This window comes from Canis aureus, chromosome 16 (assembly GCF_053574225.1).
Source record: "Canis aureus isolate CA01 chromosome 16, VMU_Caureus_v.1.0, whole genome shotgun sequence".
Classification (NCBI taxonomy): domain Eukaryota; kingdom Metazoa; phylum Chordata; class Mammalia; order Carnivora; family Canidae; genus Canis; species Canis aureus.
In genome coordinates this window covers 31,283,484-31,571,841 of record NC_135626.1, presented here as the reverse complement: position 1 = coordinate 31,571,841, position 288,358 = coordinate 31,283,484, and the positions used below count along the sequence as shown (strand labels likewise).

At 36.6% G+C, this 288,358-nt stretch overlaps 2 long non-coding RNA genes across 3 annotated transcripts; one reads left to right on the top strand and one right to left on the bottom strand.

The window, feature by feature from the left end:
• Positions 1-67,699: 67,699 nt before the first annotated feature.
• On the bottom strand, positions 67,700-287,476 carry LOC144285309 (uncharacterized). Its single transcript, XR_013353617.1, has 3 exons — positions 287,322-287,476; positions 106,260-106,412; positions 67,700-70,664 (listed from the first exon to the last, which is right to left on the bottom strand). It is a non-coding gene; the product is annotated as an uncharacterized LOC144285309 (long non-coding RNA).
• On the top strand, positions 93,437-104,827 carry LOC144286338 (uncharacterized). 2 transcript variants are annotated; one of them, XR_013354389.1, is made up of 5 exons: positions 93,437-93,650; positions 94,701-94,774; positions 95,531-95,630; positions 100,295-100,388; positions 104,042-104,827. It is a non-coding gene; the product is annotated as an uncharacterized LOC144286338 (long non-coding RNA). The 2 variants fall into 2 exon arrangements; XR_013354388.1 differs by lacking the exon at positions 100,295-100,388.
• Positions 287,477-288,358: the final 882 nt, after the last annotated feature.

Here is a 288,358-nt window from a genome sequence, read left to right as displayed (position 1 = left end):
CTTTAATACATCTGAAGTTTCAAAGGCACCAAAGCCCCACAGTTTTATTTTCTTCTATGGCTATCAGAAAAAAGGCCTTAGCTTTGGATTTTGACAGTATGGTTATAAAATATTTTGGTATAGATCTCTCTTCAAGTTTATTCTGCTTGGAATTAATTCTGCTTCTTAAATGTAGATTCATGTTTTTCATCAAACTTGTCCCTGTTAGATAGTTTGAAAACTTGCTCTGTATTCTTATAAAGGTATTTATCTAGTGAAGGCAAACACTGAAATTAAAAAAAAAAAAAAATCTTCTCAATGTCCTAGCAAAATGCTTATAATAATGCTCCTAATTGTTGGGGAATTATTATAGGATATCAGAGCTTGTGTATTATCAATCTTCCTGTGTCTCTGTGAGCAAACTGGCCACCAGAAATGCTGTAGTAACTGATTCCACCTGACTCAGAAAGCCACAGCAGCAAGAACCAGTGTGGGATGAGGTAGAAACAAAGTAGGTCAGAGCTTCCTTTGAAGACCAGTGCATTCTGCAGTATGCCTAACCATATCTCAAATGTTTCTGCAGCTCTGTAGGAGGAAATCTCCTGCTGGGACTTAGTGTATTGCTTAAAATGCAATTTGGATTTGTTTTCCTTAGAACAGTTTTGGAAGTTCCCCCCCCCCCAATACAATATATATTTTAAGGTATCAAGTAATTAGATCTCTGTATTAATCATTAGGGCTTGGGGAGTTTGATATTTTTCTTTTGACTTAAAAAATCAACTACAAAGGCAGAAGGTATGGAAGGGAGAATGCAATTGCAACATCAGTCCTTTGGGACTATATAGTTATACAGCCTAAGAAAGCCTGTCCTTAAAGCAAAAGGACCAGAATACATGATACTGATAGAAAAATCACTGCTATAAATTATATCATGTTGACCAATTACAGTGGAAGAGCAAAGTAATTTCAGAAAAATATAAACAAATATTAATTATAACAATACAAGTGTTCCAGAAATCACATGACCTTTCCCACATGACCCTGACACAGGGGAACAAATGTCCATGTTGCTGAAATGCCAACAAAGTAACCCAAGAACCCAGATCAGTTGTCTTTTGTTTTGAAGCTGAAATATCAACATCTTCTCATTTCATGAGGCTCCACTTGAGAATTCTGTGTTTACCCTGTAATGACTCAACGTTGAATTAAATACTTGGTTAAATTATGCCAAGGAATTCACTTACATTGAAAGCAATGGTGAGCAAGGAAAAACCCATCTCTTCCTTTTTTTTGTTCTTCCATCTTCTTTCTTTCTTTGAAATAGGTGTTTAGTTTTAACTGAAATTTTTAAAGTGCAAATTAAATGACAATTTTAACTTTTTTCCATCACTCTGAAATAGATGTCAATGTTTAGTAAGATCTATTTGAATGATGTTCTCAGGAAACAATGATGGGACTATAGTTTGAGTTTATATTTCTAAAACATTCTAAACATGAATCAAAAAAACACAACATGAGACTGAAAAATGGAGGAATTCACAGGATGGATTCTGGAGAAAGATATTTGGGCTTGAATCTTGGCATGTCAACTTGCAAGTTAGATAAACAGGCAAGTGATGTCACCTCTCACTGCAAAATATGCTGTGATCCAGAAGTTCTCCAAGGTTTGGTTCTCCTGCCTAATAGTGACTCAGCATCCCATGGCTTCACCATCTCCCATACTTTCCCTTCAGTGTCTTTGTCACGTGGGAAAACAAAACTGGAGGGGTAGAAAGAAAATTTTCACTGACCAGAAATGACATGAACCATTTACTCACAGTTGATTGGCTGTAATTCATGACATGACCCCATGTACCTTATGCAAACAGTCTGAGAAGTATGATCATCTTTGGGCCCAGGAGGAAAAGGAGAAGCAGATGTGCAGGAGTACCGGGAACTCCCCTCACACACAAAAATCATGCAACAAATGTAGGCATTAATATTACCGCATTCCTTTTGACCCAGAAATTCCATTTCTTAAAATAACCCTAAAAGGAAAACTTGGAATGTGCCTCGGTGGATCCATTGGATAAAGGTCTGACTCTTGATTTCAACTCAGTTTATGATTTCAAGGTTGTGACATAGAGCCCCATGTTGGGCACTATGCTGAGTATAGGGACTGTTTGGGATCCCCCCCCCCTTCTTCTTCTGCCCCTCCGCCTGCTGCTACACACTCTCTCTCTCTAAAATAAATAAATAAATAAATAAATAAATAAATAAATAAATAAATAAATAAAATTTTTTAATATATTTGGGAAAGTGTACAGTCATATCATCAAAGATTTGTTCACAGAGTTCTTTATATTACTGAGAACTTCAAGCTAGGCTACCATTTGAAAATATTGATAAAGAGCTATAGGTAGATGTGTGTTTATGCATATTTCTATACATGTCTATAAATATACAGAAAAAGAAGTGTGTAGGATAGACATTGTAATGATTTGTACTTACACTGGCAAGCCAAAATTGTGGAGTTTGCCCTTTAGTGGGAGAATGAAAATATATTCTCAAAAATGCCTTATCTAGTTTTAAAAGCAAAACTACACTTTGGCTTTTGTTCTCATCATTTCATGTTTCTCAAAACAAAAGTATATCCATATGCTCATCATGGAAATACACATATATTGGAATTAAAGTAAATACAAACCTAAAAATGGAAATAGAAAGCATTCTATCACTATACATGGAAAACTAGAGTTAGAAATAAATGTAACAAGAAAAAATATAAGGACTACATGAGAAAAATAAAACCTTGTAGAATATAAAATTATATTTGAAGAAATGGAAAGATATACTGTCCTCATTATGTGGGGATTTGTTCTCATAAACCACTATTCTCTCTAAATTAATAATAACTTAATGTGATTTCAACTGGACAGGTGTTTAAGTCTAATTTTATAAATAGATACTAAAGTTCATATGGAAGAAAAAAATCTAAGAGAAAGAGAAAAAATAGTGAAAATAATGATGAGGAACTTGCCTTAACAGGTGTCAGGATGTATCAAAATTTTGAAAGTTGCTCAGAGAATAGATCTTAAAAGTTCTTACCACAATAAAAAAAAAAATTGTAAGTATGCTTGAGGGTGGATGTTAACTGGACTTATTATAATGATTATTTTACAATATATACAAATAATGAATCATCATGTTGTACACCCAAAACTAATATAATGCTATATGACAACCATCTCTCAATAAAAATGTTTTTAAAAAGAGGTTATCACTTGTTAAAGAAGGAAAAAAAATCCCTATAATTGGATCAACATGTCACTGGCATAAAAACAGATGCATAGATGGGTGAAGTAGAATGCAGAAGAAAGAAACGGGCACTGGTATATATGAGAATTTCCTATATATTAATACCAACATTTCAATTTAATGAAAAAATTATAAGATTTATGTCAGACTTTACATAGAAAAAAGGACAATTGTTCCCTAGTATTATGTCATATGCAAAATAGAATTACATGACATAAAGATTTAAATGTTAAAGAAAATGTGGGAGACATGCTTAATACTTTGGTGGTGGGGTGAAGGGAACCTTCTTACCCAAGATAGGAAACCAGACTCTACCAATAAAAGATCTACCAATAAATCTGCCATATCTGCCTATAAAATATATTAAATATTTGTATGGCCAAAGGAACTAAACAAAGCAAGGCAATATACAAAACACTGATTTGGAAGGAAACTAATATATTCAACAGGGAAAAAAAGGTATGCTATCTATGAAGTCGAGAGAATTTCATAAAAAATAATTGCTCACGATCTGTACTGAATATATACTTAACTAACAAGTCCCAAACAATAAATCACAGAATGCTGTCACTGTAAGTTATATTTAGAGTCTGAGCACAAAAACATGACTAGTTAAGTAAAACATATATAACACTATAACTTGACTAAAACCTTAGTTTTATTTATTTCCTCTTGCTTTGCATAAACATTATTTTCCAAAATGCATACTGAATAGATTGAATTACCTATACATGTACATGTTTCAACATACAAACTTTTGAAGTTCATTTTTTTCTTTAACAAAATGCAAAGCTCAAATATTGAGAAGAAAAAAGTGAACGACCAATAAAATATGGGCAAGGGATATGAGAAAACAAATATCTCAAAAGCAAATCCCAATGTTGAGAAATATATGTTCAAATTCACTGGCAATCAGCCAAATGAAATAAAATGGAGATATTGCTTCACCACCATTAAATAGCCACATCTTTTAAAAAGAGCAATAATACTCATTATTAGAGGGGATGCTGGTAAAAGATACCCTCAGAAGGAAAGAAAGCTGGAATTGTTTCCAATTGGAGGAGTACCTGGCCTTTTTAGAAAGCAACCAGAAACATCTATTTAAATTAAAAATCAATGTATAACTTGAGCTATCAATTCTACTTCTAATATTATAGCTATAGAAACAAAATGCAAGTATTCAAATATAAACACATACTTTATGACAGCACTGGTCATAATAGGGATGGTTAAAAAAAAGTATTTCTATACCTTGAAATACTATGCAGCAATGGAAAGATATAAATCAGGATTACACCTGTTGACTTGAAGGAATTTCCATGAAGCATTCTTTTTTTTTTTTTTTTTAAGATTTATTTATTTATTTGAGAGAGAGAAAGAGAGAGTGTGAAGGAAGGAGTAGAGGGAGAGAACATTCAAGTAGACTCCCACTGAGCATGGAAACTGACATGGGGCTCACTCCCACAAGCCATGAGATCAGTACCTGAGTTGAAACCAAGAGTTGGACACATAACTGACTGAAGCCACCCAGGTACTCCTCCATGAGGTATTCTTGACTGATTAAAAGCAGAATGCAGAATGTTTGCATACAATCTTACATTGCAAGAAAGACTAACCTCCATATATCTGTGTATATATGTATATAACTTACATTTGTATGCTATTATAGGAATATAAACAAAAATTTGGAAGGACAATTTTAAGGTTGTTGTGATTAGTTTTCTAAGGGTAGTGATGCAGAAGGTGGGGAGGCCTTAAGAAAGAGGGATGTGAGAGGAAGGAAAGAATAGCCAACAAAAATTTTGTTGGCAGTTATTTTCCATGTGGTTATACTTGACTTTGATTAGCAAGATCCAGAAGGGATTGTCTCATTTCATGAAAAAAAGGTGTCATATATCATCACATAGGAATCTGAATAATGGTGTAATACAAGTATTTACTTGGGAATCAAAAATCTCAAATAACAAAACTCTTCAGAGCGTAGGGATAGAGGGAACATTCCTCAACATCTTAAAAGCCATCTACAAAAAACCCACAGCAAATATAATTCTCAATGGGGAAGAACTGGGACCATTTCCCCTAAGATCAGGAACAAGACAGGGATGTCCACTCTCACCACTGCTATTCAACATAGTACTGGAAGTCCTAGCCTCAGCAACCAGACAACAAAAAGACATTAAAGGCATTCAAATTGGCAAGGAAGAAGTCAAACTCTCCCTCTCCGCCGATGACATGATACTCTACACAGAAAACCCAAAAGACTCCACCCCAAGATTGCTAGAACTCATACAGCAATTTGGCAGTGTGGCAGGATACAAAATCAATGCCCAGAAGTCAGTGGCATTTCTTTTTTTTTTTCCAGTGGCATTTCTATACCCTAACAATGAGACTGAAGAAAGAGAAATTAAGGAGTCAATCTCAATTACAATTGTACCCCAAAGCATAAGATACCTAGGAATAAACCTAACCAAAGAGGTAAAGGATCTATACCCTAAAAACTATAGAACACTTCTGAAAGAAATTGAGGAAGACACAAAGAGATGGAAATATATTCCATGCTCATGGATTGGCAGAATTAATATTGTGAAAATGTCAATGTTACCCAGGGCAATTTTCACGTTTAATGCAATCCCTATCAAAATGCCATGGACTTTCTTCAGAGAGTTAGAACAAATTATTTTAAGATTTGTGTGGAATCAGAAAAGACCCCGAATAGCCAGGGGAATTTTAAAAAAGAAAACCATAGCTGGGGGCATCACAATGCCAGATTTCAGGTTGTACTACAAAGCTGTGGTCATCAAGACAGTGTGGTACTGGCACAAAAACAGACACATAGATCAATGGAACAGAATAGAGAATCTAGAAGTGGACCCTCAACTTTATGGTCAACTAATATTCAATAAAGGAAGAAAGACAATCCACTGGAAGAAAGATAGTCTCTTCCATAAATGGTGCTGGGAAAATTGGACATCCACATGCAGAAGAATGAAACTAGACCACCCCCTTTCACCATACACAAAGATAAACTCAAAATGGATGAAAGACCTAACGTGAGACAAGATTCCATCAAAATCCTAGAGGAGAACACAGGCAACACCCTTTTTGAACTTGGCCACAGTAACTTCTTGCAAGATACATCCACGAAGGCAAAAGAAACAAAAGCAAAAATGAACTATTGGGACTTCATCAAGATAAGAAGCTTTTGCACAGCAAAGGATACAGTCAACAAAACTCAAAGACAACCTACAGAATGGGAGAAGATATTTGCAAATGACATATCAGATAAAGGGCTAGTTTCCAAGATCTATAAAGAACTTCTTAAACCCAACACCAAAGAAACAAACAATCCAATCATGAAATGGGCAAAAGACATGAACAGAAATCTCACAGAGGAAGACATAGACATGGCCAACAAGCACAGGAGAAAATGCTCTGCATCACTTGCCATCAGGGAAATACAAATCAAAACCACAATGAGATACCACCTCACACCAGTGAGAATGGGGAAAATTAACAAGGCAGGAAACAACAAATGTTGGAGAGGATGCGGAGAAAAGGGAACCCTCTTGCACTGTTGGTGGGAATGTGAACTGGTGCAGCCACTCTGGAAAACTGTGTGGAGGTTCCTCAAAGAGTTAAAAATAGACCTGCCCTATGACCCAGCAATTGCACTGCTGGGGATTTACCCCAAAGATGCAGATGCAATGAAATGCTGGGACACCTGCACCCCGATGTTTATAGCAGCAATGTCCACAATAGCCAAACTGTGGAAGGAGCCTCAGTGTCCATCGAAAGATGAATGGATAAAGAAGATGTGGTTTATGTATACAATGGAATATTACTCAGCTATTAGAAATGACAAATACCCACCATTTGCTTCAACGTGGATGGAACTGGAGGGTATTATGCTGAGTGAAATGAGTCAATCAGAGAAGGACAAACATTATATGGTCTCATTCATTTGGGGAATATAAATAATAGTGAAAGGGAATAGAAGGGAAGGGAGAAGAAATGGGTAGGAAATATCAGAAAGGGAGATAGAAAATGAAGACTCCTAACTCTGGGAAATCAACTCATGGTGATGGAAGGAGAGGAGGGTGGGGGGTGGGGGTGACTGGGTGACGGGCACAGAGGGGGGCACTTGATGGGATGAGCACTGAGTGTTATTCTGTATGTTGGCAAATTGAACACCAATAAAAAAATTTATTATTAAAAAATAAAAAATAAAAAAATAAAAAATAAAAAAAATCTCAAATAAAAGGTGGGGTCCCAGAAAGTTATTTGGTATCTCAGATTTTTACTTTCCCCAGTGTGTAATAGGATAATAATATATAACAACCAGTAGAGTTGTGAAGATATTAAGGTAAAGCATATAAAATGCTTAGGGAAATATAGGCACACATCAGGTACTCAAACATATTCTCTCCGTTTCAATCAAATTATGTCTCTTATCAGTGGTAGTCACAGAAAATCAATTTCTAAAACTGAGAAAGGCTGATAATCCAGGTTAGTTTTCACAAACTAAGATTTCAAATAATTTTTAAAAAATAAGGATTCAAAGTTTTGTTAGATACCAAAGAGTACACGACACTCCTCGGGGATAATTAACTTAGGTCTGTTAATATACTCACTGACAATTTCCAGGCATGGCTTGTTTTAAAGACCCTCACACACTCTAGTTATCCTGCCAGAGCAGATACTGTTTCATTATTCGGTTGGATGCAGATGGTTGGTTTTCATATCTTTTCACAATTTTTGCCACCAGACTTACAGAGAGAAAATGAACAAAGTTGATTGGGGGACCAGGACCAGAGAAGAGGTAAATATGTCAGGCAGAAGTGCATTTTACCCAGGAAATACACACCTTCTGCCACTGTTTCCATATTCTGGAGTGTGCTGTATCTCCCCAAGCAGAGCAGTATTTCTGGAGCTGACATGTACACTTATAAAGGATTAGGAAGGAAGAAGAAAGCCAACAGGCTCAATGTGGATCCATATTCATTCCCATGATTTGAGAGATTATAGAATTATCCCTTAGTTAGGATTGTTAGGAAAACTATGAGTTTACATAGCTTACCCATCATCTTCACTAAAAGTATCAGGCTGAGAATTAAATAGACTTCAAATTGAATCTTTTAAAATTAATTCACAAGATAACAGGGGAGAAGATGACCCAGAAACTATAATACTAAAATAAAAGAAATATAAGTATAGTGATAGAACACATAGGATGATATGGGAATTTAAGCTGGACTAGATGACTTCTGGAAATTCAGCAGATTATTCTATAGTCTAAGAAGATTATGTTCTAAAAGTTACACTGCTGCAAATACTTAGAAATTCTGGGAGCCTCCATTAAAATGGAAAGCTGCATCTACACAAAATTAAGAGAAGTTCATGTGGAACATAAGTAGCACCAGCATAGCCACACATGCTGAGCTGGGGATAACTGTCAATTCTTGAAAGCTTTAGTATTTAATAACTTCATATTAAAATAGAAAATAAAGTTCCTATTAAGATTAGGAGTTGAAGCTAGGACCCATGCACTTGCAGTTGTTCTTACAAAGGGAAAACTTAAGTAGCATATATCCTAAGTGAAAGGGTAGACTAGAAAATAATCTGCCTACTAGCTTAAAAAGAGAATTTTGAACTGCGGGACAAGTAAAGATTTTCTTTTGAGAATTTGTAACTACAATCCTGATGTTTATACTTGGTTTAGGAAACTCCAAGGTGAGAAATTCATTTAAGGTGCTTTCATATTTATAGTAGCTCAGAGATACAGGTGAGGTAAATGCAAATCCTCTATGGAATAGTGCATATTTAATCCAAGTACACTAGGATTTCTAATATGAAGACCAGCCAAATACAGCATTACAATAATGAAATCACCATGTATACAGAAAACAAGTCACAGAAGGAGAATTTCCAGAAGCAAAGCAGAAGAACGGGACCCCCAGGAAGTACAGGTAGTAGGATTATAAGACACAGACTATTAAGTAGGCATTTTTCAAAATTTATAGAAATAAAATGAATTTAAAATGAGCAAAGAACACAAGAGTATAGAAAACGATCAGGCAAATGTGAGAATTAAAATAGAATCTCCTCAAATTAAAAAATATTATTGAAATTAAAATACATACATGCAAGCATGCATATGTGTACTCACACAAGCATACACACAGAGATTTACTGAATAACAGAGCTGAAGAGAGAATCAGTAAATCAGTAAAGAGATATACAGATATTACCCAAAAACTGCCCAGAGACAGAAAGAAGTATCATCTTTCATACATGAGAAATGAAAAAACTGTGTGATGGAGCAGGGAAGTCTTACACACATCTATTTTGAGTTCCAGGAGGAAATGAGAGAGAGAGACAGGATTTGAGGAGACAATGGCTAGGAATTTTGTGAAATTAATAAAAATGTGAATTCCAGATTGAGGATATCTAATTTCTGGTTTTCTGCTTTGTCATGTGAGGCTTCTTTCTGTCCCAAATAAAATAATAACAAATTAATACAACCATGTATTAAAAAATAAATCTATCATGACCAGATATGCCTCTGTGTGGTGGACCTAGAAGTGTAAAGCCCAAACTGCCTTTCAAGAAAACATTTGTTGCCCTAGGTGTTCGGAGTACTGTCAGTAGACATCCTTCAGCTTATAGCCTTTTTGGGAATTGATCCAAGTAGGGAGAGATGCTTTGTCCAAGATTATGCCCTTATAGGAATGGCATATATCTCACGGGCAGTTGAGCTATGAGGTTTGCATCAAAGCCTGCTTTCTTTCTTTGCCCAATCCTGATACCTCTTTATCCCTTCTACAGCTATTGATCTCAAGCTACTTTCTAATAATATAACCTAAACACTTGATTTTGTCTCAAGCATATTCCCTTGGAAACCTACCTATAAAATCCAGGAATGCAAAGATGATTTAAGATTAGAAAATCCATTAATATAATTCACCACATTAACATATTTGTGGAAAAGGGGCATTTGAGTACTCAATTAAATAGAGATAAATCCTTTGATAAGATTAAACATCTATTTATGATAAGAACTCTTAGAATAAAAAAAGTCTTTAATGTGATAAATATATCTACTAAAATCTATAGTAAACATCATTCTTCATGGTAAAATGTCATGAACATTTCATATAAGATCAGGAAAGAGACACAGATATCCACTATTACCAGTAATGCTCTGATCATGTCAGGGATGGAAGTGCAAACAAGAACTGTGTTGAATCTATAGATCAGCTTTAGAAGACTGGTATCTTCAAAAGATTAAGCCTTCTAATCCATGATCACAGCATGTCTCTCCATTTATTTAAATTTATTTCTTCCCAGAAGTGTTTGGTGGTTTTTAGAGAATAGATTTTGCACACAGTTAGTCTCTGTCTACAAAAAAAACAAAACAACAACAACAACAAAAACTTTCTAGGATTTTTGATAGGTATTGCACTGAATCTATACATAAATTTAAGGTAAATCAACGTTTTTGCTATTTTGAGTCTTCCAATCCATGAACATAGTATTTCTCCTCATTTATTTAGATCTTTGATTTCATCAGTAGTATGCAGTTTTCAGCATAAAGTCTCGAACAAGTGTTTATTAGATATATACCTAAATATTCTTCTTTTCTTCAATTGTAGATAATAACATATTTTTAAGAGGTTTTATTTTTACAGTAATCTCTACATGCAATGTGGGGCTCAAGTTTATAACCCCAAGATCAAGAGTCACATGCTCCACTAAGCCAGCCAGATGCCCCTAAATTATAAATGATATTGTATTTTTAAATTCATTATATATTGTTTATTGCTAGTGTGCAGAAATATAGTTGGTTTTTTATGTTTATCCTGTATCCTGCTCTCTTGCTGAATCCATTTATTAATTCTGTTAGTTTTTGTTGTTGTTTATTCCTTTGGATTTTCTATATAGAAAACTATATTATTTGCAACTAGGGACAGTTGTTATTTCTTCCTTTCTTATCACTATGTCTTATTTTCCATTTCTTGATTTTACAGTGTGCTTTATAAAGTTTAGGAATTTTCCCTATTTTTTTTTTTCAGAATTTTAATCGTGAACGAGGTTCAAATTTTGTCAAGTGCTCTTTTGCATTGATTGATACAATCATGTGACTTTTCTTCTAGCCTCTTATACTGGTGAATTACATTGATTGTTTTTCTTGAATATTTGCATGCCTGGGATTAATCTCACTTGATCATCATGTATAATCCTCTTTTGTATTTTGCTGAATTCTATTTGCTAATATGTTGTTTTGAGCATGCATCAACTCATAAAAGCTATTCTTTCTAAATGTCTTTCTTTGTGCTGTCTGCATCTAGTTTTGGAATCAGAGTAACCCTAGTATCATAAAATGAATTAGTGCTTCTACTTTCTCTGAAAAAGATTGTGTAGAATTGTTGTTAATTCTTCTTAAACATTTGGAAAACTCCCCACTGAAACCATCTGGGTTCATAGTTTTTCTTTTTGTGTGTGTGAGTTTTTAAGATAAGGAATTCAATTTCCATAATAGTCATAGGGCTACTCAAATGTTCTATTCCATATTGGATGAAATGTGGTAGTTATGATTTTTGAGGAATTGGTCTACTTCATCTAAATTGTCAAATTTAAGTGTGTAGAAGTGTAGAGCTGTTTGTAGTATTCCTTGATTATCCTTTTGATGTATGCAGAGTCTTTAATAATAGCTCCTGTTTCATTCCTAATACTGGAATCTGTGTCTTTACTTTTTCTTTCTCTGTCCTTCTAGAGGTTTGTCAGTTTTACTGATCCTTTCACAGAACCAGCTGCTCCAATGATTTTTCTCTATCATTTCTCTGTTTCAATTTTATTGATTTCTGCTCTTGTTTTTATCACAGCCTCCCTTCTGCTTCCTCAATTTTTTTTTGTTTGTTTGCTTTTCTTTTTCTAGATCCTTGAAGTAAGAGATCGGATTATTGATCTGAGAGTTTTTTCTTTACTAATGTATGCATTTAGTGCTCAGGAAAGTTTTAGCTGTGCCCCACAAATTTTGGTATGTTTTATTTTCATTTTCATTTAGTTCAAGGTATTTTTAATTTTCTTTAAGACTTCCTCATAAACTCATGAAATAAGTGCATTTAAAAAAGAAAAAGAAAAAGATGTATGTTGTTTAGTATGAAAGTATTAGCATATTTTTCTGTTATCTTTCTTATATTGATTTCTAATTTGATTCTGTTGTGGTTCAAGAACATGTTCAATACAACTTTGAGGGATCCCTGGGTGGCGCAGCGGTTTAGCGCCTGTCTTTGGCCCAGGGCGCGATCCTGGAGACCCGGGATCGAATCCCACGTCGGGCTCCCGGTGCATGGAGCCTGCTTCTCCCTCTGCCTGTGTCTCTGCCTCTCTCTCTCTCTCTCTGTGACTATCATAAAAAAAAAAAAAAAAAAAAAAATTTTTTAAAAAAAATACAACTTTGATTCTTTTAAATCCTTTTAAGGTAGTTTTGTGCCCCAGAATATGGTCTTAGTGAATGTTCTCTAGGCACTTGAAAAAAAATGCATATTTTGCTATTGGGTGGAATATTCCAGAAATGTAGACTAGATTTTATTGATGGTGTTGTTGAGTTCTACAGTCTTGATGATTTTCTGTTGAGTTGTTCTGTTAAAAGCTGACAGAGGATTGTTGAAGTACCCAACTATAATTGTGGATTTTTCTATTTCTCTTTTCAGTTCTATCACTTTTTGCTTCACTTATTTTGCAGCTCTGTTTTTTGGTGCATGTACATAAAGAATTACTATATCATGTTGATGATTGACAAATTTACTATTAGATAATATCCTTCTCTATCTCTACTAATTTTCTAAGATTTTATTTATTTATTTATTTATTTATTTATTTATTTGAGAAAGCACATGAACAGTGGGAAGAGGAAGAGCAGAGGTAGAGGGAAAGAATCTCAAGCTGACTCCCTTCTGAGTGCAGAGCCCAATGCAGGGCTTGATCTCATGACCCCAAGGACTGAGCTGAAACCAAGAATTGGATGCCTAACCGACTAAATCATCCAAGCACTTCCCTATCCTTTAAATTATACTGCATTTGATATTTGGCATTTGATTTAGCTAATCCTACTTTCCTTTGATTAATGTTTGCATGATATATACTTTTTTCACAATTTTTTGCCTTTTTCCTTTTCTAGAATAAGCATTAAAACTATAAATTTCCCTCTCAGCAGCATCCCATAATCATTTTGAAATGTTGTGTCACCACATCATTTAATATAAGGTATTTTCTAATATCTGTTGTGATTTTTTCTTTGACCTCAAATGCCAAATATTTGGAATTTAGGTTATATCATTTTGTTATTGATTCATAATTTAATTCCATCTGATCTGAGAGCATAATCTTCATGCTTTCAATCCTATGAAATATATTGTGACTTAATTCTAAATATCTAAATGTGAGTTTTCTTAGTGAATGTTGCATTAGTATTTCTGTTGTTATTGATGTAGTGTTCTACAAATGAGTGTGTATTTAAAACTTTTATACACTTACTAATTTTTCACTTATTCAATTAGTGAAAGAGTCATTGAAATTTCACTTATTTCTTGATTTGTTTGCTTATTCCTTCTGCAAGTTCTGATGTATTAGAAACTGCTTTTACATCTATATTTACACACATTTTTTTCAAATATTTTCTGTGCCAAGCTTTGCCTCCTTATGTAGCTTTAATTACACATGTTAAACCTGTTGATAGGCCACTGAAGCTCTGTTTGTCTTTTCAAATGTTTTTGTTCTCTGTTCTTCAATTTGGATTTCTAATATTATATGCTCAGGTTCACTGTTATTTTCCTCTTTAATATCTAATCTACTAAATTCCCAAACTGTTCTATAAGGTCTTTCTGCCCTGACTAGTGAGCACTTAAATATCTCCTAGCCATGCGTGCACTCTGGGAACTTTTCAGCTTATGATCCACTAGAAGTTATTCTTTCTTAGTAGTTTTTGTTTGTCTGACCTCATGTGGCCTTAGAGTCTTATCCTATTCATGCTCACCTTAGTATTCAGCCGAAAGATGTGCTATTTCTCTGCTTAGCTGCTCTGCTCTGTTACTGTTGCCCCAGACACCTTGAACTCTGATATTTGCGTCCTCTGCTCAGTAAGACTGCTACTTTGCTGTGTTCCTTTGCTAGTGCTTTAGTCTAAAAAGTGCCTCTGTTAGGAATGCTGGACTGATACTGGGGATTTCTTCATTTGTTTCCCATCAGGCATCATACTCCTGTGCAGCCTATTGTCCATTTTTTCTTTATTAAATGTGAATGTAGTTCCATTATCTATTATTTTTTCATAACCCAAAACAGAAGTCCTTCCCATTTTCTTTGATGTCCTTGGTTTTGAATCAGTTTATTCTGGAAGACATAAACATCGCTTTTTTCCCCACTCACACTTTTTTCCTTTTTATTTTTTTCCAATGCATTACATGATTATTGCACTTACATTACAAAACTTTAAGTAGCAGCAAAGGCCTATTAAGTGAATAGACAAATAAGTTAGTATATTCATAACAGATAAAATGAGGAAGGTGAGGTAAACCATTCTGCTGTTTTTCCTATTCTTACGGCATGAAGAAGATTCTTAGCAATTTTCAATATTTTATGGAATTGCACTATTAGGTTGCCACAGAAGTTCATACAGAATTAGTTTAACATGGAAAAGACTCAGAGTTGGAAAGTTGCAGCACACTAACTAAGTAATCTTAGGCAATTCAACTCTGTAAAGACTTAGTTTCTTTAACTACAAAATGGAAATAAAGTTGTGTTCCATCTTAACAGATTATGAATGGTTCAATGTTTGACTAAATGTAAAGTATCATATAAATCATAATTTATATTTCAAAGTATAATGACATGATAACCAGATTTCATATAACACATATTCAGCAATCAGGTGCTTAGTGTGCTATTAAGAAAGAAATCCGATTTCTAATTATTCATCTATGAATGGATAATTAAAATATTCCTCAAATCTACTTTTTAAAGTGAAGGGAAGAATATCAGCACAGTTTTATGAGAGCATAATGATAAAAGTAAGACATGAAATTTATTAATTTTAATATTTCTAAATTGATCTATGATCTATCATAAATACCTAATGACTAATCTTTAGTTTTCACTAAGTCTGCAGAAGTTATAAAATAATATGCTCAAGAAGTCCAAGATCTTTGTATGCTCCAAACAGCTCTTTACAATGCTCCAAACAGGGCTCTAACTAAATAGGTTTAGGGAGAATGAATCTATGTAGATAGTTCAGCACAAAGTAGGCTGTAAAAAGAAAATAGCTGCAGAAAGCATGAAGTTGCCTGTTAAAGGAGGGAATACCATTTATTGAAATCTAATATATGGATGTGTGCCATAAGGGTTTATTTCTTTTAAGATTTTATTTAGTTATTAGAGAGAGAGATAGAGTGCACAAGCAGTGGGGGAGAGGCAGAAAAGAAACAGACTCCCTGCTGAGCAGGGAGCCTGACATGGGATTTGATCCCAGGACTCCGGGATCATGACCCGAGCCACTTACACACCCCTGTAAGTGTTCATTTCTGATTTTAATTGGAGAATCACTTTAAAATTGTTTGTTTCTCAATAGACCATACATTAAGACACTAAATGAAAATTTTCTCTACTATAAAGCCATGGGAGAAGGTGAATTTTAAGATAATTCTAATGAATGTAATGATGTGGCTAGGTGTATGTGTCTGTGCGTGTGTCTTTCTCAGGTAGGTATCATGGGAAATGAATGAATAGAGCAAATGTTCTCAAACCAAAGATATGACAAACCACTGTCACCTTTAATGCTGTTTCTCAGCAAACTGATGTACCATATATATTAACTTATTTAATAAGATGAGCATATAGTTGGTTTTCAGGAGTATTACTATCTAGTCTTAACTGTGCATGTTTTTGTGCGATGTGAAGATTGTCAAAGAGAAATTGCAGTGGTCAAGCTGAACAGGCAAAAAAGATTTTAAGACTACTGCATTGGGGGTCATGACTATTGCAATATGGAAGAGAGACTGAACTCAATCCCACTGAAACAAAAAGCAGGATCTCTAACCACTGTGGTGAGCTAGTAGATCAGGTAAGGAAGGACAGCATGGGAAGGGTTGGTCTCCGTGATTAGGCCATCTGTGTTACTGATGGCTCTGTGAAAGTTAGGTTTCTACCCACTCCCAGAGACTGGGAGATAGGGACACGTCTTTCTTTATGATTTTATTTCAAATGTGTGGCTCCCAGGTCCTGGAGGAAGATATTCATGGGTTGTAATACTGGCAAGTATCTAGGAGAAGATTTACATTTCAAAAGGCTAGAAAAAGAATTTACAATTTCAAATTTTCTAAAATAAATACACTAAGAAGGGGGAGGTTGGGGTCCTGTAATCTGGAAGAAATTGGCCTAGAGTTTAGTCAACCTTAAGAGAATATCAGACTGTCCTGGTCAAGATGTTATTTATTATCTCCATGCATTGACTGTATTATTTAGAAAGATAGGGGAGAAACTCAAATTAGAAAGTGACAGAAGCCCCTCTACTTCCCCACCCCATCCTCATGAAAAAAGAAGAAAAGAAAATTTAGACTTGGTTAACACTAACAAAAATAGTATTCTGTGGGAGGCAAATCTAACCAAGACCTATAAGATGTTTCATAAAAGAACTGGCTACCCTCAACAAATATGCTATTTACTCTGCTAATTTATAATGCTTGTGAGCAAGTTATAGATGCTAAGAAGTCCCACAGTTTAAACAAATACAAAACAAAACACTGTTTAGCTTTTCTTAAGCCAATATTTTTTAACTTGAATACCAAACCCCTGCAGAACTTGAGCTTTAAGAAACAGAATTAAGGGTCAAGTAACCCCGCAGTTCTCTTTTACTTCTAAATTCTACTAAGATACACACTTAATAATATGGTTATTCTCTTTGAATATAAGAATTCATTATTGGCTTTTTTGTGTGTGTGCATTTCTAATTTCAATGGCGACTTTGTTATTTATTTATTTATTTATTTATTTATTTATTTATTTAGCCAAACAGACTCCTTAACACTTGTTATCCTAGATTTCTGTGTGCTTTCTTTTTGCATTTTAGATACATTTGTCAAAGCTTGTTCCCACTTTTACTTAGAACTATAGTACATATTGAAATCAGAATCAGCATAGATTTTTAAAATTCTCTGACGGGCCACTACTATTCAAGGTTTCCTAAAAATGGTAGCTATTTGCCAAATCATAATTTGCATTCTAGAACATGGAGGATTCCAGAGAAGTTCAGAAAAAAAATAATAATCCAAGCTTAAAAATAATCCTAAAGACCTTTATTAATTAAGAACTTCCTACGTGTAATCCTTTGATAGTTTTTTGAGAACTTTATAAAAGAATGATTGAAAGAAAGGGAGAAAAAACAGGAAAATGTGAAAGAAAGCTGTGTAGGTGTGCATTTATTTCCAAAGAGTTATTGTAATTATGTAAACAAAATTCATATGTTCCTGTTTATCTTACTCTTTGAAGAATCCTGAGAGTTTTATACTTGTAAAATCCTCAAACAGAAATTCTGCTTGGAACTTCTTTTTAACCATTGCAGGGGGAGAGGTTATACAGTGGGAGAATTCCTTTTCCCTTGTAAAATGAATAGAAGAACCAAATGGTTGAGGCTGGTTGGCAAATTTCTCTGATTGCTATAACAGACATATATAAGCTAGCTCCTTCTAGCTGCATAATTGTATTCTGGCCAATTAGTAAGATAGGCAATCTCCTTAAGAAGCAAACTGGTGTTGGGCTTTCTTTGAAATAACAAAACTGCATTCTTCTGTCATAAAACAGAAAATATTAATGCAGTGTTCTTCAAAGAAGTAATAAGTTAAGGTCATCAACATAAATAAAATAAACTTCATATAATTATCAGCTCAGAAAATTAAAACATTTTTTAAACTCTCTCAATTTTTAAGGTATAATATATTATGACAGAACTGTTAAGTATATCTGTTTATATGTTATGGGCATTTAAGTTGGTGTATCAAACACTAACGGTAAGCAAAACAACTAAAATCCATTTCTACTAATGCCTACCTCTGAAAAGTTAATGAGGGTACAAGAGAACACCAAATTACATTTTTCCAAGAAAAGTTATTCAAATTTTAACCCTAAGTAAGAGTTGTATGTGATAATTACAGGTGTTAGTATAGACTTAAGTTCTTAACCATGAACAGTAAATTTTGAGTTCCAAATATGCATTTTAGAAATACAAACATAAGTTAATGTTATAGCAAATACAATTGCCTTGGAGGAGAATATGATATTTTAGATAAAAAAGATGTGTAAACAAAGTTATACTTAATAAAGATGTTCATTTTCTTCTAGACTCACGTTTTTGTCCATTTTTTATCTTTAGTCCTATTATGGACACAAAGCAACATGTACTTTTGGGGAAAATGATGAAGAATAACATGGTGTGCTAAATGTTAGAGAATTGACCTTATCTTTTGACGATAGGAATGTGTTTTCTAAAACAACCAAGAAAGATAAAAGTTACTTTCTGTAAATCTTTTTGTTTATAATCCATTATTCATTCTAAATCCCCTTTTATTTAATCTATTACTCTACTCTGAGGAAAAAGCTGATTAATAATGTTATGCTACATAAGACAGGATATGCATATTCATGAGCCCTCATGAATTATTTGTGAAATTGAAACAAGTGAACCTTTATCTTATAGGAAAGCAATTAAAAGTACTTGACTCACAAGATGATAAATCAAAATGGAAAATATAGTCCCTCAAGCACACACAATTGGAAACACTGCAATAAGAAGTAACACATCACACTAGATTAGACTTCAGAAAGTAAAAGTAACATTTTAAATATTAAAGTGGCTGTCTTAGGTCATAAAATATCTTGGTATGTAAATTTTACCACATTTTAAAAAGCTAAGCTGATAGGTGATTTAAGGCACTTTTGGACAACATATTACCCTCTGATATACCTGCTTCCCAAAAACCTAAAAGGTCTTATATTTTTATTACAGAGCCTATATAGCACTCTGAACAGAGAAGATTCCTCAGGCTAGAAGGATTTAAATTTACTCAAGCTGCACAGTAGAAATTAACAAATGATATAGAACACAATATCTTTCTATTGCATGCTCTATGCTAGTATAACAATCAAGTGATATATAAACTTGTCAGAAAATAGTGCATTTAAAAAGAAAAAGAATATATAATTGAAGTGAATTAACCAAAAAATATATCCAACGTAGAATATTCTGTGTGGAAAAACCTCAAAGCTGTGCCCTCAGGTTAATAATTTATATGAAGTAGTTCAGCAAATGATAGTCTAATGACTCTCCAACCTGGAAATGTATTTTTCTTTCTTATATTTTTTTTCGGTTCTAAAGTATGTACAGAGCTGGATTTTTTTTTTTTACATGGAAAAGTAGCTTTTATGGAAGTTCAGGCCACTGCTAAAAAACTGTCCAGGTCTTCTTGTTCTTTTTTTTTTTTTAATTTATTTTGTATTGGTGTTCAATTTACCAACATACAGAATAACCCCCAGTGCCCATCACCCATTCACTCCCACCCCCCTCCCTCCTCCCCTTCTACCACCCCTAGTTTGTTTCCCAGAGTTAGCAGTTTTTACGTTCTGTTACCCTTTCTGATATTTCCCACACATTTCTTCTCCCTTCCCTTATATTCCCTTTCACTATTATTTATATTCCCCACATGAATGAGAACATATAATGTTGGTCCTTCTCCGACTGACTTACTTCACTCAGCATAATACCCTCCAGTTCCATCCACGTTGAAGCAAATGGTGGGTATTTGTCATTTCTAATGGCTGAGTAATATTCCATTGTATACATAAACCACATCTTCTTTATCCACTCATCTTTCGATGGACACCGAGGCTCCTTCCACAGTTTGGCTATTGTGGCCATTGCTGCTATAAACATCGGGGTGCAGGTGTCCCGGCGTTTCATTGCATCTGTATCTTTGGGGTAAATCCCCAACAGTGCAATTGCTGGGTCGTAGGGCAGGTATATTTTTAACTGTTTGAGGAACCTCCACACAGTTTTCCAGAGTGGCTGCACCAGTTCACATTCCCACCAACAGTGTAAGAGGGTTCCCTTTTCTCCACATCCTCTCCAACATTTGTGGTTTCCTGCCTTGTTAATTTGCCCCATTCTCACTGGTGTGAGGTGGTATCTCATTGTGGTTTTGATTTGTATTTCCCTGATGGCAAGTGATGCAGAGCATTTTCTCCTGTGCATGTTGGCCATGTCTATGTCTTCCTCTGTGAGATTTCTGTTCATGTCTTTTGCCCATTTCATGATTGGATTGTTTGTTTCTTTGGTGTTGAGTTTAGTAAGTTCTTTATAGATCCTGGAAACTAGCCCTTTATCTGATATGTCATTTGCAAATATCTTCTCCCATTCTGTAGGTTGTCTTTGAGTTTTGTTGACTGTATCCTTTGCTGTGCAAAAGCTTCTTATCTTGATGAAGTCCCAATAGTTCATTTTTGCTTTTGTTTCTTTTGCCTTCGTGGATGTATCTTGCAAGAAGTTACTGTGGCCGAGTTCAAAAAGGGTGTTGCCTGTGTTCTTCTCTAGGATTTTTTTTTTTTTTTTTTTTTTTTTTTTTTTATTTATGATAGGCACACAGTGAGAGAGAGAGAGGCAGAGACACAGGCAGAGGGAGAAGCAGGCTCCATGCACCGGGAGCCCGATGTGGGATTCGATCCCGGGTCTCCAGGATCGCGCCCTGGGCCAAAGGCAGGCGCCAAACCGCTGCGCCACCCAGGGATCCCCTCTTCTCTAGGATTTTGATGGAATCTTGTCTCATATTTAGATCTTTCATCCATTTTGAGTTTATCTTTGTGGATGGTGCAAGAGAGTGGTCTAGTTTCATTCTTCTGCATGTGGATGTCCAATTTTCCCAGCACCATTTATTGAAGAGACTGTCTTTCTTCCAATGGATAGTCTTTCCTCCTTTATCGAATATTAGTTGCCCATAAAGTTCAGGGTCCACTTCTGGGTTCTCTATTCTGTTCCATTGATCTATGTGTCTGTTTTTGTGCCAGTACCACACTGTCTTGATGACCACAGCTTTGTAGTACAACCTGAAATCTGGCATTGTGATGCCCCCAGCTATGGTTTTCTTTTTTAAAATTCCCCTGGCTATTCGGGGTCTTTTCTGATTCCACACAAATCTTAAAATAATTTGTTCTAACTCTCTGAAGGAAGTCCATGGTATTTTGATAGGGATTGCATTAAACGTGTAAATTGCCCTGGGTAACATTGACATTTTCACAATATTAATTCTGCCAATCCATGAGCATGGAATATTTTTCCATCTCTTTGTGTCTTCCTCAATTTCTTTCAGAAGTGTTCTATAGTTTTGAGAGTATAGATCATTTACCTCCTTGGTTAGGTTTATTCCTAGGTATCTTATGCTTTTGGGTGCAATCGTAAATGGGATTGACTCCTTAATTTCTCTTTCTTCAGTCTCATTGTTAGTATATAGAAATGCCACTGATTTCTGGGCATTGATTTTGTATCCTTCCACGCTACCGAATTGCTGTATGAGTTCTAGCAATCTTGGGGTGGAGACTTTGGGTTTTCTATGTAGAGTATCATGTCATCGGCCAAGAGGGAGAGTTTGACTTCTTCCTTGCCAATTTGAATGCCTTTAATGTCTTTTTGTTGTCTGATTGCGGAGGCTAGGACTTCCAGTACTACAGGTCTTCTTGTTCTAATGTCTATGACCCCCTAGTGGTATTGGTCCTTAGCATTAACTGTCACTTTATTATTTGGTTTGACATATTCTCAGGTCTTTTTTCCACATGTATGTATCCAAATATCCATCCCAATTTTAAGATAATTCCAGGGTATAAATCATTTTACCAATTTTATGCTGCTTCCTTTTCTTTTTCTGACAAACCCTTTCCCCCTTAAGACTCTCCCCATTTTAAAAACAAAACAAAGCAAAGCAAAGCAAACCTGCCTTGTATAGAATTCTTCATATATAAAAGCTTATTTCTACTGGCTTCATCAAACAAGCCTTCACTAAATTCTGTATTTCACGTGAGCACTACAGCTTGCTTGACTTGAGATCTTTTCATTTCATAAAAAGAAGACATGAGGGATCAACTGAAATTAGCCAAACTCAAAAATACCTTGGTATGCTGGGGGAGAAAAATGTTCTGTAACTGGATTCAGAATCACAGTATAAATCCTCTTTGACTTTTACCAACTAGTAGGTCTTAGAAATCCTCAGTCACTAGATTCTTATAACCTTAGTTCCATCATCTGTTAAGTGATCTATTGAAGCTTAAATAAGATAATGTATACAAAGCGATTTACACTGTAGTGTAACGTGAAATGTAGGGAAACATTATTACGAGACAGAATGCATAATTGCTAAATGACAGCTGGGAAATTGGAAGCAATCTTATCTCAACATAGATGCTGCAGATGTCAACATTGTTTACTCCTAGGGATTCATAGCTAAATAATGGAAAAACATTAGATTCACAACACGAAAATATCAGTGAGGAGGAATGTGGCTTCTAAGGAAGCCCTTAACGTCTACCTAACTCGAGCATTTTTGTGCCATAAAATATCTCTAGCCACATAGGATTATAGAGATCTCATTCTTTTTCCATTTGATCCCTCCCTAATGCATGGCTCTACATCAATCACAAAGGAAGTCTGACCTCCACTGACTTCCTCAATGTAGACAAGGTTCTCAATTTTGACGGTGCATTAAGAATTACCTAGAGAACTTAACTAAAGCAAGAGATTCTGATTTACTAGGTCTGAAGTGGCCTCAAATTCTGCATTGTTAACAGGCTCTCAGGTGATATGAAGCTGCTACTCTGGGGACCACATTTTGAATAGCACAGTTCAAAAGCAGTAGTTCTCAAGTCTGTCTGCATATTAGAATTGCCCAGAGTATTTTTAATATCCTTATTTTCTGGGCTCTTCCCCAGATATTCTTTATCAGTCTAGGTCAGGCAATGGCTTTTTCTTTTTTCAAAGCTCCCTGGATGATTCTAATACGTGGTGATTTTTGAGAATGTTCTATGGCAAACTGTCTACATCACTAGAACTGGAAGGCAAATTTCATGTCTGGCTCATGCTCTATTTAAAGTATAATATTTTAACATCAACCTGTGATATTTCTCTCTTATATTTGCCACACTTTAGTCCTCCCATTCAAGGCGGTAGAATGTTAGGAGTTCATTGTTTAAGATAGAGATGTAATGAAGAAGAAAGTAGAAGCATCTGCAACTTATTATGACCCTAATTTCCCCAAACCTAAGCTTGCAAAGTTTTAGAAAAGAAATAGAAGTCTATAGATCTGGGGGATTGAAAGGATGTACCTTCTCTTTCCCAGAAGTTCTCCAGGTGAATTATTTTCTGATTAAAAAAGAAGCTTATCTGCCTTATGCACCCACCTTGACTCAACCACAGGCAATACGGCAACTGATTCCTGTGCTTCAAGCTTAGCACAAAGGCGCAGAAGCTCTTTGGAGATGAAAGGTGAGGGTAAGCTCTACTGGGTTATTAATAGCTAGTTTACATACTTCTCTCATCCTCCCAGGACAAATGGTTAAGAGTTCTGGCACAATTATGGGTGGAGGAAGAAACCCCAGAAAGAACTGACATCCCCAGGAAGAACTTTCTAAAAGCCTAGCTGAAAAGAGACTTTGTCAAAATGTTGAATTAATTAAATGGAATTAAATTTATTTCAATTCATAAAATGAATTAAATTAATGAATTAAATTTTGAATGTTGAATTACATTTTAATGTTGAATTAAATGTTGAATTACTTGAATTGAATTAATTAGAAGATTGAATTATTTAATTCAATTAAAAAATGAATGAAAAAACAGATTTTTACTAACTACACTACTATGCAATTATTAATAAAAAAATATCTCTTGTGGATTTTGAATGCAACTTATACTCAAATAAACATATCATTGCCAGAAAATATGATTCTGAATTGCAAGATTGTTCAAAGAGAGCAGAACCAAGATGCTCCTGGCTTTGAGCATGGGATGCCCACATAATCCAGAAGACTATGGTTATTTCTCCACAAGACTGTCTCTATCTGGAAAAAATTTCACTCAAAGGTTCATAATATGTTAATAGAGTATAAGCTATTTTACTGTTAGAAGAGGAAAATAATTTCATCCCAAGTTTGCCAAATATTCTTTCCAGGAGAGGGTATTTTTTATTGATATAAATAATAGGGGATCCCTGGGTGGCTCAGCGGTTTAGTGCCTGCCTTTGGCCCAGGGTGTGATCCTGGAGTCCTGGGATTGAGTCCCACATCAGGCTCCTGGCATGGAGCCTGCTTCTCCCTCCTCCTGTGTCTCTGCCTCTCTCTCTCTCTCTCTCTCTCTCTCTCTCTCTATCATAAATAAATAAATAAATCTTTAAAAAATAAATAATATTAATTAATGTATTTTGTCTGCAGTAGCTATTACAAGATCATTTTATTCTATTTATATTCTTATGGCAATTTTCTTTTTTTTAAAGATAAATATAGATTTTATTTATTTATTCATGAGAGACACACACACAAAGAGAGAGAGAGAGGCGGAGACACAGGTAGAGGGAGAAGCAGGCTCCATGTAGGGAGGCCAATGTGGGACTGGATCCCAGGTCTCCAGGAGCAGGCCCTGGGCTGAAGGCAGCACTAAACCACTGAGCCACCCAGGCTGCCCTCATGGCAATTTTCTAACTAGGCTTTTAGCATATTATAGGTAGAAAGCATTGTGTTAAACTGCATATTCATAGAAGCCTGTGGAATTTTTTTTATACTTTTAGCCTTCATGCTTCATATTGTGTATCTAATTTTGCTAAATTTAAGATATAACCTTAATTTTCCTCCAAACCATTTGACATTATCTGCAAAAAATTCAAAGTGAGATTTACTGTTATAAGAACTCATAAATTGAATAATTTGAGCAAAAACCAATCATTTCAGGGCTATTTAATCATAGTGCATTTGCTGTATGATTATATGTAAGGAATTGCTCTGGGGGATGGGAACAGAGAGAGATATTGACAATCTCTGCCCACGATGAGTTTACAGTCCAGTGGTTTGGACATTATTTTGATTCAGGGGGGAATTGTGGAAAATCTTTTAAAGAGAAAGGAGAGCAGTTTCAGGAAGATTAGTTTGGCTATGGTGTTTGGAATTATTTGGAGAGAACTGATATTGAAGGCAGAGGAACATCATGATGACATATGGGGTTTTCACAAAGTGACTTTACATCATCTCCCCATATCTAGTTTTATTCTCACACATCTTCTTATATTTTTACTACATGACTATGTATTCCTTAACAAAAGGTGGCTTGGTTTTCATTTAATATTTGTGAGAGTCATCCTTATTAGTACAGTTCTCATTCACCCATTTTTACTTCTGTATGGTCTTCCACTTAAAGATTTTGAATGCATACACATTTTTAAATGCAAAGTAAAGCTTATACTGACTAGCAATGTATAAAGAGTTCTTGTGATGCCATATACTTACCAATTATTGGTATAGTCAAACATTTCATTCTGTCAACAGAATGGGAATAACTGGTGAAGTTTTTACTCCTTGAGATTTTCTTTTTATAGGGAGAAATTAGAGAGTCACATTTTCTCTCCTTTTGCCCATTTTCCTATTGAGTTTTTATTAATAAGTTTTAGGAATTATTTGTATATTCTCTTTTGATACTTTTGATAATTATATGCGTGATTTTTTTTCTGGTCTTTGACTTATGTTTTCTTACTATGTTATTCTCATACAGGAAATTAAAAATTAAAATTAGTTTTCTCAAAACCTCCAGTCTTTTAATATATGATTTATATTTGTAGCATTAAGAAATGTTTTCTTAATCTGTCTTAATTCTATATTTTACTGAATTTGTAAGGTTTTTCTTTTTATATATACATTCTGTATGTGACATGCAATATCAATTTGAAATATTTTTTGGATGAATAATATTTCTAATATTATTTCTAATATTTCTAATAATATTTTGGATGAATAATATTTTCTAAATTTGAAATATTTATTCGGATGAATAACTGTCCTAGGACAAGTTTTTTTGACTAGAACATATTTTCCCACTGTGTAAAATATTTCTGTCAGATATCAATTTCCATATTTTTTATTGGAGTTCAATTTGCCAACATATAGCATAACACCAATGCTCATCCTGTCAAGTGCCCCCCTCAGTGCCCTCCACCCAGTCACCCCAACACCCCACCAACCTCCCTTTCCACCACCCCTGTTCGTTTCCCAGAGTTAGGAGCCTCTCCTGTTCTGTCTCCCTCACTGATATTTCCCACTCATTTTCTCTCCTTTCCCCTTTGTTCCCTTTCACTATTTTTTATATTCCCCAAATGAATGAGACCATATAATGTTTGTCCTTCTCCAACTGACTTACTTAACTCAGCATAATACCCTCCAGTTCCATCCACGTCGAAGCAAATGGTGGGTATTTGTTGTTTCTAATGGCTGAGTAATATCCCATTGTATACATAGACCACATCTTCTTTATCCATTCATCTTTCGATGGACACCAAGGCTCCCTCCACAGTTTGGCTATTGTGGACATTGCTGCTATAAACATTGGAGTGCAGGTGTCCCAGCATTTCACTCCATCTGTATCTTTAGTGTAAATCCCCAGCAGTGTAATTGCTGGGTCGTAGGGTAGTTCTATTTTTAACTCTTTGAGGAACCTCCACACAATTTTCCAGAGTGGCTGTACAAGTTCACATTCCGACCAACAGTGCAAGAGGGTTCCCCTTTCTCCACATCCTCTCCAACATTTGCTGTTTCCTGTTTTGTTAATTTTCCCCATTCTCACTGGTGTGAGGTGGTATCTCATTGTGGTTTTGATTTGTATTTCCCTGATGGCAAGGGATGTGGAGCATTTTCTCCTGTGCTTGTTGGCCATGTCTATGTCTTCCTCTGTAAAATTTCTGTTCTTGTCTTTATCCCATTTCATGATTGGATTGTTTGTTTCTTTGCTATTGAGTTTAATAATTTTTTTCTAGATCTTGGATACTAGCCTTTTATCTGATATGTCAGTTGCAAATATCTTCTCCCATTATGTAGGTTGTCTTTTAGTTTTGTTTATTGTTTCTTTTTTTTTTTAAGATTTTATTTATGTATATCAGAGAGAGAAAGAGAGGCAGAGACACAGGCAGAGGGAGAAGCAAGCTCCATGCTGGGAACCTGATGTGGGACTCGATCCCGGGACCCCAGGATCACGCCCTGGGCCAAAGGCAGGTGCCAAACCGCTGAGCCACCCAAAGATCCCCTGTTGACTGTTTCATTAGCTTTAGCAGAGCTTTTTATCTTGATTAAGTCCCAATAATTCATTTTTGCTTTTGTTTCCCTTGCCTTCATAGATGTCTCTTACAAGAAGTTGCTGTGGCCAAGTTCAAAAAGGGTGTTGCCTGTGTTCTCCTGTAGGATTTTGATGGATTCTTGTCTCACATTTACATCTTTCATACATTTTGAGTTTATCTTTGTGCATGGTGTAAGAGAATGGTCTAGCTTCATTCTTCTGCACGTGGATGTCCAGTTTTCCCAGCACCATTTATTGAAGAGACTGTCCTTTTTCCAGTGGATAGTCTTTCCTGCTTTGTTGAATATTAGTTGACCATAGAGTTGAGGTCCCATTTCTGGGTTCTCTATTCTGTTCCATTGATCTATATGTCTGTTTTTGTGCCAGTACCACACTGCATTGAAGATCCCAGCTTTGTAGTACAACCTGATATCTGGCATTGTGATGCTCCCAGCTCTGGTTTTCTTTTTCAATATTCCCCTGGCTATTCAGGGTCTTTTCTGATTCAACACAAATCTTAAGATGATTTGTTCCAACTGTCTGAAGAAAGTCCATAGTATTTTGATAGGGATTGCATTAAATGTGTAAATTGCCCTGGGTAGCATGGACATTTTCACAATGTTAATTCTTCCAATCCATGAGCATGGAATATTTTTCCATCTCTTTGTGTCTTCCTCAATTTCTTTCAGAAGTGTTCTGTAGTTTTGAGGGTATAGATCCTTTACCTCTTTGGTTAGGTTTATTCCTAGGTATCTTATGCTTTGGGGTGCAATTGTAAATGGTATTGACTCCTTAATTTGTCTTTCTTCAGTCTCATTGTTAGTGTATAGAAATGCCACTGATTTCTGGGCGTTGATTTTGTATCCTGCCACACTGCCGAATTGCTGTAGGAGTTCTAGCCATCTTGGGATGGAGTCTTTTGGGTTTTCTATGTACACTATCATGTCATCCGCAAAAAGGGAGAGTTTGACTTCTTTGCTAATTTGAATGCCTTTTATTTTTTTTGTTGTTGTTGTTGCCTGACTGCTTAGGCTAGGACTTCTAGTACTATGTTGAATAGCAGTAATGAGAGTGGACATCCCTATCGTGTTCCTGATATTAGGGGAAATGCTCTCAGTGTTTTCCCCATTGAGAATGATATTTGCTATGGGCTTTTCATAGATGGCTCTTAAGATGCTGAGGAATGTTCCCTCTATCCCTACACTCTGAAGAGTTTTGATCAGGAATGGATGATGTTCAGTCAAATGCTTTCTCTGTATCTATTGAGAAGATTATATGGTTCTTGTTTTTTCTCTTGTTGATATGATCTATCACATTGATTGCTTTATGAGAGTTGAACCAGCCTTGCATCCATGGGATAAATCCCACTTGGTCATGGTGAAGAATCTTAATGTACTGTTGGATCCTATTGGCTAGTATCTTGTTGAGAATTTTCGCATATGTGTTCATCAGGGATATTGGTCTATAATTCTCCTTTTTCGTGGAGTCCTTGTCTGGTTTTTGAATTAAGGTGAATCTGGCCTCATAAAATGAGTTTGGAATTATTACCTCCCTTTCTATCTTTCGGAACAGCTTAAGTAGAATAGGTATTGTTTCTTCTTTAAACGTTTGATATAATTCCCCTGGGAAGCATCTGGCCCTGGACTTTTGTGTCTTGGGAGGTTTTTGATGACTACTTCAATTTCCTGGTTACTGGCCTGTTCAGGTTTTCTTTCTTCCTGTTCAGCTTTGGTAGTTTGTGGTTTTCCAGAAATGCGTCCATTTCTTTTAGATTGCCTAATTTATTGGCATATAGCTGCTCATAATATGTTTTTAAAATCGTTTGTATTTCCTTGGTATTGGTTGTGATCTCTCCTTTTTCATTCGTGATTTTATTAGAGTCTTTTCTCTTGTATTTAATAAGGTTGGCTAATAGTTTATCTATCTTATTAATTCTCTCTAAGAACCAACTCCTGGTTTTGTTGATCTGTTCTACAGTTCTTCTGGTCTCTATTTCATTGAGTTCTCCTCAGATCTTTATTAACTCTCCTCTTCAGCTGAGTGTAGGTTTTATTTGCTGTTCCTTCTCCAGATCCTTTGCTTGTAAGGTTAGCGTGTGTGTTTAAGTTTTTTTCCAGTTTTTTGAGGGATTCTTGTATTGCGATGTATTTCCCTCTCAAGACTGCTTTTGTTGTATCCCAAAGATTTTGAATGGTTGTATCTTCATTTTCATTAGTTTCCATGAATCTTTATAATTCTTCTCTAATTTCCTGGTTGACCCTTTCATCTTGTAGCAGGATGGTCTTCAAACTCCACCTGTTCGAATTTCTCCCAAATTTCTTCTTGTGATTGAGTTCTAGTTTCAAAGCATTATAATCTGAAAATATGCAGGGGACAATCCCAGTATTTTGGTATCAGTTGAGACCTGATTAGTAAACTAGTATGTGGTCTATTCTGGAGAAAGTTCCATGGGTACTTGAGAAGAATGTATATTCAGTTGTGGTTAGATGTAAAGTTCTGTAAATAGCTATGAAATCCATCTGGTCCAGTGTATCATTTAAAGCTCTTGTTTCTTTGAGATGTTGTGCTTAGAAAATCTGTCATTTACAGAAAGTGTCATGTTGAAGTCTCCCAGTATAAGTGTATTATTATCTAAGTATGTCTTAACTTTGGTTATTAGTTGATTGATATACTTGGCAGCTCCCACATTAGGGCCATAAATATTCATGATTGTTAGGTCCTCTTGTTGGATAGATTCTTTAAGTATGGTATAGTGTACTTCTTCATCTCTTAATACAGTTTTTGGGATAAACTTTAATTTATATGATATGAGGATGGCTACCTGCTTTCTTTTGAAGAAAATTTGAATGTTAAACAGTTTTCAAACCTTTCTTTTTCAGGCTGTATGTGTCCTTAGGTCTAAAATGAGTCTCTTGTAGACAGCAAATAGATGGGTCTTGCTTTTTTATCCAGTCTGAAACCCTGTGTATTTTGATGGGATCATTAAGGCCATTCATGTTCAGAGTTACTATTGAAAGATATGAATTTTGTGTCATTTTAATACCTATTCAGTCCCTGTTTTTGTGGATTATTTCTTTGGGCTTCCTCTTTCTTTTACAGAGTCCCCCTTAATATTTCTTGTAGAGCTGGTTTGGTAGTCACATATTCTTTCAGTTTCTGCCTATCTTGGAAGCTCTTTATCTCTCCTTTTATTATGAATGAGAGCCTTGCTGGATAAAATATTCTTAGCTTCATGTTCTTCTCACTTAGGACCCTGAATATATCCTGCCAGGTCTCTGTGGAAAGGTCTGCTATTAATCTAATAGTTCTCCCCATATAAGTTAGGGATCTCTTGTCTCTTGCTGCTTTAAGGATTTTCTCTTTATCTTTGGAATTTGCAAGTTTCATTATTAAATGTCAAGGTGTGAACGGTTTTATTGATTCTGGGGGGGGGGGGAATCTCTCAATCTCCCAGATCTGAATGCCTGTTTCCCTCCCCAAGTTAGGGAAGTTCTCAGCTATGATTTGTTCAAATATGCTTTCTGGCCCTCTGGCCCTCTCAGCGCCCTTTGGAACCCCAATTAGATGTAGATTTTTTTTGTTCTGAGGCTGTCATTTATTTCCCTTAACCTTTCCTCATGATCTTTTAATTGTTTTTCTCTTTTTCTCCTCAGCTTCCTTCCTCGCCATCAACTTGTCTTCTATGTCACTCACTCTTTAGCCTACCTCATTAACCCTGGTCATTAGGACCTCCAGTTTGGGTTGCATCTCATTTAATTGATTTTTAATTTCGGCCTGAAGAGATCTAAATTCTGCAGTCATGAAGTCTCTTGAATCCTTTATGCTTTTTTCCAGAACCATCAGTAGCTTTACAATTTTGCTTCTGAATTGATTTTCTGACATTGAATTGAACCCAAATTCTATAACTCTGTGGGAGAGAGTACTGTTTCTGATTCTTTCTTTTGTGGTGAGTTCTTCTTTCTAGTCATTTTACTCAGTGCAGAGTGGCTAAAAATGAGTTGTGGGGGAAAAAGGAAGAATAAAAAGAGAGAGAGAAAGAAAAAAAAAAGAAAAAACAAGCAAAAAAGAAAAAAAAACAACAACAAGGAGGGGTATCCTCTGGTTCTATATACTGTAAATCCCTTGACTTCCCCTGGGGCTTTCCAGCACTGCTCAGTCAAGAACTTGCTCTTCCTTTGTCCTTCTAGCTGGTCTTCTGGAGGAGGGGTCTGCTGTGCTGATTCTCAGGTGTTTTCCCCTGGGGAGCTGCCCCGCCCCCTGCCAGGTGCACGGCTCAGTGGGAGCTGTTTATCCTGTGAGGTCCCTGTTCCCTGGCAGCTCCGCTCTGTTCCAGGAATAGGGTGAGACCAGGAGGAACAGCTCACTGGCGGCGGCCAGCTCTCCAGCTCTTGAATCAGCTCCCGCAGGAACTACTGCAGCTCCCAAATCAAGTTCCATATGTCTGGATTCTCTTCTGGGCTTTCTACTTTGTTCTATTGGACTAATTATCTATTCCTGCATACCTTTTTTTTTTTTTTTAAGATTTTATTTACTTATACATGAGAGACACAGAGAGAGAGGCAGAGACATAGGCAGAGGGAGAAGCAGGCTCCCTCTGAGGAGCCTGATGTGGAACTCCATCCCAGGACCCCGGGATCATGATCTGAGCTGAAGGCAGATGTTCAACCACTGAGCCACCCAAGTGCCCCTCCTATATAACACTTTCTCAATTACATAGATATATAATAATCTTGGTACCAGCCACACACTTTCCTATACATTTTCCTTTTTCACAATTTTCATGACTGTCAAGTTCCACAAAAATCCTTTTGGGGGATCCCTGGGTGGTGCAGCGGTTTGGTGCCTGCCTTTGGCCCAGGGCATGATCCTGGAGACCCGGGATCAAGTCCCATGTCGGGCTCCCGGTGCATGGAGCCTGCTTCTCTCTCTGCCTGTGTCTTTGCCTCTCTCTCTCTCTGTGACTATCATAAATAAATAAAAAAAAAAAATTTAAAAAAAAAAAAGAAAAGAAAAATCCTTTTGGGATTTTTATCAGAATAGCAGTAAGTTATAGATTAATCTGAGGATAACTGATGTCACTGTGGTATTGATGATTCCCATGCTTCCCAAATTGGAAGCATCAGATCTCCCAATTTATTTATTTATTTATTTTAATTTATTTTGTATTGGTGTTCAATTTACTAACATACAGAATAACCCCCGGTGCCCGTCACCCATTCACTCCCACCCCCCGCCCTCCTCCCCTTCCACCACCCCTAGTTCGTTTCCCAGAGTTAGCAGTCTTCACGTTCTGTCTCCCTTTCTGATATTTCCCACACATTTCTTCTCCCTTCCCTTATATTCCCTTTCACTATTATTTATATTCCCCAAATGAATGAGAACATATAATGTTTGTCCTTCTCCGACTGGCTTACTTCACTCAGCATAATACCCTCCAGTTCCATCCACGTTGAAGCAAATGGTGGGTATTTGTTGTTTCTAATAGCTGAGTAATATTCCATTGTATACATAAACCACATCTTCTTTATCCATTCATCTTTCGATGGACACCGAGGCTCCTTCCACAGTTTGGCTATCGTGGCCATTGCTGCTATAAACATCGGGGTGCAGGTGTCCCGGCGTTTCATTGCATCTGTATCTTTGGGGTAAATCCCCAACAGTGCAATTGCTGGGTCGTAGGGCAGGTCTATTTTTAACTCTTTGAGGAACCTCCACACAGTTTTCCAGAGTGGCTGCACCAGTTCACATTCCCACCAACAGTGTATGAGGGTTCCCTTTTCTCCGCATCCTCTCCAACATTTGTTGTTTCCTGCCTTGTTAATTTTCCCCATTCTCACTGGTGTGAGGTGGTATCTCATTGTGGTTTTGATTCGTATTTCCCTGATAGCAAGTGATGCAGAGCATTTTCTCATGTGCATGTTGGCCATGTCTATGTCTTCCTCTGTGAGATTTCTCTTCATGTCTTTTGCCCATTTCATGATTGGATTGTTTGTTTCTTTGGTGTTGAGTTTAAGAAGTTCTTTATAGATCTTGGAAACTAGCCCTTTATCTGATATGTCATTTGCAAATATCTTCTCCCATTCTGTAGGTTGTCTTTGAGTTTTGTTGACTGTATCCTTTGCTGTGCAAAAGCTTCTTATCTTGATGAAGTCCCAATAGTTCATTTTTGCTTTTGTTTCTTTTGCCTTCGTGGATGTATCTTGCAAGAAGTTACTATGGCCGAGTTCAAAAAGGGTGTTGCCTGTGTTCTTCTCTAGGATTTTGATGGAATCTTGTCTCACATTTAGATCTTTCATCCATTTTGAGTTTATCTTTGTGTATGGTGAAAGAGAGTGGTCTAGTTTCATTCTTCTGCATGTGGATGCCCAATTTTCCCAGCACCATTTATTGAAGAGACTGTCTTTCTTCCAATGGATAGTCTTTCCTCCTTTATCGAATATTAGTTGACCATAAAGTTCAGGGTCCACTTCTGGATTCTCTATTCTGTTCCACTGATCTATGTGTCTGTTTTTGTGCCAGTACCACACTGTCTTGATGACCACAGCTTTGTAGTACAACCTGAAATCTGGCATTGTGATGCCCCCAGATATGGTTTTCTTTTTTAAAATTCCCCTGGCTATTCGGGGTCTTTTCTGATTCCACACAAATCTTAAAATAATTTGTTCTAACTCTCTGAAGAAAGTCCATGGTATTTTGATAGGGATTGTATTAAACGTGTATATTGCCCTGGGTAACATTGACATTTTCACAATATTAATTCTGCCAATCCATGAGCATGGAATATTTTTCCATCTCTTTGTGTCTTCCTCAATTTCTTTCAGAAGTGTTCTATAGTTTTCAGGGTATAGATCCTTTACATCTTTGGTTAGGTTTATTCCTAGGTATCTTATGCTTTTGGGTGCAATTGTAAATGGGATTGACTCCTTAATTTCTCTTTCTTCAGTCTCATTGTTAGTGTATAGAAATGCCACTGACTTCTGGGCATTGATTTTGTATCCTGCCACGCTACCGAATTGCTGTATGAGTTCTAGCAATCTTGGGGTGGAGACTTTTGGGTTTTCTATGTAGAGTATCATGTCATCGGCGAAGAGGGAGAGTTTGACTTCTTCTTTGCCAATTTGAATGCCTTTAATGTCTTTTTGTTGTCTGATTGCTGAGGCTAGGACTTCCAGTACTATGTTGAACAGCAGTGGTGAGAGTGGACATCCCTGTCTTGTTCCTGATCTTAGGGGAAAGGCTCCCAGTGCTTCCCCATTGAGAATGATATTTGCTGTGGGCTTTTCATAGATGGCTTTTAAGATGTCGAGGAATGTTCCCTCTATCCCTACACTCTGAAGAGTTTTGATCAGGAATGGATGCTGTATTTTGTCAAATGCTTTCTCTGCATCCAATGAGAGGATCATATGGTTCTTGGTTTTTCTCTTGCTGATATGACGAATCACCTTGATTGTTTTACGGGTGTTGAACCAGCCTTGTGTCCCAGGGATAAATCCTACTTGGTCATGGTGAATAATTTTCTTAATGTATTGTTGGATCCTATTGGCCAGTATCTTGTTGAGAATTTTTGCATCCATGTTCATCAGGGATATTGGTCTGTAATTCTCCTTTTTGGCGGGGTCTTTGTCTGGCTTTGGAATTAAGGTGATGCTGGCCTCATAGAAGGAATTTGGAAGTACTCCATCTCTTTCTATCTTTCCAAACAGTTTTAGGAGAATAGGTATGATTTCTTCTTTAAACGTTTGATAAAATTCTCCTGGGAAGCCATCTGGCCCTGGACTCTTGTGTCTTGGGAGGTTTTTGATGACTGCTTCAATTTCCTCCCTGGTTATTGTCCTGTTCAGGTTTTCTATTTCTTCCTGTTCCAGTTTTGGTAGTATGTGGCTTCCCAGGAATGCGTCCATTTCTTCTAGATTGCCTAATTTATTGGCGTATAGCTGTTCATAATATGTTTTTAAAATCGTTTGTATTTCCTTGGTGTTGGTAGTGATCTCTCCTTTCTCATTCATGATTTTATTAATTTGAGTCTTCTCTCTCTTCTTTTTAATAAGGCTGGCTAATGGTTTATCTATCTTGTTAATTCTTTCAAAGAACCAACTCCTGGTTTTGTTGATCTGTTCCACAGTTCTTCTGGTCTCGATTTCATTGAGTTCTGCTCGAATCTTTATTAACTCCCTTCTTCTCTTGGGTGTAGGATCTATTTGCTGTTTTTTCTCTAGCTCCTTTATGTGTACGGTTAGCTTTTGTATTTGAGTTCTTTCCAGGTTTTGAATGGATGCTTGTATTGCGATGTATTTCCCCCTTAGGACTGCTTTTGCTGCATCCCAAAGATTTTGAACGGTTGTATCTTCATTCTCATTAGTTTCCATGAATCTTTTTAATTCTTCCTTAATTTCCTGGTTGACCCTTTTATCTTTTAGCAGGATGGTCCTTAACCTCCACGTGTTTGAGGTCCTTCCAAACTTCTTGTTGTGATTTAGTTCTAATTTCAAGGCATTATGGTCTGAGAATATGCAGGGGACAATCCCAATCTTTTGGTATCGGTTCAGACCCGATTTGTGACCCAATATGTGGTCTATTCTGGAGAAAGTTCCATGTGCGCTTGAGAAGAATGTGTATTCAGTTGAGTTTGGATGTAAAGTTCTGTAGATATCTGTGAAATCCATCTGGTCCAGTGTATCATTTAAAGCTCTCGTTTCTTTGGAGATGTTGTGCTTAGAAGACCTATCGAGTATAGAAAGAGCTAGATTGAAGTCACCAAGTATAAGTGTATTATTATCTAAGTATTTCTTCACTTTGGTTAATAATTGATTGATATATTTGGCAGCTCCCACATTCGGGGCATATATATTGAGGATTGTTAAGTCCTCTTGTTGAATAGATCCTTGAAGTATGATATAGTGTCCCTCTTCATCTCTCACTACAGTCTTTGGGGTAAATTTTAGTTTATCTGATATAAGGATGGCTACCCCTGCTTTCTTTTGAGGACCATTCGAATGATAAATGGTTCTCCAACCTTTTATTTTCAGGCTGTAGGTGTCCTTCTGTCTAAAATGAGTCTCTTGTAGACAGCAAATAGATGGGTCCTGCTTTTTTATCCAGTCTGAAACCCTGCGCCTTTTGATGGGGTCATTAAGCCCGTTCACATTCAGAGTTACTATTGACAGATATGAGTTTAGTGTCATCATGATATCTATTCAGTCCTTATTTTTGTGGACTGTTCCACTGAACTTCTTCTTAAAGGGGAATTTTAAGAGTCCCCCTTAAAATTTCTTGCAGAGCTGGTTTGGAGGTCACATATTCTTTTAGTTGCTGCCTGTCTTGGAAGCTCTTTATCTCTCCTTCCATTTTGAATGAGAGCCTTGCTGGATAAAGTATTCTTGGTTGCATGTTCTTCTCATTTAGGACCCTGAATATATCCTGCCAGCCCTTTCTGGCCTGCCAGGTCTCTGTGGAGAGGTCTGCTGTTACCCTAATACTCCTCCCCATAAAAGTCAGGGATTTCTTGTCTCTTGCTGCTTTAAGGATCTTCTCTTTATCTTTGGAATTTGCAAGCTTCACTATTAAATGTCGAGGTGTTGAACGGTTTTTATTGATTTTAGGGGGGGATCTCTCTATTTCCTGGATCGGAATGCCTGTTTCCCTTCCCAGGTTAGGAAAGTTTTCTGCTAGAATTTGTTCAAATACATATTCTGGCCCTGTCCCTTTCGGCGCCCTCGGGAACCCCAATTAAACGTAGGTTTTTCTTTCTCAGGCTGTCGTTTATTTCCCTTAATCTATCCTCATGGTTTTTTAATTGTTTGTCTCTTTTTTCCTCAGTTTCCCTCTTTGCTATCAACTTGTCTTCTATGTCACTCACTCGTTCTTCCACCTCGTTAACCCTCGTCGTTAGGACTTCTAGTTTGGATTGCATCTCATTCAATTGATTTTTAATTTCTGCCTGATTAGCTCTAAATTCTGCAGTCATGAAGTCTCTTGAGTCCTTTATGCTTTTTTCTAGAGCCACCAGTAGCTGTATAATAGTGCTTCTGAATTGGCTTTCTGACATTGAATTGTAATCCAGATTTTGTAACTCTGTGGGAGAGAGGACTGTTTCTGATTCTTTCTTTTGAGGTGAGGTTTTCCTTCTAGTCATTTTGCTCAGTGCAGAGTGGCCAAAAGCAAGTTGTATTGGGAATAAGAGAAAAAGAGAGGAGAGAAAGAAGGAAAGAAAAGAGAAAGAGAAAAAAAAGGGAAGAAAAAAAAACGAAAAAAAAAAAAAAGAAGAAAAAGAGAAAGAAAAAGAAAGGAGGAAAAAAAGGGGCTGGGGGAAGGAAACAAATCAAAAAGCAAAACAAAAAAAGAAACAAAAAGAACCACGGGGGAGTATCTTCTGATTCTGTGTTCTTTAAGTCCCTTGGCTTCCCCTGGAACTTGTCCGTCTAGCTGGTCTTCTGGGGGAGGGGCCTGTTGTGCTGATTTTCAGGTTAGCAGTTGGGGGAGCTGCTGTGCCCCTGCCTGGTGCAGGGCTCAGTGGGGGTTGTTTACCCCGTGAGGCCGCAGGAGGAACAGCCCCAGTGGCGGGGCCAGCTCTGGAGCCCTGGATTCAGCCCCTGCAGTCACCACGGAGCTCTCGGTCTGCAGGGCCTGGAGGCTCCGGGGCGGGGCCGCTGATCTGCTCAGCTGGGGCAGGAGCGTCCTCGCTGTCCTGGGCCCTCCCGGCCTCTGCCTGTCCCGGGGGGGAGGCCGGATCCTGGGCTGTGTTCCGGCGCCCAGTGCTCCGGGGCCTGCGCTGTTGGATTCGCGCTCCCGCCCCGCAGCCCCCTCCGCGGAGCCGCCCCCGAGCCCCCCGAGCTGCTCCGGGTCCCGCCGTGCGCGCTGCAGCCCTTAGGGAGCTCGGCGCACTCTCCCGGGGCGCAGGTGTCTGTTACTGTCCCCGGGAGCCCGAGGGCATCCCCGCCCTCCTGGGGTCCTGCTCCACCTCCCCGCGAGCCCCTTTCCCCCGGGAAGGTCGGTGCAGCTCCTGCGTCTCCGGGACGGGGCTCTCCTGTCCTGGGGACACTCGCCCCGGCCTCAGCCCGGCTCCTCGCGGGCCCCTCCCCCTTGGAGGCCTTTGTTCCTTTACTTCTTTTTCCCCGTCTTCCTACCTTGATAGATGCGCGAACTCTTCTCACTGTAGCATTCCAGCTGGTCTCTCTTTAATTCTCAGGCCGAATTCATAGATTTTCAGGATGAATAGAAGGTTTCCTAGGTAATTTGGTGGAGGCAGGTGATTTGGAGACCCTACTCTTCCGCCATCTTGCTCCTCCAGATCTCCCAATTTATTTAGTTCTTTGTCTTTTTCAGCAATATTTTGTGGTTTTCCCCACATATAAGCCATTGTGAGATTTATTTCTAGTTTTTTTAAAGTGTTTCTTATCATTGTTGTAATTTGCCTACAAATACTCTTGAATGTTTATGTATAAAACTTAGTCATGTGAAAAGGAGAGTTGTATTACTTTTCATTATTTTTGTTCTTTCTTTTATATCTTTCTTGTTGTTTTCATTGGCTAAAACCTTTAGTACCATATTGAACATTAGAAATAATGGCAGATATATTTGACTTATTCCTGAATTAAAGTGGTACTTAGCAGTTTCACCATTTACTTTATATTTGCTATCACTTTTCCTCCACAGAAACTTATTTAAGATTAAAACCTAAAAGTGTTTCTTATTTTCTACTCCCAGTTTAAGAATTTTTATTGAATAATTTTTTGCATCTATCTGGGCAAGCAATTCTCTTATTTACCCTCAACTAATAATGTGATATTAAAGTGAAAATAGATTCTCTAAAATTCAATGATCATATTCCTTGGATAAATCTTGTCAGATTTTTTTTTTGTTAACACATACATAAATTTAATTCACTAACATTGCCTTTAGGAATTTTATGCCTATATATTTCATAAATATAACTGTGTTTATGCTTGTTACATTGTTTTTGATCAATTGTGTTATCAAATTTCTGCCAGTTTCTTAAAATAACTTGGGTAATAGTCTTTTTATTCTTTAAAACAGTTTGTATGTAGGAAGGATTTTTCATTACCTAAGTGTTTGGTGAAACTTCCTGGTCCTTTTGGGAAGGACTTAGATTACCAATTCAATGATAATGAACTTATTTGGTCTTACTACTTCCAAAGTTGATTTTGTCAGTTTTGATCTGTTTATTCTAAATTCTCATATGTATTGTGCTGAAGTTGTCTGTGGTGTTCTCAAGATTTAATTTTAACATTAAAAACCGATTTTCTTAATTGTGTATGCTATTTAAATTCTAATTTTTGAAACACTTCCTTTTTTTGTGGATTAATATTTCCAGAGTTTTTCTAGTTTATTCATGTTTTCAAGGAACCAGCCTGGGTTTTGTTGACCATCTGTATAAACACTGTCATTCATTTCCTCATTCTTTCCTTTTTCCTCAACTAGATCATAATTTTTTATGTTTCTTTTTCTAAAAAGATCTCAGGGTCCTGGGATATAGCCCCACATAGGGCTTCCTGTTCAGTGGAGAGTCTGCTTCTCCCTCTCCCTCTGCCTTCCCCCTGCTTGTGTGCATTCTCTCTCTCTTAATGTCAAATAAATAAATAAACTCTTCTTAAAAAAATTTTTTAAAAGAAAGAACCTGGAGGACTAGAAGTGATTTAAGAGAAAAAATGTTCAAAATATCATGCTTGTAGTGATGAGAAATTCACATTGTAATACCCTAGTTAAAAATTAGGAATTGGAGGTACCAGGTACTCCTAAAGAATTGTTTGTGGATGGGGCCGAGGCTTAAAACAGGAAGATTGCTTATAACATCCTCTCATGGGACCCAAGCTGCTAAGTGACTTTTCTTTCCCCACCAAAGGCTGATCCAGAAGTATCAGATCCAGCAGAAGGAGACACTTAGTTGTTACACTAAAACAAAAGAATGAGGAGAAAATCTATATTCCAAAAGCTGAGATACCTTGCATAAATTTTAATTCTGGATATGTTACCCTTTACCAAAACAGTTTAATAGGTTAATATAATGAGAGGAAGATATTAATATGGGTTTTCCTTTAAGAAGTTGCTTTTGAGCACTAGAAGAAATACTCAGACTTCTTTGTGTCCAGCTGATATGGTGGTTGTTATGGCAACTACTTTACACTGACCGACAAGGCAGTAAGCATACAAGTCCAGCTTTGGGCAGAGAAACTAGGATTTTGTTTTATTTTTCCAAATAAATAGTAAACTTAATAAATATTTTTTCACTAGAGTAAATGCAAAATACACAAATCAAATCCACTTTTAGTCCAAAAGTTTTTCATAGGCTAAGTCTAAAACCTTACCAATGGAGGCTATTTGGGGAAACTTGGTTTAAGTAAAAATAAAATGTTAATAACTTGATTTTTACCAATATTCACCGATGTCCAAAGACTTTTTAATGGTATTATTCGCCTCATCTATTCCACAAATATTTATGGGGCACATACTCTGTATTAGGCACAGCGTATATACATTCAGAAAAAAATTGAGGCCAAGGAAATAAGAATTCCTATTTGCATTATATAGACTATAGCTACAGATGTCAGATAAAACTGCTTAAAATTGTCTTGTTTTAATCAATTCATTAAAATTTTTATACTAATGTTTTCTAAGTTTGTGACTAGAGCTGTATATATATTTGAAATTCTTTATCTGTATAATGCTTAATGAGATATCAAGCAATCATACCAACCAGATGACATTTTTATTTTTATTTTTGGTTTGTTATTACTTTATCAAAGAACCACTATCTTTGCTGTCTTATGTAAACTTCTAGATTTCCACAACCTTCAGCCTAAGAAAAATGGATTATGGGCCAGATATAATTTGACCATATGAGTTCCTCTTAAAAGAATCCACAGGATGCTGCATTGGGGATATCTTAATGGTGTGATGAGTTCTTAAACACTTTCTTCAACTTCCTCTCTGACCTTTTCAGAGATTGTGATGAATTCTGTTTATATTTTTTTCATAAGGAGATATTTCCATCCTGAGAAAAACAAGCAAGAAGGAAAGTAATTGATTCGAAAAGCAAATCTTTCATCAAAACCTGAAAATGTGTTGTAGCAAGGATAACTCAGAAAACCTGACATGCCACAGGAAAGAGGTTATATCACAGCTTCCAAAAGCAACACAAATGCCAAAAATTGCTAAGCCAAAATGTTAAATTGTCAAAAGGACAGTTTTGCTCTCTGTATTTTAACCAGGGGGAAAGAAAATGTGTCAACAATCACTGGTTGATAACACCATCTTAAACCATTAATTAAAAGCTACAAGAGAGATGAGAGTTCCTGCAGTTGATAGCTAGAGAATTCAATACAATTTTGTATTGGTCAATAAAGGATATTGGCTATAGGCAAATTAGAGAAATTTTGGGTTCCAGTTTACTCTGAAAATGCCTACCACATGACAGTTAGTAATCATGCCAAATTCTTCCCCTTTGCTCCTACCTTCTCACACATATAAACAGGTATTGTTAACATGAAATTGGAAACTCAACTGGCCTGGATCCAAAGAAGAACGCTTTTTCTTTTTTTTTTTTTTTTTTTTTAATTTTTATTTATTTATGATAGTCACAGAGAGAGAGAGAGAGGCAGAGACATTGGCAGAGGGAGAAGCAGGCTCCATGCACCGAGAGCCCGACATGGGATTCGATCCCGGGTCTCCAGGATTGCGCTCCGGGCCTAAGGCAGGCGCTAAACCTCTGCGCCACCCAGGGTTCCCAAGAACGCTTTTTCTAAGTGAATGATTATCCATCATACACCTTAACTTATGCCATTACATCACTTACCACAGCATAGTATAATCTCCTGTCTATTTGTGTCTCTCCTACTAGATTAAATGTCCTTGAAGGTAGAATCAATGTCCTGTTCATTCTTCCCTGTACAGGCTTTCTGTTTCCAGTTTTTATTGTCGTTACTAGTTAAATACTGAGAATATAATACTAGCAAATATTTATAAATACAGAAAGAAGTAATGGAAAAAACGTAAAGAAAAATTCTCCTATCTCTGTTTCTACCCATGTAATTAATTCTTGTAACCAACAAAAGTGCTTTTTGAAGGCGGTCAAAAAGAAAAAAAGAAAAATGCTTTCTTGGTGATCATCTCTTAATAGTTTCTTTTTCTTGGGGTTCTATTCTCAGCATTGCTAATTGGCTTAATGTACATGGAAGTAGTAAAAGTACCAGAAATGGAGGTCAGTGACCACAAGTTTCCAGCCAAAGGCAAAATGAAGACAGATACAGGAAGAATTCTCATTTCAATTCTTCTCTATCTGTAACTCTTTCACTTTGAATTCAGAAGACAGGAAGAAGATGAAGTGTAAATGAGAAAGAAAAGGAGTAGGAGAGAAAAAAATTTTTAAGATTTTATTTATTTGAGAGAGAGAGCCCATTAAGAACAAAAGCAACAACAAACTGAAGATTCAATACCTTGTGTGTGAAAAATGAGGAAATAAATCATGGTGGAAATTACAAAAATGAACAAGATCATGACAATCTCCCCCACCACATGATCAAAGTTGTATACTTTCAGGGAATATGAAATTCCAATTTCTAAGGCTTCAACAAAAATTTAACATGCAGGAAAGAAGAAAACTAAGTTTTGTAGTCAGAATAAAATATAGTCATATAAAATTTCTAAGGGAAACAGATTTTGTTCTATTGTGATCTATTAAAGAGCTCTGGACATTTGTGGGCAAAGCCAATTCATGAGAGACAATGGTAAAATAAAAGGAGTCCTCCCTTTAAGATATCACTGTCCTGAATGTATTTATCGCTAATTTTAATTACAATGGTTTGAGGACCTGGAAGTAATGAACAACAGGACAAGAGGAAAATAGGAAATACATCCCAAAGATCCTTGCATGCTATTGTTTTATTTAATATCATACAAAAATATATCCAATAATCTCTAGGAACTAGACTGTGGCTCCTTCTGCAAAACAAAAATAATCTGGAGCCTCAAGAAGACATCATAATTTTTACCACATAGGACTGAGACAAAAGGCACAGAATAGAAACATGAAGAAAGCTAAATAAGTAAATGAAGCTTTGCTGCCTTAGACAAGCTAATCTGCGCATCAAATCAGAAAAAGCATAATTCTGTGGGTCTGGGGTGCTTCATATCCAAAGAAAAGAAAGGAAAGAATCTGAAAGAAATTGTTGACATTCTGACTGCTTAAAGCTGCTTCCTTGCTAATTGATTTCTGCTGAGAACAGGAATTCCTCTATGAGTATGCCAGTTCTAAAATTCAATGCAAAGATAGTTCTCTGGGATTCCTCTTGACTTTTATAACCAAAGATCAAGTTAGTAGAAAATGAGAGGCTTCTAGTCATATCACCTATCTTTGTATTAAAAGGAATTTTTAAAGAAAAAGAGTTTGGGACTAAAGTTTGGAGCCATTATCGTTATTTTGTGTTTGTGAGAAGCACTTATAGCACTTACTTACTTTCAACTCAGAGTACCCTTCTCTCCCATGAAATGTGAAATGTGAAAGTTAGTAAACATTTTAATTGAACTTGAGATCTGACTTGCAGTTAAAAGGGAAAAAAAGTGACATATCTCATAAAAGCTTATGAAGTTGGGGAAAGCAAAAAAAATATTTTAATGTATTTATTCAAAAACTCATTTCATTCAAGTTACTATCTATTTTTATATAGTATCTATTTATTTTGGATTTTTTTCATCACTTTTCTATTGTACATGTATCCTTATGGGTTTTCACTAATTGATAGTATTAGGAAGCATGGCATAGGTTAAAATACCTATCTTGAGGTCCTCAAGCACTGCTGATTTAATTGTAACAACAAACTAACTGTAGGTATTGGGAGAAAGAACTAATATGTTTTGATAGTTTTACACCAATTATGAGGATTACATACTTCAAGGAATAGTATTTGACCCACTCTGTGTACAAAAGTCTATATTTGACCACAATCCATCACTGCACATCTCCTATCTATACCTCACTTAGAGCACCCACCCATCAATGTCTCTTAGTTTCGTATACATATCTCAACCTCAACACTCACCCCCAGAAAGAATCCTTGTTTTTTTCTTGGCGGCTATTAATTTCCTAGCATGGTGGCCAGCACCTGGTATTCACTCAGCAGTATTTATGTAACACATGAATGATTTTCATCTAAGTTCTTTCATTTGCAAAGTACTTCTTTAAAAACAGACAAAATAACAAACATTCACATTATCAAAGAAATTGACTGTCTATACAACCATATAACTACAAGAAATTCTCATCTCATTGCATTTCTCATTCCATGTTTCTGGTACCTTCTTGAGAACAGAAAACAGGGGCTTACTTTCTCAAGTTGCTTTCTACTTGCTGGAGTAAAATCCTTTAAAAATAATTTTCTGCCAGGAGTATTTTCATTGCCTCCTACCAGTTTGTATGTGTTTACTCATCCTGAATGAGGTAAGGAATATCGTGCTGCTATGTTGCCTGATTCTGAGTTCACACAGATAAATTTATTCCTGAATCATCTGGGAGTTCTGGAACAGAAGATTTTGGCAGGCTATATCCTACATTTTCCCAGAAGAGTACGTGAAGGGACCAAGTGAAGTCTCCTCCTACCTTCTTTATCTAGGGCCCCTCAGCTTTTCAATTCAATTCCTTCTCTGACAAAGTTAATGGAAACTTCTTCCAGAATTTTTCTCCTTATTTCTACTCCTGTCCTATCCCTTACAGTGATTTATCACTTAGCAATCAAGGTGATCTTTTTAAGACAAATATAAAAACATCTACCACTTGTCCAAAATCCTTTTAGAGCTTCCTACACATTTCTCACCTTGGCAGTCCCACCCTTTTTAATGTATGTTTTGGAAATAGATCAATTTTACCATTTTTGGTATAATAAAAAGAATTCAAAAATTAATAGAAGTGTAATATAATATACCCATAGGCTAAATTCTATCATTTTATATGACTTACAAAATCTACCAAGGTATATCAACTATTTTATTATTACAGACCAGTAAAATTGAGCATCAATTTCCTCTAGGATTTGCCAATCTAGATGACTGATAAAAGAATGTGAGTTCCTTTTGTGGTTTATGATACTGCTATATTTCTACACAATCTATCACCTTTTTTTCCTGAGAAAACAGATTCTATATGATCTTACTCTTCAAGGACAGCATTCTTAAGTTCCACTGGGAGGTGTCTATCACTAAACTCCACTTCTATGTTCTTATATTCCAGAGCCAATCATTTCTACAGAAGAAGGGCCCCCAAGACTCTAGGAAACCCACTTATTATCCCACTGGAGATGAAAAATAAGTCCCATAAGATCTTTTTGTTTGTTTTTAGCTTCAAATTTGACATCTTTTTAAAGAGATAAGCTAATCCACTGTGTGAAACTAGTCCCTAATTGGCTCTCCACTGAAATCAAATAAAAAATTTATGACTTTGAAGAAATCTCTCTTGGAATGTTTCTTGGAACTGTTCACTCAGTAATAAATGTTAGTTTCTCAAACTGCTGTTAGTAGCCAAATGTTTATTAATATTCTTATTTTCATCATAGTGGTCTTTTGAAATAGGATGTACAATATTATAAGCAGGTTTGACCATGTAAGTTCATTAAGAACAGATAACTGATTTATTACACAAATGTTTATTAAACTCAAATTCTATAGTAATTCACATGATACTAAATATGAAGTAACTGTCCATGGAGAATGCTAGTACAGTTGTCAAGAGAAAAGCATACAGAGAGTTTTCAACAGTGTACAGCCATTCCTGAGGGTTATATGCTAAACAGAAAGAATATTCACATACTACCTAATAGAAAGAGAAAGTCTCTGCTAGGAGTCCATCTTTGGGAGACAACTCTCTTTGAATCTCTGAATTTGTGTATGACTAATGAGCAGTCATACTGCCTTTTTTATTCAAACTGTCTTTCCAAGGATATTTGCATAGAGAGCAGTCTTATAAGTTAGAAATAGTATCTATCTCTGGAAACAGGGGCAGGTTTGCCTATTCAATATAATAGTTTCTTCTTCTGGAACAAACATCAGGCAGGTTTGCTTACTGTCCATTATAAAAGATTCAAATTACCTAAGTTCAGGGTTTTTCAGCTATGAAATAAAATTTACCGCATACTGTTGGGAGAGGACTTAGGAATCACAATCCTTGGAAGCTACAAGGAAGCTTTTTGTGTACTGATGTAAGAAGAAAAACAGTGCACCATGCCCCACTATAGAGTCTGAATATACATGAATTACATTTATACTACTTAATGTGAATTTCTAACTAACTAAAAAGACTGACTGGATTGCCTAAATGAGACAATGGAGAGAATGGGCAAGATGAAATAAATAAGATAATAGTTGAACATTTTCTGGAATTCAAGAAAAATAAGAAATGGAAAATAGGGAAGCATGTCGTACCTTAGCTTCATTTGAGGTTCTTTACTCCAGTTTAGTCACATTGGACATTTTTCAGTTTCTTAAAAATCCTGAGCCCTTTTGTACTTCCAGGGACACCACACAGGCTGTTCTCTACCTAGGTTGTTATTATCCCTTCTCTTTACTGTAGTAGGCTCCTCCTCATCCTTCAATCTAAGTGGCACCTCATCTGAAAATTCTTCTCTAGCCAGTATTTTTCTAAAATAGTCTCATTTCCCTTATTCTTCACAAAGCATCTTGTTATTTCCATGGATTCTAATTAGTTTATTGATTTACGTATATATTTATTTCTTATTTTCTCTCACAGTGAGGGCTGAGACCATATCTTCATGTTCTCTGTCACATCTTCTTGGTCAGTTTGGAGTTCTATAACAAAGTACTACATACTGGATAGCTTATAAATAGTAGAAATGTATGTATCACAGTTCTGGAGGCTGGATTTCCAAGATCAGGATGTTGACATGGTTGGATTCCAGTGAGGGCCTTCTTCTGGAGTGCAGAATTCTTGTGTGTCCTTACATTATGGAAGGGGTGAGAGAGGTCTCTTGGGTACTTTTTATAAGGATATTAATACCATTCTAGAGAAGCTCAACTGTCATTATCTAACGATCTCCCAAAGGTGCTATCCTCCTAAAACTATGGAGTTAAGACTTCAATATATGAATTTGGAAGGTGTGGGACAGAGTCCATTGCATATCCCCACTACTCAGTCCAATGCAAGCTCTCCATAAATATTAGTTGATTGAATAAATACATTACTGAATAAAGCAGTTAATCTATTTGAACATAAGATTAAATAAATACGTAATTATAGTTCTAAAGCTTAAGTATTTTTATATAAAACTATAGAATGATTGAAAAGAAAACCCTTGTAATAGACTTGGACAAAATAAAGAAATAATAATAATAATAATAATAATAATAATAATAATAACTCCAACAAAGTCCATGATAGCAGGAAGCTATTGAGAGAAATATTTTCAGGGGGATAATTTCAATAGAAATAGTTTCGTTTGAGTTATAAACTGGAAAATATAAATGTGAACATATTAGTGAAAATTAAAAAGTTAAATCCCAAATGGAATGCAAAACAGACTATGTCCTTTCCAAATTACTAAAATGAGCCAAAGAAATTGAAAAAAATTGACCATACCCTAAAAACTAAGAAAACTGCTTCTTTAAATACCAGACCAAGACAAATTCAAGGATGTATTCTTTAAAATCTTTATTGAATAACTCATTTCTATGGTGTTTAAATTTTTCCAAAGCACTGTAGCCACTTACCTCAATCATACTATCCCCACCTGAAATGACTGAGGAAGACAAATCACTCTTATGAATGTTGATGATAAGATCCTATATAATTATAATTTGGAATCAAGCAACATGCAAAAATAATAATATACCATGAAATAGGTTCATTCTTATTTAACTAAGAAGATCATATAATTTGTCAAAATTAGAACCTTTCTGAAAGTAAAAGAAGACACTATTAATAATTACTCTCTCCTACCCAAAATTCAATCTATATGATACTGTTATTGGTTCCATACTCAAAATATATAAAGAATTCAACCACTTCTCCCTATGTATTCTGATTTCAGCTCTGTCTGAATCACATTAATCTCTCTCCTGGTTTTCTGCAATAGTCCTAAACCGGTTTCCCTGATTTTGCTGCTGGTTTTTATGGTTTTTGTTGTTACTGTCTTCTCAATGAGCAACTGAAAGAATCCTTTTAAGATGCACATCAGTTTACAGCCCTTTCTGCTCAGAACTTTCGATGTCATCCCATAACACTCAGAGAAAAAGCCACAGTCCATTTGGTCAATAAGTTTCAACATGATTAAACCTCTCCTCTTCTCCATGTTCCCTACCTCCACTGATCTTCCTCTAGTTAACTGCTCTATTATTTCTGCAGTTAGGTGAGAGGCAGTTCACAATAATTCGTTTAGGGATTGAAGTGATTCAAAGCTGAGTTTCAGACTCTGAGGGCTGGTCTAATCTTGATTGTCATTACTCTTAAGTATAGTTCTTTAGAGGTCCCAACTCTTTGTGGCATCTCTTAGTGTCCATCCTCCTTGGCAGGTACTTAATTCAAACTTAAACACTATGAGATTGCCAAAAGTTCCACTCAGATATTCAGCCTCTCAACCTTGCTGGGAAGAAGGTTGGAGAATACAAACTAGTTCCTATATTAGAAGTAGCTATCCCAATATTTACAGGCTGTCTTCTACAGATCTTTGCATATAAGCATCTTAATACATTTTAAATAATGCATTATTAAATGTAGAAGCAGCTTCTGTCAACAAATTCATTTCTTTATAAATCCACGAATTTAAATATTCTCTAAACACTTAAATCAAGATGTTTTATATAAAGATAACTTACTTAACTATAATGCTAAAATTATTTTTCCTTTTTTTTATAAATTTATTTTTTATTGGTGTTCAATTTGCCAACATATAGAATAACACCCAGTGCTCATCCAGTCAAGTGCCCACCTCAGTGCCTGTCACCCAGTTACCCCCACCCTCCGCCCACCTCTCCTTCCTAGTTTGGAAAAATAAATAGGCATTATCTGTCATGAAAGAATTTTGTTAAATAAATAAAGAAAACTTTGTCTGGATGTGACACGTGCCATATTCATAATACTAGACCTACATAATGTAGAATTGCATTTTTTAATGCATGTTTTCTCTTAAGAAGCATCTTATCCCTCTTTTGAACCGAATATACTTTATGTTCAAATATGCTTGTAGATTCCTACATACATGTCTCCAGCATGGGGATATGGAATATGTTATCATATGGAATATGTTAGAATATGTTTAAATGTTCTTAAGTGTTATGTAGTAAAGACTTTTCTTTTTCAAGCCAAGGTTTTCCTACTTTGAGAAAGTAACTTTTTTTTTTCATTTTATATCTATTGAATCCCAAAGAAGTGGTTTTTTCATGTGATATATATTAAGTGATTCTGTTCTGCAAGAAACTGGAAAATGTAACAAAAAGTCTCTACCTTGTATGGATTTTTAATCAGTTGAAATAAAAATATATTCACATTAAATTAAACTGGAATATACAATTAAATGCACTTTACAAGAAACCTAAACTGGAATATACAATTAAACACACTTTACAAGAAACCTACACAAAAGAAGTCACAAGAAGTCATGATTAAGGATAAAACTGATTACCCAGTCCTTTGTGATCAAGTGATCCATGGTACCAGAAGACCAAAACCTATGCCAGGGTTTAATTTAATTAGCATTAGGAATTTGCAACAATGAATATAAAGTCTTTGAGGTCAAAACTACAGAAGAATAAGCTTTGAAAATTCCAGTGCTGAAACAATGTTATTTGCCAACCAAGTAAAGGTCATAATATTTTTTTTATTAACTTAGAAAGTTTAGGGTGCTCCCTGCAATTCTAGTGCAATAAAAATGAAAGCCATTAAAACAGCCTTGCTTCCCTGTGTAACAAGCCCTGGACAGTTCAGGGTATTCCAGAATAACACACAACCGGTATTTTTCTTGTATATTTCTCATTAACTTTTTAAAGCTTCTTGACTTTGTGGAATCACTGCAGTAAGTTCTAAATGATGTATGAAATGGAAAAGAAAATACAGGCTGTCCTTACTCCCTCCCAGGCAAAAGGCAATAGCATGCATTGGTATTTTTGGTTTTTGGTGTGTGTGTGTGTATGTGTTTGTGTGTTTTGGCCAAATTACTGTCAGGATTGTCATCCCCTTCTATAAAAAGCTTTTAAAGAAACTCAGCACAGCCACACAAACATGCACCGGAGGGACAAATAAAAATCAAGACTTCAGAATTCATTCAGATCACAGTGTATTTCATCGGCACTGACCTGCTACTCTTAGCTTTTATTATCTGTAGTGTTGTAGTGTTCTTTCTCTCTACCTCCTCCCTTCTCCGCCCCTGCCTCTCTCCTTTTCTCTCTGACCCATTTTCTAAACAGATCCTTCTGCCAAGGGGTGGGATTAGGAAGCCTCTGAAAAAGAAACCCCAAAGAACTTCCATACTGGAATTCACACAGTGGCATCATAGGCTCTCTCCCACTACTTAAATTTAAGACAAGAACCTCCACCATGGTATTTGTGATTTTAAAAATATCATTGTTATTATCATTCATGAAATAAAAATATTTTTTGTTTCTTGCTACATATATCAGTTAGCTAATTGTAGAACTCTAGGAAACAAAAGGTTCATTAGAGTACTTTTGGACTCAAGTTCCAGAATATCCAAATAACAGTGAGCATATAAACAGTATGGGTTAATTTTTCACATACTACTAATAAAGAATCTATAGATATGCAGATGAGGGTTGGTTAAGTGGCTCAGCAATATCAATCATCAGGACTCTACATCATTTCCTCTAGCCTTGAACTCATGGTCACAAATGGCTTCAATAGAGAAACAACATCTTCAAAAGACAACATTCAAAAGTGGGGATGAGGGGGCAGTGGTTTCTTTCCCACAAACACACTGTATTCAAGGAGAGATGAATCTTTCCTGGAAGTCTGTAGTAAACTGCTTTTCTGCCTCACTGGCTAGCACTGTATCACTGGTCTGTGCCCCAACTGCAAGGAAGATTAGGAAAATGGGGATCCAATATTTTAACCTTCATAGTACTAGATGGACTCTGCCAGGAAACACAGAGGGCTGTCTGTCAAGTATCTAACAATATCTACTATAGAAAGAAGCAAAGAAATTGGGGTTTTGTTGTTGTTTTTCAAAATATGGACCATTAGTCCCATTTGGGCAACCATGCACTGTCCAATTTAACTTTTATTTGACATTAGACCTATTCTTGTCTTGGTTCCATTACATTAAGAAAAACCTTCTTGATTTAAAAAAAAACACTTTGTTTTTCCACTTTTATAAATATGAACCTTTAATATTCTTCTTGAATGAGTTTTTGGTTGGTTTTCAACCCCATCGTAGCAAAAACGAAAGTTAAAATCCAAATTACCCCTAAAGTCAAACCAAAAAATTGCTGGAAATTAAGGGAAGGTCAGTATCTGATTATGATTAGATTCTCAAAGTATCCATAACCCCTAAAAGCTTAGAAACACCAATAACAATGATTAATTATAATAATTCAGGGTATTCATATGAGTTGCTTTTGAAAAAATCATTCATCTACATTTAGGAAATAGCACTGATGGAATAGTCTTGTTATATTTATAGACATAGTTTTGCAAAAGCATTTTCACACCTAATCCCCATAATATTTGTTGTTTATCCATATTATTGAACAGCAGAGAGATTATCAACCTTCTTTACGCCTGAATCTAGAAAAAGTTAATTGACAATGAAAACCAGAGGATGTTTCCAAAACAAAATGTTGGTAGGATCCTCATTTTTATTTTTTGTCTTTGTACTTTTCAGCTGTTCAATAAAAAGTTACTGATTTCTTGAAGTGCGCAATTGGTTTATCTCAATTGTTTCATGAAACTTAGCAGACAGACAAAAGCTCCGGTAGGTTTGACCCAAGGTCACATAGCTAATAACTGCTGGAGATTCAAAGCCAGGGTACATGATACTGAGTCCAACATTATTTTTACTCTGCAACAACTGGCTTTCTCTACTAGAGCTATTTAGAGTATAATTTATGTATCTAAACTGGGAGAAGAAAAAAAAATTATTCTCATTATTCTATATGGTTAGTTGGTGTATAGAAGCAATTCACAGAATTCAAGATAAATGCTCAAAAATGTGTGTTTTCAGTGACAACATATGTTTACTAATATATTTCTTGAAGACTATGCTTATAAGTCTAGAAAATAGGATAAACTCTCTTTGATTTGTGATTCTAGTTATGTGACTACATGTCATATAATATATATACAGAAAAATAATTAAAATATTAAAATTCCCTTTTGATCTGTAAGAATGAAATTAGTAGCCAATCCTTTTTAAGTTTCTATTTTAATCATTGTGAGTAATACATTTAATTAAATGTAATTGTTTTCCTCAATTTTGTGTTATGGATAATTTAAATCTTCATTTAAATGTTAATTGCCAGTAACATTAGGGAAAATCTTTTATAACCCAGTTTTATTCTGCCTTAATTTTATAAAATCCAGGATATTTATTTTGTTATAAAGTATGATGGAACATAATGATTATGAGAAGGTGAAAATGAATATAAATTTCTGCAGTAGTCTCCAAACAATTTTGCATAGTGATTCCAAGAGTCAAATACACTGTTTTCATGTTAGTTTCAGCAAATGGAGCTTGAAATTCACAGACAGTTGCAGTCAAGCTGCAAAACTCTCTTCATTCAAAAGAGGAAATGATTACCTTCTGGTCTTTTCATTAGTTATCAGCAAGTTGTTACAATTAGATTAGGAATGGCTGAAGACCTTATTTTCCATTTCATTCTGTGTTACATTATCTGTGCAGTGCATATTGTGTATTTAATAGAAGTTTAGGAGAAAAAAAGGTTAAGTAGATTTATAATTTTGATGGTCTCAGTAAGAAACAACACCACAGTTGCCCGGTCAGACTGAAAATCAATTTATGAGTATTAAAATGCAAACTGTGTGTATTTTCAAGCAGAACTATTACAATGCCCTCCTTAGGGAGGCGCTGGCCTACCCTTTTCAAAAGTGCCTCCAGGATGCCTAAAAAAAAATAATGTTGCTCCTAGAATTTGAACAGTTCTAAGAACCTCATGGAGAGCCAACTGTTCTTTCAGCATTAGTGAAGAGGTTTCATTGATTTAATAGTGTGCCAAAGAGACATGGGTTCACGTATTTAGTAAGGGCTAGTCATCAGTATTCATGATCACATGAATTAGGTGTGGTATATTGATTACATCAGTGATGCCTTCAATTTTTCCTTTACCCATGCCCTTTGTCATGTCACTTTGCATTTTCTCCCTGTCTTTTGATTGTAGTTGGCTCTGTGACTAGTATTGATAAAAGATGTTAACAGATGATACATAAACTGAGCTTTTTAGAAAGTGCTTACATATTTCCACTTGTGCTATTACACCTTTGTCATCATCATGAGAACATGCCCAGGATGGCCTGCTAGAACATGAAAAATGCATGGCCTAGTGATTCCTATTGTCCCAGCCAATAGTCAGTGAATACCAGACATGTGCCTGATCTCAGCTGAGACCAGAAGAATCATCCAGGCAATTTCAGCCTTAAACACCAGTCTGCAAACCTGTGAACTAAGTAAATCTTACTGTCTTAAGCCATTACATTTTGGATGCTTGGTTATGCAATACTATTGTGGCAGTAGGTAACTTACATGCTGTAATAAGTATCATTTCATACTAAGAGATAATAATGAGGATTTTTAGAACCATAATGTTTGTGCCTTCTTGGCTGCTGGGGGAGGAACAAAAAGAAAGAGAAGAAAATAAGGAAATTTATTTGTTTGACCTAGCAAAAATACTAGTATTTATTCTCCTTTATTGGGTACAGAATAAGAATAGTTCCATTGGATTTTATCTCCGCAGTATAGGAAAACATAGTCACTACAAGCTGTCAGTGCTAAGACTGGGTGAGCTGAGGCTGACTCAGAGCTAGGGTAAAGGCCAAGAGTTGAGAAGAGAAGTAAAAGAAGGATATACTACCTCTGACATAACAACCCTGCAGGCAGATCTGGCTATTTTCTATTAAATGAGAGAGTTAGGCCAAACATATGGCTTATCAATAGGGTTGCCAGATTTAGCAAATAAAAATACAGGGTGGCCAGTTAAATTTGAATTTCAAATAAACAACAAATAACGTTCTATTATAAGTATGTCCCATATATCAGACATGCTGTGTATTCTCCAGGTATCAAGACTTCCAGGGAAAGGATTTGAAGAATGGAGAACTCATTTAGTTTTTTGATTTGTTGTTGTGGTTGTTTTTTCCATTTACTTTTTAAAAAATATTTATTTATTCTAGAGGTTTGGGGAGAAGTGATAGTGTGAGTGGAGTGACAGGGCAGAGTGGCAGAGGGAGAGGGAGATGCAGACTCCCTGACAACCGTCGAGCCCAAAACGGGGCTTGATGCCCAACCCTGAGATCATGACCTAAGCCGAAACTAAGAGTTGGACACATTTAACTGACTGAGCCATCCAGGTGTCCCTCCATTTAGTTTTAAATAGAGCTTCACCTGTCTCTTTCTGGTGTTTGTTTTCTGGTTAGAGGTCTAAGGAATAATGTCCAAAAGTACCTTCTTTGCCATGTTCTATAGAATAAGTGATCTGCTGTTACTATGTGTGAAGGTGGAATTCAATATAGAATTTGGATCTTTGGAGAAAACCTAAGTTTTCATCCACTTACGGTATTGTGAATCCACCCATAAATACCATGACAGACAGACACACATGGGGAGTGAGACAATGAGTCTCCCTTAGCTACTCACTAAGAGCTGACTTAGTTTTACATGTGGCCCATCCCCAAATACTTTACATACTTAACTATTTTTTTCTAAAAAATATAGTCTGTTTTTATAATCATAAAATATGATCACTATAAAATAGAAAACAGTAAAAGCATCAAGTTGAAATTGAAAATAACACAAATTCCTACCCCCTAAGATAATAACTTTTAACATTTGGGTAAGAATCTTTTAACTTTTCTACAAATACAGATAAAAAAGATAGCTAGCTAGCTAGCTAGCTAGCTAGATAGATAAAGGTGTTTTTCCTCTCACAGAAATAGAAATACATTGTACATGCTGCTTGGTAACCTGTTGGTCGTACTTAATATATTATGAACTTGTTTCATTGCCAATAAATAGACATTTAAGTCTTTGTTTTAATGGCTGCAGTCAGAAGTCAACAATATTTATTGAGTTCCTACTAAATGCAAGACATACTATATTTCATTTCACATATACCTCATGATAGATTTAATTAATTCCCTATAATCAGGCATTTCATGTTGTTCATAATTATTCACCACTATAATCAAATCTATAATGAATATTCTTATAAGCCTACAACTCAACTGATAGAAGCAGAAGTGTCTAGACACTAGAGAAAAGACTACGTCTTTGGAAATATTCTGATTGTATTGGGGTAAATTGTATGAACATTTCCAATATTTACTGGTATCCTTATTCAATCAATACTCTATAAAAAGACTAATCAATCAGTGAGTCATTCAGGTCTCTCCTTTTCATTACTCCTGACACCTTTCTCTATCTTTGGTGTATTATAAGTATAATTACACTGCCATGAGAAAGCAAGCAAGATGGAGGGAGAAAAAGTCATTAAAACCAGTCTCAGAGGGTTGTATCCACATCAGCACTTATGCATACACTGTTTGATTCATTAAATATTTACTGAATGCCAAATATGTGCCAAGCTATATTCTAGATATAGCATACAATGAGGACAGAATGGCTCCTTCCACATACCTTATGGTATGACCAGAGGCACTTTGCTTGCTAACCCTTCCAAAAAGTACATACTTCAACTATTAGAGTAGATGAAGACTACCCATTACCTCACATTCTAATGCTAGGTATGTGTTCTACATCATTTTAACATGATAATATTCTCATAAAATCTACAATGACTAGTAGTTGTAGGTTAACTTAAAAAGTTGGTATAAAACAAGGTATCATAAACATAATAATGAGTCTCTTAAATCTTTACATTTATTTAAAATATACGAAGGGGCCCTGTTTCCAATATTTTGATGTACAGTCAAAGCTTTTTCTATTTTGGGCATTTGTCTGTTAAAACACACTTCTCAAATGAATTACAAACAAATTTTAGAGTATTGCTTTGGACTTACTGCAAAATAGCGTCAAATGGTAATAGTAAGGGTCATCTTTAGTGGGGGAAAAGGGATGCAAAAAACATATTCTAGACAAAATATCAAAAAGTAATGCAGTGGCACCTGGGTGGCTCAGTTGGTTAAGCATCAGACTCTTGATTTCAGCTCAAGTCAAAATCTCAGGGTCCTGAAATTGAAGCACAGATTCTGCTTGTCCCTCTCCCCCTCCCCCAGTTTGCATGGTCTCTCCCCCTCTCTCAAATAAATAAAATCTTAATAATAAAAAAGCAATATCTATCCACAAGTGTAAGGCCTGTGTTAAAATTAGGTAAAAGCTGGATGAGTCTGCCTTTTGCTGCAATATTAACGTGAAACAACACAAACTCAGTGGCTTCAGCATTACACTGTTAATTCCCCCTCATCACAGCTCTGTGGGTTAGTTGTAATTCAGCCTCAACTTAGCCCACCTTAGCATCACCTGAGTCTAGGATGCTGGTCTGACTCAGGTTGCCTCCCTGTGTCTCTCATTTTAAGATTCAGGATGAAGGAATAGCCTAATCCTGGGGTGTGATCTTCTTGTGGTGGATGTCAGAGGCTCAGGAGGGCTGCCAGAGATTAGCCAAACCTCATAAAGCCTTACCTAAGAATTGACACATTGTCACTTCTATTAACTTTCTACTGGCTAAAATAAGTCACATGGGCAAGTCCAATGTCAGTGGGGAGGAGAAATATACTCTTCTATAGAGGGGGAAAGGTGTGGTGAGTAGTTGCTGAATACAACACAATCAGTCACACTCATTATCAACCATGCAAATTAAAAGCTAACATCAAAGATGGACCAGTTAATCAGACATACTGCAAATTAGTACAGACATCAAACAACAAAGTGCTGCTTCAAACAGGCTAAACATAAATTGCTGAAGTATGTTATCAGGAATATTAGATGGCATGATTTTGACTTCTATCAAGATTAGAAACTTCTTTTTTTTCCTTTTTTAGGCATATGATTGGATTTTCTTGCACAAACCACCCCTATAAACCATTTTCCACTCCATTAAGTGCAGAGAAAAATCTAAAGTATTTCTGAGTGCATGTCCTCCAGATGTTGCTTCCTTTTCTCTTATAGTTATCTCACCTATATCAATACCACCTTTTCTCATTTTTAGTAGGATTTGCAAAAGTCTCATCTTGGCTTTCACAGAAATCACACTTTCTTCTTGTACATAATTAACATACATAATTAAATCATGTGGTTATAATGACAAGTATTGCTATGGTTTGAGAACAAAACCAATTCATTGTAATCATGGGGCTCAGCTGGTAAAAGCAGAAATACATTGCCATTTTCCAAAATGTTCAGTTGTCCTTCCTATTAATTAATCATTGTGTTTTACAATAGAAATGGAGGGGGTTAATCATGTGAGTCAATTCAGTGGAGAATGTCTACTGTTGATTTGATTTTCATGTCTGAGTCAATTTTTTAAAAATATGTATTAGCTACATATATTTTCCCAAGGAATTTGTTCTTTTACTTATAAAATCATACCTTTTATAACTAAGCAATTCATAGCAATATTACATATCAAGCTAAGGGAATGGATTTAATGAGCTTCAAAAGCAAAAAATGCATTAGAAAGATAACATTCATAATTCAATTATTATCAATATACTAGTTAAAAAGGATAGTGTTTTATACCTAAATATACACTCAAATTGAGTGGTATTATGTGGTAGATTTCCTGATTTGCATATAAATTTTGAATTTAATAAAGTTTTTTACATAAACCTCTGTTCATTTCAATTAACATTAATATATATATATATTTAAGGCATCTGATGAAGAAAAGAATACTACTCAACAGGAAAGTTTCTTAAGAAATCCCCAACTCTTCTAGTTGCTTGGCTTTTTCTAAGTTATTCTTTCCTTTTTCTCTAAAGATCAATTGTTGGAATCAGGACTTCTTTCATTTTGTTGGAGCTACATTAAAAATAATGGTTAAGAAGAGGTTTAGAGATATGCTTGAATCAAGAATCCATACATAAGGCTGTCCTGAAAAGGCAGTATCTATTCCCCCTCAGAGAGGGAAAGCAAGTGACAGATGTGGAAATCTTGCCAAGTTATGTTACTTTATCTGAGCTCCATCTAACTTTTCTTAATGGTAGGTAGCAAAATTGAGCTTCCAATTCAACATAAATTTCTCTGGGGTAAGAACTGGAAAAGATGAGCTATAGTGTCAAGCTATTTATGATGATCAGATTTGATAGGTTCAGGTCAGCCTAAATACATTTCTGTTTCTCCTCTCATAGATTATGTTGCTTACCGCATTACTGAAAGCTGAGACACTAACAGCCCTTGCATTAAAATGGGCCCCACAAGGTTCAGGATCCAGAAAATAAGAGGTCTGCAGCTTGGAGAGGGGTTGCATATCTTTACATAGAGTGGAAAACATAGTTAATAACAGATCTGAGAAACACAATTTTTGTTGCTGGAAAACTGTGTATGACAGACAGACTATTTTTCTTCTTTGTATTTGCCACAGGCAATTCAACCTGGTGAATGAAGGGAAATTAAGTTAAAGAGGAAAAAACCAGTTCCAAGTAAAGCTTAGGAGGCAATTTCTACCCATGAAGTAATTAAGGAGTGAAATGAGTTTCTACATTAACTCTTGACACAGAGTCATTTTAATAAGAAGTCCTCTTGGGAAAAGTATTCAAAGGAATCTGCCTCAATGGTCAAGCAGTAACTGACTTTTAAGTTATGGAAATACAGTCCTTTGCAGGCAAGGTGTCTTCTTGCTCAACAAGGTATTAAACAAGGTCATTTCTTTCATTTTAATGACCACAACCATTCCAGAAGAAAATAGAAGAAGGATATTAAGGGATTTTAGAATTGCTTTGGTGATCTTTTATGTTTTTGCTTTAATTACAAAGAACTGCATGTGTGCTATATTAAAAAATAATTAAACAAACAAAAGTGTAAAGAAGAAAAGGATGAGAGGGATTCAGCAAACATGCCTATGCTTGGGTGTACCCCACACATCTCTCTCAGGGATAATCACTGTTCTCTTAGAATCCAGTTCTATGAATTTCTTGAAACTAAAAGTGTTCTATTGTTAGAGAAGTCACATTCCTTCTCCTCTCCTCCTTCCTGTGTACTTCCTGGAGAGACCACCCTAGATGCTTTAAGAAAGCCAGTCATCAGGCTAAGGAATCTCTTGACTCAGACTAAATGTTTAAAGAGCAGCATCTAAAAGAGAGAGGTTTTCCTTTTAATGTCCTCTGTGGAAGTTAATGATATGTGACTTTGTTATCACTGCATTGCAATAAAAATCAAATCAGTGTCCAATGTTGCCTCACAGTAAAGAAATTTCAAGCAATAATCCTTTGCCAAAAAAATTACTTTTCTTTCTCTTTGTCTTCTTCACTTTGTGTTAATTACATCTGTCTTGATTGTCTGGTTGGCATCTACTTGCATTCCAGAATAAATCTCTTTATGTCCAGTACATTTTGATTTTTTTCTGCAACTTATCTGCCAACTATCATCTCTTCATAGAGTTAGTTGAGAATTCTGTGAAAATATTATGCTGTAGGTGAGTTATTTAGGTCTCTGTTTTCATTACTTGTACTCTCTGTTGTACCCGATCTCCAGGACAATTTTTTTTTCCTGAAATTGGGGTCTTAAACCCTTCGGTGTCCAGAGACATATTCTATGGGTCAGGAAAATCTCCACAAAAATGAAGTACATGTTCACTTTAATGATTATATTTTAAAATATTAAATATAAGCAGAGTCTAGATTGTCTAGATGACAAATTTATAATCAAGTACAGATCCACAATTTAGGTGTCCATGTTTCCCTTCACATTTATGTTTGGCCTTAAGGAGCAGGTTCTAGCTTGGCCTCAACTAGTTAGTAAACATTTGGTCAATGTTAAGAAGACAGAATCTAGTGTTAAAATAGCAATAATCAACCTGCATCCATCTTTGTCCTCACATTGACTTTTTGAGCAATAATTACCATCAAACATTCTTTGCAAATATAATTCATAATTGAAAGACATTCTTAGAGACTAGAACTAGTTATTTAATAAATTATGACTAATTTGCCATCATAAAAATAACATCAGGAAACCATAATAGAGCATGATTTGTCCTGTAAGGGATTGAGGAGGGGCATCTTATCTCACGGAAAAGGAAGAAATGGCCAGAGAAGACCCCTCAAGTTTATGCATGAAGAGCCATTTAGGAGTTTGCATATGACATAGCCGTATTGGGGTGAAGCCTCTTCAAGGGAAACACCTCTACAAAGATGTGGATGTAGGAGAGGATGTCATTTGTATAACAGTTTGTGCATGTTATTTTATTAACAGTTTATACATTTAAAAAAATACTTAAAAAAAATAAAATAAAAAAAAATAAAATAAAATAAAAAAATACTTAAATGATTCATTGGTATATTATCCAACAACTACATGACTTAGGTGTAAATTTTTTTATTATCCTTTTATATATGGAGGAATTGCTGTGCAGAGAAATTAAATGATTTAAGTTGCATCACATACCCAAGTAGTAGCTGGGACCTGACACCATGAGACTGTTATTTTACTGAACATTTTAGTAAACTATGGTTTTCTACTTCAGTACTTGAGATGACTTGAAGAGCATTCGGTTTCCCTAGTTTATCTCTGTCCTGGTTACCACCCGACCATGTAATGGGCACTATTAGGTAAGCAATTACACAAACCCAGATGCTTTGTGAATTAAAAACCTGTTGAAAAGTTAATGATGAGTGAAATCCAAAAGACCAATATATATCTAGTGTCTGTTCTGTTCCAGCAACTTTAGGAAGACTGAGCTAGCCAATGCAGATGCACTGAGTCCTGTTTCCAGAATAAATTTAGATAAGCTCCCATTCATCTGTTCCAATATGCTTGGTGATTTAACCACTCTTTGTGTTTATTCCTTGTCCTCTCCTCCAATGCCTCTGATTTAGAAGACCTGTTGCATATTCACTTTCCATCTTGAACCTGATGTTCATTCTTACATTCTGGTATGTATTGATTCTCTGGCCTTTTGCCAAATGGCTCTACAAAGTTAAATGGCTTAGCTTATGCCCTGATAGGAGAAAGTCATCAAAGATGTTATTTATATAATTGAACAAAAAAATAAGAGGGACCTCCACATGCTTAACCTACAGAACTGTTTTGGGAGATGGAAATAACTATTTGGCTAGTTAGTTTTGAGTCTTGACCAAAATACTACTCCCCTAATTTTTTATCATTCTTGGTGTTACTCATTTGAGTGAATTTCTCACAAAGCAGCCTGAGTTCTCACCCTGTATCCATCTTTAAAACAAAGAAAGAAAGAAAAAGAAGAAAGAAAGAAAGAAGAAGAAAGAGAGAGAAAGAAGAAGAAAGAAAGAAAGAAAGAAAGAAAGAAAGAAAGAAAGAAAGAAAGAAAGAAAGAAAGAAAGAAAGAGAGAAAGAAAGAAAGAAATGGAGGCGGGAAGGAAATTACTGGTAAATACACTTATTCCTTCTCTAAAGTTCTGCTCTGGTGGCCAGCGATCTATTCAATTCCTCTTTTTTCTCTTTTTTCCCTTTTCCCTATAGCCTTTCAAATCACTTCTATTGCTCAGAGATTTCTTAGACAGTGACAATCATGATCCTGGGGACTTGGAGTTCCTCGAAGTTTCCTTCCAAACTAAATTACTGATTTTCAGAACAAATCTATTGGAGTATGAAGTCTCACAGGCATGGCAACAGTGGTGGAGTTGACTTTCTCAGAAACAGCATAATGTTCCACATTGTCACCTTGGTGATAGAGGGCAAAACAAATTGCATTTTCAGATTTTATGCCTGCCTTTTGATAATATACAATCTTCTCGATATTTTAATTCACTTATGATAGGATTTTACATAAGAGCATTCAGATTTAATAAGCAAATCTTCCATTGCCTAGCCAACACAATAGAACACAGATGGAAATAAGATCATGTATCAGGAACTAAAGATTTTCCTGTCAAGAATCCTTCACACAGAGTGGTTTTACACACATTAGGGAATTTGGTCCTCAAAATAAACCTTGAGGTAAGTAGGGCAGGTGCTTTGTATCTATTTTACTATTGAGAAAGTCCAAGTTTACCAAGATTATAAAATTAGTATGTGGTAAAGCAGGAAAGCTCAAAGCCATAAGATCTATGGGTGTGACAATCTCGGGCATTGATACTGGTGACCAAGTATTGCTGGCTTTCCTCCCTCTGGACATAGTAGATTTGTACTTCCTCATCCCATTTGAGGGTAGCTGTATGACATGTTTTGGCCAAGGCCACTTGGGTAAAAATGATGTAATACTTCTGGGTAAAAACTCTGAAAGCCCCACTGAGAATTCTTTTCATCCCTGCCATTCCCTGATTATGGAGAAAGCATCTGCCTAAATGGATCCCTTCTTCATCCCATCCCCAAGTATCAATAATGAAATGGACATCATTATCAACTCACACTGAACATGCAATTTAGAATTCTCATGATATTTTGTGAGGTTAAGCTACTGTGATTTGGGAGTTGCTTGCTGCCTTAGAATAACATGGACTACCCTGAATTACATACTTTTGACTTTCATTCTCCCCCTCTCATGCAAACTCTTCACACAGTATGATTAAATAGTTGAATATCAATTGGAAAATGAATTTGAATAAGAATCTAGTATCTTGATGTTGTATTATTACTGGTAGCTCAGGCTAATAAAGAAAATAAGAGTCTTTATAGCAGTTAATTCTTTCCTAACAGGAGAAAAAGCAAGAACTTTTACTGTCTACACCTATCAATGGGAAATACAATGTAACATGAAGTAACTGAAGGTCATCCATGAATCATCACTATAGAGAGTTACATCCAAAATTTGTATAAAAGCATTCACAGATTACTTCCTGGGAGGCGAGAGTAACAAGGAGCAAGAGAAGAGTGAAAAAAGTGGTGTTAATGTAAAAATATAAAAGAGAAAAAGATCATTCATGGTAGCTGAATATAAAAGCATTTTCTCTAGTGGTCCACACTTAAAATGAAATAGCTGTAGTTGAGAGATTAATAGAACACCTCTAAGAAGAAGAAAGCAGATGATGATGATGACACAAGAGTGGATGTGACTCAGGATGACTAGAAACTTCAGTATTCTTTCTTTTTTGTCTGTTCTCCTAAGTAAAAATAGAGACAGATAGGAAGCCAATAAAAATTGGCAGTTTGTGAAATGTCTAAGTTTGTTCTATTTGCGTACAGATTCTGTGCTGGTTATAAACTGTTTTTCCTATGAGTTCTATCAAGAATAGTGAGCATTCCAAGACAAAGTGGGTAGTGGCAATTCTAAGTAAAGTAAGAAGCCTAAAAAATGTGATTTGAGGTTTCACAATGCAATTTTGTCCTTGCCATGTTTTCCAATGCTAACTTAGGGTATAGACAACTTGAGCGGTCACTTGGTTTTTGTATATGTGCTGCCAAAGTGAGCACAGCCACTTGGTTTCTATAATTTGAGAAGGTAACTAAAGGCCTGTCTGCCTTTTGAAAATATATAAAATGGTTTGTCCTTTTCTTTCCATTATTTCTATCTTTTACAAATAAGCTTCTTAAAAACCCATTCTATGCTGAATATTTCAACTTATAACTTTTCCTCTATGGGCGTTCTTAAGCAATAGATATTTTTACCTACAGGTTAAGTTAAACAGTAAATTTTTCTAGATTATTATTTCTTAACACTAATATTTATATGATCACCAGGGGATCTTGTCAAAAATGCAGATTCTGTTTCTGTAGGTGTGGGATGGGGCTTGAGATCCCACATTTCTAACAGTCTTCAAGGTGATGCTGATGCTTTTAGTCAAGGTTAACTTATTAAGTAGCAAGGCTCAGATGAGGACATTAAGTCTCAGACTGGTTAAACAACTTGTACAGAACCATACTTAGTAAGTGGTAAAATCCTGATTGGAAGGCAAGTCTGACTTGATAACCTGTACTCTTGGTCAATACTTTAATCCTCACCCAGGGCACCTAGGTGGATCAGTGGTTGAACATCTGCCTTTGGCTCAGGTCTTGATCCTGGGGTCCTGGGATCGAGTCCCACATCAGGCTTCCCCCAGGGAGTCTGCTTCTCCCTCTGCCTATGTCTCTGCCTCTCTCTGTGTCTCTCATGAATGAATAACATCTTAAAAAAATTAATTCTCCCCCATAAAGATAGGCAAAGACAGATCATTCTCTGAGAAGAAAGATGTTAGCATGAGGACAATGGGTTGCTAAGCTAGGGGGAAAGAAAGACATATCAGCTATCACTCACCTTGGGAAGTATGTATTTTAAGTTTAGGAACCTTAACATTAGATCATTTCAGCCTTGCAGAATACTGTTTTCATGGCTTCACTCATAAAATCCCACCATTGCCTCATTGATGAGAGAAAATAAAAAAGAGATTACTTAACACATGGCATCACCATCTGATGCCAACACCACACTGTCTCTGTGACATAAAGTCCCAGCACAGAAGAGCCCAAGAAAGATTTAATGCGGCTCTTGACCTGGGAAATGAGAACTTCATTGTCAGGTGCTACTCTGGGAGTCTCTTACAGAAATAGCCTCTATCGTGCACTAACATACTAAAGCTTGGGTGAAAGCCCATTTGGAAATCTCCATGACTTATTTTGCGTTTAATCACTACTGCTTTGCAGCAGTGGGTACATTAGGCAGAAAACAGAAGCAATTGTTAAAATGATTACAATAGTGACAGAAAAAAGTTTCAACAAACCCCAAGCTTACTCAAGATAATAGCACCTCAGGGTGGGAAACCTAACATGGAGAGAGAGAAACTCTGAAAGAGAACAGAGACTCCTCAAAGGAGGAACAAAAATTACCATTGCTGCTTAACAGCTTACCTAAGGCAAAGCCTTAACTTCTCTGTCTTAATTAACAAGTTTATCTGCTTAGCAGCTCCATTATGACATCCTTGGATCTGTCCACACCTGTGTCACCCAAAATCCCATCACTCCTTCCCATCCCCTATCCATATCACTTCTCATTCCTTTTCCATGTCTTGTTCCCATCCTTCCATTGAAGGGGAAAAATCTTACTTTTTTCTTCAGGGCCCAGCAGAAAGCCATGAAACCTTTCCTGATTTCATTTCTTTCCACTGATTCCACCTGGTCCAAGCTGTCAATATCTCTCCGCTGGATAACGGCAAGAGCCTTCTAATTTTTTCCCCTGCTTTAACACTGGCCCTTTGTGTGATCACTCCTGCACATAGCAATATTTTTAAAATGTAAATTAGATCATGCCAATCCCCCTTCTTAAAACCTGGCTGTGGTCTTCATCATACTTCTCTCATCCTACTCTAGCATCTCAGCCCCAAATGCACATTAGAAACTCCTATAGAGCTTTTGCAAAATAACAAAGCCTGGGTGGCATGCCAACACCAATTATGCAGATGTGCCACTGACCTGGTGATTCTCCATCCATCCAAGTTTGCAAGCCTCCATTCTATGTGGTCTGGCCACTTCTGGATTCTATAGTACCCATTTCTCCCGATTTTTCATTGCTCTTTCCATGTCATCATTCAGCCTCAACCAAAATGCAACCTGCTCAGGAGGCTGCCTCTGATGATCTTTCCCAGGCCCTCTTTGTTACAGCAGCCCCCAGCACTGTTCTTGAATTTACCTGGTTTACTCATGTTGTTACCTGCACTGTCCTACCCAAAAATAAGCCCTGATGCCTATTCATTCACTGTGCCTGGCCCAGTATAGACAACTCATTCAATAAACATTTGTGAGCAAGTATTGAATGAATTCCCTAGGCAGAACTAATTACTCCCTCTTTGGTATTCTCCAAGTACTTCAGAGATTCCTTCATTAAAATATGTGCTCCATATTTTATCCAGTTGCATCTGTGCCTGCTTCCTTTCTAGACTAAGAGCTACTTCAGTGTGGGAGCTAAGTCTTATTCATCTTTCTAGTTCTATTCCTAGCATTGTATTAAATATATGATAGGTGCTTAATAAAACTAAGATTACCTTTCTTTATTAAAATCAGATATATCTGAGTAGTGGCATAACAAGGACGGTATAGTCCATTCTTGTTCATCAATAACTTCAGCAATTATTTAGAAATTAGGCCAAACATTTTTTGGAGGGGAATTCTAACATAGGCATTATTGAAAATTGCAGGCACGTGGTGATAATAAAAAGCAGATGGACTCTTAGTGAAGTTTATTATTGATTTTTAATTGTCTAGAATGTATACTCCTCTTGGCACCTGCATTCCAGGCTAATCATATCCCTATCTTGCTTTACATATACCATTATTTATGAGAAGTGCAAAAACTCCAATATGTGACCATTGTCCTCTTCTAGCAAAGCCTCAGACAATTAAGAGCTAAGGCTTAAGGTAGAGGAGTCCTCTCGACTGAGCCTTAGCAAACAATCACATGTTTCATGTGAACCTGAGACTCTGGTAAACTGCAATGAAGCTAATTACCTACATGCGATAAGCCTGCAGACTGGTATCAAAAGATACAAAGATGCCCTACCCCCTACCGTGCAAGAGTAAAATAATATAATTTGCTATATTACATTTAAAGAAATAGTCCTGGGTCGTGTTATGTGCAGGTGATTGCATTTATTTTATTGGGTATCTTTTGGTTATTATTAGAAAAGTAATGCAATGCTTATTGTCACAAGGCAACAATATAAAGGTATAAAAAAATTAACAATCTCTTCTTTACCCCTCCAGTCTAACTCCAATACACTAAATCAACCTATGTTAATTTGCAGTATGGCACATATCTTCTGTATCTTGTTCTGTGCTCTTAGAAATACAGATAGAAACACAGATAGGAAGGACACATATATGCATATTTATATGTAAATATACACATTTCACGTTTTTATAAAAATTGGGTCATCTCCTACACTTTTCCACAAAACTTGCTTTCTATAACCTATTCTTCCCTCTGGGTTAGTACATATAGATATAACTCCTTCTTTTAAATTTGTATATTCATTTATTCATCATATATTTATTGTAACTACAGATATTTGCTTTAGAGACTCAGATGAACAAAACAATTCAAATTCTTGGTTTTGTGGAATTTGCATTCTACTAAGGGAGACAGATAATAAACACATAAAGAAGTAACATAACATCATGTTGCACAGAACAAAAACAGGGGACCAAGAGGAAAGATGAATGGGAGGAGGCTTCCTGGTTTTCCTAAGAGGTCAGGGAAGGTGTGTAATCCAAGAACTGAAGTGAATGAGTGAGATGTACATCTATCTCAGGCAAGGCTTTTCCAGGCAGTGAGGACACCAAGTACAAACAACACTGCCAAAAATATGCTAATATAAATATTCGTATTTGAATCACTGGTCAAAAGAAATACATATAAAACTTAACACACTCCAGAGTGCCTGTGTGGTTCAGCTGGTTAAGAGTATGCCTTTGGCTCAGGTCATGATCCTGGGGTCCCAGGATGGAGTCCCACATAGGGTTCCCTGCTTCTCCCTCTACCTTCCCATCTTCTTGTGATCTATCTCTCATGCTCTTTCTCAAATAAATACAATACTTAAAAAAAAAAAAACTTAAAACAATTCAGATCACTTTTGCAGCAATTTCCTAGCAGCAATATATAAGGACAACCCTTTCAGCACAAACTGATCGGCATTCGATAGGACCAATCTTTTTAAATTTTGCTAAATTACTATTTGGATTTTCATTTCTCTGATTACTGGTGATTTTAGGCAACTTTTTAAAATGTTTTTGGCTAATAACAGATTCACATTTTGAGGTCATTGAAATATTTGTGTTAATATTGTCATGATCTAACCCTGGATCCCTGACACATAGCAAAGCAGGAAAGTACCACCCATGATAAAGCTGAGTGCGAGATAGGATTTCCTCAGAGCAGTGGTAACCCAGGTACCTAAGATACCCATGCAGATGGGGGCCAAATAGACAAGCTATTCAGTTTAGATATAGTGCTCCTTAACTTTCTGGGTTGAATCGGTTTTAGAGATGGACAAGGCAACTTGATGGCAGATGGATGCTTTATATGAAATTTTATTTAGAGGGAAGAAAGAGGACAGGGAATGATATCCTTCAGGTCTGATGGCCTATGATCTGATATTACCCCTTCCGTATAAGAAATTGCTCTTGAACTATTTTTATATATTTTATTTAAATTCAATTTGCCAACATATAGTATAATACCCAGTGCTCATCACATCATATGCCCTTGCTCCTTGGCTATTTTAAATGCTAACGGTATTTAGCACACAGGCACATTCATTAGCCCATATAATTACACACTGGCCCATAAAATATTAAAGAAGTATTCTCTCCAATATTGTTTCTGAATTAAATAATGCTGAAATCTTAATGTAGTCTATATATTCACGCTTTGGGAAATAACCCAGAACAAAATATGTAAGTCTGTAGATTAGCCCAGGCTAATCTGGCAATAGACATGCCAACTAAAACTTACTGAAAATCAAGCTACACTCCCAAATTGGCTTCCACAGCTACTTTGAAAATACCAGAGTCTGGTCAAAAACACACGTACACTGTTGCATATACAAACTTCCCTCTTGGGTATTCCCAATGCACATTTGCATTTTAGAGACATGCGTAGTGCCAACAAAGAAACTTGTTCAACTTCATAAAATGATTTTTAAAAAATATTTATGCAGTAAACATGTTTTTGTCTTAATGTTTTGCTATTAGTAAGTACCACAACAGAGTATGAATTTCCGAATGTGCTAACAATTTTCCATTCTGTATTGTCACAGAGGTCCTAACAATTTTTGTTTCTGTAGTAATGGATAGCATACTGATTTTTAAATGTGCATGTAAACTTTTAACTCATTTGAGCCCAAGGATTTTAGTGTGATTTATCTTAAAATAATACCAGTGCTTTCAATTAAGAGTGCTTTCTATGATCCCATGTTGTGCTAAATTAATTATGCATTATGATTTAATCCTCATGAGGAGCTTATGAAGTAAGCACTAGCATTCCCATTTGACAGATGTTAAACGTTGAGGTTTAAAGAAGTTAAGTGCACTGCCTAAGATTCCAGAGCTAATGTGCTTAGGGTCACAAGTTTTTATCCCAAGGGTCCAACTATCGAGTTTGAAGTGCTATAAATATTGTCTTGCTAGGCACTAGGATTCAGCAGCCTATTTTAACGATCACTTAGAAAACAGCAGTGACTACAGCTGTCATCGACATTAAAGTGCTTCAGTAAAAAGAAAAACTATTTCATAATTTAAAAAGCATGTGGAACATGCCTACTGGGAATCCAAAAACATGTAACATCCAGCAAGTGGATTGGCAGGAAAGTTAGAATTTAGCATCAGGGAAACAGAAAAGAACATAATCTCAAAATGAAAGTCCATCTTTCAAATTTAATAAAATTAGTCTTGGCAAAATTTTCTAAACACTGTTTTTTTCCCAACAACAAGTAAAAGGGTCATTAGGATCCAAGATAGTAAATTTGACTCACAAGGACAAGAACTTAGTGGCTAGGAGGAGGACATTAGCAAGATTGGTCGAATAAATAAAGAATAAAAAGACACCCAATCACCAAAAGTGGAGCTACAGATCCAATGAGACTTGATCAGTGGCATCTTGTTTGACACAAATAAACGTTTACTTAGTCTTCCTAAGTTTCATTCTACCGCTACCCTACTCCATGAAAACAGTAGCAAAAGTAACACCTGCATCCCAGAAGAATTCATCCCAGTGTAGAGATCATGTGAGCAATTCAAGTGACCATCAACTGTAAAAAAAAAAAAAAAAAAAAAATTAACTCTCTTATGTTTTCTTATTTATCTGAACCCCTTTCAGAATGTCTCTGAGCCTCTGGGAAATGTTCATGCCTTACTGATTTCCAATACCAGCATGTTCCCTCTTGCTTAAGCTTATCTAATAAATGTAATCACCACACTCCTTTTCTGCGTGAGTAATGTCTGATTCCAAGGTGACTTGGTTAGCCTTGGGTCAGAGAACCTGAGTCGTTATTCCAAAGGGTTAGAATTAACTTCCCCTGTTGAACTGAGGGCAGATGCTGCTTGTCATCTCAATCTGGCTCCAACACTTTATAGCTGTATGGCTTTGGGCATGCTATTTAAACTTATCTGTGCCTCAATTTTTTATTTATAATGTGGGCAAGCACAACTATCTGTTTGGTTTCTTATCAAGATTTACACAAGAAAATCCAGTAACGCAGGTAGCACATATCTGGCACAGAGTAAATAATAACCATTAAGTATTAAGTTAGCTATTGTTATTTTCGTTACAAATTGTTGCAATACTAGCAAAGATGAGCTCTTAAACCTGGAATTTCAGTCCAGCCTGTGCACTGAGTTGCAAAGAGAGGCCTTAATTTTGCTCATCAGGTTGGTGATTGATGCTTGTTTGCTAACACTGAAAATGTTGGCAAAGGCGGGAAGGAGGGCTGGCATAGTAGCTGTACTAATTACTGAAGGTGCAAATTCAACATGTAGCACACTTACAAAACATAATGAGCCTTTGCTGAGGTGAAACAGGAGGTTTGTTACATACATTAGAATTAGATGCTGTAATTGCTTAGCATTCCAAATGTGAAAGATTTCTTGAGAAAGAGAAGAAAACAATCCACCCACCTCTGCAAGGCAACAAAAGCCTCCCCTTCAGCTGGCTGATAAACAAGGAACTAGGACCTAAGGGTAATGTGGTCAAACAAGAGTTGATTAGAATGCCACTACCCATTCTCAGACACCACAGGGAGAAACAGAAGAATGTGATGAAGGAACAGCGTCCTTCATCAAGGAGAACCTATAGCATTTCTTTACTCTTTAATGAGGGGATTGGCGGTGGGTCCCTAGTTTAAAGCATGGGGGCTGAACCAACTAAACAGGCAGCAGCCATGATGGAATTAGAACAAATTTTGATGCTTACCTTTAAGCAATATTATGCATTACCCAGAACAGCTTCAAATAAATTACAGTGAGGGTTTTAAAAATCTAAGACAAATTTAATGATGCTGAGAGAATATACATACTTATTTAACTTAGCAAGTAAGTCTATTAACAAATTGTTCAACAGTGCCACCTGTAGGCCAACATACGCCTGTATAATGGAGAGATGGGGAAGTGTGTCAGGAGAGAATCACTAGCACTCACAAATTTCGCAAGCGCTTTCAAATGAAAGTTTTAATCATAACTCTGGCTTTATTAACACCATGGACTTAGATAAGTTTCCTAACGTTTTTGAGTTAGTCACTTATTCTTTTTGTACCTCCAGTGACAAAAAACACATTTTTAACAGAAACAGGCTATCCTATCTTTAGACACTGGCATTGTAGGATGTTCTTTATAGAGCCATCTTGGTGCAATTTTATTCCTCAGTTCAATTTACCTCTCTTGGGGGCATCCAAAATAAGCTTCATCTTTCATCCATGTAGTTCATAGACTAAATGGAAAACAGATATTACATTCCTTTCTAACCTTCCCTTCTCCAGGTTACTTATTATTAGTTGCCCTTAGGACTATCCTTAGACAAAGCAAAATACAAATGCTAATTATTAATATTAGTGGTGACCACATGCATTACAAGCATTTTCTCAGAACTCTCTGTGAGGTATTTCAATTATTCTTTTTGTGTATTTATTAAAACAGCATCTCAAGTAAGTGGATTTCTGAAGATCACAGTTACTGCTATTTCTTTAAACAATACCAGACTGTAACCATATGCCTTGAGGTGGTGTCCCTTTGAAATTCAGTATCTTCCCAAATTCACATAAGTTCATAACCCCCCGCACATGATGTGAAACACCCCTCAGGCCTCATCCTTGATCTCAGGTCCTCAGCAAACATACCTGAACCCTATTGAAAACTCCTATTTTAAAGGGATTAAAGAGAAGGGGCCCAAATCTTGTGTTCGTTCCCCCAATTCCATTTCACATTCTTCCTTAGCAAATGCCCTAACTCCACACACTCCAATAAAGGAAACAAATCCCTTGATTTTGTTGATTTAGTGAACAGAATGCTGTTGTGTTTTCATACTACCAAATAAAATTTACTTATAAAAAGTCAGAAAGCTACTCTGTAATTTTCAGTTTGCACCTGTTCTTCGGTCAGGAATACTGTGGAGATTTCAAATCTAGCTACAGGTGTGCAGTAAGCAGCTACCCCACCCCCACCCACACCCCCGCTGCCCCTGGGCCTGACTTCCAGGAAGAGTGAGCACTCTCCACAAAAGAAAGAAGAAAACATTCTTGTCCAGCAAGAAGACAGAAAGCTTAAGGTCAAGAAGGCAGCAGATGTGTGAATCTAAAGTTTTCAGAGAAGAGAAGGAAAGATTGCCTTTTGAGCTATAATTTTCAGCTCTGTGAAGGCACCACAACCACACATCATCACTATGCAGCTATTGTATTTCAGGCATTGATTTTTGCAATGAGGTACAGGGAATAGGCAAACACTGAATTTTCATTAGCTCCTTGGGGAAAGTGAGCATCATCCCCAAACCAAACTGTCCAGAACATATTAAGGGATAATTTATAAAAGCTGGCTCAATGAAACTTAAACAAGCAGCACCAATTGCAATAAAGCATTTCTAGGTAAGGTGCTAATTCGAACTAGATCATGTCCATGTTAAAGAGCTACCCAGTCGAAGCATTCTTTACTCAAAACTTCAATGGGAAAACTGTTTTCTTTTTTCTTCTTTTGAACATATTTTAGACAGAAGAGCACCATGACAAATCTGAAGGGTTAAGAGAGAATGTGGGGTTGACAGTACCTGTAGGAAGGGGAGATGACTATATTAAAAATCAGAGTCCTAGTCACTGGTACCATATTATGTGCTCAGATATCTGAAGAAGCACTGGATATATACTGAGTGATGTGGAACCATCTCTGTGGCATTTATCAAGCCCTATTTGGCACTATGCTACTTCTGTATAAAACTCTCCTTTTCCTGAGGTGAAAGATGCTCTATTACCATAGTATCTATATGTTAAATGGGTTTCTTTTTCCCTTTTTGGCCTCGATACATTAAGGATAAGTGTTTCTGTACAGTGTAAATTTTACATAATCCCTGATAATTGTGATTTCCCCCCAAATGGAGACTTTGTTAATAGCACAAAATAAGAAAATGCTTTATAAAAAGACATTACATTATGTGATTTGTTAAAATTCAATGAAATGAGTGGTCCGGAAAAATCCTAATATATTCTAATTCAAATGTAGAGAATATAAACATACAGTGAGCAGATAAACTACCATATAGATCCTGCCTTCCATATTCCATATGACTGAAGCAATACAAATGATATTGAATTCAAAGTGTTCATAGTTCCTAAAACAGTAATTTTGTAAGATACTGAAAAACTACAAATATTATTTTGGGGATTTTGACACACAAAATCTCAGAGTTTCGTATTTTTGGTAGGACTCCGGCATAAGAATTAGGCTCAGAAAAGACTTATAATTCAATACTGCCTGATTTCAGAAAGTTTTAATTGATACAAATGATGAACAAATTTGAATCTTTGAAAAGAAAAACCAATTCTTAATATCTGAACAAGCCGATAGAAACCAAATCAGAAAATTTGCTGCTCTGCTAAACTTGTACCTCTGAAATTGTTTCTGTGCACATACTGACTTAATTATTTTCTAAATCTATACTGGCTAATAGGTATATTTTTGTCTTCTATCTTCAACTTCCCTGAGAAGGCAATACCATAGGTTGAGATCATTAGGATCGTTAATATGCAGCTACATTTAGGAGGATATTTTCCAAAGACTGCTTTCATTTATTTAAATCAACTTTATTGAGCTATAACATAAAAAATAAAATGCACCCCTTTTTAGTGTACCTATTCAGTAAATTTTAATAAACGGATGCAATATATAAACACTAATACAATCAAGATATAAAATATGCCCGATACCTCATGTCCCTTTAAGGTCATCTGTACCCTCAGTGCCAGGTAACTACAGATCTACTTCATCTCACTAGAGACTAATTTTATTCCTTATTGAATTTCACATATAATATTACACAGTATGTACTCTCTTGTTCAGCATGTTTTGTTCCCCTGTATATATTATTTTTTCCTGGCTGCCTTAAAGATGTTATCTTCGGTTTTCAGAAGTTTAATTATAATGTGCTTATGCACAATTTTGTTTATATTTATCCGTTTGGAGCCTTTTAAGCTTTTTGAATCTATGAATTTATGTCTTTGTCAAATCTAGTAATTATGGGGACATTATGTCTTCATATATTTTTCTGGTCCATTTTTTTCTATCTTCCTTTTTTTTTAATTCTAATTTTTAAAAATTTTTTTATTTATTCATGATAGACATAGAGAGAGAGGCAGAGACAGGCCGAGGGAGAAGCAGGCAGAGGGAGAAGCAGGCTCCATGCTGGGAGCCCCACACAGGACTCGATCCCGGGACTCCAGGATCATGCCCTAGGCCAAAGGCAGGCACTAAACCACTGAGCCACCCAGGGATCGCATCTATCTTCCTTCTTGAAATCAAATTTCACATATGGTAAAGCAAAATTTATGTCTTTAAATCTCCATTTTAAAAATTTTTTTCTCTCCATCTCCAGATATAATATCCTTCCCTATTCTATCATAACATTTATTATTTTCTTTGTCATCTATATTTTACTATTAAGCCTATCCCATGAGTTTTTTACTTCTGATATTATAACTTCCCATTTCAAAAAAATCCCATGTTTAATATTTTCTATTTCTCAAATGAAACATTCTGTTTTTTTTCATTTATTGCAAGCATATTTTCACTTATATCATTGAGCATAATTGTATCAACTGCTTTAAAATTTTTGTCTGATAATTTCAACATCTAGATCATTTCAGCATCAGTGTTTTTCCTCCTGGTCCTTTCTCCTAAAAGGATGATTTACATCTTCCTGGTTTTTTTTTCCCTATGCTGAATAATTCTGGATTGCTTCCTAGGCATAGGGATTTAATGTTATGGAGACTATGGATCCTCTTACATTGTCACATGTAGTATTGATTTGCTTGTCTTAGAAAGATGCTCTGGTTAAATTCAAACTGCATACTCTGTCTCTTGGGCAGCAGTTCTGGTCCAAATCCTTTCCTTTTAGCTTTGCTGTGCTATTTGAAATCTACTACACACAGGTGTGGTTTAAGGGTCAACTAGATATTTGGGAAGAGTTCATACAACTAATTATTGGATTTTCCCTCTACAGCTGACTCCCCAGGATCCCCACTCTCTTTTCCCATGACTGCGATTGCCTTCATCTCTGTCTGATGTTTCTTTTTTTTTAAAGATTTTAAAAATTTATTTATTCATGAGAGACACAAAGAGAGAGGCAGAGACACAGGCAGAGGGAGAAGCAGGCTCCTCGCAGGAAGCCTGACGTGGGGCTCAATCCCGGGTCTCCAGGGTCACGCCCTGGGCTGAAGGCTGCGGTAAACCGCTGAGCCACCCAGGCTGCCCCACATTTATATTTCTTTTAAAGATTTTTTTTACTTGAAAGAGGGAGTACGAGAGAGGGAGAGAGAGAGAGAGAGAGCACACTCATGAGATGGGGGAACAGGTAGAGGGAGAATCAGACTTCCCACTGAGCAAGGAGCCTGATGTGGGGCTCAGTCCCAGAACCCTGAGATCATGACCTGAGCAGAAATCCAGAGTTGGCTGCTTAACTGAGTGAGCCATCCAGGTGCACCACACATTTATTTTTAATAATCAAATTATGGTAGCTTGAGATGCCCCTGGTATAGCTGATGAATATGAATTCAACACGTTATACTTTTAGGCTATTTTAAAAGCCCTAAAAGTGGTCCTTAAACATATGTACAAACTAGCATGTCAGCCACTTTTGCCATGCAATTTCTGCCCTAATCCCTACTGGATATGTTCACTGACTGCAAAGTTACTTGTGAAGCCTCACCATAGCTACAACCTGCCATAGTGCCCCTAAACAAATTCTGAACAGAGACATAGAGATGGCCTTTTCTAGCTTTTTACCAAAAATCTAAAATGCTCCATTTGTGTCTAGGGTCTCAGAAAAGATCTCATCCAATCTGTTATGCCAGTTTCCAGCTTATTTCTTGCCCAGATCTTATATTTATTTCTAAAATATGATAATCAAATATTAAGAGTTCTGTATCTCAGCAATGTAAAACATAAGTATTCACTATAATAATAGTAACAACTATAATTCATTGAATTATTTACTATGTGCTATGACCTACTTTGATATAGTTAGAGAGTAATACTTCAGAACTTTATCTCTGAAGCCAGATTGCTTAGGTTAATACTACTACTCTGAGTGAGTTGCTGAATCTCTTTGTGCTTCAGTTTCTCATCTGCAAAAAGACTTTTTTGCAAAAAGTCAACCAACTTTATAGGATATCAGAAGGATGAAGTGAGTGGATTCACTCCATGTGCTTAGAATTGTGCCAGGTACAGGGTGATCACTCAGTAAATACTATATATATTTTTAATTTTGTAAATGAGAAAACTGGGAAAATAAGTTTGAATTACTTGCTCAAGTTTACTTAGCTTTGAAGAAACAAAAGTATAATTTTGAGTCAGGTGCTCTGGCTCTAGAGTCAATATATTTAACCATTCTTCTGCTTTAAATGCAGTCCAGGTAGCTGGCTGGAAGTCCGACATCATGCTGTTCTCCTAGATCATCCCACAGCCCCAAAGTTTGCATGTTATTAACTGATATGAATGGATAGTGGGGAAAAAGGGGGAAGGAGATTTTTATCAGGCTCTTGTTCAGCCAACCACAATTGTCATGTAACTCCTATGATTAATTGTACTAAAAATATCTACTGTACTTTTTTAAGATTTGAAGTTTATTCTAAATCTTCAACTTTTCGGTTTTTTTGTTTGGATCTCAGAAAAAGCATAGGTTTTGAATCATACAAATAAGTAGATAAATACACCTGGGTAAGTCTGATCTTGCAGTATAATATTGTTTTCATAATAGCACTGCTCAAGTACTGAACTCTATTAATACTAGATTACCATATTTTAGAAATATGTATCTTTACAAATATATGTAACAAATAAGAATTTATTTACATACGATTTTAAGTAAGGGTAAAAATGGAAATATATTTTATTCACTTTGTGCCCACAAAATTTATCCTTTTATTAAGTGATTCAAGCTGCTCTTATATTAGAGAAAAACAACAATATATAAAAGTACATAAAGGTTCCTAATTCATCAAATTTTGCACAGGAAGCCTTTCTGTAATATCATAGTCATATAATCATTAAGCCATCATTTTAGATCATTCTGTTGTTAGAAAGCTTTGATTTTTAGAAAATTCAATATTGAGCTGGTTAGCTCCCGTCCTATAAAAGTCACTCTTTAGTCTTAAGTCTAGCTGTAAGAAAACATGAAAATAAAGTCTCCCTTTTGTGTCACAGCTTTTTAAATATTTAAAAATACTTATCCTTTCTGTCCAAAACTTCTTGGACTAAATACCCCGTATATAAAATTACTTTCAGACCTTTCTTAACACATAGTAACTCTATTACATATGAACTCATGCTCATCTATCCTTTTAAAAAGCTTGTGGGCACCTGAGTGGCTCAGTAGTTGAGCATCTGCCTTTGGCTCAGGCTGTGATCCTGGGGTCCTGGAATTGAGTCCCACATTGGGCTCCCCACAGGGAGCCTACTTCCCTGCCAATGTCTGTGCATCTCTCAGTGTCTCTCAGGAATAAATAAATAAATAGAATCTTTAAAAAATAAATAAAAAGCTGTGATTAGAACTTTATGCAATGCAATGGGTGTGGTCAGACTGCAGAATTCACTGGGTTTATCTCCTCTTTTGATCTGAAAAGTAGTTGAATTAATGAAGTTTCTGATAGCTTTTTTTTTTTTTTTTTTTTACTTGTACCTCTAATCTTGCCATTACTGACATCACTCCTTTGGGCCCTAGGTTCCCTGGACTTTTGTACTTCGAAGGCTTCTGCTTAAGAGGAAGAGAAAATACGTACAAAACTCTCAGGGCTTCCCAGGTAAGAGAGTTGCTATCGGATGCCATTCATTCTCTTCTATTTTCCATAAATATAAAAAGTAGGAAAATCTGCAAACAATAGTGCCACACAGAAAACACTTTTTGCTAAAATGTCATATTATGTAAGCATCCCAAATGCTATTAATATCTGTGGCTATCTTATAAAATATTCACAGTGTCTATAACTCTGAATAGTAAGTGCATAAAAACATCAGAAAGAACCTTCATAATAATACCCAAGCAAAAATATAGTTGACAGTCTAACTCTCTGTATTTTAACAAGGAGCCCAGAGATCCCTATTAAAAAAAACCCTGGATGTGGGCTCAAGTCAAATTTAAAACTTCTTAAAGCTTCTATCTGAGACCCTGTTACTGCTACTTTTCTTCCTAACACCTTATTTGAACCAAGAGTCCCATTATTAAGTCCTAGCTACCTAGAAATGATGACCTACTTTATATTCAGACTTCCATCCCTTTATTGATGGACATAGCAGTTCATGCAAGGCATGATTAACCTTTGATTTAAGCCACTTCCTAATGATCCTGCTTCCTTATCCCTTAGAGCCAGCATCAAAAACTTTCATGTAGAAGTATGAATCCATGCTACCAAACGCCTCAAGGTCATCAATCCTTTCTTCTTCTTTTTTTAAAAGATTTTATTTATTTATTCATGAGAGACACACAGGGAGAGAGGCAGGGACATAGGCAGAAGGAGAAGTAGGTTCCCTGTGGGGAGTCAACTGTGGGACTCAATCCCAGGACCTCAGGGTCACCCTCTGAGCAGATGCTCAACTACTGAGCTATCCAGGCATCCCAACCCTTTCCTCTCATAGGCAAGGTACGAGATGCTATAAACCAGTGGAAACTCAAAGTGCACCAAGTCAAGGACCAAAAACTCAGTATAAGGTAAAGCCCAGCCTCACAGCTTACATATTTTCTTGGCCATAAAAGTCTGCCATGGTGAATGCTAAAGAGAGGCAGTATGACTCACAGGAAGAACAGTGAACTGAGTGATGGGAAACAGACAATAGATTGAGATCGGCCACAGATTCACTGAGTGACCTTGGACAGGTCTCTTCCTTCTCTTGGGCTCACTGCTTCTATCATTAAAATGAGATCGAATTTGACCATCTCTATAATCCCTCTCAGTCCTAAGTTTTTATAGAATTTGCTTCACCCTTCCTTGCTACCTTCCTTATGATTAATGTATATTCCTTTCAAGCAAAAAGGCCCATACCCACACCACATGAGTGAGAACTCTCTTGCTTCCTAATTAGGTTGTCAAAAAAGAGGATGGCAATGACAACTTCTTCATAATTACACTTTTTTTTAATAAAATGGGTATTCAGCCACTCACTTGCAATGCTTTAGCACTGAATAATGGTTAGAATTACAGTCCAGGAAGAAGCTGCTTGTATGAGCATTCTCCAGAGAAACAGAACCAATGGGATATACAGAGATATACATATAATGGGTATATGATGGGATATACAGAAAGCAATTCATTATAAGGGACTGACTCACACAATCATGGAGGCTGAGAAGTCCCATCATCTGTAATCTGTAGGGATGCCTAGGTGGCTCAGCAGTTGAGCGTCTGCCTTTGGCTCAGGTCATGATCCTGGAGTCCTGGGATTGAGCCCTGCATCGGGCTTCTGGCATGGAGCCTGCTTCTCCTCCCTCTTCCTATGTCTCTGCCTCTCTCTGTGTGTCTCTTATGAATAAATGAATAAAGACTTTAAAAAGAAATCTGTCATCTGTAAACTGGAAGCCCAGGAACAAGTGGTATAGTTCTAGTCCAAACTCTAAGGCCTGAGAACCGGGAGAACCAATGGTGTAAGCCACAGTCCAAGTCTAAAGCAAGAACCCTGATGTCTGTCTTAGGGTAGGAGAAGATGATAGATGTCCCAGCTCAAGCAAAGAGCTAGTTGACCCTTCCTCCACCTATTCAAACTCTTAACAGATTGGATGATGCCCACCCCCATTAGTTAGGGTGATCCTATTTATTAAGTCTATTGATTCAGATATTAATCTCTTCTTGAAACATCCTCGTAGACACACCCAGAAATAATGTTTTATGGGTTATATAGGGATTCAGCCTAGCCAAACTGACACATAAAATTAACAACCATCCTGCTGGGGCACTCAGCTGGCTTGGCCAGTTGGGCTTCTCTCTTCAGCTCTCTCTGGTCATGTCCCTGGATCAAGTCCTGCATCTGGCTCCCTGCTTGGTGGGGAGTCTGCTTCTCCCTCTACTCTTCCTCCACCTGTGTGCTTGCTTTCTCACTTGCTCTCTCTCTCTCTCTCTCAAATAAATAAAATCATAAAAAAAAATAAAAACAGTAGCCACAATGACTATAATGGCAGTAGCCATTATTTCACTTTCTAGATATAGTAGCCCAAAAGGGAGACTAAAACTTTATAAGTTTCTGGCTCCTCATCTGTAAAACAAAGATATGAATGATATTGAAATAAGGTTATTGTGACAATGCTTTAAATAAGACAATGCTTTAAAATATTGAACCAAAATCTGTAAAATGTTCAGGCTACTACTAGTGCCAGCTAAGTACTCAGTTATTACATGTGATTTGTCAATAATAGCTTCTTTGTGCAGAAATGAATGACCTATGACTTTGTGATCAGAATTCTTCTACTATTTTGAAATATATAGAAGGTTGTTCCAATTTTTCCAAACCAGTTATAAACTGAAGGCCATATTGATTTTTTTAGGAAGACAGGTTTTAAATAGTCAAAATAATTCCAACTTTTATAGAAAAACAAATATTCTAAGATAAAAGAACAATTTTAAACTCAAGAATAGAAGGGGGGAATAATCAGATGTTAAAACAATATATAAATAATAGTGTAAAAAGCTTGGTACTGACATAGGTACAGGCAACAACTCCATGGAGAATACACAAAGTTAGCATGTGATGAAGGTAGAATTTCAGATTAGTAAATGAACAACATATCAATTACTCAAGAAGTTATACTAGGACAAGTTGCTAAGCATTTGGGAAAAAAAAGTCAGACTAATACTTCTTTCCCTAAGACCAAATAAATCCCAGATTGGTCAAAAACTTGAATATAAGAAAAAAAGTCATAAAAACATTAGTAAAAGCTACAAAAAATGTATTTTAGAATCTTAGAGTTTGGAAGGCCTTTCTACAGAAACACAAAATGCAGAATTATAAAAATAAAATGTTCATTAGATAAAGAAAAGATTGACTACATAAATACTAAAAAATTCTGTAAAAAAAGAAATTGAAAGAAAATGCCATACTGGGGAAAACCATGCAATATATATGACAAAGAATTAATATCCCCAGATTATAAAGAAATATTATAAATCAAAGAAATGATAAATTAAAAAGGTATATATAGGAAATATAAAGAAAAGGAAATAAAAATGGCTTTTAGACAGTTAAAAAGATGTTCAAATTTACTTTAAAGGAGTATATATTTAATTATTAATACAGTATCATTTTAATCTATTAAATTGTCAAAAGTAAGAATTTTGAAAATACATTTTGTTGGCCAGACAATGAGTAGTCATTATCTTTCATTGTTTGGGGGAATATAATTTAGTATACTATCTTCATAGAGTAATTTGACAATATGTATCAACATTTAAAATTCACAAAGCCCTTTTTTTTTTTTTTTTAATTCACAAAGCCTTTGATGAAGCAATTCCTCTTTTAAAAATTTGTCCTGCAGATATACTTGACATGCGTAAGTAATGTCTATAACAGCAAGGTACTAGAAACAGCCTAAATGTGTATTGGTGATGGTTAATTATAAATAACGGTACTCCCACACAATGGAATACCACGTAACCACCAATAATAATAGATACAGGAATACATATTAGATAGATATAAATATAAAACAAATGCTGTTTTAATCTATGTGTAATCAAGAAAACAAACTATTTCTAGATAGTTCAGCCAGAGAAGATTTAAATAGAGTTGAAGGGGGCAGAAGGAAGGAGATGGCGTTTCTCAAATATCTGGAAGCTGCTAGGCATTAGAAGGACTGGAGTAACTAAGGGAACAAAGGAGTGTTGCCCAATGATCAGAAGTCTGCCACTGCCTTTGGGCAGGAGCCCATGGACCTCTACTGGGCACTGAACTGCTTGAGTATATAGCTGGACAGAAGTAGCCTGTTTCCACTGCTACTAACCTCACTGGAATCATTGCTACTGAAGCTGCTGGAACTACTGTCATTGCCACCCCACCACCACTTTGGAATCACCAATATTTATTGAGCCCACAGACACCTGCAGTTACTGGCTGCAGCCTGCCACTTCCACTTCCACTAATAGAATCCATATGAAGAAAAATTCCTTCCCTCTTCTTGTAGCCTCCTAATCTCCTTCCTCCTCTTTGAAGACTATAACTAGAAATCAACTAAGAAGGGAATATATGGAGTATGATTGTGAAGCTTCAGGTCCTGTGCGTTCAAGTGAACAACAGACAGGATTTGGTACAATTTCCAAAAGACAATGTTAAATGCAAAGATCAAAGTAGAATCTCCATACTGTTACCCAAATGGTGTACCACTTTGCATTCCCACCAGCAGTGCTCAAGAGTTTTCTCTCTTCTCCAAATCTCTGCCTACATTCATCATCTCTTGTCATTCTGGTAATGGCCATTAGAGCAGGAGCAAGGTAACATTTCTTTGTGGTTCTGATTTGCATTTTCCTGATGATTATGGATATCGAGCATCTATTCACATACTTGTCCATTTGCATGTCTTCTTTGGAAAGATGTCTATTTGGGTAATTTGGCCATTTTTTAATTTACATTTTTAAAATATAAATTCAATTTGCCAACATATAGTATTACACCCAGTGAATTTGTCCATTTTTAAAATTAAATTAATTTTTTTTGCTTTTGACTTGTAGGAGTTGTTTATGTATTAGAATATTAACCCATTATCAAAAATATCTTTGCAAAGTTGTGAGGATCTCATGTGCAACATGATGACTACAGTTGATAATACTGTATTTTATCCCTGAGAGTTGCTGTGAGAGATTTTAAATGTTCTCACCATAACAACAACAAAATGGTAATTATGTGAGGTGAAGTATGTGTTAACTACTCTTATTGTGTTCAACATTTCACAATAAATAATCGCACTATACCTTAAAGTTATAAAATGTTGTCAATTACATAGCAGGAGCCCCTCCTTTTTTTTTTAATCTGCATGTGTTAAGAGGGAGAGTGCGTTTCTATATAGAGAGAACAAAACATGAGAATCTTTTTTTTTTTTTTTTAAGATTTTATTTATTTATTCATGAGACACACACACACAGAGGCAGAGACACAGGCAGAGGGAGAAGCAGGCTCCATGCAGGGAGCCCAACGTGGACTCCATCCCAGGTCTCCAGGATCACACCCTGGGCTGAAGACAGCGCTAAACTGCTGAGCCACCCGGGCTGCCCAAAACATGAGAATCTTAAAGTAGGAATTCTTTCTAAATTGGAATTGAGGAGCAAAAGACAGAGGTGAGAGAAAGACTTTTCCTTCTGTTCACTGCATATTCTTTTGTACTGTGTTCATGAATTCCTTAAAAAAGAGAATTATGTCTCCAAAAAAAACAAAGATTGTCATGATAAATAATAAAATACACTCTATCCCTATAGCTATTTTTTCACTTAAAAATATTGCCTTTGTATTTAGGACTTCTAAAAACAAACAAACAAAAAACTAAAGCACAGAGCTTCTGTACCCTTCTCAAAAAAGAGTCATGGGATAAAATGCATCCAAACATGTGCTGTTGTCCTTCCAAATTTCCAAGAGTGTTATCTTCCTTGTGTAGCAGAAAAAAACTTTTCCCTTCTTTCCTTCCAGGTTCTTTGGCTGGCCTAATTAAAATTACATTGACATAAGACAGATTAACTGGAGAGAAACAAATTTAATTTTGTACATTTGGAAGCTCCAAAATATGAGGCCAAAGAAGTGACCAAAGTAGACAGCTTCTATTCCTTTTAGACAAAAAAATAATAAATTTATGAAGAACTGACAAGACAAAGGAGTTTGGGCTTGGGGTAGTAAATTAGTGAGAAGTAACAAGGTTTGCTTATACAGCCTTCTCAGCCTTAAATTCCCCATCTCTGGAGTTAAGTATGTCTTGCAACCTTTTGGTATAGGGAGGATACTTTCACATATGGGAGATTTATTTCCTATTTTCAGGGGGACAAGGGAGGATCAGAGCGTCCTTCCTGCATCATCTTTTTCTCGAGTAACTTTAATTCAAAATAATCAATATGCCAAAGTGGCATATTCTGGGGTGGCATCTGCTGTTCCCCTTCAGTAAGGAAGGACTAGATTTGGGAAAGGGAGCCTTTACAGCAGTTATGCATGCATACATGTATATATGTATGTAATTAGAGCATGTGAGCAAGAGGGGATGGACAGAGGAAAGGAAGAGAGCGAATCTTAGGCTCCACACTAAGCTCAGAGTCCAATGAGGGGCTCCATCTCACAATCCTGAGATCATGACCTACTTTGAAGTCAAGAGTCAAATGCTTAGCCTGACTGAGCCACCCAGGTGCCCCAGCAGTTTGTATTTTAAAAAGCCTCTTTCCAGGGCACCTGGGTGGTTCAGTGGTTGAGCATCTGCCTTTGATTCAGGTAGTAGTCCTGGGGTTCTGGGATCAAGTCTCACATCAGAGTCCCCGCAGGGAGCCTGCTTCTGCTTCTGCCTATGTCTCTGCCTCTCTCTCTCTCTGTGTGTGTCTTTCATGGATAAATAAAATCTTTAAAAAATAAATAAATAAAAAGCCTCTTTCCCTCTTTTCTTTCTTTCAGTCTCAGGCAAGTGTGGGTAGTATTTTAGTTACATCTTGGACTGTTTACGTTTCAAAGACATGGTAAGATCTGCTGCATCTTCAAGAAACAGAGAAAGATGCAAATTTCTTCGTTGGAGTTTTAGGGCATATTTTTCTATTATCAGTAGTCCAGAGTAATTACCATTAATTACCATTTAAATGTTTCCTTCTTTTTCTTAAGTGCAGGACAATTGTACTTCCAATGTCCTGATTTTTACAATATCTGTAAACATCTGGGGAGGGGAGGGATAGGAAAGGGTCTGAGTGGACTCTGTGTTGCTCTGAGTTATGCTTTTGTTTCTCCAAAGATTCAAGTTGCAAATCAAGGATTGTTGATTTTAACTCTTTTTTTTTCTCTTGCATTCCTGGTAAGTTCTCATTTAAAAATTGGTAGCAGCTTTCATTATAATGCTTAGAGGTTGACGGCTCACCCACCCACACTATTGTGAATTTGCCTTTTTATATCAGGGAGAAATTTTTCTACTAAGGAGGAAATTTAAAATTTCTATGTTCTGGAGCTTCAGGGTTTACTGCAGTATGCCTTTGTAACATCTGTATAAAAAACTCAAAAAAGGCCTTAGAATGCTTTCCTTTCTTTTTTTTTTTAATTTTTATTTATTTGTGATAGTCACAGAGAGAGAGAGAGAATGAGGCAGAGACACAGGCAGAGGGAGAAGCAGGCTCCATGCACCGGGAGCCTGACGTGGGATTCGATCCCGGGTCTCCAGGATCACGCCCTGGGCCAAAGGCAGGCGCCAAACCGCTGCGCCACCCAGGGATCCCTGCTTTCCTTTCTTATTGCACAAGTCAACCTTAGACCAATTGACTTTATTTTTTTAAGAGAGAGAGAGCACACAAATGCAGGAAGGGGGAATGGCAGAGGGAGAGAGAGAGAATCTTAAGCAGGCTCCATGCCTGGCACAGAGTCTAACATGTGGTTCCATCTCATGGCCCCAAGATCATAACCTGAGCGGAAATCAAGAGTTGGATGCTTAACCAGCTGAGCCACCCAGGCACACTGACCAATTCACTTTGGAGGGAAAGTCTCTATTATTGCTTCTATCAACCCCTTAACACTGGCTTTCAGCTGATTCATATCCTGAATTATTTGTTGGAAGGGCTAGGAGAAATTCTGGTTATTTGTTTCCTCTGTGTGTAGGTAAGGAGATTATAAAAGGCCACTAATATTTTTAATTCTTCTCTAAATTTTGTAGGCTCTCTGAAAGTAGAGGCAAAGGGCTTTATAATTTTAAAAATCTGTTGCTGTCTAGGGGACATGAATTCTTTGCAGTGGGGACTGGGGATACATCTGCAAAGGACTTTGCCCAGGAAGGCCTGAAGCGGGGAGAGCCTTATTACAGAGCCCTGGGAAGCAGGAAGAGTTGTAAGGAACAGCAAAGTGACCCTTACCGTCCACTCCTAGTGATGCTGCTAAATTCCCTTCCTGGCTTTCAGCATGTACATGAATAACCTGTATACCCTATGCCTAGAGCTGGGGTTGGAGTGCTCTCTTTAAGTCTTATAAGGAAAGGCAGCCAGGTGTTTAAGGGATTTTCTGGGGGAAGCTGGAGGAGTTTAAACGAATTTTGTGAGGAGATGGGGCCAGATTTTAAGATGGAGAAGTTGCATTAGATGTGGACTTTAGTTTTTGTTCTGAGTCTAATTTCAGTTCTTCCATCTTGTTAAAAGAGTTCTTAAGGCTAGCCATTATATCCTTTTGGGTCCTCTTTTCAATTTGATCTTTCCATAGATACCAATAAGACAATTCTTTAAGATGAGTATTCTTTAAAAATTTTTTTCTTTCAAATATACCAATCAAAGCATCCATCATTTGGCCATTGATGAGTAGGATCTTATATTAATCTCAGCAGTGACTCAAACCAAAAAATTTTAATAACTTAACCATAGACACAAAAGGTATCCCAAAGGAGCGTGCAAAAGATGCAGCCTTCACAAGATCCAAAAAGTTCATTCCCCGAGTTAGCCTAAGAAAGTAAAGATCTTTGTTGTCACAGGCTGTAAGAATGGTGCAGTGTGATAAATGTCTCTTATCTCCCATGAGAACATGAGATGCCTCCAGTCACAGACTTGCTAATCTGAGACACTGAGCAGCATTACTGGAATGGGATTGTCCCAGCACCAGCAAGATAATGAAGTTTGAGATGACAAAGGACTATTATGGACCAGGATCCCTTATAACAAATTCCCCTGAAAGCTGGCGAAGTTGGACAAAGAGAATGATGCCTGTGATTTCATGTCTCAGAACCCAGGCTGTTCAACTGACTATCAAATGCCCACTGGTATGTGCATCTTCTGGCTGGCAAAGACCAGATATAGCATTCTCACTGCTCACAAAGCCAAAATCTAAGGACACAGAAAAAGCTCAAAGGAAAGCCTCACCTAGTTTTTAAATAAAGGGCCCACAGCAAAATTTGTCTAAACACACTCTGGTCTGATGAGAACCCTGCATTCATCAGTCTACGACGCCAGCTCAAAAAACAGAACCTATGCCTGTGCTTTACCCTATGCTCCTTATGACAAATGGCACAAAAAGAAGATGGAAAGAAAAACAATGACCTGTCTGGGAGGAAAGGGATCAACAGAAAACAAAACAAGTCTTTACCAGAGTCACTATACCCAAGGAACTAATTCACACAAATATTTTCTTCTGCTAACCTAAATTCAGAAAAGGAAAAAGAAACTCACTGCTCTCACTTCCAACAAATCCAGTAGGCACAGATCCAGAGGCTGATGTGGTAAGAATTCTTATCTTGTGCCAGCTCTTGTCAGAGATCCCAGGATCTCTCAGCTCTGGTAGCCCCAGAGTGAGCAATATGCAGAGCCCCGCTTTGGGTGCCAGAACTGCAGAGAAGGAAAACTTTTCCCTTATTCCCTTCTAGGTTTCTTGGCTGGTCTAAATAATTAAATTGCCATAAGACAGATTAATGTGAGAGAAACAAATTTAATTTCTACACATAGGATCCCAAAGATATGAGGCTCAACGAAGTGACCAAAGCAGGCAGCTTTTATACCTTTTAGACCTCCATACCTCCATAGCTACATAAATTTGTGAAGAACTGACAAGACAAAGGAGTTTGGGTTTGAGGTAAATTAATGAGGAAGTAAATTTGCTTATACAGCCTTCTCAGCCTTGAATTCCATATCTCTGGTGTTAAAGATGCCTTCCAACCTCCTGGTATAAGGAGGATACTTTCACAAATGGAAGTTGTATTTCCTACTTTCAGGAGGACAAAAGAGGATCAGAATGTCCCTCCTGCATCAGCTTTCTCTCAAGTAACTTTAATTCAAAATAATCAGTAGCCAAAGTGGCATATTCTGGTGACATATCCTCTTTCCCTTTACTTGCTCTTTGCAATAGAAATATAAACTCTTTTTTTTTTAGATGTATGAAATGAGAGTCAGGGAAATGAACAGATTTGCCTCAAGTGACTTAGCCAATACTTTGCAGAGCTGGAGTTTGAACACAGGTTGTCTTGTTCCAAAGCCTCTACTATTTCCAGTTTATTAAAATGTCTTTTTCTATTCTGTCCAAATCCTTTCAGTGGCTTGGATTTTGCAATATCAAATAGCACCTGAAATAAGAGTGCCACTGGCTAGAGGTTAAGAACATTATGGTTGTAAGAACACTTGTACCTTAGATTGGTGGCTATATGTATAGCCTTGCTTAACTAAATATTAGTAATAATTAATAATAATAACCACTGACATATCAGCAGGAAAAGTAACTCTGACCACCACCAATGATTAAGTCCTAATTATGTGCTAGGAATCATACTGAACACTTTAGACATACTGTCTCCTTTAAGTAGAGCATTATGGTATTTCCATTGGCCTTGGTGTTATAGACTGAATTGTGTCCACCCCAAATTCAGATGTTGAAGTCTCAACTCCGATTACTATAGAATGTGACTGTATTTGGAGATAAAGCCTTTGTAGGGATAATTAAGGTTAGATGGGGTCATATAAGTGGGTCCTAACCCAATGTAATATGGTATCCTTATAAGAAATGACAGATATCAGGAATGCATGCATACAGAGAAAAGGTCATATGGGGACTCAGTGAGAAGGTGGCAATCTGCAAGCCAAGGAAAGAGGCCTCAGCAAAAACCAAACCTGCTGTCACCTTGATCTCAGACTTCCAGCCCCCAGAAGTATGAGAAAATAAATTTCTCTTGTTTAAACCACCCAATCTATGACGTTTTGCTAAGGCAGCCCTAGCAAACTAAAACACATGTAAGACATGATAAATTTCAGTACAATTTCCTCATACTCCTAAAACTGATTTAAAACAAGAAAAACTAACACCATTGAAAAATCAGTCATGCAATTCTAGTGCTACAGATCATCCTGCTTTTGGCAATGGCTATGGGATTGAGGGGTGTTCTTTATCCACCCAGGACATATAATAACTACACAAAAGTCCATGACATCTAATAACATCAAATAGGAGCCCATATACATTGCCAATCAATATCAGTACCTTATAAGAAAGCCCCAACATGTTAAAATGGAAAATAGGACCCACAGAAAGTGTGCATGGTGTATGAACTGGGTGGTGCAGGTGTTCTCTAACATTCTTATAGAAAAGTTCATTCTCCACTATGAATGGTGAGATAAATCCTCAAAGGTGTCAAACAAAAAATAGCTCCTTCATTAAAGATGTTGGATTCATAAGCTCACTCAAAACCATTACTAAAGGCCAAATAAAAACCACAAAGTCTGGAGAAGAGGTTAGCTTCACCTGAAAGATCACAGCTGGGTAAGGCTCAGATAGTCTTAATGAGAGAGCCTACCAGAGAGCTTTTGAGGGGATATCTTGAAAATCAAGCCCAGGGATTATTCTCCACAAATGAACTGCTGAGGCAAACAGAAGGGCTGTTTGTGGATAAAAGAAGTGTGTTTTACGCCAGCCTGATCTGAAACAGCCCGTTCTCTAGTAGTATTTTATAGATAGTGTTTTCATTCAAATGTCTTCAAAACCGAAGCTGAGAAATCTATTCATCAAGCCTAGTAATGTGAAACAGAAACAATGGTAATAACTCTATTTTCTGAAGTATTAAGTTAAAAGTTGGTCTAGCATTTCTGAGCATGCCTGGGTCTCTGCAGTTCATCTTACATTGGATTAGTCAAGATGGATACTTGAGGCTGGCAAAGTAACCATCATTTCTTCCCAAGCAACTCTCAACAAACAGAACTGAGTGCTTTGGTTTTAAATCAGAGAAAGTCTCTCTCCTACACTAAAACAATCCAAGAATGGTAAATATTAACCAAGAGCCTACTGTGTGCCAGATTTTATACCAGGGAAAACAAGCATGAATAAAACGCAGTTCTAGGGCACATAGTTCTGGGTGGTTCAGTTGATTAAGCATCTGACTTCAGCTCCGGTCATGATCTCAGGGTCCTGGGATTGAGCCCCAAGTTGGGCTTTGTGCTCAGTGGGGAGGCTGCTTGTCCTTCTGGCCCTCCCCATGCTCATGCTCCCTGTCCTCTCTCCTCAAATAAATACATATATTTTTTAAACAGCAGTTCTTGTGCTCAAGGCAGTATACATCCAATGGAAGGGAAAGGCAAACACTGAATTAATCTTAACTCAAGGCAGAATATGCAATGTGACAAGAAAGGTACACGTAATGTGCAGTGGGAAACAGAAAAGGGAGAGGGGCTTCTGATTGCTGATGGAAACAAACTGGAAAATGTTTAGAGAGGAGATTAGCTTTGGAATTTATCTTCAGATTCAGCAGGATTTCTACAGATGAAGATGAAAGGAAGTCCATTCTGAGGGTGAAGAAAGAGTAGGAGAAATATGGTGGTATAAATGTGTAGTCTCAGTTTTAGGAAATATAAATAGTCTAGTTTGGTAGAATTAAATATGATTATATAATTTTGTGGAATTTAACTTAAAGTTCACTAACAAAGACATAAAACTCAGAAGCCAGAAAAGATAGACAGGTTTAACTACAAAAAGAGTAAATATTTTATACTATGAAACATACCATAAACAAAGTTAAAAGACAAGTGCCTGAAAATGAAAACCTTTGTAAATTTTTTATATCATGAAACATGCCATAAAGTTAAAAGGCAAGTGCCTGAAAATGAAAACCTTTGCAATAACATGTGACCAGATACTATACCACAAAGCAAATATTCAGAAATCCTATGGTGTAGAAAGCAGTGTAATTACAGATCATAGTGTAATCATACTGTAATTAAAAATAGAAACCGATCACAGCATAAGGAATAAAATCAGAAACGGAGCTGGAATTAAGAGCATTATAACAAAAAAAAAAAAGAGTTATTACAAAATATTTATAGAAAACGAGAATTACATGTCACATTTCAAGGGATGATCCAAACCTATTTCCAAATAATTCATAGTGTTATATGCTTTTATTACTAAAAAAAAGTATTTATTGATTTAAATATATATTCAATAATATAAGTTAGAAAAAATGATGGGGCACCTGGCTAGCTAAGTCAGTAGAGCATGCGGTTTGTGATCTCAGGGTTGTGAGTTGGAGCCCTACTTTAGGTGTGGATCCTATTAGAACATACACACATACACGCACACACAAAATAAAAACAGATAAAAACAATAACAAAAGAATACAAAGAAAGCAGAATGAAAATATGAATGTAGGAATGAATAATCATTTTTTTAAAAAAGAAAGTAGAAAAAGAAAAAAAGACAGTTGATAAAACCAAAATGTGGTTCTTCAAACGCATAACATAAAAACATTAAGTCAAAAATGAAAAAAAGCAATATTGAGAAGACTTAAAATTATCTGTAGTCTTCCCAACTGGCCTTACCAATGTTGCAGTTCTAATCCAATTTGAAAGGAAAGTTTAGGCAGTTCAAATAAAGGTCCTTACACCCTTGTACAAACAGCAAGTACTGCAGAAGTTTGAAAGAATAAGAATTATGAAGATCCTGTGTTTTCAGATATAAACTACAATGCAAGAGTAACTGAAACAGACTAGAATTAGCAACAAAATATATACTCAATTCAGTGCATTTGAACTGAAAGATTGGAAATAGAATAAAAATATCCATATACTTGGAGGAAAATATTGCTGGTATTTCAAATGAGAGAGAAAATGTAGGGGAAAAAAAACCTATATAAAAATGGAGGGAAAATATCTTACTAAGGCCTTTTTTAAAAAATACATATGGATGCCATAAAAATATATACATTCTGAATAAATATGGCCCAAAAATGACAAGATTTTTTTAAAAAATATATCATTTTTGACTTATCAAATCAGTAAAGATAAAAAGAGAGCACTCAGCTTAGAAAGCTTTAAGCATTTGCCTTAAACTGTAGATTCTAACAGAATTGGTGCAGTCTTTATTGGGGGCAATTAGATGACAGAACTAAAGACCAGAAGTGAAAGATCAGACCAGGAAAAAGAGTCAATATTGTAGTTGAAGATTTTTTTTAATTGCATATATTTTTAAGTGTACCTGTGTTGATGCATTCATACTTGTAAATTTAGAGTATTATTTAGAGTTTGGTCTGGTAGCAAAAGCAGACAAGAATGAATTTAATAAAGGGGATTGGGACTTATAAAACCACTGAAAAAGCTAAAGGGTTATAGGTCAGGAAAAACAGTCACAGACTTTCAAGAGATTAAGAGTCTACTATCAAGATTCTAGAACAGATGAGTCATAAGGGAATGCCCAGGAAGGGGCACACACTTTACATCTGTCCTTACCAGTTGGCCCTATACAACTGGGGAAGGAGGATTTTTGCTCCCCAAATCTTACTTGAATGCTTTTTATTTATAGAATCTAACCTAGACTTTACTGGGAAGAGATACAGGGAAGAATTTAGAAGGGGGTGCAAATGATGCTGAACAGATACATTGATTCTGAATTTTCTATTTCTGTGTGTATGTCTTTTAGAGACAGTAATTCATTCAATACTCAATAAATATTTACAGAGCATTTAACATATGTCAGGCCTTATATTAGGCAATGGGGATATAAGAGTAACAGGGAATATAGGGTCTAAGTGAGAGAGACATAATAAATTGGACCAATGTAATATATAGTAACCTACATGGCAATTGATGCTAGGGAGAAAAATAAGGAAACAGAGTGTAAGAGGATCATGATTTAGAAACTGTGGTATGGAAACCTTCATTGAGAAAGGCACATTTGAGTAGAGACCTAAAACGTGGGAGGAAGAAAACCATCAGGATATCCTGGGAAGGTATTCTACTTAGAGGGATTAGCAAGTGACTAGGTCCTAGTGCGCTCCTGGATTAGCAAGGAGGCCAGTGTGATTAAAGTAGGGAAGAGGGGAAAGAGAGCTGTAGGAGAAAAGTGAGGTGAGGGAAGTAGGGCATTGGATGTTACTGAGAATTTTGGATTATATCCTGAATGAGATGGGAGCCATTAGAAGGTTTTGAACAAAGGAAACATAATCAGGCGTATGCTCTCAAAGGCTCACTCTGGCTTCTAAATGAAAGGGACAGGGGACAAAATCAGAAGCAGGGAGGCCACTTGACCTATTTTAATAATCAACATGTGGGGCAGTACAGATCAGATAATGAGATATTGTTGGATTCTGGATGCTTTTTTTAAGAGGAGACCAGGATGACTCTAAGATTTTACTGAGATTTATCATTACTGAGGCTGGGAGTCTATGGGAGGAATGGTTTTGTGGAAGAAGACTTGGAGATCAGTTTCTAGGTGCCAGTTAGACATCCAATGGTAATGCTGAGTAGCAGTTACAGTTCCAGGGTAGCCAACAAGATCTTAATGTTCTCCTCAGCTTGACTAAGTTTTAGACAGGTTTCTTCTTGATTAGAGGCTCCCTTTCCTTAGATCATTTACTTTAGAAAACTTGTAATTTTCAATTCTTTCTCTGCCCCTTTGATATGTAAATCTTCTTTCACCTCTTGTGAGTTTTACAATCCATGAATGTCCTTTTCTAGGACCTGGGCCCTATCCTTTTGAAATGTAATCATCAAGAAAGATAGCGACCCCATCTCCCAGTCTTTGTGGGAAGGTAAGAGCCTAAACTTGACAAGCATAAATTAGCAAACACAGGTGGCCTACAGCAATAGTCTTGAATAAAGTCTTCCCTGCCCTGGTTTAACTCTGTCTAGTGCAATTTTTCTTTAAGAGAAGAAAGGTCTAGGGGATCCCTGGGTGGCTCAGCGGTTTGGCGCCTGCCTTTGGCCCAGGGCGCGATCCTGGAGACCCGGGATCGAATCCCACGTCGGGCTCCCGGTGCATGGAGCCTGCTTCTCCCTCTGCCTGTGTCTCTGCCTCTCTGTCTCTCTCTGTGTGCCTATCATAAATAAATAAATTAAAAAAAAAAAGAAAGGTCTATGCTAGAGATCAATTTGGAAGGCATCCATGTATCCACTTAAAGATTATTCTTTCAACAGAAATTTCCTGTAAGTAGCATTAGTACATTGACCTATTTTGCTTAAATGGTCTACTACAAATACAAATGTATTGATTTATTTAGCAGTCATAACTCTGTAATTACTAAAGATATCCAACAAGAATTGCCTCAATTTCTAAATAATTCTTCCTTGTCCCTGGAGCCCAAAGATTGTACTCTTCCAACTTCACCATAAGAACCAGAGCACCTAAAACCCTTCTCAAGGATGCAGAGTCGTAAATTTGATTGATTTGTTTATGGAAAATATAAAAGCTTTGCATCTTCAGGCTCTCTTAGAATTCTTCCCTATTTTTCCTCTCCCTACCTTGCCTCACCTTCTGTCTTCACTCTCACAGTGTCTTTTCTTTTCAGATTCATGGTCTCCATATGTTGTCTCCAGAAAGAGAGAGAGAGAGAGAGAGAGAGAAATCAATCCCCACCGCAAAGCTTGAGTGAGGCCCAACAGGAAATGGTAAATGGTAGCTCAGGCCTGATGTTGTAGGCTTTTTTCTGATTTCTGCTCCTCAGATGGTTCTCCTTTGGTTTTCTACATAAAAGTTGAAATAGAGACCGTGCACCTTGAGTAAACTTTCCTAAAAGGCCAATATGCACTTTTTTCGGGCAACTTGAGTTCATCTCTATCATAGGAAAAATGAGTTTAAAACAATCTAGCACATGGTTTAGCTTAAGCCATTATGAGTAGAAGTAGCAAAAACAGGCTTAGGGTCTAAGTGACAGCTGATAATAATTAGAGAAAATACATAAATAAAAGAATACCATCACAAGTTGCAAAAGCAGAAAAATGACATAAATGTTCAAAAGAAGGCCAGAAGCAGTGACAAAATGTATTTTCACAAACACTCACTTGGTAAGGCACAATTACTACCAGGGTCAGCCAAATTACATATTTAGGCCTCAGGCCTTGAGCTTATGCTAATTTGAACAGCTGTTCAAAAGATGTTCAGTGCTATTTGTTTGACAGATGGAGAAAATGGTATTCACTAATGGCCTAAGTTGCTTTGACACAAACTGATTTCCCTATCGTTAAAACTTTCCTGCAATATCAATTGCAAATAGCTTTGACAATTTGAACCTATTCTTCAGTGCTGACATCTTAAGGAAGAACTTTTCAAAATCTGAGATCCTCATTTGAAAGAAGATGATTGTTATTATAACCAACTTCTCTTTATTTTCTTCCAAGAAGAATTGAAAATGGGGAACTCTAGGTCATACATATATATCCATTGTTTGAAGGAGATTGTTAGCCACCTTTGTTTCTGATTGTCATTATTTGGAGCTGATCTCCCCTACCTTTGGAAATAAAGGGGATGATTACATTTTATTCACAAAAAGGGATTTATAAGACTTATAATGTTGGAAGAAACAGCTGTTTCTCTTTACTGTGGCATTTTCTTTCTTTTCATTGCATAGAAAGTCAGCTGGGAGATGCTACTAAATGTTGAATTGAATGAAACACAAAGTTGTGTTTGTTAGTATTGGAAATAATATTTTCCTTAATTGTTTTTATAGGAGAGAGGAAAACATCCTTAAAATAATGTCTCATCAGTACAAATAAGACAGAAGACACAATCAAAGCAAAGACCATTTAGCTGGAAAATGTAGATTAAATGTATGAGAATTAATAACATAATTGAAAGATCTATGTTTCTATAGGAGGTTTTAGGGAAGCTCACAAATTATTTTAGGGAGTAAATCTCTTTCATTTCCTTTCAAAATTACAGTTCAGGATATTTAGGAACCTCAATCTTCTTAGATACCCTGTTCTAATGATCAGTACTATTCAGATTAATGAGATTCAGGTGATAGAGATTTGTTTTTGCAACATTCTAGTGTATGGAGTGCAGGGATAGAATATTTTATTATTGCTGCATTAAAAAAATAAAACTGTGATTAATCTTTCTCACTTTCTTTAGTCAAGGAATGCTTTGTCTGTTTTAAAACCAATGTTTTTGCATTTCATTTTCATTAGTCCATTGGTATTTGGCCTGTAAGGCCAAATTCTTTTTCAAGCTTTATCGATCATCCTTCATTTTCCCTATGTATAACATCTAGGTGTTTAAAAACATGTATCGTGTATCTACTAAGAGAAAGAATGTTAATTCTTCCTGCATTTTTAATATTTTAATGGCCCTCCATACCCACATTTAATTAGGATGCCTAAAGGAAAAGAAAACTAACAAGTATGAAAAATCTGCTCTCATAAACCTATTAAATGACAAGTTCTTCCATGACAAGTACTATGTCACACATATATGCACACACTGGTGCATAGCTTAGGGCCTGTATTAGTCAAAGTTCTCTAGAGCAACAGAACCAAGAGGATGTGTATTCTATACACATCTTATAAAAAGAGACTTTTAAGGAACTGGCCCATGTGATTATACAGACAGATAAGTCTCAATATTTTCAGTGTGAGTTGGCAAACTGGAGACCCAGGCTACCCAATGGTTTAGTTCCAGTCTGAGTCCAAAGACCTGAGGACCAGGAGAGCCAATTGTATAGGTCCTGTCCAAAGGCTGGCAGGTTCAAGAGCCAAGAAGAGCCAATGTTTTAGTTAAATTAATCATCACATAGCTTAACACGTTGTCACTACCTAATAAATATTTGCAAATTAGTGAGTTTTTTCATTTATTCTTTAGAACATTTCTGCAAAATATTTTCATCTTCATTTCAAGGAAGAAATGTGTGCTCAAAACACTTGGTGGTATTTTTCCAGTCTAGGTGGATCAAGGCTGGAAATCCATGTAAATTTAGGTGAATAGTAGCTGCCTTAAAACAATAGTGTCCTAATTTATTTTCTAAGAATAAGTTCAATGAAAAAAATTCTGAGAAACATGAGTAGGACCATAAAATGGATGATAATGAGCTACATGGATTTGGACAAGGTAGTAAATGTTATAATGAGAATTTGTCTCAGTCTAATTATTGATCTAGGTTTTTTTTCTTTTATCAGGGTTCACCAAATGGAGGTTATGCCATACATTTCAAAAAGCTCTCTAAAAATATTTATGTTTATTAGGGTATTACAGCTGATTAGATATTTGATCCTAATTTTCTGAAAAAAAATTTAATGCTGAATAAATTCTATTTTTAAAAATATTCTTAAAAGCATATAGTAACTAGTAATAAATAAGTAATTTATCACACCAAAATATATATCATAGTAAAAACTGAGAGAACTCATAAAAAAGAGCCACTTTTACCCTAAAGACATTTGTGGAACTCTGAGGAACATGATCATAACTTTCAAGGTTAATAGGGAGCAGGCAGCAAAAGACAAAGCCCAAGTCTAAAAGGAGAATCCTCCTGTATAAAAAAAAAGGTTCCAAAGGGCTATTCTCATGAAACCAGAGAAAATACCTTGGTGCCTAGCAGAGGACATTATCCTTGAGCAATCTGTATGCACAGGTCAGGATTCATAGCAATTTCCAGCCAATTTCACTTTACTCATGTGGTCCAAAACATTTCAAACCATACACATGGCAAAGAACTGTCTATACTTGGTAATGTTCCAAGCACTTAGCTAAGGCAAAAGCAAACCCTTTCTGGAAGAATTTACCTTTAACTGAAATTTCAAAAAAAATTCTCAAGCAACATAATTTTCCAAAGAAATGAGCCATTGAGATTAAAAAACAATCGCTGAGCATACAAGGAAGCAAAATACCATGTGTAAGAATCAGAATAAAAAATCCTGAAACATGTACACGGAGAATTTAGATCTCAGATCTCACAGATAGAGACTACTAAGTAGTCTCATTTTAGAAGTTCAAAGCAAATTAAAACCAAGCTTGAAAAGCTGGAGAAAACAGCAAATTACAAACGGTTACCAAGCAGATTTGAAAAAGAACCAAACAGAATTTCTAGAACTTAAAAATATAATTATTTGATGAATAGGCTTCCAGCTATTATGAAATATCAGGTGATAGAACAATGCTCCAATTAAGAATGAATAGATGTATCCAGATAAAACATGAACATCTGTATAAAGGCAATGGGGAGTTGCTGATGTTGCCAGGATAAGAGAAGACAAGATTTGAGAGAGGAGAGAACTGCAGAGAAGAGATTTGGCAGCTGTTTTTCTACTGAAGCCATTTGTTGAGAAGCAAAGAGTTGGAGGAAGAGAGGGTAAGTGTTAGCTGAAAACCAGGCATTTTGGCAATCTCATTGGGTTGATGAGATAAAATAGAATTCCTGAGGAGCCAAATTCCCTCAAATGAGGAAAGACAGAAATGAACCTAACTAACATACAGTGTTTTCCTCAGGAAATCTGTAGAATCCTGGTGCTCCACAAAATGGTAGACTAAGTTAATTTTGTTTGGGTTTCCTCTGAAGGCAGACCCTGATAGAAGGTTTTGAGTGTGAAAAAGTTTATTTGAGAGATTATCTCAGGAAACACTAGCAGAATAGGAAAAAAAAAAAAAAAAGAATGGAGGTGGGCAAGAAAAAAAAAGATGTGTTTTTCAAGTAATTCCACACTATGGGTAACTGGAGCCCAATACAACCAGTGAATTTTAGGATATGGTATAAAACATGCACCTCAAAGTTACCCCATCCAAGGGATGAGGGAACTGAAATATTTATGTACCAGCTCCTGCCAGTCACTAGGTAAAAATTCTCTCAAAGGAAATTAATTTCATGTCACACTAGCCTGCTGGATGCACCAAAAAAAGCAGAACCTGGTAGGCAGAGAAAGCCCTCAGGAGAAAACATGCAGGTACTGGCATCTGGAGATTGGATTAGTGTCGGCTGAAAAGGTCAAGGCTGGTAGGACACAAATAGGGCCCCACAACTTTTGCTACAGAAAATGTCTGCACTGCTTAGATCCACACATGCCCTATGTAAAGTTCACTCATTTCTGTGACCAAGTCTTTAAGACAGTGGCTGATAAGTTTCTAAAAGGGAGGTTTGTATTAAGAGAATAGATGAGCTACAGTCTCCACTGCTGTAGGTAGTCTTTAGGCAGCAATGATATTAACTGCCTCTCTTATATCCTGCCCATTAGAAATTTCCTACACCCTTGGCTAGCTCACATGCTTGTTTAGGTTACTTGCCCAATGGGGTAACAAAGACTTTTTGTTCTTTTTTTTTTTTTTTTTGACTTTTTGTTCTTGATAGGTCTGTGTCTATGCTTACTATGCACTTGTTAAATTACATTTACTTCAATTTCCTGGTCATGGGTATCAGTGGACATTGATATATCAAGAGGATGGTAAGTAAATCTCCTACATTCCAGTCATATCCTGCTCTGCTGTTACTATGAGGTATCAACCTTATCTCCTTATAATCATGTCAATTATTCCTATTGATACAGTAATTCCAATATTTTAGTGCTATTCTATTGGACTAAAAAACTCCAGAAGACCAGATAGCAGATGGAGTGCTAAGTCTAATGAAATCCCAACTGGGGCCCTAGTAGAACGTTGCTCCAGGAACCATGACTTCTAATGAATCTATAATAGTAAGGAGAGGGTGCACAATTTGTTCAAGATGGTTCCTAAAAGTAATACTGAGAGGGGTCACTCCCACTCCCAGTTATGGTCTCTGCCTCTTGGGGCACTGCAGCACATCATGGCTATTGATTCAAAGTAAATACCATATCATGAAGTAAAGCACTCCAGCCACACATAGGTGTGCCGTTAAGAGTTTTTCCAAGTTTCTCAGGCTGGAAGCTTCAGGGTGCCAAAGTATATGGCAGGACTAGTAGATCCCATGGCCATATTCCCACTGCTATGCCTTCTTTGCTATAAAGAGGGTCAATTGTCCACAGAGATATTATGTGAGGTCCCATGACAGTAAAACAGACATTCTCTGTTTCCTGCAACAGTGAGCTGAAGTACTGCAGATGGTAATGGAAAACTTATCCCCAGAATATGTATCAATTTCAGTAAGGATGAATTGGTGTCACTCCCACTTTGGAAGTATTTCATTTCATTTAATTGTAATAAAGTTAAAACCAAATACATATTTGATCTCTCTTCAATGGATGGTATAACATTATGAGCTCAGAGTGAATCAGCTCAATTAGTGTCTGTGTGAGGGAGCCCAAGCTGTTGGGTCCATGAATAAACTCTAGCCTAGAAAACATAGTTATTACATTCATAAGCTCATGATTCAATCACTGGGATAACCAGCTGGTCTATCCACCTGGTTGTTCAATGCTACATTCAAGGTGCATCTTCTCTGGTATGTATTCAGTTGAGACGCATGGATTCAGTTGGGGGCATTTTTCTATAGGTTCATATATATGCTTCTTCCTCAGAATTCTCTATTTCTGACATGCAATCATGTTCCTTCTAAGGCCAAACCTAAACACTCAAGCCACTTGCCAGTGCTATAGGGTCCATACATATGCTCACTTCTGTTCACTTTTGTCTATATTAAGTTATGCCTACTGGGAGGATTTCTCACCACCCCCCCTCGTCAGTCTGCAGTAAAGCAACAGTCCATTCCCAATCCACACCAACAAACATGCTGCTACATCCAAAGAAAAAGAAAAAAATAAAGAGAAAAAAAAAGCAGCAGCAACATTAACCAAAAAAAGGAGAAAAGGAAACAAATGAATGAACAAAAAACTAGAAGACTGATTCCAAAGGAAAAGGAAAAAAAAAAAAAAAAAGGAAAGGGAGGAGCCTGGTGCAATTTCTATCAGAACTGAAGCCGATGCTCTGGAGCACTCTATGATCAGTAGACTTGGCACATGCAGTGGCCTATGTTGGTCTTCTGGGTGAGAGGCCTGCTGTGCTGGCTCACAGTCAGAACTGCCCTAATGAAGATGGCCCTGCTGGGCTCAGGGCAGGCAGGTAGCTGTGCTGCTCACTGAAGTCGGACTATGCTGGTGGGTGGGCATGTTCATGGTCTCACCCTACCGTCTCATCCCAGGGGAGGGGAACTCCCACCTACCCCTGTTCAGGAGGCCCTCACAGAAAAGAGAACAATCTCTCCTCCTGTGGCCCAGGCCTCCATTAGATCTCTGCCCTCTGTCTGTGCCTGGCCATGGGCACACCCAGTACCATAGTTCTCCTGTGTTTTATCTCTGGTGCCAGGCTGGGATTTAAAACTCCACATCTTTTTTTTTTTTAATTCATTTTTTATTGGTGTTCAATTTACTAACATACAGAATAACCCCCAGTGCCCGTCACCCATTCACTCCCACCCCCCGCCCTCCTCCCCTTCTACCACCCCTAGTTCAAACCCCTAGTTCGTTTCCCAGAGTTAGCAGTCTTTACGTTCTGTCTCCCTTTCTGATATTTCCCACACATTTCTTCTCCCTTCCCTTATATTCCCTTTCACTATTATTTATATTCCCCAAATGAATGAGACCATATAATGTTTGTCCTTCTCCGACTCACTTACTTCATTCAGCATAATACCCTCCAGTTCCATCCACGTTGAAGCAAATGGTGGGTATTTGTCATTTCTAGTGGCTGAGTAATATTCCATTGTATACATAAACCACATCTTCTTTATCCATTCATCTTTCGTTGGACACCGAGGCTCCTTCCACAGTTTGGCTATCGTGGCCATTGCTGCTATAAACATCGGGGTGCAGGTGTCCCGGCGTTTCATTGCATTTGTATCTTTGGGGTAAATCCCCAACAGTGCAATTGCTGGGTCGTAGGGCAGGTATATTTTTAACTCTTTGAGGAACCTCCACACAGTTTTCCAGAGTGGCTGCACCAGTTGCAACCAGGCTATCTGTCTTCTTTGTTGTTGTTGTTTTTTTAAAAAGATTTAATATATTTATTCATGACAGACACAGAGAGAGAAAGGCAGAGATGTAGGCAGAGAGAGAAGCAGACTCTCTGTGGGGAACCTGATGCAGGACTGGATCCCAGGATCAGGACCTGAGCCAAAGTCAGATGCTCAACCATGAGCCACCCAGGTGCCCCGTTATCTGCCTTCAGCATGTGCCTCTGTTCCCTGTTGAATGGCCACTCAATTGTGCCCGCCAGGTCCCTTGTCCTTGGAGAGGCAATATACCCTCTTCCAAATGTATTCCAGGAAGGGGCACTTTCTCTCCCAGTGTGGCCCAGGAGATCCCAACATCACTCTGTTCTGTTCGCCATCCCCTTCCAGACTTTCTCCCCTCCCTCTCCCCAGGAGCACCACTGCCTGCCCTGGCACAGACTTTTAAAACCTCAAATTTTAACTCCACTGTTGGCAAAAAATTTTTCGTCATCAGTTCCTCTTGATTCCCCAGTCATTGGTCTTGGAGGAGTGTTTTTCTTAAGGGGACCCAATTCGCTGCTCTCTCTTTCCCTCTCTCCCTCCCTCCATGAAAAGGATTTATGCTGTTAAATCCATAAACAAGGCCTGCGGTTCTCCTTCTCCACAAAAACTAACTGGTCTGTGAGGATAGGAGAAATAAAGGGGGGAAAAGTATATAAATAATGACTGAAAAATCCCCCAAGTTGGTGAAAAACAGTAACTTACAAATTGAGGAAGCTCAGTGAAGCCCAAGCAGATAACTATAAAAAGAACCACATCTAGGCAATTATCAGGTTGCTGAAAAGGAAAGATAAAGTCTTAAACTAGAATGGAGTAGGGGGAGAGGACAAAATTACATATAGCAAATAATGATAACGATGATGTCCGATTTCTCATCAGAAACAACAGCGGGCAGGAAACAGTGAAAAGATATGTTAAAAGCAGTGCAAAGAATGTTGTGATAAGGTAAAGATGGCCATATATTCTTTATCATCCCTTTCAAGGAGAGATGGAATTTATTTAAATTCCCCTGGAAGCTATGCTGGCTCTGTCCCTGCTCAGACAATGGAATATGGCTGAAGTGACATATGACACCATGCCAGTTCTGAGTCTAAGCCTGTAGAGGACTGACAGCTTGTGTTTCCTCTTTCCTAGAATATTTGCTCCCTCTCTGAACCCAGCTGCCATGCAGTGAGAAGTCCAAGCCATTAGGAAGGTCCTGTGTAAGCACTCCAGTCAACAGCCCAGCTGAGCTACCAGCCAAAAGCATCAACCCCAAGCCATGCAAGTGAATTATCTTGGACTTCTTAACTCATTTGAGCACCCAAATTGGTGCATCTCTGGCTGACATTACATGGAGCAGAAGAACTATGCAGATGATCCCAGTGAGCCCATGGAATCATGAAGATATAATAAAATGCTTTTTCAAAAAGCACTTAAGTATTCTGGTTGTTGCACAGTATCAAGTAAGGAAACAAATCTGGACTTCGTAAAGAGAGCCTGTATTCAAAAGGATTATTGCAAGGAGAAGAGGAAGGGACAATTGAAATGGAAAAAGCATTTTGACCATAAGATCTGTAAGCATCTTGAGAATTAGGTAAAGAACATTTTCCTCCCGTAGAAAGGAACAAACAAGGCTAGAAAAAATAGGGTTTAGGAAGTAGGATGGAAGAGTGACATGATCAGACTATAGATCAAAAAATGTACCCTGAAGCCAGCCTACTTTCTGGACCTCTTAAGAAGAGGCTATACACAGCAGGTGCCTGGGTGGTTCAGTCGGCTAAGAGGCCGACTCTTGATTTTGGCTCAGGTCATGATCTCAGGGTCCTGGATCAAAACTGCATGAGGCTGTGCACTCAGTGGGAAGTCTGCTTCATGATTCTCTCTCTCTCTCTCTGACCCTCTCCCTACTGTAAAATAAATCTTAAAAAAAAAAAAAAATGAACAGACTATACATGAGCACAGGTGGCATCATTCAAGGGACCTAAGGGAAAAAGAGTCTTATAGAAGTTTGGTTAACAAGCATTTTGTGGGATGCTTGGGTGGCTCAGTCATTGAGCATCTGCCTTTGACTGACATCGGGCTTCTTGCATGGAGCCTGCTTCTCCCTCTACCTATGTCTTTGCCCCTCTCTCTCTGTGTCTCTCATGAATAAATAAATAAAATATTTTAAAAAATAAGCAGTTTGTTACAACTGATCAGTAGATACAAGCAGTTCAGTTAACAATTTGCAAAGCAGAAAACGGTAATTTGGAGGATCTATGTCTGGCTTTGCCAAAGGAGGGCATCCATGAGTCTTGTCTAGGTTACATGGGCAAGGGTAGTTAATTGCAGTAAGCTGTTTTCCTAAACACAAAAGGTGGAAGATTCCTTGAACCACTATTTCCCAGGAGCATAGGACTAGGTAAAATTCAACATTGTCAGTGGCAATATATAATTAAAACAACTGCCAACCCAGAAGTCTATTTCTAGTAAAAATGTCCTCCAAAAGTGAGGGTGAAATACAGACATTTTAAAGAAAAGAGACTGTGGGGATTTATTGCAGGAGGCCTACAGTATAAAAAAAGTTAGGGGCTCAGTCAGTTAAATGTCCAACTCCTGATTTCAGCTCAGGTCATGATCTCAGGGTTGTGAGATCGAGCCCTGTGTCCAACTCTGCATTGGGCATGGAAACTGCTTAAGATTCTCTCTCTCCCCTCCTACCCTCTGTCCCCACTCCCTTGCTTGTATGCTTGCTATCTAAAAACAAAAACAAAACAAAATTAAACAAAAAGTCACAAGGCTAAATAGAAAAAAAATACTAGATGAAAACTGATTTATAGGAAGGAATGAAGAGCTCAGGAAATAGGAAGTACAAATATTATACTGCGTAAAAATGCCTATGAGGATGGTGGTTGTCTAAAGGGGACAAGAAAAGAAATTCTAGATGGTAGAAATGTTATAATTTCTTGTTTGGTGTGTTGGTTACATGGGTATATGGCATTTCTCAAGATGTACTGAGTTGTACAAGTAACCATATTTGTGCATTTTACTAAGAGTAGACTTTAACTTAATTTTAAAAAGTAAAATAAAATCCAACTTTACATCATACATAAAAATTAATAAATGAAAGACAAAATTATAGAGTTTTAGAAAATATTCTCATGGCCTTAGAGTCAGAAAGGATTTATTACCAAGCCAAAAAGCATTAACCATAAAGGAATAAATAATAAATTTGTTTTCTTAAAATTTTCTAGTCAAGACATCATAAAGAGAAGACAAGCCACAGTTAAAAAAAAAAAAAAAAAAAAAAAAGAAGACAAGCCACAGGGTATCCAATATATATGAACAACTACTAATAAATCAACATTAAAAAAACAACATCTCAGGGTACCTGGCTGGCTCAGTCAGTTAAGAGTCCAACTTGTGATTCTGGCCCAGGTCATAATCTTAACATCAGGAGATTGAGCCCCTTGTGGGGCTCCACACTCAGCATGAAGTCTGCTGGAGATTCTCTCCCACTGCTCTCCCTCTGTGTGCTCTTTCTCTAAAATAAATAAATAGGTCATAAAAAAATTTTCAATATGCTAACAACCAGGACAGGGACCTTCATAAATAAAGAAATTCAGAAAAACCTATACATATATAAAACTGTGCTCATTTGCATTAATTATGAGGCAAACAATTATAAAATAAACCACATTACATCAGTACAAATTTACCAGATTGGTGCAAAAAGAAAAACAATCTGACAAAAGTCGGTATTGGCAAAGAGATAGTAAAAAAAAGGGTTATAAATTGTTACAACCACTGTGGAATCATCTACTAAAATTGTAGACACAATATCATAATAATTAAGCATTTCTACTTTTAGGTATATGTTCCAATGAGATTCTTATAAGAGGATATATGTAAAAGAACATCATAACATACTATTAATAATGTCCATCAATAGCATATGTAAATAATGGTATATTCATAAAATGGGCTATTTCATGACAAAGACAATGCATGAAAACAGCTTACATATCAATATAAATGAGTCTCGCAAACAATGCTGAAAGAATCAAAAGAATTAAGTATTCTATTTATGTAGCTTGATAAATGACAAACTAAATAATGTTTCTAGGTATGTATATATAGATGATAAAAACTATGTAAAAAACCCAAGGAAATGATTGTAACCAAAGCCAGGATTGTGTTTACCATTGGGAGTAGGAGGGGTGTTATATTCTTGGCACATCGAGGTGGGCTATTTCATACTATAAATAGGTCTTTTATGTATACATCTGTATACATGATATTTATCAAAACTTTAAAAATGAGGGATGCCTGGGTGGCTCAGTGGTTGACCATCTACCTTCAGCTCATGGCATGATCCCAGGGTCCTGGGATTGAGTCTCAAATCGGGCTCCCTGCAGGGAGACTGCTTCTCCCTCTGACCAAGTCTCTGCCTCTTTCTCTGTGTCTCTTATGAATAAATAAAATCTTTAAAAAGTTTTTTAAAAATGAATGTGTATGGTATGTTATCTTAGCCAGGACCATGACTTTGGCTATTGCTTCAGAGCAAATAGTTTTATTTTACTACAAACTTATTGGGAATTGGCTAACTTCTTCATATTAATAATACAGGATAATAGTCTTTCAAACAGAAATAAGATTTGGAAACCACCTTAATCGTCACAACACAACTAAAAAAAAAAAAAAAAAAAAACCCAAAAAACAAAACAAAACAAAAAAAACTGAATCCAGAGACATTAAATGACTTTTGCAAAGTAGAATGAATAGTGCCAGGCTAAACTAGACTCCCATTCATTGAGACAATAAGATTAATCATTCATTGATGTTAATCATGAGAAAGTCTCTAAAGTCAACTAACATATCTTGTCTATACTAATGACAGCTTCTTTGCACTTGGAAACAGAATACTGTGTAACCTTTCCCAGATTGCTTTCCATGACATAGATGATCAGATGTAGTATGTTAACCCACCCAAGTAACTGTGATACATCTATAGTTTTCTAGGTAACCAAATAATGTTCACCTAAACAGAATAGAACTAGAAAAATAAACATATTGCTCAGCATTTCAATTTATTCAAATGAGCAAGTCTTTTTTAACTTCCCCACATTAGAGGGACATGATTTTTTTTTTAAACCTTAGTTTTTTGTTTTTTGTTTTTTCCCTTAACTCGTGGTTTCTCAGATGTTGTCTTTGGGCTCACTGGCATTAGAATTAATTGGAATATGAAATATGTTAAAAATGTAGTTCCCTAAACTTTTAACCCAGGTATAGCATAGTCTCTAATATAATCTTTTAGTATAAAACTCAAAAATTTCCATTTTAACCAGGTTCTCCAACTGATTTTTATGCTCAGCGAGTAGAAGAATTCTACTCAAGTTTATTTTCTAGGTCCTCATGATTTATCTTCTTAATCTTATATGTTTTATTATTTAAAGCCTTTGGTGACAAAGCAGCATTGACTTGAGAGGTGCCTTGAGAGATTATATTTAATGTATTACAGTACTTAAACAAAAGAAAGAAAATTGTATCTTATGCAATCTTACAACTGAGTTTCCTTTTTTAAATTTCCAGTGACATAGCTGCAAAGAGTTATAACTTGGCACATTGCAGGAAACATTAGGAATCAGATAACCCAGCCTCATCACTGGGTAAAAAAAACTGAAGCCCAGAGATGGGAACATACTTGCTATGGTTGCACAAAGAATTAGTGTGCAGGGCTATACCAGGACTTGGCTACCTTGGCCTAAGGCCTATGATTTTCTTTTTAAAGTGTGAGTGTATACAAAATCTAGAAGGTGATATGCAATGGTGAAAATAAGACTTTGTGGATATTTTTTTAAGCTTTGTGTAGAATCAGAAAAGACCCCGAATAGCCAGGGGAATTTTAAAAAAGAAAACCAGAGTTGAGGGCATCACAATGCCAGATTTCAGGCTGTACTGCAAAGCTGTGGCCATCAAGACAGTGTGGTACTGGCACAAAAACAGACACATAGATCAGTGGAACAGAATAGAGAACCCAGAAGGGGTCCCTCAACTTTATGGTCAACTAATATTAGACAAAGGAGAAAAGACTATCCACTGGAAAAAAGACAGTCAGTCTCTTCAATAAATGGTGCTGGGAAAATTGGACATCCACATGCAGAAGAATGAAACTAGACCACTCTCTTGCACCATACACAAAGATAACTCAAAATGGATGAAAGATCTAAATGTGAGACAAGATTCCATCAAAATCCTAGAGGAGAACACAGGCAACACCCTTTTTGAACTCGGCCACAGTAACTTCTTGCAAGATACATCCACGAAGGCAAAAGAAACAAAAGCAAAAATGAACTATTGGGACTTCATCAAGATAAGAAGCTTTTGCACAGCAAAGGATACAGTCAACAAAACTCAAAGACAACCTACAGAATGGGAGAAGATATTTGCAAATGACATATCAGATAAAGGGCTAGTTTCCAAGATCTATAAAGAACTTCTTAAACTCAACACCAAAGAAACAAACAATCCAATCATGAAATGGGCAAAAGACATGAAGAGAAATCTCACAGAGGAGGACATAGACATGGCCACCATGCACATGAGAAAATGCTCTGCATCACTTGCCATCAGGGAAATACAAATCAAAACCACAATGAGATACCACCTCACACCAGTGAGAATGGGGAAAATTAACAAGGCAGGAAACCACAAATGTTGGAGAGGATGCGGAGAAAAGGGAACCCTCTTACACTGTTGGTGGGAATGTGAACTGGTGCAGCCACTCTGGGAAACTGTGTGGAGGTTCCTCAAAGAGTTAAAAATAGAGCTGCCCTACGACCCAGCAATTGCACTGTTGGGGATTTACCCCAAAGATACAGATGCAATGAAACGCCGGGACACCTGCACCCTGATGTTTATAGCAGCAATGTCCACAATAGCCAAACTGTGGAAGGAGCCTCGGTGTCCGTCGAAAGATGAATGGATAAAGAAGATGTGGTTTATGTATACAATGGAATATTACTCAGCTATTAGAAATGACAAATACCCACCATTTGCTTCGACGTGGATGGAACTGGAGGGTATTATGCTGAGGGAAGTAAGTCAGTTGGAGAAGGACAAAAATTATATGGTCTCATTCACTTGAGGAATATAAAAAATAGTGAAAGGGAATAAAGGGGAAAGGAGAAAAAATAAGTGGGAAATATCAGAAAGGGAGACAGAACGTAAAGACTGCTAACTCTGGGAAACGAACTAGGGGTGGTGGAAGGGGAGGAGGGTGGGGGGTGGGAGTGAATGGGTGGCGGGCACTGAGGTGGGCACTTGACGGGAGGAGCACTGGGTGTTATTCTGTATGTTGACAAATTGAACACCAATAAAAAATAAATTTATTAAAAAAAAAGACTGGAGATTTTGTGAGAAGACTATGATTTATTTATAGATTATTTATAACAACTTATTTAACCTATTCATTAATCCTGCTACATGATTTTTCAGTGTAAAGTTGTACAATATTTCACTTGGTCAATGTCTTATAATAAAATATATTTTCTCTATGTCTTATTTCTATCTCAATTCTAAAAAGAGGCTAACTACAGAAAAAAATATATACATATAGGATACCAACATTAAAAACATAGGAGACAACTGTAGCTTATTTTCCTTTGCCATATCATTAAGAAAAGAGATTTGGAGTGTACCCAATCTCCAGGATTCCAACTTCAGTATATTTTTTAGTCAAACATTCTGGAGATGAGTGAGAGGAGAGGGTAATGAGTTATATTAAAAAACTGGCTTTGTCTTTCATTATTTCTTAAAGATTGAGAGAGAAAGGAAAATATCTGGGTATATTATTCCTTCTTACCATACCCCAATTGGGCTTTTGTACTTACTACTGGGGTACTGCTTTTATCTAAGACAATAACAACCTATTAAATACCAAATCCAACAGGTCAGCTTTCTTACCATACCTAAATTTTTAGCAATAGTCAATATATTTGGCTACACTCTTTTCAAATATTTTCTTTTCTGGGTTTCCAAGGTAACACCCTATGATGGTTAACTTCGTAGGTCAACTTGGCTAAGTCACAGTATCCTGAGATTTATTTCATCAGATAAGTCTGAATGTTGCTGTTGAAATATTTTTTTAAGTGAGATTACCATTCAAATCAATAGATTTTGAGTAAACCAGTTGACCTTCCATAATGTAGGTGGGCCTCATCCAATCAGTTGATGGCCTTAGAAGAAAAAAGACTAAGGAACCCCCAAGGAAGAAGGTGGAATTATGCTGCCAGAGCTACCTTTGGATTAGAATTGCAACATCAACTCTTCCCTGGGTCTCCAACCTGCTAACCTACCTCACATATTTTAAAGTTGCTTGTGTTCTTGTGCACTCTCTCTCTTCTCTCAATATTCTATATATTATTGGTCCTGTTTCTCTGGAGAGACTTGAGTAATGCACATCCCTTCCTACACTGTGGCCACAACCATTCAGGTTCTTTCTCAGCTCTTCTTCCTCTGTCTGACTTCTAACATGTTAGTGTGCCTAGGACCTTCTAGCTTCCAAAATGTTAGTGCTGGTACCCACTTCTCTGTCCACACATTGTCTCCAAGAGACCTCTGCCTATTCCAGGGTTTTAAACACCTTATAAACACTAAAGATTCTCCTACCTTCAGGATTGATCTCTTTTGAGAACTCCAGGGTACATGTCCATCTACCCACCCACCTCTTGATTTCTTCCTCTACATCTGCTTCTTTCCCCAAACTTTTTTTTTTCCCCAGTAAATGGTACCACCATTCACTCATTGCCTTCCATCATTCCTAATATCCAATCCATGAGCAAGTACTGTCAACTCCACATTAAAATATTTCAAATCCTTTCACTTCTGTCATCTCTTGCCTGGAGTGTTCCATAGCCCTCTAACTTACCTGTCCCAGCTTCCTATTATCCATTCTACACACAAAGAAAGCAGTATAATTGTGTTCAATGATAGATCAAATCATGTTCCTCCCTTACTTAAAAGACTCTAGTGGCTTCTAACTTCATCTGAAATAAAAACCAAGTTCTTCACCATAAAGTAATTGGCCCCTGCCCAACTCTTGACCTTTTTCCTACCAGTTTGTTCATTATCTGCTACATGCTAGCCTTCCAGAACTTCCTTTCTCTATTTTGAACATGACAGGCTTGCTCCCCTCTAAACCTTTTGTTAGAACTGTTCCCTTTGCTCAGAATGCTTTTGTGCCATACCTTCACACCTTTGAGCTTCCATGTAGATGAGAACTTAAATGTCAGATCTACAGGGAGGTCTTGCTGGGCCACTCAACCCTTAATTAATTACCCTATCTCTCTCTGCCATGTTGATTTCTTTTTCCAATGTGCGTCTTATATTTCCATGGCCCCCGCTTAAATGGAAGTCTATGAGCAAAGACCCTGTTCATCTTTTTCACAGTAATATTCCAGGTACCCAGGATGTTACCCAGCATGGATCACATACTCAGTAAAGAAGAACAGAGTACAAAGACCAAAAGCATGTGTGGCCCAATGTTAACAGTTGTTAACTCGGGTTGATAAAAAATATAGGTATTTGTTATATTAGCTTTTTCACACCTCTGTATTTTTAGAATATTTCAAAATTGTATATAGACAGATAGAGGTATAATTTGAGGACTCATTTGGAAGAAGTAGCTTGTCTTATTACCAGAACTTGTCAACCTAAACTGGAATTTAAACTCACTGAAAGAAAGTACTGCTTTTGAATGTTGGTGATGCTGCATGAAGTCTGTAACTGAAAATTAGGAGTTGGGGGTTTCTATCTAAAGATAGGTGGTATGCTTCCTAGAGCCTTCACAGATTGAGAGGGATCACCCACCCTGTTTTCTGAGTGAAGTTAATAAGTACCCAGGGTTGGCAGAGTAATCTAAATCAAGGTGTGGCAGAGGTTTTATTAGAGAAGCATCCTGGCCCCTTGAAGACAGCAATGTCCTCAGGCCAAGAGACCTCTCCTCTCCTCTTCTTCTAGCTTGTTGGGAGTAGGGTGGAGTGAGGATTTGGAAAGGATTTGTGCGTGTGTTTTTGTTTAGTTTCCTCTTATATAAAAATGAAAGACTTAAATAAAAACAATATTTTTCTAAATAATTTGTTTCAGTGTCCACTACCCCAACATTTTTAGAAATTCATTTAAGAACATTTGGTATTTCATCTTAGCCTAAGCAATCAGACAACAAAAAGAATAAAAACCATCCAAATTAGCAAGGAAGAAGTCAAACTTTCACTATCTGCAGATGACATGATACTAAATGCAGAAAACCCAAAAGACTACCAAAAAATTGCTAGAATTAACATATGAAATTCAGCAAAGTTGCAAGATATAAAATCAACATACAGAAATCTGTTGCATTTCTATATACCAATAAAGAAGCAGCAGAAAAAGAAATCAAGGAATCAATCCCATTATAATTGCACCAAAAACCATAAGATAACCTAGGAATAAACCTAACAAAAGATATAAAGGATCTATACTCTGAAAACTATAGAAAACTTATGAAGGAAATTGAAGAGGGCACAAAGAAATGGAAAAACATTCCATGCTTATGTATTAAAAGAATAAACATTTTAAAAATGTCTAAATTACCCAAAGCAATCTACACATTTAATGCAATCTCTATTAAAATACCACCAGTATTTTTCACAGAGCTAAAATAAACAATCCTAAAATTTGCATTGAATCACAAAAGACTTGAAATAGCCAAGAAATCCTGACAAAGAAAAGCTGGAGATATCACAATTCCAGATTTCAAGCTATGTTACAAAGCTGTAGTCATCAAATAGTATGGTACTGGCACAAAAACAGACACATAGATCAGCAGATGAGAACAAAAAACCCAGAAATGGGCCCACAACTCTATGGTCAACTGATCTTTGACAAGGCAGGGAAGAATATCCAATGGAAAAAAAGACAGTCTTTTCAACAAATGGAGTTGGGAAAACTGGATAGTAACATGCAAAAGAATGAAACTGGACCAATTTTGGGGCACCCAGGTGGCCCAGTCAGTTAGACTTGGCTTTGGCTCAGGTCATGATCTTAGTGTTGTAGAATCAAGCTCCATGTTGGGCTTTGCACTCAGCTGGGAGTCTACTTAAGATTTTTTCCCTTTCTCTCAACCCCTCCCCTGCTCCCTATCTAAAATAAATAATATTTAAAAGAAGAAAGAAACTGGACTATTTTCTTACACAATATACAAAAATAAATTCAAAATGGATGCAAGACCTAACTGTGAGTCAGGAAACCATCAAAATCCTAGAGGAGAACACAGGCAGCAACCTCTTTGACCTTGGCTGAAGCAACTTCTAACTAGACATGCTGCCAGAGGCAAGAGAAACATAAGCAAAAATGAATTATTGGGACTTCATCAAGATAAACAATGTATAGTGAAGGAAACAATCAATAAAACTAAAAGGCAGCCTACAGAATAGAAGATATTTGCAAATTACATATCTAATGAAGGGTTGGAACCCAAAATATATAAAGAACCCCTAAACTCAACATTCAAAAAACAAATAATCCAGTTAAGATCCAGTTAAGAAATGAGCAGGAGACATGAGTAGACATTTTTCCAAAGAAGACATCCAGATGGCTAACAGACACATGAAAAGATGCTCAGCATCATTCATCATCAGGGAAATGCAAATCAAAAGCATGATGAGATAACACCTCATACCTGTTAGAATGGCTAAAATTAATGACACAAGAAACAACAGGTGTTGGTAAGGATGCAGAGAAAGGAGAACTTTCTTGCACTATGGATGGGAATGCAATCTGGTGTAGCCACTCTGGAAAACGGTATGGAGGTTCCTCAAAAGTTAAAAATAGAACTACCCTACAACCTAGCAATTGTACTATTAGGTATTTATCAAAGGATACAAAAATACAGAATCAAAGGGGTACATGTACTCTATGTTTACAGCAGCGTTATCAACAACAGCAAAACTATGGAAAAAGCCTGTATGTCTGTTGACAGATGAATGGACAAAGATGTAGTATACATAAGAAACAAAACAGATGAACATATGGGAGGGGGTTAAAGAGAGAGAAAGAAAAGGAAACTAACCATAACAGACTTTTAAATATAAAGAACAAATTCAGGTGGACGAAGGGATGTTGGGTGGGGGATGGGTATTAAGGTAGGCACTTGATATGATCACTGGGTGTTATATGTAACTAGAGAATCACTGAATCCTACTCCTGAAACCAATATTGCACTATATGTGAGCTAACTAGAATCTAAATAAAAATTTGAAAAGAAAAAAAAGCACATCTGGTACTTCAGCCCAAATTTTTAAACCCCATAAATTGTATTAACCATGGAATTTTCTTTTTTAAAAAGATTTTATTTATTTATTCATGAGAGACACAGAGAGAGAGAGAGGTAGAAATACAGGCAGAGGAAGAAGGCTCCCCACAGGGAGCTCAATGTAGAACTCGATCCCAGGACCCTGGGATCATGACCCAAGCCAAAGGCAGACAGACAATCACTGAGCCACCCAGGCATCCCAACCGTGGAATTTTCTGTAATAGAGCACTTGCCATTCAAAATGTGGTCTGTTGACCAACAACACTGTCATGCCCTGCGAGCTATATAGAGGAACTTTTAAGCTACACCCCAGAACTACCAAATCTGAATCTGCATTTTAACAAGACCCCAGGTGATTCCTATGTACATTAAGAGGTTAAAAGTACTTTACTATAGTTTTATTGATTTTCACTGCGCAGTTTTATTTTGGTGTAGTCCCAATAGTTTTTTTTTTTATTTCCTTTATCCTAGGAGACATCTAGAAAAATGTTGCTACATTATTTCACTCATAAGTGGAATTTAAGAAACAAAACAAATGAACAAACGAAAAAAGAGAGAGACAGAGAGACAAACCAAGAAATAAGGCTCCTAACTATAGAGAACAAACTGATGGTTATAAGGGGAGGGAAATAGGGGGGATGGTTGCAATAAGCAATGGGGATTAAGGAGTATACTTGCTGTGTTGAGTACCAGGGGTTGTATGAAGTGTTGAATCACTATTGTATACCTGAAGCTAATGTAACACTCTACATTAACTATACTGGAATTAAAATATAAACAAAGAAAATAAAATGTACTATACTATAGCATCTAGTACCACTTCCTGGCATGAGCTAACTCCACTGGTCACAGCTGCTCAGCAAACACCTGGTGACTTTTAGAGCAAGTAAATTTACATTTGTGCCACATTTTACAAATTCCTTTTATATATATATATTATTTTGTTAAATCTTCATAACAATCATGTTGAGTGATCAAATAGTTCTTATCGTTCCCAATGTAGAGATGAGAAAACTGATACTAATGTGGAATGATGTGCCCCAATCATACAGCTAATGGTGACAGAACCTATGCATCTGACAGTGCACTTTGTCACCAATACGCCATTAGGATGGGAGATTTCTTAGCAACATTTCCTCCTTCACAATCCATAGAAGTTTATATCATGTCAGTGAGGCCTGCTGGGGCTGCTGCTCAATATAGAATTTTAACATTCCCGTAGGTACTGAAAAATAAATCACATTCTCTAAGTCATTCTGAGTTGAGCTAAAAATCCAATTATCACCTCACTAGCTGACATCGTAAATCTCTACCAATTCTCAGCAACTAAGAGATAACCTTAAAAGCACTACCTCCACTGTGCTCATGACCTCCTTCTGAAGTTTCTCAGCACTCAGAACTCAGACAAGGGTTAGAATGTGAAGCTCACAGACTTGGATTCAAATTCTGACTCTGACTCTCTCTTACCAGATGTGACACATGGGCAAATGATTTGATCTATTTCAGCCTTGGATTCCACTTTTATTAGTTGGAGATTGTTTGCCTATTTATAAAGGTGTCCAAATGAGAAGAGATAATGAATGCACAGTGCCTAACACAACCTTAAGCTCCCAGTAAGCAGACCATAATGGTGGTTATCACCATTCACCTAAGAAAGTTTTCTCATCTGTCAAACTGAATGAAGAGAACAGAACAATCTATAAATCTATAAATGAGAACAATCTGTTTCTCATTTGAGATAATTCATGTTTATACTTCCTACTCTAGCCCTTCATCCAGAATTCAGAGCTTGCCTTCATTTAAAAAAAAAAAAAAAGGTAGATTTGCATGATTGAAATATGAGACTGTTTCCTGATTGAATGAGATTTCCAAGAACACATGAGGGACACAGACTGGAGAAGTTATTACATTTTTATTTGAATTTTATAAATTTAATGAGATGGGTCATGCCAAAAAATATATTTATGCCCTTTAAATCATGATAGTTTTAAAATTGCTTTTTCTAAATTGAGAGAACAAGTATTGACAGGTATTAGCCTTACCCCCAAAGATCACAAAAATGAAAAGAGCTAGAGTAGCAAGATATGTATTATATTCTGCAGCATCAGACCTCCCAAAGAACAGGGCAACCAATTGAAGTGAGGTGATTCCCAACTGGACTAATCATTCCACAAGAAAAAGTGAGTCTCTTATTACCTTCTTACTTAGATATTGCCTGCTCTTGAAGGCATAAATATTTTGCTCTTAAAAGAAAAAAGAGAAAAATAAAAAACCTACATGCATGCTAAATCAACCTATGCTGCTTTATTGCAATAACAATGAGGAGATACCTTTTCATCTCCACTGAACATAACTTCCTGCAAAACCATTTCCATATTGGTCCTTAAAAATCTCTTTTTGGATCACTGTTATTGTTATTACACTATAAAATGAGTCAAAATAGCACATAGATCATTTCTGATTCTTAAATTTATTTTAGAGAGAGAGAGAGAGAGAGAGAACAGGGGGAGGGGCAGAGGGAGAGGGAGAGAAATCCTCAAGTAGACTCCCTGCTGAGTGCAGAGCCCAACACAGGGCTCAATCTCAGGACCCTGAGATTATGACCTGAGCTGAAACCGAGAGTTGGACGCTTAACCAACTGAGCCACCCAGGCACACTAGAACATTTCTGATGCTTAAGATCTTAGAGTAGAATTACAGACTATTCTCTTTAAATGTCTAAGATGTTGTTGGAAAAAGTAAAATATTTTATTCTTATGAAAAATAAGGATCAAGAGAAGTGATTTCATTTCCCCAATAGATACTTGATCATCTTTCTCTAGGAAGATGCATTGTCTCTACACTCTATTATCTAATTAATTTTTGGCAAAAGTTCAAAAAATGTAATAAAAGAAAGAAACAATGTTCTTTCAGATACTGAGGTATGCATTGTGAGTGTTCTGCATACAGGACAGATGACATTGTAACTCCATTACCATGTTAAAATTTGTCGTTAAGAAACAAAGGATTCTACAATCTCTTCCCTGCCCTTGCCTCGGGACCTAACTCTAACTAGAATATGTAAAATGAATAAGAAAAGGATTTCAGGGTCAACTCTAATTTTGTCATTTAACCATTCATCCTATCACCATTTATTGAATGTTCATTCTTTGATCAGAGTTTTAATGGGTCTGAAAATAGAAAAAGTAAAATGAACAAAACACAAAACAAAACACACACACACACACACACACACACACACATCTTTCCTAGTTTCAAGGAGCTTAAACTTCAGTGGGGAAGAGAAATGCTAGGAATGAAGACAAAACCAAAATCATTTAAATGAAAACATATATAAAAATATGTTGGAAAATAATAAATAGAAAATAATAAATAGAAATAGAAACATACAAAAATATGCTGGAAATACTGAAAAATAATTAGAACTTTGAAGGAAGGACTCAAGAAAAGCTTCGTACAAGGAAGTATATTTTATCTAGTCTTTAAGAAATACTCTGGGCCCCAGGGGTGCCTGGTTGGCTCAGTCAGTGGAACATACAATATCTGATCTTTAGGTTGTAAGTTCAAGCCCCAGGTTGTGTGGAAAGCTTATGTAATGGATGGAAAAAAAAGAAAAAAGAAAAAGAACATTGGGCCTTGTTGGTCTATGATGGACTATACAGACATATCTTATTCATTCATCCATGGGATCAGTTCAATGAAAATGTGTAATCTGTTTACTTGCATCCAAGGGGGTCAGAGTTATTGCATCTCACAGGGTAGAAGGGGCTAAATGGTATTTATATGTTCAAAATAAGTGGTCAAGTCAGAATTTGGTTCCAAACAAATCTCACTTTAAGATGCCCCAATCCTAACCAGTATGCCATATATTATTTCTAGTAAAGCACAGAATAGTTACCCTATCAAAGTCTTTCTCAAATTGTGGTCTGCAGAACCCTGGGGTATCCTAGAATCCCTTTTAGGGGTCCCATAAAGTCAGAACTCTCTTCATAAAAATACTATGGTGTAATTTGTCATTTTCATTTTGTTGCTATTAATACTGATGGTGCAGAAGAAGTGGTTAGTAAGCTGCTGGCACCTTTCTGCTAATCAAGGCAGAGAAACAAACTGTATTTGAAGTATCTGTACTGCCACCATTCACAGTTTTGTTTTTTGAAAAGCCTCTTGTACTCAGAATGTCTTTGGTGAAGCCGTATGCTATTAGTGTCATTAAATCTTGACCTATGAGTACATATTTTTAAAATTCTATAAGACAGAATAAGACCTCACTTAAAGCACTTCTATTGCATATTGAAGTATAATAATACTCTTGAGGAACTGTTTGAAACTGAGCTATGGGATGACCAGACACCATTTTTCCTTGAAAAAGTAACCACCAGACAAATTCTGATTATTCAGACATGGAATGTTTGGTAGGTATTTTCTCAAAGCTAAATGAAGTGAAGCTGTCACTTCAAGGAAAATATGTGCCATTATTTATCGCCAATGATAAAATTTGAGCTTTCAAGGAAAAAATAAACTTTTAGAAAACGTGTATCTGTTACCATGAGCTGGAAAGCTACCCAATAGTGGAGGTTTTCTCTGTTGGTATCTTTGGCAACACTGACTAATGTAAATTTTTTTGACATTGTCTAATGAAGTATTTTGCCATGTGGAAGTCTGTATACCTCAACAAATCAATATTTTCTAAACAACCAATGTATTATTTTACAAAACCATGTTTGAGTCTAAGATCCATTCCAACTGATAGCTACACCAATGGATTTTAAATATAAGGAATTCATTGATGTGGTTTCAGATTTTACAAATAACTTTTAAGAAACTAGTTTGTCAAAGTTAAAAAAAGGATCAAAGGAGAATACCCACAATTATTTGAAAAGGCTATTAAAATATTCCTTCCTTTTCCAATGACATGTATGTATATCTGCTTCATATAATTCAAGCAAAACAACAGATTGCAACCAATTCAATGTAAATGCAGATGTTATAATACAAGTGGATAGAAAATATTAAGCCAGATTTTTAAAATACTTGAAACAATTTAAACAATGAAACATTTAAAATTTTTAGAAAATAGTTATTTTTCATAAAATATGTATTTTATATTTATTAATCTATTACATGTATATAACATGTACATTGTTATTTTTATATAAATAGCAAAATATTTTTAAAGGTCTCCAGTTTAATTCCAATATGGGAAATTTTGATAAATTTGTCTCTCCTAAACAAAATGCTCTTTGGACTCCTCAGTAATTTTTAAGAGTGCGAGGTGTTTTGAGGCCAAAAGTTTAAGAACTACTGCCCTAATAGATATAGAACTATACTACAATGCTAGATTAAAACAATATGATATTGGTGCAAGAACATTAAGCACATCAATAAAGAGTCTAGAAATAGACTCATATATATAACTAAATACTATGCTAAAGTTTGCATTTTAAATTAGAAGTTAGGGATTCCTGGGTTGCTCAGCGGTTAGGCACCTCCCTTTGGCCCAGGGTGTGATCCTGGGCTACTGGGATCGAGTCCCATATCAGGCTCCCTGCATGGAGGCTGCTTCTCCCTCTGCCTATGTCTCTGCCTCTCTCTCTGTGCCTCTCATAATAAATAAATAAAATCTTAAAAAATAAAAATAAAAAAATAAATTAGAAGTTATATCATATCTGATCTTGACAGGAAAGAGATGGCACCATAAAATGAGGTAATAGAAGAAATTTTTATAAAGGGATCATTTTCAAGGTTATGTGCTGGATTAAAGGGAATTAATTGGGATCAGAAAGCACCATTTTGCTAGAAACAGTGAGATCCTTTTACCATCCTAGGTCTGAAAACCAAAGGGAAGGAAGTATGCAAGCTGGAGACTTACTGCTCTCTGAGTTGGTATAGGTGTGGACTTCCAAGCAGGACCTTTTACAATTTTTTTTTTCAGGTAATCTCTGTACCCAATGTGGGGCTCAAATTTAACAAGCCCTGAGATGAAAAGTCACATGCTCTATCAATTGAGCCAGCCAGGAGCCCCCCGGAAGTTGAGCTCCCAGATGAAAACAGCCATTATCAACCAGCAAACTAACAGGGAGGGATCTGGAGGAACGACCAAACCTCAGTACCCTCCCATCCTCTGATCTCTGGATTGTGCCTCCTGTTGGCCAAACCCAAATAGGAGCCAGACCATTCCAGATACAGAAGTAGATAATGGTGGATCTAGAGGGGCAAGTAGAAGACATCTATTCCTGTCTAGCCTCTTTTCTCCTCAATATAGGAGAGGGGAGTCTTATTTTTTGCCTGGACCTGTTTATACCAATATATCATTTATATTTATTAATGGAATGCTGCTGTGCATGTCTGATTTTATGGTTCAGTGGGTTAGGTAATACCCAGATCACTATGGGCAGATTAGAGGGCAGAGTTAGTATCCCAGATCTTTCCTCTAGAAAAGGCTTTGATGTAGAATTGCACTCCACAACTGTGACTTACAGTAAAGGAATTAATATGCAAGTCATTGGGGATCCCTGGATGGCTCAGTGGTTTGGTGCCTGCCTTCAGCCCGAGGCATGGTTCTGGGGTCCTGGGGTTCCGGGGTCGGGTCCTGCATTGGGGTCCCTGTGTGGAGCCTGCTTCTCCCTCTGCCTGTGTTTCTGTCTCTGTCTCTCTCTCTGTGTCTCTCATGAATGAATGAATAAAATCTTTGAAAAAAAAATAAGCAAGTCATTGAAACAGAGCCCCTCATTTGACAAGGATACCAGGGTCCTTGGGAAAGAGACCTGCAAACTGGATAAGAGGTTATTATTGTCCTCTACAGTGACTCAAGTTGGCTTTCTGCTCACTAGGGCTAAAATTATTTTGCTTAATTTATCAAACAGCACTTCAACAGGCCCATCTATTTCATTTCTAAGGATTCTATGATCAATCAGACATTCCCAAGACCCCTCCTGCTTTAAATACTCTGATTACAACTACATTCCTAGGGTTTAGTGTAAATTTAGGGTAAATATTGCTCCCACCAGGTCTCTGATGGTTATGTATCACCATTTATTTAGCCCTTTACCATTCAAGGATCCTGTTATTTCCCACTGAAATGTAAAGACCCAATTCTAATACATCATCTCCCATTATCATCTGTGATGTGCAGAAGACAGGTGAATTGGAATTTTTCAACAGATCAGACATCTTCTATTCTTATTCCCTAATCTGGGCAAGTTAATTTCTAGGTCAGGGTAGAGCTAATTCATGGAAATTTTTCCCTTTAGAAGCACCCTGGGGACACCCTTCACCAATCTTTAGGGCTATATATCATTTTCTTGAATTCCAAGTCTTTTTATTTCTTGATTTACTTCTTCATGTATTTTATCATTGCCTTATGGAAGGTAATCTTTTTACTCTGTTTGAAAGGTTATCCCTGTTTTAGGTTTTCCGCAGTTTTTCACAGAGTACCTTTTTTTTTGTTTTTTTTTTTTGTTTTTTTGGTTTTTTTTTTTTTTTTTTTTTGTATTTACCCTGCTTGGCATTCACAAAGCTTTGTGAATTTCTGTGCAATTTTTTTCCACCCATTTTGGCTAACTCTGAACCATTATATCTTCAATTACTACAGAATAATGGGTTCTGTCCCATTTACTTTTCCATTTCTTGTAATTCCAATTACTTATATGCTAGACTATTTTAGCTACATTCTGCGTATCTCTTACATTGTTGTTTTAATTTCTATCATTTAGTTTTCCTTTGCTGTCATCTGGATATTGCCTTCTGTCTTCTTTTCCAAAATGTTAATTCTCCCTTAAGCTTTTCCTGATGTTAAACCAATCTTCTGTATTAACTGCATTTTATTTCCCACTTCCAAAATTATTTGATTATTATAGTTTCAACTTCTCTGCTGAAATTCCTAATTTTTCACTCATTTTTTGAACATATTAATCCTAATTACTTTAAAATCTTTGATATCACCAATATCTGAACTTCCTAAAGATTGAAAAAATACATATATTTTTAAAAACCCAAAGAGTAACCAATTAGTTCTTGTCTTTTACATGCTTGGTAATTTTTTTTTTAATAGAGCACTAGATGTTTTGCATGAAAATTAAAGAGGAAATTGGAAATTCTGAATGGTGCTACTTCTTCCAGAGAGTGTTTACTTTTACTACTGGCTGACAATTAAAGTAGGAACTGATCAGTGTGAGATGAAGCCGAATCAGAGGAAAGTTTTATTCATTGTGATGTCTGCTGTATTTCTAGTTTACCCCCTACTTTTGAGCAATGACTTTTCAGTGTCAATTGAAAACTCCATACATTTGCCCTGACCCGTCCTCATTGGTGGGCTTACATCCTCATGGTATTTCTTAATGCTTGCTGAGCTTCTCATTTTCTTAGCCAGGGCTTTCTATTTACATTTTCAGACTCTCAGTGCAGTACTTTAAAATTAGAACCATTTCAGCAGGACTCAGATTCAAATGTCAAGCATACCACTTTGAACTTACCTTTCCACAGGATCTTGGATCTTCAATTCCTCACCACCCTGATAGCTTTCCAGTGCTGTTGCACAGATTTTTTTTTACAAGTATTTCATCCAGTTTTTCTGCTTATTCTTAGTATGAAGATTGGTCTGATTCAACCTACTCTTTCATAACTGGAAGTAGAAGTTCTACTTTCATGTTCTGATTGATAGTTTGTACATAGACAACTAGATTGGAAAAATTTCTTAACAAAATATCAAAGACTTTGCTATTGAAAATTTTCACTCATTGCTATTGCTTTACTATGTTTTATTTTCCTTTCTGGGAACTTTTATTTTCCCTTTTTTGAGGAAGGGGGGATCTCTGTTTTTTGAAATGTTAAGATGATGTACACCGTGGAGAGATCTTTCTTCACCCTTTGTTCTGGTCATTTAAAACTTTCTTTTTAATCGAGATAGGTTCTTCAACTTTAGGAGTTTATTTTTTAAATTATTTCTTTATAATTTATTCTATGACATTTTTATTATTGTCTCTTTTTTAAATTCTCTGTGTGGAAATCCATTTGTGTGTGGATCCACTCAAGCTGATTCTTCAGTTGCTATTTCCTTTCCTATTTTACAAGTCTTGTCATTTTTATCTTACTTTCTGAAAGCGTTCCTTAATTTCTGTCATCTAAGATTTCTACTGACTTTTTCATTTTTACAATCATATTTTAAATATGCATGTTCTCTTTCTTGTTCTCAAAGAGACTTTTTACAGCAGGCTTTTCTTGCTTAACAGAAATAATATAAAATATATAAATACAAATTCTTTTATATTTCTGAGGTTATTAATGATTTTTAAAATTCTAGTTTTTATCTCCCTGTATAATCTCTAGTTTCTTCAAATTTATTATTGCTATTTTTGTTCATATTGGTTTCTTTCATGTTAAAGACTTTCTTCAGATATTTGATGGCTTACTCTTTGGCAGCCTGCTATATTGAATGATCTGGGAAGAAAAAGATCATTAGCAGTTTGTGAATATGACTGGAATCCGTTGACTGTGGGTTTCACTATAGGGTGATCCGTAGGGATTTTTCTCTGAACATGGTGAGATTCCTCAAGGAAGACTTCCAGTTCCATTCCTGCAAATGTGCTTTTGGTTTCTAGTGCCCTGAGAATCTCTTATATTTAGTATATCCCCACCCTCAATTGTGCTCAGATACTCTGAAATTTTTCAGAGTGAACCCCCAGTTCTTTGCCAGCATGGGCCAGGGCTAATAATGGGGAGAGAATCTGACAGTTAACTACTTCTTAAATAATCTTTTAATTAGAACTGCTTTTTAACTCCTCATCTTAGCCAGCATTTTCAGTGAGGTGCTCGCTGTCTTTGGCCTCTGTTACGAAGTTTTGCAAAGCAAATTAACTTGCTAGTGAGCTTCTCACAATGACAACTTAGATTTCAGGTTTGTGAATTTGAATAATCTAGTCACCACTTGTTCACCTACTGTCCTGCTTCCTCTCTTGTTTATGCTTGTGCAATGATACTCTTTATAAACTATTATTCTGGTGGATACCAGCAGACAGAGGTATTCAAGTATCATCATTAACCCAATGCCACTGCTTACTTTTAATAATATACCATTTTGTACTATTTTACTAGAGCATGTATTACTTTTTTAATATAAAATACATTAGCAAGTAAATATTTTAAAATATAAATGTTAAAATACAAGTAAATAAATTTGTTGTCCCAGAGAATGAATGTGATAGAACTTTTGGGTACTGAGTACCATCATGGCTGGTACTGAAGAGGGATTTTTAGGCATAAAACATGAAAGAGTTCTAAGTTGTTTGATTTTTAATTAACAAACATTCATTTATAAAGTAATTATATTTGGAAATATATGTACAAATATAACAGTACATCCTAACGTGAATAAAACTAGATTAATGGGGAAAGTGGATGAGCATTATTGATAGAACATATATTTGAAAAAACATGCTAGTATTTGAGGCTCATGAAAGGCAAGTTTATATTTTGGTCAGTTGTCTCACAGATAAAATCTATGTGTATATATAAATGTGCGGGTACACATCAAAAAATTTTAACTTAAATAAAAATCAAGTTAAGTACCCAGGACCCAAGGAACATAATATGTGAATAATTTGAAGACTTTCTATTACATGCTGCTGGTTTAAGTTTATAAATTTAATGTCAGTCAAGTATTGATTACCAAGACTTCAAAATTCATAAATTTGTAAAACTTTAATCTGGAATGGCTTGGCGTCATATCACTTTGACTTTTCTCTCCTTTTATGGGAACTTAATGAATATCAGCATTGTACCAAGCAGTAGAGTGGTGCTGAGATACACAGAAGCCAATCCCTAATACCAGATATCCTGATTCTACCCTGGAATCTGTTACTGGGCCTTGAATGAATCCTCAGTGTCCTGCCTTCCCTACCCAGTGGGCAGCCTCTCAACTGCTATTTCACTGATTGAAGAACAGCCAATTGCTCTGTCTACTGTTTCTCCAAGTTCAATTCCTTCTGCCTCAGCTATGCAGCACTTTTTTAACTACTTGTGGTATTTCTTACAATTATTTTCTCCTTCTGGTAATCCACTAATTTCTGTTCCTGCTTTCTATTCCTACAAAATTTTTATGCTGCAGTGAGGCTTTACAGAAGCTCCAAGGCAAGTCCAACTCTAAAACAATTCCAAATCAGAGGCCATTTACCTGCCTAAATTATATTATTCCTTGAAGAACTTTCCAATTACTCAAATCCCCTTTGCAATTGTATTGCCTTTGATCTCTCTCTTTAGATTTGACCAAATTCATAGTTTACATTAGTTCTTTTTTTTTAATAGGAAGTATCATTGAGAACTTACTAATGTTTGCATTTTATATTCTTTCCTCCTATACTCCACTCCTTCCAGTTCCTTGAGGTGGGTAGAGAAAGTTACATAGCATAAAAAAGAGGCAGAGCTGGATAATCTGGGTTAGAAGCCTGGCTATGCCATGTACTAGCTGTGTTTATCATAGGCACATCATTCTTTCTCTAAGAGCTTCAGATAATAAACGTATCTAGCTCTTAAACTTTTCATGAATAGTAAATGAGTTAATATATGTAAAAATACAACAGTGGCTGCCCATAATCAGCACTACATAAATGGCAGCTACTAATATTTTACATATTTTACAAAAAGAAGACAGGTTCAGAAGGATTGAAGTCATTCAAAGATGCCAATCATGCCAATTAATGGTTGCATCTTTATTTAAATGGTTGTCTCTTTTTGGATGCCTAAATTATTCTAACCCTTCATATCCTACAAAATGCTTCAATCAACACTCTTATATCTAAATATTCATGTGCATACTAGTCCTCCCCACCACACACACGGGATAAAATCCATAAAGAATGCCAAAATATAAGATTTTGTGGTACTGTCAAAATATCCTTCAACTTCATCTCCTACCAGCCATACATGAAGATGTTCATTCACTCAAACTCTCATTAACATTGGGTAATATTTGCTTTTAGTATCTGGATACAACTACCCTCAACTTTAATGCTGTTAAGACAATTTCATTTTTTTAAAGTTGTTTCTTTTTTGCTAATATCTGGCAAGATTTAACATCAAAATCTCTGTTCATTTAGAAAATGTAGATAAACATTTCAAATTATTGTCCCTGTTTCCCAGTACAGACTATACAATTTTTAGAAAAGTGCCTCATATCCAACATATTATGGTTGAAAGAACATTGGATTAACATCTACTACATGTCATCAGGATAAGTATTTCCCTTTTTTCTCAATGTTCTCTCATGTGGCATGGCTATAAGTCATTTATCAAACTTGGTCCTCTCCTCTCCTCTGAATATGCTAACTGGAAATTATACCTAGGTTATTCTAGATACATCTACAAGACAATTAATGTTGGGACATTTTTGCATTTGTTTTTTGCTTTTCCCTAGAGAATATGCTTTAAATTATTCTCTATTAGCCGTAAGTACAATATTATTTATCAGCCACTGAAGATATCTTCTCCCTGTCTGAAGTTTCAGTGGAAGCTTGGAGTGGTAGTCAGGAGGGAGAGAAAATGGAGAGAGAGAAGGATAGGAAAATAGATTGATTTGGGGATTCTCTATTGAATGGGTGTTTGGAGACACCATGCTAAACAAATAAGACAAAGATAGAAAAAAATTTAAAATAATAACATCAAATGATAAATTTTGTAAGTCTACTATTGAAACACAACTAAAAACAAATCTAATGTTGACCAGTTAACCTGAGGGAGAAGTTGCAGACACTTCATAGCTAAATTGTCAGTTCTATGTCAATACATCTGGGTAACTGAAAAACAAAATGTCTATAAAGGTGGCTAAGAATCTAATCTCTGCTGCTAGGAACAGAATAAAGTTATTCAGTTGTGTGAGATACACACAGGAAGAGAGAATAGTGGTACATGTTTAATAACTAGGTCTCTAAACAAAAGAAAGCCCTGATTTGTGGCATTTGCCAGTCTCTGTGTATAAATGCTCCCACCATTGTCAATTTCAAGCTACCCACGAGATCTCACTAATTGGGATATTGAGAATAGGTTCACACAATCAACTTTCACGAGCTTCTACAAGCCAGTCCTAACACGCCACTATGGAGTCTTCAAAACAAATGGCAATTTATTATATCGTTGTAAGAATCGAACTCTAGCTGCCTACATCACTATATGTAGTTAAACCTAATGTGTGTTGCCAAATGTAGAAAAATGCATAACAAGGACAGAGGAATAAACTTCCAGACTTGTTCCATCCCTTAGCTTATATGGTCAGTGCTACCCCTTGATCTGCATCTAAAATGTTTCCTCCTTGATCTGTGGAAAATAAATGAAGATGACCTTCTTGAGGCTGAAGAAAATGAATTATTAACCCCTACGGCCACAGAAAATAAATAGGGAAGCTTTGTTCAAGCTAAAGAAAATAAATTAAACATAAAAGATGCTATTTCCAGGACAAAGATTTATCATTTTTAAAGCTGGTTGAGGGCTAGACTAATATTGCAAAGTTCCACAGAGTAGCTCTACATTGCTTCCCTAAAAAACTCATTATAAACCAACTACAGCCATCCTCTGAATTGCAAAAGGACTTGGCAGTAGTCTGGTAGTTTGTCCCTTTGCCTATTCTTCAAAAAATAAATCGTCTTCTTTCTTTATGGAAGATTATGCCCCTGTTCTCTTTCCTTCCTAAGTTGCATTGCATGTAAGCAGTAAATTGTCCTATTTCAGCTGAAAGACAACTTGCTGAAGAACATATTCAAAGTCATCTTTCCAGCTTCCCAGTCTCCCCTGAAAGTGTTTTGGAGTATCAGGTGATTTACTCACTATCTACCTAAAGTTAACAATTATTTCAGAGGCTGACTTGCGTTTCAAGGGGCCTAACTTTCTATTATTATTTGGTTTGGCAGTATTCCTTGTTATACCTATAAAAACAATGAAATAACTGAATCTGAGGGAAAGAAGGCAGTACACATGAATTTGAAAAAGGGTACATTTAGCTATTAGTTCCTATTAGAGATTTTCTATTCTCTATAAGATACCACTTAAATTAAACATAGGAAAAATTGAAGATAATGTTGCCATTTGCTCCCAAACTGAAAAGTACTTATAACTGAAAAAATTAAATCTTTTGTTTTCCAATTTCTGTTATGAATAGTTTAATCCCAAGATATGTATTAAGCACTTACCATGTGATGGTAACTATACTAGCTCCTAAAGAGTCTTTCTTATCTTTGTCTGCATGTCAGAATAAATTGCATAGTATTTTTTAGAGTAACATATCTGGGCCCTCACCTCAGAGGACTAGATTCAATTCATCCGGTGCGGGACAGGATGCTAGTGTATTTAAAATACTATGTGTCTACAACCCAGCAATTGCACTGCTGGGGATTTGCCCCAAAGATACAGATGCAATGAAACACCAGGACACCTGCACCCCAATGTTTATAGCAGCAATGTCCACAATAGCCAAACTGTGGAAGGAGCCTCGGTGTCCATCGAAAGACGAATGGATAAAGAAGATGTGGTTTATGTATACAATGGAATATTACTCAGCCATTAGAAACGACAAATACCCACCATTTGCTTCAACGTGGATGGAACTGGAGGGTATTACGCTGAGTGAAGTAAGTCAATCGGAGAAGGACAAACATTATATGGTCTCATTCATTTGGGGAATATAAATAATAGTGAAAGGGAATAGAAGGGAAGGGAGAAAAAGTGGGTAGGAAATATCAGAAAGGGAGACAGAACATGAAGACTCCTAACTCTGGGAAATGAACTAGGGGTGGTGGAAGGGGAGGAGGGCGGGGGAAGGGGGTGAATGGGTGACGGGCACTGAGAGGGGCACTTGATGGGATGAGCACTTGGTGTTATTCTGTATGTTGGCAAATTGAACACCAATAAAAAATAAATTTATTATTAAAAAATAAAAAAATAAAATACTATGCAATGAGCATCCAGAGTTCTGAACACTACACTAGATATTGAGGAAAGAATAAGATCTAGTTATTGCCTTCAAGTCACTGGCCATCTAAAAAGGCATCTGTCTTAGTTCAGGTGACCATAGCAAAATAGTATAGATTATATCCATCACCTCATATGTATATGAAGTTGGTTGCACCTGAGTCCAAATACTGTGTACTATATTCTAAATACAGATTACTACTTTCAAATCTTTCAAATATTAAAAATTATCTCAATATCATTGACTATATTCCTTATGCTGTGCCTTTTATTTCTGACTTATTCATTTGTAACTAACTGGATGCTACACTTGTGGTAAGCAAAGCATAACATATCAGCTTGTCCAATCACTGTGCTGCACATGTGAAACTAATGTAACATTGTGTGTCAGCTATACTAAAAATAATTAAAAATTTAAAAAAGAAAATGATATATTAAATAAAAATGACATTATTATAAAACATCATACTGTTGCCATGAAAATATATACTTAGTGAAGTATCATTTAATGGAAGTTCACATTACTGAACAGTGTCGTCTAACTAGAACATAACCAAGAACCAAATATTAGGCATATATGTGCATGTATATACGCACACGTATACACATACACATTATAGTAGACATCCTAACCCCTAACCCCATACATTTAACTACAGAATGCCAAGTTCTTCATTCAGAATTCAATTCATTCATTCAATTCAATTCATTCAGCCGAGTAACAGGGGTAGAGGTTACTAGTTTAAGATAAATTATCAGCAACAGATGATGTTAGTCTACAGATGTGTAAGTGGTAAGGCAGAAAAATGTTCAAAATCAGACATGATGGGTTGTAGCTATCTGTTAGTATACTATAAAGTATCCAATGACTAGTGTTGACTGCATAATCTGGAAAGGATAAATTATATTCAAATATTCTTTATTTAGGGACAGACACCTGGGTGGCTCAGTGGTTGAGCGCCTGCCTTTGGCTCAGGGCGTGATCCTGGAGTCCCGGATCGAGTCCCACATCGGGCTCCCTGCATGGAGCCTGCTTCTGCCTCTGCCTCTCTCTGTGTCTCTCATGAATAAATAAAATATATTTTTTAAAAAAGCCAAATATTCTTTATTTAGATGTAGTAAGGCAAGAAGGTTTACAATACTTGGAAACATAACTCTCTAAATCTTAAAAGGTTAATTTCTGTAATGGCAGAAGTTTAATTTCTTTCAGTCATTTGAAATCCTAATTCAAGAATAATAAGTAGGGCAGCCCCGGTGGCACAGCGGTTTAGCCCAGCCTGCAGCCCGGGGTGTGATCCTGGAGACCCAGGATCGAGTCCCACGTCGGGCTCCTTGCATGGAGCCTGCTTCTCCCTCTGCCTGTGTCTCTGCCTCTCTCTCTCTCTGAATAAATAAATAAATAAATCTTTAAAAAAACAAACAAACAAGTAATTGTTTATAGAAAGCAAGGTAAAGGGTGCCTGGGTGGCTCAGTTGGTTAAGCATCTGACTTCAGTCATGCCATGATCTCAGGGTCCTGGGATAGAGGCCTGCATTGGACTCCCTGCTCAGTGGAGGGAGCTTCTCTCTCTCCCTCTGCCCCTCCCCTGGCTCCTGCATGCATTCGCTCTCCCACTCTCTCTCTCTTTCCCAAATAAATAATTTTTTTAAAGCAGGTAAATACAATGTCCACATCTTGGTAATAATGCAAGCAATGTGTGCCACTGTGTTTGGGGTTTTTATGGTTCTGTAGGTATACTTAATTCTTGGGCTTTATGAAGAGTATAGTATAATAATTCAATTCTAACTCTAAAACACAAGCCTTTTCTGATATGCTAAAACAATTCTTTAAAAGGTGTATGAGGGAATTCAACAAAATAGAAATACTTCTTTGATATAGGTTATTTAAATTTCCCTGAAAAGATAAGTAGGACTCATATCTGCTAAATGGGCATAACACTTTTAAATAAGTATTCTCACCAACCTAGAGGCTTAAAAATTATATGAATACATAAATACATGCAACTTCCTAAAAGAGACCGAAAATTTATTTATTCCTCTATCAACAGGAACTATAATCTTTCCTCTGCAAAAGGGTAAGCAACTCTTTGAAAAAATTGGTCAGAGAAATCAGTTAAGAGTGTAAATGAAGACTTTAATCATGCATAGTCAGAAACCACATTTGAGGATCATGCATTTCCATGTGACCTAATTTTAGGTGTCCTAAAAAGCTGTTGTTATGCTATTGTAAAAGCCTTAAAGGGTTTTAAAACTTTCTGACTAAGCTAGAGATCAATAAAATGAATGATACTTTCCTTATGTAATTAGGTGTTGATAAGAGACTGTCATCCCATTCCATTTTTTTTAGATATCATTAGAATTTCATATGGACTATTTGCTTCCTGCATACTTCTTTAAAATAAAATTTTTAAAAAGATTTTATTTATTTATTCATGAGAAGCAGAGAGAGAGAGAGAGAGAGAGAGGCAGAAACACAGGCAGAGGGAGGAAAAGCAGGATCCATGCAGGAAGCCCGATGTGGACTTGATCCCAGGACTCCAGGATCACGCCCTGAGCCAAAGGCAGGCGCTCAACCACTGAGCCACCCAGGTGTCCCTAAAATAAAATCTTTGTACTGGCTATAAAATTATGACCAATTTTTACTTACATACAACAACGAAAAGGAATAGTCATTATATCCACCACCCATTATATCTCATCATATTAAGAGAAACAATAACTCTTAATATGACCATGTAATTTAAATTAGTTCTGATATTACATACACAATTTTTAAATCCTAAGGTTTTATATTCACTGAAAATATCTTAATATTTTCTCATGGAGAGCTTTTGTTAATATCATTTTAAATGCTGTATGCTATATTTCATTCTATCTAATGTCCAATTTACTAAATTTATGTTGTTTCTCAATGTGCCACAAATTTCACAGCTCCTGTGAGAAACATAAATAGTGTTAAATGCAGTATCAATAAAAGCCTTCAAGTAATGTGGATGCATTAGCTGATCAATCGATCACCACGTATTTGTTTAGCATCTGTGATTTGTCTCATGCTAAACCAGGAGTTGTAAAGAATGACATAGTTCAGGAGAATGGGATGTTAGCAGGAATGAGGGGCAGGGCTGTGGTCCTAAAAGAGAGCCCCCAACTGAGCCCCAAGTCCTGGGTTCTCATTCCAACCACATCTCCCAGAGCCCCGCAACTAACAGTAGGCAAATGAAATTGCTCTGAGCCCATTTCCTCTATCTATAAATGAGAATAATTGACATAATCCACATAATCCTCTTAGCCAGGTCCCTGATAGAAAATGTTCGCTTATTGCTACTACTGTTTTCAGAGTCACTTGCTATGTGATTATGAACAAATCCTGAGACTCACACAGAGTGTAGGTTTCCTTAAAAGCTCCCATAGGGACCACCAGAAAATGTGGGACAGTTCCTAGGACAGGAAGGTAAGTGAAACTCGGTGTCTTATAGGAAGACAACACATGAATAATTATTAACACATGGTGGGACTGTCATTGTGCTACATATACCCTTATACACATGGCATTTTTTAATACCCTTTAATAATCCTGTGGAGCAGATCATTGTTAACACACATTATGAGGTAAGGAAACTAAGGTTAGAAAGCTAGAAGTAACTTAGCAAGCAAGCACACTAAACTTGTGTGTGAGTAGCCCAGCTAGGGTTCAAATCCAGCAGACGGACTTCATAAACCCTGGTATTCTGTACTTCCTTGTTATTGAAAAAGTAAAAGAAGAAGGAATGAACTCTTTTTATAAAACAGGAAGTATTTTTAATAACTAGTAATTGCCACTTAATTTATCTTATTTGCAAATCTAATTTTCAAATAATATGTTTGCTTTCATTAGGGTTAATTTAGTTTAAAAAAGGCATTCAAGGACCACCATATTTCAGGAACTGTGTTAGATGCTGGAGTTATAAATATGAATGAACCAGACATGATCCCAGCCTTTTGGAAGTAGAGATACACACATAATGAGGTTTGTGCAAGGGTAATGGTAAAAGTATGAGCCAGATTGGAAGGTAGCTCAGCAGTGATTTACTGGCTCACTCTTTGGAGAGCTGAGGATATCTGGATCTCAAGATGAGGAAGGGCTTCACAGAGGAGTTGTATGTGAAAATTGTTTAAAAGGTCAAGAGAAGAATGGGCATTCTGGGCAGAAGGAACAATATATTCAAAGAGATACAACTGTGAACCAGCATGGGATATTTTGCAGATAATATACAGTTCCAACAGCTGCCAGGTCACTGAATGCAGAGCTGGGGAATGGCAAGAGATCAAATTACAGAGGTGACCTCTCTACTACTTAGAATATTTAGAACACTTAGAAATCTTGTCATAAGGCTCCATTTAACAAAAAACACACTTCCTGCTCTATTTTGAATACTGGAATTTAACTAAATTATAGTTTTCCAGCCATATACATAAAATCTTGCCATAAAAGGCAATTGTGCTATACAGCATTTTGTAAACATACATCCAGTCACCCTTTACGGACCTCCATCTAACCAACTTGCCCGATGGACTCCAGCATTCCATTTCCTCTGTTAATACTGACTGAGGCTCATGATACATTGAATACTCACAGCTAGTAGACAATTTGCTAGTGTGCCCATGTACTTCTGCATCCATTAAGTCAACTAAGAATATGCTTACAAAGATCAGAAAACTCCAGGGAATTCTTTTTCCCACTTTTTAAAAAGTCAAAGGTAGGCAGTCACAGTTCAGGAACTCAATATACTGGAGTCAAAGACATGAGATTGTATTGACTCCTTCTTTGTGTGAAAAATGGCTATTAAAGCTCCAGCTATCATGTTCATATCCTTCTTATTATGGAAGGAAAAAAGTAGGAGGGAAATGTGGGGTAAGGGCATTACCAATTACATTGGGGTTTTGTTTGTTTTTTTAATCAGAAAAGCAAAAAATTTTCCAAAAGTCTCTGCAAGAGAGTTCCCCTTAGCTTTCATCAGCCAAAATCATGTCTTCCTGTGGCCAATATTAGCCTCAGAGAAGGCTACAGAACTGGGAACAGGAATGTAAATGGACTTAAATAATTAATTGCCCAGAGTTGGTTACATTGTGCCCCAAATAAATTTGTGAATCAGTTAGTAAGGAAGGATATTGGATAAAGCAACCAATTATGAATGCCATTTCCACTAGATAATATTTTGATCTCCTAAATTAATTTTATTTTAGTTGCCAAATTTATATATAATAGTTGTATTTGTGGTAGTAGTTATTATACTTAATTGTATTGAAATAAATGAATGGGGGATCCCTGGGTGGCTCAGTGGTTTAGCGCCTGCCTTTGGCCGAGGGCGTGATCCTGGAGTCCAGGGATTGAGTCCCACGTCGGGCTCCCGGCATGGAGCCTGCTTCTCCCTCCTCCTGTGTCTCTGCCTCTCTCTCTCTCTCTATGTCTATCATAAATAAATAAATAAATAAATAAATAAATAAATAAATAAATAATCTTTAAAAAAATGAAATAAATGAATGAAATATGATCATGAAAAGAAAGTTGTTTTATCTATTAAAAATAAATTGTACATTTGGGAATAGCTTAAAATGGCTGTAGTAGCAGAACAATGGACTCCCCAAAACACCTACGCTCTAATTCCCATGACCTATGAATATCATTATATTGTATAATAAATATGTAACATAATATTGCAAGTGAAATTAAAATCCCTATTCAACCTTGAGTTAAGGAGATTATTTTGGATTATCTGGATGGGTCCAGTGTAATAACAAGAGTCCTTTAAAGTGAAAGTAGAGGCCTTACAACAGGGCAGAGTGAAGAGCTATGAGAAATAAGCCCACTGGCCATTGCTGGCTTTGACAATGGAAGGGGGCAAAAAAGTGAAAGAATGCAGACAGCCTCTAGCAGCTGGAAAAAACAAGATAAAGGAATTCCTTCCTAGAACCTCAATAAAGGAACATAGCGCTGCTCACATCTTGATTTTAGACCAATGAGACCCATTTCACACTTCTGACCTCCAGAAATGTAAGGTATAAATGTGTGTGTTAAGCCACTAAGTGCATGGTCATTTGTCGCAGCAGTAACAGAAAACACAACAGCTTAAAAATTGTTGCTGAATTAGGTAGAGGGAAGAAACTAAAACATCTGGGGGAGAAATTATGAAATACTGCAAATTGCTTCACATTCGTCTTGTGCCCCTTTTGAAAACGGTAACATTGGAAACTACAAAAGATTCATTATTACTGTGCTTTATGCAAGAAGGAAAACAAGGCATTTCACTCAGTGTAAGCACTCAATATACCAAAGGACAGGAAAATAAATGAAAACATACCCTTTTGATTTAAATAGAACAACATCTCTACATATACTTTATACAATTCTCTACTTTAACTTTTGGATTAACCAATCCTCTCATTTGGTCGTGTGTTCATTCATCTTCGTCCACTCATTTAGCAAACACTAGTTAACTACTCTGTGCCAGCCCATGCAGACTGCCAGGTCTACACAGATGAACAGAGCATAATCCTGTCTGCTTCAGAAAACCAACAATAGAGGTGTTTTTAAAATACCAGGGAAACTCTAAGTCAGATGGGGAGTTTAACTTTCTAACAAGAAAAGAAAACTACTACAGCCTCCCTTCCCTGCCACCCATTACTGAATGATGTTAACAATTTGTGCTGCGAGTGATTTATATCACAGGAGAAATTGTAACAGAGTTTCTTTCCCAAAATATTACCTGTGTTGTTTAAAATGCACACCATCACATTTGAAAATGGCTATCACATGTTAACTGCAAAGAGAATAAAACTGTTTTGTTGGGCATAGCATTTTCCAAAGCTCCGGGAATTTATCATCAAAATAACAACCCATTGTTCAGGGAGAGGTGAATAGCAAGAACATCAAGAATCCTAGAGAAGATTATTCATTTGCAGTCCTGTTTGGCAGGATGTCAAATCTGTGAGCTTTGCTGTGCCCTGAAATGCTGAAGTCACAATGTTTGTTCTGACCAATTTTCACCTGCTTGGCCTCTCTTCACCAGTTGGACCAATTTACCATATTGGACCTGCCTCCAGGCTCTGCTAGCATTTTTAACGAGGATTTTGCCTCCTTCCCCCTTGCCTCAGAGATATCTTCACTATGCTTGAGCAAATTCAAGATCGTGTAGAAGTAATGGAATTAGGCTGTCAGCACAGCTCTGCTTAATATGTTTTTACTCTGCTTTTGTTTGAGGGATTCATATTTCTTAAATTCTCAGTGCTCTTCAGCACCATCGAACAGAATAACATTAGCGTGCTCTTGTCATTATATCACTAGTTAGACATACCCTTCTTTCGCAGGAGAAAACTCAGAGCAATAGCACTCATTAGCTACTTACATTAAAGCCTTGACAAAAGCCAGGTTGGAGTGTGAAAACTCATTTACACCTGCTGGAAGGGGATCATTAGCCAGCTGAATGATTAGAGCAACTGCATGCCCAGGACTGGGAAGGACAAGAGGGTCCCATAGTTCGAAGTCTCAAGCTTTTAATGCCAGTAGTGTTGAGCACTTATGAATTCCAATCCCAGAATCAGAATTAGTTCTATGACAAGCCTGAAGTGACACAGCTCTGTGTCACTTCAGGGATTTTTCTTCACTCTAAGAAGGGCAAGGTCAAGAACATGCTGTTGATTAGAAAGTGCCAAGTGTGGTGATTAGCTAGCCCTTCTTAAATTTAGCATGCCTTGCTTCAAGAGTCATCACAGTGTGGGGTGATTTTTTTCCTCTCTTCACTATCTCTCTTTTTTTCCTGAGGAGTGGAATTGGACAATAATATGGTTATGCTGTTTTTGTTTTAGTGGAATTAGGAGATGAACAATTAAGGACAAAGAAAATTCAACACACAGAATTATAGACTGCCTAGTCTAATTCTCCAGGTAGGGTAGCAGTCTGCAGGAAGCTCTTGCATCCTCACCATCGAAATAGGAGGCACACAGGCTACTCCTTCACTGTTCTCTTCTTCCTCTGACATCACTCAAATTCTCATCTTCCCTTCTAAAAATGCAGAGAGAGCACAGGTACAAGTCCTATGTCAACACCACGGTCATCCAGGCAATAGGATGCCAGTTTTCCCTTCATACAGGTGCCCCCCACAACCTCTCTGAAGAACTCTCTTTAAGTTTCTCCCATCATCTGTCCCTAAAACAAGAAGGACCTATGCACTCCCATAAGATTCCTACTCACACTTCTCATTCTTGCTCCTCCACTCTGTCTTATTCAACCTTAGAGAGCAGGAAAGGAAGAGATTGGAGGTTCTTAACAAAGCCTGATGGGGATGTATAGCCCTGACTCTGGTGGCTCCTTCCCACATCACTCCTTTGAATGTTGAGTATTTAGTGCATCTTCACCCAAGTTTTGGACTCCTGTTAGCATCCAGAGGAAAGAAGTAAATTCCATTTAAAATTACTTCCATTCAGGACGTCTGGGTGGCTCAGCGGTTAAGAGTCTGCCTTCAGCTCAGGGCGTGATCCTGGAGTCCCGGAATTGAGTCCCGCATTGGGCTTCCTGCATGGAGCCTGCTTTTCCCTCTGCCTATGTCTGCTTCTCTCTCTCTCTCTCTCTCTCTCTCTCTCTCTCTGTCTGTCTGTCTCTCATGAATAAATAAATAAAATCTTAAAAAAAATAAAATTACTTCCATTAATCTGACTTAAGAATATAGAAAAGCAAGTACTCTCTTCCTTGTTGGCATATTTAATAATATAACTCTCCTTCTGCTTCAACAACACCTCAGCTCAAATCTTGACCAGAGTTGCTGAACAAATTGGGGGTGCTGAAAGCAGGAGACAAGCACCCCAAGGAGACTTTGGAAGAACTAAGTCCACCCCCAAGCCCAGCAAATATCTGCTCCTGACACTATTTCTCAAAAATCACAACAATCCCTGTTGAAGGAAAGGGAGGGAGGGAGAGTCTGACAGGTCTGCATTTCTTTTGGTTGAATAATCACCACTGTCCTGTTTAATTAGAGAAGAAAGGGAATGGTTCGCTTTCAGGATGAAGATGAAAAGTTACCTCGTCTGAAAAATATGTCCCTCACCCCTCACCAGAGCTTTTGGCTTGTCAACACAATCATCAACCTTGCTTCCTACATCTAGATAAAAGGGAAGTCGAGAGCTGAGGATTGAGGACAATTTATCAGGAAAATTATTCTAAAGGAGTTTTGGCAAGGTGCTGGTTCTGACTTGTGCTAGGAGCAACTACAGGCGCACTCTTGACAAAGGAAGGAAAATGAGCCCAGGTGAACTTTATTTTGGTTATGGATATGAGTTTTCAAGTGAGAAGCATGTAGTTCACTTGTCTTAGAGGGGACAAAATATATTTAACGAGCCTTGCAAAGTGAGATTCCAACATTGCTTGTACATAATCAATTCTCTCCTCAAAACTCAAAAAGAAAATCATAAGGTGAATCCCAAGGTTGTTACTATTTTTGTTTTTTGTCTCAAATAACTTTTTACTTGCCCAAAGAAAATAGGCCTCACAAAAAACACATGTGGTAATACATACAGTAAAAGAAAACCCCGTAACTCAGGCACTCTGATATTCTTTATCTTTCTTTGGACTATGGATAAGTTAAAATCCCAACAAAATTTATAGCTTTATAAAAATGCTCTGAATAATTTCTAGAATTTCTGTAATTATTCACAGTTTATAAAGCACTTTCCCTGATAAGATCTCATTTAGACCTTAAAATGATATTATAAAATTGCTATTTCCAATTTTATAAATTGGAAAGCAAACATATTAAGTTACTGTAAGGGACCTCCTGAATGTCTTCTAATTAGGCAATGTCAAAGTTAGATCTTGAAACAAAGTGTCATGGCTCCCTTCCTTCATACTATATTTTTCCTCTGAATTAGCTTACTGAATTGTGCAATATCCTTCCTACCTATTTGACATTATTTTGTATCAGTCTGACACAAAGACCCCACTTGAGTCAGGGCACTGACCTTCACTATTCCCTCAACAGCGGCCAACACAAGTGTTAGACATTAAATAAATGTTTGTGTGATGAATGAATGCATACATCATTTATTGAGAAAACATTTCAAGTGCCTTGCTTGATGTTCTTATACCCCAATTTTGTCTGGTTCTTAAAATACCTCCATAAGGTGTCATCCCCATTTTATATGTGAGACAGCTAAGGCCCAGAAAAGTTACTTTTCTCAGATCACTCCACTTGAATGTGTGATTCTGCATACTATGCTTATTCCCATGTCTCTCCTCTTCCCCTCCCCACGTCTCTCCCTATCCAATCTGCACTATCCAATTACAAGAATCACTAGCGACGTGGGGCTACTGAGCACTTGAAATGTGACTAGTCCAAATTGAGATTTGCCATTAAGTATACAAAATGCACCAGATTTTAAATACTTAATATGAAAAAATGAATGCAAAACATAATATTTTCATGTTAATCATGTTATAAATGTGATAGGTTATAAATTTGGATTAAGCTAAACATACCATTAAAATTAATTTCTTTTGCCTCTTTTTAATTTTTTGCTATTAATATTTGCTTATTATTTCTACTAATTAGTAGAAAATTTAAAATTATTTAAGGAGCTCATTTTTGTGGCTTGTGTTGTATTTCTATTAGACAGTGCTGGTCTAAAAATTCCATGTGAACTTTCAAGTCTTATCTGCTCTAATATTTAACCAAATAGCCCTTCTTTAACTCTCTAGGTCCCTTGAAATAAATATGTAGCATGAAATGTAGTGCTTGTTTAAATTTGTTCCTTACTCTTCTGTGGAAAAAGAGTCAAGGAACAAAAATATTGCTCTAATCTGTTCCCTTTATTTTGATTCAATTTTTGAGTGAATTCAAGCTCTCATTCTTTTCCTCTATGTCTCCTTTCTTGCACCTATGCCTAAGAATAAGTACCATTTTAAAAAATAAATACTACTCTATTAGTCAGTATATGCTACAATATGCTCCAACAGTCAAGGATCCTAAAAACAAAATTTCATTTTTTCATGGGTGTAAAATTGCCTGTAGGTTTGAGTTTGTCCCTAAATTTTGGCTTATGCTCCAGGTCACTTTGATTTTATGATACCTCCATATGAGCCCAACTTTTGTTATCACACTAAGTGCATATAAAATTAATACTTCCACACAAAAATGATATGTATTACTCCTACAACATTTCACTGGTTATAGAAAGCCTTTTGGCCAGGTGCCTGGGTGGCTCAGTCAGTTAAGTATCTGACTTTAGCTCACATCATGATCCCAGAGTTCTGGGATCAAGTCCCACATCAAGCCCCACGTCGGGTTCCACACTCAGTGAGGACTCTGCTTCTCCCTCTCTTCCCCTCTGCCCTTCCCTCCATTTGACAAATAAAATCTTAAAAAAAAATAAAAAAGCAAGCCCCATGACTAGGATTAACTTCCCAAAGGAATAGAGAAGAATAATTCTATGTATTTAAAGTGAAGATAACTGAATATTAGTGAACAGTAGGAATGTCTACCATAACACTTTGTTGAGTGTGGCAGTAGGTGGCCTTGTGTTAATATTTCTAATTATTATAACAATCTTCTAAAATGTGTACTAACACAATTAAACAGAGGAATAAAGAGACATTAAATAAGTTGCCCAAATTCACGGCATATCAGTAGCTGAGTCAGGGTCCAGCCAGAGCTCCTACAGGGAGATGATTATCTACCTTCTTTGCCTAAGAGAATATACAGTACCAGTGTCTGTGGCTTAGGAAATGACTTTTTTTTTTTTAGGATTTTAATTTATTTATTTATTGAGAGAGAGAGAGAGAGCTCAAGCAGAGGGGAGGGGCACAGGTAGAGGGAGAAACAGATTCCCTGATTAGAAAGCCAAAAGTGGGACCCAATTCCAGGACCCTGAGACCATGACCTAATCTAAAGGCAGAAACCCAACCCACCTAGGTGGCCCTGGAAATGTCTTTTTAATTGAATGACTACACTGATCCATTTTCCAGGGAATACTATGGAAACACTCAAATGTGTAAAGGTTATTCTATACACTTCCTGCAATTTAGAGTTCTAGCTGTACAAAAGGATATTTTTACATGATAACCACAATGGGAGAAGTTTTTACAGAATACTCATGTTCTAGTTGAAGAAATAAAGATAATTGAAAGAAAAGCTAATCAAGAAAAACGATGATTCTAAAGTTGACCCAATCAAGCCAGTCAAACCCAGGGAGACAAAAATAGGCATCTAGCAAACTAAATCTAGCCTCACTTGTTTGTTTACTGACTATGCTGCTTTGTGCTATAATGACAGAGATGAGGAAGTGCAAAAGAGATCCTGGAAAGACGGAAATAACAACTATCTGGCCCTTTGCAGAAAAAATTTGGGAGCCCCTACTCAAATCAGAATTCTTTTCTTGAGAGTTAACCAAACCATATTGGAGCAATACTGTAATCTAAGGGTTTCATTAGAGAAAGAATTTTTCAGTGCTCTCCCACCAAGGACAAACAATACACCTGTATTTAAAGAAAGATTTTATTGGCTCACTACAACAAGACAGAGCACTCCATGGGACCTATAAGGTGTCTCTGAAACAGGATTGGGGGAGGGGAGTGTTGTAGCACTGTGTATGTGGTAGGAGATTTGGAGGAGGTTTAAGACAATGTAGTGGGTGCTGCCAAAAAGCAGGGGAAACTTCTGATCGGGCATCTACACTAGACAGGGTTCTCCTGAGAAACAAAATCAGTAGGAAATAATATGTGTGTGTGTGTGTGTGTGTGCACATGTTATATAACATATACTTTATGCATGCATACATAAAATATATCTAGAGATGATAGGCAGAAATAGATATAAAGAAATTTATTATGACGAATTAGCTCATAATGCTATAGGGTCCAAGAAGTCCCATGATCTAATGTCTGTAATATGGAGACCCAGGAAAACTGGTGGTATAATAGTTAAGAATGAGCCTGAAGTCCTGAGAACCAGAGAACCAATGGTTCCTACCAATCCAAGGGTAGGAAAGGATGATATGAGATGACCCAGCTCAACCAGTGAGGTAGGGAAAAAAGAACAAATTTTTTCCCTCTGACTTTTCTTCTAGTCGTGCCCTCAACAGACTAAATGATGTCTACCCACACTGGGAAGTCATTCTGCTTACAGTGTCCACCAGTTCAGAAGCTAATCTCATCTATAAACATCCTCCCAGACACACCCAGAAATAATTTTTAATCTGGGCACCTGACACCAGTCAAACTGACAAAATTAACCATCACAGTATTTTAACATTTTTTTTTTTTAATCTAAAAGGGAGGAGGAATAGAGCAAGGCTTACCCATACAGAAGCAGCAGTCACTCCTATTAGCTGGGGGATGGAGATGTTGGATCATTGTGGTTTGAACAGTGTTCTTGTTTTTGTCTGTGCCTAGATGACATAGTGGTATTGTTCTGACTTGTTCTATCATGGTCACAGAGTGACCTTGTCTGATACTGGGTTGTGTGAAAATATTTACGTTCAACAGAAGAACACCATGACCCAGCTTAAGTGACAGTAGTCAAAGGACTGATTTTTTTTTTCCTCTCTCAGCACCTCACCATAAGCTCTTCATACAAACTCAACAAAAAGCAACCTCCCCTCTTAAATTACGGAGGACACTTAACTGTTTTACAAAGAGTAGAAGGTTTGAAAACAGATAGATTGGAATGTTAAATCCAAGCTCCACCATTATCAACGATGTTATTTCTGAAAAACCTTAGAATATCCTTGTTTTCTTCTATAAGCTTTCTTTTTCTTATATGTAAAATAATAAAGTTGTTACAAAGATCAGATAAAATAATGTTTGTATACACACAAGGTATGTCACATAGGAAGAGTTCAATAAATGATAGCTACTATTAGTACCAAATAATGATGGGCATTTCTTACATCAAATATTTTACTGAACAAGAACAATAAAGCAAGAACAAATATGATTCTTTTAATTGGTAAATAACAAGTTTACCATTTTTTGTGGTAAATGGTGACCTAGAAAAAGTCTTATATAATAGCATTTAGTGCATACTTCCAATTTTCATAGATAAAATATCTCTATTTTTATATACCTATCAGTGATTTATATCTCTCCTATATGTTGAATATTCATGTTTTTGGTCATTTTTATCAGATTGTTGAAATTTTTTTTGTACATTACCAAGTCCAAAATAAATAACTGATCACTTTTTAATAAAGATTTTAAGTAATCTCTGCACTCAAGCTGGGGCTTAAATTTACAACCTCAAGATCAAGAGTTGCATTCTCTACCAACTGAGCTAGTCAGGCATCCCTGACCAACTTTCCTTTTCTTTTTTTTTTTAAAGATTTTATTCATTTATTCATGAGAAACACAAAGAGAGAGGCAGAGATGGAGGCAGAGGGAGAAGCAGGCTCCCTGCAGGGAGCCCAATGCCAGACTTGATCTGGGACCCTGGGATCACACCCTGAGCTGAAGGCAGACACTCAACCGCTGAGCCACCCCAGGTGCTCCCCTGATCAACTTTCTTTTAAAAAGATCTCTGCACTGATATACTGACATGGAGGAGAATTACATTATCTGACTATTTGGCTCCTACTTTAGAGTTCATGTCATCATGTTGAAAAATGATATGAAAATGAAATAAAATTATAATGTAAAAAAAGATTTTATAGGACTAAAAGGAGCTAATTTTGACTGTGAGCTGCAGAAATGAGGTAGGTTGAGCCAACAAAAGGGGAATACTATGGGCCATCTGGTTTTCACTGAATTGTTCTTAGAGCTGACAAATATGTTACGAGCCATTAAAAACTCTTTAGTTGGCCATACATAAATTACGGCCCTAATTAGTTGGTTCAGTTTTGATATGGTGGTTTATGAGGCACCAGACGGAAAAGACCATCTCCTGCCTGACTTTAGAATGAGTTCATGTTAAAATGTTGGCAATAGGGCAAATATGTCTCAATTACATGTTCCAGTAATATCAGAAGAATGTGGCACGAATTCCATATGGTGAACAAATAGGCCAAAGAATTTTGGGTAACATCAGAGCACATGGAAACCTACTGGAATCTTGGTACTTTACCAAGTGCACAATAACAGATGGGATATAAAAAAAATTAAATTTAAAATTGCATGTTTATTTTTCTTAATGGTTGCCATGGGATACAGTCAATATATTTTAACACAATGAAATATAGCCAAGAGTTAAAAAAAATAAAATGTGAAACATCATAAGTGAAATTATCTAGTTCAGGCAGTTTACAGGACATACATTTTTAGTGACTTAAAATTTGAAGTGGAAACTAACATATTTGGAATTTCTGGGAGAGTCAATTAGAAAATATTTTTCCCCTAAAATAATATGTTAAATTCTGGGGCATGAGAATGAAAGAGCAGATTTCCCTATATAAGGCTCTCACAGTTGATGGCAGATGCATAATTAAACAGATCCAAAATTGTGTGATAATAACTAAATTATAAATAAGGGCTATCCATATAGGACTTGAGCATAAAGTAGGTAATGATCACTGGGAAAGACTAGTCAAAAAAATGGATACTATTGAGACCCCACCAAAATCCCCTTTACGGCTGGTACACCCAAGCTCTGGCTGCTGCTGTCAGTGCTGGTTCATGAGACTTTATAGTTCCCCTCTTCTCTGGAGAATTACCTTTGTCCAAAGGTGAACTGCCTTCTTGATATATTCTGTATATACTCCCAGATCTTGGCCAATCGTTGACAGGGCACTAGCAAAAGGCTATTCCTCTTGCCTCAAGATGGAACTCTGGGATGCAACCTGTCCTTCAGATTTTCCCCAAGGAATCAAAAGGAAGCTAGTGTCCAGCTGATACCATATTCTTGCTGAGATCCTTTTGCCCCTGCCCTTTCCTGCTTCCCTTATTCTCCTTCTTTGGTGAACTCTCCCTCAACAATTCCCTTATACAAAAACTCTTATCTCAGATGCTGTTTCTCAACAGCTTTTTTTTTTTTTTTTTGTGGTCCAAATGACCAAGCTAAGTGTTAAGGTACATGCATCTTTTCAATCTGATAATATATTCAGTTACAGTGATGGAAATACATTTTTCCATCAATGTTTCCATCTTCACTATACACAAAGAAAAATAATACCTATACAATAGTGCATTAAAAGGTATTCACTTCTTTGATATATGCTTGGTCTTTTTTTCCCCCCACAATGTCTCACTCTAGAAAGTCTACTTAATACTTTGTACTTAATTTGCCTTTTTGGCCCAGGCTTATAAATTTAATTTCAAGTAGATGATATCTCTTTTACGTTCAGAAAATCAAGCTACACTTATGAAAAAGGCTTCCTTCTAATCCAGGACTCTTGATTTCTAGACACTGAGTAAGTGAATAATAGCATCACCAAATTATACTTTCGGTATAATCTGAAGCCCTAAATAATTGATGAGCGTTCTTTTGACATTCCCAGGGGCTGCTCTGAACAACATGGTAAAGTAGATGCCATTTGTCTTTTTCCACTCCCTGCTCCAGTGCTCTGTTCCCTTTTAAAAGAAAGAGGAAACTTCAGTCATTTAAGCCTGAATCCCCCCTACAATATCTGAGTTTCCAGTTGAACTTCTTGACTTGGTCATTCAAACTACGTATGAACATTCTAGGGTCAGGAAACTCACCCAAAATTATCCTTTACATCTTATAATGAAAGAATATTTTAAAATAGAGAATGTTAGAAACTGACAAACCCAGGTTCTTCATTTCATTTGATGAAGAAGTTGGATATCAGAGATGGGGAATTCCTTCAGTGCTATATACATACTATTTATGATTTTTTATATGGTGCCACCAATTCATCTGTTCCTGGAGTTTTATATTTTTGTCCTTGCTCTATCTTGCTCAAAACAACAATAAAAAACAAAACCTGATACTCATTGTAGCAGAGGACTAGCAAGAAACTTGGTGGCCAAGCTTATATAGTGCTGTGAGCTCTCTGACTCTACATGCAAACTTTGGCTATGAAGATCAAGAATATCTGCCAAATTTATTAGGCAATCTGCCCATGTTGTGAAGCTTCATTTTTGCTTTACTGAAATGCTTAATCATTAACTTGCCTCACCTAAATACTTTATAAAGTAGCCAGACAAAATGATCTCAGAGCTTAAACTCCAATTTGTATCTAACATTATTTCTCAAGGGAATCTAGTTTAAGCTGTAAATCTTGCAGTTTTAAGGTCAAATATGGACTTTCTATTCCCCTATAATGCAGCTAAGGAAATGGCAGCCCAAGGACACTTCGTATTTTTTAATGCACAACGCTTAAAATACATTTATTCATTCATTCAACAAATATTAATGAGTGTTTATTAGGTATCAAGCACTGTGCTGAGTCCTAGGATTTAGGAACAAAAGTGCTCCCAATTTAGGAGGAGGATTGACAACAAGTAGTTATAATATTCATCATACATATAGGCTTTTACAGGGGGCATGAACAGGGGTTCCAGGACACTTCTGCCTCCGTGGTACTGAGTAGCATTATATATATATACATGTGAATGGTAGATCCAAAAAAAAAAATAATTGTATTGACAATTGTTAAGTGGAAGGAAGATATCAATAAAGCTGCTTAAGTGGGCTTCACAGAGAAGAGGGACTTGCTACCAAGACTCAAGTAAATAGCAGGGATATGCTAAGTGTACAATATGCCAAAGATCAAGCACTCCAAGCATGGGAATGGCATGCAAGTAAGTTTAGAGGTGTAAAACAGCAAGACAAGTTCAAGACTTTCAGCTTGTCTTTTTTTTTTGGGGGGGGGGGCTAAATTATAAGGTATATGCATCCATAACAAGAGATTATAAAGTATAAGTAAAAAGAAAACAAATGAAGGAACTTATCTCTATTGCTGAAAAATTTTATCTTGTAAGCAAAAAGAAAGCCAGTGAAGAATTTTAAATATGTGATATGTTTAGGTTCCAGGCTTATATCTATACACATATACACATATAAATGTATATATGTATACATATTACACGTATACCTACTATATATGTACATATGATATATGTGTATATATATTACATATATATTTCAAACATATGTATAATTCATAGCATCATCATCATAACTATGCTTTAGAGTATTTGGGAAGAAAGTAAATTTTTTAATAGATTGTGTTTGAACAACTGGTTAATCAAGTAGGAAAGGAAGAAAATTGGATTCCCATTAATATTTAAATAAAAATACATCTCAGATAGATTAAAGACTGAAGCATGAAAAGCAAAAAAATTAAATGTCCAAAGAACATGTAGGAGAATACATTTAAGATCTTACAGAAAAACATCATTTTTTAGGAAAAGGGAAAAGACAGATCTATTGAACTATATTACAATGTCAAACTTCTGTTCAAACAAAAACACAAAAAGCTAAAAGACAAGGCGAAGTCTGTGAGAGATATTTGAGATACATTTAACTGACAAAGAAGTAGTATCCAGAATTATAAAGAACTATGAATCAATAAGAAGACAACCCAAGAGACAAATGGACAAAGGATTTGAATAGGTAGTTCACAGAATAGGACACCTAAATGACCAATAAACATTTAAAAAGACTCTCATCTTCACTGGCAATTTGGCAAATATGAAATGATATCTTCGCTTCACTGGCAATTTGGCAAATAAAAACCACAATGAAATACATTTCATAGCCATTCAAATGGACAAAATTTTAAGTCTAACCATTGCCCCTTACATGGAATGAATGCTCACACAGAGTGAATGTTAGTACAACTACCATCAAGGACAATTGGGTCACACTAGTAAAGCTGAAGCTCTATGTATCCCCTCACCCACCATTTCCACTTGTACGTATAGTCCCTAAGAAAATTTCAAACACTGAATAAAGGCTTAAAAAAAACATTAGTCTTATTGGCGTCAGCAAAATTTGGAGGACAACAGATAAACTGTGGTGCATTTATGTAAAGTCTTATGCACTATAACACAGTTAAAACAAATGAACTGAAAATGCATTTAACTACATGGATACATCTCAAAAATCTAATTTTGTACAAAATAAGTATAGTGTAAAATGATACATATATGTGTTACCAATTATGTAAAGGGTTCTTTTTTAGATTTATTTATTTAGTGATTGTGATCTGAGCTGAAATCAAGAGCTGATCACTAAACAGACTGAACCACCCAGGGGCCCCCCAATTATGTAAATTTTTAAAACACACATGTCCTTACAATGTAGGATAAATATATAATGATTTGCTGAAACATGCATGCAATAATTACTAAAACTTATGATACGTCTACCACATTAGCTAATTAAAATAGTATTAGTAAATAATCACAAGTTTTTTGAGAGCTGAATCAGTGTCATACACTGCTTTGTGTGATTTACAGATATTTAATTCTATCACTGAATCATTACAGCAACTTTACAAAATATACATCATTGTTATTTCAAGTTAATTCCTTTCAAGATAAGGAAATTGAGGCACAGAGAGATTAAGCAACTTGTCCTTATTAAATAGTTAGTAAATGAGAGCACTGGAATTTGAACTCTGCTCTTAGCCAGAGCATGATAAGAATTACCTCTGGGGAGACAAGAGGTGAGAGGGACCCAAGAAAGGTATACAGAAAGCTTCAATGAAAACATTTCATTTCATTTAAAATCTAGAAGAAAGTATGGTGAAATGTTAGGACTTGATTAAATTAAATAGGGGAACACAAGTATATTCTTCACATTTTTCTCTTTATGTATTTATATTAGGAGGAGGAGGAGAAGATGGCACAGGAGGGGAAGAAAGGATAAGAAGGTGGAGGAAGAAGCGAGGAAGAAAGAAAGACTCTGGTAGCAGAGTAAGGGATGAACTAGAATGGAACAAACTAGAAGCAAAAGAGCAAGTGAGAGATTCTTTTCTAGGCAAGAGATTAAAAATGTAATCAAGACATTTACTACCACTTGGGGATGGTGTACCTAAAATGACTCTATTTTATTCATGAAAAATCTAAATAATATAGCTTACAGTTTATAAAATACTATCTACATATATTATCACTTAAACATCCCCCATCACCCTGCAAAGCAGGCAATATTATCATCCTCTCAGAAACCCGAGGCTTAAAGAAGCATAATAACTTGTCCAAAATATCTGCAATTAAGACGTGTTGGGACCAGGACTTAGACTCCTGTCCACTGACTTGAAACCTTTTCTGCTTCTTAAATATGAATCGTTCAAAGACTCTCACAGCAGCCACATCTACACTAAATTAACCGACTGACTTTAAAAATGCATGGTCCTTACATGGTCCTTAGTATCAGTCATATTCTTCAAACATAAAACCGTCATCTCAGACATCATTTTCTGTAATCCATATTCTTAGTACTTGTGCTTGCAGAAACATCAATATTAATTCCAGCTTTAAAGTGGGAGCTGGATGGGAGGCTTAATTTCATACTCATTTGGTATAACTTTTTGACTTTGAAGTTGACATAATTACCAGATACTCAGTTCCTCTCTTGCCAGACTCTGTCACTTGTGGCAATCTGAAGGTATAGGTAATATTATTCTGCCTCAGAATACAAGCAAAGAAAGGACTGGGAGAGAGGGAAAGCCTAAGCAATGGTTTGCTTCATACTGGGTCACTAAGCTGGTGATGCTTCCACTATGAATATATTGATTGCTTATAGCTTCTCCACTTGTGGAGAGAAGCTTGCCCAGGTTCAAAGACACTTTCTTTCTGGAAGTGGCCAAGGTTGCAATTTGGCATCACTGAAAAAAGTAACAGATTCTTGAACTACAGTGACTTTCTTGAAACAGAGCCAATAGATAGAAACCTACATTGGTGCATAGAAAATTCTGCATAATGACTTAGCTTTATAAAAAAGCTGCCCTTTGAAAATGATTATATTTGAATGTCTTGATATCTTAAGTTTTTCAAAAAAAAATTCAAAACGTGATTAGATTGATCAAATGGAGCTGATTTCCAAATTTTCCCTAACTCCTGAATATTACTAAAACAAGCCACACCTATGCAGACCTAGCTGTGTCTTTTGCTTGTTTGCTTTAATGTCTGCATTTTCCCTCATAATTTCTGCAGATCTAATATTTTTAGGAGCCACTGCTTTATGTTCCCTCTGCCAGGACATGGCCACCAACACCCCCATCCCTTCATCATTCATAACCAGGAGCAATGTTCATCCATTTTACTGGGAGGAAGGTGAATCTCAATTTGTAAAAACCTGAATTGTGGAATATATCTTTAAATACAGTTGTATTACTTCCTTTCTGTTTCATTGCTCCCTTATTTTTCTGTATGTTCACCTAGAAATTAAAGATTAAGGTGGAATAAGAATATTGTTTGGAATTCTACACTGCCATTTTCTTCCCTTCCATGACAGCTTTGTGTAAATGGCATTAAGCTGAAGAGGATCGGTAGACTGTAACGTGAAAAATAGAACCAACTTGTTTAATAGATATTAAAACCCAATTAACACCTTGGCTGATTCGGCGTTCTCAGTAGCTTTTCTTCTAAAATCTGAGACCATACCAAAAATTTCCTCAACAAAGTGATTTATAACTAGAAAGTGATGGTAAAACACTTTTCTTTCTCCCTAACGTCCTATATACACCTGTTTTTAGGATGCAGAAAACAGAAGCTACAACATGAACAAGGTATTGAGGTAGAAATAAGAAAAGTGCATTCAGACAGCAGTGGAGAGACCAGCCTAAATGGAACACAGGTTTCCTTGGGGAGCCATACAAAGTAAGATCTGTGAAATAATTGAAGGCCAGACAATGAGGAAAATTGAAAGCCAGAATATGGAAACTGTATTGCCCAGAATGTGTAGCCATTAAAAATGGTTTGTATCTTATTTGTGATTAGGATAGTGAATTAAAAGAATAAATGAATATGAAAGAAATTCTAAAGACATACTCAATAGAACTTGGCAACTAATTAGACACCTGAATTACAGGGTATGAAGGAAACTAACATTGGTTAAGTGGCTATATTTCAAGTCCCTTTTTTTACTGAGTACTTTAAGAAATATTATCTGATTTTATTTTATCTTAAAGATATCCATAAAGCTGGGATAATTAGTTGTAGCTAATATATAATGAACCTAAAGTTTATGGAGTTTAACTTGAAGTCAGACAGCATGAGAATGATGGAGATAGATTTTTACTCAAGTTGACTTGGGCAGTAGGTCTTCCCACATGATCTTTCCAATTCAGTAAGTGGCCTTCCAAGGTCATTTCCAGTTTTGAGAATTCATGTAATAGAACAAGAAGCATGTGTCTGGAGTAAGATTGGCTGGGTTCTTATCTCAGTTCCATCATGTAATGCTTGTGCTATTTAGGGTACTTCAACTTAAATGTCATTTGTACAGTAGGGACAAAAATAGTCCCTACCTGAAAAATGTGAATCAAGCACTTACAACAGTGTCTGGAAAAGAGCATGCCTTTATTAAGTGCTCACAGTTCTCCTTACTATTAGTTTTCACTGCTTTGTTTAGGAAAAGAATGGCAGTGTTATAGTCAGGGAGAAGTGATGCAGAAAGATGGTTTGGAAAAAAAAAATTGGATGAATTGGATTTCAGATACAATGAGACTGTGATACCGGCAATGCATCTAGGTTAGATTCTCCACCAAACTAGGAAGGAGTCTGTTCTCTAGTGTGCTAGACAAAATTCACATCCTTTTAGTTACCTTGAAAAAAAAGTTTTCAGATTTTAACCTTTTAAATTGATATGGCTTTTTATTCCCCATTAAGGGAATCCCTATTAAGTGCAATGCAAAAAGCTATATCATTCCCTATTAAACACAATGTGAAAACTGTATATCACATTGCTGTGATCACACATTGCTGTGATATGAAACTGAGTGCTTCTACAGTTCTGAACTACCTAGTTGGAGCTTTAATGAAATTATATTCCTGTAGCCTACCTCTGGGATTGCAGGAATTTCTAGGTTATGAACTCCAAAGTTTGTCATAATTGTCTTTATAATCGTTCTGGAGGCAAAAAAAAAAAAAAATTCAGCATCTTTAGATAAAACCTAATCCCATTATACTCTTGATAAACCAATATAAGTACAGCAGGTCTCTAAACAAAATAATTTCAACCAGGTAATCTATGTTATATTTACCCTCTGCAGTGCAAACATGAAAACATTATGCAAATGGAGGGCTGTATCAATGTTTTTACTATCTTTAGGAACCAACCACCTAATTTCAATATTCACCATTCCAGTAAAAAAGTAAGGGGGGGGGGCGGCATGTCATTTGGCTAGTATCAGGCATAAGAGAGTAACTTCAACCAGTCTTCCATAATAATAATAATGGAAAATTCCAAGAACCTGAAATATATGAATGTAGTCTATACACAAGGATTATACTATCAATATAGAGTGCTTGAAATCTTTGATATTTCCAAGGACAAGAGCAAGAGAAATACTTGAAGAATACTCAGTTAGACTGTAGGAAAAAGAACAGAGTCAACAGAAGGAGACACTGAAATGATAATAACAGCACATTAGTTGTAAGAAGTGAAGGTGGCAAAAACTTCAAGGACACTGCAAAGGTGTCCAGGCAAATGAGAATTGGAAAAAAAAAAAAAAAAAAGGTTAATAGATGTGTAAGTAAAAAGTCTAGAAAATGGCCTTCTTTAGAAAAGTTTCAATAGAAAAGTGGAAATACAAATTACTTTTCAGGATCCTAATAGGGAAGAAAATAAGGCAGCAAAAATCGTGCTTCATTTTTAAGAAGACTGGCAATGCAACCAAGGAAAATGCCACAAAACTGCCAATGCAATAAAAGACAAATATAACTAGACTTGTAAACACACAGGCATCCCCTGCCAAGTCACTTTCATACATAGCCAATATTGATTTCATTAAACTGTTCTTGGGATTTTCAAGAGTGAATTAGTTAAGCATTAACTAATGAGTTTTTAAAAGTTTATATTTTCAGCTTCACAGTCCAGATTTCTATTTTATTTAGACAAAACTCAAAGAATCCTATAACATAATGTTTTATAGAATAAAATAATAATAATAATATACATATATTGATTTTTAAACTAAGTATCAAGATATGATATTTTCAGATAATATTTGGTATTGCTTTGGGTCCTAAATCAGCTGCTAGAAGAGTCATTGCAATTGAAGTTTCACAAATGTAATCATAATTTATATGTGCGAAGAGAGTCTGCTATTTAAAGCAAGTCTATTTTTCTAGCTCCATCAAAATTTAACATTAATTTTAAATAAATCTATATTTTCTCATGCATATTTAGAAGCAACCAGCTGCCAGTGTGTACACAACACTTATGAATACAACTTGAATGTTCCTTAAACAGCTGGACCAAGCAGCCACACAGAGTCAAACTAACCTGCTCTGACCTCTTGTACTCCTCTTTTCTCTCAAGCCATTAGGACAAAAGCATTTCTTTTTGGGCGTTATTTTTTTAGGAGAGAGAGGTCCAACAATAAATTTGTTTCAGACTTTTCTCCTATGTTTTGTTTGTTTTACTTTGTAGCCTTTTTCTCTTCAATCTGTAGGCACTTCCATAAGGTGAGGCCAGACCAGGACTGATTCTGCCAACTATGGATAGGCATATTACATAGCTCAGAGATGAGAAATTACGCCTTTAGATTTGTTTTTGTAAATAAAGTTTTATTGGAACACAATCACATTAATTCACCTATGTATTATATTTTGCTATTTTTCCTGCTAAAACAGCAGAGTTGAATAGATGAGACCGTGATAATATGGTCCTCAAAGCCAAAAATATTTACTACTTGACCCCTGAAGTTTATGAGCTAGCCAGATGATACATAGCAAATGACAGGGACTCTGATAAACCAATAAAAGTACACTACATCTGAAGCACCTAACAATTACTACTATGTAGTAAAAAGCAGGCCCAACTTTACCAAATTCAGTACTTTTAAAAAGCCAGAAATTCAGATTTTATATGAAATCTTTAATTTTTAAGTGTTAGATACTATTCAATTTTTTTTAAGAGTGGATGAATTAGCTCTGTAAGCCAAACAAAATTAATCTATTGTCTGAATCTACCTTTCTACAGCCTCTGAAATAACCCTTAGTAGCTGTGTGGTGTTCTGTAAGTTTCTCCATGTGTCTCAAACTCTCATTTGCAAGCTGTTGACTGCCAATTCTCTAAAAATACCAACAAAATAAATCCTGATTAAACAGAACTGGAATATTTGCTTATCTTCAGTAATGAAAGCAAAGACAGAATCTTAGTCCTGTCTAGAAGTGAAGACAGGTGGAGGTTAAGGCAAGATATTTACAAGATTTGGGTGAGGAGGGTTCTAAGGTGAGTCTTTTAGTTTGAGGACTGATGAGGATGGAGCATATATGTAACAGTTTAAGACTGGTGGACACAGTAAGGGGAGACTGTGGAAATAATTCTTAAAGAATAGAGTTGTTTGATGAGCCTACTTGAAATAACCTGCCATCCTCAAAGGGATTATTTACTCTGATAAGAGCTTGATGAATAGTGTATTATTTGGATAAATGGAGTTGCAGTAAATTCCTAAGGCAAACAATAAAGTTATTTTCAACTTCATCTTCCTGGGCAAGATTTTCTGGGTTAGTGTAGTCCTATTACTACAATTAGCTCTATTGCTACAGATGGTTTCTGTTCTCAGACCCCCTTGTGGCTACTTTTTGGGCTAAACTGAAAGATATACTATTAAATAGAAGAACAAGAGCAATGGAAATTTCATTATTATGGGAATTGTCATGATTGCACATGAAGTTTTAGTAGATGGCCATTTCAACTTCTAAAAGTATTAGGTTTTCCTGTAGTCATGTTGCATCATTGGGTGGGACAGTAGTTTGGGGACAGCAGCCCTTCATCACCACTTAAGACAGTGGAGATCAGAGAATGGAGCAGAGCAAACAAATACTAAGAGAAGGATCATGATCATGCTTTGTATGAAGTGCAGTTCTCAACCAAGGATGCTCAAAGCAAGCGAAGAGTATATTCTGGCCCCAACCTGAAGAAATCAAGCCCAGAAATGGGGTTCATAGCTATATTCCAATTATATTTGTGATTTCTTTACTATTTGCTTTGGGGTCATTTTTATAATATTAAAGATCCCAGAGAGGTCAGAAGAGATATAAGCATAATATTCTTCCTTCAAAATAGCATATGTTCCCCCATGAGAAGCTAAATTATTATTTCCAAAGAGGTTCTGTTTTAAACTACTACCTGTCCAATTTCATAAACCTCTCTTGTGAGGAGTTCTAGAAGATTGAGGGCATTATCCTCTTCTTCACCCATTCTTTGAATCTTGTACTTTTGGGGCCATTTATAAAGCATGAAGTAAAGAAGTTTGATGATATAAGAGAGTTATCCAAAACTCCCCTTGACTGCTGGAGTTTCAGTCGTCAAATTAAGGCTCAGCTTATTTTTTTCTTTTTTAAATTAAGAATCTAATTATCTCCTCTTCAGCAAAGGGAAATTGATGGATCAAAAAGCAGCCTGAGTGCAAACCATGAAAGAGAGCAAGAAAAAGGATCAGAGAAAAACTAGAACAACAACCACAAAACAAGTAACAAAATGGCAGTAAACACATATCTATCAATAATTACTTTGAATATAAATGGAGTGAAGGTTCCAATCAAAAGACATAAGGTGACAGAGTAGATTAAAAACAAACAAACAAACAAACAAACAAACAAACAAACAAGACTCATCCACATGCTGCCTACAAGAGATTCATTTCAGACCTAAAGACATCTGTAGTTTAAAGTGATGGGATGGCTTAACATTTATTATATAAATAGATGTCAAAAGAAAGCTGGAGTGGCATTACTTATATAGGACAAAATAGGTTTTTAAAACAAAGACTATAACAAGAAACAAAGAAGGGTACCATAAAATAATAAAAGGAACAATCCAACAAGAATATCTAACAACTGTAAATATTTTTGCACCCAACGCAGGAGTACCCAAATATATAAAACGATTAATAATAAAGCATAAAGGAAATAATTGATAGTAATACAGTAATAGTAAGAGACTTTATCACTACACTTATACCAATGGATAGATTATCCAAATAGAAAGTCAACAAGAAAACAGTGGCTTTGAATGACATACTGAACCAGATGGATTTAACAGATATTTGCAGAACATCTCATCCAAAACCAGCAGAATATACTTTCTTTTCAAGTGCACATGGAATATTCTCCAGAACAGATCATATATTAGGCCACAAAACAAGTCTCAACATATTTAAAAAGATCAAAATCATATCATGCATCTTATCTGATCACAACACTATAATTATAAATCAACCACAAGAAAAAAATCTGGAAAGACCACAAATACATGGGGGTTGAAATACATGCTGCTAAATAATGGGTCAACAAAAAAAATTAAAATATAAATTTAAAAGTACATGGAAACAAGTGAAAACACAATGGTCCAAAACCTATGGTATGCAGCAGAAATGGTTCTAAGAGGAAAGTTTATAACAATACAGGCCTACATCAAGAAGCAAGAAAAATATCAAACAATTTAAACTTACACCAAAAGAAGCTAGAAAAAGAACAAAACACAAAACCAACAGAAGGAAAGAAATAATAAAGATCAGAGCAGAAATAAATGATACAGAAACTAAAAAGAAAACACCTGCACAAACAATAGAACACATCAATAAAAACAGGAGATGATTCTTTGAAAAGATCAACAAAATTGATAAACCTCTAGTAAGATTCATCAAAAAATTACAAAAAGAGAGAAAGGGGCACAAACAAAATCACTAATGCAAGAGGAGAAAAAAGGACTACCACCACAGACATACAAACAACTGTGAGAAAATATTATGAAAAACTATGTGCCAACAAATTGAACAATCTAGCAGGAATGGATACATTCCTGGAAACCTGTAACTTACCAAAACTGAAGCAGGGGTAGAAAATTTGAACAGACTTATTATCAGTAATGAAATTGAATCAGTAATCAAAAAACTCCCAATAAACAAAAGTCCAGGGCTAGATGGCTTCACAGGCAAGTTCTAGTAAATATTTAAAGAACAGTTAATATCTATTCTTCTAAAACTATTCCAAAAAAAAAAAAAAAAAAGAGAGAGAGAGAGAGAAAGGAAAATTTCCAAATACATTCTGTAAGTCCAGCATTACCCTGATACCAAAACTGGATAAAGACATCAATGAAAAAGAGAGCCACAAAATCCTCAACAAATACTAGCAAACCAAGTCCAATAATACATTAAAAAAATCATTTACCGTGATAAAGTGGGATTTACTCCTGGGATGCAAGGGTGGTTCAATATTCCCCAAGCCATCAACATGATACATCACATCAATCAGAGAAAGGATGAAAATTCTATGCTCACATCCATTCATGAAAAAGACCCTCAACAAAGCAGGTTTAGAGGGAACATACCTCAACATAATAAAGGCCTTATAGGAAAAACCTAGAAAGAACATCATACTCAATGGTGAAAAATTGAGAGCTTTCCTCCTAAGATCAGGAACAAGACAGTGATACCCATTCTCACTACTTTTATTTAACATAGTACTGGAAATCTTAGCCACAACAAGACAACAAAAAAGAAATAAAAGACATCCAAATTGGTATAAGAAACAAAACATTCACTATTTGCAGATGATATGATACTCAACATAGAAAACCTTAAGGAACTACTAGAACTGATAAACAAATTCAATATTTTCAGGATTCAAAATCTATGTACAGAAATCTGCTGCACTTGTATACACTAATAATGAAGCAGTAAAAAGAGAAATTAAGAACACAATCCCATTTACAATTGCACCAAAAATAATAAAATACCTAGGAATAAACTTAACCAGAGGTGAAAGACCTGTACTCTGAAACTATAAAACACTGATGAAATTGAAGAAGATACAAATGGAAAGACATTCCATGCTCATGGACTGAAAGAACAAACATTGTTAAAATGTCTATACTACACATTTAATGCAATCCCTATCAAATACTACCAGCATTTTTCACAGAACCAGAATAAACAATCATAACATTTGTATGGGACCACAAAAGACCCTAAATAGCCAAAACAATCACGAAAAAGAAAAACAAAACTGGAGTTATCACAATTCCAGACTTCAAGTTCAGTAGAATACTGGCACAAAAATAGAGATATAGATCAATAGAAAATAATAGAAAACTCAAAAATAAAGAAATTATACAATTAATCTATGACAATGAAGGAAAGAATATGCAATTGGAAAAACACAGCCTCTTCAACAAATGGTGTTGGAAATACTGGACAGCTACATACAAAAGAATGGAACTGGACCACTCCTACAGCAGACACAAAAGTAAACTCAGTAGGATTAAGGACATACACGTAATACATAAAACCATAAAAATCCTAGAAGCACAGGCAGCACTTCCTCTGACATCAACTGCAACATTTTTTCTACATACATCTTCTGAGGCAAGAGAATTAAGATTTAAAAAAAAAAACTATTGCAATCACATGAAAATAAAAAGCTTCTGCACAGTGATAGAAACAATCAGCAAAACTAAGAGCCAACCCACTGAATGGGAGAAGGTATTTATAAATGACATATCTGACAAAGGGTTAGTATCTAAATTACATAAAGAACTTAAACAACTCAACACCAAAAAAACCAAATAACTGATTACAAAATGGGCAGGAGACAAGAACAGACATTACTCCAAAGAAGACATCAAGATGGCCAACAGACATATGAAAATGCTCAGTATCGGTCATCATCAGGGAAATGCAAGTCAAAGCAACAAGGAGATAACACTCCACACCTGTGAGAATATCTAAAAAATTTAAAATAGGACTACCCTATGATTCAGAAGTTGCACTATTGGGTATTTACCCAAAGAATACAAACATTATTTCTAAAGGATATATACACCCCTATGTCTATTGCAGCATTATTTACAATAGCCAAATTATAGAATCTGCCCAAGAGTCCATGTGTCTATGGGTAGATGAATAGATAAAGATGTGGTACACACACACATATATTCTATAATAATGGAATATTATTAAGCCATAAAGAATGAAATCTTGCCATCTACAACAACACAGATAGAGGTAGAGAGTATAATGGTAAGTGAAATAAATCAGTCAGAGAGGGAAAAAAGATAAATACCAATTGATTTTCATTAATATGGGAAATCTAAGAAATAAAACAAAGAAAGGAAAAGAGAGAGAGAAACCAAGAAATGGATTCTTAACTACAGAGAACAAATCGATGGTTACCGGAGGAGAGGTGGGGGGCAGGGGGGGATGGATGAAATAGGTAAAGGGAATTAAGAGCACACTTATCATGACGAGTACTAGGTGATGTACAGAATTGTTAAATCACTATATTGTATATCTGAAACTAATATAACACTGTATGTTAACAATACTGGAATTAAAATTTTAAAAACTTAAAAAAAAAAGCCTAGCTGATATAAGAGACTATCCTGAAGGTAGGAATTCATTTTCACAGAAATAAATATTCATAGAAATGAATTCATTTTCATAGAAAATGGATATCTAAGGTACAAATCCATTTCTAGTTTGCAGGTAATATAGCCAGTTGACTTTCATACCACAATCAAATGACAGTCATCTCAGGTCAACTAAGGAGCTATTTCTCACCAAAATATTCAAGTAAGGCTGCCAAATAGTTTTGTATGAAATTTATAATGAAGAGATCATTAGGTAAATCTAAATCAAAATATCTTGGAGTTTAATTTAACCAGTATGCCTGATTTGTGAGGGCTACAGAAGTAGCCTCCAAAATAGGTACCTTCTATTCCAATAATCCTTTTCCAAGTTCTATGTCTGCAAAATTTCAAAAAGTACAAACTTCAAAAAAATACAAAAGCTATCTTCCATGACAGGCCCCATGTTGTTGGTAGAAACAGGGACCTCAGGGGATCCCTGGGTGGCTCAGCAGTTTAGTGCTTGCCTTTGGCCTAGGGCATGATCCTGGAGTCCCGGGACTCCAGGATTGAGTCCCACATTGGGCTCCCTGCATGGACCCTGCTTCTCCCTCTGCCTGTGTCTCTGCTTCTCTCTGTGTCTCTCATGAAAAAATAAATAAAATCTTAGAAAAAAGAAAAAGAAAAAGAAACAGGGACCTCTTCATGCAGGCATAAAAATTTCAGATTTCTAAATTTTATATTTCTGGCCCTCTGGTCTGTTGTGATGCATGCAATCTAAAAAGCCATGTAATAGCCAAGTCCAGTGATTCAGGAAACCAGCAGATTCATACAAAGGAAGGAAGCTATATGGCTTCCAAAGGGAAATGTATACAAACCCGAGTGTTGGTTAATTTCATTCTTGTATCGACAGAGAATTAAAATGTAGTTGGATATTATACTGATAGCAGAAATGACTAAGGATGTAAAATCAATATTAAGAATAGGAGCCTTATAAGGAATATAACTGAAGTTAATTGGAAAAAGAGAGAAAGGAAGGAAAACAGAAAACTGAATACCTAAACCTTATCGATTAAAGTAGAACAATTTGGACTGTACATTGTTATCTGCATTGTGTCCCATGAGTTTTGCTTGGAAGATGTACTCTATCCTCATTATTTACAGATTTCACTTTTGCAAATCTGCCTATTTACTAACATTTATTCGTAACTTCCAAATCAATACCCATGGTGCTTTTATGGTCATTTAGGGACATGACCAGTGCAGGAAAAATATTGAGTTTCTCAACGTGCACATTTCCAGCTGAGACCAAGCAAGGTGACACTCTGCCTTCTTTCAACTCTCATACTGTAAACAATTGTCTTTCTTATGTTCTGTTCAGTGCCATGTTTTGTTTTGTTTTGTTTTGTTTTTTGGGGGGGGACTCTTTGTGCTTTTTGTTGGCAATTTTGCTATTTAAAATGGCCCCTGGTCACAGTGCTGAAGTGCTGCCTACTATTCCTAAATCCAAGAAGGTTTTAGATGTGGCTTATGGAGAAAATACATACATTAAATAAGATATGAGTAATAGCGCTGTTGACCATGAATTCAATGTTTATGAATTAACAATATACATTAAATAAGGTGTCTTGACACAGCAACACATAGAAAACCAATTTATATATTGATAAACTGACAAAAGTAGGACCAGAGAACTTAACCCTGTCTTTCGATATAGGAGTAATGGTTTAATATTAATTATTTCAGTGCTTATAGCAACTTTACAGAACATAATTAGCATAAATAATGAAAATCTACTCTATCAAAATCCCATATCACCATCTATTTTGTTCCAAATGTCTTGGGTTAAAGTTGTCTTCCTTCAAAGACTGATTCTTAGTGAGAAATATGTCTGTTACTTCTGACTCAAAGGAAATCAAATAGATAAACAGAATTTCATTTATTTGAAGTCTTCCCCATTGCTGCAAACTTTTAGTCAACAGTAACACTTTATACTGCTATTTAAACCTCAAGGTACAGCAACTATTTGGATAGGATTTTTGTTCTTAATTCACAGGGTTTATAAAGATGTATACCACTGTTAACTTCTTGTCAGGATTCCTTCTTCTCAAAAGTCTATCCCCTCAAGCATCTATTTGTTGGCTGCCTTAATCAACAAGAAAATCTATGAAATTCACTCTGATATACTCTTTCATAAATTGAAATTTCAACATTCCTTTCTAAAATCCCATTAATATCAGACATAGGTGCAATTCAATAGTTCTAGTATTTGTGAATCCTTTATCTTTTAATTAAAATAAGACTTACTAAACTATGTTATGCATTGTCAGGATTGTTAAATTGAGTTTAATAAAACTTTCATTCTGGGATACCTGGATGGCTCAGCTGGTTAACTATCAGACTCTTCACTTGGTTCATGTCATAATCTCAGGGTTATGAGACTGAGCCCCACACCAGGCTCTGCACTGGGCATGAGCCTGCTTAATATTCTCTCTCTCCCTCTGTTCCTCTCTTCCTACCCCTTACTCTCACTCTCTCTCTTAAAAAAAAAAAAAGTTCAAAAACCTTTCATTCTGCTAAATTTAATGAATCCCTTTCATTCTTCAGTTTACATAACATTTAGGAACACTTGACATGATTGATCACTCCCATATTTTTAAAAAATTATTTTCAAAATAATCCATTGCTTTCATGATAAAGCCAATACACACTATTGTACAGAAACACAAGTGCCTTAGAAATATGGAAGATAAAAAATAAAATTCCTATTAGCTACTCCATTTCCATTCTTCAGACTAAATTCATAGGCAAACAGTTTTGAGAATGAATATAACATATATAAACAGAAAACTTATTTGTGTGTATGTTTATCTTAGACTTTCCTCAGATGGGAATCTTCCTATAAATTTGTTTCCTTGATAGCTACTTCTAATTCCTTTCTAAATTTGTACATTTAAAAAGCTGTCTTACTCTTTATAATAAATATCCTCATCTTTGTAATAAATAACCCCCTGAATGAATGTGCTATGATTCACTGGTTACTCTCTATATATCCAGCAAGACCATAACCTTAGGGTAAAAATGTTCTTATTTTTCCAGTGAATCACTAACCATCATCTTGGTAGGAAATGTCCTATCTCCCTCTTGAACTTTCCCCACTGAAATATCTAATAATTCAGGTGGTTTTCTTAGAAATCTGTTTTTGGACTCTCTGGTGGCTCAGTGGTTGAGCGTCTGCCTTTGGCTCAGGTCGTGATCCCGGACCTGAGGATCAAGTCCCACATCAGGCTCCCCACAGGGAGCCTACTTCTCCCTCTGCCTGTCTCTGCCTCTCTCTCTGTGTTGCTCATGAATAAATAAATAAAATCTTTTTTAAAAATCTGTTTTTACTTCAGATACCAAGTGGAGGGAAACTTGATATCAGCTCCCTACTATCATTGCTTCTGCTTCTTCAGCATGCCACTTTTGTTACAAGTTGGTCCAACTGATGTGGCTCCACAGTAATACAACACTCGCTCAGCTCCAAGTGGTGATCCCAAGACTGGGCTCCACAATTATATTTATTACATCCACAACCTAAGATGTTACCAAATCAGGGCTACTCTGGTCTAATGACTGGATCATCTTAGTCTCAGCTTCTTGCTGTGCTGGAAGTAGACTTAAAGAGACTCTTCTTGATGTCACCCTGACTTTTGCTCCAGAAACTTTTCTCAAAAGTTATATCCTTATTAGGTTGGATTGTCATCTCCAGCCAGAATTCACATCAATCTGATGCCATCAATAAACTCTAATAACATTGTGCTTCAAAACGGGAAGATTTGGGGTCTCAATAAAATTGGGGTCCTCCCAAGACGTTACATGACTGCTATAGAAATGTATCCAGCTTCTTCTCATGAAGCAGTCCTCAATACAGAGTAGGGAGGCCTTTGCCAGGCCAATAAAGGGTCTTGCCATAGCCTTTCTCAAAGGTAAGGAGTGCTTAATTTGGGTAACCAAGGAGGCCCTTTTAAGTGTTTCAGGAAGAAATGTTTTAAAAAGCATATTTCAAAATTCCATCTTCCCAGGCTAAGAAGCAGAACCAGTAGCAGTTTAATCCACTCAAAGCCTGAAGGCCCACTTCACCAGGCATAAACTACCCTTGTTTATAGGAAAGTAATTCTTATGTATATTAATTTTAAGGCATCAGCATACTTATTCTTGTTGTTTCTAAACTGTTTTAAACTAATTCTCTTTGTTTCTATCAGCTGCAAATAAAAGTTTCACATCTCCTTTGCCGTTATTCGTATCTTATTTTTTTCTAATGAAAATATCTAGTTTTTCCACATCAGTATTAAAAGTGACCATGGGTATCCTTGTCTTGTTTGTAAATTTAATGTTCCTAGAGTTTTATATTAAATATATTATAACATATTTAAATATATTTAAAAATATTAATTATATTAAGTATGTAAATTTAATGTTTCCAGTGTTTTATATTAAACATTTGAAATAATCACAGTTTTCTTTGTTGTACTTTTAACTAACAGATTATTTTCATCACACTTATATTCTTATAATGAACCCTACCTAGCCATGCTATATAATTCTTTCAATTTACAGCTAGACTCCACAAGCTTATTTTTAATTCAAGATTTTCATCAAGATTAATAAATTTTATGTGTATTTTTATTTATATACATCCTGTATCAAATTGAGTATCTACCAAAAATTAAAAAGAATGATGTCTATCTTATTTCTCCATGCCCCAAACCTCACAAATCATATCAGACTAAAGAATTCTTTAAAGTATAAAATAATTAACCAGAGAAACATGTAAGACTAGTTGCTCATTTTTGTTCTTTTCATCTTAGAAAATAATTCTTCAATAGCTTTCTCAGATATACCTAAGGCTTTTTTTGTTTTCTCTTACTACTTAAAGTCAGGTTTTTTAAAAAAGATTTTATTTATTTATTCATGAGAGACACACAGAGAGAGGCAGAGACACAGGCAGAGGGAGAAGCAGGCTCCATGCAGGGAGCCTAACATGGAACTCTATCCCAGGTCTCCAGGATCATGCCCTGGGCTAAAGGTGGCGCTAAACCACTGAACCACCTGGGCTACCCAACTTAAAGTCATAAATTTCATAATGTTATAAGAATATTCTCATATTTAAAAAAAATGTTCTCTATATCTGTGAATGGTTCACTTTTCATTCCTAATTCTGTATATTTCTGCTCATTTGTATTTTTTTCTTGATTAGAATGTTATGTAGGCAATTTACTTTCAATATATATCAACATAGAGAGTGTGATATTATGTGTGTACTAGTCTAAGGTTACATTTAAGGTTAAAAAATCCATAATTACAAGTCCATGACCCAAGACTTGTCATCTAAGCATTCTCATCAGGAAACCTACATTTTAGATGTGATTGGTATTAGTGTTTCAGTTACTGACATACCAGTTAGACTAGAAGCTTTGTGAATTAGCATAATTAATATCAGGAATGAATTTTCATCAATAAAATTAGTGGATTGTTTATCTATATAATAAATGTTATAATGAACTCTTATTGGAGAGATGGGTTACATTCAATACATATAGATTATCTAGAACATATTAAAAACGTCCTCTATAATACAGAGCACTTTCACATATAGCCAGCATTTAATTTCCTCCCTATATGCATAAGCTGCTCCTTCCATTAATAGATAGAGCTATTTCGCATTTCCTCAAGTCTGGATTGGCTCTATAAATATGTTGACTAAGAGAATGCAGCAAAAGTATGTTCTGAGGATTCTGAACAGATGCTTTAAGAAAACTGGGTACTTCTCTTTCCTTTCTCCTAAAACCCAGTTGCCATGCTGTAATAAGCCCAAGGCACATGGAATGACCACATGGAAGAAAAATGAAGCATTACAGTTGGTAATTCTAGTTTATTTCTCAGCCAGGAGCCAGTGCCAGCCTCCAGTCATACAGTGAGCCATCCTAGATGCTGTAGATTAAGTTAAATCCCCCAATGAACACAGTCCCAAATGACATCACTTGGAGCAGAAGAACTACAGAACTGAGCCCAGTCAGCCTACATAATCATAAAAGATAATTGAACAAATAATCTCACTCATATATGGAACTTAAGAAACAAATGAGCAAAGAGAAAAGAGAGAGAAACCAAGAAACAGACTCTTTACTATAGAGAATAAACTCATTATTACCAGAGGAGAGGTGAGTGAGGAGATGGGTCAAATAAGTGATGAACACTTATTAGGGCACGTGGGTGGCACCGTTGGTTAAGCATCCAACTCTTGGTTTCTGCTCAGGATCTTGAGATCAAGCCCTGTGTCAGGCTCTGTGCTCAGCAGGGAATGTGCTTAAAACTCTCTTTTCCTCTCCCTCTGCCCCTCCTCTCTGCTCTCACATGCACATGCATGGGCTCTCTCTCAAGTAAATAAAATATTTTTTAAAAAAGGTGTACACTTATGATAAAAAATTATTCTTTAAAAAGGATAATTGAATGGTTGTTTTAAACCATTAAATTTTGGATTAGTTTGTTATGTATCAATAAATCATCAAAACAATCATGTTTATATAAACAAAGTATTTAGGAAAGTATTCAACATAGTATTGGAAGTCCCAGCTAGAACAATTAGGGAATAAAGATAAATAAAAGATAGCCAAATTTCTAAGAAAAAAGTAAAATTTTCTGTTTGCAGACATCTTATATGAAAATAACCCTAAGACTCCACACACATAAACAAAAACTGTTAAAAAAATTTTCAGCAAAGCTCCAGGGTGTAATATCAATAGACAAAAATCAGTTGCATTTTTATAAACTAACAATTACCAACCCAAAAAGGAAATTAAGAAACCGATTCTACTCACAATACCATTTTAAAAAATGAATGAAATACTTAGGAAGAAGCTAAACCAAGAATGCAAGACTTGTACACTGAAAATTACAAAAAATTGCTGAAAGTAATAAGACACAAATAAATGGGATGACATCTCATGTTCATGGATTGGAATACAATATTATTAAGATATCAATATACCCAAAGCAATATACAGATTCAATGCAATCTCTATCAAAATCCTAAAGGTGATTTTTTTTTTTTTTGCAGGAATAGAAAAATCCATCCTGAAATCCATACGAAATTGCAAATAGCCCCAATAATCTCAAAAAAGAACACAGTTGCATATCCTGATTTCAAAACTTACTTCAAAGCTACAATAATCAAAACAAATTTAATACTTAATAAAGACAGACATATATACCAATGGAATAGAGAGCCAAAAAATATACCTTTCATAAATGGCCAAATGCCTTTTTTCAGTGACTATCAAGATCATACAAAAGGGAAAGCATAGTCTTTTTAAAATGTTGGAAAAACTTGATATTTACATGCAAAAGAATGATTCTGGATCCCTACTTTACACCATATACAAAAATTAACTCTAAATGGATCAGAGGCGTAAATATAAGAGCCAAAACTAAAATTCTCAGAAGAAAACAAAGGGGAAGATTCATGAGATTAAATTTGGCAATGACTTCTGACTATAACACCAAAAAGCACAGGCAACAAAAGAAAAATAGAGAAACTGGAGTATATTAAACTTTTAAAATTCTGTGCAGCAAAGGACATAATCAACAGAGAGAATAAAGAAACCTATGGAATGGGAAGAACTACTTGCAAGTCATATATCTGGTAAGGGGTTTATACCCAGACTATATAAAGAACTCCTACGGCTCAACAGCAAAAATTAAACAATCTAATTTAAAAACAGACAAAAGATATGAATAGGCTAGGAGAAAGTAATATTTTTTAAATTCTTAAAGAAGAAAAAAAATTTCCCACTAAGAATCCTATACTTAGCAAAACTGTCCATGAAGAATGAAGGAAAAATTAATAAGATCTCTAAATACACAAAAGCTGAGAGATATCATCACCAGTGGACTTGCCCTAGAAAAAATACTAAAAGAAGTCTTCCAGGCTGAAATAAAAGAACACTATATAATAATTCAAAGTTAGATGAAGAAATAAAGAACTCCAGTAAAAGTAACTCTATAAGTAAATTTAAAAGCCAGTATTATTGTACTTTACATTCCCAATTCTTCCTTTTATTTCCTACATGACTTAAAAGACAAATGTGTAAAACAATTATAGTAAGTCTAGATTAATGAGAACATAATGTAAATTAAAGATGTAATTTGTGACAATAGCAGTATTAAAAGAGGAACAGAGCTGCAAAGTAGCAGGGTTTTCGTATGTTATTGAATCAAAGATGGCATTAATTTAAGATAAATTGTTATAAATTTAGTATGTTAAATGCAATATCCATAGCAACCACTAAGGAAACATCTAAAAAATATACACAGAAGGAAGAATGAATCAAAGTGGGACACTACAAAGAATCAATTAAACACAGAGGAGACAGTAACAGAGGAACTGAAAAACAAGAAAGCTATGAAATACTGGAAACAAATATCAAAATGGCAGAAGTGTGTCCTTCCTCTCAGTAGTTGAAAGTAAATGGATTAAAATCTCCAATCAAAAGCAGAGATTGGCAGGATGGATTTAAGAAAGAAAAAAAATCATCTGACTATATGTTGCATATAAGAGATTCATTTTGGATCTAATGATGTAAAAAGATTGAAAGTAAAAGGATGGAAAAAGATATTCCATGCAAACCGTAAGCAAGAGAGCTGGGTGACTAACAATACTAATATTAGACAAAATAGACTTTAAGTCAAAAATTGTTACAAAAGACAAGAAAGAACATTATGTACTGATAAAGGGACTGATTATACTGAAGAGCATTATATACTTCATCAAGAAGATATAGTAATTATAAACATAAGTACCAAACAACAGGGTTCTGAAATATATGAAGCAGACATCGACAGAAGTGAAGGGGAAACAGTTTTACATTAATAGTGGGAGAGTTTGGTACCCCTCTCCAATGATGGTTAGAGTATGTAGACCAAAGATCAGGAATAGAGGACTAGAACAACATTATAGGCCAACAAGACCTAACAGACATATGTAGAGTACTTCACCCAAGAGTAGTAAGATGCATATTCTTCTCAAGTGCACATGAAATCAAATAAATAATGTAAAATGTTTGAAAAGTCCTGTGTTGGATTTTTTTAATTTTAATAAATGTTGATATTAATAACCAATCTAATAACCAACTTTAGTCTGAGACTTGTCATTAATAACTGGTAATGAAGTTTTGGAAGCTTTTTATCTACCATGTCTATTTTGGAAGCTACTTTTCTGCATTAAAAACAACTAAACTTCTTAGGTCAGTTTACAACAGGTCAGAAAGTAGTTTCTCCTTGCAAATAACCAGATTTTAGTTCCTTGTTCTTTCTTTTTTCTGTTTTCTATCTCATTTACTTCTTTTTTTTTTATTTTTATTTATGATAGTCACAGAGAGAGAGAGAGAGAGAGAGAGAGAGAGAGAGGCAGAGACATAGGCAGAGGGAGAAGCAGGCTCCATGCACTGGGATCCCAATGTGGGATTCGATCCCAGGTCTCCAGGATCGCGCCCTGGGCCAAAGGCAGGCGCTAAACCGCTGCGCCACCCAGGGATCCCTCATTTACTTCTTTTATCTTTATTTCCTCTTTCAATTTTCCTTAAGTTTTTTATTTTTAAAGATTTTATTTATTTATTTGAGAGAGACTGTGTGTGAGAGAGAGCAAACATGAGCAGTGGGGGCGGGGCAGAGGAAGAGGGAGAGGGAGAAGGAGACTCTCCACTGAGCAGGGAGCCCAATTCAGGACTTTTTTTTTTTTTTTAATTTATTTTTTATTGGTGTTCAATTTACTAACATACAGAATAACCCCCAGTGCCCGCCACCTATTCACTCCCAGCCCCCGCCCTCCTCCCCTTCTACCACCCCTAGTTCGTTTCCCAGAGTTAGCAGTCTTTACGTTCTGTCTCCCTTTCTGATATTTCCCACACATTTCTTCTCCCTTCCCTTATATTCCCTTTCACTATTATTTATATTCCCCAAATGAATGAGAACATATAATGTTTGTCCTTCTCCGACTGACTTACTTCACTCAGCATAATACCCTCCAGTTCCATCCACGTTGAAGCAAATGGTGGGTATTTGTCATTTCTAATAGCTGAGTAATATTCCATTGTATACATAAACCACATCTTCTTTATCCATTCATCTTTCGTTGGACACCGAGGCTCCTTCCACAGTTTGGCTATTGTGGACATTGCTGCTAGAAACATCGGGGTGCAGGTGTCCCGGCGTTTCATTGCATTTGTATCTTTGGGGTAAATCCCCAACAGTGCAATTGCTGGGTCGTAGGGCAGGTATATTTTTAACTCTTTGAGGAACCTCCACACAGTTTTCCAGAGTGGCTGCACCAGTTCACATTCCCACCAACAGTGTAAGAGGGTTCCCTTTTCTCCGCATCCTCTCCAACATTTGTGGTTTCCTGCCTTGTTAATTTTCCCCATTCTCACTGGTGTGAGGTGGTATCTCATTGTGGTTTTGATTTGTATTTCCCTGATGGCAAGTGATGCAGAGCATTTTCTCATATGCATGTTGGCCATGTCTATGTCTTCCTCTGTGAGATTTCTGTTCATGTCTTTTGCCCATTTCATGATTGGATTGTTTGTTTCTTTGGTGTTGAGTTTAATAAGTTCTTTATAGATCTTGGAAACTAGCCCTTTATCTGATATGTCATTTGCAAATATCTTCTCCCATTCTGTAGATTGTCTTTGAGTTTTGTTGACTGTATCCTTTGCTGTGCAAAAGCTTCTTATCTTGATGAAGTCCCAATAGTTCATTTTTGCTTTTGTTTCTTTTGCCTTCGTGGATGTATCTTGCAAGAAGTTACTGTGGCCAAGTTCAAAAAGGGTGTTGCCTGTGTTCTTCTCTAGGATTTTGATGGAATCTTGTCTCACATTTAGATCTTTCATCCATTTTGAGTTTATCTTTGTGTATGGTGCAAGAGAGTGGTCTAGTTTCATTCTTCTGCATGTGGATGTCCAATTTTCCCAGCACCATTTATTGAAGAGACTGTCTTTCTTCCAATGGATAGTCTTTCCTCCTTTATCGAATATTAGTTGCCCATAAAGTTCAGGGTCCACTTCTGGATTCTCTATTCTGTTCCACTGATCTATGTGTCTGTTTTTGTGCCAGTACCACACTGTCTTGATGACCACAGCTTTGTAGTACAACCTGAAATCTGGCATTGTGATGCCCTCAGATATGGTTTTCTTTTTTAAAATTCCCCTGGCTATTCGGGGTCTTTTCTGATTCCACACAAATCTTAAAATAATTTGTTCTAACTCTCTGAAGAAAGTCCATGGTATTTTGATAGGGATTGCATTAAACGTGTATATTGCCCTGGGTAACATTGACATTTTCACAATATTAATTCTGCCAATCCATGAGCATGGAATATTTTTCCATCTCTTTGTGTCTTCCTCAATTTCTTTCAGAAGTGTTCTATAGTTTTGAGGGTATAGATCCTTTACATCTTTGGTGAGGTTTATTCCTAGGTATCTTATGCTTTTGGGTGCAATTGTAAATGGGATTGACTCCTTAATTTCTCTTTCTTCAGTCTCATTGTTAGTGTATAGAAATGCCATTGATTTCTGGGCATTGATTTTGTATCCTGCCACACTACCGAATTGCTGTATGAGTTCTAGCAAACTTGGGGTGGAGACTTTTGGGTTTTCTATGTAGAGTATCATGTCATCGGCGAAGAGGGAGAGTTTGACTTCTTCTTTGCCAATTTGAATGCCTTTAATGTCTTTTTGTTGTCTGATTGCTGAGGCTAGGACTTCCAGTACTATGTTGAACGGCAGTGGTGAGAGTGGACATCCCTGTCTTGTTCCTGATCTTAGGGGAAAGGCTCCCAGTGCTTCCCCATTGAGAATGATATTTGCTGTGGGCTTTTCATAGATGGCTTTTAAGATGTCAAGGAATGTTCCCTCTATCCCTACACTCTGAAGAGTTTTGATCAGGAATGGATGCTGTATTTTGTCAAATGCTTTCTCTGCATCCAATGAGAGGATCATATGGTTCTTGGTTTTTCTCTTGCTGATATGATGAATCACACTGATTGTTTTACGGGTGTTGAACCAGCCTTGTGTCCCAGGGATAAATCCTACTTGGTCATGGTGAATAATTTTCTTAATGTACTGTTGGATCCTATTGGCCAGTATCTTGTTGAGAATTTTTGCATCCATGTTCATCAGGGATATTGGTCTGTAATTCTCCTTTTTGGTGGGGTCTTTGTCTGGCTTTGGAATTAAGGTGATGCTGGCTTCATAGAACGAATTTGGAAGTACTCCATCTCTTTCTATCTTTCCAAACAGCTTTAGGAGAATAGGTATGGTTTCTTCTTTAAACGTTTGATAAAATTCCCCTGGGAAGCCATCTGGCCCTGGACTCTTGTGTCTTGGGAGGTTTTTGATGACTGCTTCAATTTCCTCCCTGGTTATTGGCCTGTTCAGGTTTTCTATTTCTTCCTGTTCCAGTTTTGGTAGTTTGTGGCTTTCCAGGAATGCGTCCATTTCTTCTAGATTGCCTAATTTATTGGCGTATAGCTGTTCATAATATGTTTTTAAAATCGTTTGTATTTCCTTGGTGTTGGTAGTGATCTCTCCTTTCTCATTCATGATTTTATTAATTTGAGTCTTCTCTCTCTTCTTTTTAATAAGGCTGGCTAATGGTTTATCTATCTTATTAATTCTTTCAAAGAACCAACTCCTGGTTCTGTTGATCTGTTCCACAGTTCTTCTGGTCTCAATTTCGTTGAGTTCTGCTCGAATCTTTATTAACTCCCTTCTTCTCTTGGGTGTAGGGTCTATTTGCTGTTTTTTCTCTAGCTCCTTTATGTGTAAGGTTAGCTTTTGTATTTGAGTTCTTTCCAGTTTTTGAATGGATGCTTGTATTGCGATGTATTTCCCCCTTAGGACTGCTTTTGCTGCATCCCAAAGATTTTGAACGGTTGTATCTTCATTCTCATTAGTTTCCATGAATCTTTTTAATTCTTCCTTAATTTCCTGGTTGACCCTTTTATCTTTTAGCAGGATGGTCCTTAACCTCCACGTGTTTGAGGTCCTTCCAAACTTCTTGTTGTGATTTAGTTCTAATTTCAAGGCATTATGGTCTGAGAATATGCAGGGGACAATCCCAATCTTTTGGTATCGGTTCAGACCCGATTTGTGACCCAATATGTGGTCTATTCTGGAGAAAGTTCCATGTGCGCTTGAGAAGAATGTGTATTCAGTTGAGTTTGGATGTAAAGTTCTGTAGATATCTGTGAAATCCATCTGGTCCAGTGTATCATTTAAAGCTCTCGTTTCTTTGGAGATGTTGTGCTTAGAAGACCTATCGAGTATAGAAAGAGTTAGATTGAAGTCACCAAGTATAAGTGTATTATTATCTAGGTATTTCTTCACTTTGGTTAATAATTGATTTATATATTTGGCAGCTCCCACATTCGGGGCATATATATTGAGGATTGTTAAGTCCTCTTGTTGAATAGATCCTTGAAGTATGATATAGTGTCCCTCTTCATCTCTCACTACAGTCTTTGGGGTAAATTTTAGTTTATCTGATATAAGGATGGCTACCCCTGCTTTCTTTTGAGGACCATTCGAATGGTAAATGGTTCTCCAACCTTTTATTTTCAGGCTGTAGGTGTCCTTCTGTCTAAAATGAGTCTCTTGTAGACAGCAAATAGATGGGTCCTGCTTTTTTATCCAGTCTGAAACCCTGCGCCTTTTGATGGGGTCATTAAGCCCGTTCACATTCAGAGTTACTATTGAGAGATATGAGTTTAGTGTCATCATGATATCTATTCAGTCTTTGTTTTTGTGGACTGTTCCACTGAACTTCTTCTTAAAGGGGAATTTTAAGAGTCCCCCTTAAAATTTCTTGCAGAGCTGGTTTGGAGGTCACATATTCTTTTAGTTGCTGCCTGTCTTGGAAGCTCTTTATCTCTCCTTCCATTTTGAATGAGAGCCTTGCTGGATAAAGTATTCTTGGTTGCATGTTCTTCTCATTGAGGACCCTGAATATATCCTGCCAGCCCTTTCTGGCCTGCCAGGTCTCTGTGGAGAGGTCTGCTGTTACCCTAATACTCCTCCCCATAAAAGTCAGGGATTTCTTGTCTCTTGCTGCTTTAAGGATCTTCTCTTTATCTTTGGAATTTGCAAGCTTCACTATTAAATGTCGAGGTGTTGAACGGTTTCTATTGATTTTAGGGGGGGATCTCTCTATTTCCTGGATCTGAATGCCTGTTTCCCTTCCCAGATTAGGAAAGTTTTCAGCTAGAATTTGTTCAAATACATATTCTGGCCCTCTGTCCCTTTCGGCGCCCTCGGGAACCCCAATTAAACGTAGGTTTTTCTTTCTCAGGCTGTCGTTTATTTCCCTTAATCTATCTTCCTGGTCTTTTAATTGTTTGTCTCTTTTTTCCTCAGTTTCCCTCTTTGCTATCAACTTGTCTTCTATGTCACTCACTCGTTCTTCCACCTCGTTAACCCTCGTCGTTAGGACTTCTAGTTTGGATTGCATCTCATTCAATTGATTTTTAATTTCTGCCTGATTAGCTCTAAATTCTGCAGTCATGAAGTCTCTTGAGTCCTTTATACTTTTTTCTAGAGCCACCAGTAGCTGTATAATAGTGCTTCTGAATTGGCTTTCTGACATTGAATTGTAATCCAGATTTTGTAACTCTGTGGGAGAGAGGACTGTTTCTGATTCTTTCTTTTGAGGTGAGGTTTTCCTTCTAGTCATTTTGCTCAATGCAGAGTGGCCAAAAGCAAGTTGTATTGGGAATAAGAGAAAAAGAGAGGAGAGAAAGAAGGAAAGAAAAGAGAAAGAGAAAAAAAAGGGAAGAAAAAAACGAAAAAAAAAAGGAAGAAAAAGAGAAAGAAAAAGAAAGGAGAAAAAAAGGGGGTGGGGGAAGGAAACAAATCAAAAAGCAAAACAAAACAAAACAAAAAAAGAACCACCGGGGAGTATCTTCTGATTCTGTGTACTTTAATTCCCTTGGCTTCCCCTGGAAGTTGTCAGTCAGTCTAGCTGGTCTTCTGGGGGAGGGGCCTGCTGTGCTGATTTTCAGGTGTTAGCAGTTGGGGGAGCTGCTGTGCCCCTGCCTGGTGCATGGCTCAGTGGGGGTTGTTTACCCCATGAGGCCCCAGGAGCAACAGCCCCAGTGGCGGGGCCAGCTCTAGAGCCCTGGATTCAGCCCCCGCAGTACCTCTGGAGCTCTCAGTCTGCAGGGCCTGGAGGCTCCGGGGTGGGGCCGCTGATCTGCTCAGCTGGGGCAGGAGCGTCCTCGCTGTCCTGGGCCCTCCCGGCCTCTGCCTGTCCCGGGGGAGGCGGGATCCTGGGCTGTGTCCCGGCGCCCTGTGCTCCGGAGCCTGCGCTGTTGGATTCGCGCTCCCGGACCGCGCAGCCCCCTCCGTGGAGCCGCCGCCCGAGCCCCTCCGAGCTGCTCCTGGAACCGCGCAGCCCCCTCCGCACGGAGCCTCTTCCTCTGCCCGAGCCCCTCCGAGCTGCTCCCGGGGCCATGCAGCCCCCTTCGCGGAGCCGCCGCCCGAGCCCCTCCGAGCTGCTCCGGATCCCGCCGTGCGCGCTGCAGCCCTTAGGGAGCTCGGCGCATTCTCCTGGGCGCAGGTGTCTGTTACTGTCCCGGGGAGCCCGAGGGCATCCCCGCCCTCCTGGGTCCTGCTCCAACTCACTGCGAGCCCCTTTCCGCCCGGGAAGGTCGGTGCAGCTCCTGCTCCTCCGGGACGGGGCTCTCCTGTCCTGGGGACACTCGCCCCGGCCTCAGCCCGGCTCCTCGCGGGGCCCCTCCCCCTTGGAGGCCTTTGTTCCTTTATTTCTTTTTCCCCGTCTTCCTACCTTGATAGATGCGCGAACTCTTCTCACTGTAGCATTCCAGCTGGTCTCTCTTTAAATCTCAGGCCGAATTCATAGATTTTCAGGATGATTGGAAGGTTTTCTAGGTAATTTGGTGGAGACAGGTGATTTGGAGACCCTACTCTTCCGCCGTCTTGCTCCTCCCCCCCCAATTCAGGACTTGATCCAGAACCCTGGGAGCATGACCCAAGCCTAAGGCAGATGCTTAACCAATAAATCACCCAGGTGATTAAGGGGACCCAGGTCCCCTCTCCTTAAGTTAAAAAAAATTCTAACTTAAGTTTTAAATACTTAATATTTTTTGTATTATTTATTATCACAATGAATATCAAAGCAATATTTTTTTCTGACTACAATTTCAACAGTATCATATACTGTGATATACATGCTTTTATTATTTTGACTTGTTAGATCATTTCACATTTTAACTGAATGTCACTCAATTTACTTCGTGTGCCATCTCAGTAATTGTTTTTGTCTTGCTTTTTCTATTTTTATTAGCAATTCCTATTTTTAATATACTTAGCTTAGAGAAGGTGACCTCTATGATGACAATGTTTGGAAATTATTGTGCCTTTTAGGATACAGATGTTCATGTATATCCTAAAAGAACAATGAGTTACATATATGTACATGTATATATAGATAAATATGCATGCAGATCTCCCAAAAAGCAAAATACCTGGGTATACGTTCTTCTGTATGCATGCACATACTCTGGGGTTGATTAAATTGAAAGGGTATTGCCTGTTAGCAAGTCAGTCTGGAATATAGATATGGATAATGAACTTACTTATCCTCCTTATCTATATTCATTTTTTGTCTCTATGTCTATTTCACCTATCAGGGGCTGAGAGATCAATTGTCTATGTCAATTTCCCTATTTAATTTCTTTTATTTTTGCTTTATGTAGCGTGATGGTATTTTAGTAGCTATATAAAGACTCATGACACTTCTATGTTCCTTGTGTATAACATCTTTTTTTTTATCAGAAAGTGCCCCAGTTTGTTTCCTTTAAAGCTATACCTTGCATTCAGTCTTGTTTGAAGCTAACATTGCAATCCCTGACTATCTCTGCACACATTTGGCTTTTATCTTTTTAATGTCAAATCTTGTGAATATGGGGCAGTTCACACTTGTCTTTGTAATCATGACCCTCAATTCTCCACACTACCACACAAAGATGTACAGGTACATGTGACATTAGCAGCTATTCAGCTATTTGACAGTAAACAAATGAGTTCATAATGTTAGAAAAGAAAATGAAAAACAAATGCTAGAGAGGGTGGTTATCATTGTCCTGGGAAAAGTAAAAAATAAAAGTCCTAAACACTGTGTCCTCTCACCAACATTTCTCAATTCCCAGTCTGTTCCCTCCCAATAAAACCCCCTTCCCATACCTGATTCCTATCCCTCAAGCTTTCACACTACATATCACCACCACCCTTCTAAGAAACCTACACTCTAGCTGCTTTCATTTTTCTCCCCCCTACACAATCTGACCCACTTTTCCATTTTCCTTGCCATCTACATGCTTATTATCTCCAAATGTATCTCTCCAGACCCAATGTGTCCTCTGAGCTCTAGACTCACACATGTGAAATCTTGTTTCTCAGCCCTCAAATTTGATCCCCCTCTGTTTTCCCATCTCAGGAACCGGCCTGCTTAACTGCCCACACCAGAAATGTACGATTCACCCCTGTCCTCCTCCTCCCTCACTCCTCATTTCTGAAACACCAAATTCACAGAGACTGACTCCTAAATAGCTCAAAACCCAACCACCTCTTTCCTTTGCTGCTGCCATTCCCTTTGGGAAATCATTATTTTCTCAGGAAGTTAAAGGAATCTTTTTAAATGCAAAGCTTGTCAGGTCTACTCATCCACCCATTCACGCACCCACACATTCTTAAAATTTTTCTATGGCTTTGGATTAAATAACATGGCTCCCTGATTTCTGGTAACTCCTATGGTTTTGTCTGATATAATCTCACTCTATTTTATGCAGTTACATTGGGCATTTCTGTGTATCTAGAATAAGGGAAGTTCCTTTCTGTCTCTGGAAAAAATGCTGCATTGTTCTTTTCTTTCCTCCCCAGCCTCCGCCCTTCATTTCTTGAAACCCCAGTAAAATTTAATTTTTCAAAGAAGTTTTCATGGACCAAATTAGATTTCTGTGCATACACCTCCTGGATGATACTCATCATTGTGTGTCTTTCTCATCCTTTAAGCTACAAGAAGGCAGAGAGAAACCCTGTCCTAGATATCACCTGTCATACTTCCTGGGATGTAATGGGTTATAATAAATACTTATTATGGTGTGCATTTTTACTTCTGTATTCTTTTTATTTTAAAAACTAAATTTAAAATTAATTTTTAAAATAAAATATTTACCCCAACAGAGAACCCATTTATTCACATCATGAAAATCATCTCATCTAATCTAAATTGGAAAATTACTGGAGATGTCAGGAGCACCTTTAATTACAAGTTCCTTTTTCCTTGGTTCCTTCTTTTCTATCAAACAATCTGATAAACTTATAGAAACTTACCAATGTTGTGTCATGTTGTCTAATGAATTCTAGTAATTTCAAACTTAGACGTGTTTCTGGTTGACATGCTATGAGGATTATAAGAGATCTGCGCCCTTGACAGCTGTATAAAATTAATCATACGTATTTTTAAATATACATCTTAATGACAACTAGTTTTTTCAAAGAGAGTTACACTTTAAACTATTTTAATGGGTAAAGAAATTTAATAACAATATTTCCACCCTTTTTTTTATCTGAAAGTAAAAAAAAGAAGTTCGCTGAAATCTAGAAGATGTGTAAAAAAGCAAGATAGACTTTTTTTTTTATTCTTATTAAGTGAAGGAAGTGCACAGAAATGTGAGATAAGCTTATTTATAGAAATGTCAAAAATAACTTTCAACACATGCTGAAAACCCTTTCTTTGCAACTACTTGAGCTGGCTTTATACCGTGGTTTGACACTTTCCCCTGAAGCTTTCTCTATTTTGGATATAAAGAGAGTAGAACAAAATTAGATATTCTTTTTTAAAAAATAGATAGTATATAAAGTTTTTGTCACCGGCCATGTCTGTGGACTTAATTTAAAGGCTTAATACTCTTCAAATAGTTTCCAAGCATTCCAGAATCCTAGGAAGGTGAACTGAGAATGTCTATGTAAAATAATATTGCCAAACTCTAGTACTCATCTCAGCTAGTAATGGCATTTAAAGTCACTAAATAACAATAACTAAGTTTATTTTTAAAGTATAAGCAGTTTCATATTTGTTAGGTTCAAAAGTTCTGGGAGACTAAGCTGCTATCCTCACCTAGCCAAAAATTCTTTACTGATAATATCTATGGCTTTCAAATGATTCTCTCCATCTTAGAATTCTACAGACATGCCCCAGCAATTGGCATAAGTAAAGAGAGGGTTAGGGCTTCATGAATTTCAGGAGCCACAAGTAGCTTATCACATTTACCCGCACAGAGATAATTGGATATACAAATTTGATGTCTGGAGGAAAGGTCTGAGCTGGAAATACCAATTTAGGAGTCATATATATGTAGATAATATTAAAAACCAAGAAATTAGGTGAGATTTTTTTTTTTTTTTAAAGTAGAAGAGATCTGAAGATTATAGCCCTGGGGACTATGGTAGAGAGTAAGGAAATTAACTGAAATTCATAAGGGAGAATAAGAAGGAATGGCCAAAAGGTATGCACAAGTAGAGGACTTGGCCCTGGTTAGGAACATGGAGTGGCCATTTGTAGAACCAGAACAGAAGGCAGAGGATATGATCAGGCAGGTGAGTTGTGGTGCTTGGGAATTTCTCTTCTGAATACCTCTATTTTCTCAGTGATATATGAAACAATGTCTTTAAGCTGGGAGTAAGAATGTAGGAAAAGATTTTGGGGGATTTGAGGAGACAAGAGAATGAATGAAATAGGTGTTTTAGGAGTGGGGGACTGAACAGACCAAGGAAAAATAATCTGACAGGCAGCATTAAACACCCATAGAAGACCACATCATGAGTTTAAAGTAAGACCATTAGAATGGTTGTACACTTTCTGTAGCTAGATGTCGGTGGAAGGGTACATGATGACTTGGGGTTCATCAGGTTTAGGAAGAGAGTCTGTGAGAGAGAATGTATTTAAGGGAGTGACTACAATATTTGGATAAGAAGATGCAATGAGTGTGAGTATCGGAAGAGAGAGAGTGAAGAGGGGGATGACTGATGGATTTTAGACATGAGTGAAGGGGTGTTAGGGATGGGGCACAGGGCTAGAAAAATAGTAGGTGATAGTAAGGGAGTAGAATTCTAAAGTGAAATATAAAGATCACTATTATCAGTACTGACAAGTCTAGCAAATGGTCATAGAAAGGACTTGCCCCAGTACAAAAGAGCACCAGAGGAGAGGAAATCCAGAAACTGAGAAATGAGGATTAAGGAATGTTACTGTTGTGGAGACAAGAACCAGTCATGATTGTAGGAATTAGTGGGGTAGTGTGAAAGATCAGATTACTGTAGGAGAGGTTTAAGAAATAAAGGACCCTTGGTTGATTTAGAGAGCACGAGTCATTCTGGCTGTTTGTGGAGATGTGTAATAGAGTGAAGAGGAGACTGGTTGAAAAGGCAAGAATATTGCAATAGTCCACAAAGGCCATGAGGATTGATCTAAGATGGTTTCCATGAAGGTGATGACAAGTAATCAGATTTGGATAGTTTGCTAGATAAAGTCCTTTTTCCTTTCCTGATGGGCCTCCACTCTTCATGAACTGATTTATTTGAACTACTTCCACTGGCTCTACCTTAATGCACATTCAAGGAGACAGAAGGTAATGTTGAGCTATTTATTTCCCTGGTTCCTTCCCTGATCAACTCCTGCATCCATCCATCAGAACCTCCTCTAAAGTATCCCCCTTTTCCAGGACTCTCTCCTCCTAGGTTCTAGGAATTGCTGTTACTTGTTCCTTCAGTTCTTGGGTTGGTGTTTACCCCGGGGCACTGTACTACCTCTTGTGGTTCCCAAACAACTCACCTATACCCTTGTAAAAAAAAAAAAAAAAAAAAAAAAAGTCCTTTTATTAGGGGATCCTGTGTGGCTCAGTTGGTTAAGTTCCAACTCTTGATTTCAGTTCAAGTCATGATCTCAGGGTTGTGAGATCAAGCCCTGTGTCAGGCTCCACACTGGGAATGGAGCCTGCTTAAGATTCTCTCTCCCTATCTTTCTCTCTGACCCTCCCCCCACAAAAATACTACTAGTGAAAGTCCTTTTGTTAAACACTCCCTCAAAGCATTCTGATCTGAATGTCCTGTGTCCTTGTAAGATTACACCAATAAACATATTTAGCATAGAGAAGCAAAAATATTTAGTGATAGATTTCTATGGATATAAGAAAAAGGGAAGCCGAGCAACTACCTCAACTACCTGTTACTACTTTACCTTCCATTTCACAAGGCCTACTATGATATACATATATATATATTCATATTTATATTTATATACACATAATTTTTAAAAATCTTGATCATTATAATCCCATACACTAGCAAAGCATACAAAGTTGATAGATTGAAAGCTAAAAAAACACAGGATCCCCAAAAATATTATGGAGTGCCACTGAGGCAACATTTCTGTGAATATTATCCCACTTAGCTAGAGAATTAAAGCATGCAAATAAACTCTCCAAAAGTTATTATCACACTGAAGCTATTAATAACAATTGCAAAGGATGGCATTACACCAAATGCAAACATATTAATAAGTGTAAGGGCTAATCAAGTTAATCATAAGCAGAGTTAAGAATTAAACTGGGAAATCCTTAGAAGAATGTGATCTAATTTTCGGAAACTGAACAGTACAAAATGGCAGCAATGAAAGAGAGGAAGTAGTGTCTCTATGAATATAAAAATTAAGTGATTCCTAGAAGGCTCCATAAACCCCAAAAGTAAAACCAAATAATGGTTAGGAGGGGAAATCTATGAACATATACCATGTGTGTTCAGAGGGCCTGAGCTTTGTTTCCTATCCAATTAGAATCCTGCAACTTTTCAAATTTATTACTTAATATCTGTAACCTTTCAATGCCTCCTTTATAATATTCATGCTAATTTAATTCAGAACTATTTTGAAGACTAAAGGATAAAGAGAAGGCTTTTTTAGTACTGAGAAAGTTTAAATAAGTCAATGTATCTTACATGTGTTATAATTATTACTAAAATTATTTCTACATAGTTTACATTGATATTTCTTCTCAGTGTGCAATAATTTCCCGGGACACATCTCTGTTGAGCATCCTGCACCAATAGCTTGGTAGAATCACTTACCAATCAAAAACTTAATTAAGCCTTAAATTCTTAGTAACATAAATTTACCCTCTTGTATGGCCCTAGTACTTTTCTATGGGACACAGGGAACAAAGCTGACTATGGTGATGAGGCAGAAAAAGGATTGTAAAAAGGATGGTACATAGCCCACAGGACTGTTGAGAGGGCTAGAGAATCCAAATCCTAGGTAGGCTTCCAGGAATAATGGCTGAAGCCTTACCATAGAACTGGTTCCACTGCTATTGCCTCCTCCCAATTCCAGATGCTAGTTTGCACTGCTGCTTGGGACTAGAATTTATCATAAACACAATTGCTAACAGCATCAATGCCACTCCTCTGCCAAGAATATGACCTTAAAACCACTGCCTCTCTAGAAGTTGTGTCCTTCTCCCCACTTACAAAAAATAGATCATATATGGAGATTAGATTGCTCATTTCCAAATAGAAAAATAGAGCAGTGTATTAGTCTGTTCCATCTGCCATATAACAGAAAATGGTTTAACAGAATACCACCTACTATATGGTTCAAACAACAGAAGCATATTTTCTCATAGTTCTGGAAACTGGAAAGATCAAGATTCTACCAGCATTCAGTTTCTGGTGAGAGCTCTCTTCTGGTATATGGCTTCTTTTCACTGTGTGCTTATATAACCTTTCTACATACTTGCAGAAAGCAAGAGGGGGAGGGATCTAAGAGAGGCAGGGGGGAGGCAGAGAGAGGACACTTAGTTTAGTGAGAAATGTAGATATTTTCTCCCTCATAATAAAAGTTTTTTTGCAAAAAAATTTAAAAAGAATTTTGTAAGTAGTGTTAAATGGCGTAATGTAATGAGGTCCCTTCATATTCCATATAAATCTTTATTCAAGTGATTTTGCTTGGTTAGGAAATATGAGAACTCAGGCATAAAAACACATGCAATATTTTTTAACATAGAACTCAATGCTCAGTTTTGATTTGTCTATTTTCAAAGTTCCAGATGAAAGAAATTCATCAGTCCAATGAAGAAAATTTTAAGTTATCAACATAACCAGCCAAAGAAAACACATCTATGTATCTGAAAATTGGTAAGTTTCAGTGGGAAGTAATTTATACAAGAGCAAAGTTAACACTAATGCCGCCATTCATGAAACATGCCGTGGATACCATCTGCAGTATACACGGTGTTCAAGGGATCATAACTCAGCTGTCTCATTGGATCACTGTGAACCACTCTTTCCCAAAAATTAATCAGCAACAAACCACTGGACATCTAAAGAGACTAAGAGTTCAAGTGCATGCCACTGTGAGTATAGAGAGCAATGGCCTTGTAAAACAGATCCTGTGGGAAACTGACACACCTACCTGGTACTTTCCACACTGTAGACAGTTAGCAAGTAGCCTATAATTAAATTTACAAAAATCTCAGTGTGTAATTCGCCTAATTTTCTGTGCCTGGCATATTTCAAACATGAAATCAAAACACGTTGATTCTATTTTTCCCAGTATTCCCAGAGGCAAAACAAAACTATCCTAATTTAGCTAAGGCCATTTTTTAACCTTTCTATTTCAGATCACAGCAGGAAATAAAATAATAGCTGAGCTTTTCTACCCTTTTGGCATAATGGAAATCGTGAAACTATTTCAATCTCAATTTTACCAGTTATATTGGTAACCTCTATTAACTTTTCTCGTTTCCTTTAATCTACCCTTCTAGTCTCCATTCTACCTGCCCTTCATAGAGGAGCTACACAGCCTCAGGGGTACATACCTGGGAGCAAATAAAAACGTTTGTCTACTCAAAGTTAGTGTTGGTAAAGGACTAAAGGTTGTCACTGAGAAGTCACTTTGCATTCTTTGGGGCCTGAGCCCCAAAGATACCACCAGATATCCAAATTAACATGATGATATTTTAGTATGGATGAGGCTATAGCTGCCATGAAGACAACACAAACTCACATGAGCCAAAAAACTTAATCTAATTCCTGTCTTTCCCAGGTGGGTTCTGGTGGTTGACTCTAGAGTTTAGTGGTGGTAGTTTTGTTTTCAAATCCTTGCTACTGGGGCACCTGGGTGGCTCAGTGGTTGAGCATCTGCCTTTGGCTCAGGTTGTGATCCTGGAGTCCTAGGATTGAGAACCACATCAGAGTCTCCATTGGGAGCTTGCTTCTCCCTCTGCCTATGTCTCTGCCTCTCTCTGTGTGTCTCTCATGAATAAATAAATAAGTAAAATCTTTAAAAAAAATCTCCTTGCTACTTAAAGTGTGGCCCAAGGACTAGAAACACTGGCCTCACTCAAGAGCTTGTTAAAATGCAGGGAGGATGTGAGGTCACAGTAAAGACTCGTAAATCAGAATCTGTTTTTTGTTTTTTATATTTTTTTTATTTATTCATGAGAGACACACAGAAAGAGAGAGAGAGAGAGAGGTAGAGACAGAGGCAGAGAGAGAAGCAGGCTCCATGCAGGGAGCCTGATATGGGACTCGATCCAGGGACCCTGGGATCACACCCTGGGCCAAAGGCAGATACTCAACCACTGAGCCACCCAGGCATCCCCAGAATCTGTTTTTAAACAAGATCCTCAGGTGAATCTGTGTTCATTGAAATTTGAGGAATATTAGGCCAGTATATCTGTGCACAAAGCTTAAGAAGCACTCATTGTGAACAATGCAACATTAGCTGAGAATACAACCTTGGCTGAGATAATCTGTGTTAATAGAAGAGTAAACTGTTCTTTCCTTGTAGATATATAACTGTAAGCCTGAGTTCCCAGAAATAAAAGCCTGTATCCACAGTTTATGTTCTACTCTTGGACTGGGATATCCACCACTGAATTGGGGAAGCAGTGAGAGAAAAGAGCTTGAAAAAAGGAGAGAGGAAAAATAAGGAGCCATTACTACAACTGACTGACTGTCATCTAGTGCAAGAGACTTCTTAATCTGGCGGGAACATCTTCCAAATGCTCATAAGAAATTCTGAATCTCAGGACTGTCCTTCTAGCCTTTTATTCACTCATTTCCATCTTCCACTTGTCAAATGTTTGTTCCATACATACTAGCCTCCCTACTCATCCTGGTTAAATATATGTGAAAGGACCAGCCTTCCCACCTCTGCATCTTGTCATTTAGCAGCAACATGGTAGCTCCATAGGAGAAAGAGAGGTGCTATCAAGCTGTGACTGATTGAGGCTGATCACCTCAGGAGATGCTGGGTAATGCCCACAAAGACCTGGTCACTGTGGCTAAAGCTATAGCACAAACAGGAATTCCTTTACTTATCCATCTTTCATATACCAGGCTCTGTTCTCATCATGGTGACACAAAGATTAAAAGGCATAGTTCCTGCCCTAAAACTCCTGCATTGTGATAGGAAAACAATTTTATGTACAACACACACACACACACACACACACACACACACACACACAATGTTACAGAGTGTTGAGTACTAAAATGGGAAATATATACAAATAAATCTCTAAGTCTGTCTGCTGGAATCAAAATATTCATTGAGCCAAAATGTAACTGAATAAGGATTACCCAGACATAGAGGCTGGAGGGAGACCCTGTAGACTGAGTTTGTGACATGGGTTGTGGCATGTGTAGGGCAAATGAGAGGTCAATGTTGAAGCTTCATTTATGATAAGAGGAGAGTGGGAGATGAGGCCAGGCAGATTCAGAGAGACCAGATTACCACTGACATTTTATGTCCTACGAAGGTGAAATTTATGCTAAAGGTAATGGGGAGCCATTTAAAAAAAAATAATTGAGCAGGAATAGAGTTGATGAAATGTACATGTTAGACGATTCTTAACTGAGGTGTGAAATACAGACTAGGAGTGAAACCAGAGTTTAAGTAGACCAGAAAAAAAGACTAATAAAATTCTTGAGCACCTATTCTCCCTGCTTTATGTGATTATTGAAAGGATTAAATGAAACTGAAGATATGGATGCTAGAGAAAATTGTAAAACATCAAACAAAAGTGAAAGAAAATGAGGAGGTGCTTATAATGTTGCTGTTTTTGTTGTCCTTTGTCCAAGGAAGATCTATACCTGCTGGTCCCTCACTTCCAGAAATTCTGACCCAGCCCACTGGTGGAAGGAGGCATATTTTGAAGAAGCTATCCAACTGACTCTAATAACCATGGATCTATTTCTTTAAGGATCAGACATTCTTTACAACCCCTGAGTGCATGTTTCTTCTTTACAAACCCTGAGAGTGGATGTTTCTTCTCAGGATCTACTAATGATTTCTTCTAGAGATCATCTAATGCTCAGCCAACTATTTATTACTGATGTAGGACAAGACCTTTGAAGTCCAACACATGTGGTCACCATTAGCCTAGATGCACTCGACTCAGGGCTCAACAAAAAAAGATGACAAAAGGTTTACTTGCAAAACATGCCCCTTTCCTCTGGGGTCTGGTTAGAAGTATTTTGCCCAAGTTTTTCAGCAGGTGTAGCATAAAATTTTTTAGGTCTACTGAGGGATAATGTCATTTTCCTCAAACCAGATGGATTCTATTCCTGGGAGACATGTATAATTTTATTTTCTTCAAAGGTCTAGAGGAATCAAGAAGACTGGCAGGATATTAGCAATTAGTGTTCACATTTCTACTTAGGTATGTTCACACACTTGAGAGGAATCACAGGCACATTGTGCTAAAGGAGCCAGATGGACTTCTACCTGACTTGATTTCACTGGACTGCTTTTTTTTAAATTCAGGGACTATGTTTTGATTTTCTACCTTTGTCTGGTTATGCTCCCTCAGGCTTAGGGCCTAAACAAGAAAGTGTCCATTTCCAGCTGGCAATTCAAACTTAAATTAAGCAAAATGTAGAGATATACAAGCATTTCTTATTTTTTTATTTAAAGATTCAGAGTAAGGGGCATATTGAAATTCATATTATTTCTATCAATTTCAGCAAACAATGCATAAATGAAACACAAGGAAATGCGAATTTCACATACATGGGATAACATATGGTACAGCTCCACAATAATTTCAAATTCTTTGTTTTCATAAATCTTCATCAAATTATGCATATCTCTTGGGAAGGTAGAGATTTGTGCAGGACCCTGGGCTAGGCAGTAGCTCCATTTCAGAACCTCTGTAACTGGAACTCAGTGAAAGATATTAGCTGAGGTTGATTAATGCACAACACATTCTATACATCCAAAGTAACTTCCACGTCTTTCACAATCATGACCATCTGCAAAAGCCACTCTTAGTCATGACTGAATAAAAATTTCTATTAAAATAGTTCTGAAACACACCTACCTTTATATTCCTGTTTCTTATCTACTTTTACAAGAAATTTCAATTAAACAAGAAACTACTGGAGAAACCAGAAATTGAAAAAGATATTCACTGTAATAGGACAATATTAGTCTGGAATTTAGGCTATATGGTTCCAAACTCAGTTTTAAGCCTCTGGGGGAAGAAATGTGTTTTGACTGTGCTAGAGAGTTCTATCATGTCTAGGCAATCTTCACAGTAAGAATTTCAGCTATAGGCTGAGAAACATTAAATCTCATTTTCTCTACATCAACTTAGTTTTGACCTTAACCTCTTCTCTTACTGGACAATCTCAGACTCTCCTGGGGTACTCTAAATTATACCACAGTTCTTGGATCTGGAACAACAGTTCTAAGAAATGTGTTACTGGTAGGCTGTCCAGGCTAGCCCTATTCTGAGAAATTATCCGTTTGTATAAGCCACTCAGTTCTGGATGTCTCCTATTCTGATCCACTCTTTAAAAAAAAAAAAAAAAAAAAAAAAGATTTATTTGAGACAAAGAGACAGAGAACAGAGACAGAGAATGGGGGAGGGGAAGAGGGAGAAAGAACCTCAAGCAGATTCCCTGCTTGATCTCAGGATCATGAGATCATGACCTGAGCTGAAATCAAGAGCTGGATGCTTAACCAACTGAGCCACCCAGGTGTCTCTATTCTGATGCACTCTTGAGACAACATTTTGTTGTTGTTGTTTGCAAAATTGCTTGTGATCTCACCCTCTGAGCGGTCTCCCTGGGGCTATCAGCTATCCTATGTCCCCATGGTTTCACACACTGTTCCCTCAGCCTGTGAAAATCTGCTTCAAAGCTGACATGCACAAAACTGCAAACAATTTCTTAGAATTGCTCACATCTTGCTCTTGAATTTCTGTTTTGGTTAAAAAGGGGGAAAAAATGTTAAACTCTAACAGGGTAATTCAGTTTTGTCTATTCTACATGTATTAACTAAAATGCTCATTCATTCAAAATTCACATTTTCTATCAGGGCCTTTATTTTCTCAAGGACCGTCCTCTGTCCCCTTTTTCTTCTCACTGTGGCAGTGAGAGGCTTATCTCTAACCTGGCATTTAGTGGGGAGAACTCTTTCCTATGTACTGTTCCCTGAGTCCTTGCAGACCTTCTCTGAGACGTTTCCCTACGTAGTCACTAGACATCTAGTGGTGGTATCTACTCAGGTGTGTCTGGTCCCACATTGTCAACTGAGCATCTGCTGGCACCAGCTGTTAAAATCCACAGTGCCTGGCAAAATGTCCAGAGCAAAAGTTCCCAAACGTGGCTTCTCAGTGCCAACTCCAGGCCTCTTCCAAACTACCAGTTTTCTGAAAATTTCTACAACTCCTTGGAGTCTTAGGTATTCTGTGTTCTTCACACCTTTCTGGAGAGTACAGAGCTCTGTGAAACCACTTTCAGGTCCCAACATTTAGGTAGCTTCTTGAACCAGAAGCCAAATTACCATAAAGAAAAACATTCTTGGAAGGGTTTTAAAAATATTATCCCTGTTAGAGTAATATCTGAAAATATCATCTAGCCATCTACTTATTTGAACCTCTGTCTCTTCCCCACACAAGGAAAAGTTTGTATACATTTACTCTGAGCACTCTTTCATTTCTAGTATCCTCTATTCATAAATTCTGTGAGGGCCTGAGGAAAAGTCCAACAAATGGATATGTAAAGAAAAGACCCATATGGAAACAGCAGGTGGAAATAGAGAATAGCAATTGGTGTTAGAGACCATGAAAACTAGTAAGAGATACCTGTAGAAAAGTTGGCAGGGAAGGTATCAGGTAAAATATGGACAGATAGTATCTTGAAACCTACTAAGATTAACTGTTGGATCAAGAGGGCCTGTCAGGTGGTAGTAAGAGCTCAAACACCAGGCCAGGGTTTAGATAAATGATGTCAGTAGCTGGGAAAGCATGGGAAATAGAGCAGAGAAAGGCAGGGTGCCCATCTTACAAAGAAGAGAGTAAGTGACGGGTCACAAAGTCAGGATTAGATACAGTAAACAAGACAGAAGTAAAGCTTTCAAAACTGGGACACATGATCAGAGCTAGAGTAAAACAGCAAGAGTAACTAGGATTTGAATCCCAGAAGGTTAGGTTAAATCTCCTTAAATCCCTCCTGCTTAGGAATTAGTTCAAGAGACTCTGACAGACTGCCATCAGGAAGCAAGGTCAAGTAACCCAGCTAGAAGAAGAACAAGCTTGCAGAGTCTGGAAAACAAGCAGAATAAGACTCAATTTGAAACATGATTAGGGGATTCCAATGTTAACTCCAAAACAAGAAATTTTTAAAAACCTGTGGCTTTCTTAAAACTGAGAAATCTTTGTCAAGCATCTAAGAGATTGTATTGTTTTATATCATAATTATAATCCCCATGTGTAGAAATAACAGTGCAAATTTATTTTAAAAATTTTCTCCTTTGTATTGTATTTTTATTTTGTAACTTTTTAAAAGTGCAACAAAACATACATATGGAAACAGACACCAATCATAAATGAATTATTGCAATGTGAACACATCTATGTAACTCTTACCCAAATCAAGAAGAGAATATGCCCAGCAAATCAGAAGCTCTCCTCATGCATTATCCTAAACATCTCTCTTTAAATTCTGGTTAGTTAACATATAGTGCGATATTGGTTTTTGGAGAATTCATTGATTCATCACTTACATACAACATGCATTGCTCATCATAAGCACCCTCCTTAATACCCACCACCCATCTAGCCCATCCCCCACCTACCTCTCCTCCATCAACCCTGAGTTTCTTCTCTATCTCTAAGAGTCTCTTTAGCTTATTTCCCCCTCTCCTTTTTTTTACTTTTGCCTTTCCCATATGTTCATCTGTCTTTTTTTCTTTTTTTAAATTTAAATTCAACTAGCCAATATATAGTACATACTTAGTTTCAGATATAATGTTCAAGAATTTATCAGGATAGGATGAGCATTGGGTGTTATACTATATGTTGACAAATTAAATCTAAATATTTTTTAAAAAATAATTTATCAGTTGAGTATAATACCCAGTACTCATCACATCATGTACCCTCCTTAATACTCATCACCTAATTAGCCCAATCCCCCTTTTCACCTCCCGTCCAGCAACCCTCAGTTTGTTTCCTATAGTAAATAGTCTCTCATGGTTTTTCTCCCTTACTGGTGACTTCCCACTCAGTTTTCCCTCCCTTATCCTATGATCCTCTGTACTGTTTCTTATATTCCACATATGAGAAAGACAATTGTCATATGATTTCACTCATATGTCTTCTTTCTTAAATTCCACATTTGAGTGCAATCATACAGTATTTGTCTTTCTCTGACTTATTTCACTTAGCATCATACATTCTAGTTCCATCCATATTGTTACAAATGGCAAGATGTCATTCTTTTTGATGGCTCAGTAATATTCCATCCTAATCACCTTAAATGTAGTTTTGGGGCAGCCTGGGTGGCTCAGCATTTTAGCGCCGCCTTCAGCCCAGGGCATGATCCTGGAGACCCGGGACTGAGTCCTACATCTGGCTCCCTGCATGGAGACTGCTTCTCCCTCTGCCCCTGTGTCTCTGCCTCTCTCTCTCTCTCCCTGTGTCTCTCATGAATAAATAAATACAATCTTTTAAAAAATGTAGTTTTGGAATTGTGTTTTGGGAAAGAATTGTGTTCTTCCCTTTAAGAATCAGAAGCAAATTTCAAATTTCTTGAAGAGTGCAGAAATCAGTGAAGAAACTATCTAAAAAACCATTCTAAATGAACTGCTGTTATACCAAATCCAGACTTCCAAGGATAAGGAGCTGGAAGACAGAGTCAATTGAGGTGGAAGGATGATAATCTCTTACCAGAAAAGTGCTATTCAGTCATACGTTCTCTTCTGTTTATAATGTGTAGAACAGAGAAGAGAGTGTTATTCAGAAATAGACTTAGGTTTGTTAAATATGTCTATTGTAAACTTTAGAACCATTACATTTTTTTGAAAGAAGTATAATTGGCACACTAAGAGAAGACAGTCATAAAATGGAATCATATAAAATGCTTAACTAAAACCAGAGAAGTCAGGTGGAAAACAGAAATAAACAATAGATGTAATAAATACAAAACAGTTATAATAGATATTAATCCAACTGTACCAATAACCTTTTTTAATGTAAATAGTCTAAACACACCCAATTAAAAGAGACTGTCAGACTAAATTTTTTTAAAAGATCAATATGTTGTCTATAAGAAATCATTTTCATATAGGGACTCAAGTGCATTAGATGCAAAAGGTTGGAGAAAGATTTACCATGTGCACACAAATCAAAAGATGAATGGATTTCAGACTAAGCAGATTTTACAACAACAAAAATTATCAGATATAAAGAAAAGTCTTATAAAGAGGTCAATTCTCCAGGCAGACATAACAACATAAATGAGAATCCTCACTGATAGAACTGAAGGAGAAATAGAAAAATCTACTATTACAGTTGGAGACTTCAACACCCCTGTATGAGTCAGTAATTGATAAATTCATTAGGCAAGAAATGAGTGTAGTATGTAAGACTAGGAAGAAAACAAAAGGAACTGTATATGAGTACTATATTCCAGTTGATAAACTTAGTTCCCATGGAGGTATGGGTTAGCAATTCTGAAACCACTATACATGTACATTTGAATTAAATAATGAAGCAGATGGATGGCTGGTGGAATCAGATTTATCAGTGTTAGAGTGGGGATTACAGATAAGCAAGGGGAAAAGGCAAGAATAATCCACATGTTAATGGATTAGAGATTGAGACACCGATACTTCATACTTAGTTTAACGCAGATACAGATAGCTATGTATAAAGGTATTTATAGATATGTGCATATACACCATTTAGTATACATACATATATACTTCCTTTCTTTGTCAGCTAAAGGGTCTAGAAGCAATGACCCCCTAGTAGCAACAAGAACACCTAGTCCTAGCATCCAGAACTCAATTTCTAATGCCATCTTCAAAAGAAAGAAAGAAAAAAAGAAAGAGAAAGAAAGAAAGAAAGAAAGAAAGAAAGAAAGAAAGAAAGAGAAAGAAAGAAAGAAAGAAAGAAAGAAAGAAAGAAAGAAAGAAAGAAAAAGAAAGAGAAAGAAAGAAGAAAAGAAAGAAAGAAAGAAAGAAAGAAAGAAAGAAAGAAAGAAAGAAAGAAAGAAAGAAAGAAAGAAAGAAAGAAAGAAATCAGGACTCTGGAGAAGTCGCTGATTCTAGCATTAGAACAGAAAATATACAAAATGAGCCTGGAGCATCTTGTAGCCCCAAAATGTAAAGAAGTGTTAAATTAAACACACACATCCCCACACAAATAAAGTAAAAGGAATTATGTCAGAGGGACACAAGATCCAACTGAAAGAGTTCTCAATTGTTAGAACAGTTTAAGCAACAAAGTACTAAGTAAATAAAGTAATATTGGATTCTAATGAAGTATAAAATAAGTACCCATCAGTCCAGACTGGTATAAAGAAATAATTGAATATAGAAATGGAGATTAGACAAACCTTCCATGCAGAAATATTTCACATAATTTATTCACATACATAACATGCTTTAAAAAGATGAAGCAGGGATCCCTGGGTGGCGCAGCGGTTTGGCGCCTGCCTTTGGCCCAGGGCGCAATCCTGGAGACCCGGGATTGAATCCCACGTCAGGCTCCCGGTGCATGGAGCCTGCTTCTCCCTCTGCCTGTGTCTCTGCCCCTCTCTCTCTCTCTGTGACTATCATAAATAAATAAACTCTTAAAAAAAAATAAATAAAAAAATAAAAAAATAAAAAGATGAAGCATAACTTTCAATTCCTTCAGCATGAGCTTTGTACAGGACATGGCTTTCTAAAAGTACAGAAAAGAAGGGTCGAGGAGAATAAATTTACAGTGGAGACACTTGTTAAACATGACCTCTAGCAGGCTTGATCAAGGTTAACAATCGACAGTGATAAGCTATGTTGATAGTATGTCCCCTTAATATGATGTGATGAGAATGGCACTTTACCTCTGTGATCATTCCTCCACAAACCTCACAACCCCAATCTAATCATGAGAAAAACATCCAATTCCAACTGAGGGACATTCTATAAACTATCTGACTACTTCTCAAAATCCAAACTACTTATCAAAACCAAGGAAAATCTGAAAACAGCCAAAAAAAGAAAACCTGAGGAGATATGACAATTAAATAGAATATGGTTTTCTGGACAGGTTCCTGGAATAAAAAATTAGGTAAAAACTGAGGAAATCTGAGTAAAATATGGACTCCAGATAATAAGGTACCAACATTGGTTCATTAATTGTAATAAATGTATCATATGAATGTAAGATATAAATATTAAGGAAACTGGCTGTGGAGTAAAGCATGGGAACTCTCTGTACTATCAGAATTTTTCTGCAACTCTAGACTATCCAAAAATACAAAATTCATTTCAACAACTTTAAGCTTCTTTAGTGATAAAGAAAAGCTTTCTCAGACTTTAAAATGAAAGTTGCAACTCCCACCTCTTCTACCCACAAACATTTCAGAAAACCTCAGCACTTAATCTTAGTCTGGACATGAGATTACAGACTCCACTGGCATGCTGATAAACCCATGTCATAGGTGCTGAGGTGATGAGCAGGATGATGTAACCTGAATGGCTTATATGACAATAGGACTACATGGTAATTGAGATCCCATGCCTGAATCAATATCTGCCATGGTATAGGTGCTTCAAAAGTACTAGCTAGAGGAGAAAACAAATACATATATTCACTCCATCATTCTAATACTCCAGGAAAAAAATTAAATTCATTCCTAAGAAGTAGAAAACAGCCCCCCAAGTCATAAAGCTAGAAATTAATCCTAATGTGTAATTAAATGGACTGCAGATCATAGAAGGCTGAAAAAGTGTGTATTTGTACTTAATAGTAAACCTAGGTGGCCAATATTGATTGAACTATTAACTTAGCAGGAGTCCATTAATGGAGTCAATTAGTTGCTATACTATTGTCACTTAAATTAACTGACAAAACTTTGTAGAGGATGTTCTTAGCATCCTGTTTTGGCAACCATCAGCCTTGGCTTTACTCTTGGACACAGTTGTAGCCCTGTTTGTTCTTAACAAATAGGTAGAAGCAGGAATTTAAATGCGTCTGACTCTTAAGCCTATGTTTTCCTGCACTCACTAGGTAATCATGGGCAAGGAGGCTGGAGGCCCTAAAACTTTCATAGAAAGGAAAAGTTTAAGTTTTCTAATGAAATATGACAAGAGAAAGCAAAATTTGGTTAAAAAAATACTCTCAACTTCAATTTCATTGGATTTTTACTTCTTTAAATGTAGCTCTACTGTTGGTGACAACTAACAATTTATTAATAAAAAGACTTAAATCTCTACAAATATTTTTTATTCCTATGTCCTAAAAATTGTAAAATATAGGGGCACCTGGGTGGCTCAGTTGGTTAAGTGTCTGCCTTCAGCTCAGCTCATGTTCCCAGAGTCCTGGGATCGAGCCCCACATGTGGGGACTCTGCACTTAGTGAGGAGTCTGCTTTTGCTTCTCCCTCTCCCTCCCCACCCCATGTGCATGCTCTCTCTTAAATAATAAAATCTTTAAAAAATTTTTAAAATATTTTTAAGACTGAAATTATAGTTTTGTTTTGTTTTTTTAGCAGCACTCATAACTGACTTAATCCAGCAAACTATCAAACTTGATTTACTAACTTATTCAAAATTATTACTTTTCTTGGTTCAAAAAATTTTAAACAAAAAGCATTATGGAACTTGTGCATATAGCATGAGTATCACAGACAATAATTTACATTTTAAATCCAATGTCTGGCACACATAGGGACATAATGAATTTGTGTCATTTGTAGATTTGTACCTTTTATTCAATTTTAAAAGTTCATAGGACCCTTGTCAAGAGCTGTATATTTGCTAGTAATTTTAGCAAAAAGGACTTTCGTTGTTGCTATTATTTCTTTTCTTTTTTGCTTAAGAAAAGGGACAATTGTATGAGCATTTGCTGGTTTTCTCAGTTTACACATATCAAATAGGAGCAAATATTACACTATACAGCCTACATACTGTCGTTCAAATATACTCTTTAAATAGGAGCCACAAACAGGTCTCTGGGGACTGAGTGAGTAATAAACGTGTCAAGCAGCAAGGATGCCAGGCAAAAGAGCACATACACATATACCCTCATTGGTGTCAAGGGGTATAAATGCAAATTAAGCTTCATTAGAGACAAATTTATAAGTGGGTGCACATAATCATAAGTTCCTATTAGTCCGTAAGGAGAAGAGCTTGATCCAGCATTGCTGGACTGTATATGCGCAGTGTAAATATCCTTGAGAGTGGAGCTCTGCATTATATAATGCTCCACATCAATGGTTTTCAAACTGTGATCTCACATTGATCTGCTCCTACTCCTACCACAGACCAGCAACATCATTATCAACCAGAAACTTGCTTTCCCTTGAGACTTCCTATTTGACCCATTGGAATATTTAGAACTATGCCTTTTAATTTCCAAATGTTTAGGGTTTTCCTGTTATCTTTCTGGTATAGATTTCTAGTCTGATTCCATTATTGCAAAAGAACTTTTTAAAATTATTTCTTTAAATTTATTACGGCTTTTTAATTGCTCAGAATATGATCTATCTTGGTAAATGTTCCGTGTGCACTTGAAAAGAATGTGTATTCTGATGTTGTTGGATAATATGTGCTATAAATGCTAATTAGATCCTGTTGTTGAGTTCTTCTATATTCCTGCTGATTTTCTGTCAAATGTTTCCACTAGTTATTGACACAGGGATGTTGAAATCTTCAACTATAATTGTAGATCTGTGTATTTTTCCTTTATTCTGTCATTTTGGCTTCATGAATCTTGAAATTCTGCTGTTTGGTACTCATATTTAAAATCATATCTTCTTATTAAACCAACCGTTGTCATTACTTGATGTCCGTCTCTATTCCAGTAATTTTCTTTGCTCTGAAATCTACTTTCCAGTATATTAATATAGCCAGTTCAGCTTTCTTTTGATTAGTATTTGTATATCCTTTTTCCATTCTTTTATGTTCAACCTACCTATATCATTATATTTGAAGTTAGTCTCTTAAAATTATAACTGAGTCATGCTTTTTTTTAAAAAAAATTATCAATCTCTTCCTTTTCTCATCTACTATTAAGTCCATTCAGTGAGTTTATATTTCACATATTATATTTTTCAGCTCTAAAATTTCTGTCTCGGATATGAACCCCCAGTCTCAGCCATGCCTTTAGATAAAAAGTCCCAGCTAACACGTGGAGTGAAACTTAAGAAATACCAATTATCTACATCATTCCTAGATTTCTGCCTCAAAATATGTGAGACAATACATGTTTATAGTTTTAAGGCTTTGAGCTGTGGTATAACTTTCATGAATCAATAGATAATATACCCTTTATGCTGTCTATGCTAGATTTTACAGAGACAGATACATTCAGACAGGAAGACATCAGGGATTTATTTCATTGTACCACTTTCATCCAATGGATTAGTCTTCAAGAACACTGTGCCTAAATTGTATGCAAATAATAACACTAACACAAGTTTTTTGCCATTTTTTAATGAAATCTATATCCCCGACATACCTGTTGGAAATTAGGTATATACTAAGAACTTAAGTTCATTTATGCCATGAACTATATCATTAGAGCATCTTGGAAATATTCCCATAATGTTAATATGTATCCTTGCTCAGAGCCCCTACATATAAACTATAACTTGAGGGTAGACTCTTGACTTTTTAAGGTCTCTGGCTTAAATAATCATTTCTGCAATGCCTCCTCCCCTATTCCAACTAAGAAACTGGTATCTAATGCCCCCTATGGGCAAGCAATGTATCTTTATTTATGATATAGGGAAAGACCCCTTATCAGAGATACTTTTATCTACTTCAGGTCCCTGTCCACTTGGAAAATTACCAAGCTATTTGGACAATTAAATAGTCCAAGCTCTTTTCAGATTGAACTTTTAACCTATCAATAGACACCCGAGACTACAAACAAGAGAACCCAGTTGACTGGGCAGTTAAAATAACCAAGCCATATCACAAATAATTACTGCTGCACTTTCTATCACCGCCCACCTGTCCAGGCAGAGGAAATTAATAACAAAATGGCCAAATGTGCAGGCCAAAAAAAAAATCTGTTTTGAGAAACCTCTGAGGTGTCTAGAATCAGGATTTCTAGTTTGAAGTGTTTGAAAGCACCTGTTCCTTGCATAAACTATCCAGATGTAAGATGATGTTATAGTTTATCATGGGACTAAAAAGATAATATCTGATCATTCTATGTCTATGAAGTCTTGGTTATGCTTCTGTCATTCAAAGTCATACAAAGAAAATATAATTTGTGTGTATCCATGCGCTGCTTAGACAGATGGAAGCACAGCAGGTAGGTAAATACTGACATTCTTTTCCATGAATACCTTCAAAGGAAAGGTCAAAGATAAGACAGTAAGAAAAGTGAATGCAGATTAGGCAAAACATCTGTTTAAATAGAATAACAGAGGAAATATTCATTGCTTTTTCATGTAGAATTTCTCTTCTAAGTTATCAATGAGCATCTGGTTAATTCTCCATTCCTTGCAGCCTACCACATTAGCTTTCTGATTAAAATTAATAGCTTGATAAAGTACAATTAGCCACAAGGAATAATTTGTGCCTTCCCCTTTTTTTTTTATTAGAAATTGCTAATCTTGTAGACATAATGGAAGTTAATATTGTCTTTAGAGGTGGCCTAACTCAGTTTGAGAAATAAGGCATTTAAAGAAAAGCAATCTTTGAAATATCAAAAATATATTTGAATTTTTGCAAATTCTCAATGGCAAATTAAAACTTCCACAGATTGAGTCATGAGTTTTTATAAACTCTACTTCTGATTTACCAAGAGGAGACTATTTTGTATGAAATAAAGAAACCAATATGATTTCATCTTAGTTTATACCCTGCTTCCTCTCTTATGCAACATTTGATGCCCTTCTTTCCTTAACTCATTTTACCTCCCTAGCATTCATGACTGAGAAGAATCTTGGTTCTTTCACCTCTATTATGTTCCTTCTTTTCTGTAATGCAAGCCCTTCCATTTAAGCATTATCTTCCAAATAGCAGTTCCACAGATTCTGATTTAGTTGTTCCAGGTGTAGCCCATTCCCAGGCTTACTTCTCACATCTTCTAATTTTTATTGTAGTCAGGATATTATATATTAAAAGCACAGTAGAGAATGGAATATATTTTTTTTGTTTGTTTTCAGAAAATGAAAAGCTTTCCCTATGTCTGAAAGTAGAAGGCTGAGCATTCATATTACTCCAACAGCTGGGTTTGGGTTGGGCTGCAGTTTTAATTAGTCTGAGTTCACTCCATTAGTCCAGCCTCCAACTTCCTGAAACACTATCAGAAATCAATCCCTTTTATCTTGACACTATTTGACATGGAATTGGGATTGGGCCACATTTTCAGATAGTTTTGGTTCATCATTTAATTCAAATCAAAAGAGTTATAGAATCTAATGTGAGAGCGTGCGCATTTCTGTAAAAGCATTATCTGCTTTCTAGACCTTCCTCCATACAGTCTTGACAAAAATTTTGGTGTGAAGAAGGTATAGCAAAGGAATGCAATGTTTATTTAGACTGAGTCTGATTATGTACAGATTCTAATTTATTCCACCATATTGTCATTTAAAGTCTCATCTGGTTTCTCCTCATCCCTGCAAAATTTTATGTAATGTCAGATCAATTGTTCTACCTGGAGATACCCAAACCAGGAACTTCCTCCACTCATCTATAAGGGACTTCTCTCTCTCTCTCTCTCTCTCTCTCTCTCAAATTCAGTTCATCAAGTCTTTCTTGTTTACTTCACAGTCTGATTTTTAAAAAGCATAATTAAGCATAATTTTTGTATTATTTGTGTTTGTTTCTTGTTACCATGGGGACAAAGATCCTTTGCAACTGGAAGCAAAAAGCCACTTCTTCCAGAAATGCTCATTCATCAACTCATGGACATTACTTTGAGAAATCTTCTAGGAGAGTGTTGAACTATAGACCACATCTAGGGGGATTTGCTTTAGAGTCACAAATAGGAGTTTTATATTCCTTATAATAGCTTGAGGCATACAGATAAGCCGAGTGACAAAATGTTCTTATATCAAATATGTTAGAGCTATCAGCCACTAAAATCTTTTATAGAACATTCTTTATTTAGATGAACTTTATCTTGAGTTTTATTATTCTTATCCAGAGCCCAACCCTCCTCTATTTCAACTACTAAAATAAGGCTTGTCCTCAAAAAGTGCATATTATAGGCATCTTCTATTTTCCCTCTAAGAGTTAAATGGATCTATAAAAATTAATATATTTAGTCTCTAATATATTCAATAAGGAAGAGGCACTATGGTACTTAGTGGATACTCAGTAAATATTTTTAATAAATGAACGATATTGCTACTCTGACTCCTCCCATTTATCTTTATTCTCTTTCCTTACCTCCCAGTATCATCTCTCCAAATCCTAATCAGAATAATCTTCCTATTTCAATTTTCTATTTAAAAATTTTTAATAGGTCCCCCCACATACATTGAAACAAGTCAAATTCTCGATTTGACCATTAAGGTTTTCCAGAACAGGGCCTCAAGCTATATTTCAAGCTTACTTCTTCTCATGTATCTTTCATTCCAATCACACTGAAACAATATTCTCTCAGTTTTTCCAAACATGTTCCTCGCTTTTCAATCTCTACATCATTATGCGTGCTCCAGATAAAATTGCCTTTTTTTCTCATTTCACTCTTTACCTTTCAAAATCCTCCAGCATCCATCTCAAATGCCACTATCACCTTGACATACAACCTGATCCATGAAACTGGACATGATCCTTTTCTCCTTATCCTCCCCCACAGCATGTGGCTTGTGCCTCTCTAAAATATTTGCTTAACTCTATATTATAATAGTGAACTGTTTTTAAAACCAGCATGAGATCCTTGAGGGCAAGGGCTATGCTAACTCATATCTATACCCCATGTCACTACATCCCCACCAGGAACAATCACATTGCATCATGCCTACCATGTTTTACATGAACATTTCTTTAAAATATAAGAACTTTAAGGGTATGAGTCACCATGAACTTCTATATTTCCACCTAGCTCATTTCATAGACAAAATGTATAAGGCTCCAGGAAACTTAATGAATTGAGTTAAATTTCATCAAATTCAAACAAACCCAAACATAAACTACTGAAGTGATAATTTAAGTGATTCCATGTTGGATAAGACTACGCATGATTTAAGTAAGAGAAAATATGCCCTACAAATTCTGTTTTTCATGTAATGTTTAGATTTACCAAAGCAGAATGTTCCATTTTGATTTTATTCTGAATTAAATATTAACCCTAACAGAGTCAATCAAGACAAACCTTTATCCATTTTAATGGGCCTTGTAGGGTAAAAATGCAGTTTATAGAGACTGATATGGCTATGCCAGTTCAGGACATACATTATTACCCAATTATGCATCTTGCAGTAATAACAATTTTTATATATTCTCATTCTAGGCCTTTCGAACAGTTTTAAAAACATTAATTCATTCATTAAAATTAATGCCAAATTTTAATTCTGAATATATTATGTAATATTTTGACCTACATAACAGCTGCTTCCTTGCAATCAAATGGTATTATTAATACCATGAAACTTTGCATTTACATTCCTTTGTGTGTATGTTTCTTTTAAAGGCACATCAGTACTTCTGTGTGGGGTCCTTAAGAGAAACCCAATGTGTGAAGAGGACAGGGGGAATAGTAAGTAACTAGCCATAAACAAAAGGCTGTGTGGTTCTCACCTGTGACATATGAATCCACACAGGCTTGCTTCAGAAGTAGAAAGCCTTATGAACAAACATATAAATGATTCACCTTCAACTCTATTTTGTATTCAGTTTCAGCTGCTCTAAAGCTGTTCTTTATTTTGTAGAGCAGCCTGGAATTCATCAGAGAAAACAAAGGCCAGCACTGAAAAAGTCAACACTCCTCTAGGTACCTATTCCCTTGTTACCTCCAACTTCTCCTGTATGCCACTACATTGCCCTTCTAACAAGTAGAGTAGCATGTGAGCCATGTGTTTACATGTGTATCTGAGAGCAGATCCTGCTTGGTGGAATGAGAATTTTGGACTAATTCTTTTGCCTATGAAGTCAATTTGAATCTTCAGCTTCAAACTTATAAGTAGTTACTCATATGGAATTCATAATCACCCTCCTGGAGTCTAGATGGAAACTTCTTCCAAACCAGGATGCTCAATATAAGGGAAACTTTGAAATATACATAAATATCTGTATTATTGTTAGCCTGGCAATTATGGATGGGTGCACAGAGAAGTAGTGTTCGGAAAGAATTCTGAGAAAAGTGAGAAATTACATTTAGTCCTGGGAAATAAGCACATTTGTTCCCCAAATTACAAAAAAAAAAAAAAAAAAAGAAAAAAACCCTCAACATTGTTTTTTCACATTTGTGGAAATTTTAACTATTACGTGACTTTCCAAATATGATTTGGTATGATGTAATAAAAGATCAATAGTTGGGAAATTAAGAGAACTAATCAAAACAAAAACAACACAAGGGCACCTGGGGGGCTCAGTCAGTTGAGCTTCTGGCTCTTAATTTTAGGGTCCTGGGATCAAGCCTCATAGGGGACTTCATGTCCAGCATGGAGTCTGCTTGTCCCTCCCCCTTTCCAACTGCCTCTCCCCACCATGTGCACTGGCTAACTCTCTTTTTCTCTCTCTCAAATAAATAAAACTCTTTAAAAAACACAGTTTAAGGAACACTGACACACTTAAAGATGGGAAGGAGGAGTGAACAATAGAAAGAAGGCTTGAATGGCAAATAATACTGGAGAAAAGCCAGAGAGTTGTGTCCTGGAAGGCAAGCAAAGAAAATTCTTCAAGTTAAATCCTGCCAAGGAAAGGCCAATTATAATAAGAATTATAAATGGACTAGTGGACATAGCATTGAAATCCTCAGAAGCCTTAACATAAGAAATCTGAGTGGAGGGAACTGAGAAACTCTAGAAAAGTGAGGCATGGCAATGTTTTCAAGCAGAGTAGGGGAATGAGGCAGGAGCTGAAGAGATATATAGAATTAAGGGAGGGCCTGGTTAAGAAGTAAGATATTCAAGTATGATTGTATAGTATATTAGTTATGTACTGTTGCATAGCAAATTACTTCAAAATTCAGCAGTATAAAACAATGTATTTATTCCCACTCAGTTTCTACAAGATAGGAATCTGGGAGTTTATCTGAGTAGTTCTGGCTCATGAGGTTGCAGTGAAGATATTACTGGGATTGTGATCATCTGAAGGTGTGACTAGTATAAAGGATCTGCTTCCAGCTTTCACATATTGCTGTTGACCAGGGGCATGAGTTCCTTACCAGGTGACATACAGAGTGATAATGGCAGCAGCTTCCTCCAGAGTGAATGAAGAGAGAGAAACAGAGGAAGAGAGAGAATCCAAGACAGAATCTTCAGTGTTTTTTTTTAACTAATTTTAGAAATAACATCCCTTTGGTTATTGATCATACAGACAAACTCTTACAACAGAGAAAGGGACTACACTAAGGTGTGAATACCAGGGATCATCTTAGAGGCCAGCTATCACATATAATGAAATAAATGCAGGATGGAGGGAGGTGGGGAGAAGGTGAGGATTGAGGGGGAGGGCGGGGGAAGGAATGAATGAGTACAGGATTAAAGTACTTGAATAAGACAGGATGTCATCTAGCATATAAGTGGAAGGATGAGTCTTAAATAGAGCAGGCAGCTGATAAAAGTATAGCAATCTTAACAGGGAAAAGAAAAAGTATGTTTGATGAGGTAGTTCCTTATGATTCCTTTTATTTTTTTTAATTTTAAAAAAAGATTTTATTTATTTATTCATAAGAGACACACACACACAGAAGCAGAGACACAGGCAGAGGGAGAAGCAGGCTCCATGCAGGGAGCCCAATGAAGGACTTAATCCCAGGTCTCCAGGATCATGCCCTGAGCCAAAGGCAGGCACTAAACCGCTGAGCCACCCAGGGATCCCCTGATTCCTTTTATCTAATCAGTGACATCAGCAAGATCAAGTTAACAGTGAGGAGGGGAGAGAAGAAAGAAAGATTTGAAGAGAGTAATAGTGTGAAATAGCCACTTCAGAAAGCAGGAAAGTTGACAACAGAATTGACTAGGAAAAAAGTAACAGGATTTAGGAGCAGTATGGGAAGGGAAAAACCACCTAGTAAATGAGACACAAGGGAAACTTACCTCCTCTTCCAAGGTCCACAGGACACAGGATATAGAAAGAAAAATAGCCACCAAATAGCAGAATAGCACAGAAGCAAAGTCCTTAGTCATAACAAAGTTTCAATTAGAGCAAGAAAACCCAGAAAATATTTATACCAGAGACTGAGGCTCTGAAGGATTTTACTGATGGGTTCCAGTGACTCTAGTGTGGACTAAAGAAAGAGTCGTAGATTAGGTCATATTGGAGATAAACAGAGTAATAGTTCAGATGAGAATCTTGGACTGCTGAGGTGAGGAAACTATGATGATGAGATCAAGCTTGATGATCCCTTAAGTTAAGTTAGAGAGTCAAATTATAATACCCTTCTTGGGATTAGGCAGTTTATAGAGGTGAGGCAGAGAAGGTAGATGGCATTTCCCAATGGAGAGGTAAGTAATGTGGCACTCTTATATCTTACTAAGAGTAATATTGAGCCTGGTAAGGTGTAATCAAGAAGCTCAGTAATTTTGAATGGATACCAGGGACTTGGATAGTCATTTAGTCTCAGATACAAACTAAATACGTACCTACATATTTTTTTATTCAACAGTATACAAATCAAACAGTATATTGAAATTTTCTTGATTTATCATTGGTTCAATCTGATTTGATTTTATGGTGGAACTTCTCTACTTTGTAATTTGTGGAGTAGTGAAACAGTAGAGAACAACCCAAAGTGTCTTTGGCCAGATTTCCTCTAAGAAATAGAAAATGAGAAAAAACAAACCTCAATTCTCTTAAAGACTTAAGAGGGTGGAAATAGGATTAACTTTTTCAAGCATTAAAATGGAATTTTCAAAACTTATATAATTTCTTGTGTATTTATCTCCTAGCAACATTTTGAAGTGAAATCAAAACTTGAAAATTGGATTTTAATTACAAGTGGACTTAAGGTTCCTCTTCTTTTTCTCTCTCCTTCCATTCCTTTTCTTTCCAGAACAATTTAGTCCAAATGCCATTAGGTGAAGTTCAATAGGTAGGCATCCTTTTGGATGGGGAATGGGGTAAATCCTTGTATGGGAGGTGGTCAAAACCAAACTGAGGTAAGGAGGGGATCCACATGAGCATACAGCAGCAGTGGCCCAGTGGCTTCTGTAAGGAGAGAAAGTATGCACACAGGGGCCAACCCAGTGAAGAAGGGGGAAGGGTAGGTAAGCAAGCTGTAGTACCAAGAGATTAGAAAATTGATCAAACAAGCAAATCTTCTCATTGTCAGAAAAGAGTTATAAATATGGAAAGAAAGAAAACTAGAATGCATTCTATGGTGTTAGATTTGAATTGTAGATAATCAGTGTGAACTCACAGCTGTCAAAATGGATGTATGGACAAATATGTAAATGTGTCTGCACATGTGTACATAGATGTGTACATATGTGTATGTGTGTGTATGTGTCCCTAAATCTGGCTACAAAGTCTGGGAGCAGTGACATCCAATATCACTTAAATATCCTAGTGTCTAGATCATGATTTATAAATAATATTATCCACTTAAAGGAATCAGGACTCCATAAAAAGATAGTTGATTTCAGGGGAGATACAAAATGAGACAGAATATCATATTATGCTAGAAAATAAGGCAATGCTCCAAAAATTATGTAAACCTCTTAAAAGGACAAAGAAGCCAATTGTAGGCTTACCATTAGTCAAATCTAAGACAATCTTACTATTAATGTAAATAATAGTAACTGATTATAAACCATGGAATAAAACTGGAATCTATAATTCCACAGATATAAAAAAAATTCAGTGAATTGAGTTTCATGAGGAATGGTGTATTTACATAGGCTCCAATTACCTTCCATGAAATACATATTAATTACAAAGTGGAGAATCCTGGCAAATGCCATCTTAATCAAGTGATCAAATAGTTTATCATCATTAATGTGACATTAAAATCATATGCCACTGGATAGAAGGCAGTAAAAATACTGTATTGTGTGTGTGATATGCTGCCAAAGTATATAACCTGAATCTAATAATAAGAACATATCAGACAAGTTGAGGGATGGTCTATAAAATAAATAAATGAACTCAAGACTACCTACATGATTTGTGGAATCCAGCACAGAACAAAAATGAAAGGACCTTTGTTTAAAACTTACTAAAAGTTTCAGGAAGTAACATCACAACATAAAATCAAGTATAGAGCCTTTCTAAGTGTGGGTCTCCATGTGACTAGACAGGTCACACACCCATAAAGCTGGCCCTGCCTGAGCTTCTTAGAAGAGTAAAGATCTGGAATGCCTGGGTGGCTCAATTGGGTCAGCCTCTGACGCTTGATTTCAGCTCAGGTCATGATCTCAGGGTTATGGGTTTGAGCCCTGCATTAGGCTCCATGCTCAACACAGAATCTGCTTGTCCCTTTCTCTCCACTTCTCCCCCTTGTTCATTCATTCATTCATTCTCTCTCTCTCTCTCTCTCTCTCTCCCTCTCTCTCTCTCTTTCTCTCTCTCTCTGTCATAAACAAACAAATAAAATATTTTTAAAAAAGAAAAGACTCAATGTCTTAAAAGTCAAGAGAAGTTTGAGGAACTGCTCCAAATTAAAGGCCAAAGAGACATAACATCTAAGTGCAATTCATTATTCTGCACTGAATCGTTTTTCCAAAAAAGACATTGGAACTAATGGCAAACCTGAAAAAAGTTTGAGGGGTGATGGTAGCAATGTATCAAGGCTGAATTCCCCATTCTTATGATTATGTTTCAGTTGTATAGGAAAATGTCCTTGTTTGTAGGAAACACATGCTAAAGTATTTGGGGATTATGGTAATTTGCTCTCAAATTGTTTGGAGAAAAAGGAAGTTCTTTATACTATACTTTTAAGTCTACTGTAAATTTGAAATTATTCCAAAAAGTAATTAGATTTTTTGGGTGAAGTGCTCTATGGATCCATCCCTTGGTCTGACTTCCCACTGGACACAAATCTATTTTGAAAATTTGGATGATACATGATCATGAAATTACTGCAAGTTCTTTTGTAAAATTACCAAAAGTCTTCGAATAAGAAAGGCAGAGTTTCAGTTATAAAGACGCGCAATGGTCTCATTTCCAAGCTGCTTTGATGTCTAGGTTCAAAAGTCTCTGAAATCATACCACATCCTAACAAAGTGAATGTTTCATTGAGGGGCTGTCATCCCTTCCTCCACAACTCACACCCCCAAGAATGCTGATTTAGTTAATTAAGCCTTCTGGGCTCACTGTAGCAAACGTTATGGGGCTTACAGAGGATCTGAGAGCGTCAAGGCCAATGAGACAATACCCTTGTTTGAGACATCACATTCCACCAGGCTTCTTTCTTCTTTTGGTTGCTAATTCTCTCTCTCTCTCTCTCTCTCTCTCTCTCATTTATACAAAAACACACACACAAGTGAGAACAAAATGACAATAAAAATCAAATCAGAGAGCACCTGATTCAGACATGATGACACATTGTTATTTTTTTCCTTGTTCTTCTCCACTAAATACCACTATAATCCCTGAAAATAAAACCAAAGATAATTAAAGCTAGTTAGAGCAAGACAAACTTCTTTAGAGCCCCAGGACTGAAGGAACAACACAGCAAAAAGTCATTTTAAGAGACTCTACTACAACCCAGCAGGAAAAAGCAATTAGGCCTGTTATTTCTCAACCACTGACCTAGCAACAGAAGACAGCCCAGGTCAGCTTGTTCCTCTTCTGGGATCAAATGGGAGTCTCTAAACAACACCAGGAGAGCTTGCATCACTGGTGATGAACTTTGTTTTGTCCATAGGTGTGGGACTCCCTTTTCCAACTGAGAAATATTGAGGTGGCACAGCCTAGGGAAATTCCCTCTGCCCCCTCAGGCAGCACTAGCAGGGAACAACAGAAGGCCAAGAAGACAGAGCAAAGACTCTGAATATTAAACTCTTGTTGGAGCCATACCCCACAACAGTAAGCCAGGATGTGCATGCTAAACCTTAAACAGAGTGACCACCTGCTAAAATAGAAGATTTAAATAGAACCCAGAATGTCCTAACATAACAGGCAAAGTGTCCAGAATATAGTAGATTAAAAACTCATCATACCATGAATCAGGAAAATCACAATTTGGCTCAGAAAAGATAATCAATTGATGCCAAGGCTGAGATAAATCAGATGTTAGAATTATGTGCCCAGATTTATAAAGGAGCCATCATAATAATGCTTCAACAATCAATTACAAATTCTCCTGAAGCAAATTAAAAAACAGCAAATCTTAGTTATAAAGAAGAATCAAATGGAAATTATACAATTAAAAAATTACAATAATATTTTTATAAAACAGAATGGATTAAATAGTAGAAATGACAGAGGGTAAAATCCATGAACTGAAAATACATAAAAAAATAGACCCAATCAGAACAGGGAAAATAGGGGGAAAACAAATGAGTAGAACCTCAGAAATCTGTGGGCCAGTAACATTTGGAAATATCCAGTATTTGTGTTAGTGGAATCCTAGCAGGTGAAGAGAGAGAAGGTAGGACTGAAAAAATATTTGAAGAAATAAGCTTTGATACCACATACCTTTATTTCCAGAAAAGAATTGATTTAAGGGATCCCTGGGTGGCACAGCGGTTTAGCGCCTGCCTTTGGCCCAGGGCGTGATCATGGAGACCCGGGATCGAATCCCACGTCGGGCTCCTGGTGCATGGAGCCTGCTTCTCCCTCTGCCTGTGTCTTTGCCTCTCTCTCTCTCTCTGTGACTATCATAAATAAATAAAAATAAAAAAAAAGAATTGATTTAAAAACAATCTAGTCTCCTTAACTCCTATAAAGAGAGAGAGCTGGGTTGGCTTCTTTTCTTGTTTCTGCACTAGCTTATGGCATAATATTAGGTAAATCACTTTACCAGTATGGCTTATGAGACTTCCACTTCTTCATCTTTAAAATGAGAGGGGTGGGTGTTTAAGAGAGACAATCCCTCAGGTCCCTTCCAGCTCATTGAATCAATGTGCCTTTTTTTTTTTTTCATTTTTTCAATAGTTTTCAGAACCCAGAAGGGCACATGTCCCTGAATCCTTCCTGTTCAGTTCTTTGCTTCCATTTGTCTATAGACTCAGAGCTGATAAAATGCTAGGTTTCTAAGATCTGAGTTAATTCTGGGTTAGATCTAGACCATTTCAAATCCACACCTAAAAACATCTTGACATTTGTAATCAGCAGTTAAGCACCTCCAGAATTTCCTAGATTTGTGGTAGGGAGGCACAAAAAATTGCCAGATGCCTACTGGGGAGTTCTGTGCATATAATATCAGAACTCACCTACATTAGATTTGCTGGAAGACTACAGAAAATCACTTAAACTCTCCCTGTTCCATTTAAACACTGTATAATAGACAACCTTTGGGAAACATTTTAGGTCCTTGGATAAATGAAAATACACTTGGCACTGAAGACTATTATCATCCCATTTGTGAAGCCCTTCATCTCTCTGTAAGAGACTTTTTGCCTGCACTGGATTTCGGCATGTCTACAAGCTGCCAATGCCCTGCATTAAGTATTTCCTGTCATCTGTGCTTGTCAGAGATTAGTTTGCAGACATTTTGTAAAAAGCATGCATAATACATATTGCTGAATACAATATTTATCATAAAACAGCCCCAGTGCTTGAAAAGCATTACTCAACAGCATCCTCTATTATGTGATTTGCCTTTCCATCAATGTACCCTAAGAAGGCAGTACATCGCTAACCACTGAGTCATATCTAGTCTAAGTCCAAAGCCAAGACTGGGAATTGGCTTAATCTCACAAGAGCATCGTGCTGTTGACTGAACATATTTGTATGGTATGTGCTAAGGAAAAACTGAGTGTGTGTGTGTATGTGTGTATATATATATATACATATATATAAATTTCATATATATATAAAATTTATTTTTCCCATCAAAGAATACACTGCTGCCCATTTCAATTGAAAGTCAACTCCTTTCTTATGGCCATGAGTTAGAATTAGGGGAAGAGATATACTTAGTTACAAGGAACATTAAGCAGCACCTCATTTTCCTCTTCCTAATATACATGCTCCTGGGATAATAAGATTTTGAACAAATTACTCTCTTTATTTCATGAGTGCTATGAATTCTGGCAGGGTTTACTTTGACAGCTATTTTAACAGCACCGTTAACTCTCAAATCTGTCAGACCAAGCTTTTCTCCCCTCTACTAATGACATTCTTGCCAAGAGTCAAAGTAGGTTTTAGCAAGAGAGGAGGAGGAGCTGGAATCAAACCAGCCATGCAATCTGGAGGACCTCCAGAGGGACCTGGAGGTAAAAGATGGAATCATCTGTTGGACAGCATTCCTCATCTCTCTCCACTCTCCTATAGGAAAGATGTTTCAGGACATTTTGTCAACAAGCAATTGCTCTTTCCTAGTTGTGTTCAACACACAAAATGATGAGTATATATAGCCCATTTCTTGACTTTGACTTACAACCATCATTTCCTTGAGTTTCTCCGTGTAGAGCATTCAGTTCCCACATCACCCCTCTGTTGAGGCTAGCAGGTAATGTCAACAGTATCATACTGGAGAAAAATATAATCCTAAAATAAAGACAAAACTTCAAAATAGACTGGAAAGAAGGCATGAAAAAGGCAAAAGTGGAGAAGCAGGATGGATACCCCAAGAGTGAATGCAAGACAAAACTTTCCTTCCTAAAACATTAGTAGAAAGTGACTCTAGGGAAAAAAGGGGGCAGAAAATTGGAATATATCTTTTTTTTTCTAAAGTGTTTTTTAGCCTGCCTATGTCCCTCCCTAGTCTATAAACATTATGAGAATACTTCTACATCAGGTCACAGATGTCTACCCTGTCTTGTTTGACATTTGAATAAAGTCAAGAGTAAGAGTCCCCCCACAACTTATTTAATCACCTATTCTGGGGCATTTAGATGATTTCTAGTCTTCACTTTTGTAAATAATCCTACACAAAATTATTTAGTCCTCCCTTCCTGCTTTTTTTTTTTTTTTTTTTTTTTTTTAAAGAAAGGAGAAGGGCAGAAAGAGAAGGAGAGAGAGAATCTTAATCTGAGTGTGGAACTGGATACGGGGCTCAATCTCACAACCCTGAGATCATGACCTGAGCTGAAATCAAGAGTCAGACGCTTAACTGACTGAGACACCGAGATGCTCCTATTTATTTAGTTCCTTAAAATGAACGTGTAAATGATAGAAGTAAAACTGATCATTGAAAGACTATGCACAATGTGTCCTCCAACACTGAATAATTACAACTGGTCCTGAAAAAAAAAAAAGTACATGTATGGTGATTACTTCCAAATATCCATATCAACACTAGCATTATTCATTTTTAATTTTTAGTCTTAATTTTTAGTTTTAAAACATAATACTGGGGCACCTGAGTGGTTCAGCGGTGGAACATCTGCCTTTGGCTCAGGTCATGATCCCAGAACCCCAGGATTGAGTCCCGCAGCAGATTCCCCTTAGGGAGCATGCTTCTCCCTCTGCCTATGTCTCTGTCTCTGTGTGTCTCTCATGAATAAATAAAATATTTAAAAAAAAGATATGGTTTAATTTTTTTTTAAATAGACATAATACTTCATTATTTAAATTTGTTTCTTTGATAATAAATAAGAATAAACATTTTATCATGTTTGTTGGTCAATAGCATTGTGTGTGGATGTGTGAGAAATACTCTTTTAGACAAATTTTCCATTAAGGTATTAATATTTTTCTTAGTGATTTACCAGCATTTTTACTAAGGATAGTAACCTTCACTATACATTATACAACATTACACAATTATTTTTTCCAGTTTGTCAGTTATCTTTTTAACCTTGTTACGATGATTTTGCTATGCAGGCTTAAAAATATATATATATATATATAGTAAGATCTTACAATCTATTCTGTGATGGCTTTGGTTGATTGGCTTCCCCAACTAAAATTATAGTTAGCCCTTGACTTTCATATGCTTAATTTTCACACAAGTGGGGGTTGTCAACATTACAATACTTTCCTTGAACCATCTTCTTTTATTAAAGATTTTATTTAATTGAGAAAGAGAGTGAGAGCAAGTGAGCACAAGAGCCAATGGAAAGGGAGAGAGAGAAGCAGACACTCCTGCTGAGCAGAGAGCCCAATGTGGAGCTTATTCCCAGGACCCCGAGATCATGACCTGGGCCAAAGGCAGATGCTTAACTAACAGCCACCCAGGTGCCCCTCTCCTTGAACCAACTTACCAATGTTGAACACCAACATTCAGACATTCAGTGTTTATGACATTTATTTTTCCAAATTAATATAAGCAATTTGTTAAAATCCTTGGCCAAAAAGTACTAATTTGACTGGGATAGCATTAAATTTATATTTTAATAGAGGGAGAATTTATATGTTTAAGAATGGTGACATTCTTATCTAGAAATACAGTGGTACTTTTCTTAATTTGCTCATCTCTTCTTTAAGCACTGGTGGCACCTAGCCTCCAAGATGGCTTCTGGTGTTGCGTTCCTCCTATTGTTAATGCTCTGGTGTAGTCCTCTCCTACATTTTATCAGGGTTGTTCATTAGTGATTCCAGAATTTCATATTCTAGTAGAAGTCACAGTATATAATTTCAAATCCCATTCCTACTCTCTCTTGGATTACTCATTCTGGAGGGAGCCAGTTACCATGTTGTGAGGACACTCCAGTAGCTCTTTAGAGAGGTCCAATTAATGAGGAACTATAGCCTCTTCTCAATAGCCAACACTAACTTGCCAGCCATGTAAGTGAGCCATCTTAGAATCAGATCCTTTAGCCCCAGTTAAGCTTTTAGATAACCATGAATAGCCAATATCTTAACTGCAACCTCATAAGTAATCCCAGCCAAAAACATCCAGCTGAGCTTCTCCCAAATCCCTGACCCCCAGAAACTATTAGCTAATTAATGATTATAATGTTACAGAGCTAGCTGCTAAGCTGTGGGGTAATTTCTTATAACAGAGATAGATAACTAAAATGGTACTTTAGTTTAATATTTTCTTTATAATGTCACCTGCATATCTTAGTAAGTTCATCCTTTGATATTTGACTGTCTTTGTTTCTAACATCCTGAAAAGATAGAATGTATCTATGTCATGTCATTTACAAAAATCACTCTAACATACATTTCAGACAGCATATTTGTAATACTCACTCTTGAGGACAGATTACATGACTTGGGTCACCTAGTTGTCATGAAGATAAACAGTGAAGATATAAAACACTATTTCAGATTTTTAGTGGTTTTCACCAGTTTAATAAAAGTAGATAATGGGATAAATAAGTTCAACTCAAAAGGCATGAACAAGGTATATCCATTGCAACATCTTTCTCAATCCCCAGGCTCCTTTTCTTCCTGCCACATTGCCACATTCCATATAAAGCAATTGGGGCATTTGCTAAGAGAGTTGAGAAACACAAACCCGGAAATAAAAGGTTTCCCCTGGAGTCTTATACAGTGTTTTGTTTTAACTTCCTCACAATAAGTTCTTAATGTCTAAAAATATATAACACCTATTCGTTAGTATCAAAACGTCCTGCCACTAGACCCAGGTACTCCTGGCATCTTGGTAACACTGAATAGAATATAGAAATTACTATATATGCCTTTCTCAATATCCTAAGTAATCCTAAAACCTCTGTTCAGACAACCCTGTCACAAAAGAAAATTCTAAAAGCACTCTGTAACTGTCAGTGTCCAGTCAAAAGGCAGAAACTTCACAATTTGCAGAGAAAAAAAAAATGTAAAGAACTATTGCCTAGTGAAAAGGGATTAACTATTAAGAGAGGTAGAGAGAACTCTAAACAATACACTAACAGCTAATATAGGAAACAGCTACTACCTCTAGGGCTGAGAGAAATTAAAGCTGAGAGAAAGAAACAAACTGGGAAAGATCCTCCCTTTCCAAGGCTGAGATTCAGATCTCATTGGAGAGGGTATGGCTGTGGCCTATTGGATTGCGAAGAAGATGGAAGACAGAGGTTAGCAAAGAGAGAATGCCCGCTGGAGTACCAGAAAGACTCTTGGTGAAGCCACATGCTGAGATGGTGGGTAACAGTCACTGGGAAACTGCCCTCCCTTATGGGAGTAATGCTTTGCTATAGGAGAAAGAAAAACACCAGCATCAGGAAAAGCCCCATCTTCTTGCAGTGGTCCTCCACTGCCCTCTACTGGCAAGGGCTATAGCCTGCATTATTCTAGCTGGCAAGAGAGAACTGTTTCCAGAAATAATGAAGGAAAAAGAAAAGTGGATTTGGCACATACATACAATGAAATATTACTCAGCCATAAAAAGGAATGAGATCTTGCCATTTGCAACAACATGGATAGATCTTGAGAGTATAAATGCTAAGAGAAATAAGTCAGAGAAAGACAAATATATGATTTCATTCATGTGGAATTAAACAAATAAGCAAAGAAAAAAAAAGAGGAAGGCAAATCAAGAAACAGACTCTTAACTATAGAGAACAAACTAATGGTTACTGGGGGAAGTTGCAGGAATACGTGATGGGGATGAAGGAGTGCACTTGTGATGAGCACTGGATGATGTGTGGAATCACTGTATTGTACACCTGAAACTAATACAACACTGTGTTAACTGGAATCTGAATAAGAACTTTTTAAAAAGTATATTTGGAGCTTCGAGGCAAAACGTTGATGACTGGGATACACCTCAAAGCATAATGAAGGGATGCCTGCTTTTGGCTCAGTTCATGATCTTGGTGTCCTGGGAATTCAGCCCCATGGTGGGTTCTCTGCTCAGTGGGGAGTCTGCTTCTCTCCCTGCCCCTCCCCGCTGGTCATGTATGTGCATTCTCTCTCTCAAATAAATAAACTTTTTTAAAAGCACAATGAAATGCAGAATGTTAAAGAGCATTAAATAATTGTTAGGAAAAAAAATAAATCATACTATAGCTGGCCTCAGATTCCACCTTAAAACCGAGAATTCAATATAACTCATCCTAATTCTCTATTATAATCCTCCTTCAGGAGCCTTCTCTACAGTAGTATTTTCACTTTATGGACAAGGAATCTAGTAGGTCAAAGAATGTTCACAGTACATTTCCTTTTCCAGCCTTTACAAGTCACATTCTCTGACTGAGAGAGAAGCAATGAAGTTCAAGGTTCCTGTGAGACACAATTCTCTGAAAATACTCTCATGAAATACCAAATTATTTTTATCACAATTTCTCTTTTTCTTTCATCTCACTTCATTATGCTAAATTAAATACATCAGCATGGATGCAATAAAAAGAGAAATAATAATGAATTTTTGACCCATGGGGAACAACCATGAGCCCATAACCCTCATTCTGCAGTTATTGTCATGCAGGAAAAAACCCCCAGCAATCTCTACTCTTGCTTGGAAAAATCACTCAAGATATATATATTCTACCTGGAGGGTATAAGTCTATGATCAGACCTGCTTTGGGCAACAAATTCTTGCTTCTTTCTTCTGTTGGAATCTTCAGCATAATAAGCAATTTAATCAGCTCAGCTTCACGAAAATGCTTCAGATATTTGCATTTTAGCACTACTTGTCTTCCTTTTTCCTTATTAAAATAGGCATCTACTTGTTACGACACAGAATTGCAGAGCCAAGCACCCTAGGCCAAAGACAGCACAAATACAGCTGCTTGCTCTATAGCCTAAGCTTTGGTCTCTGCCATTTGTCCTGGAGACCTGAATTTTTCCAGCTATAGAAAATCCATGCTGTTTTTCCTCTACCCAAAACAAATCTGGAGAGAGATGTATTTTATTATTGTTAATAAAACTGCTTAAATAAAAGTTCTTCAACAAAAATATCTCTCTTGAATGTTAAAGCACTGACAAGCCAGGGAAAAGGTGAGAACATTACAAATAATTGCAGCAGTGATGTGACACTTGCAGAATTTATGTTACTATGTTTGTACACTATATTCTACAGACAGTGAGAAAGTGTGCATATCAATAAATTAGATACTAGGTTGGAATTGCCATTAAAAAAAACAGGTTGCAGTATATTTGCAAGGTGAAACCAAACAATCAAAGGGGCTTAGTGATCATGCAGTGATCTCCCTTAGCAACTAACTTCGAGATATATCAATTCAGAATTACTATTAAAATGTTGAATTATTGACTTTTAAAATCTCATATGTAAGTGTGGGAGAGACTGCCCTGTGTTCATAAATTTTAGTCTTTCATACAGTCTATCCTCCATCATAGGGTAGTCATTGGTAATTCTTATTAAAGGAATGTGATTTTTAAAAAGTGATTTATATCACTTTCCAGACAAAGCTCTTTGGAAATGAGTATGGCGCCTTACCACTCTATTTCCCCTCCCATCAGCTGAGTTCAGGAGATACCAGGGCCATAGGACCTGCAGATTCAAGGACTCACAACTTGGAAGGAGCCTGGGTCCCTAAGTCACAAGGCAGACTCCCACTGACCAAACCTACCTCTATATTTTCCTCATGATTCAGATAAATTTTATTTGGTTTGAGCCAGTATAGATTTTAAAGTCTCAGAATATTAGGGATGTCTTCATATACTATCAAAATAATTATTTTTAAGTCAATTAAAATGTCCGGGAATCTGATCTTTTTCCCTCTCAAATGCCATTTTATCCTAAGTCATCCATTCTTTCTAGCCCTAATTTTATTTGCAAAGAGTATAAATTTATTAGACATACACACAGAAAACATCTTTAAAAACACTTAGGTGCATTTTTTTAAGATTATTGCCCAAAAGTTGTTATATCAATCAATATTGCATGTTTTGAGGCAGTTTTGGGATGCAACAGATGACACAGAATTTTGATTACATTTGAGCTTTTGGCACATGCCAGCACTTTCCCACTGATATTTATTCAAAGTGACTAGTGACCTACAAAGCCACCAAAAAATCCATCAAAGCAACCAAAACATGTTTCAAATCATAAACACTTTATGGCAATGTGAAAGAAGCTTTTTGAAATTCAGTGTTTGCCATACTGTGTCATGCTCAATACATATTTATTGAATTTAATTGGTCAAAGAGGAAAAAGTATGCATTTCTCTTAACCTAGATTTGATTGATTAACATCAGTATTTCCAAATATGCTTTGTTCTTTCAGTAATGGATTTCACATTCTTTTCCATACTTAATGTCACTTAACTTGATTTAAGAGATTATTGCCTTGTAGTTTTGCTAGTGGTGAATCTGATGGCTTTTCTCTAACCTCATTTCCTCTTCATTTGCTTTAATTTTGTTTTTGAACCTGAAGAACACCTCCTTCCAAAATCATATTTCCCCTTGGCTGCAGCAATTCTATGTAATAGTAGCACATCTCCTACTATATCTTATTTTTTTTCTTTTGGTCACTGTTCCGTCTTTCTTTTCTTACAGGCTTTTCTATAAAGCTGTCTTTCTTTCTCTCACTCTTTGATGTGTGAACTGTAGATGCCTAAATTTTTGTCTCTAGGTATGCCAACTTTCCTGTGATCTCAAATGCCTATTGTCAATTGCTTAAAGAATACACGTGTTTACCTCACCATCTTTTCAATTTTTGCTTGCCAACATCTTGTCTTTCTCAATCTGGGTATCTATTCCCTTATGTACTTGTTTGTATTAGTCAGTGAAATCAAATTCTGCCAGTTTTGAAGCCTTTGGATCATCACTGAATTTTCCACATTCAGTTTGTTGCCAAGTCTTTTCAATCTTCTCTGCAAAGTGCTTACTAAATTCTCCTCCTTTTATTGCGGTGATTGGTATCTTTACAGATGCTCAATCCTCAAGCATGGGCTTGATAATTTTATCTGAAGTGACTATAACTCTACACATCCTCCAGCCCCAAACCAAATAGTTTACCAATGGTTCTCAAATCTGGCTCTGTTGAAATCCCTGAAGAACTCTTAACACACCAATGTCAGGGCTCCCTAGAATTCTGATTTACTTTGGGGTGCAGCCTGAGCACTAATATTTTTAATTCCCTTAGATGATTATAATATACAGCTGATATTGAGAACCATTGAAGTATCCCATTTCTAGGCTATGTTTATTCTAAGGAAGTTTATATTTTCTGTAGAAGTAATAGATCTCTTCTTTCATATTTGCTAAGTGACTACTGTCGGTGTATTAAAAAAAGTATTGATTTCCATATATTTATATTTGGAAAACCTATAATATTTATAGGGACAAATCTTAGTGAATTTTTTTCATCTCTAAGGGACTTTTTAAACTGATAATTGTGGGTTTTCCAAATGAATATATCTGTATTAGTTCCTTATTGTACCTGTAACAAGTTACCACAAAATGGCTTACAATGGCACAAATTTTATATTCTAGAGGTCAGAAGTCTAACATGGGTCCACAGGGCTGTATTCCTTTTGAGGACTTTACAGAAGAATTTGTCTTTTCCTACTTCTAGAGGTCACCTATATTTCTTTTCTCTTGGGCCTTCCTCCATCTTCAAAGCCAATAGCTTAGCATCTTTCTTCTTCTCTGACCTCTGCTTCTATCCTTACATCTTTTAACTATTATACTGCCTCCATGTAGGGAGACTTGTGATTACTTGAGCCTACCTGGATAATTCAAGATAACCTCTGTATCTCATGATCCTTAACTTAATCACACTTGCAAAGTCCCTTTTGCCATGTAAGGTAACAACATATTCACGGGTTCATTGAAATTCCAGGACCTGGATTTCTTGGAGAGAGGGGGGGTCATTATTCATTCTACTGTATCCTCTACTGATAAATCTCCTCCTATTAAATTTTTATATCGTATCTCTTTTCTCTGGGTTTTGTCAGACCTTCCCCTTCTTACTGTTTATAGTAATGATAAATAGATGATTGATTGATAGACTGATTAGATAGAATAAAAAGACATAAGTATGGCTATATTATCAGCTCTCCTCCCCTCTACAGTTTATAGTACTGTTATATTTTCCCATATTATTTATAGATTATTGTTTATCCCTGAATGTGGGCATTTTCATGTGAACTATCTGCAAAAAATATTGTTAGGGTCAGGGGTGAGCTTAGAATAGTGTCCTCTCTTGGAGGAATAGCTTCCTCAGTTTTCAGAATTGCCACTTCTGCAGTTATTATTCAAAGCTCCCAGGCCTTCTGTATATTTTAGCATTATTGATCTCTGCCCAGCTGAATCAGAAGAGGATTTAAAAAGCTGACTGCAGGGGAACCTGGGTGGCTCAATTGGTTAAGCGTCCAACTCTTGATTTTGGCTCATGATCTCAGAGTCCTGAGATTGAGCCCCTCACTGGGCTCCACACTAGGCATAAATCTTGCTTAAGATTCTCTCTCTTTGCTCTTCCTCCCCCTGACTTTCTCCACATTAAAATAATAATAATAATAATAATAATAATAATAATAATAATAAAGAAAAGCTGATTGCTACTTCACCCCAGTCATGTGGCTTGGATCAAAGGCTGTCAGGGGAAAAGGAAAGATGACATACATTTCTAACAGCATGAAACTGGGCTCCTAAAAGTATGTTTCTTCTCCCTACGCAGACTCATATTCTGATTATACTCATTTCTAGTAAGAGAATCTTTGTTTAGGACTTTTAGGACAAGTTTACTGATGTTTAGAGTTTTTTTTACCTTTGTGTAGATTTTTAAAAACAAGAGTCTATGAAGGGGTCAAGTGGTAACATCGAAGTGTTCATATTGCTTCCCAAGCACAAGTCCTCATTTCCTGCACTCTGAATGAAGTCTAGGTTTGCTAGACCAGTTCTAGACCTCTGTGATGAGCAACTGAGAGAACACACCAGCTAGACTGAAAAAGTGGTAGCAAATGGGAGAAAATGGGAGGAAGAAAGAAACTAGCAGAGGTGATTTTACAAAGTGCCACAGAAGATGTGCTGTTCATCCATTTATTTGCTTGCCAAATAGTCTATTACACATCTTCAATATGTTAGACACTCTTCAGGTCATGAGGACAGAGCAGTATACAAATCCATCAGGCTTCCTTTCTCTGGCTTACATTCTAGTTGGTGGAGATAGTCGATAAATGAGCAAACACACAAACATGATCAAATCTCAGCTTTAGGTAAATTCTAAAAAGGAAATAAACAAGATACTAAGACAGAAATAACAAGTCAGGGGCAGGTGAGGTAGTCAATGAGGAAAAAATAGCGTTTCAACTGTATCCTGAAGGATTAAATAGAGCTTCCTTTTGAAAAGCTAGGGAAAGGGTATTCCAGCCAGGGCACATAAACCCTAAGAGAGGATATAACTTGCCTCATCCCAGGAACAGACCAGTATATGAAATGCCTCAGCACAGCAGGCTGGGGAAACAATGTATGAGGGTACAAGGTGAGATGAGAGACAAAGGCAGGAGCCACATGGTGTAGAAGCTCAAATCTCTGTGATCCAATCTTAGAGTAGAATTTCGGTCTAGTTGCCAGAAACAATTAAAAATTAATCCAGTACTAAAGTTTTTTCCCTCAGAAAAGTCTGGCTTCTCCATTTGTAATCTGAATTTCTGTAATCCCTGCTCTCTCCTACTGTTAACCTTCTCTTTCCTGCATCATGTTTGCTCCTATCTGATGAGATCAATCCAGTGAATACGTACAAAGAGAAGCCAAGGACTAAATGGCTTTTCAGGTGGAGTCCACCAAATACCTTAAAGAAGAATTATTGCCACTCTTCCTCAAACTCCAAAAATTGAAGAGGCCAGTATTACAATGTTATAGCCAGATAAGGACTCTAGAAAAAAGGAAAACTATAGGCCACTATCACTAATGGATATAGATACAAAATTTTTCAACAAAATACTAGCAAACCAAATTTAACAGCACATTAAAAGGATCATTCACCATGATCAAATGGGACTTATCCCTAGATACAAGGATGGTTCAACATCCATGAACCCATAAATGTGATATACCACATTATTAGAATAAAAGAGAAAAATCTTATTATCGATACAGAAAAGCATTTGCCAAATTTCAACATACCTTCACGATTAAAAAGTCTCAAAAAATTTGGGTGTAGAAGTAACATACCTCTACATAATAAAAGCCACATATGACAAACCCACAGCTAACATCAACTCAACAGTGAAAGGTTGGAAGTTTTCCCTCTAAGATCAGAAGACCAGATTGCCTGCTCTTACCACTCCTATGCCATATAGTACTAGAAGTCTTAGCCAGGACAATTAGGAAAGAAATAAAAGGCATTAGAATTAGAAAGAAGGAAGTAAAATTGTCTCTGATGACATGATCTTCTATATGGAAAATCCTACTAGCCACCAAAAAACTGTTTAGACCTAATAAACTAATTCAGGATGCAAAGTCAACATACAAAAATCAGTTGAGGGCAGCCAGGGTGGCTCAGCGGTTTAGCGCCGCCTTCAGCCCAGGACATGATCCTGGAAACCCAGGATCGAGTCCCACAACAGGCTCCCTGCATGGAGCCTGCTTCTGCCTCTGCCTGTGTCTCTGCCTCTCTCTCTCTCTCTCTGTGTCTCTCAAGAATAAATAAATAAAATCTTAAAAAAAATCAGTTGAGTTTGATCATCTATAGTGATTTTATATACACTAAAAATGAGCTTTATGAAAAGGAAATATAGAAAAACAAAATCCCACTTACAATAATATCAAAAGCAATAAAATACTTTAAATGAATTTAACCAAGGAAGTAAAAGATCTATACACCAAAAACTATAGAACACTGACGAAATAAACTGAAGAAAACACAAATAAATAGAAAGAAAACTCATGTTTATGGATCAGAAGGTTAATATTGTTAAAATGTCCATACTGGGGCACCTGGGTGTTCAGTGATTGAGTGTTTGCTTTTGGCTCAAATTGTGATCCCGGGGTCCCGGGACTGAGTCCCACATCAGGATCTCCATAGGAAGCTTGCTTCTGCCTCTCCCTGTTTCTGCCTCTCTGTGTGTCTCTCATGAATAAATAAATAAAATCTGTTTTAAAAGATGTCCATTCTATCTAAAACCACCCAGATTCAATTCAATCTTTATCAAAATTCCAATGGCATTTTTCACAGATTTAGATAATAAAATTCATATGGAATTAAAAAAAATAACTTGAATAACCAAAGCAATCTCAAGAAAGTACAAAGCTGGAGGCATCACACTTCCTGATTCAAACTATATTATAAAGCTATAATAAAAGCAGGAGGGTACTGGCATAAATAGAGATATACAGACCAATAGAACAGCATCAGGAGCCAGCAATAAACCTGTGTGTGTGTGTGTATGTGTGTGTGTGTGTGTGTGTGTGTTTTGAGAGAGACAGAGAGAGAGAGTGTCAGCTAACATTTGACAAGGGAACCAGGAATATTCAATGAGGAAAGGATAATCTCTTCAATAAATGGTGATGGAAAAACTGGATATACACGTGCAAGAGAAGGAAATTAGACCCCTATCTCATACCGCTAATAAAAAGTAATGTAAATGAATTAAAGGTTTAAATATAAGACCGAAACCATTAATATTCTGAGGGGAAAAAATCACATTGGTCTTGGTAATGATTTTTGGATAAAGCACAAGCAGCAAAAGCAAAAATCAACAAGTAGGACTACATCAAATTAAATGCTTCTGCATAGCAAAGGAAACAATCAACAAAATGAAAAGGCAACCTATGAAATGAGAAAAAATATTTCTAAACCATCTAATGGATAAGGGATTAAAGTCTAAAATATATAAGAAATTCATACAATAGCAAAAAAATCTAATTAAAGAATGGACAGACTAGAATAGACATTTTTCCAAAGTAGACATAAAATAGCCAACAGGTACATAAAAAGCCACTCAACATCAATAATCACCAGGGAAATGCAAATCAAAGCCACAATGAACTATCACCATTACTGTTTTGATGGCTGTAATAAAAAAGATAAGACATAGCAAATGCTGGCAAGGCTGTGGGAAAAACGAGACCCTGGTACACTCTTGAGGGGGCGGGGAAGATGTAAATTGCTACAGCCACATGAAAATCAGGAGGGAGGTTCTTTTAAAAATTAAAAATAGAACTACTATATGATCCAGCAATTCCACATCTGAGTACATATCCAAAGGAGATGAAATCATTATCTTAAAGAGATATCTGCACCCCAACTTCACTGCAGCATTATTTACATTAGTCAAAACATGGAAACAAACTAAGTACCTGTTGATGGATGGATGGACAAAGATGTGAAATATAGCTATACCATGGAATAGTAATACTATTTAGCCATAAAAATGAAAATCCTGCCATTAACAACCACATGGATAGACTTTGAGGGCATAATGCCATGTGGAAATAAGTCAGACAGAAAAAGACAAATATTATATATCATCTGTATGTGGAAACTAGAAAACCTGAACTCACAGAGCAGACAGTAGAATGGTGGTTGCTAGGGGATGAAGGATGGGGAAAATGGGGCAACATTGGTCAATGGTACAAATTTTTAGCTATAAGATGAGTAACTACCAGATGCTGCATGGTTCCTAAAATTAACAATACTTTATTATATACTTGTAAATTGCCCATGAGAGTAGAGCTTTAGTGCTGCCACCATCACAATACAAAATGTTAATGTTGTGTGGTGGAAGAAAAGCTGACTAACCTTACTGTGGCAAATGTTTTACAATATATACATATACCATATTATGCAGTGTTATATGTTGATTATATCTCAGTAAAGCAGGGGCAGGGGCAGGAAGGGGAAGAACTAAAAAAAATTTGGGGGGGGGAGAATCAAAAAATGAAGCACAGCTAGAGAGAACTGTGAGATTAAGGGCATGTTTTGATGTTGGCACTAACTTATTCATCTGCTCACTGAATTGATGGTGGGGGGCACATGAATCAGAAAAGACGAGTTAACTGTAGGACTGAATTTCTCTAAGAGGATAAAGAGGATTCAAGAAATTCCAATTACAAATGGAGAAGCTAGCTTTTCACAAAAAGTTTAGTCCTGAATCTTTTATTGTTTCTGACTGCTAGACTGAGCTACTACTCCAAGACTGGACCACACACTACTTTGAGTTTACATTTGAATCGCATATCAGTTTTTAGCTGCAGATGCCCTTCAAAGTTAGTGAGTCTGTAGCTATTTCTTAATTTAATTATGAAGAGAGATCACTATTTTATTCTTTTACTGTTTCAGGCTGAAGATAGGGGAGAAGAAAAAAATGCCAACCATTCTTAACAGTACTTGCAGAGAAGTTTTTTACTAGTTTAAAGTAAAACCAACAGAATTATTAGTTTCATATTTTTCTCCAAAAACTAAGCCTTAAGCATCTATATCATGCAGGCATCGTGGATTATGAGTTTTAAAAGTTCTCTCTCTGCTCCTCTTTGTCTCCCTCTCTGCACCCTGTCTCTACCCTTCCTCTCCCTCTCTCCCTTCCTCAAAGACAGCACAGTTTAAATACAATTGGCTTGAAAACCAGAGAACATTTTCCTCCTCAGTGTTTTCTCTAAGGGTATCCTAGGATGATGCCTAATTAGAAAATATAGTGATTTAAATGTTTAATTCTTTTAACTAGGTCCAAAACAATATGACTATATTGGTGTAATTTTTCACCAACATTTTCAAGCTAATTTTCCAATTAGTAGGACTGAGTTGATATTACCCACTAATTAATGAAATTAACTTATTATTTTCATAATATCATATAATCATCAATCACACTTGAAAATGGGTTAAGAATTTTATGTTGGTTTATTAACAGGCAGCATAGGATGTTTTGTTGAATCGTGTAAAAAGCCCAGAGAACAAGATGGCTTCTGTATATGTACAACTTCTGGCAGATGAAAAAGCCTGACTTTTTAATCCAGACAATTGGATTCCATTTTTTCTTAGTCCCTTAAAACCCAAGGGAGAGTTCATACCTCTCTTATATAATTTATCCAAATTCAAACTCGGAATATAGGAGAAATAACAAAATGTAAAGTCATTAAACTCAGTTTATATCCTAGCTCTGTCCCCTAAGAGCTTGGAACCATGGACAAATCAATTCTCAATTATCCCTGAGAATATTTGCCCCACAAAATTACTATAGAGATTAAATGTGAAAATGTTTGTGAAAGCATTTAAACCAGGAAGCTATATAAAAATACATTTTCTGATATTTATCATGTCTTTTTTTAAACATCATCATAATCAGAACATGAGCCCTCCCTATGATCATTAAAAATAATGCCTTATGGTTATTTATGTATATATTTCTATGAATCTAAATAGTAAACAGCTTGATATTAAGTTAAAACCAAGTCTGGCAGAACATAAAGACTCCTAACTCTGGGAAACGAACTAGGGGTGGTGGAAGGGGAGGAGGGCGGGGGGTGGGGGTGAATGGGTGACGGGCACTGAGGGGGCACTTGACGGGATGAGCGCTGGGTATTATTCTGTATGTTGGCAAATTGAACACCAATAAAAAATAAATTTATTGAAAAAAAAATCAGGTCTGGGACACCTGGATGGCTCAGCAGTTGTTTGCCACCTTTCGGTTCAGGTTGTGATCCTAGGATCCTGGCTCGAGTACCACATTGGGCTCCCTGCAAGGAGCCTGCTTCTCCCTCTGCCTATGCCTCTACCTCTCTCTCTCAGTCTGTGTCTCTCATGGATAAATAAATCTTTTTAAAAAAAAAGTTTTATTTTTTTCTCCCCCACATGCACATTCCCATAAATGTATTGTTTTTTTTTAATGCTTTATAAGTTTATTCCTGCATTTTAAAAATCTTCCTATCCACACAGCCCTTAATTTTAAAGTAGCTTACGCTTACAGACATCTTACTTTCAACCAGAAACTGTCCTGAGCATTTTAGATGCAAAATCTCATTTAATTATCCCAACAGCTCTACAAGGTAAGGTACTGTGGTAATCTCTTCCTTAAAAATGAGACTTCATTATGGTAGACAATTTCTAATTCTAAAAACACTGTGATTACCTCAAGATGTTGGAACAACAAATGAATCAGCTAGTGGTCCTACTCTTGGGATATGTGTCAGGAAAAGAGATCTGTATTGCAACATCTTCAGCATCAATTACAGATAACAGGAAACCTCAACTTTCTTGCCTAGCATATTTTTCGACATTTTCACTAACCTCTTAAATGAGAAAAGGTGAGGCATTGGTTATCAATTTAGATAATTTTAAAGATGTGAGGATGATTTTTATCAACTTCATTCCAAAAGCATCACGATATGGATATGGGTTTCCACCAACACAAGCTTTGGAGAACATGCTTCCAGGGGACAGAGTTTGTACCTCCCACAGGGCCCAAGACAGTGTGAAAAACATAGGTTCTAAAATAAATGTCTGATGAGTAGAAATGAATCAAGACTGCTGAATTAGATGAGATAATGGCAGAAAAGTCAAAGCAACAAGTGACAAGCAGCTTATTGGAGAAACAAAGAAGATAGAAGGCAAATTGCCTTTCATGTCAGAAGTAATAGGTACAGATGATTGACATGGAGTATACTCCGGGAAGGTGTTTAATGACAGATACTTTGGGTTATTTCAAAACTTGCTAAGAGAAGAGAAAGATGAGGTAGTACTCAATAAATTTGAACAAAAAATGAACAAGAAGCCTCTGTTTGATCAAACTATATGCTTTGTTAAGTGTGCAAGCTGGGTGAAAATATTGTGAAGCTTTAAAATATTCATCAAATATAAAACATTAATAGTTTACAGCATTTGGCCTCTCACCTTTGTCCAATCATTCCTTCCCTTAAAGGTGGGACTACATAAGTGGAGTGAGAAAAACATGGGATTTCAAGTCAGATCAAGTTCACACAGATTTCTCCTACTCCTACCTGAGTAACTTACTAATCCCTTCTGATAGTGCTTCTCAAATTTGAGGGGTGTTATAAGAACCACCTTGGATGTCTGTTAACATGTGGATTCCCAGGTGCAACCCACAGAAATTCTTGATTAAGTGCAAGGTAAGGTTCTGGAACCTGATTTTTAATACGTACCCCAAGATATTCTAATCTGGTGGCTGGGGATTCTCAGTTAAATAAACAGTCTCTTAGACATCAATAATTTCTTATCTCGATGGAAGAAATGATAATACCCCCAAGACCTGGATTTTGGGGGGAAGGAGGCATAGACAAATGAGATAACAAAGGTAAAGTCATATAGTTCAGTGTTGGCACTTAGGAGGAGCTCAATGAATGCTGTCAGGAGTAATTCCCAAGGTATATAGATGTCATCCAACAAATCCACCACCACTACTTCTGCTGCTCCCATGCTTTAAAAGCTTTCTTAATATCACATGCTTTTGCTGCCATCAGCAGAAAATGTATTGGAAAATCATCTAAATGAGTGAATCAAATTTCAGTTTCTTAAACACATCTTGGAGGCAGGCAGTTCATGAAGGAAAATGTACAGAATTGTACCTAAAACCTGTTGCTTCCCTAACCCCCCAGTCCTAAACCTAGTTACATACAAATGTTCAAACTCCGTATGTAGCAGTGTCTAGTCAAAATAACAGATATGATTTCAGTTATTTTAAGTAGGGAGATTTTAATACAGCTTTCCCAAAGTGCTGGAATGACTGGAAAGGAAAAAAAACACAGTCTGTTTCAGTTACCAGTAATGATAAGAAATCTCTCTTCTCCAATAGGATTGGAGGAACCAGTGGGAAAATTGTGTTACTCCAAACCCAACTTCTATGTCACTGAGTCTGCTGGAGCATCCAATGCTATTATTGGAACTCAAGTTCTGCTACTTGGCAGAAAGCTAAGACACCATCCTTCTGCTGATCCTGCTTAAAGTCCAAGGACATACTCCCCTGTTGCCATCACTGAGCCCACAAGAACTATTCTGCTGAGGCACTGAAACGTCTACTGCTGCCATGCTGCCCCTACCAGAGCCAGAATAGGTAGACACCATGCTGTTGACACCGCTGTTGTCTGCTGCCAGTGCACTTCATGGAACCCTTTACCTAAGCAGGACCTCAAGAGCTCATTCTTCTGCTGAGGAATCACCTAAAACAGGGGTACATGGCATCTTCCTTTTTCCTACTTTCCAATATTCCTTCAGCGTCTCCCATCGGAAGAACCTAACCAGAAACCAGCTGGCAAGGGATTCTGAGAAATATAGTTTGTACACCTCTAGCCTCTTGTGATGAAGGGGAGAGCACAGAAGGGAGGGAATGTAGCTGAGATCCAACAGGATGTCAGAGCAACTTGCTAAATATCTCTTACCAGTTGGAAAATAAGTTCATTTGTGAGAACTTTCCAGATATCAACTGATTAGAAGACTCTTTTTTTTTTTCTTTTAGCTGATCACAGGAGTATGATAGAAAATTCTAGGAATAAAGGATTACATTTGGGATTTTGTAAGGTGAGCTCACCAGAATCTGGATTTTAGAGATTTTACCATGAAGGTAAGTTTTTAGTTGGAGTTTTCCAGCGTAGCAAATGGTGTTTACTTCGTTAGGATCACCTACTACCTGTAGTCTACCAAATTAGTTCAGCCCAGAAAATTTCTTTGCCTACTGAACTCCTTCCATATCTCTTGCTGGAGATACCTATTTAGCATCTAATATACACTAGGAAATAATTGCCCTAAAAATAGTTGCTTTCTGAAAAACTGGATCCCATGTTTTAGGCCTCTTTGTGATCTAACACTCAACAAAGTTCCTTAAACATGGTAGTTATGTGATCTGTGTTTGCAATAACAATTGTTACAAAACAAAATACAATTTAAATAAGGAATGTAAATAAATAAAAATAATTTAAAATATTAGTTAGCTTTTCTGCTACATTTTCTCACTCTCCCCTCTTTTCTGAACCTATGTGCAGTACAGAGCAGATCTAGCACCCCTAAATACCTTAGCATGTATCTCTCACAAACAGAACATTCTCTTATATGACCATAAGGTCATTACAAAGGCAAGAAATTTAACATGGATCCAATAACATTATATAATATATAATCCATATTCAAATTTGCCCAAATGTCCCTTATATCGGTTTTCCCCCCACCCAAACCAGAATCTAATCAAGGCTGATAGATTACTTTTTGTCATATATTACCAGTTCTCCACAAACCTAAAGAATCTTTTAATCTATAACACTCTTTCATTATATTGACATTAATAGTTTAGGACACTTGATTACTGGACTGTCCCATATTTTGAATTTGTCTGATTGCTTCTCCATAATTAAACTCAGATTAAACATTTTTGGCAAAAATACTACATAGGTGATATTGTATGCTTTCCTCTGAATTACATTAGAAGTCACATCCTATCAATTTTTTTCTAATAGGAGCTAAGGTTGACTATTTGATTAAGGTGGTTTCTGCCAAATCTTTTCATTAGGAAAGTATCCTTTCCTTGTCATTTAAGAAGCAATCAGTTGGGTAATATTTTGAGACCATGAAATATCCTGTTCCCTAATAATCTTTAACCAAGTAATTTGGGGACACCTGGGTGGCTCAGCAGCTTAGCGCCTGCCTTCGGCCCAGGGCGTGATCCTGGAGTCCCGGGATTGAGTCTCACATCGGGCTCCCTGCATGGAACCTGCTTCTCCCTCTGCCTGTGTCCCTCTCTGCCTCTCTCTCTCTGTGTCTCTCATGAATAAATAAATAAAATCTTTTAAAAAAACAAGTAATTTTAGCATCCTTTAGGATTCTTGCCTGAATTAATTACTATAAAGGTGGTACCAAAATGATTATTCTAACACTATCACATCTTCCATATATATATTAACTGGCATTCTTCCATAAAGAAAAGTATTTCAATTCTCCTCTTCCATTTTTTGTTATCATTGAGGGTTCGTATCTTTTTAATCGTATTATACTCCATTACCATCACTGTTTTTCATGCTCAAATCGTCCCAAATTTAGCCAATGGGAGACTCATTAACTCAGTTTTTGCATCCGTTTCACATGTTCTCAATACTTTTTGAACATTTTATTTTTTTCAGGTGCCAAAACATTCTTAGGCTTACCTTGTACTTTTTCTACCTCAGTTCTGGAATATTTATTCTCAAAGGAGATTTGCTCTCTTTTACTGAGTATTTAGGAGCCCACTTTTCTTAACGAAGCCCCTTAATTCAAGCTTTCAAACTCAATTTTGAGAAACAATTTTCTTGTTGGCCACTTCATTGTCTTCACATAATTTCAAGATAGTATTGATCTGCAGCTCAAACACTGATTGAAATGTTTCAAGAATGGCTGATGTTCTCAAATTTACCCAGTCTGTGCTCTAAAAGGTGAGCAATCAAAATATAGGATAGAAAAGTTGAATTTCATTGCTACCTGAGAAGATATGATTAGTTTATGAATCTACCACTATGCCATAAGGTGCATTACATAAATAGTGCTCTACTGGCCTTTTTTTCCCCTAAATACCTCTAAGTATGTCCTCAAATTTGGTCAGATTATTTTAGTAGCTCAGTAAACTGTTCTAAGGCAGAGACTACCAAAACTTATCTATAAAATGCCAGACAATAGGGGTACCCGGGTAGCTCAGTGGGTTGAGCATCTGACTTTGGCTCAAGTCATGATCTGGGGTCCTAGGATGAGCCCTACATTTAGCTCCCTGCTCAGCAGGGAGTCTGCTTCTCTGTCTCCCTCTGCCCTTCTCCCTGCTCAATGCTCTAAGTGTATAGATGAATCCTTAAAAAAAAAAAAAAAAGCCTGACAATAAATATATTAGGCTTTTAATCTCTGTTGCAACCACTCAACTCTTCAGTTAAAGCAAAATCAGTTATAGACAGTATGTAAATGAGTAGGTGTGGCTATGTATCCAATAAAACTTTCCTATTTGCAAAAATAGAGTTGTAGTTTTCCAATCCGTCTTTTTTTTTTAAGATATATATATATATATATATATATTTTTTTTTTTTTATTTGAGGGCAGCCCTGGTGGCACAGTGGTTTAGCACCGCCTGCAGCCCGGGGTGTGATCTTGAAGACCTGGGATCGAGTCCCCCATCAGCTTCCCTGCATGGAGCCTGCTTCTTCCTCTGCCTGTGTCTCTGCCTCTCTCTTTCTGTATGTCTCATGAATAAATAAAAAAAAATCTTTAAAGAAAATATTTCTTTAAAATTTGAGAGAAAGATGGAGAGCACAGATTGAGAGGGAGAAGCAGACTCCCCACTGAGCAGAGAGCCTGATATGGAGCTCAATCCCAGAACCCTGAGATCATGACCTAATCTAAAAGCAGATGCTTCAGCGTCTGAGCCACTCAGGCATCCCCGCCAACTCCAGTTCTAAATAAAAATAACAACAATAATCATGACAGCTCTCATTTCTATTACAATGATTATCAACAAACTGTGAGAGTCCTAGAATCCGAGATATTCATTTTTAATGTTTTGCTCTGTTCCTTCCAATCTTTAACAAGTGCTTTTTTTTTTTTACACAAAGGTGATAGTTCCCCATAAATAATTTTTCTCCAGTATTTTTCACTGAATTTTATCAAGACATTTCCCTTTCATAGCAAATACTGATTTTTCCCTGCCCCATATCAACTCCACTCTGAGTTTACCTGCTGTGGTATGGACACCTTCCAATACTGATTATTAGCATCTGTTTTTCTGCTGAAGAGTCTCTCCAGGTTCAGGAGAGTTTGCAGAGCTCACCCATGGATTCAACCCTTCCAAGGACAACTCTCAATCAACAAGAGGCTGAAATTGGTGCATAAGTGATCCTTCAGCTTTCCTGTTCTTTAATGCCCATGTTTACAATGTATCAGAGTTACATTTTTGGCATATTTTCTCCAGGTTGTTGATATTCTCATTTTGTTTATTAATGTTTTAAGTGTTTATACTTTAAATATTTTATTTGTATTAATTGATCTTTACTGCTTTATCAGCTTTAGGTTGATATAATCCTCTCCCAGATAGCAACTATATATTCTTCAGCTTAAGTTTCAAATCACTTAGTCAAATATATATCTTTTATATATATATATATATATATATATATATATATGAGAATTTATATAGGATGCTACAACTTTATATTCAAACTTCCTATTAATTTGGGTGGACTTCCCAAGTTTAGTCTTTTTTAAATAATGTCTCTCAGAAGCACTTACGGATTTTCTTGATATAGATGCCATATAGTCTGGGTTAAGATTATTGCTGGATTCTTAATCTTTATTGCAAATGTGAAATAAGGATTTTTTCATCCATTACATTCTATAAATGGTTTTGTTTTTAATTATTACTGACTTTGTATGTTTATCTTGTATCTAGATAAAAGTACATGTACAGAATTGTGTTGAGATGATTTCAGCTGTATACAGGGACCACATAGGAATAAGCTTTCTGAAAGTCATTGTTGTAATGATAAGTATTTTGAGAAGGCCATTCATGACTCATTTACAAGGACATAATATTTTATGGTCTGCATTTTTAAAATTGCTTCATTTGATATCCTTGGACTCCTCTGTACGTTAGCTTTCTATATCCTAGATTTCCCTAAATAATTTCTAACAAGCAAGATTTAATTCATTTAATATGATATTAAACTCTAATCATTAGAGGTTCTTTTATTTTCTAGATATGAAAAAGAAACAGAAAAGCATCTGCTTTAATATAAATCAAACATTAAAACGTACTGTTTCTCCTTTACAAAATATATTGCCAAAAGTGCAATGGCATTTTTTCACCGGTTTGTTGATATTCCAGTTTTGTTTATAATTTTTGGTGAATATAGGCTTTAAGTGTTTGTGTATATTTATACCCATTTTTACTGCTTTATCAACTTCAGGCTTATAAGATCCTCATGAGGATCAAGCAAGTTGGTCCAATTGCTTTGGGTGCTGCATATTGAGAATCCTTGAATAGTTTGGGCAGTGAAGATTTGACTCTTGCAGCAAATGCCAGTTCTGCCGAACTTCTTTGTGCCAGTTCCCTGATCTGTAAAATTGGGTCATGAGGTCACCATGAGGACTAAGATGGCATATTCTAATATGCATGCTATACATTCACAGTATTTGTTAATCTTTAGGCTCTCCTTTATTTTACAGTTATTCTACTGAGTGCTTAAAACACAGATACTACCTGCCCCTAAGGGGTAAGTAAAAAGGAAAAACTTAAGCAGTACCAAAGCTTGCAACCATTTAATAAGATATGATGGTTCCCATAGTAAAGCTAAGATGTACATTTTATGTACCATTACCAAAAAGGAAAAAATGTAAAATATTCATCTATGACATCCTCACAATTAACAGATATATTCCAAGTTCAAAAATGTTCAAAAAAAAAAAAGTTCAAATTGGGGCTGGGGAGGCTGCATCTTAGAATGATATACAATAAGTTTAAATTGCTTTTCCTGCTGTCCAAGCACCATGTTAACACTTTTTACATGTTATTCTGCTCACTCAGCATTAACATCCTTATACCCATTTCACAGTTAAAGAAACTCAAGTTCTCTAAGGTTAAGTTCTTCAGTAAAAAAAAAAAAAAAAAAAAAAAAAAAAAATTATTATTATAATTTAAAAGGCACTCGGGTGAGTCGATTAATTATCAACTCTTGATTTCAGTTTAGGTCATAATCTCAGAGTTATGAGATTAAGGCCCACATTGGACTCCATGCCCAGTATGGATTAAGAATCTCTCTCTTGTCTGTCTTTCCATCTGCCCCCATGTCTCCTGACAGCATGCCCTAAAAAAAAAAAGAAAAGAAAGCCTGTAATTTTAAAATCTACCATATATCAGGGCGCCTGGGTAGCTGCCTTTGGCTCAGGTCACGAACCCAGGGTCCTGGGGTCCAGCCTCACAACGGGCTTCCTGCTTGGCAGGGAGCCTGTTTCTCCTCCCTCTCACTGCCTGCTGTTTCCCCCTACCTATGTGCTTTGTCAAATAAAGAAAATATTTTAAAAACATATATATCATATATGAACTAATCTGCTGTATGCTGAAGATACAATAATGAAAAAGATCAAAATCTTTTCCCTCGTTTAGGAACGTTGCAGGTTACTAAAGGGCGCTAAGGGAGGGTTATAACTGGAGGGGAAAGACAACCTAGACTAGGGGCTCAGGGAAGGTATTTCAGAAGAGGTAGTGTTTAAGCTGAGATCCAATGGTTAAGTAGCCATCATCTAGAATAATATAGCAAGAGAGCTCCTGGCACTGAAGAATAAAGGTAAGTAGCCCAAGGAAACAAAGAATGGAGTTAGGACCTAAGTCCAAGTCTGACAGACACTAAATCATGTAGCGAGTTCACTTACCATCTGTAAAAGCAAATCATGATGTTTGCCCCTGTACCTTCCTACCTGCCCCCATGCCCAACATTTTCATACAGATTAAGTTAATTAATGTCTAAGACAGCCTCCAAAGAAAAAGGTATAGGGCAAAAGGCAGTTTAAGAGCTGTACAAACTCCTTTTTTTTCTTTAGATAGGAACGAAGAATGCAACCTATCTCTTCCTCTACCACCTACTTAACTTGCTGCCAAACTATTCAAGGATTCTCAATATGCAGCACCCAAAGCAATTGGACCAACTTGCTGGCCAAAAGATGACCCTGGAAAGGGCACCTGTCTGGTTTGTATGTGCTGTATCCCTCCAAGACCCAATAGAAGCTCCTTGATCCCTAAAACAGAAAACAATTTGAGAGTATTCAAAGCTACTGAAAGAACACAGAAGACAGAGACTAAGACTGCTCCATAAAAAGATATTCTTCCAGAAAAATAGGTGTGCACCTCAGAGGGCAAGAAGAAAAAGGGATGCAAGAACTCACATCGAACTGAGCCTGCACTTTAAACATCAACTGTGCCTTTGGCTGCAACACACAAATAAAAAAATAATCTTGTGTTTACCTAATTAGCACAAGTGAATCAAAGATAATATACACATTCACACGTGCATTGGTAGTACTTTTTTGTATAAAGAAGTGAAATGTTGGCATTCATAATCTGATAAAATTTTAAATGCCTCCCTGCATCTTCCCTATTTCTCTCCACCTTTCCCCTTCTCTTGAATCTGTCATTTCCTACACAGGTGCATTACAAAGGATGCCAAGCATAAGCCAACAGATGCTGAAGAAAAATGAAGAAAAATAAAAGCTTACTATCTCTAAACAACATAAAAACATACTTTTTAAGTGGGTTGGATCATGTGTATCAGACTACACATTGATATTTGAATTTATTTGTACATCATCACCTCTCAAGGGTAAGTTTGTTGCTTTTGCCAAATGAAAGGAACATTAATGTATTTGATCAGCTGTATCAGTGGAGCTGATTAAAGACACTAATGGTGCATGTGTCATCTGATCAGTCTTGGAGAAGGCAGGCACACCGAATGGTGGAGCCCACATGTGACAGGCAGGCTTTCCAATGGTCTCAAATACCTTCAAGATGATAGAACTATAGGGACTTGGGTGTAGGGACTCTTATTACCCATGTAAGACAGAGACCATAATTTTTTTAAGACTTTATTTATTCATGAGAGACAGAGAGGCAGAGACCCAGGCAGAAGAAGAAGCAAGCTCCCCACAGTGAGCCTGATTTGGGACTTGATCCCAGGACCCCAGGATCACAGCCTAAGCCAAAGGCAGCTACCACTGACCCAGGCATCCCAGGACAGAGACAATTTTGACTCACTTTTCTGTATTCATCTGATTCAATGCTTCAATTGAGAATACATGACATCTTTTGTGATCCTGTTTGTCCTTGTACATTATACTGATTGAAAACTCCACAAAGATATATTTCTTTGAAGCAACGTCTCTGTTACTTTGAAATTTACAAAATATATGATAGTTTCCATTCTCTCTGACCTATCCAGAACTAGCCAGTGGGCAGCATTCTCTGATCAATATGTATACTGAACAATTAGATCCTACCTTGTTTTCTTCATATTTCACTTTGCAATAGGCATCACATTCACTGTTGAAAGTACCCCAAATGGATTTGTGAATGCATCATTTTAGACTAAATGAAATCATACATATTATTTATTTATTCTAGAGAGTACAAAATACTAAGATCTTTCTGGGGAGAAAAGTCAAACAAATACCTGACAACTATATAATGACTACTACTGTATGTTAAAACCTACTTGGGTTGAAAAAATAAGAATTATAGGTGTGAGTGGGACATAAGAGTAAGGAGACTCCCAGTAATTGATTCAGCTGACATGGCCAGTTCTACTGCTACAGATGGAGATGCATTTCCCTCAAACAAATGACTAATTGAATTTATACCAAATAAATTTCATTCCAAGCAATTGTGAAACAAATGCATTTTGATTCTTTTCATTAGTTCAATACAATCTTTTCCTTGGTTGCAGAGGGAAATAACAATTAATTTCTTTGTGCAGAAGCTGAGAGCTAAGGGTTTCTTTCCCCCGCTAATCCCTTTATGATAATTACAGATGCACAGAAATATAAGTGAAGTAGAACTGCTTGCTGGGAACATCTGGATAATGTGATGAGGTCATGGAATTTCTTTCTTTGCTTAAAAGTAGAAAATCCCCATCTGACCTGTATGGTATAACACATAATAACAGGCACTGTATTGTATTCATCCTGAAAGGCCTCCACAATTACCAGAATCTGGTATATGATAAAAGCTTAATAAATTTTTTTGAGTGTAGAATATGGTATTCTGGAGATGGGGGACTGAATGATCCCCCAAATTCACTCCTACCTCTACAATTTTAAAACACTGGTAAGGAAGGTAAATTTTCATCTTTGTTTGAACAACAAAAAAAAAAAATCATAGAGTAAAAATGCATGTGACCTAATTCAGATTGCCTGATTAGCTTTATCCAGTTTATGACATAGTCCTATGAGTGGCCCATTTTGTCTGAGTAGACTTTCTGACCAAGGAGAATTTTAATTTTCTTTCAGACATCTTCATAATCTCAGCATCCTTGAATTCTATGAAGAGGCATTGTATATAAACAGATCTCTGGAACTCAGTGGGAACATTTTCCTTTGCACTGTGAAAAACAAAGGACATCTTTCTAATGCCTGTGTTCATGATTGCAGTAAGGTATTTGCTGGAAAGAAGACATTAAGCAACTGCTTTGATCAAAATTGCTATTTGTAGCAGGAATCATGGAACAAAATCAACAATAGTTTATTTTGATTTATTTATTGAAGATGTGCAGAACATTAAACTTCTTATGCCAAGTGGTAATTTTACTGCAATCGGGGTACAGTCATTATTTGCAGTATAATAGTGCACTCTGCAGGATTTCATTTCTAAATGCAAGATGCACTAATTATGTCTTTGACAGACAAAGTTGGAAAAAGGAGAAAAGAGAGTAAATGATGAGAGTGAGAGAGGCTGAGTTAAAGAAGGCACAATCAGAAAAGGATGTGTAGGTTAGTGTTCTAGAAAGCCTTGAATATTGCCTAGTTCTGTTTACTAGGATAGGAAATACTTAACTTGGAGAAGAGTTCTTTTGACTACAAAATACTCTGTACCATATATTTTAGGAGCTTGAGTTCAGCAGAGTACAGCGCTGCTCTCTTAGAAGGAAATGACCAATGCCTTTTACTAAGTTATCTGAATAAAAAATAGATATGATTCAGTGCAGGGACTTTAAATTGGTATCATCTTATCCTCCAGGCTTAATTGATGTTTAATTGACAAAATTAGAAGACATTTAAAGTGCATATTGTGATGATCTGACACGTGTACATTGTGAAAGAATTCTTCCTAGCTAGTTAATTAACACATCCCAGCACTCTCATATGTGTATCTTGGTGACAACATTTAAATTCTACTCATTTAGCAAATTTCAATTATACAATACAGTGTAATCAACTACAGTCACCATGCTCTACATTAGGTGTTCTGACTTGATTCATATTATAGCTGAGAGCTTATGCTCTTTTAACAACTTCCTCCTATTTCCCCCACACTCCAAGCCCTGGCAATGCGTTCTCTACCCTGTTTAAATTGGGGTGGTGGTGGTGGTGGTGGTCCACATATAAATGATACCATGCAATATTAATCTTTTTCTATCTGACTTATTTCACTTAGCATACTATACTCAGAGTCCATCCATGTTGTCACAAATGGCAGCATTTCCTTCTTTCTCATGGTTGAACAATATTCCACTGTGTGTGTGTGTGTGTGTGTGTGTGTGTGTGTGTGACAAAAGACATCTGCTATATCCATTCATCCATCAAGAGGCACATAGGTGGTTTCCATATTTTGGCTACTGTGAATAATGCTGCAATAAATATGGGAGTGCAGATACCTCTTTGAGATAGTGATTTCATTTCCTTTAAATATATACCTAGAAGTGAGATTGCTAGATCATAGGGTAATTTTATTTTTAATTTTTTGAGGAACCCCCCCTACTGTTTTCCATAGTGGCTGTGCCAATTTAAATTTACAGCAGTGGTGCACCAAGGTCCTCTTTTCTCCACAGCCTCACCAACACTCGTTACTTCTTTTTGATGATTGACATTCTAACAGGTGTAAAGTGATAGTTCATTGTAGCTTTGATTTGCTTTCCCTGATTATTCATATTGGCTACCTTTTCATGTGCCTTTTCATGTGTTGACCATAGCATGTTTTCTTTGGAAAAGGGTCTATTCAAGTACTCTGCCCATTTTTTTTAAATGGATTGTATTTTTGCTATCGAGCTGGGTGGGTTCTTTATATATTCTGGGTATTAACTCCTTATCAGATAGATGCTTTGCAAATATTTTCTCTTGTTCAATAGGTTGCCTTTTCATTTTGTTGAGAATTTCCTTTGCTGTGCAGAAGCTTTTTAGTTATTTCACTTTTGTTGTCAAGTCCAAAAGATATTTTCCAAGACCAATGTCAAGACATTTACTCCCTATGTTTTCTTCTAGGAGTGGAATGGTTTCAGATCTTATATTCAAGTCTTTAATTAATTTCCAGTTAATTTTTCTGAGTGGTGTAAGATAAAGGTCCACTTTTCTTCTTTTGCATGTGAATATGCAGTTTTCCCAACATCATTTCTTGAAGAGACTATCCTTTCCCCCACTGTGTATTTTAAAAATGTTTCATCTTCAGTGTTCACTCTGATCAATTAGTGCTACTTGACAGAGACATGGGGGAAAGCAAGTGGCATCACAAGTGCTATTCATTTGTCACCCCTTAACAGGTAAAAAGAGTAATGAATTAGTAGTCAGAGGGTCCACATTCAGGTCTCAATCCTATTATTTTGCTATAACTCCATGCCCTGGAATGGTGTCCTATACTTAACAAATATATGCTAGAATAAAAACACTTAATACACAGGCCTGAGAGGACTCCAACTTTGAATGGCAGTCAAGTCTGCAGAGTGTCTCCCCAGCATCAATCTCATCCAATTCTAACACCAACAGTGTGGAGAAAGAGGTCTACAGATAGCATGAAAGAGTGGAAAGAGAAGCAAGAAGGAGATAATACAGATCTGCTTTAATACTGGCTTCTCCATTTAGGTTCTTCATTTCTAAAATGAAGTTTATAATAACAATGACCTCCCAATGAATATAAGATTGTTCACTCTGGAATGTGGCACTGCTACTCCTCTTATCAGGGCTGACCTTGTGTCTTACCTTTACCAACAGAGAAACCCTATTTATGAATTAGAAAGCCTAAAAGTTGAGGTGCCTGGGTGGCTCAAGGGTTGAGCATCTGCCTCCTGCTCATGTTGTGATCCCAAAGTCCTGGGATTGAGTCCCACATCAGGCTCCCTGTGAGAAGCCTGCCTCTCCCTCTGCGTATATCTCTGCCTCTCTGACTCTCATGAATAAATAAATAAAATCTTAAAAACAAAAAGAAAGAAAAAAAAAAAAGAAAGCCTAAAAGTTAAGATGCCTAAAAGTTAAGATACCTAGCAGTTTCTGCCTTCACTGTCTTGGACTCCTGAGGCCATCATGCTGTGAAGGTCTGTCTAAGTCTAGTGGAAGGTTAAAAGATCACAGATAGAAGAACTGAAGTGCCTCAATTGGCTTCAGCTGCCAAATATGTGACTGACACCTTCTGGGAAACATCAGCCTCACTGGAGGCATCAGATGACAGGAATTGCATGAATGATTCCCAGTGAGACCAGGAAAAGAATCAGAATCACTGAGATTGTACATCCACAGAATCTTAAGAAATAATAAACTGTTACTGTTTTATACCACTAAGTTTTACAGCATTGTGTTACACAGCAACAGGTAACTGATAACAAGAATAATGCCTACTTTCTAGGATTATAAGGAAGACTAAATAACATAATTATGTAAAATGACAAAAACAAATCAATAAAGGACAGGAGGTATTATTAGTGTCCTGTTTCACAGGTAAAATATTAGGCTTACTGCAACTAAGTGGATTATTCAAAGTCACACAGCTTTTAATTGTGAAGCAATACAATACACAAATTACAATCAAGAACAAAAATTCAGAGGTCACACTTCCTGATTCACCACTCATTAGTGTGAAACCTCTGCTAAGCTGTTTATCTGTAAAATGGGGCAGTAATCATACTTGCCTAAGAGGATTGATAGAGACCATGAATGTGTATCAAACAGCACAGTGCCTGGAACATAAGAAGCATTTAAAAATTTATATATAATGATTTTAGTGAAGGTTTCCATTTTAAAACATCATGGAGGTTTTTATTTGCTCCTTTAACAAAGGTTACCATTGATAGAAATTTTATGGGCCCTGAGGTCCCATAGGGTTTTATTCTAGTCCAAGACTAAATTAAGAGCATGTGACAGTTTGCAGTTAAGAAGTTTAAACCACAGAGCACTGAATTTAGGGTACCTCACGCAGTCAGTGAACAGATGACCCAACAGACAGGCATGGGGAGATGTGGTTTTCTAGAGTACAGCTATGACTCAGAGTTGGAATTTAAATGGGTAAAAAGCAATAGATTAAAAAATGGGTTTAAACAAAGAAAAATAGAGATTATCACTCAATGAGTTGCCAACAGTCTGAGGTAGAACAAAGACTATTGGCTCCATGCCTTTTTTCCAAATATAATTGTGGGCATGTATTATTAAGAGTTGGGTTCTGTATTAGTCCAGGTTATCCAAGAACCAGATGCCAAGATGAGATTAAATGTGCAATGAGTTATTAGGGAAATGCCTGGGGAGAGAAACAAGAAATGTTGGCAAACCTGTTGACGATCAAGGGATGGAGAGAAAAGTTTAGTAGAAGCATCCTAGAATACCATGTTCTCTAAGGAAGATTTGACAAGGTCTTCAGAGTCCTTAAGCAAGGTTGCCCATCAGAGAAGCCCCAGGCTTCTCAGGAATGGATCTGCCTTAGCACCCCTGCCATGCTCAGTCATTGGCTGGAAGCGACCATAGGAAGCTTCCACTGAGCTCTGTACAATGTGGCAATAGATTTCAGAGCACAGCAGTTGGTGCTCTGTTCAATTACACCTTCCATAATTGGAAGTCTACAAGGAGCATTCACATAGCTGTCACAGCCCACCAGAGAAAAATTCGGTTGAACAGGTGCTGTGTTCACCAAGAAGTCACTAACAGTCCAGCACACTAGTGTGTTTCAATTATAATAAAAGAATGATAAACAAGTGATAAAGCTGCTCTGAGACCTGTCCTTCGTCTCACTAAAGAAGAGAAGGTGTCAGGGACTAGAAGCAGCTTGTCTGTTTTAAGATATTGGTTTTACTTCAAGTGACATCTCTCTTTGCATAATTGATAGAAAAAGATCTTCCTAGAGTTGGTTGAATAGAGTGTTAAAAAGGTATCAGAAAAAATTCAAACGGATCCTGTGGCATCTCTGCTAACAAGAGTAACTGCTGCTCCACAGAGAGAAAAGAAGCTGAGTAGATGTCTGAAATAAAAAAATCTTTATCATCAGCCATATTTCAAAGAATCCTATTTCATCATGATATGTATAGGGATTTATATCTCTAAATGCAATAAAAAAGTTACCGTCTTCTCCAAATGAAATTATATGGTATTTTAATACTGACAACACAAACCCATGTGCACTTTAATTCATCAAGTAAGTATACATGGGCTTTTGTCCCTCCTTCCATCTCCTTCTCTCTCTCTTTCTCATCCTCTATTTTTTGAATTCCCCTTTAGTCCAAGTGAAAAGTTTCACAAGAGCCAGATAAAACTGGTGAAAACCACTTGCTTATTTCTAGAGTTGCTATTCTATCTTTTTTCTACAGAGTTGGACATTTCATTCCTGTAAGTATTTATCTAGAACTATGTGCTCATGCCCTTAACTCTAGGTGTAGGCGGGATAAAGAAAATCTAACAAGAATCTGTGTTCCTCAGAAAATTTCCAGTAAGTACCAAAACTCGTTGAGGTTGAAGCATTCGCCTTTTAGCTCTAGAACTGTCATACGCTGTGGTACAGGTTGTTCACTGCTCAAAGGTGCTCAGCCAATGGAGTGGAGACCTGAAAATACCTATGCTCAATTCATCTACCTTACACAGAAGTAGGTCTTCCATGAGAAAGTGTGTTTTTTTCTACTTAGCACAAAGTTGCCATATGGCCAACAATACTCTGAAAATAACTCTGGATCTTAAGTGAATTTAGTCTGCCACACCTAGTAGCAACACAATATTGAATGAGTGAAATGATTATGCATCAGAAAATACAGTGTATTTTACAGCATTTTATTATCCAAATGTATGGTACAGAAGATAGTTTCTCTTAGAGATCAAAATATGAAGAAACTGCCATAAGCTATATCATTCTTAGAAAACTATCTTTGTAGCATACTCAATTCTCAAATATATACACGGGGGATTCACAACAGAGATAATTGAAAAGCTCAGAACAAAAGACACTATGGGCTTTGAATGTAAATTGGATGACTTCTGAGACTCAGCAAAATTACTGCCACAGTGCTGTTGCTCATTCTCATTCCCATATTCAAGCAGATTTCTATGTTCTAATATCCATTGATTGGTAGCCAGAAAAGTTAGTCCTAGATTAGGAAGATAAAATCTAACTGTGAACAAATGCTTGTCAAAAATCTATCTACCAAAGAAATGGATCACTGGCTAATAATAACATATAGTAAAATGGGCAAGAAAAAATGTATTCCCACAGAACCCCAGGGAAAGGTTGGTTGGCTAAACTGAACTTTCTTCAAAAGGCAGCAGGTAGAGCTGGAGACTGAGTGGGATGAGTCTCGAGGTGGGTGAGAACAATGATAACAAAGCATGAGATGTGGAGCCAACAGAGGTAGATTTATTGATGACAAAACTCCCGTGCAGGGAAACCCTAATCAAGAATCTCTGAAATGAAATCAAATACAATGTGGTTGTCACATTACCACATTCATTGTTACATGTACAATCTAGATAAAAGTAAACATGAGGAGCTCTGTAGGACATTGTAAGAACTTTGGCTTTTATTATGAATGAGACTGGAATCCATCAGAGGGTTTTAAACAAAAATTATTATAAAATAAGACTTAATATGTAAAAAGTCCTCTGACTTCAATGTGAACATTTAACTAATAGGGCAAGAGGAAATGTATTATGTGAAGGCTGCAACAATAATCCAGATGTGACATGGTGGCTTGGAGCAGGATGGTGACAGTAGAGATAGATGTACTATATATAAATGTGACATATTAGAGGTATAATGCCAATATAAATGCACTGAGTTAACAAAATCAAATTTTAAGTGAATTTATATGCAACTGTAATTCTGAAACCACCCCTCTCTATTTTATCACTTCCTTTCCCCCCCACTCCTCAAAACTGGAGAGGATTGTTGTTCTTGCCTGAAAACTTACTTGAGCCCTTCAAAATGGAGTTTCAAGGCTCTTCCATGTTTTTCAAACTTGAGAAAATGGACCATGGAAAACCACTATTTGCCACATTTTTTTTTCCCTCAGTCAGAAGAGGCATAGTCTGGAAAGGGTAAGGTGAAAGAACAAATGGAAATAAACTAGCCAAGTTCTGTATTATGAATATATTGTCCAAAGCAGGACATTTTTGAGGGATAATTTAAAATATTACATTTTTTAAAAATGATTTACTGACAGTTTGGTTTTATTATATTGTTAGACCTTTAAAATAATTTTATTCAAAATTATTTTCAAAATTCTTAAAATTAAAATATATTCATATAAATGCAGATAAAACAGTATTATGATAAAATGTTACTGATATTGACATCCTAAGCAAAAAAGGTAAAAATAACAGGTGTAGGATAATTATTCTGACATAGATTAATCTGTTTCTTTTTTTTTTTTTAGATTAATCTGTTTCTTAACCACATTTCTAGTGTCTTCATCACTGATATTTGTCTTAAAATTATTTTCTTCAAAATACTCATTCTTAATTTTGTAAATTAATTTTCACACATGATCCTCAATGTTGTATCTTATATGCATGAGATTTAGAATTGTTGAAACCTTCAACTGACTCTTTCCTATAGACCATAATATTTTTAATTAAGAAAATCACTCTCTGCAGACATTCAGGTGTCTGTAAAGCTGAGAACAATTTCTCATAAATGGATATTATTCTCCATTCTAATCTTTTATCTTTTTGATGTGTAAATGCCTCAAAACAAATACTTTTAAAAATACTGTACTTTTGCTTCCATTTAGATATTGTTCTTAATCATCAAATCTCTATTATTTTTTCTTTATGGTTATTTTGTATACTTTGCCAAATTTAGATGTTGCAACTTTGTAGGCCTTTTCAATTTCATGTCATCCTAGTGCAGAATATAAATGTTTCCAATAAAAAAGTGTCAAAGTATTCATCTTGTCAAGGTATTTCAAGTGTAATTATCAAATTTCCAAATGAAGCCTTTTATACCACTGCTTCTCAAATTTTAATATAAATACAAATGCCCCAGGAATCTTATTAAAATGAAGACAGTACCTCTGGGGTGGGTGGGCAGCTGCATTTCTTAAAAACTCCTGAATGATGCCAATGCTGCCTAGCACCACACTTTGAAGAGCAAAACTGCCATTTGGGCTTTTATTGTTTTATTTGTTCAGTTTTTCCTTTCCATTTTGTGAGATCAATTTCACAAGGTTGTCTTCTTTGCAAAGTTGCCAAATACTTCAAAATCTGCAGTTTTGGGGCATTCATGCATTAAATATTTTGATGAAAAATTTTCAATTATTTTTGGACAAAATGCAACCAAACATTAAAAAATTTACTCTTTTCTTTTTTAAAAAAAGCAGCTTAATACCATCACCATCATAAAACAATTAATTTTCTAACGATGCTCATTACAAATTCAAACATCTCTGATACTGAGTAACTAAGAGAGATAAGCACTGCCATGCTAAAGAGTTTTTTAAAAATTAATGCCATCCTCATTACAAAATATTTTATTTATTCTCAGTGGATATATGACAATATTTGTTTTGATACTTACAGCTTCCATTTTGATTAGTATGATCGCACAATTTGTTTAGATGCAATTATAAATTATGTGTGTACCACAACCAATTTCAAGTACATTTCTGTTCCATGGCCTCTTAATAAGAACATTACTTTTACCATACACTGTGTGCCACTAAAATCTATATTCCTATTTTCTCCACAAAACAAATATTTTAAATGTTGATATATTTAAATTTATACTAGTATTCACAATACTGTCAGATGTTGTAACTTAGAATGAGTTTGATTCCATTAATTAGAATTTAAAAAATAAGCTATTGTTGAATTTATCTAAATTCATTTTCTACTTGAAGCATTTGTTGACACTGAGAAAAAACTGGCATCATTTAAATCTTTGTAAAGTTCTGCTAATAAGGCTATCATATTGAAACTATTAATTTATCTTTAGTGTATTCACAGGGAAAGTTGGAAACAACAATGAATTTAGAACAGTCATTTGATCTAAATGAAAAGTCATGCTTCACAGAATAAAATGTAAGTGATCTTCTTAAGCTGTAGGTTTTTAATCATTGTAAAGAGGACAGTCTTCTTAAAGTAACTTTTAACTTTTAAAGGGAAAGGTTAATGCTTCTTTAGCATACTTCTAACTCCTGGTTTTCACATATTTATCACTATCACGATAACTTACGGAATAACCTTCAAAGTCTCATGGAGGCTTCACGTTCATCAATATCTTCTAATAAAAAATCCTATTTAATCTCTTATTACTTTTTTTTTTTGCTCTAGCTCACTACAGTCAAGAATTTATTGCAAAACAAGCATAATGAAATAGTAAAATAACTTGTAGGGTTACCATAATGACAAAAATCACTGTAGCACCACATTCCAACAACTATTTCCCATACCTATTTCGTATTTATCTAACCTACGATTCTGCATGTTTGCCAGTGTCTGAAAATAGTGGCCCAGTGCTGAGTACCACAGCAATTCACCAAGTAGTCAGCAAAGACCAGCAATAATCAGTTCTTCCATCACTGTCTCAAAGCAGGTGTTGGCTATCCCTAGCTTCCCCTAAAAGAGTGCACTTTGGTTCACCAGCAAGCCTTCTTAATGCTGTCTTTCAAGGGAAGGAGATAGAGCATTCGTTACTGAGCATTTGGAAACAACCAGAAAAGAGAAACAGTTAAACAAGAAAAATGGACCACTGAGGACCCATGTGTTAAAGAACTCTGTTCACTGTGCATGCATCTCACACTTGACATGCAGAAGCTGTGAGTAGAAATGAGATCAAACAAATGCAGAGTGCCTATCTTAATGCAGCTATCAATAATTTTAGGCTTAAAAAAATAAAAACTCTAGGACAAATGCTAATTGAAACTGGATACAGTGATTAGAGTCATAAACCATGACTGCCACAGGCAAACACGAGGTACAGTCATTCTAATTATTACGAAGTACTATCCCTACTGTAAGAAAAACCAATCTCTTAACTTATTAGAGCAGTTAGGAAAATGTTTCTCTTGTGCCTTAAGGATTTAGATGGAATTCAGTATCTTTGTTTATAGGACAAATCTGTCCTGCAGACATTTTGTTGGCTTACACAGACTTGTTTTTTATTTTAATTACTTGCAAGAAATTATATTGGGAGATTTCACAGGGAATTACGGTTTTTGAGAAAAGTGAGACAGAAAGATAGATTTGATGACTGTATTTTCACATACTCAAAATCAGATGTAATGTCACAGAGCCATTTTTCCTATAAACTCAAAGAATACCACTTAGCTTTTACCCGAAGTGAAATTAATACCATGGAATTGTACCCATGTAATACAAATATGCTACTCTCCTGGAATTGAGCAACAACTAAGACCCTGATATCTACAAATGACACTTTTAGAAGAAACAGCCTTCAGTTTGCTACAACCCCTTACCAGATTCAATCAATCAATTTCATCATGTGGCCATATGAATAATAGAGTTTGTTACCTCTGGTTTGGCCTATACTCTTCCTAAGAGTTATTTTTGAAAGGTTAGTATCTGTCTGATTTTATAGTTAGCTACTGGACAACTAAAATAAGAGATGAGGGATCCCTGGGTGGCGCAGCGGTTTGGCGCCTGCCTTTGGCTCAGGGCGCGATCCTGGAGACCCGGGATCGAATCCCACGTCGGGCTCCCGGTGCATGGAGCCTGCTTCTCTCTCTGCCTGTGTCTCTGCCCCCCCCCCCTCTCTCTCTCTCTCTCTCTCTGTGTGACTATCATAAATAAATGAAAAATAAATAAATAAATAAAATAAAATAAAATAAGAGATGAATCTGCAACCCTTACTGGTGGAAAATACTCAAGTGAATTGCCTTACACCACCATGCACTATTGTGTGGGTGTTTAAGAATAAAGCCACCCATACTCCATCATTCTTTACCACATTATTCAGTAGGATTGAAGAGGCAAGGGCCACTGGTTCTGTTCTGTTTGTTGGTAGGGAATAGTATGGATGACCTGAAGCACAGCAGATATAACAAGGAAGTAGTGGTCCCCAGAAAGAGATTTATGTAAAAATAGGTATATGGTTAGGAACAGAAAACATTCCAAAGAAACCTCCCTCACATAACTAACCCTTATCCCTCAAAAGTTGTATTTTCTGGATGTTTCCCCCTTTTAATAGCTGTATTTCATATTGATTGTTTTTTTCTCTCTTACATTGTAATTTCCTTTAGTTATTCCAGATTTTTGGCAAAGTTAATTATACCCATTAAGGCTTGCCTAACAATGTTCTTGAACAAAGCAGAGTAAAGGCTAGGGTGATTTTCTGGTGCCCAGGAAGAGAGCCAGGCATACTACTGTTGGCCGTGGATGGCAGATCTAGTGGGTTCAGCAGAGTGACACAGAATACCCGACTTTAAAGAGCTGCAATCTCATGAATAACTCACAACTCAAGAAGAATATAAACTAACCCTTCACTACTGAATGGAAGAGCAAATGTAGAAATAGAACAGATAGCAGGAATACACACACATTCATATACATACCTATATAAATGCATATAAATATAGGCAGAAATAGATAATTTGGGTTGCAGCAAGTAACTCCTTCTGAAAGAAAAAACTGGTTAGAAGATATTGGGGTCTTTACCTTTTCCTTGCAAAGTTTCTGAGACTAAAAAGTTGCATCTTGCATCTTCCCAACATCGACATAGCCAATGACTGACATTGTTCGTGCTCCAACTTTGACACCATAAGCATTGCAACAGTCATTCTCATTGCCAGCTTAAAAGTGCACCCTTGTTTAAATGGCTGGAATGCATCTTGGCAGATAACGTATATTGAATAATGTCAATACACACCTTATTAAAGCTGACAATGGATGCTCAGAAGATGTCAAACAGGAACAGAACTCACCCTTTATCATGACCCAGGTTGCTTAAAACTGAAGTGTGGTAAATTGGGCATGTCTAAAATGGAGCTGTCAAGCTTAAAAGGTTTAATATGGAATTTTTCCCTACAGATCTCAAACAGACTAATATAGCTAGGCACTTGTACTTCTCTTGAGTTATAGAACACTTGAAAAATACTTATCAAGCTACTAAAAATGCTTTTTTTTTTTTGAAAGGTAGTACCATTTTAATTAGTGTTGTAGAAACAAAACCAAAGAAATTAAAAATTCCCAAAGTAACAAGGCAGGAAATAATTTTATAATCCCAAAATACTGGGTGATCCTTTAGTTGGTGGGTGGAAGAGGTCAAGTTAGTAGCTCATGTAATAGATATGGAGAAATGCAGAGTTGAGGTTGGTATGACTACTAGGAGGCTAAGTTCTCCACCTATGGTAAGGGGGCAAGTGGAATTATTACATAATCCATTATTTCCTTCTACAAATGCCCATGTGATTCTTTTTTTAAAATATTTTATTTATTTCTGAGAGACAGAGAGAGAGAGGCAGAGACATAGGCAGAGGGAGAAGCAGGCTATCTGCATGAGCCTGATGTGGGACTTGATCCTGGACCCGGGGATCACAACCTGAGCCCAAGGCAGACGCCCAACCGCTGAGCCACCCAGGCATCCCTGCCCATGTGATTCTATATAGGGTTTCCTCCTATGGTTTTATCCTAAGGATGCAAATAAGTTTCCCATTGAAGATTAGTTTCCCCTGCTTACTAATAGCCTCAACAAGCACTGTATTGAGGAGTCTGAGGCCTCTTCAAGCTAAAATCAGAGTATCACAATCCAAGCAGGTCAGGGAGATATGAGTTAAAAATGTTGACACAGATGCCAAGTATCAGCTGCACAGTGAACTGTGTATAGCACAGGTGTGTTGTTTTTGTGTTTGTTCAGGATCACGGTCAGTGTAGTTAATAAGCTGGTGAGCTGAGTACCAAAAGCACTGGAGGATGTTCCAAATGAGAGTGTACTGTAGGTCACAACTTCTAAAGCAGAAACCTTTGCTGTAAAGATAAAGGGATATGAGGCCTATATGTCTAATTTGGGAAAAAAATTAATAACATTTCTGAGATCTACCTGGAAAGAGATTTCCATTTAAGAATAGTTTGTATCCAATTTCCCTTACACTTCATATGCTTTTTTTTTTCCTACCCAGAACATTTTTGTTCTAGCCTTTGCAACCCACTTCACTTGTGTACTTAGAAAAACCATCTCACTTCATTCTGAGAAAGTAGTTTGAATGTCAATTCTAGTTTTCATGTGAATAGAAAGATTTTTTTTGGAGTTCAGTTAGAAAGTACAGAGAGTGGTGAATACTAATCTCCTTAACTAAGCAAGGAGTAAATCGCACCTCCAAAAATGACGAGTTGGGTCCTGGATCAAAGAAAAAGTGTGCCTTCATATATGTAATAAGGGAAGCTGAGTAAGGAGAGAGAACCAATGGGGGAAAAAATGATTTTCTTTTAATAGGGCTATTTTTTCTTAACAAATCCCATCTTGACTGAAGAGGCTACATGATTGTGGAAAGCACACCACTGTGTGTGCCCTGTGCCCTGTTCACTGTGCCCTGAAGCCTGGTCTTATGCCTGCAGTCAGCCTAGCACCAAATGCATACACATAGAGAGACAAAAATGGATGTATCCTCACTACGCCAGCCTCATTGGCATCGTTGCTTTCTCTTTGCATATCCTCTAAATTACTAGCTGACTTGCCAGCAGGCAGTAGACTTGCTGCAAAATTCAAGTCCAGGTTTCTGGGGGTTTCAGATTGCTGGGATTTGTATTAGTATAGTCTGTACATAGCACCCAAACTTCTACCTCTGATGATGTTTCAAAACTGCTACCCTACCTCTCTCCCACCACGTTGCCATGGGGTAGTGATGGCAGAGCTCTGAGGGAGGGAGAAAAGAAGGGCAGGACTAAAACAGTGTTTCACAAAAGCCAATAATTCCCCAGCCTCTATCATGATTTGCACCCAAGATGTGTACCAATGATACAACTACTTATGTAGCATTATCCTTGAAATAGACTCACTTTGTTTCCCTCATCCTAAGGACTACCACAATAGCATGGATTTAAGGGATAAGTAACATTTTTAATGCTCATTCAAATCCATAACTAAAGCAACAAAAAAGTGTGTCCGCACACAGCCCCCAAACCATCTTATACCCCTCATAAGTCACACTTTGGGAAATTCACAACTGAAAGAAATCCCAGCTGAGAGCTGCTAAAGAATCTCAGATTGAGCCCAAAATACCCTCGCTTGAGCTGCATGAAAAAAGCAGTAGAGAACACTCACTGCAGACTCACTCTTCTCATCTAAATAGACCATCATTTCTCTCCACTTTTCCACATCCTTATTACCAGCAGTAATACTGGTACTGGTATTTTCAAGTCCTGGCAGCTGTTAGAAGAAATGTAAAAGGGGAAGAAATAGGAAGAAAAAAGAAAACATATCTGCCAACTGAAATGGAATCTGCTTGGTTTTCTGCTGTTGTTGCATTTTGTGGGTTGAAAGGCTAATATCAAAATATTGTGGTTATAAAAACATCATAATCATAGGATTCTGAATCATGTTTGTCATCATTCTATGCCTTTGTCTTTGTCTTTCTTTTAATCTCCTTAATGTACCATAATTATGTCTTCAGCGTGGGTCAATTATCTCTGAACTAAAAAACAAATTACCATCATTACTTCTGATTATCCTTCCCTTTCCTTTGATCCTATTTTGTTCAGCAACCAGAATTTTGTGTTCATTCATCCCCTCTCTCCTCTAGTTTGTGGTTGGCAGGGCTGAGATACAGTAGAAGATCATTCCACTGCCATTTCTAATATTACCCTTTCCCTTCATCCTCTTCTTCAAACACTTCTGGTGACTACACATTACCAAACTATGTTCAAAGGACCTTATTACCAACATAGCTCCTGGCTAACACCACCTTTTAGGCGCAGCATCCCTTTAATCTTTTACTTCACCACCTTAACTACATTTGCTAAATCCAAATTAGTACACAAAGGCCCATTCAGACTGAATTAATATCTTAAACAGTGTCTGTGCCCTACTGTCAATAATTCTAAGGTCAATGGGCCCCAGGACTTATGTGACACAGAAAATTAACAAGGCTGGATTGCAGGAAGGATCCATGAATTTCGAAGGACCTCTCTGCTATGGTTATAGAATTTAATGAAATTAGCATTTCTTTTGGTTGGAAAAGGAAGAAAACCCAGGAAGGGTACCAGAAAAATGGTCTTAAGAAATAGTACTTACAAAATAATACTTGAGAAATCGAAATACACAAGTTGTCTCCATGAGGCTTTTCTAGACAGGTGTCCAGAAGACTAAGAAGCCAGGTGATATGTTTTTGCTTTCTCTTTGTAGAAATAGGATGTAAATTAGGGATGGGGGAGCCATAGTAAATTCATTGCTCTGGGCTATCTTTCTGGTTATGGGGCACCAGGCATCATGAGGATTTTTCTCACCCCTTACTGACAAGCGGATAGTGAAATGGAAGAACATTCTTAGCACTTAGCACATAGACTCTTGGTATTCAGGTTTTCTGTGCAGCAAAGTACAAATAGAAAAGGGGGTCTTGCAGCAGCAATTTCCTCTACCTCAAGCTGGCTGGAGGCCTGTATGTAATCAAAATCTTCACGTCTACCACATATTTGGTTCCTCTCTGCATTTTATGAGGTGTTTCTCCTATGCTGATTATTCCCTTTCATTTCTCAGGGCACTGAATCTGCAGTGAGGGGGCAGAAACTAAAAAATATAACCCACTTGGGAACCTACTCTGGAAATAAGAACAGCCTGATGTGTTGCAGACACTAGGATAGACAGGATCCTCTAAGTCTTTGCTTAAAATAACCATTAGATTTGGGGCAGGACATGGAAAAGCTATAAACCTAGGACAAAACTGAAATATTTCATGTTTTAGAAGAATAGCATTATTTTCAGAAAGAAACACCTGTTAATAGTTGAGGCCATGATGATAGGAGTAGACATCAGAAGTCCAAGCTAGGATTCTCATATGCCTTACCCTAGCTGAGTGACTTTGAGATCACATAAACTATGACAGTCCCTACTCTAGCTTATATCAGAGGATTTCTGAGGATGCTGAGGTAATATACATGAAAATGCTCAACATTAAAACACTGTATAAATACAAGATGCTTGCTATAGGCTGAATGTTTCATATACTGAAATCTTAATACCCAATATGATTTGAAGTTTATGAAAGGTAATTAGGTCATGAGGGGTGGAACCCTTATGATGGGATTAGTGCCCTTACAGGACATACAAGAGAGCTTGCCTCCTCTCACCCCCCCGCCCCCCCCCCCCACCGTTCTCTGCCACCTGAGATAAAAAAGGAAGATGGTGGTCTACAAACCAGGAATAGGTACCTCACCAAGAATCTGATCATGCTGGCATTCTCATCTCAGGTGTCCAGCCTCCAGATCTGTGAGACATATTTGTTGTTTAATCCACATCAAAGGTAATTTGTTATAGCAGCCCAAATGGACTAAGACCCTTTGTAGAAAGAATTTGCTGACCACTATTTTAGGAGCTTGGAATATATAGTGATAGAAATACAAAAACACAAAAATCTTTGCCTTCATGGTACTTAGCAAGTACAGAATGCACATGGATGCCATGGTCAGATTTGTCCCTGGCTCCTGCTTTGTGAAACACTGCAACCATTTACAAGATGGGGTTAAAGGTCCAACCAATAGTTCAGAATGACAACTTTTTCTTACTATACAGAAAATAAATGGCATTGCTAATAGCATTTTCTAACCCATGGAGCTAACTAGCTGAGAAGAAATTTGAGCATTAGGCCACTTAATACTGACTCAACATAGATAATCCACCACATCAGAAACTTCAAAGCTCAATAGATTAATGAGTTCCTGGAGTCTCTGGAGACTGCTTGCTGGTCAGAGAAAAGATCTATCAAAGAATCTTCTCTTTAATTTAAAGTGAAAATTGATGCTCACATGTAATCACACTAATTTATTGGGAAATATATGGGAGATTGCCAAAAGTAGGAATGATCCAATTATAGGTTTAAATGAGCTGATTTTCCTTGTTTTTGTCAGTCTGATTCATGAAGTACTTCCACTTTCAGACAATCAAAAGTTATTTATATAGGCGTGGCCTTATTAGGGTAGCTAAAAAGCCCAAAGATAGAATTATAGTTGTTTCTGAAAAACACTGAAATGGATACACTAAAAATCTAAACATCAAAATTTGAGTCAAAGTTACTTTTAATAAGTAGCAAGAGAGTGAATCACTGGACAGGATAATTCAGGAGAACGCTCAATTGTGGCTTCTTCCTCTAAAAGGTTTTTGGCTCCATTTTTTGAGAATCTGCTAGGGCAGAAACTACCCTTAATTCATGGTTTGTTCAAATGACATAAATAAGTTGGTAGCTACCCTAAACTCCTACCATGTGGAAACATTATGAAATCACTTGATAGTCTGATTCATTGTCTGGAACTGGGTACCCAAAGGTGCATTGAAACTGTTCTGCTACCTTTTTCTTCCAGGACAGAAATGAATATAATTAGGAGAGGACTCAAAAGAATGGGCCATTTCTCTTACAGGAAAAGGAGAAAGTAACATGTCCTGTCTCATAGTCACTACTCCCTGCTCTAAGGAAGATAATATTGTAAAATTTTTAAAAGATTCATCTTTGGCATTTGGAGAACATCTGAATGTCCTTCTCCAAGAAGAGGCCTTCTGTGACTTTAGGCAAGTCTAGAGGAAATCACGATAGTCCTGATTTCATAAGGCTATTGTGAGGGTTAAATGTAAGGAATACAACACACTGTCTAGAACAAAGTAAGTAGTATTAATTGTGGTTGTAATTATTATTATCTGAATACTAAAAGAGCTGTAGTTAAATACTACCAATTCCACAACTTTCTGTGTGAGCCAAATATCCTTTGATTAAATCTCAAACCCCATCACCCCAAAGAAGAGACTGCGATGAAAGGTCAATTCTTCTGAAAGTATGATGAGAAATTTGTTCTCCTATTAGTGAAAGTAAAAAAGTTGTTTTTATTCATTTTTTTTGTGTGTGATTTGGCTGAGGATCCAAAGGCCCTGAGGCATCTGGCACAGAAAACTAAAAGTTATTATTGAAAACTAAAGTTTTTGATGAACCTAAAAGCCAAAGGCAGATCACATCCACATAGCATGAAACCTAAAAGTAGGGCAATCCAAAAAGCAGGACTGAGATAATATTCAAGCCTCAACCCTGTGGCAATAAATAATGGAATGGGTCAAAGTGAGTGAGAAACAAAGCAAGCCAGCATAAATGCTGATGTGGGCCCCTTTTAGAAGAAAATGTCTATCAGGAGCCATTGATTTTGAAGTCATTCCTATTACTGGGAAGTCAAAGACCAATTATATCAGATTTAAGACCCCAGCTATATGGGCAGCTCTGCCAGATTCCACTTGTTAATTTCTTATTCTATCATCTATTATAAAAGAATCTTGATCTTCAAAATAACTAATTCAAAGGGATCCATTCATGCCTATGTTTATTGCAGCATTATTTACAAGAGTTTAGATGAATGGATGAAGCATTATTTACAAGAGTTTAGATGAATGGATGAAAAAAAAAGTGAGGTTGTGTGTGTGTGTGTGTGTGTACATGCAGATTGGGGAGGGAGACTCAAAGCTATCTTAAATCCTGAGGGTGAACCTCAGTGAGATGACCTCCACACAGCCACTTCAATAATAGGCAACCATGCATTTATTCCTTTAGCAAAAATTTGAATTCCAATTGAATATGAATTCAATCAATTCACAGTTTGCCCACTCTTCTTGCCTAGTGGGGGAGCAGCAGGGGAACTTAGCAGGTTATTACAATAACTAACCCAAGGAACAATGGTATCATTTTGGGTAAAATAGGTAGCACTTGAGAAGTGACTGGATTCATGATATATTTTAAAAGGTACCACTGAAAGAATTTTCCAATACAGTCATGTAGAAAATAAGAGAGAGGGAACTTAAGATGACTCCAAGATTCTTGGCCCAGGCAACTGGTAGGATGGAGTTGCCAATTATTAAGATAACCCTGTGGGAGGAGCAGATTGGGAGCTTAGAAATCAAGAGTTATGTTTTAGCCATATTAAGTCTGAGATAACAACTTTACATCTGAGGGGGATGTGTTGAGTAGGCAGTTGGATTTATGAGAACCATTTCAGGAGACGGCTGTGGGTTGTAGATATAAATTTAGGCACTGTCAGAGTTCAGATGGCTTTTAAACCCCTGAAACTGAGAAAGTAGATAACCTAGCGAGTGAGTGTAGAAACAAAGGAGAGCAGGTCTGAAGACTGAGCCTCAGGAAGATGAGAAAGAATGAAAAGAGGAGTCTAAGGAAGGGTGATAAGTAGAATAGAAGGAAGACTGAGAGGACAGTTCCTGGAAGAAAAGTGAAAAGATATTTCAAGAAGAGAATGACCAATTCTTCCTAATGTTACTAGACCTAATCAGATGAGGAATAATTATCACCTACGGATTTGACATTATGGCAATCATCAAGGACTATGGCAACACTCTTTCAATGGAGAAAGGAACAAAACCCCAATTAATGTGGGTTCGAATGAGAATAAAAGAAATGGAAACAGCAAAATAGACATCTCTTTTTGACGAATTTTCCTATAAAGGGGAGATAACAAAGGGATCAAACCACTGGCTAGTTTCCCTAGAAAGTACAAATGATTAAGGATCCCTTTAGGTTCCAGAGCAAAATCCAAGTTGACAACACTTTAAAGATATGTTCAACCCCACTGGGATGGTGGAAGAGGACAGAAATAAGTAAGTACCAGTCCTCAGAAAGATTTTAGACAAGCCGGGAAAATATTTTTGATTTCAGGGTCAGAAAAAAAAAATTGCATTTCATCCTTGAAACAAGCCTATTACTTTCATATATCTGATCCTAGGCATCTGCATATTTAACCCTGGGAGATTTTTGAATATTTATAAGTCACTTTGAAGACTCCAGATGTATAGCCATTTGAGTTTTAGAGAATAGACTGGGATGTATGTACTGTCCGGTGTGGTAAAAGAACCACTATTCCTACCACCCAGCATCTGCAACTGGCTCAGGTTTGTAGTTATCAACTGTCTGTCATATGAATGATAATATATGTCAGGAGTCTCAGGTAGGTCACTTAAGATTTTCTTTTATACTTTACAGAATAGCAAATATACCATTCTATTTCCTGGTAGAGTGAAACAGTATATTGAATGGAACATTTGCTATTATCTCAGGATTTGGGCTATAGCCTTTATGTTGAAAACAATAAAACATTCCCCTAGATTTTCTGTTCTCTCTGTATGGCTAACTATCCAATCATCATCATGAATGACACAGTAATTATCAGTAATTAATGATGAACTGATTCAGGAGAGGTAAGTGGTATTAGATGCCATTCAATCTCAGAAGGCAACATACCTAATCACTAAATAAAGAAAAATCTAGCCAAAATACACATAATTATACAAGTTACTATATTTTCTTTTTCAGAATCAGAACCACTTTGTTGGTGGCAAAACAACAGATTTTCATGATATAGATCTCTTCGGTTATGCAAGAGAAAATTAAATGCAAACAGACTTAAAAGATATGGTTTGTAAGAGAAGAGAGAGGGTCCAAGCACACAGCAAAACATAAAAACACACAAAAATGAGAATAAAAAAGGGGAACTGTAAAGATGAATTTTCATAAAGGCCCTGAAACGGCTTGACCTCTGGTAACTGTATAAAATTCTCATCAGAGAATTATTGTACATGAGATGAATCCACGCTGCACTAAAACATAAAAGAGCCAATGCAGTGACAATAAAATCTTCCATTATTTTCTGCTTCTGATCTATATACAGCTAGGAATTCAAACAGTCACTGACTATGGCTGGTAGGAGAATATTCATACAAGTGAAGAATTCTTTTCTTTCTCCACCTATCACCTAGGAAGAGATTTGGAAGGGTGGTACTTCCCTTCTATCACACCAAGAGAAAAAGAACTTAAAGACTGGATTGATAGGAAAAAAAAAAAAAGAAGAAGAAGAAGTGATATTGATACTGGTTCAAAGCTTTTAAAAAAAAATCTCTTAGAGCAAGAAAAATTCACAGGTCTGCCGCTGGGCTATGGAGGTAGATATTTGAAGAGTCCAGTATAAACCCTCAGGAGTTTGAGGGTACAAATGAACACATCTAGTAGTTACTGAGGAAGTCTGAAAATGGGAGGCTGGCTGGAGCCCCAGTCTACACATTTAAGACAGTGCTATTAGAATCTGAGCAAACTGTCTTTTCATGATTTGGCAGGGTAAGGATACTGGAGTGTCATAAGGACTAAGAAACTGTACTTGAGCTGTCTTGATTAGCTTCTGCCAAAAAGGATGGATGCCCTGCTACGATAGGACAAGAAAGCAGTAAGCAGCTGTAGGGAGTCTGTTACAGGCAAAAGCTGATTGGGGTGTTAGATGAGCCATGGATTGCATCCATACCAGGAACCTGTGCACAAGAGATGTCCTCACAGGGGCCTTTGGAGAACCCACTAATAAATGCACAAAAGAGCTAGTACTGGATACCTACCATGAGACAATGTATGTGTAACCACAGAAGAAAATACAAACAACAGAAAGATTTCTCTCCTACCATCTAGAACCGTCCTTTTGTCCTGACCTCAGAGGAACCAGAAAGAGGTGATGTGAAAATTCCAGAGGAACAATAACAAAATAGCTCCTGCTGCTTTTTCCTCTATTATAGTTCTGGCCTTCTAAGATATTGCCTTCTTCTAGAAGAATCAGTATTGAATGCCATGAGAGATGCTGAAACAAGGCTTCAAGGATGCAGAGGATTGATTGCAAGTTAGTTGCCTTTTACTAGAGTCTCCTTTGTGATTTTAATAGAAGTACTAAGGAGCAAATGCTAAAAGGAACAGGACACTGTTCAACATCTCATCCTTTTAAGATTAAATAGAATCTAATTGGAAAAGCAGGTGCTAACACATATTGGAGAAGTGGAGGAAATGTTAGTCAATCTAAGCAAATTCTTGTAACTCTGGTTATTGATTTTAGATTACAAAATCATTGATAAATTGCACTGTCATCTAGCTTTATTTAGTGCTTCCAAGAGAGTCTGAAGAAGTAGAAATTCATGACAAACATCATACAGTATTTCAAAGAGGCCAACCACATTGTCATTAACTGCCATGGCAGAAATCTATTACTCTACACATCCATCTATGCCCAGATGGCTTATTTCTCTTCAGATTGTTGATACTCAGTGAGGCTATGCAAAGTGACCAGTTCACTTTTTTAAAACTTTAATCTTTAAAAAAAAAAAAAAATTTTAATCTTACAACTTTAAAGAACCTATTTGTAATTTTCAGTTAATACTAATGGCAATTATGATTGTTTATCCAAAATAAAATCAGATATTCACTTATTCTTTAAGTGCAGGCCATCCACAGATATCCAGTCACCAAGCATCTGTCAATAACTTAAGTTATTCTTCAATTCTGCCAACAATCAGGGGCTCTAGGCAGGATGTAGTCCCTGTGTGACTTGGAAGCACTCCGAGCCTAATAGAAGAATCTAACAATTATAAGTATGATTCATTGTGGTAAATAAAGATACATAAAACCAATATTCAACATTTATTATTTCCCATGCACTTGTGTGGAAGTGACATATTTTTCTATTGAAGATTCATGATCTTCTGTAGGGAAGAGTTATTGCTGGAGAAAAGCTGCCCATGCAGCTACTACATTTCCCAACCACAATCACATATAAGTAAGACCACATGATATGGCCAATGCGGGCATAAGTGTCGTATGCCATGCCCCAGCCTGGATGGTAAAAACCTTTTTAATATCTCCATTAATCTTTCTCCTCCTTCCCCATGCATATATCCCACCACCAGTGCTGAGATGGATGGATGGAGATATGGAGGGATAATAAATCACCCAGGAGAAATTTAAAGGATACATGTTGATGATGGCAGAGCTTCCATAAAAGTACTAGTTCTAAGTGCTTGATATAATTAATCTTTTAAATCAACAACAACTTTATGAAATGGATACTCTAATTATCCACATTTCACAGATGAGGACACTGAGGCTCAGAGAGGAGATGTCATTTGCTCAAGGTCACAGAGCTAGTAAGTTATGAAGGCACTTTATTACTGAGTAATAATAAAGTCATTACTGGCTCTGACCTTGAAGAGGTTTTAAACTCAAGGTACAGATGATGTAGAAGTACAAATTCCTAAATATAAAAATCTATAAACAAGAAAGCTTAAAATCTCATCTGCATATTTCCAGAATGAACCTCCCTAAGTAATTAGAAAATGCAATGATAATCCAATAATAAAAACTTAAAATGAGGGATGCCTGGTAGCTCAGCAGTTGAGCATCTGCCCCCTCACGCTCAGGGGGCAGGATCAGTGTGATCCTGGAGTTCTGAGATCGAATCCCACATCGGGCTCCCTGCTGGGAGCCTGCTTCTCCCTCTGCCGATGTCTCTGCCTTCTCTCTGTGTCTCTCATGAATAAATAAATAAAATCATTAAAAAAAGTTATGATTTAAAAATATCATGGCTTGGAAAAAAATTCAGAAATAAGTAATAGAAAAATATATGTATTTTAGTTAATACATATTCTTAAATATATTTTTAAGTTTAATGCTTACTCAGTTTTATAAGTTTTATAAATTTTAATACTTAGTTTTATATTCTGTTAAGTTCAATTTTATTCCAATAAAAACATTTTAAACCAACTGAACTATTGAATATGAGATTAAGTTACATATTTATTTTTATAGATATTTATCTGACTCATTCAAACAAAAGGAGGAATTTGAGGCAGCTTATGAAAAAGTAAACTACATAAAGCTTCGAAATAAATGAGAAAATGAGAGTGGAAAGGCAAAAAGTAAGAAGTCAAGGATAACTTTGATACAAAGATTTATATCCTAACATCTAATACATTTTCACAAAAGAAAGTACACATTTATAGCTGATTTTCCTGGGCAAAAAAAAAAATGAAAATATTATGATCAATTAGTGGATTTACGATATTACTGAGGGTAAGTTCAGCTTTTCAGACTTAGAACATGATGGCAATTATTCCACATCCTCACACAGAAGAAACTATGTAATGTAACAGACAAAAGCCTCAGTACTATGCCTACAAGATGTATGGTGGCAAGATTTATATGGTTATTTTCTGTATTTTCTCTCAGTACTAACCTTGGTGTCATTTCAAAACCTAGTTCAATAAGGATAGTTATATAAAAAATCTAAATGATGAATCCAGGTCCACAATCCTCTAATGACCCAAGTCTGACCTTCAATTACTCCACCCCATCTGCTTACTGGTAGATGGTGTAGCCCACTGGAGAGAATGGACAGAAACCTGAAAGCATGGACAGAAGCACACAGGTATGAAGTTATTGATTATTGACTATAGACAGGCCAGAGGAGTAATGGGAGGAAGAACAGGAATTACAACCCCTGAAGAAAGAAGTTAGGAGGGTGGAGTATTAAGACAGAATTATGAAGAACCAAAGATACTGTGGACCCTGGGACTAGAAAGCAGTTATTTAAGGAAGACCAGGACATTGCCTCTGGATGGAGTAACGAGATGTGACTTCATGAGGCCATCCTAAAGATGGGATGAGTATGTTGTAACTGTACAAAAGAAAGATTGTACATGAGAAAGACAGTTGTAGAGGTAGGAAAGAGCATCCTCAGAGATGTAGGACCTGGAAGACAGCAGGTGGAATGCACTGGACAAAAACCTCAAAAAAAATCTTGCTAAGAAATGAATACTCAAGACAATCTGTGGCAGGTGAAATCATGTGCTTCAAGCAAAACTATACTGGTGTATTTGTCACATTGATTGCATTAGGGAGAATTTCCCAACTCATGAACACCCAAGAAAAATGGTCCATTTTGGTTGGTGGCTAATCAGCCCAATTCACCTGAGGATACTAAAGGTGAAAGGCAGAAAGCAGACACTCCTGAAGGGATGTCATAAGCCATTAAGAGAAAAGCAATGCACTAGGCTATAGAACTTTTTATATCCCCATGTTGCACAAATAAAGGTGATAGAACTCTCATAAAACTAAAGGAGCAAACTAACATGGTAGTATTTGGAAGGCAAGTGTTTTGAAGTATCTTATCTATATTAGGTGGTATAATGGAATAAGCTCTGGATTTGGTGTCAGAAAATAGGTGGGAGAACTAGTTAAATCACATACTAAATTTGTGATATAGGTATCCTGAACGCTTTACTTATTAGGACAATATCATGTCCATTTCTTTCAAGGCTCAACACCATGTTGATTTTGATGTAATACTTTAAATTCTTAAAGACAAAAAATTATAAATACCATGTACAAGCAAGAATAAATGTTGCAATGTTGTTTTAAATGAACATAGAAAGTAATATATGCAGAATGGTTACTACTGTGGAATATATACATATGTAAAACATAATTATATTTTCCATTTAAAAGTGGAAATTATGATAGACTGATGGGGTTCTACACAATATTTCCCAATACTGGCTTATGTGTTTGTGTCAAAATTAGACCAAAACAATGTGTGTGGAAATAATGGCTCTCCTACAGAAAAAAAAATAAGGTGGTTAAATGCAAAAACCCTGTGCAGCTATGAAATATGAGACTTTTAATAGTATAAAACAGGGAAATAGAGGAGAGTTAACAAATTCTAGAAGGAAACTGTTTTCAAGATGTATGTAACCTGAACCTTGTTTACCTTCATCCCCACTTACTGCTTTAGCCCAGATGAGAGAGAGAAAATTCAGATGGAGAAACAGCACAAAAAAGAGAGACCTTGGACACATGTTGTTTAGTACAGACTCTGTCAGTCACTGTGCTTGACTGATACAGATCTAAACAGCAGTGAGTAAATATCCTGCTCATTCACACAGATCTTCTAAGAGTTTGTGTGTACTATGTATACGAGAAACAAGAAAACTTCCTTAATGTCTTTTTAAATAGGAATAGAGATGGCTACATCCAAGAATACAATCAGTGGTGATTCTGTAAAGTTTGAACTTTGAACAATAATGAATGAACAGAAAAAAATATTGAAAATTCTCTAGCTTTAGTACTAAGAACACTTTAAAAATTGTAAAAAAAAAAAGGGTATAGGATATACATAACACAGAATGCAGAAAAGAGTAAGTAGAAACTGTAGAATGAGAATAATCAAAAGAGCTTTCCAAATAGAACGAGAAAGAGACATTTTCCTTTGCCATTTCCTACTTTTGGTTTACCTGATTCCTCTATAAGAATGGAAAGAAATTGGCGGGGGGTGTCTGGGTGGTGCAGTCGGTTAAGCATCTCTTGGTTTTGCCTCAGGTCATGATCTCAAAGTCGTAAGATCGAGCCCCATGTTGGGCTCTGCATTTATTGTAGAGTCTGCTTGGGTTGCTCTCTCCCTCTGCCCCTCCCCCTTTAAATAAATAAATAAAATTTTTAAAAAGAATGGAATAAATATTTATCCCAGAACCAAACTTTATATTTGCCAGTTGTTTCTTATATAATTGTCCATAAATCAACTCTAATAAGCTGCATATATTTCTCATTCCAATCAGTAATTCTTAATCCTTTGTTGTATTTTAAAATATTGAGTTATTATTTAGATTTCATATAGCCATATATATCTGCAAACCTTTTGTAGAAAATTACATAATTATTTTACCACAAATTAAAATAACATATGTCTAACTCCAAATTATGAGATTCTGCTGACAAAACTGACAAAACCAAAACAAACAAACAAACAAACCCCAGCAGACTTCACAGAAATTTACCTTAATGGAATTGCAAAATTGTACCCTTTGTCTGGGCTACAAAAGAAATCTGCAAAATTTAAAGAAGCAGTTCACTAGGAAAATCTGACCTAGGGTCAAAAGACCTAAAATCAAATTAATGAGCCTTAAAGTATAGAACCTTTCCCTTGACTTTAAATTTTATTTATGAAAAGTAACCAAAAAGTATTTGTTAATGGTTAATTATGTACCAACCTCCTAATTCTTGGGTGTGTTTCTTCAGAAAAGCCTGATATCCTTGGCCAATCAGAAGAATAGCCCTATTTTTTTTTCAAGTACATTGACCTTACTGGCATCAAAGAAACTGTTCAAAAATATGAAAGCTCTCCCTAATGGTCCAATGCACATTTTTTTCAAAGATTTTATTTATTTATTCATGAGACACAGAGAGAGGCAGAGACATAGGCAGAGGGAAAAGCAGGCCCCCTGGAAGGAGCTCAATGTGGGACTTAATTCCAGGGCCCCGGGATCACAACCCGAGCCAAAGGCAGACACTCAACCACTGAGCCACCCAGGTGCCAGGTGTCCTTCCAATGCACATTTCAATAGACAAACCTAGCAAATATGAAAAGAATAAGGAGGGGCAACCCTGGTGGCTCTGTGGTTTAGCACTGTCTTCAGCCCAGGGCCTGATCCTGGCATCCCGGGATTGAGTCCCACATCGGGCTCCCTGCATGGATCCTGCTTCTCCCTCTGCCTGTATCTCTGCACCTGTGTGTGTGTGTGTGTGTGTGTGTGATTAATAAATAAATAAAATCTTAAAAAAAAAAAAAGAATAAGGAATATGCCTCCAACTCTAACTAGAACCCACTGTCTAGTATGCAAAACATTCTAAGATCAAGAATGCAGGATAGAATTAAAAATGCCGAATGCAGGGGATCCCTGGGTGGCTCAGCGGTTTAGCGCCTGCCTTTCACCCAGGGCGCGATCTTGGAGTCCCGGGATCGAGTCCCGCCTCGGGCTCCCAGCATGGAGCCTGCCTCTCCCTCTGCCTGTGGCTCTGTCTCTATGTCTATCATAAATAAACAAAATCTTAAAAAAAAAAAAAAAGCCGAATGCTAAGGCGTATACAATGAAACAAAAAGAGGTAAATACACTATTCTGATGTCTCCAGGTAACTACAGACATTTGATCCTTAAACCTGTGTCTAAATAACCCAACCCAGTTTATTTTGAGAACCCTTCCAATTTAACGCTCCTCAACTGCAGTGTAGACCATGAATTGCATGGGATCCATACTGGAACAGGGACACAAACTAGAACAATATATAGCAGTCTCTGTGTCCCACAAATACAGACAACACATTCTTTCAAATTTTCCTAGAATACCTATTAAAATGAACACATACTTGATCAAGATAAATTTCAAAACATTTCAAAGCAAAAAGTGAAATAAACTGCCAACCAAAAATAATTTTACTATTTAAAAATAGAAAAGACATTTAAAATAACTTTCAGCAAAAGAAGAAATTAAGTAGATTTTATAAGTTGTATATAACAAAAAGGGAATAGTTTATGTCAAAACTTAGGAGATATGGACAAATGTATTGTGGAATTTTATGCTATAATTGATGTTACCATTAAATGAGTAATAAAAATAAATTAAGCATTTAGCTTAGTAATTTATAAAAACTATCAAATTAGAAATACAGGAGGAATTAATAAAAATATAATGAAAATATAAACCCCACAAAATAGAAATACAGGAAGGAATGTAAGCCACATGTAGAGGTATATTTTAAAGAGTGGAATAAAATCTATAATTCTGTGCTTATATATTTGAAAATTACAATAAGACAATTTTCTAACAAAATAAGAACTACCAAAATTGTCCCAAAAAAGGTAAGAAAACTTAATAGAATAACGTGGGAGGAATTGAGAAGTATATTCAAAGTCAATCCCAGTTCCAAAAATTGTTAAGTGATTCCTTACAAATTTTAAATTATAAAATCCAAAACTACTGAAATTAATACAAATTTTAAAAACTTGTAGCTTTGCAACCTATTATACAAAGCCAGCATAACCTTCACAGCAAATGCAAGATGACACAAAGAAAACTAAAATTTAGTACAGTTATTACCTAAAAACACAGGAAAATTCTAAGTAGTAAACTGAATACATAAACATCATTACATATGTAAAATAATAAGACTAAGTAGGTTTGATTATATAATGCAAAAACAGTTTAATAGGAAATTTTGTTAGTATAATTCATCCTTATCAGAGGGTCAAAATAGATGTCATGTAACTATATTGATACTCATCTTAGTACCTTAATCATGTAAAGAATGAGGCCTGTTCAAACTAATAATACCATTCTTTTTTTTTTAAGATTTATTTATTTTATTTATTTATTCATGAGAGAGAGAGAGAGAGAGAGAGAGAAAGGCAGAGACACAGGAGGAGGGAGAAGCAGGCTCCATGCCGGGAGCCCAACGCGGGACTTGATCCGGCGACTCAGGATCCTTTTGACCCTGGGCCAAAGGCAGGCGCCAAACCTCTGAGCCACCCAGGGATCCCCAATAATACCATTCTTAATTGTAAGATTCTCACATAATTCTCTTTATAGTGAAAAAGTAATGTTACATGTGATTATTACTACTATTTAAAACTATTGTTAAACAGAAAAATTATATTTGTTTATATGAAAAATATATGTATCAGAACTGTGTAAAAGTTTTTTTTTTTTTCTTCCTGGAAAATCTAAAATAATTCACTAAAATCTATTCAAACTAAAAACTTAAGGTTGTTAAGCACAAAATATGTATACCAAAATAGTCCTTTTATAAATGAGAAATAACCAATTAGGAAAGTCTTATTTATAATTGAAACAAAAATATAAAGTGTGTAGGTATTAATTAAAGACCAGAGGCATGTGGATCAAATATGGTTAAAGCTAAGATCATCCTAAGAGATATAAATGAAATTTTGAGTATTTGGAGACACAAGTGATGCTCATAATAGGAAGGCTTAATATTGGAAAAGGTTAGTTCTTCTCTCCCTCCCTAACACCAACAACTCAGAATTGTGTGGCAATATTAATTAAAATTCCAATGATATTTGGAGAGAGAACTTATAATAATGTTAAAATTCATCAGGAAGAATAATGGTACACATTAAGTTTAAATCGTCCTGAGATAACAATGTCTAATGATCACCTACATGTAGCTCTTTTCTCCTTCCAGGTATGTGGGAGGATTACACTACCCCATCCCTTGCAGTTAAGTTGCTGTCATGTGACCAGTTCCAGCCAGTGAGTTGTGAGAGAAGATAAGTTGTGTCACTTATGGACAGAAGAACTTAAACGCCAATGTAAGACTTTCAGGTCTCTCTTTTCTACCATAGGAATTATGGAAGAGGATTTGTGCTGAAAAGTCACAGCAATCTAGATTACTGAGTGGTTGTATAGAGGACAGCTTTCCTGAAGAGCCATCTAAACCCACAATAGATTGTGTATGAAAAGAATCTTTGTTTCATTAAATCATTAAGATTTGGAGATTATTAATACAGCATAACCTGATCTGTGCTGATAAACTTCTATATAGGAAAAAAGAGAACTGCTGTGAACAAAGAAAAAAGACATACCAAAAAGAAAAAAAAAAAAAAAAAAAAGACATACCACAGGCTGACAGAAGATCATAAAAATGAGCCAAGGATATAATAGGGCTTTACAAAGAAAAAATAAATGGCAATATAAGAAACACTATATTTCACTACCAATTGAGAAAATGTATATTTAAATGTGATACTATTTCACACATTCATTTAATTGGACAAAATTAACAAGATTCATAAAATTAGGTTTTGGATATGAGAAAATTGAAACATATTGCTTATACATTCACACAGTTAATTTTGACACATCCCATAAAGTTGAAAAGTAATTTAACCTCAACCCAGCTATTCCACTTTCAGTTCTCTAGAGATCCTTTTACATGTTCAAGGAAGTATATAAAAGTATGTTCATTGCAATTCTGTTGGTATTAGTTTAAAAAGAGAGAGAGAGAAAGAGAGAGAAAACAATCTATTCCCTTGAGGGAGTACAAAAATGTGTGGTTTATTTCTTAAATGGATCTATATAAGCATTTACCATTACAAAAAAATTCACAAATCTAATATTGAGCAGAAGAAAGTACACAAATATGCACGTGTGATCTCTCTCTCTCTCTCTCTCTCACACACACACACACACACACACACACATAGAACCCAGCTTCCTATTATTAAAAACAAAGCTATGGATTGATTCAGACTGATCTGTTACTGTGGCAACCTCCCATGCTTTGTTTGAACTCAAAAAAAGATAGAAAATCCTTGAAATTTCTTCCTCATCATCTTCATTGAAAGCATTTTCTGAGCTCTAATGAATCATGAATAGCACTGTTTGATTGGTATAGGGTTACATAGTATGGGGAAAGCAATTTGGTTTTGTCCTTTTGAGGTTATGATTTAAATAGGAAAGTAGGAAAGTTATGACCAGATGAGGGATGATAAAGGGGCTGACTTATGCCAATATATCAAGTAAGTGAGCAAATTCCAAAGGAAATGGTGTTATATAGATTAAGACATTAGAGACGTAGAGAGTAGCCATAGAGAGATTTGTTGATGTGCACGCAAATGTAAATATAGATGTATACAGGGGTATTTCTATTGTTTATAGAAGATAGTATTTGAAACAATATTCACACTTTCCTCAGAACAAAAAAGTGCACGAACACAGTATACTTACAGTCTAGAATCTTAGAGATACAAAAGACATGTCTCAAGAGATACTCCAGTCTAGTCTTCTTCAAAGTATAATGCATGTAATGTTATAAGATATAATATTAGTTGATACATGAACACTTTCATGCTTATTTTTATAAATTCTACTTATGGCAAATTTATATTATCATTACCTACTATATTTTATAAAGTTAATTTTTAAAGAAGTTTAAAAATGGATTGATCTGGACTTCCTGCTCAATATGTCTATAAATCTAAAACTATACAAAATAAATATTAAGAATGGTTTGGTTGGAAGAAAAATATTAAATAAAAGTAGAGGTGATCCAAAGTTATTACAAACATCATAAGACAAAACACAACATACTACAGATAGGAAAATTACTATAGGTTCTGTAGTTGAGAGCTTTATCATATGGCCTTCACTTGTCTCTGTGGTTAATATATGTGACTTTATTTTTTCAAATAAATCTGAACTATACCATTCCTTACTACTGCACAGCAGACAGGATTATCTGTGATATTTCTCCCAGAAATCTCTCAACTATGCTTGCATATCAGATAAAATCAAGTTAGCAGAGAGAAACCAGGTCAGTAATTGAACAGGGAAAATTTAATATAAAAATTATTAATGAGTAAAGACTACTAAATAGAATATAAGATCCTAAAGCAGAGCAGCAATTAAAGAGATAATTGCAGGATGCAGCTGCTATTCATAGGTCTAAGGATGAAAAAACACAGAGGAAATTTAGAAACTTATAGGAGCCCTTTCCACAGGCTGGAGATTCAGACTTCTGAGGAAAGATATGGCTGCTACATGAGCACACAGCCCATTCATGGAAACTCAGCTGACCAAAGGTCAACCACCATAGCTAGACCATAGAGGTAGCATGCTGCTGAATGGAGAAAAAACCTGCTGCAGGGTCAAGGCCTCAGATGAACCATGAGAGCTGCAGAGGTGAATATACCTCCCATTTCTACCTACCTACCTACCTACGCACGTGCACACACACACACACACACATGCACACCCCAAACCAACATGCTGGCTGCCACAGCACACTGGAAAAAGGAAAATAAATCCCTCTTTTTGCTTTCACATTACAAAAATAACTCCAGCAAGAAAAAATGTCTACAGGGTCCAGCTCTAGTATCACAAAGCATAGCAAAAAAAGGATAAATTTTGGACTAAGAGGCAATAAATTAATAGCTAGTATAGCCAATTTAAAGATGTAATTCATAAGGACATACTTCCAAAAAGAATCCCCAAAAAAACAAAAACAAAATATTAGAATACACCATGAGAAAATTCTTGTGCAATGAAAATCTGAATGAGTTCTCCAAGATGAGAAAAGTTTAAGAACGTGGATATAAAATCCTCTATTTAAAATATCCACTCTTGGACGTTGAGACATGATGGCAGAAGAGCAGGGGTCCTCAACTTATGTTGTCCCACAAACTTACCTAGATAACTCTCTAAATATCCTAAACACCTATGAATTTGATCTGAGATGTGAAGAGAAAACAGCTGGAATGCTACAGTTTTCGCTTCCAACAAGGTAGGAAGGCAAAAATAAATAAATAAACAAAGTAGGGGAGGGGAACAGCAACAAGCCGGGCAAAAAGTGGAGCCTCAAAAGCCTCTGCAGCACAAAAACCCAGCCCTGGACAAGCAGGAACTTTAAAAATCTGTGCCTGAGTTTTCCCTGACAGAAAAGTGCTTAGCAGGGAAAGAGGCCAGAATCACAAGAGGGGCAATGAAGCATCAAGATTCCTGGAGACACTAGAAGCAGAGGATCACCTGGAAGAAAGCTCACTGCAAACCGCAGTCCAATCATGGTAAAGGGCCGGAGCACCACAACCCTCCAGGGCATTTGGGAGAAGCCAGCTGGTTAGGCAGGCTCCCTTTACCCTAGAGCCCGGCCATGGATGGAAGCAGCTGTTCTCTGTTCCCTTCTGGCAAGGTGGTCCCTAGGAGTGCAGGTCCGGCAGCACAGGGCGCTGGATCCAAGGGTGCCCAAGCGGACAAAGCCAGCTATCCTCCGTTCACCTGGGACAGATGGGAGCAAGGAGGGCACAGGAAAGCAAGAACTCTCCTGCTGCTGGGTGCCCTGCAAGCTGTGCAGATCACTGCACCCGTGCCTGTGCCCAGAAGCATGTAGGTCAGTGCGGACTGGGAGACTACAGTTAGTTACACGTGAGGAGCTCAACTCCAGAGCTGGAAATCTGGCCCCACTGTTTGTTTTGTTTTGTTTTGTTTTGTTTTTTTCTTCACCTTACACCTGGGATAGGTGGACCCTCTAGGGAACAAGGGCCTCAAGGGTAAACAACTCATACTGAGCTCAGAACCTGGCAAGGGGTGGGGCATCTCCGCCCAGTCACAGACACCTAAGAATCAGTGCAGCAGATCCCTCCTCAAGAAGAACTGCTGGAAGAACAAGGGAAAAGCAAGTTTACTGAACAAGCAGCACTAAAAGGCTCCAGGACTGAGAGAAAATAGTATATAGAACTAGAAGGACTTTATTTTTCCTTTTCATTTCCTTTTCTTTTTCTTTATTACAACTTTTTTAATTTTTTAAATTAATTAATTAATTAATTATTTTAATTTTTATTTATTTATGATAGTCACACAGAGAGAGAGAGAGAGAGGCAGAGACATAGGCAGAGGGAGAAGTAGGCTCCATGCACTGGGAGCCTGACATGGGATTCGATCCCGGGTCTCCAGGATCGCGCCCTGGGCCATAGGCAGGCACTAAACCACTGTGCCACCCAGGGATCCCTATTTATTTATTTTAATAATAAATTTATTTTTTATTGGTGTTCAATTTGCCAACATACAGAATAACACCCAGTGCTCATCCCATCAAGTGCCCCCCTCAGTGCCTGCTACCCAGTCACCCCCACCCCCTGCTCTCCTCCCCTTCCACCACCCCCACCCCCCGCCCTCCTCCCCTTCCACCACCCCTATTTCATTTCCCAGACTTAGGAGTCTTTATGTTCTGTCTCCCTTTGTGATATTTCCTACCCATTTCTTCTCCCTTCCCTTCTATTCCCTTTCACTATTATTTATATTCCCCACATGAATGAGAACATATAATGTTTGTCCTTCTCCGATTGACTCATTTCACTCAGCATAATACCCTCCAGTTCCATCCACGTTGAAGCAAATGGTGGGTATTTGTCATTTCTAATAGCTGAGTAATATTCCATTGTATACATAGACCACATCTTCTTTATCCATTCATCTTTCGATGGACACCGAGGCTCCTTCCACAGTCTGGCTATTGTGGACATTGCTGCTATAAACATCGGGGTGCAAGTGTCCTGGCGTTTCATTGCATCTGTATCTTTGGGGTAAATCCCCAACAGTGGAATTGCTGGGTTGTAGGGCAGGTCTATTTTTAACTCTTTGAGGAACCTCCTATTACAACTTTTTTTTTTTAAATCAGGTTAAGAATTTCTAATATTCTTCTCTTTTCCCACCTTAACTACAATATTTTACCAACTCTTCATTTTTAAGCTTTTTACTTTTTGACTTTCATATTTCTACAATTACATGTCTTAGATATATTTTTCACTTCTGGATTCCCTTCAATGTATTCAATTTAATTTTAGTAGATATGAGATATGGGTTTTTGGGTTTTGTCTTTTCTGCCTCTTTTTGTTTTACAATGGTAGAAGTTAGTACCTTCTAACACGTGACTAAAATACACTCAGAACCAAGTGGAACACTGTGTTGGTTCATTCTGTGAGATTATATTCTCTCTTCCTTCCCATTCTGCCCATCTTTTGTTCATGTTTTTGTGGTCACTGTTGGGTCTTTATATAAGTATTGCTCTTTTATATAAATTTGGGATTGAGCATCTTTTAACATACAGAACAAAATATACTCAAAACCTAGAGGATCACCCTCTAGGTCCCCTCAGGGAGACTATAACTATATTCTCTCTCCATCACCACTTCCTCACCACCACCATCTCCCCCCCTTTCTTTTCTTCTTTGTGGTTTATTTTTACTATTTTAAAATTTCTTTTTCAATTTAGTGGTCCTTTTGTTTTATTTTGTACTATTCTTTCTCTTTTATTTTCTGGTCTCTTATCTCTTCAGAATCATCTAGAGTGTATTTTACTTAGGTCATGGTTGATATTTTTGACTCAGCTCACTCATATAGCTACTCTGCACTGGACAAAATGACTAGAAGGAATAATTCACCACAGAAGAAAGAACCAGAAGCAATATTCTGCCACAGAGCTACTGAACATGGATTTAAATATGATGTCAGAAATTCAATTCAGAAGTACAATTATGAAATTACTGGTGGCTCTGGAAAAAAGTGTAAAGGACTCTAGAGACTCTGTTACTGCAAAGTTGAGATCTAATCAGGCCAAAATTAAAAATACTTTAACTGAGACACAATCCAACCTGGAGGTCCTAACGACGAGGGTTAATGAGGTGGAAAGGAGAATGAGTGACATAGAAGACAAGTTGATGGAAAAGAAGGAAGCTGAGGAAAAAAGAGAAAAACAAGAGCCCACGAAGAAAGGCTTAGGGAAATAAATAATAGCTTGAGAAGGAAGAATATACTTCTAAATTGGGACTCCAGGAGAGGCTGAGAGAGAGAAGATCACAAAGTATATTTGAACAAATCATAGCTGAGAACTTCCCTAATCTGGGGAAGGAAACAGGCATTCAGATCCAAGGGACAGAGAGGATATCCCCCCAAAAAAATCAATAAAAACTGTTCAACACCTTGACATTTAATAGTGAAACTTACAAACTTCAAAGATAAAGAGAAAATTCTTTTTTTTAAAGATTATTATTTATTCATGAGAGACAGGAAGAGAGGCAGAGACCCAGGCAGAGAGGGAAGCAGGCTCCATGAAGGGAGCCCAATGTGCGACTTGACCCTGGGACTCCAGGATCTTGCCCTGGACCAAGGGACCACTGCTGAGCCATCCAAGTGTCCAAAGAGAAAATCCTTAAAGCAGCTCCAGACAAGAGACTCTTAACTTATATGGGGAGAAATATCAGATTAACTGTAGACCTCTCCACAGAGACCTGGCAGGCCAGAAAGGGCTGGCAGGATATATTCAGGGTCCTAAATGAGAAGAACATGCAGCCAAGAGTACTTTATCCAGCAAGGTTGTCCTTCAAATAGAAGGAGAGATAAGGAGCTTGTAAGATAGACAGAAGGAATATGTGACCACCAAACCAGCTTTGTAAGAAATATTAAGGGGGACCTTGTAAAAGAAAGAGGGAGCACAAAGAAACAATCCACAAAACAGGGACTGTATAGGTAACAGTGATACTAAATTCATATCTTTCAATAGTTACTCTGAGTGTGAATGGGCTAAATAATCCCAACAAAAGACGCAGGGTATGGGACTAGATAAAAAAGTAAGACCCATCTATATGCTGTCTACAAGAGACCCATTTTAGACCTAAGGACACTTCCAGCCTGGAAATGAAGGGGTGGAAAACCATTTATCATTCAAATTGTCCCCAAAAGAAAGCTGGGGTAGCAATCCTCATATCATATAAGTACAGTTTATACCGAAGACTGTAATAAGAGATGAAGAGGGATACTATACCATACATAAAAGGTCAATCCAACAAGACAACCTAACAATTATGAATATTTATGCCCCTAATCTGGAGCCGCCAAGTATGTCAATCAATTAATAACCAAAGTAAAGATATGCTTAGATAATAATACACTAATAGTAGGAGAATACAACAGGGCATTCTTAGCAAATGACAGATATTCTAAGCAGAACATCACCAAAGAAACAAGGGCCTTGAATGATACACTGGACCAAACAGATTTCACAAATATATACAGAACATTCCATCCAAATGCAACTGGATGCACATTCTTCTCAAGTGCACGTGGAACTTTCTCCAGAATAGACCACATACTGGGTCACAAATCAGGTCTCAACTGATTCCAAAAGATTCAGATTGTCTCCTGCATATTTTCAGACCACAATGCTTTGAAACTAGAACTCAATCACAAGAAATTTAGAATAAACTCAAACACATAGAAGTTAAAGAGCAACCTACTAAAAGATGAATGGGTCAATCAGGAAATTAGAGAAGAATTAAAAAGATTAATGGAAACTAATGAAAATGAAAATACAACCATTCAAAATCTTTGGGATACAGCAAAACTAGTTCTAAAGAGGGAAATACATCATAATACAAGCCTCCCTCAAAAAACTGGGAAAACTCAAACACACAAGCTAACCTTGCACCTAAAGGAACTGGAGAAAGAACAGCAAATAAAGCCTAAACCAAGCAGAAGAAGAGACATAATAAAGATTACAGTAGAACTCAATGACATAGAGACCAGAAGAACTGTAGAACAGATCAACAACACTAGGAGTTGCTTCTTTGAAAGGATTAATAAGATAGATAAACCATTTGCCAGCCTTATTAAAAAGAAAAAAGACTCAAATTAATAAAATCATGAATGAAAAAGGAGATCACAACCAATACCAAGGAAATACAAACAGTTTTAAAAACATATTATGAGAAGCTATATGTGAATAAATTAGGAAGTCTAGAAGAAATGGATGCATTTCTGGAACTGGAACACGAAGAAATAGGAAACCTGAACAGGTCAATAACCAGGGAGGAAATTGAAGCAGTCATCAAAAACCTCCCAATACACAAAAGTCCAGGGTCAGATGGCTTCCCAGGGGAATTCTATCAGACGTTTAAAGAAGAAACAATACCTATTCTACTAAAGCTTCTCTGAAAGATAGAAAGGGATGGAATACTTCCAAACTCGTTTTATGAGACCAGCATCACCTTAATTCCAAAACCAGACAAAGACCCCAGCAAAAAGGAGAATTATAGACCAATATCCCTGATGAACACAGATGCAAAAATTCTCAACAAGAGACTAGCCAATAGGATCCAACAGTACATTAAGAAGATTATTCATCATGACCAAGTGGGATTTATCCCCCAGATGGAAGGCTGGTTCAACACTCGTAAAGCAATCAACGTGATAGATCATATCAGCAACAGAAAACAAGAACCATATGATCCTCTCAATAGATACAGAGAAAGCATTTAACAAAATATAGCATCATTCCTGATCAAAACTCTTCAGAGTATAGGGATAGAGGGAACATTCCTCAGCATCTTTTTTTTTTTTTCATTCCTCAGCATCTTAAAATCCATCTATGAAAAGCCCACAGCAAATATCATTCTCAATGGGGAAACACTGGGAGCCCTTCCCCTAAGATCAGGAACAAGACAGGGATGTCCACTCTCACCACTGCTATTCAACATAGTACTAGAAGTCCTAGCCTCAGCAATCAGACAACAAAAAGGAAAAAAAGGCATTCAAATTGGCAAAGAAGTTAAACGCTCCCTCTTTGCAGATGACATGATACTGTACTTAGAAAACCCAAAAGACTCCACCCCAAGATCGCTAGAACTCATACAGCAATTCGGTAGCGTGGCAGGATACAAAATCAATGCCCAGAAATCAGTGGCATTTCTATACACTGAGACTGAAGAAAGAGAAACTAAGGAGTCAATCCTATTTACAATTGCACCCAAATGTATACGATACCTAAGAATAAACCTAACCAAAGAGGTAAAGGATCTATACCCTAAAAACTATAGAACACTTCTGAAAGAAATTGAGGAAGACACAAAAATATGGAAAAATATTCCATGCTCATGGATTGGCAGAATTAATATTGTGAAAATGTCAATGTTACCCAGGGCAATTTGCACGTTTAATGCAATCCCTATCAAAATCCCATGGACTTTCTTCAGAGAGTTGGGACAAATCATCTTAAGATTTGTGTGGAATCAGAAAAGACCCCAAATAGCCAGGGGAATATTGAAAAAGAAAAAAACAGCCAGGGGCATCACAATGCCGGATTTCAAGTTTTATTACAAAGCTTTGGTCATCAAGACAGTGTGGTACTGGCACAAAAACAGACACATAGATCAATGGAACAGAATAGAGAACCCAGATATGGGCCCTCAAAGCTATGGTCAACTAATATTCGACAAAGCAGGAAAGACTATCCACTGGAAAAAGGACAGTCTCTTCAATAAATGGTGCTGGCAAAATTGGACGGCCACATGCAGAAGAATGGAAACTAGAACCATTCTCTTACACCATACACAAAGATAAACTCAAAATGGATGAAAGATCTAAATGTGAGACAAGACTCCATCAAAATCCTACAGGAGAACAGAGGCAACACCCGTCTTGAACTTGGCCACAGCAACTTCTTGTAAGAGACATCTATGAAGGCAAGGGAAACAAAAGCAAAAATGAACTATTGGGACTTAATGAAGATAAAAAGCTTCTGCACAGAAAAAAAAAAAAAAAAACAGTCAACGAAACTAAAAGACAACCTACAGAATGGGAGATAATATTTGCAAATGACATATCAGATAAAGGGTCAATATCCGAGATCTAGAAAGAACTTATCAAACTCAACATCCAAGAAACAAACAATCCAATCATGAAATGGGCAGAAGACATGAACAAACATTTCTCCAAAGAAGACATAGACATGGCCAACAAGTACATGAGAAAATGCTCCATATCACTTAACATCAGGGAAATACCAATCAAAACCACAATGAAATACCACCTCATATCAGTGAGAATGCCTAAAATTAACAAGACAGGAAACAACAAATGTTGGAGAGGATGTGGAGAAACGGGAACCCTCTTGCACTGTTGGGAATGGAAACTGCTATAGTGCCTCTGGAAAACAGTGTGGAGGTTCCTCAAGAAGTTAAAAATAGAGCTACCCTATGACCCAGCAATTGCACTGCTGGGTATTTACCCCAAAGATACTGATGTAGTGAAACACTGGGACACCTGCACCCCAGTGTTCATAGCAGCAATGTCCACAATAGCCAAACTGTGGAAGGAGCTGCAATGTCCATTGAAAGACGAATGGATAAAGAAGATGTGGTCTATGTATATGATGGAATATTACTCAGCCATTAGAAATGACAAATACCCACCATTTGCTTCAATGTGGATGGAACTGGAAGGTATTTTGCTGAGTGAAGTCAATCGGAGAAGGACAATCATCACATGGTTTCACTCATATGTGGAATATAAGAATATAGTGAAAGGGATTATAAGGGAAAGGAGGGGAACTGAATGGGAAAAATTAGAGAGGAAGACAAACCATGAGAAACTCCTAATTCTGAGAAACTGTTGCAGAAGGGGAAGTTGGTAGGGGGATGGAGTAACTGGCTGATGGGCACTGAGGAGGGCACTTGATGGGATGAGCACTGAGCATTATATGTTGGCAAGTTGAACTTAAATAAAAAATAAACAAAATAAAATATCCACTCTTGCAAAAGTTATCATAAGAAAAGCAGGAAACCTAGAACCATTCTTAAGAATTATTGAATTCCATAAAACTTTTATGGCAAAAGATACTATAAACAAAATCAAAAGATAAAAAGACTTAGGAACATACAAACTGTCTGCATCATATATGAGAAACAAAGAATAATTATCATTAATTTACAAAGAGCTTCTTCAAACTGATTAGAAAAGATAAACCAATAAAAGTAGGCAAAGTATTTGAAGAGGCAATCACAGAAAATAAAATGCAAAGTCCAATAAATATATGATAATATACTCAAACAGAAGAGCAGATAAAATACAAAATACAAAATGTTTACAAGGTCAAATTTTTCCCTCCGACTGAAAAATTTTAACATCTCAAGAACCAATTAAGTAAAAATAAATTGACTCACACATTGTTGAAAGATGTAACTGTCAAAGGTTTTTGAATAGCCTTCTGGCAATATGGATTAAAATGTATAATGCAGATATCCTTGACCAAGCAATCCAAGCTAGGCAATTTATTTTAAAGACAAAAATAAAATATACATATATAGAAGTACGGTTTTTTATGAAAACATTATTCTGTTAGCAAAAAAAAATGGAATAATCAGAACAGCTCTCAATATGGAAAGAGTTGACAAAATTATGGTACATTTTTCAAAACTGATCAAATTTTGAGTGCTGACTTGAAAGTGTATTCAAGAAACAGGGGTGTCTGTGTGGCTAATTCAATTAAGCATCAAACTTTTGATTTTGGCTCAGGTCATGATCTCAGGGTTGTGAGATGGAGCCCCCACTACATGAGGAGCTGCTTGGGATTTTCTCTCTCCCTCTCCCCTTCCTGCACTCTCTCTCCTCCTAAATAAATAAATATGTATTCATGTAATAGAATGAAGTGAAAAACTTATATTGTATCTTGTTTTCATGATAAAATTTCATATGTATAAAACCAGTATAATCTTGCATAAGTAAAAAATATATATACAATGTTAAGCATTACATTTTTTTTTAACAGTGAATACACCGAGGAGGGCAGAAATTGGAGTTTGAGAGAAAACAGTATTAACTTAAAATATTTCCATATTGCTTAAATTATTAAATTAGGCATGTATTACTTTAATGACTGATAGTTTTAGATACAATTGTTGCTCTAATACTGGCCTATGAACCCCTAAATCCCTTTTTCTTTTTGGCTGAGGATAACTGAGCCAATTTCATCTGAATAACAGTAATTTAAAAAATTAGACATAGTGAAATGTAAGACCCTCCTTTCCCAATATTATGTAAGGTGTGTGGGAGATGTGCTGTCAGATGGAAGGAGGGAGTATGGCTGCCTTCGAGAGGAAGAGAAGTGGGCTGTGCAAAGGTTTCAAGGATGGATACAGATGAGCAAAGCTGAAGGGTGCTTTTCTAAGCAGAAGTGGAGTAGGCAGTGAGTTCTATTTTCATGTTCTTCATTCACAAGAAATAGTATCATCAAAAAAGAAAAAATATGCAAACAACCTTCACCCTTCAGAGTACAGCAGAAGGATCAGAGGATGCCATCTGCCTCATGCACTATCACAGGAAATTAATTTTCTAGCAAATCCAGATTTCTACTTCAAACTATCCACTTGAAAAGCAGGGGAAATTCTAGAAGTAAATGGTCAAGGTAACTATGCACAGTACGAGTGAAATATGACTAAGTTATAAAACCAGTGGCAGTCAGCCTAGAGAATAGAGGATGGATGCTTCTGGACACTGGCAATCAAAGCATGGTTGACTGGTTATACCAATGTCTAAGATGGAAGCATTCCTTTGGAATGCACTGGAGGGTGCACATTGATTAAGCACTAAGTACCAGATATTCAACAAACTAGATTTCACTGAATACATATGACAACTGTAGAAAAAGTATTATTACACCTCTATTTTATAGATGAGAAGCTTAGGAAGGAGACTGACTTGTCCTCTGTACAATGCTAATACGTGACAAAGCCATAAACCAAACCTAGTCCAGATAGCAATCTCTATGATCTTTATAATACAGCGACTCCAGAACTGGCTTACGGTCACAGAAGGATGTTAGTGAACTGTTAAGTTTCAAATTCAACATATTGACTCTATGTAAGCTATGGGTCTAGAAGAATTTTGCTATGGAGAATCAGAAAAATATGTGACTTGGATATTGCCTTCAGAAAATTTATGTTTGGGGTTTCTAAACTCATAGAAGTAGCTGGCTTCCAGCAGTATATCATATAATTGCCTACAGAATCCAGACAGCAAATATATATGAAAACAAGTAAGCCCAGTAGGGACTGGGCAATTAATATGCCCAATGCAATTAATTGTGCAATTAATATGCAATTAATTATGGCCCAATGTAAATTAGAACAGTGCTTTCAAAAATTGACACCATTATACAAGATCTTTTTAAATAAAGGATGATCATCCCCTAATGCTTCTCCATTTATCAGCTCAATCTGATTTTTAATTAATCTCTATGCTCAATGTAGATCTCAGGTGAGAGTTAGAGTTCAAGAGTTGCATGCTTTATTGACTGAGCCAGGTAGATGCCCCCAATTTGGCCTGTTCTTGAACTTGGTAGGAATGAATGGTACCTCATGGAAGATTACCTCAAATTTAATGTCTTGTTTCCACCATTAAGGCATATTATTGAAATTACTGACTCTTGTCTAATCAATAGACAATCATTATAGACATTATAGATTGGCTATATTCTGTTCAGTTTGTTTTTTTCAATAATCTCTCAACTGAAGTTTGCCATGACTTCTGAAAGGACATGAAATACCTACATGCAGCAACCTGTGGAGTACCTCAACCACTTCTAATCACGTAATCTTTGTGAACACATCTTAAATGCATTCGCCTTTCTCCTGGAGCATAGATATGACACTACACTGATGACGTCCTCCTCCAAGCTCCATAAAACTTCCCTAGGCAACATTCTAAGCAAACAAATATTAAATCACTTCCTAACCAGTATATCAGTGGAATACACATATTCCTCTGCTAGCCCTTGAGAGGAACACAAGAAATACAAATCAATTTTGTCTAACCTCAGGGAGCTTACAATCTTTTTGTCCATTCCATAAATTCATTTTTAAATGTTTTGATAAATTACCATGTGGTAAGCTGTAACTAGCTAGGGAGGCAGGCCACACAAAAACTTTCTCTTTCAAACACAAAATATAGTATTGTAACACCAGCATTTTTATTATTAAATATTAAAGGAGCAAAAGTTTAAGTGCCAATGACTGATAAAAGTCATAGGACTATGAGAGTCTGGAAGCAAGAAAAGTCACAAGATATGTGACCTTCTGTGAGAACTTCTTGTGAAGATATTCAGCTGGTATTTATAAAGAGGAGTTTATTAGCAAACCTCAGAGATATCATGAGTTCAGTTCCAGACCACTACAATACAGCAAATATTGCAATAAAATGAGTCAAATTCTCTGCCTTCCAAGTACATATGAAAGTTAGGTTTACACTATGGAGCAGTCTATTAAGTGTGCAATAACATGTCTACAAAAATAATGTGCATTCCCTGATTTTATAATCCTTTGTCACTAAAAAATGCTAACCATCGTCTGAGCTTTCAGTGAGTCATAACCTTTCTTGCCTCATGTTGACAGCCACTGACTGAAAGTTGGGGTGATTGTGGCAATTTCTTAAAATAAGAAAATGAAGCCTGCTACATCGATCAACTTGTCTTTTCATGAATGATTTCTCTGTAGTAATGTGATACTGCTTGATGGCATTCTACCCACAGCACTTCTTTCAAAATTGTGGGGTCAGTCCTCTCAAACCCTGCTACCAACTAAGTTTATATAATACTCTAAATCCTTTGTTGTCATTTCAACAATCTTTACAGCTTCTCCACCAGAAGTAGAGTCCATCTCAAGAAACCACTTTCTTTGCTCATCCAGATGAAGCATCTCCTTACCAATTCAAACTTCTTTTCATGTGATTGAAGCAGTCACATCTTCAGGCTCCACTCCTAATTCTAGTTTTCTTACTCTTTCTATCACATCTGAAGTTACTTCTTGAATCCCTCCCAAGTCATCCATGAGGATGGGAATCAACAAATTGCAAATTCTTGTTAATGTTGATATTTTGCCTTCTTCCCATGAATCATGAATGTTCTCAATAGCATCTAGAATGATAAATCCTTTCCCAAAGATTTTCAGTTTACTTTGCCTAGATCCATCAGAGGAATCACTATCTATAGCAGTTATAGCCTTACAAAATTTATTTTAAAAAATAAGACTTGAAAGTCTAAATTATCCCTTGATCATCCCTCGATCAGTAGGCTGCTGAATGGATGTTGTGTTAGCAGGCATGAAAACAACATTAATCTTGTACAACTCCATCAGAGGTCTTGGGTGACAAGGTGCATTGTCAATGAGCAGTCATATATTGAAAAGAATCTTCTTTTTTGAGTGGTAGGTTTCAACAGTGGGTTTAACATATTCAGTAAAACATGCTATAAACAGATGTGTTGTCATCCAGACATTGCTGTTCCATTTATAGAGCACAGGCCATAATAGATTTAGCATAACTCTTAACTTAAATTCACCACCTGCATTGGCCCCTAACAGGAGAATAAGCCTGTCCTTGAAGCCAGGTATTGACCATTCCTCTCCACCTATGAAGGTTCTAGATGGCATCTTCTTCTGATAGAAGCTGTTTCAGCTACACTGAAAAACTGTTGTTTAGTGTAGTCACCTTGATTAATAGCTTAGCTAGATTTTTTGGATAACTTGCTTCTATATTAGCACTTGCCGGTTTACCTTTCATTTTTATGTAATGGAAATAACTTCTTCCCTTAAACCTCACGAACCTCTGCTAGCTTCAAACTTTTCTTCTGCAGCTTCCTTACTTGTCTCAGGCTTCACAGAATTAGAAAGTTAGGGCCTTGCTTGGGATTAGGCTTTGGTTTAAGGGACTACTGTGGCTGATTCAATCTTCTATCCAGACCACTAACACTCTCTGTCCATCAGCAATAAGGCAGTTTCACTTTCTTATCATTTCTGTGTCCACTGAGCAGCACTTATAACTTCCTTTAAGAACTGTTCCTTTGCATTTACAACCTAACTTTTTGGCACAATGGGCCTAGCTTCCAGCCTATCTTGGCTTTCAACGTGCCTTCCTCACAAGGCTTAATCACCTCTAGCTTTTGATTTAAAATGAAATATGTGATTTTTTTCCTTTCTCTTGAACACTTAATGGCCATTATATGGTTATTAAATGGCCTAAATGCAATATTGTTGTGTCTTAGGAAATAGAGGGACCCAAGGAAAGGGAGAAAAACAAGGGAATGACCAGTCAATGGAGCAGTCAGAACGCAGACAATATTTATCAAGTTTGAGACACCTGGGTGGCTCAGCGGTTGAGTGTCTGCCTTCAGCTCAGGGTGTGATCCCGGAATCTGGGATCGAGTCCCATATTGGGCTCCCGGCAAGGAGCCCACTTCTCTCTCTGCCTCTCTTTCTTTCTGTGTGTGTCTCTCATGAATAAATAAATAAAATTTTCAAAAAAAATTTCTTATCAAGTTCATTGTCTTATATTGGCACAATTTATGGTACCCCAAAAACAATTACAAAGTAACGTCAAAAATCACTGATCACAGAGTACCATAACAAATAATAATGAAAACGTTTGAAATATTGTGACAATTACCAAAATGTGACACAGAGACACAAAGTAAATAAATGCTATTGGAAAAATGGTGCTGACAGTCTTGCTCAATTCAGGGTTGCCACAAAACTTCAATTTGTAAAAAACAAAATCAGTAATGTATACTAAAGTGAAGTACAATAAAACAAGATATGCTCATATTTTGTCATTATCATTTTTTTTTTGGCCTCAACTCCTTCCCAGCGTAAATTTTTAAGTAAATTTCTCTCATTCTGGAAAAATCACTGCACTCTAGGTTTCTGTATTTTTCCCTCATTCCCAACCACAAGTTCTGATTGCCAAGAATACTATTCATAGAATTTTGAACTAGGAAGAGATCTTTTGAACACAGAAAAGAGACCCACTCTCTATACTGAAACAGGGATAGGGGTCTGGAGGCTGGTCCATTCAGCTTCCCCCTCATTTCCCCTCAGCAAAAATCAGGACATCTCAAAAGGAACATATCATCTATTTTTTTAGCCACTGATTTAGATCAACTCACTAACCAAGAGTTTACCAAAGAAGATAAATGTTCAACTGCCAGTAGTTTTAATACTATTTAGTGGTGCCTGCTAACATGAAATTTTCTAGTCCAATGCATCTGTTAACCACTCTCACTTCACCATCAAAATAAACATTACTTCTAATGTATCCTCAAGAGCAACTACATAATTTACAAACAAAACAAAACCAAAAAAACCCATGTTAAATATTTTAAGAAGCTGGCAGAAGGGCATTAATCAAGAGGTCCTTCACATGAAAACTCTGACACATAGGGTGCATGCCCACAAAGTCAGTGGGCTTACCCTTCTTATTTTTAACCCTAAAAATGTAGGCAGTAAATTGGTAACTAGAAAAATGATGAATTCCTGTGAGAGTCACTTCTGGCTTAAACCACTTTTCCCCACATTTTCCATCTAGGAAGTATGGGTGAGTCATTCAATGTGTCTTTGAGGAAGAGTTGGATAGTCTCACTGTAGATTTCAAAACATAGTTCCTGAGATTTGAATTTTACCCTCTAGCAAAAACAGAACAAAAAGTCATAAATAAAAACTCACAACTGCCCATCAGTGACCCATATTTTGCCTCTTTTGCTTTAAGCTTTTTTGTTGCAGACACTGTTCTTGACTCCTTTAAGTGAAGTTCTGAAGTTGGAAAGCAAGGTAAAATATTATAGTGGCCAAGGGAGGTTAGCCTGATTTTTTAGATGAAACAGATGGGCAATCAAGGGATTTGAGCATTCTCTCTCTATCTTATTACATATTTTGAAGTTTTTCTCCAAGAGTAGTGAGTAAACTAAACCTTAGAGAATTAGTTTGATGCAGGTAGACAAAACTCTTCCCTTTTAGTAGCTTTTCATACCCTTCCCCTCACCAGGCTTCAGAGTAGTGAATCCAAGAAAAAATCTTCAGCATCTTCGAACAGTAGAAGGGCTGCTAAAGAAATGCAGCTTGGAAGGGGAGCATCTTATAGTTGGCTTATTTTATTGTATCATGTCTGGCCAGAATCTATAAGGCCATCAGTCTAAAAAATAAGATAATTAACAGGAAAAGAAAGCTTAATTTTTTTCCATATAGTCCCCCCACCAAAGAATCACTTGTATTTTATGTTTTAAAACAGGAAGGAATAAATATGTTGGGTTGGCCCACACAACCATTAATTCATAAACTCAGGGATTAACATTTTGCAAGAGTTAACTCATGGTACTCTAAAGCTAAATTATTTCTGACCACATTTGCCTAAAAAATAGAAGATATGAGCATCTCTTCAAGACAACTAACTAAAAATCCTCTCACCCTTGAAAAGAGTGTAATGAAAACTACATAATGCAAAGCAGAAAATAAAACTATTAAAAAAAATAAAATAAAACTATTTGTGTCAGGCTTTTGGATGTGGCATTTTTTTAGGAGTAGACTTTCTTAATTATACTGGCAGAAGTAAATGTACATAAGACGGGCTGACACATGGGAAAAGCTATAGCATCCCAAAGCTTTTGAGAAGAAAGGTGTTATCAATTGGGATTTTAGAAGGTAGCTAATTCATTTATGAATAAATACTCCTTAAAAATTCTCATGTGCTCAGGATTAAATGACTTCATTAATATGTAATGATACTTTAAAATTAAGAGATCCCTTCCTGAGTTCCATTTATGGAGATCAAAAGATGACCACATCCATGTCCAGATGTGCAAATGTAATCAGAGGCAGAAAAAAAACAAAACAAAACAAAACAAAAAAAAAAAAAACATTGCGTCCTTTACCCCACCATCATCCTCAATTCAGACACCTGCAGTCACTACCTGCCAGAAACTGAACACCTACTTGATTTCTTTTCCTGATCAGGTACTGATATTTGAAGAAGATATCTTTTCATACCCAAACTGAGGTGGATATCCTTTGGTGGAAATGAAGAAGGGACATGAAAACAAGAATTGGAAAGTTGAAAGGCAGTGGCCTTGTGATTTACATTACATTCCCACAAGCACAATACTGGAGGCAGCAGGCAGTAGGGAACACATGCATGATATTGCAGGCTAAAGCCAGAGGATAAAGCATTTTGTTTTTCTTTAAATTCATTTTTTCTATTGTTGTTGTTATGCTCTCTATTAGTTCAGAGTAACAGACACTGGGGAGTAAGATAAGATCCCAGCTCAGTATAGTAAAGCCAAGCCAGATAAATCTCTGCTAGATACGGGAAGTTGGATGGGAAACTGTGAACATCAAACTCTCCTTGAGCTGTAAATCTGAGAAAAGGATTCAATTACTATTCAAAGAGACAGCAGAAATAAAGAAATATCCCACACTGTCTCTTGACAGATTCGGAACGGCACCTACCTCACCCAAGAACAAGTGTTCCTAATTCTATAACTCTTTGAAAATATTATCATAAAGTATTGGAAAGGTCTAACAAATAATAGGCCTGGGTGGAAGATAAATAGATGTAACAATTGTAAACTTCATTTTTTTTTATTACCACTTACTGGGCAGTAAGATCTAGTACTATTTTTTACTTGATATGGAAATGTGTTTCTCTCTCAAGATTATCAAAGCAGTGGGAAACCACTTGTCTTCCTGACTCTTTTTGCCCAGGCAATTTATATTAAGGATGAATTTGCCCACTTCTAATATGTCTCACCATGGAGCATTTCAATTTCTAATTTTATACAAGCTTAAAATGAAAAAAAAAAAAAAACAAAAATACTTGTAAATTCATCTTTTTGATATGTGCAAGTGATATAATAAAAGCAAATTATAATTCTTTGGAGGTCACACACATCAGCATTTTCCTTGCTTTCTTTGGTTCTGCCTTATCTATAATTTTTTGGTTCAATCTGGTTCAATCTGTTGGAAGAATCCCATCCACAAGGACTAACCTGCCAATCACAGTCAGTATAAGATGTAAAATAAAACCTACAGGTCTGTGTTTAGGATCCATAGCCTGTCATCACCACCACTGCCCCCATACCTCAATCTTCTCCACCACCAAGCTCCACTTACCACCCATTCTCCCTTCCATCACTTCACCATCTCTCCTTGTCTCCATCACCATTATCACCATCACCACCTCTTCTCTGCCCTCCACGAATTCCCTCATAACCTCTCATCTCCACTCCTCCCGTGTCCTATTCCTTACTTGACCAATACACTTCCTCCTTTCTTCAGGCCTATTGGAGCTTAGAGATGAGACATGATCTGAAAATCAGGATCTGGAGGCCCTTCCCTCACTGGTTCTCTTCTCTATGCTGAGTTTCTATGGCTGCCAATAACTTGGTAAACTTGAGCTCTCTCATTCTAGAACTTTAAGAGTCCATTGTAGAAAATAAGCTCTTTCTAAACTCTATGCATGTCCCACCTCTTTTCCAAACTAACCTCTGCCCTCAATTCAGATAAGTAACCTCTGCTTGCTTGGATACTTGACTGCTCTTTCATTCCTCTCCTTAAAGAACTATCAAAGAACCCCGTTTCCCACCCATATCCAGTCTTCATATCTAAGTCCATCTCTCATATCCAAGTCTATTTTGCCTGATTGTTTATCCCACTCTTACCAAATTTTTGTGTCTAGACCTCACACACTGTACCAAAGCCTTACAGAATTATAATAAGTCTTGTTCCTTTGTTTCTGATTTGCCCTTTCCATTTCCCTCTAGAGTCATTTTACTTTGAAATATAAGTCTTGTTTCTAGCAAGAAGTATCACAGATTTAAGCACATAAAATACTACAAGATTTAGCTTTTTGTGTTCAATTGTTATGAAGAATAGGATGGACACACCATATTTGTTGAGAGTCAATCCAATGTATTAAGCTTTTAGACTTCTTCTGGTGTACTGGAAATGTGAATGTTCCCAATTTGACTCCTCTAAAGGAAATATTGCTGAAAATCTATAAGGTTTCTGAAATTTGAGGTAAGATTCATGTGCCTTGTGTTCTTGCTCAAGAAGAAATAGCATGAATGGCATTGTTAATAAAGAAGCTCCATTATTCTCAAAAGTTTAACTTAAGACCAGTTGATTGCCAAAGAGAAAACATGCTGAATCAATTCATATGACAAGTACTAGTTCATTTTCCAAGAATGTAGAAACAGTAACTTGGATTTGGTTCAACCAGTTTGCTACCAAATCAACAATTAGTATAAAAAGGACATATGAAAATAAAACGCAAGGAAGTGGAGG